Source organism: Leguminivora glycinivorella, chromosome 9 (genome assembly GCF_023078275.1).
Source record: "Leguminivora glycinivorella isolate SPB_JAAS2020 chromosome 9, LegGlyc_1.1, whole genome shotgun sequence".
NCBI classification, from domain to species: Eukaryota; Metazoa; Arthropoda; class Insecta; order Lepidoptera; family Tortricidae; genus Leguminivora; species Leguminivora glycinivorella.
The window spans coordinates 6,163,770-6,433,266 of NC_062979.1; the positions used below are offsets into that span (position 1 = coordinate 6,163,770).

The window sequence follows — 269,497 nt, forward strand, 5'->3', positions numbered from 1 at the left end:
AAAAAATAAACTCCCTGTTGTTTGTACTTGCCTTTCTTATGCTTTTGGAATATTATAAACTATTGTTATGTGGTTTTTGTTAAAGATATGTGCAAATGGAAAATGTTAACGGAATGGTGGCCGCTTACGGATGTACTGATATGTCACTGAAGCACATTGGAGATATCTTCAATTTCTCTGAAGATCATTTAAAACCACAGATAAATATTGATATACGCCTTATGTAACACATTGTCAAAGAAGCTAAGAAAGATTGTGGACGACATCCGGAAAATTGCGGACGAGACTAGCTCAGGACCGGGACAAGTGTCGTACTAGAAGAGGCCTATGCTCAGCAGTGGGCGATAAAGGACTGATATGATGATGATGATGATGATGACAAGGAAAACATTTAAAAAATATTTTTTTTTTTAGTTTATTCAGAAACCAAACAGTCACATAAACACATTACATATTGGCAATTACGTACATTAAAAAAAGAATAAAATCTACAAAAGACTGCCTAATTGTACATTCTACTCGTTTAATGTTTAAATGAAAATATGAATATACATTAGTAACGTAATACAAGAAAAATGAAACTGCATACCTACAATATAACATAACCTAACGTAATTATGTTTTTGTCCCTTTCGTTTAACGATATTTTTTAGAATAGTTTATGATCATCTTATTAATTACGTACATTATATCCCTCGCTGCCTTTGTCCCGTTTATTAAATAGGAATATACATTAATACTATACAAGCTTATTACCAACCCCATGCTTCGATCCGCCCCAATGCGCGCACAAAGGCATAGGTCTATAAATAGACAGGGGGAGGTCGACAACCGGTGCAATGCAGTTTATAATGAAATATCTTCCCACTCGTTCACCTGAGCCTTACTGTGGAAACTCATATTTTGTCGATAGTATTCAAGTGGGAATAAAAAAACCAAAATTACAAAAAACAATGCACTGTTCTCGCATGAAGAAAATGAATTTATGAAATATCTTTACACTCTTTCACCTGAGCCTTACTATGGAAACTCATCGTTTAGTCGAAACTGTTGATAAAGATTCGAGAACTTACCTTACATAGTAACCCTGCCTGCTAAGCCGCGGTCCCGGGTTCGAACCCGGTAAGGGCATTTATTTGCGTGATGAGCACAGGTATTTGTTCCTGAGTGACCTGAGTCATGGATGTTTTTAACACGCTTTTATTAGGTCGTCGTGTATGTAACTAACTATGTAATGGAATCTGCGGAGGCTAATTTAACCATCTTCCAAGGATCGTAGCGTAATGAAAATTGGCAGCTATATGTAGTTCCGATGACAATACAATAATATGGTACTGTTGAGCTGATCTGATGATGGAGTCGGAAGATATGAACTGGAACTACATGATGGAACATCGTATCATAGCCGTTTTTGGGTTTCTTAGAAAAGTCTTGTAATGAACTTTGACTACAATTAGGTTTCAAGGTCTGATGATGAAGCCGAAAGATATGAACTGGAACTACATGATGGAACATCGTATCATAGCTGTTTTTGGGCTTCTTGGGAAAGTCTTGTAATGAACTTTGACTACAATTAGGTTTCAAGGTCTGATGATGGAGCCGGAAGATATGAGCTGGAACTACATGATGGAACATCGTGTCATAGCTGTTTTTGGGCTTCTTAGAAAAGTCTTGTAATGAACTTTGACAACGATTAGGTTTCAAGGTCTGATGATGGAGCCGGAAGATATGAACTGGAACTACATGATGGAACATCGTATCATAGCTGTTTTTGGGCTTCTTAGAAAAGTCTTGTAATGAACTTTGACTACGATTAGGTTTCAAGGTCTGATGATGGAGCCGGAAGATATGAACTGGAACTACATGATGGAACATCGTATCATAGCTGTTTTTGGGCTTCTTAGAAAAGTCTTGTAATGAACTATGACTACGATTAGGTTTCAAGGCCTGATGATGGTGCCGGAAGATAAGAACAGAAAAAGGGGGGGGTCTCGAGGGGGAAGCATGAAAGAAAGATCAACGTAGTATTAAAAAAAAGTTGGGTTAGCGTTTTCTCGTGACCTTTCAGAGCAAACAAAGGGGGGCTCGGGGGGCGAAGCCCCCCGCATAAAAGAAAGATAAACGTTGTATTTAAAATAAGTTGGGTTAAGGTTTTCTTGTGATCCTTAAGAGCAAAGAAAAGGGGGGCTCGGGGGGCGAAGCCCCCCGCATGAAAGAAACGTAGTATTTAGAATAAGTTGGGTTAGCGTTTTCTTGTGACCTTTAAGAGCAAACAAAGGGGGGCTCGGGGGGCGAAGCCCCCGCATGAAAGAAAGATCAACGTAGTATTTAAGATCAGTTGGGTTAGCGTTTTCTTGTGACCTTTAAGAGCAAACAAAGGGGGGTTCGGGGGGCGAAGCCCCCCGCATGAAAGAAAGATCAACGTAGTATTTAAGATCAGTTGGGTTAGCGTTTTCTTGTGACCTTTAAGAGCAAACAAAGGGGGGCTCGGGGGGCGAAGCCCCCGCATAAAAGAAAAATTAACGTAGTATTTAAAATAAGTTGGGTTAGCGTTTTCTTGTGACATTTCAGAGCAAACAATGGGGGGCTCGGGGGGCGAAGCCCCCCGCATAAAAGAAAGATCAACGTTGTATTTAAAATAAGTTGGGTTAAGGTTTCCTTGTGACCTTTAAGAGCAAACAAAGGGGGGCTCGGGGGGCGAAGCCCCCCGCATGAAAGAAAGATCAACGTAGTATTTAAGATAAGTTGGGTTAGCGTTTTCTTGTGACCTTTAAGAGCAAACAAAGGGGGGCTCGGGGGGCGAAGCCCCCGCATAAAAGAAAGATTAACGTAGTATTTAAAATAAGTTGGGATAGCGTTTTCTTGTGCCCTTTCAGAGCAAACAAAGGGGGCTCGGGGGGCGAAGCCCCCCGCATAAAAGAAAGATAAACGTTGTATTTAAAATAAGTTGGGTTAAGGTTTTCTTGTGATCCTTAAGAGCAAACAAAGGGGGGCTCGGGGGGCGAAGCCCCCCGCACAAAAGAAAGATTAACGTAGTATTTAAAATAAGTTGGGTAAGCGTTTTCTTGTGACCTTTCAGAGCAAACAAACGGGGGCTCGGGGGGCGAAGCCCCCCGCATATAAGAAATATCAACGTTGTATTTAAAATAAGTTGGGTTAGCGTTTTCTTGTGACCTTTAAGAGCAAACAAAGGGGGGCTCGGGGGGGCCAGGCCCCCCGCATGAAAGAAAGATCAACGTTGTATTTAAAATAAGTTGGGTTAGCGTTTTCTTGTGACCTTTAAGAGCAAACAAAGGGGGGGCTCGGGGGCGAAGCCCCCGCATGAAAGAAAGATTAACGTAGTATTTAAAATCAGTTGGGTAAGCGTTTTCTTGTGACCTTTCAGAGCAAACAAAGGGGGCTCGGGGCGAAGCCCCCGCATATAAGAAATATCAACGTAGTATTTAAAATAAGTTGGGTTAGCGTTTTCTTGTGACCTTTAAGAGCAAACAAAGGGGGGCTCGGGGGGGCCAAGGCCCCCGCATGAAAGAAAGATCAACGTTGTATTTAAAATAAGTTGGGTAATGGTTTTCCTGTGACCCTTAAGAGCAAATAAAGGGGGTCTATCTTTTACGGATAACTTACTAGGTATAAACATTTTTATGATAATACCGTAATAAGAAGGTAGCCGCTGGTTATTATTAAGTAGCAATTAGCAATAAGTACACGTTAAGCCACAAATGGCATGTAAAATCCGCCTACTTGAAATAAATTTATGTATAAATGTTAAAAGTATTTCATTATTAATGACTAAAAAGTATAAAATAAATTAATAGTTTAAAAAACACTATAAAACACGCTTTTATAAATGCACGTAAAAGCCAAAAATAAATTATGGATCGTTCAAGTTGTCTCTATTTGTGAGCTGAAGTTTAAAAACTATGTGCTTTTAATTATAATATTTGATTGTAAAAGCGTGGGGCGCTGGAACAGGAAAGACTTTCTTGTAAACAAATACTAATCCGAACTTCCTGGCGAATGAAGTTGCATAAGAACATAACGTTTACATATGCCGCCTAAGGGTTACCAAAAAGAACCAAAGATATCTCGTCCACGAACAAGAACTCTGCATCCTGTCACTGTAGACACTTTCCCCTTTTGTACTTTGATTACCGGAAAAAAGCGGCGTTCTAAGTGTCGGTGACTGTCGACTCTCCTCGCTACTAGCGCATATTTTGTCTGAGTTCGACAAACTGGTACCTACTTTGAACACTGACTTTTAATTGATTTGACTGTTTAATGTAGAACCTACTAACTAGTCATGCTGCAACTCCAGTTAGCGCGTCAATCTGTGTAACCTCCTTCCCGTAGCATAGCATAATTTGATTTATCAGCAAGTTATACAAAAAGTCTTTCCTGTTCCAGCGCCCCACGCTTTTACAATCAAATATTATAATTAAAAGCACATAGTTTTTAAACTTCAGCTCACAAATAGAGACAACTTGAACGATCCATAATTTATTTTTGGCTTTTACGTGCATTTATAAAAGCGTGTTTTATAGTGTTTTTTAAACTATTAATTTATTTATGTATATATGTAAGCCTATCGTCGCTTAGCACCTATAGTACAAGCTTTGCTTAGTTTGGGGCTAGATTGATCTGTATAAGTTGCCCCCAATATTTATTTATTTATAAGTGTAACCACGATATTGTAAATATTGAAAAAAATCCCGACATAGTGGACCGATTTTTATCAAACATGGCTAAGAACACTCCCGACTAATTCAGCTTTCAAATTAAATCTAAATCGGTCCAACCTTTCGGGAGCTACGATACCACAGACAACCACACATACAGACAGTCAGACAAATAGACAGACACATCAAACTTATAACATCTCGTAGTTTTTGCGTTGTGGGTTAAAAACAATGCGTTGAAGAAAATGCAAAATTACACATATGAAAGAAAAAGTGCCTTGATCACTCTCGTGCCTGAGGCTGGAATCGAACCAGCGTACTTTGCAATCGCGGCAGATGCCTGTTTATCCGCTCGGCCACCCAGGTCACAGTTGCTGAGGTCGAAATTATTTCTCATGTGAGTAATCTATACAAGGACTCGTAGGGCCTGAGGCCTTGGTCACTTTTTCTTTCGTATGTGTAATTTATTTCGGTTTTAATTTATAATATATAGTGGTGTGACTATTTTAAGATAGCACAAGCTGAAATATTTTCAATAGATTATAATTTAACTTCTGTTAGTTAGAATTGAAACCATTTAATTTAAATTTCAAGACCTTCGGCCCTCTTGTGACAAACGTAACCATCGCCTAAAGATGCGTATTTGCGAGCTGGTACTTTACTAACCCGTGGTAAGGGTACCGGCATCGTCCTACGTAAGGATTCCGCGTACTATCATAGTAAAATGTGTGTAGTTTGGTAGTAATATTCCCGGAATTTGAAGGCCCTTACGTAATGGGTTTTTAAATTGACACGGTTCGTATTGATGTAAACTAAATGATCCCAATAAAGCCTTACTTTTCGGCTTAGTTGACAGGTCAGATGGCAGTCACTTTCGTAAAAACTTGTTTCTACAAGATTTGTCCTGGGGTTGGTTATCAAAGCGGACCGTAGGCTAGCGGGCCGTAGCGAACGTTGGGAAAACACAAGGAAGATGATGATGGAATGGAACATGCTCCTCTCATCTGTATTCCCGGGCGAATACAATCTGGGTGTATTCAAGTCAAGAGTGAATAGGCTATTACTGAACGAGTGAGCTACAACCTCGGCCTTGTCGTCACTTTCCATCGTGCGACTAAGTCACTGGCCAGTTTATAATAAAAAAAAATGATTTAGATGTCGAAAAAAAAACCGGATGATTTACAGAGAATATCTAATTGCAGTTAAAGTTCATCGCTTGAGGTACTCAATCGTGAACATTAGCTGTGTACTGTGCATCGCTTGAGGTACTCAAGCGTGCATGGAGAAATTATGAATGAATTCATTGAAAAATTCGCCATGCACTTTTGCAGCTCAGTAACAAATGCTGAGGTACCTACGCCTCAATAACTAATTCACCCATACAGTTATCATTTTAGCTCATTTCATATGTACATACAAATATACATAATACACATGAAAAGTTGCTCAAGATTCAGTGTCACTCTTAACAATTATTAAGGCGTTGAAATATATTTAAATTGTGATGTTGCAGTGATATATCCTATAGTCCACACTACAATTTAACCTATACATATCCTACAGTCGGCTTCTACACCCACGGGAGATAAGAGGTTGGTTGGTGAAATTCTTAACCTGTCACTACAAGACGAAATACATGTCCAAAACGTGATCTACACGCGATTCTTTTCTCCTAACAAAAAATCTGTATACATAATTTTAAACACATCACTCGCCTACTTCCTTCTGCTCGCTAGTCCCAAAGGAAATCGGGTGTGGATTTACCCCACGGCTTTATAAATACCCCGGCTCGGCCATTGTAAAAACCTGGTCACCCGAGCGAGTGAACAATCTCTGCTCTAGCGTGGACAGTGTGCTCACTGCTTTAAATAGATCTTTGAATACCTGGTTACACATTACCCTGGTTTTTCGTCGGGTTTAAAAAAGAGGGTTTTAGTTTGATCCGAAAGTTTTTTTAGCAATTTTTGGCGTTTGGTTGAACCAATTTGCATTAGAAAAGGTGTGGTTAACGACTTTAAATAGGTCTTTCAAAAGGGCTTTTTGTCTGTTTTTTAAACGATTTAAATAAAAGAGGTTCTCAGGTTGATCCGCAAGATTTTGAGTGATTTTTTGGTGTTTGGTTGAACCGATAGGAACAAAAAAAATTTATTGTAATGACTAATAATAGGTGTAAATCTTTGAATAGGGGTTTTCCTCTGTTTTTTAACAGCAGTAAAAAGAGGGTTATCAGTTTGATGTGAAACTTTTTTAACAATTTTGGCGTTTGGTTGAACCGATTTGCATTAGAAAAGGTGTGGTTAACGACATGGTCTTTCAAAAGGGTTTTTCGTCTGTTTTTTAAACGGGCTTAAAAAAATGCTTCTCAATTTGACCTGTATGTTTTTCAGCATTTTTTTTGGAGCTTAGTCGAACCGGTTAGGAACAAAAATGTATTGTTGTAATAGTTTTCAGCATTTTTTTTTTTGGTGTTTTGTTGAACCGATTTACACTAAAAGAAGTGTGGTTAACGTTCCAAATAGGTCTTTGAATAGGGTTTTTGGTCTGGTTTGATCGGTCTAACCGGGATTAAAAAAGGTTTTCAGTTTGACCCGAAAGTTTTTCAGTAACTTTTTGGTGTTTGGTTGAACCAATTAGGGACAAAAAAGTGTTTTCTTAACCCTTAAATTGGCACTGTGCACTACCGTGTACGTTGCGTAGTGAAAATTCCTGTCATTAATATATTACATTTCTAAAACTTTTTTTACCAAAAACGAATAAATAATTTCATTTTAAATGGTAAAAAAAATATTTGGTGTGGCTCAAATTTAAAATTAACGTTTGTGTCAAAAATGAGTTCGACGCGGCGACGCCTGTCAGTACCTCGGGAAAGTTTTATTAAAGTTTCACAACTTTTTTGTATGCAAGTGGTGATTTTTATGTTTTGATCTTTTTAACACGCTTTTTATTAGGTCGTCGTGTATGTAACTAACTATGTAATGGAATCTGCGGAGGCTAATTTAACCAATTTTCATTACGCTACGATCCTTGGAAGACCAAGGATCGTAGCGTAATGAAAATTGGCAGCTGTATGTAGTTCTGATGACAATACAATAATATGATACTGTTGAATTGATCTGATGATGGAGTCGGAAGATATGAACTGGAACTACATGATGGAACATCCTATCATAGCTGTTTTTGGGTTTCTTAGAAAAGTCTTGTAATGAACTTTGACTACGATTAGGTTTCAAGGTCTGATGATGGAGCCGGAAGATATGAACTGGAACTACATGATGGAACATCGTATCATAGCTGTTTTTGGGTTTCTTAGAAAAGTCTTGTAATAAACTTTGACTACGATTAGGTTTCAAGGTCTGATGATGGAGCCGGAAGATATGAACTGGAACTACATGATGGAACATCGTATCATAGCAGTTTTTGGGTTTCTTAGAAAAGTCTTGTAATGAACTTTGACTACGATTAGGTTTCAAGGTCTGATGATGAAGCTGGAAGATATGACCTGGAACTACATGATGGAACATCGTATCATAGCTGTTTTTGGGTTTCTTAGAAAAGTATTGTAATGAACTTTGACTACGAGTAGGTTTCAAGGTCTGATGATGGAGCCGGAAGATATGAACTGGAACTACATGATGGAACTTCGTATCATAGCTGTTTGAGTTACCTCTAGACTGGTATTAAACGGCATCCAAGCTCTTAACAAGCTTGGAAGGCAAAACAAGGTGCAACTGGTATGGATACCGGGGCACGAAGGCTTCATTGGCAATGAAAACGCTGATGAACTTGCCAAGGCCGGATCTGAAGACAACTTCATAGGTCCGGAACCTTATGTGGGCCTTTCACAAGGAACCATCAGAATGGCTATGAAAGACCAAACAAAGGCTAGTCACCAAAAAGAGTGGGATGCCCTGGTTGGTCTGAAGCATTCAAAGCTCTTTATGCAGAGGGTAGACTCTGGATGGAGCAAAAAGCTAGAGAAGCTAGGCAAAAGACAACTCCAAATTATAACGGGGGTGTTCACAGGCCATTACGGGGTCAAAGGAATTTTGGCCAAGATGGGACACGCCGACAACACTGATTGTCGCATGTGTGGCGAAGAGGAAGAGACCGTCAGACATTTAATGTGTGAATGTCACGCCCTCGCCAGACAAAGAATGAAGAACTTTGGAGCAGGCTACCTGGCACCGAAGGACTTCAGAGAGCTACCCATGAGCCTCATCATCCGATACGTGGAGATGGTCGAGAAGCTCCTGAATAGCTGAAGGATCTTAGGATCGTAGGGGGTAATTGCACAAAAGATCCCGATGGGTCGAAGTGTATCCGTAAGGGCCCCCGCAGATTTAAGATAAGATAAGATCATAGCTGTTTTCTGGTTTCTTAGAAAAGTCTTATAATGAACTTTGACCACGACTAGGTTTCAAGGTCTGATAATGAAGCCCGAAGATTGGCACTGGCATTCCATGATGGCATATCGTATCATAGTTGTGTTTTGCGCTTGTGAGAAAGGCCACGTAATGAACTTTGAACGTTACGTTTTCAACGTTATAACAAACCTATTATTGACCGAAGCGAAGCGAGGCCTAAGTTAGGTTAGGGTTTTCTTGCGACCCTTATGAGCGGAAAAAGGAAAGACCGAATAAGTATCTAAACTAAGTCAGGTAAGGGTCTTTTTTGTGACCCATAAATATCTAGCCCAGACCAGGTCGCGGGCTAGCGTCCACATGCTTACAAAAGAAAAATTGATAACAAAAGCAAAATTGGGGGCGGGGGCGAAGCCCCCCGCAAAAAAGAAAGATCAACGTAGTGTGTAAAATAAGTTGGGCTAGGGTTTTTTGTGACCCTTAAGAGCAAAAGTAAGAGGGGCTCGGGGGCGAAGCCCCCGCATAAAAGAAAGATCAATGTAATATTTAAAATAAGTTGGGTAAGGGCTTTCTTGTGACCCTTACGAGCAAATAAAGGGGGCTCGGGGGCGAAGCCCCCGCAAAAAAAAGGATCAACAAAGTATGTAAAATAAGTTGGGTTAGGGTTTTCTTGTGACCCTGAAGAACAAAACTAAGGGGGGTTCGGGGGGCGAAGCCCCCCGCAAAAAAAAATATCAACGTAGTATTCAAAATTAGTTGGTTTAGGGTTTTCTTGTGACCCTCAAGAGTAAATAAACAAAAGGGGGGCTCGGGGGGCGAAGCCCCCGCATAAAAGAAAGATCAACGTAGTATTTAAAATAACTTGGGTTAGGGTTTTCTTGTGACCCTTAACACTTTCGAAACCGGGCTCTACGCGGCGCTACGACATTTTCGCTACATACGGGGAAACCCATGTAATCGGCTACGCTTCTACGAGCGGTGTGCCCGACAGTCGGGTTCTTGGTAGCGAAAGTGTTAAGTGCAAAAGTAAGGGGGGCTCGGGGGGCGAAGCCCCCGCATAAAAGAAAGATCAACGTAATATTTAAAATAAATTAGGTTAGGGTTTTCTTGTGACCCTTAAGTGCAAAAGTAAGGGGGGGCTCGGGGGCGAAGCCCCCGCATAAAAGAAAGATCAACGTAATATTTAAAATAAGTTGGGTTAGGGTTTTCTTGTGACCCTTAAGAGCAAAGAAAGGGGGCTCGGGGGCGAAGCCCCCGCAAAAAAAAGGATCAACAAAGTATGTAAAATAAGTTGGGTTAGGGTTTTCTTGTGACCCTTAAGAACAAAACTAAGGGGGGTTCGGGGGGCGAAGCCCTCCGCAAAAAAAAATATCAAAGTAGTATTCAAAATAAGTTGGTTTAGGGTTTTCTTGTGACCCTCAAGAGTATATAAACAAAAGGGGGGCTCGGGGGGCGAAGCCCCCTGCATAAAAGAAAGATCAACGTAGTATTTAAAATAAGTTGGGTTAGGGTTTTCTTGTGACCCTTCAGAGCAAAAGTAAGGGGGGCTCGGGGGGCAAAGCCCCCCGCATAAAAGAAGATCAACGTAATATTTAAAATAAATTAGTTTAGGGTTTTCTTGTGGCCCTTAAGTGCAAAAGTAAGGGGGGCTCGGGGGGCGAAGCCCCCCGCATAAAAGAAAGATCAGCGTAATATTTAAAATAAGTTGGGTTAGGGTTTTCTTTTGACCCTTAAGAGCAAAGAAAGGGGGCTCGGGGGGCGAAGCCCCCCGCATATAAGAAAGATCAACGTAATATTTAAAATAAGTTGGGTTAGGGTTTTCTTGTGACCCTTAAGAGCAAAGAAAGGGGGGCTCGGGGGGCGAAGCCCCCCGCATAAAAGAAAGATCAATGTAATATTTAAAATAAGTTGGGTTAGGGCTTTCTTGTGACCCTTAAGAGCAAAAGTAAGGGGGGCAAAAGTAAGGGCTTTATCAACAAAAAATTTCACGCCACGCCACTGCTAAGCACGTCGCGAAGGTCTACAGATCCCAGAGCCACTATCAGTCTTTTATTTGCTTAGCAAACTATCGCATCCACGTTCCATAACTAGGTTCAACCCCACGCAAATATACTAGAGAGCGACTGAGAAAATTCAACCTTTTGTCTCTTTCCTACTCTGTAAGATGAAATCCTTAAGTTCTGTATTGCATTAATCTTCAAATTAGCGCAGCACTATGAAAAAAATTTTAAATGAATGAAGTCTTATTGCGATAAACTTGGTACCTATACATCAGGTGGTATTAATTCTTATTAAGCAATAGCAATACGTGTTAAACCACAAATGGCTTGCGAAATTCGCCTACTTGAAATAATATTTTTGTTTAAATTTTAAATATATTTCATTATTAATGACTAAAAAGTATAAAATAAATTTATAGTTTAAAAAACTCTAGAAAAACACGCTTTTATAAATGCACGTAAAAGCCAAAAATAAATTATGGATCGTTCAAGTTGTCTCTATTGCTGGGATGAAGAGTAAACTATGTGCTTTTAATTATAATATTTGATTGTAAAAGCGTGGGGCGCTGTAACAGGAAAAACTTTTTGTATAACTTGCTGAGAAATCAAGTTAAGCTATATTACGAGAAGCAGTTTACACAGATTGGCGCGCTAACTGGACTTGCAGCACGACTGCAGCGCCCCACGCTTTTACAATCAAATATTATAATTAAAAGCACATAGTTTACTCTTCATCCCAGCAATAGAGACAACTTGAACGATCCATAATTTATTTTTGGCTTTTACGTGCATTTATAAAAGCGTGTTTTTCTAGAGTTTTTTAAACTATAAATTTATTATTTCGTAATGTATGCTGGATACCCTTTCGGTTGTCATCGCAACCAGGGGCAAGGGAAGAATTTTCCTTCTTTGTTTGTAACTAATAGTTGCATACAGTTTTAACGAATCGGAAACTCAACTACCTTAGGTAGTAAAATAGTAATTGTTTTTTGCAAAAGTATACAAAAAAAACTGTTTATGTATTTGTATACGTTGACAACTTCTTTACGTGTCCTGAGCTAATTTATATTTCGAGGCAACAGTAAGGTTCGACGAATAGTGTTAGGTTCTACAACATAGGACATTTTCATTGTATCACCCATTCGGAAAGGGTACTTTTCTTCCCTGTTAGGAGGGAGCAAAGTGACAATTTTCTGTTTAAGGACTTTATGTTGCCAGTATAAAATATTAGCGCACAAAACATGTAAGCACATATAATATACCTAATGTACAACAAATTGTCGATTAAGAACTTATTTTAGGATTTCCTCACAGGTGATGTGAAAATCAGTATGCGTCACATGGTAACAAAATTATTTTGTTCCCTTGTAACACAATCTACTACTACTTATTTCCTGAGAGTGGACAGAAAAATGTTCGCTGCAGATATTGCCAGGGCTAATTTTACTGCACCAAATACAATATGCCTCTTTGTTTTGACGTTGTAGGAGAAACGAAAAAAAGAAATTGCTTTAATGATTAGAAAAAAAATATTTTTTGTATAATTTTCCTTTTATTTTTAAACAAAATAATTTACTACCTTCTTGGCAGCGGTAACCAGCATGTACATACCAGAAAGTAGCTCTATTGCCACGAAATTGGCAACGTGCATGGTGATGTACATAGATTTTCTGAAAAACTATTAATGCTGGATTTTTTTAAATATTTTTTTGTAGACCCTAAGACACTACTAAATAAAGGTATTATACTGTCTCACTCGTTTTTGACATTTTTTACTCTTGCCAATTTAAGGGTTAACGTCTTTAAATAGTTTGACCTGGTGCCGTAGCCGAATGGCATATCTCCGACGCGAAACGAAAACGAAACGCCGCGAAAGGTAGTCTGGCTCTGTCACGCTAATACGCAAGAGCGATAGAGATAGATATCTACGAGCGTTTCGTTTGGTGAGCGTTTCGTGAGCGTTTGTGCCGTTCGGCTACGCACCCTGTATTTTGCGAGACGACAATGTTTTACCGAGATCAATTTTTTTAAAACATCAACATGTTCATCGCCTATATTCACCAATTATCTACCTTTATTGTCGATAAATTCCAAAATGATTATAATTTGCTTTGCTAAAATCATTGGTGTAAATAAAAAACAAAAAGTTTTCCCGTACCGGGAATCGAACCCGAGCCTCCTGGGTGAAAGCCAGGTATCCTAGCCACTAGACCATACGGGATATTGATGACTGAAGCGAAATTAAGCTATTAATACTGAAACACTCTAGTAACAACACAATTTTCATTATTTTGCTATGTATCATGATAATAATCACTAAATAAGACTACTAAAATTATTGTCTCATTTTATAGAACATTTGGAAAACTAATAGATATTATTCTTGCCTTGCCAACTAGAATGATATCATGTCATGAGCGACATCTAGCGGAAATGAGTAGCAACTGGAAGTATTTGACTCTGCGAAAGAAACGAGGGCGTGTAGGTAAAGAGTAAGTAGTGCAAGAGTATTTTGATAGATGGCGCTGTACGTCACAATGTTGTAACACTGGAGTTGGCTAATAAATATAAGCTTGAAATCCGTTTCACTGATAATACATTTGGTCTACAGATGGCGTTGAAACTTTATTATTTTAATAATATAAATTTCAGGCTGCCAAATGAATTTAGGTTTTTGATAGTACCTATATAATTTCATAGATGGCGCTTTTATCAATAAAGCTTAAAATGCACATTGAATTGATATCCTAATGATACTGTAACTATTTTTGTACAATTTGTACACAGCATCATCATTTTAAAAACTTATTTTTCTTCAACGGAGTAGACCCATTCCTTGATTACTTTGTTCTGAAGTTTGTTATCTGACAAAAATATTTGTTTTGGGGATAAAAAAAAACACCATTGAATGCATCAAAGATATTGTTAATGTATAGCTTAATATTTTAATATTGCGTATAATTTGTCAAAGAATAATGCAAACACAGCAACGTTAATATGAATATCTCTTTATTTTTAACAATAAACTCTAGACAGGAGGTATTTTATCACTTATTTTATTTATCTATCTAACTATTTACTATGTAAATAATTTGCCACGTACATTCAGAAAGATAGAATTACATTTTACATTATGGTATGTAGGTAGGTATGTAAAAAAATGGGTAAGTTCATATAGTTTTATTTTCTTACTTAATTATAGGCATTTATTTTTAATTAAAACAAACTTGCAGGTAAATTCAATGACTAGAATGTTTAATACTGTTATCTTTTTAATTAAATTATAATTCTTATATAATAAACTCTCGATGCAGTTGTTATTAACATAAACTAGGTATGATAAGTAGGTAGGTACATATTTTATCTTCAAATACTAATGTTGTGTTGGCAAATACTAAGTGAGACCATAAAAAAATGGAAGAATTATTTAGATCGATTTTCTATGATGTTGATTATAATATTTATAATACTTCCACCATTCTAAGTCATAATCACCTCAGTGATAAAAAATAAATTTATTTTTATAAAATTGGTATCATATTTCATGTTTCCAATATTCTTTATTCCCAGCAATTACTTAAACAATAACATTCTTGAATTCTTTCATGTAATCTTTACAAGAAAGGTATTCTTAGTTAAAATCTACATGTGATTCTAATAACAAATGAAGATCGATTCTAGAAACAAAAATGTATGAAACAATTGCAAAGGTTTATTTATAAAGACCAATAGATGTTTATTTTATGCACGTTGGTTACTCTAACATACAAAGCTTTGTGCATTTATTGCGTCATATTTTCGTATTAATATAAATATTTTATAGGATATCAACGATGCTAAAGACAGTGATATCTACAAAGATGATTTTCAATGTTTTACCAGCCATTTTACAGTGAAAAGTTATTGAAAGGCCAAGGATATATACTGTTTAGATAGGAATTTCGATTTCGGATATAGATTTAAGACCTCATGTGACAACCCTAGAAAAAATAGTTATAAAATGTTTGTTATGGATGCCATAAAAAGTGGTAACATGACATTTGGTACTGTTCTTATGACGCCCAAAACACTAGGAACTTACAATCAATATAAACTTAAATAGACGTGATTGAATCTACACAAAACAATGGGAATCTTACCTAATCATTATAAATTAGATAAAATAAACGGTAAAACAAACCTTTATTAAAAGTAATTTGACTAGATTACACTTTCCTAAATGAATCACGACGAGAACATTTTTATGATTTTATCATAACATGTGCCAATAATAGAAAACGTCAATCGAATAATTGTATGGAAATGATGCAATGACTTCATAGTTCGACATATTTTTACTTTTAGGTAACTATGTTACTGTTAAATTTTGTGAAGCAATAGTGAAGCAACACTGTGCAACAGTACAGATGTACTTGCGAAAAGATTTTCCTTCGTAGTTTTCTGGAAACGTTCGTATAATTTGTCATACTAGTATTGCCAGTTCAGACAGTGTCAGTAACGTCTTGTAGGTACAGTTACCGGCATAAATAAATGATGATTCCTGTACCTTGTCACATTAACATCTTGTTTGAAATGTCATACGAAGTTAAAAGCGACAAGGTGCAGAATATTTATGACTACTGAGACTGACTGAAATAGCATGACAACGTTTCCTTAAAAATACTAAAGGAAAAGCTTTTCGCATTACATATGTAAGTAAAGATACCTAATTACCGAGGTAAAACTGCATCATGGATGTAACATGTCGACTCTTAATTATCCGATTGTCTCAGTAGTACAATACCTACTTATAAATTGTGAAATACATAAACAAAAGCGTTCTAGGGACCTAGTCTTCAATAAAATGACATGACGTCACGATCCTGAGGGAATGACTGAAGAAAAAGAGAAACAAAAGCGCGTCACACAAGGTCTTCAGGCCTCTAGGCCCCTCCGGCCACTTTATGGCCGGAGCTGTGTCGTCTGGCCTCTAGTGCGCGTCGCGCCGCCTCCGGCCCGGCCCGCCCTCGTAGTTGGCCGCGGCCAGGCCGAGAAGGTGTTTGGCCTGCATTGCCCCGGAGTAGCCGCGGCTCAGGCCTAGGTCTATGGCGCGCTTCTCGCTGAAAAATGAATGATTGTGTTAAAGGTGAAGTTTCAGAAGTGTGAATGATTTGACTTATGCATATGTCTGTTTGTATTGGAAGTTAAATAACAACTTGTCATCGTGTGCCGTCAACCGGGGTGGCTTTAGGAAAGTTACTTTCATGGTATTTGGACGACTTTAAGATTAATATTAGGTATTCATTATCTACTAAAACTGACGTTCATGTAAGTAGTTAGATAAATAAATATTCTTGTAAATCTACCAAAGAAAATCGCGAATTTACAGTATGACTTTAGATGTCACAATTTGGATTTCTTTCAACCCCTTTTAGCCAAGAGTGGCACTGAAACTTAGTAGTTTATGTGCTCTGTCTTAATGGGATACAGGCGTGATTATATGTATGTATGTATGTAGTTATGACTTTAGAACTATTTTTTTACATATCGTCACTACTTTTAAAAAACCTTGTATCATCGTCTGTCAATGAAAAGAAAATTGTAGTAAGTATGTATGGAATGCATATAGACTTACTGCGTTTTAACTTTAAGGAACAGCTTGAGATACGAGATTTTTTTAAAGTAGTGACGATATGTACCGTTGTCGTTTCTATATGCAAATGTTTGATTACAGAACTAACTTTTGTGTGGTTCGTCAGATTATTTGATGTCTGTATATATTGAATATATCTATTATATTCTTATTTTGTTCTACTAACATTTTTTTGCTACTGAACATAACTAATTAAGATACTATCTAATGTCTGTCTACAATAGCTAAATACTACTTTGTAATTTTGCAATATTTTTTGAAGACATTAAAAGCAAAAGAGTGACAATAGAGCCAAAGGAAAATTATAATGTCTAAGAACAAGTTCAAAATAAAAACCTCAACAAAACATCTGTAAAAGCGTAGAATTATTTCAAGCCCGTATTTACATATACAACTTTTCCCTAAAACGGTATTTGCAATGTTAAATGTTCCGACATACTTGGCGAAACACGTAACGAAAATAAAAATACCGTAGAGTTTGACAAACTTTTATAAAATGTTGTGTTTCACTCGAAAATTGTTCTCTTTGCAGTAAATTTCAGACATGATATTAATTCTATTTCTATAATTAGACAGCATATTTGGGGGCTGAGCGTTGCTCAGGAAATATAATATTATGTCGATTTTGCGACCCCGAAAAACCCATATACAATAGTACATTGTGCAACAAGGGGAGGAAGTTGCTCCCCGAGTTACACACAATGTTTTTTATCACACTCGCATTGTAAAAAATATGTAAATAGATGTAAAAAAGTTAAATACGGTACAAGAAATTTCATTCTTCCCTTGGGAGAACGATTTTTCTATAACTCACGCTCCGCCTGCGTGCAATAGCACATTTAAAGTACGGGTGTGATGAAAAAACTGTTAGAGCAGTTTTCGAGAGTGACCGTCTCACTGTAAAAAGTATTGAGATAGACTGAAGCAGCACAAATGAAATCTAGCAATTTCTAATCATTCTCTGATAGCTTAACAAAGCGAAAGCGCCGTCAAAATATATCTTCAGTTTTGATTCACGCTGCTCAAAATTCTTATACAAATTCCTTACGATACATACATAACATGTAATCGAAACATAAACCCTTGTACAATATTAGGAGTGGTACTACAAGAATCATTTTTTGTATCTTGTCTCCAAATATTTTCTTACAACAAAAATACTTGAATTATGAATGATGTTTATCTTTATCATACCGAAACAGGACGTTGGTAGTTTTTTCTCTTTTTACTTTTATACAAAATATTATTTAGTCATAATATACGAGTATAAATGGCTGGTGGACTAGCGGTAAGAGTGTGTGATTTTCGATCCGGAGGGTTCGAACCCCGGCTCGTACCAATGAGTTTTTCGAACTTATGTGCGAAATGTCATTTGATATTTGCCAGTCGCTTTTCGGTGAAGGAAAACATCGTGAGGAAACCGAACTAATTCCAATAAGGCCTAGTTACCCTCCGGGTTTGGAAGGTCAGATGGCAGTCGCTTTCGTAAAACTAGTGTCTACGCCAAATCTTGAAATTAGTTGTCACAGCGGACCCCAGGCTCCCATGAGCCATGGCAAATGCCGGGATAACGCAAGGAGAATGATGAATGATGATATACGAGTATAAATATGATGACTTGATGAAATGCGGATAACTTTTGGACTCTAACCGTTCTAACGTCGTGTCTTGCGTGGGCGACGGTCGTGCGACCGCCGCCGTCGCGTCTCATCGCATCGTCTACTTCCATATCGATAAGGTTTGATTTCGTATGCGTCGCATCGCCGTCGCGCGACCATCGCGCGACCGTCGCCCACGCAAGCCACGGCGTAAGTGAGCTTTGGTAAAGGTAGCTACCCAATACTAAGTGTGTTAAAAAATTGCGCTGGTGAATGTCAAAGTAACATTTAAGGCAAAGTTTATACACAAATAGTAAGTTCTTTCATCAATGCAAATTAAAATGAATATAAATTACGTACGCTCAAATTAATATCTTCATCATGCAAATAAATATGCAACTGCCATTAAAATAATCCATTATTCATGCACAAAAATATACGACAATAATGTCCATGACATAACGTACCTAGTAATGTCATCTTTATAACTGTGGAAAAATGAAAACATGTCAAAATGATAATCAAAATACATGCACTAATGCATAATAATTAATTCGCTTTCAAGACGTACCTAGTAATGTCGTCTTTAAAGCTGTGGACAGACGAAAACAGGTCAAAATATGAAAAATATGAGCCAAGATTACTTGAATCAAGTTACAGTCAGTTATTTAATACAATAATTGACAAAAATACTGATCCTTCTCAATTTACTTCTTAGGGTCTGTTGCACCACTTGCACAAAACAGTCTTTTAGCGAATTTAGCGGTCTCAAATTTTGTATGGGAATTCCCGTTTCCATAGACTTAATGAGTGATGTTGATGTGTCTATTAACTCTGTTGATGCAGCTGGCCCTTATTCTATCAATCTACTTAGGTACAGAACGTTTGATTTAAGTAATCTTTCAATATGCTGTAACGTTTAAAATTTAAAGTTGCCAATTCATTTCGAGGTAAAGATGAATATAATAAATTTTGAAAAAACATGACAGAGAATAGTCATGCAAATTTAAAAGTAGACCAAGAAAGTCGACTGCTGAAAATGTTTTGTATACATGTACCGGTCAAAACACGTTTTAGAAAAGATTCGACTGGATTGAAAAGAAAATGTTAAGGAGGTTTTGGAAGAAAACCGATGCTTATTAAATTCCACAAGGAAAGAGAAAGGACAGAGGACAAACAATAGTAAACACATGTGGCACGACAATTTTTTATATACATTCTGAAAAAAATATTTGAAAACACGGAAAGCAAACTTCACTCGAAGATACTTAGAAGTATTTAGGTACATATCTGAGCTATGAGAAAATTTATGTGTTGGCAAAAATAAAGAGACCGATCCGTGAAAGAAATGTTAGAAAATGACATGAACCTAATAATAATTTAATGTATCTGAAATTGCCAGTATTTTTTAACCGACTTCAAAAAAGGAGGAGGTTCTCAATTCGACTGAATGTTTTTTTTTTTTATTTTATTTTTTTTTTGTATGTATGTTCCTCGATATCTTCGAGAATTGTGAACCGATTTTCAAAATTTTTTTTTTGATCGAACGGGTATAACCCCGAGATGGTCCCATTGGCACCAAGTCAGGGTCTGATGATGGGATCCTGGAGAAATCGAGGGAACTCTTCAAATGTTATAGGCACATGTAATGTTTTTAGTGTATTTTTCAAAGGTAAACCAGTATTTACGCCTGATGGTAATAATTTTATGTGGCTGAGCTGATGATGGAAGGTCAACTCCTCAATGGTTAGGAGTTAAAGGATAATTCTTTCACTAGTGTACATATATTCGGACTGATACGTATAATATCAATAGGAACCACTAAAAATCAACAAATAAATTAACTTTTTAACAAAAAATAAAACCGCCTTCAAAAATAAGCGCGTTACAAAACACGGAGAAACTAAAAAGCAAAAAATAATAAACCTTTGAATTCAGATTTCTTATCGTATTGCAATAATCTAAACATCCAAATTATAAACAAATCAATTATTTTTGTAGTCGGTACCAGACCTGTTCGTCGCCTTGCTATTGCCTGTTTGCCCCACCCAACCATACACAGGCTGGTACCGACTCCAAAAATAATTGATTTGTTTATAATTTGGATGTTTAGATTATTGCAATACGATAAGAAATCTGAATTCAAAGGTTTATTATTTTTTGCTTTTTAGTTTCTCCGTGTTTTGTAACGCGCTTATTTTTGAAGGCGGTTTTATTTTTTGTTAAAAAGTTAATTTTTAGGGTTCCGTAGTCAACTAGGAACCCTTATAGTTTCGCCATGTCTGTCTGTCCGTCCGTCCGTCCGTCCGTCCGTCCGTCCGTCCGTCCGTCCGTCCGTCCGTCCGTCCGTCCGTCCGTCCGTCCGTCCGCGGATAATCTCAGTAACCGTTAGCACTAGAAAGCTGAAATTTGGTACCAATATGTATATGAATCACGCCGACAAAGTGCAAAAATAAAAAATGGAAAAAAATGTTTTATTAGGGTACCCCCCTACATGTAAAGTGGGGGCTGAAATTTTTTTTCATTCCAACCCTAACGTGTGATATATTGTTGGATAGGTATTTAAAAATGAATAAGGGTTTGCTAAGATCGTTTTTTGATAATATTTATATTTTCGGAAATAATCGCTCCTAAAGGAAAAAAAGTGCGTCCCCCCCCCTCTAACTTTTGAACCATATGTTTAAAAAATATGAAAAAAATCACAAAAGTAGAACTTTATAAAGACTTTCTAGGAAAATTATTTTGAACTTGATAGGTTTAGTAGTTTTTGAGAAAAATACGGAAAACTACGGAACCCTACACTGAGCGTGGCCCGACACGCTCTTGGCCGGTTTTTTATTAGTTAAAATGGGATTTGAAGGGTCAATTACGTAGATTGTTGTTTTAAAATTATTGACCGGTACTTTAAGTTGAGGATATGTTATGTGAATCACATAAATTAAATGGTCTTCTTCAAGATATTGTGAATGAAAGGAACTTACTTCTCCATCTTGCGTTCCATCTGGATGAGGTTCCCGAGACGGTTCAGCATGTCCATGATCTCCTCAGGGTTGTAGGGGCCGTCGTTGCGGTAGTAGTTGTTTTGACTGGAAATAAAGAAAACGGTCGTTTACTTAGGAGTATGAGTAAAAATGTAATATTTTCCAATCATAAACAGAAGCCAGCATTTTTATGATTAAGAAAAGATATGAGTTGACGAATGCTATTGTCAACCATCTAACTTCACGCATAGACTCCGACTAAGGCCTGCAACTCCGAAGGGAAGGGAAGTAGTTTGGACTGGATGGCAATTCCCCTGGACCGCGATGAACGATGCTCAGTAAATATCATGCAGTACCAGTTTACCTAGTAAATCCTAATATAAAAGTTATTGGAAACTGCCTAAGTATCGTTAGCAGTGAGGGCCTGTCTGCTTTCACACGATGGACCGACTGATTGGAAATCGCTGGATGCAGATAGCACAAGACTTCGGTCGTTGTTCAGATCTCTGGGAGAGGTCTACGTCTATCTGATATCTGCTGATTCATTCAGTGGGCGTCTTTTAGCTGATGATAATGACTAAATAGGTACCAAAGGTACCGAGCGTAAGTCATCAGCTATCAGCTTGGCCAACCCATATATTAAAATGCTTGCAATATTATTAAAGAGGACTAAGTACAACTACCTGGGGTAGGACGCCGCCGGCACCGCCAGAAGGAGCCCCACCAGCGCGCAGCTTGCCAGGACGCAGCTTGCTCGAACCATTCTGGAACCAACAATTAAAATTAAATATGTTTATAGTAAAACAAAAGGTACCCGATAGCCTGCTGATATTAATCATGACGGGCAAAGTTGAAGGCACGAGACCTCAGGCCTTTGCCCTACTGGATGGTGTGTTCAAATTACAGCACCCATAAAACTGCACGAGGCCATGCGCGTGGCAGGAACAGATGCATAGGGACCTAGTCTTCAACAGAATGACATGATATCTCGAAGGAGAATAAGAAAGCAAAAGGTACCTATTCCTACAATATATATATATATATATATATAATTATTGCACACTTTTTTTTAAATAAACACTGAAACCATTGTGAGCGACATGGTTAGAAAATGCAAAGGTGAAAAACATAATTCTTCGTGTTATCCTCTCAGTCTTGTCACAATAAGTACTAAGTCTTAATTAAGTTCCGTACACTATTGACGCTTAAGGGCCGGTTGCATCAAACCGTCTGTCACTGTTAAAGCGTTCGTTAAATTTTATTCTATGGGAAGTTCCATAGACGTCTACTGCGTGACGATGATGTGTCTGTCAAACGTGGTTGATGCAACTGGCCCTAAGTTCTTTAAACCAATTTCCCTTATCAAAAAATGCGAAACTGGATCGACAAATTAGAACAGAATCTGGTCACAGAATTACACGAGAACCGGCTGAGAATTGCGATCTGTCGAGGAAAACATCCAGACAAACTAAAAGCAAATCGAGTTAAACGGTAAACCTTTGTTATTGCTCCGGACAACTATTGCTACAAAATGTATAAACTTGCATGCTTTTATACTTAAGCCCTTTTTCTGTAAATAAAACATTTGCATTTCGATTTATTTTACGGTTAAAAGATAGAAAATGAAAACAGTTTAAAAGCCTTTTTGACTTTTTTTAACCGTAACATGAACAACTTATTTCCAAGTCATCTTATTTATATTTTCAACAAATGATATTTTCTTGAAGACGTCGCTTCAGTGGAAAGGCCCCTGTGGCAATTTTTTTGTACACCAAGTGTAAGTACAATAAGCATAAAATAACTGATTTAATATGTCGCGTGTTTGGTAATACATACGAATGTATTTATTTATGCTAATTTGTGTGCTCTGGCCCCGTAGCCGAATGGCATTTCTCCGACGCCAAACGAAAGCGATACGCCGCTGGCTCTGTCGCGCCAATACGCAAGCGCGATAGAGATAGATATCTACTAGCGCTTCGTTTCGTGAGCGTTTCGTGAGCGATTGTGCCATTCGGCTAGCCACCCTGGTTTCACTGATTCTGATTAAAATATATGGAGATATTCTGTATCTAAATGTAATTTATGGTATTTATATTCAGGGCTAAATAATTTACATATTGCCCAGTTGTTGTAGATATGGCAGACTCCAGGAGATACTATTCTGTTAAAACGAAACGGGTACTGTCAAAATAATAAAAGTAAATATTATTTTTGCGATAGATCATTATGCAAAATTTCTGTTCATCAGCTGTTGTCTGTAAAGAAAATCCAATATTATTTTTGCGATAGTTCATTATGCAAAATTTCTGTTCATCAGCTGTTGTCTGTAAAGAAAATCTAATTTAAAAAGTAAATTGCATTGTCAAGTGTCATAAAATTATTAAAATTACTCGGAGGTACTTTAACTCTACAGTTTATTAATGGTTTTGAACTACGAGCAGCTTTGATACCTTGACGATCGTGTTTATGATTGGCGCCCATCAAATCGCAAGATTTAGTTGCTAATGTTGCTATGGATTGGGATTTGGCATATAGATTAGTTTCATCTTAGATCTTAATCAGCATTCTTGAAATGAATATCAAAACATTCAATTATTATTCAACTCATTGCTGGACAAAGGCCAATCTCAATTTTCTAGTCTGACTATCTGGGAGTCTATAGCCATTCCTACAAAAAGAAATGTAACTCGTCTTAAATTGTTAAATCTGAATAAACTTCTTGAAGAAACAGGAAATCAAGAAGATCAATTGATAAGTTCATCAAAATAGGAACCTTGGAACAATAAGGCCTTTGTTGTGACAGAAATGCGAGGTAGAAGCTCGATTGTTGTTGTTTCTGAAACTTTTGAAGCATTATTTTGCTTTTTGATTAAAACATAATCTTGCAGAGAACTCCAAAATTGGTAGTTAATCCCACGTTTGCTATTAAAATTAGGAAACTCAGCGAAGCATTTCAAAGCTTGATACATTTATATATTTTTATTTATTTATTTATTAAAAACATGTTTACATGACCTTACAGGCTTACAGTATAACCAATGTATCACAAAACTTACATAAACATAAACAAAGAGAGAAAAACGAGAACAATAAAAAGAAAATTAAACAATTCATTTGGGCGATGACGTCACAGCGTGGCTCCGTTGCGTCGTTTGCCCCAGTGTTGGATTCGGCAGGTTGCCATGGAACCGCCGAAAAACCACATCTGCCCCAACGCACGTTTCGCGGAATTTTATTCCGCCGAATGTTCATTTCCCGGATTAACATATTGTTTTTTTTTTTTAATTTGCCAACCTTGCATTTATCTACCATTTTAAAGTTTAGCCGTTTTTAGGGTTTTTAAAAAGCCTTTTTTAAAAACCAAACTTTCATGTTATCTAATGTTTTACTTGACGTAATAATACAACTATTGTATACACCAAATGTTTCATTGAACCCGACAATATCTATGGCGAATTTCGAAAAATATGCAATATTGAGTCTCCTATGAACTCCCAAATTTATTGACAGGGATGCAATTACGTATTTTACTTACGTATATATTTTTTTAAATAGTTACCTGCTTACTTTTTTTACAAGAATATTGTTTAATTTATTGTTATTACATTTCAAAAGTTTTTTCCGGTTTCCTCACGGTCAAACTAATATGCTCCTCCTCGTTTCGCTTGTCGTCGCCCCTAACTGGACTCTGTCATATATGATTATACTGCCAACATAGTCCGTGTACAGAAAACTGCTACTTTTGCTATCCTAACAGGGAAGAAAAGTTAAAATTTATATGTAGAAAGTTGGCATTACTTTTTGTAACCATTTTTAATCCTTATAGCAATCTACATGAATAAAAAATGTCATTAAAATTGTAACAGCGAAGGTACTACAATAAGTAAGTGGGTACATAAATAATGCTAGCAACCATACATGGCCTGCTTTTTTAGCACAACATTTGGGCATTCACTAGTTCACATTGAAAATTGCTAATTTACTTACTAGTGCTTAGTTTAACTTACTTAATATTTATGAAAAAATAAACCTCCAAGTAGGTATAATTATATGTAGATAAACACCAATCAATATTCTGATCTAAACATAAGTTGAAACTTAAAAGAAATTTTGCGGTATCAGTAAATAATTAAATAATATAAATACATTTTGAGATCTTCAGTAGTTATAATACAGTTTCAAACTACTTACGTTTTTGAAAAAAACACACAATTGTGGCGAAATAGAATTTGTGCTAAGCGGCCACGGGCAACGCGCGGGAACGCGAAACCGTTTTAAATATGACGTAAAATAAGTTTATTAAAGTTAATTACGCATTTTATTGCAGATTTTTTTTATTTGCGGATCCGCAGCGCTGGATCCAGCGCTGGCTGCTGGATCCAGCAGACCGAAAAATGCGCTGGATCCAGCTGGATTGCTGGATGCTGGATCCAGCAATTGCAATTCCTAACTGTACAGTCATCCGGCCAAGTCGAAAATGGCAATCGTTGACGTTAGACCGCCGTCGAAACGCAGTCTATGTCATGCCAATACAGAAGAGCGATGGAGCTAGCTACCATAACGATATTAATAACGTAAGCGTGCATTTGGCAACATCCAATATAACTTACGATACTTGTCTTTCCGCACAGACTATAGAAACGTTTTTAATCTCCGACTCAAAAACGACGGGATGTTATAATTTTGACGTGTCTGTCTGTCTGTTTGTCTTTCTGTATGTCTGTCTATCTGTGTTTGTGTGTGTGTCTGTCTGTAGCATCGTAGCTCCCGAACGGAAAGCTGAATTAGTCGGGAGTGTTTTTAGCCATGTTGAAAATCAGTACACTATGTCGCGGTCGAGGTTTTTTTTTCAAAATTTTTATTTTGTGGTGAATCCATCTAGCCGAATTTGCCGGTGCAAATCGGTTACATCAAAGTAGTAATGTAGAAATTGCAGAACATTCCCAAAAAGCGGAAACATTCTTGAGAATGTTCGCAGAACATTCCCGCAACATGCAATTTATTATTTAAACAAGAATATACTTGAAATAATGTTTAAATGGGCATAATATAAAAAAACTATATGTTATTATAGGTATAAATTAATATTGTCTATTACAGTTAGCTATTTTGTTGATAAGTGATAAGTTACCTAAATTCTCACTATAAGTTGCTTAAATTCTCACTATACTTCAGGGAACATTTCGACATTCCGACTTCACAGTTTTAGTCCTGACTTTTTTAAATTAGGTACCGAACTATTATTTCTTGATGCCTGTTTTTGGTCATGCCAATATATGTATAATATACAAAAAAAAAACAAACAAAATAAAAACAAAAAGATCGCTGTCAGGATCGAACCTGAGAACATCGGCATACGAAGCCAGCGCACTACCACGGGACTACGTCTTGACTTGCTGAGTTCGACGAAATTATGGTATAAACTACGAAGTTACTAAGTATTCTGATAAATTCTCGGTCTCGAGAACATTCTCAGAAGTTACCGAAAATTCTCATGAGGAATGTTCTGCAACTTTGGAAATTTCTCGACCGTGCATTGCTACATCAAAGTCATCCTACATCCTACATCAAAGTCATCCTACATCATTTGATGTCATTGATGAAGTTATTACACTTTGTCAAAGCAAGGAAAGATTAAAGGAGGTTTGGATTCGAATTTAGTTATAAATATGTTTCTAACATCCGTGTACCTTCGAATTGGGTTGAGTTTGTAAAATTATGTAAGAATTTCCCGAATATCCATATCCATACTAATGTTATAGTAAACTCTTTATTGTACAATTAATAACAAAAATACAGTAATTACAGTAGAGAACAGTACAAAGGCGAAATTATCCCTTTGAGGGATTTCTTCTAGTTAACCTTTGAGTGAACGAGAGGATTATAAATGGGAAAGTGTGTGTGTCGTACCCTGAACCTCTGTTTGTTTGTCCGCCTTTCACGGCAAAACGGAGCGACGAATAGACGTGATTTTTAACACGCTTTTATTAGGTCGTCGTGTATGTAACTATGTATGTAATGGAATCTAAGGAAGCTAATTTAACCATCTTCCAGGAGTCGTAGCGTAATGAAAATTGGCAGCTATATGTAGTTCTGATGACAATACAATAATATGGTACTGTTGAGCTGATCTGATGATGGAGTCAGAATATATGAACTGGAACTACATGATGGAACATCGTATCATAGCCGTTTTTGGGTTTCTTAGAAAAGTCTTGTAATGAACTTTGACTACAATTAGGTTTCAAGGTCTGATGATGAAGCCGAAAGATATGAACTGGAACTACATGATGGAACTTCGTATCATAGCTGTTTTTGGGTTTCTTAGAAAAGTCTTGTAATGAACTTTGACTACGATTAGGTTTCAAGGTCTGATGATGGAGCCGGAAGATATGAACTGGAACTACATGATAAAACATCGTATCATAGCTGTTTTTGGGCTTCTTAGGAAAGTCTTGTAAAGACCTTTGACTACAATTAGGTTTCAAGGTCTGATGATGGAGCCGGAAGATATGAGCTGGAACTACATGATGTAACATCGTATCATAGCTGTTTTTGGGCTTCTTAGAAAAGTCTTGTAATGAACTTTGACTACGATTAGGTTTCAAGGTCTGATGATGGAGCCGGAAGATATGAACTGGAACTACATGATGGAACATCGTATCATAGCTGTTTTTGGGCTTCTTAGAAAAGTCTTGTAATGAACTTTGACTACGATTAGGTTTCAAGGTCTGATGATGGAGCCGGAAGATATGAACTGGAACTACATGATGGAACATCGTATCATAGCTGTTTTTGGGCTTCTTAGAAAAGTCTTGTAATGAACTATGACTACGATTAGGTTTCAAGGCCTGATGATGGTGCCGGAAGATAAGAACAGAAAAAAAGAGGGGGGGGGGCTCGAGGGGGGAAGCATGAAAGAAAGATCAACGTAGTATTTAAAATAAGTTGGGTTAGCGTTTTCTTGTGACCTTTCAGAGCAAACAAAGGGGGGCTCGGGGGGCGGAGCCTCCCGCATAAAAGAAAGATCAACGTTGTATTTAAAATAAGTTGGGTTAAGGTTTTCTTGTGATCCTTAAGAGTAAAGAAAAGGGGGGCTCGGGGGGCGAAGCCCCCCGCATGAAAGAAAGATCAACGTAGTATTTAGAATAAGTTGGGTTAGCGTTTTCTTGTGACCTTTAAGAGCAAACAAAGGGGGGCTCGGGGGGCGAAGCCCCCCGCATGAAAGAAAGATCAACGTAGTATTTAAGATAAGTTGGGTTAGCGTTTTCTTGTGACCTTTAAGAGCAAACAAAGGGGGGCTCGGGGGGCGAAGCCCCCCGCATAAAAGAAAGATAAACGTTGTATTTAAAATAAGTTGGGTTAGGGTTTTTCTTGTTACCCTTAAGAGTAACGAAAAGGGGGGCTCGGGGGGCGAAGCCCCCCTCATAAAAGAAAGAACAAAGTAGTATTTAAAATAAGTTGGGTTAGCGTTTTCTTGTGACCTTTCAGAGCAAACAAAGGGGGGCTCGGGGGGCGAAGCCCCCGCATAAAAGAAAGATCAACGTTGTATTTAAAATAAGTTGGTTTAGGGTTTTCTTGTGACCCTTAAGAGTAACGAAAAGGGGGGCTCGGGGGGCGAAGCCCCCCGCATGAAAGAAAGATCAACGTTGTATTTAAAATAAGTTGGGTTAAGGTTTTCTTGTGATCCTTAAGAGTAAAGAAAAGGGAGGCTCGGGGGGCGAAGCCCCCCGCATGAAAGAAAGATCAACGTAGTATTTAGAATAAGTTGGGTTAGCGTTTTCTTGTGACCTTTAAGAGCAAACAAAGGGGGGCTCGGGGGGCGAAGCCCCCGCATGAAAGAAAGATCAACGTAGTATTTAAGATAAGTTGGGTTAGCGTTTTCTTGTGACCTTTAAGAGCAAACAAAGGGGGGCTCGGGGGGCGAAGCCCCCCACATAAAAGAAAGATCAACGTTGTATTTAAAATAAGTTGGTTTAGGGTTTTCTTGTGACCCTTAAGAGTAACGAAAAGGGGGGCTCGGGGGGCGAAGCCCCCGCTTAAAAGAAAGATCAACGTAGTATTTAAAATAAGTTGGGTTAGGGTTTTCTTGAGACCCTTAAGAGTAACGAAAAAGGGGGCTCGGGGGGCGAAGCCCCCCTGCATAAAAGAAAGATCAACGTAGTATTTAAAATAAGTTGGGTTAGCGTTTTCTTGTGACCTTTAAGAGCAAACAAAGGGGGCTCGGGGGCGAAGCCCCCGCATGAAAGAAAGATCAACGTAGTATTTAAGATAAGTTGGGTTAGCGTTTTTTGTGACCTTTAAGAGCAAACAAAGGGGGCTCGGGGGCGAAGCCCCCGCATAAAAGAAAGATAAACGTTGTATTTAAAATAAGTTGGGTTAGGGTTTTCTTGTTATCCTTAAGAGTAACGAAAAGGGGGGCTCGGGGGGCGAAGCCCCCGCATAAAAGAAAGATCAACGTTGTATTTAAAATAAGTTGGGTTAAGGTTTTCTTGTGATCCTTAAGAGTAAAGAAAAGGGGGGCTCGGGGGGCGAAGCCCCCCGCATGAAAGAAAGATCAACGTAGTATTTAGAATAAGTTGGGTTAGCGTTTTCTTGTGACCTTTAAGAGCAAACAAAGGGGGGCTCGGGGGGCGAAGCCCCCCGCATGAAAGAAAGATCAACGTAGTATTTAACACTTTCGAAACCGGGCTCTACGCGGCGCTACGACATTTTCGCTACATACGGGTTTCCCCATGTAATCGGCTACGCTTCTACGAGCGGTGTGCCCGACAGTCGGGTTCTTGGTAGCGAAAGTGTTAAGATAAGTTGGGTTAGCGTTTTTTTGTGACCTTTAAGAGCAAACAAAGGGGGGCTCGGGGGGCGAAGCCCCCCGCATAAAAGAAAGATAAACGTTGTATTTAAAATAAGTTGGGTTAGGGTTTTCTTGTTACCCTTAAGAGTAACGAAAAGGGGGGCTCGGGGGCGAAGCCCCCGCATGAAAGAAAGATTAACGTAGTATTTAAAATAAGTTGGGTTAGCGTTTTCTTGTGACCTTTAAGAGCAAACAAAGGGGCTCGGGGCGAAGCCCCCGCATAAAAGAAAGATAAACGTTGTATTTAAAATAAGTTGGGTTAGGGTTTTCTTGTTACCCTTAAGAGTAACGAAATGGGGGGCTCGGGGGCGAAGCCCCCGCATAAAAGAAAGATTAACGTAGTATTTAAAATAAGTTGGGTTAGCGTTTTCTTGTGACCTTTCAGAGCAAACAAAGGGGGGCGCGGGGGGCGAATCCCCCTGCATAAAAGAAAGATCAACGTTGTATTTAAAATAAGTTGGGTTAAGGTTTTCTTGTGGTCCTTAAGAGTAAAGAAAAGGGGGCTCGGGGGCGAAGCCCCCCGCATGAAAGAAAGATCAACGTAGTATTTAGAATAAGTTGGGTTAGCGTTTTCTTGTGACCTTTAAGAGCAAACAAAGGGGGGCTCGGGGGGCGAAGCCCCCGCATCAAAGAAAGATCAACGTAGTATTTAAGATAAGTTGGGTTAGTGTTTTCTTGTGACCCTTAAGAGTAACGAAAAGAAAGATCCCGCATAAAAGAAAGATCAACGTTGTATTTAAAATAAGTTGGGTTAAGGTTTTCTTGTGATCCTTAAGAGTAAAGAAAAGGGGGGCTCGGGGGGCGAAGCCCCCCGCATGAAAGAAAGATCAACGTAGTATTTAGAATAAGTTGGGTTAGCGTTTTCTTGTGACCTTTAAGAGCAAACAAAGGGGGCTCGGGGGGCGAAGCCCCCCGCATGAAAGAAAGATCAACGTAGTATTTAAGATAAGTTGGGTTAGCGTTTTCTTGTGACCTTTAAGAGCAAACAAAGGGGGGCTCGGGGGGCGAAGCCCCCCGCATAAAAGAAAGATCAACGTTGTATTTAAAATAAGTTGGTTTAGGGTTTTCTTGTGACCCTTAAGAGTAACGAAAAGGGGGGCTCGGGGGGCGAAGCCCCCCGCTTAAAAGAAAGATCAACGTAGTATTTAAAATAAGTTGGGTTAGGGTTTTCTTGAGACCCTTAAGAGTAACGAAAAGGGGGGCTCGGGGGGCGAAGCCCCCTGCATAAAAGAAAGATCAACGTAGTATTTAAAATAAGTTGGGTTAGCGTTTTCTTGTGACCTTTAAGAGCAAACAAAGGGGGCTCGAGGGCGAAGCCCCCGCATGAAAGAAAGATCAACGTAGTATTTAAGATAAGTTGGGTTAGCGTTTTTTGTGACCTTTAAGAGCAAACAAAGGGGGGCTCGGGGGGCGAAGCCCCCCGCATAAAAGAAAGATAAACGTTGTATTTAAAATAAGTTGGGTTAGGGTTTTCTTGTTACCCTTAAGAGTAACGAAAAGGGGGCTCGGGGGCGAAGCCCCCGCATAAAAGAAAGATTAACGTAGTATTTAAAATAAGTTGGGTTAGCGTTTTCTTGTGACCTTTCAGAGCAAACAAAGGGGGGCTCGGGGGCGAAGCCCCCGCATAAAAGAAAGATCAACGTTGTATTTAAAATAAGTTGGTTTAGGGTTTTCTTGTGACCCTTAAGAGTAACGAAAAGGGGGCTCGGGGGCGAAGCCCCCGCATAAAAGAAAGATCAACGTTGTATTTAAAATAAGTTGGGTTAAGGTTTTCTTGTGATCCTTAAGAGTAAAGAAAAGGGGGGCTCGGGGGCGAAGCCCCCATGAAAGAAAGATCAACGTAGTATTTAGAATAAGTTGGGTTAGCGTTTTCTTGTGACCTTTAAGAGCAAACAAAGGGGGCTCGGGGGCGAAGCCCCCGCATGAAAGAAAGATCAACGTAGTATTTAACACTTTCGAAACCGGGCTCTACGCGGCGCTACGACATTTTCGCTACATACGGGTTTCCCCATGTAATCGGCTACGCTTCTACGAGCGGTGTGCCCGACAGTCGGGTTCTTGGTAGCGAAAGTGTTAAGATAAGTTGGGTTAGCGTTTTTTGTGACCTTTAAGAGCAAACAAAGGGGGGCTCGGGGGCGAAGCCCCCGCATAAAAGAAAGATAAACGTTGTATTTAAAATAAGTTGGGTTAGGGTTTTCTTGTTACCCTTAAGAGTAACGAAAAGGGGGGCTCGGGGGCGAAGCCCCCGCATGAAAAGAAAGATTAACGTAGTATTTAAAATAAGTTGGGTTAGCGTTTTCTTGTGACCTTTAAGAGCAAACAAAGGGGGGCTCGGGGGCGAAGCCCCCGCATAAAAGAAAGATAAACGTTGTATTTAAAATAAGTTGGGTTAGGGTTTTCTTGTTACCCTTAAGAGTAACGAAAAGGGGGGCTCGGGGGCGAAGCCCCCGCATAAAAGAAAGATTAACGTAGTATTTAAAATAAGTTGGGTTAGCGTTTTCTTGTGACCTTTCAGAGCAAACAAAGGGGGCGCGGGGGCGAATCCCCCGCATAAAAGAAAGATCAACGTTGTATTTAAAATAAGTTGGGTTAAGGTTTTCTTGTGGTCCTTAAGAGTAAAGAAAAGGGGGGCTCGGGGGCGAAGCCCCCGCATAAAGAAAGATCAACGTAGTATTTAGAATAAGTTGGGTTAGCGTTTTCTTGTGACCTTTAAGAGCAAACAAAGGGGGGCTCGGGGGGCGAAGCCCCCCGCATCAAAGAAAGATTAACGTAGTATTTAAAATAAGTTGGGTTAGCGTTTTCTTGTGACCTTTAAGAGCAAACAAAGGGGGTTCGGGGGGCGAAGCCCCCCGCATAAAAGAAAGATTAAAGTAGTATTTAAAATAAGTTGCGTTAGCGTTTTCTTGTGACCTTTAAGAGCAAACAAAGGGGGGCTCGGGGGGCGAAGCCCCTTGTGCATAAAAGAAAAATGAATGATCAACGTTGTATTTAAAATTAGTTGGGTTAGCGTTTTCTTGTGACCTTTAAGAGCATACAAAGGGGGGCTCGGGGGCGAAGCCCCCCGCAAAAATGAATGATCAACGTGGTATTCAAAATAAGTTGGGTTAGGGTTTTCTTGTGACCCTTCAGAGCAAATAAGAGAATGTGGGCTCAATAAAATATGAATTAAAATAAAAACAAAAATTCAATGAATCAATGAATGACTTTATTGCTATAAACTTGGTACCTATACATCAGGTTGTATTAATTAATATTAAGTAGCAATACGTGTTAAGCCACAAATGGCTTTCGAAATTTGCCTACTTGAAATAAATTTAGGTTTAATTTCAAAGATATTTCATTATTAACGACTAAAAAGTATAAAATAAATTTATAGTTTAAAAAACACTAGTAAAACACGCTTTTATAAATGCACGTAAAAGCCAAAAATAAATTATGGATCGTTCAAGTTGTGATATTTCTGGGATGAAGAGTAAACTATGTGCTTTTAATTATAATATTTGATTGTAAAAGCGTGGGGCGCTGTAACAGAAAAAAGTTTTTGTATAACTTGCTGAGAAACCAAGTTAAGCTATGTTACGAGAAGCAGTTTAGACAGATTGGCGCGCTATCGGGACTTGCAGCACGACTGAAGCGCCCCACGCTTTTACAATCAAATATTATAATTAAAAGCACATAGTTTACTCTTCATCCCAGAAATATCACAACTTGAACGATCCATAATTTATTTTTGGCTTTTACGTGCATTTATAAAAGCGTGTTTTACTAGTGTTTTTTAAACTATAAATTTATTTAAGTGGAGATAGTTGAAGAGATGTAGAGTGACATAGCCTACTTTTTGTATCTTTCTAACGCGAGCGAAGCCGCGGGCAAAAGCTAGTTATTTAATAAAGATACCATAATTATGGCGGTTATTGCTTACGCTATTAATGACGCTCAAATACTAATGCGGCACCATTCGGTACCTTTTCTCGAGAAACAACACTTGTATTTAAATGTCACAGTGTTGTCTTGGTCCGTTTCTATTTATGTCACAAACCAATTCTCAGTGCAGTTCAATAATTTGATTGTGGTAGCTCTTAGCTGGTCCCTAATGCCTTCATTGACTGGGTACGTAGCCAAATGCACAAACGCTTACGATATTTTTTTTTTCTAGCTTGCGTTAGTGTCCCACTGCTGGGCAAAGGCCTCCCCTCTCTTCCTCCACTCGACCCTATCACTCGCATTTCCCCACCAGTTGGGATAAATTTTTTCCAGGTCGTCGCACCATCTCCTTTTTGGTCTGCCTGAACCCCTACCTACACCATCTATCGTAGTCCGTGGGTCCCACTCGGTAACTATTTTGGCCCACCTTTCAGGATTCATGCGGCAGATGTGTCCAGCCCAGTCCCACTTAAGCTTAGCGGTCTTGGCACCTACATCTACTACTCGAGTTCTGGAACGCAGTTCCGTGTTTCTGATCGAATCAGGATCGAATCGGAACTGCGCGATAAAATCGTTATCGTAGTTTATCTATATAGCTCTTCCGTATTAAGGCGACAGAGGTAGACAGCGTTTCGATCAGCGTCTAGCGTCAACGGTTGTCATTTTGGCTAGGCCGACGGTAACCGCTAGCCACAGATGCATTGACCGCATTTAAATTAAATTGACAAATTAATCTTAATGGTGTGGGTAGATTGAGATCGAGTTCTTAATCGATTGAAATGATGACAAGATACTCTGATTTCATATTTAATCAAAACGGTGTCTTCCGGTTCGAACGCCATCTTAGCGGTATCGTGTCATGAATAATTACTGCTTCTTTTGCTCATTAATGTTGTTTAAAGTGTAATATCGATAGCTTAATTAATTAATTATGCAGTAAACTAATGTTATGAAATGAAATGAAATGAAATGAAATTTATTTGATAACAGATCGTTACATGTCAGTACTAAATAATATATTATGTTATTATTGTGTATTAAACTCAAATATATTTATTTCATTTGGTATAAACAATATCTATGTTAAACTATATTATAATTATAGTATACAGTTATAATTATTTATATTTATGTATATTTATTTATATTTATCACATATTTATCGTACTATTCAAGCATCCATCGTACTATTAAAATGTATACTTATTTATATTTATCACATATTTATCGTACTATTAAAGTGTCAACGGCAATTCAAAGAATTCGTCGTAATCGTAAAACAATTCAAGCAATAGCCACTTTTTTAATCTGGCTTTAAAAATGGCGGTGGTAGCTGCATCTCTTATATTGTCAGGCAAGCGGTTATACACGGCGGGTCCTAGGTGGTAAATATGTCTTTCTGACTTAGCAAGTCTGTGCGCTTCGGCAACAAGTCTGTTATGGTGTTTATTGCTGCGGAGATTGTACTTGGAATTGGTACCCTTTCGTTTAAATATCTCGATGTTCGTTCGCGTAAACATTGCTACTTGATATATGAATAAGTAAGGTAACGGCAAAATTCTAAGGTCATGAAAAAGTGGTCGAGCTGGAGCGTCCGCAGGCTTGCCGGACATTGCGCGGACCGCTCGCTTTTGCATAACGAACGCACGGTTCCAGTCAGAGGCGCGCGCCCAAAGCTCAACACCGTAGGTAAGGAGGGAGTGCACTGTTGCGAAGTAACACTCACGCACTGCGTCCCTACCCGCGGTGTGCGCCAGGCGCCGTAGAGCGAAACACGCGCGCCCCAGCTTGCCGCACAGTTCATCTATGTGCGGCTCCCACGTCAGCGCGTCGTCAAGCTGAAAACCAAGGAGGCGCGTGCATGACAGGTGCTGTATAGCTGTGCCGCCCGCACACACCCTCAAAGTTTCACTTGTGTGCCCGTTTAATTTAAATGTCATGTAGCACGTTTTGTCCTTGTTGAGTGCCAGACCGTTCGATTGGAACCACTCATGGAGCTGTTCCATCACGTGATTTAGCGCCTCTCCCAGGTCCTGCTCGGCGGAAGTGCTGACGACAGCCGTGACATCATCGGCGTACATAAATAACTCCGCGCCTTGTATTGCCATTGGCAAGTCGTTCAGTAGTATAGTGAATAAGGTATTGGAGAGACAGGATCCCTGGGGCACTTCCATCAGGTTTCGCAGTTCCGAGGACACGACGTGACCCCCGTCCCCGACAACAACTTGGGCTCTGTTTGTCATGAAGGAGAGTATTAGTTGACTCGCCGGACCGCGGATCCCGTAGTGGGCGGGTTTGTCAGCGATAAGCGAGTGGTCCGCAGTGTCGAACGCGCGCGAGAGATCGCAGCATATGACCGCTAACGGTCGTCTTGCCTCGCGGGCGCTCATCACACAGCGCACCACTTTTCGCACTAGATCGGTGGTGGACCGGCCGCTACGGTAGGCGTATTGGTTATCGGACAGTACGTTTCTTGGTGTCCAGAAATTAAGCAACCTTTTATTTATGCCAACTTCAAAACATTTACTAAGGCCTGGTACTAATGATATTGGGCGGTACGACTTGATAGCTGATTTTTTACCTTTTCCTTTGTATAATGGGCATATTTTAACCTTTTTCATGCTATCCGGGTACACCCCCGATCGCATGCAACTGTTGTACAATTGGTCGAGTACGTGACATATTGAAGGGCTGGCTTGTTTTAATAACTTGGAGGATAGGCCGTAAGTGTCTGTGCTATTTTTAGAGGCAATTAAGTTTTTAAAAATGCTTTCAACCTCGTCGTGAGTGAATGGCTTAAGTCTCATGGAAGAGTCACTTGCGCCATACCCGCGCGATAGTGCGGTTATACAACGGCCGCGGTTGGCCGCGGGCGCTCCGCACGCGGCAGCGGCCGATACGAACTCGTGATTGAGGGCGTCCACCGCCTGTTGTTTGGTCGCGAACGGGCGGTTGGCACTGTCCACCAGCAGCTCGGTGTAATCGACGCGCTCCCGAGCCTTCCGAGCTAATTCAGTATTTATGGCTGACCACATAGCCTTGCTTTTATTAGGGTTGTTAGTGATTACAGAGTTGAAATAAGCAGTACGTTTAGCTTTAAGTTCCCGGTTGTAAGAGTTTAGTACTTTCTCGGAGGACTGAATCAATGAGGTGTTATGAGGGAATTTTTTTGATAGGTTACTCAGTTCATTTGATAAAAGTCTGAGTTCGATTATTTCAGAATCTATCCAGGGGCAGACTTTACGTTGTGGTATGATCTTTTTTAATGGTATGTGGATATCCAGTAAGTTTGTTAAAATTATTATTACTTTTTTTGCAAAGGTGTTACAGTCACTAAGATAAGTAGTTACTATCCTATTCCAATCTATAGAATCCAATGCGGAAACAAAAGATGCTCTGTTTTTAGGGTTCCGTACCAAAAAGGTACAACAGGAACCCTTATGGTGCGACTCTGTCCGTCTGTCTGTCCGTCTGTCACATTCCTAAATATCTCGAGAACTACTAATGCTATCAACTTGAAATTTGGAATAGTTGTGAACATTGTAAACCTCTACAAATAGAAAGTATAATTTTTTTAAATATATTAATTTTAATTGTAGAAAATGGCCAAAATGAAAGGGGGGCAAACTGTAAATTTCAAGTTACTAGGTCAAGTGGGGTATCGTTGGAAAGAGCTCAAATTGAACGTAAATAAACTATTTTTTATAATTTTTTTGTTGTGGAAAAAAAAAGAATTTTGAAGGAAAATGTTAAAAAAAATACCGTTCCCCCCCCTTATCTCCGAAGTTTACCAACGAAAAATTATGAAAATTTTAGTAAACATTGGTTTTATGCTATGTATTACAGGAAAAATATAATCGTGTTTGTATTTTGAATACTTTTTTTTTAATTCACAAAAAACTTTTCAGGTTTTTACTTTCAATTTACCCACCCTTGCGGATGTATATCGTACTTCAAATTAATAGGAGATGTTACGTAAACCATATTCTGTCCAATAAAGTAAAAACTGTTTAAATCGGTTAACATTATAAAGAATTATCCCTGAAAAACCAGGTCGCGCAAATTAGTTATCAAATTGACCGGGAAATGGCGCTATACACTATAATACTCATTAGTGCCTATACTTTTGTCTTCTAGTCAAGTCATTAGAGTTATATGAAAATATGAGATTATTTTTACTAGGTAGTTTGAAAGAAAGTTTGTACGGAACCCTCGGTGGGCGAGTCCGACTCGCACTTGGCCGGTTTTTTATTACTGTAAACTCGTTTTGTTATCGGTGCAGGTGTTGCATGGCGGGGGGGGGGGGGCGCGGGACGGTTAACCTTTGAGCTACGTGGTCGCTCAGATTAGTGTCTATACAGGTGGCGGCTACTCGGTCGTCGCGAATGTTACAGTACGCGTGGTCCAGTAAGGTAGCACTTGTACCGTCTCGCCTGGTCACATCTTGGACGTACTGACTGAACCCGTGTGAACTTAGTATGTCTAACAGCTGTCTTTTTATCGAAGTATTGTTTAGTAAATCGATGTTTATATCACCCATTATTATTGCTGATAATTTGTCGTCGTTAATCTTGGTTAGTAACGCGTCGAACAATTTTAAGTATTCAGTATGGCTAGTGAGATTAGAGTGATATATTCCCACAATTCAAATATTTTCGTTTACGAGATATATAGCACATACATCGAATATTTGTTCCCGGGATAAATCACAATAATCGGGTCTATTTATAGCCTTGATATGCGACTTAACGTAAATGCAGCTACCTCCGCGTTCGATATTCGGTCTACAGTAGTACGAAATAAGGTCGAAATTAGTTAATGTTACAGATATAATTTCGTAGTCGCGTAAAAAATGTTCGGTTAGAATTAGCACGTCACAGAGTAGCTCGTCGGCCAGCAATACTTCTAATTGTCTAGTTTTACTATTAAGGCCTCTAATATTGTGGTGACATGTAGTTATGACTTCTTGGGATGCTTTGCGCTGATAAGGCCGCGCTGGTGTTGGATGTGGCGGGGGCGCGGCGGGAGGGGCGAGCGCGCCTCGCGCGCCCGGTGCCGCCTCGAAACCACTCGCTGACTTCTGTCCCGGATGGCCACATTTCGGCGGACATAAGACTGTCAAATAAGCTCTGCGGGGCCGTTATTGCGAAAGACGCATAATGATTGTGTTTAAGCTGTAACTTAATAACAGTACAGTCTGTACTGCCCGTTTTCTTTGTTATGTATGATTTGATCGCCTCAGCGGTGGTGTCTTCTTTAAAAAAACAAGTATGTAGTTTTTTGACTCGCTCAGACGTTTTTAGGTTTATATCTAAGGGTCCGGTGCCTGTTATCGAGACGCGCGTTGGTTTCTGTCGCATGCGGCCTTTAGAATATGATGCGATGTTCCATTTCTCATTGCACAAGTCTTCGGGTGGTTGAGTCGGGTCAGGTGTGTTGTTTTTATAGTGTAATGAATTATTTAAGTCAACCACCTGTATCGGTGGTGTCGGACTGTCGGTGTTATATTTTCATTCACGACATCATCATCAGGAATGCGTACCGGGGTCTTCTCCGCTTTGTCCACTTTAGCGGGTAGCGACGTGCGGCGATCGTTAGCGCTCACGCTCGATCTCGCGGGTAAGTTTCTGTTAGCGATAACTGTCGGCATGGTCGCTGCTATGGGATTTTCTCCGCGCGTCTGGGGAGTCGTCGATCCTTTTGGGCTACAATCGCTTGGTGAACACGGACGGCACTTTTTACACTGTTGCTGAGCACTTTCGATTTTAATTATTTTCTGTTCTAACTTTTTAAGCTCGGTGAGAACACTTCCTATTTTAGTCTCTATGGGTGTCATATATTTCTTAATTACTTTTTCTAATGCGTCAACCGTGGATTTCGCCATCTTTCAATTTTTGCAAATAAATTTATACGCGAGCACTCGTAATCGGTGCTTGTCGTGCGGCGCGCGCGGGCTATTTTGTTATAGTGAGAAGCTGATAAAGAATTAATCTCGAAACGCGTTTAGCCACCTTTTTGTCGTCAACGGCCGATAGTCCACGTGCCCTTGTAAAATCTAGCTATCAATTTACAAGTGCTAACTACCGTACACTCAGTACACTGTCGTACTTACCGTACCAAAATCATTAACAAAATAATTAGCTTATATCACCTTGACACAGGCAAAATAGGACCAATGGACTGAGGCCATTTAATTTTAAAAACTTAACTTAATCAAAAAGGTTAATAAATGTTATAGAATCGCTTTATGAACCACGAACTATAGTAGGTGCAAGTTTTGAGCTTTGTAGCACCAGTTGACGGTCGCGTGAATGTAGGTAAGTTCCACTATGAATGAATGCAAACAATTTAGGTCCCTAATTAAACATATTTTGGAATTCTCCTGAATCATATTTATTTTATAACAAGTGACATAATATTATATGAATAATTAACTTTAGTTATGTATAATTTTATTACTCCGTTTCGGGGAATTTCAAATATTCAAAGTACAAAATTAAAATAAATACCTAAAATATAAATTACGAATTTATTTAAAGTTTAAAAACAACTCTTTAGAGATCCAATTATTAGGCTATCTATCTCATTTCCATTTTCTGATCTACCTTTGTTGGTGTAAAAAAGGATTAAACTTGCCTTTTTCTCCCTTTCAAATAAATAGGTAAAACCCAAACTTTGCATATTACATCGCAGGAATAAATCGTATTTTGTTCACTTGGCACCAAAATTATTTTACATAGGTACCAACCTAAAGGATTCTATTGTTTTTACTACGATTTGTGAGGAAAGATTCAGATCAAAAGACATTGAAATCAGTTTCGTAATGTTCATTTTCAAACAAATAAAACAATTCAGAATGCAGAACGTAGCGGGAACGAATTGGGTGATTGTATTTGACTACGAGTAGAAAATATGTATATTTTCTTATTCAGGTTGTGTCTTGATAAAATTGTACGCAGTAGGTTTCGTAAATATGTATGCAGTAGATTTTGTAAAAATGTATGCAGTAGGTTTTGTAAAATATTATGCAGTAGATTTTATAAAATTGTATGCAGTAGGTTTTGCAAAATTGTATGCAGTAGGTTTTGTAAAACTGTATGCAGTAGGTTTTGTAAAATTGTATGCAGTAGGTTTTCCAAAATTGTATGCAGTAGGTTTTGTAAAATTGTATGCAGTAGGTTTTGTAAAATTGTATGCAGTAGGTTTTGTAAAATTGTATCCAGTAGGTTTTGACTGATATAAGCTTGATGATTTAACCTTTTATAAAAATGTGTGGTGGTAAAAATTGTGAGTTCAATTCTGGTTCGTTCGTCGAAAACTTAATCAGCATCATTACCATTGCTATAACATAAACAAGTGTAGGTATAGTAGACAAGAAAATATTACCTACGTATCTAATCTAAAAGTTGTAGAAGCGCTGGTAGCCTAGCGGTAAGTGCCTGCTACTTTCGTTCCGGAGGTCGCGGGTTCGAACCCCGGCTCGCACCAATGAGTTTTTCGGAAATTATGTGCGAAATGTCATTTGATATTTGCCAGTCGTTCTTCGGTGAAGGAAAAACATCGTGAGGAAACCGGACTTATTCCAATAAGGTCTAGTTACCCTTCGGTTTGGAAGGTCAGATGGCAGTCGCTTTCGTAAAACTAGTGCCTACGCCAAATCTTGGGATTGTCAAAGCGGACCCCAGACTCCCATGAGCCGTGGCAAATGCCGGGATAACGCAAGGAGGATAATGATCTAATGTAAAAGTTATATTGTGTTTAAACTACGAGTAAAGTTTGGAGTGACAAATTAATTTAGGTATTTATGTATTATGCCCAATGCCTCCGAATTAGTCTTATTAAGATGACGAGTCCATACTGTGTTGCTTTTAGGTAGTATCCGGAATTACCCACTGCCCGTAATTATCCATACTACCCTATCAGTTTCTTAAATCCATACTAATCCATACTAATATAATAAATAAATGTGAAAGTGTGTGTGTTTGTTTGTCCGTCTTTCGAGGTAAGTGCGTTTTCACATTATCCGATCCGATATCGAATGTTGGACCGATATCCCATACATTACAGGCGCCATCTTAGATTTTTTTCTTGGATATCATCTCGTGTGAAAACGGTCTAAAACGGAGCGACGAATTGACGTGTTTTTTTTAGTCGAGATATTTGAAGGGATGGAGGCTACTCTTTGTCTCCTTCTAACGCGAGCGAAGCCGCGGGCAAAAGCTAGTAATAAAATAAAAACAACTTAATAAAATATACGTGCTGACACCCACATTTTAACTTTAGATAGGTACTTTGTCCATTTCATAGACTATACACGGGTATTTTATTAAAGGAAGGTAAAATCTGTGTGAACGTGGCACCTTCCTGTCTACTGGAAGTTCCATTTCCGAACAGTTTCGTTCATTTTAGTCACTGCTGACTTGTATGAAATATAAAGTAAAGATGTAAAAACATTGTAAAGGTATAGCCAAGTCTGATGACCTTTTGAAAAAGTATTTCTTGAACTTTTATTTTCGGCTATTTTATTGTATGTCTGTAGATTTTAGATGCCAATAAAGGGTAACCGACGACTTCCAATAGGTTACTAAATAAATATTATAGAAATACTTCATTCATTCTTACGCAGATTGACTGAGTCCCACGCTCAAGAAGGCTTGTGTTGTGTATACATAGAAAACAATGGCTAATGTTTTTCATCTATTTATATATACGAGTACGTATAAAGTATCTCGCAATATCCAGACTATCACGTGACTTATTGATACGTGTAGAAATTGACAATCCGCTAACATTTTCTATAGTCACATATAGTAGTGAAAATTCAGGAAATTTGTAGTTTATGTTTTATTCAGCTGGCAATGTATCGGTCTTTGAAATTTTTTTTATCTTTGTAAAAAAGAAAATTCGACCAGATTGAACACTGACTTTATGAAATACATCAGTGTCTGTCCCATTCCATTCTAACGTGCGTTATCCATAATAACACTAACTATACTAATACTTAATAAGTAATATTATAAATGGGAAAGTGTGTGTGTCTGTTTGTTTGTCCGTCTTTCACCGCAAAACGGAGCGACGAATCGACGTGATATTTTGGGTGGAGATAGTTGAAGGTATGGAAAGTGACATAGGCTACCTTTTATCTCTTTCTAACTCGAGCGAAGCCGCGGGAAAAAGCTAGTCCTTTATATTTACTCTAAAGCATCGAATCGGTCATTATATTTTTTATCCAAATTGACCTAATTTCAGGACTTTGCGCGATTATTTTGCAATAGATGATAAATCGCAAAATACTTGTTATCAACTCGTTCCCGCAATCCGAGTCCCATCAGTCAACGTGCTTTATGTAATCCCACTTGGGATTATAATGGGCGTTCGCGTTTATGATTGAAAGTAGTTAATAAGTAAGTTTTGAGCCAAGCAAAAAAATTCTACTAGGTAACAAGTTGAAGATAGATAAAGATAAAGATAAAAAAAGAAATATTCATGACGATCACATAACATGCACGGACATATACAACCATCCATAGACATATAGCCTTGTGACCGGCGCTGATCTTCCGTTGGGCCCATTTGGTGATGCCACGACAGATAACACATTAAAGAAAAATAAAAGATACAATTTGGGACGATTTAAAAACGACATAATTATGTGCAGAGCATGTGATTTAGCGTGACCAAAGAAGTGGCCAAACCAAATGGAGGAAATTCTAATAACATGATGTTTTAACAACGGAAATGAATATTTTCATTAAACCAAGAAAATAAAAGAGATAGTAGCACAGAATGATAGTACGAGTACAGAAGGCTCACTCCTTTGATGCTCACAAAATGCCGCCATTCTAAATTCTTACCTACGTTAACAAACGGACGCATGCACCCGACATTGAATTCTATTGCGCCGCGCAAATGTCGTCACCACTGAATGGGCCGCGAACTCGCGGGCGCCGGCATGTACTTGTAGCGCGGCGATAGAATCGCGGAGTGAGCCACCCCTGATAATAGGTAAAACTTCGCAAAATTTTCTTCTTTAGCTTTTTACTCTTTATTTTGATGGCGATTAATATCTGAGAATAAATTCTAAATGTCCATATCAAGCAAATGCAGATATCGATGTACTACAAATAGTCCCAAACTCTTCTGTGAATCTTTTTCTCACATAATAAGTCCACTTCTTTATACACAATTACACTTATTATAAACCATATAATAATAGGCTAGTTTCCTAAGATCCTTAAAAAAATATTTTATGTAGTGCACGAAATAAGGCACCTCATAATTAAAAGAAAAATATGGACAGCAGTTATTTTTGAACATAATTTCTATTTAATAAGTCAAAGAAAAATATTGGTCGTGACGTCACTCCTCAGTATTTCATAGTAATTCCATATTAGCAAATCGTTTTGACAGTTCATAAAAAGAAGCTGATTTGACTAGTAGGAAACTAGCCTATTAATATTTTCCTTAGATTGAGCTCTAAAAAGCACTATTATTTCCAGCACACTCGGCTTGCGACGGTGACATGCACACAACAAGGTATTAAAACAGTCCCATATGTATGTAAAATGATCGCTTTTCCTCACTTCAGCACTACCTAGTACAGCTTAACACCACTAAACGGTCAGGACTCAGGAACTATCGGGGAGCGTTAGAAAGTTTTAGTAATTACGAAGCAATGTGTGAGCTGTTCTGGAGTCTTTATATGTAGGAGAGAATTAAGTTACATTACTAGTTTCGCTAATACAATGTTTGCTGGTGTATGTGTTTGTGTAACTATAATGACCACAAGCTGAAAATCACAATTTACTTTTTAATCGTAAGAGAGTTTTTCCTTGTTGATCAGAATCGTAAAGACAAATGAATCAATAAATGAGAAATCAAGGGACTATAGACCGAATTAAGTATCTTTTGGTTTAATTTCAACAAAAATCAGATAGATAAACAGACAGACATACAGAGTACAGACAAACAGACGGTCAGACAGCAAAGAGATTCTATGTTCGTTCTACTCTTCCATTTTGAGGTGCGATGCTAAAAACTATATAAACAGTGGCATGATATAACAATGGAAAGCTCGTATTTCTTAGGTCCTTTGGAAACATGATCGCAAATCAATGTGGGCTTGAAGGTCAGTGCGACTTTTGTCCCAAGATGATAGAAAAAAGAAATCGTGTGTCGGGTATAATGTTACTGATAGGAAAAATTTCCAGCGAGTATTAAGATTTTTTAGAATAACTATAATTTAAGGTACGATTATTATATATTTTGACGACCGGTTTGGCCTAGCGCGTAGTGACCCTGCCTGCTACGCCGCGGTCCCGGGTTCGAATACCGGTAAGGGCATTTATTTGTGTGATGAGCACAGATATTTGTTCCTGAGTCATGGATGTTTTATAAGTATATAAGTATTTGTATATTGTATATGTATATATCGTTGTCTGAGTATCTGCAACACAAGCCTTCTTGAGCTTACCGTGGGACTCAGTCAATCTGTGTAAGAATGTCCTTTAATATTTATTTATTTATTATTATAAAGCCACAATAACAGAAAACAAGCAATACATAAAGTCAAAGGAAAAAGTTGCTTCTTGTTTATTCCCAGGTAAGATTTTATTTTTTGTAGTATAAATAATTGTAAATATTATTCTTGTACAAACAATTTTCGGTTCACCAAAGCGGACATGAATGAGTCGAATGAATGAATGAAATCATCCCGCTGTGACGAGACTTGTCGGTGGACGGCAAACGATTTATTGGTACTTGACATTTTCTTACCAGGCCCCGTAGCCGAATGGCTTTTCTCCGACGCCAAACGAAAACGAAACGTAGTCTGGTTCTGTCGCGCCAATACGCAAGAGCGATAGGGATAGATATCTACTAGCGTTTCGTTTCGTGAGCGTTTCGTGAGCGTTTGTGCCATTCGGCTACGCACCCTGGAAATAACCGGGGTGAGATTCGGAAGTATAAATCAATTAGAATTATGTATAGTATTAACTTTGGGTTTGGTAAATCTTCGGTCGATAACCTGACAACCGAAAATGTTTCATTTAGGCAAATAAATTGATACGACCCATTTTTGCTTATGGTAATTACCTACAACATAATAAAAGTATTAAAAAGCAAAAAGAGACGTCGGATAAAGTAAAAACATATGTTAATATGTTTATGTATGGATAATCACGTCACGCCCTTTTAATAATAACAGGCCTTTGCATCTATAACAGATGATTCAAGCAGCATCCTTACGACACTTACGTTCGTGGCTGTATAGCCCAATTCGAGAGAGGATCCCTCGTCCGCACACACGACAGGTGTATGCTCCCCCAGATGGGCGGGGGTTAGAGGCCTGCTCGTGACGCCTCATGCGTTTATCATTCAAGGAGGAGAACCAGGCGTTGTCGTGCTTGAATTGACCGTCATGGACAACACGGCGCCACGTGGGTCGGTCTTCGGCCAGCCACTGCCACTGGTTGCATGGAATATCAAATGTGACCATGTCACGCTTCACGCAATCTTTAAAGCGCAGCATTGGCCGTCCGACCGGTCTCTTTGCATCTGCAACCTCTCCCAGCAGGATTTGACGTGGTAAACGAGTCTGCTCCATTCGATACACATGCCCGAGCCACCTCAGTCGCCTCTTCTTTAGTATGGCTGTGATACTAGGAAGCTGTGCCTCGGCTAGAACAGACTCGTTTGTCACGCGATCCTTCCATGTGATGCCCAGTATGCTCCGCACACAGCGCATGTGAAAGGAGTTCAGCCGGCGTTCTTGTTTTGCGTACGATGTCCAAGTTTCCGCTCCGTACAGAAGTGTACTTAGGACACATGCTTGGTAAATGAGCATTTTCGTTTTTACCGTGAGATGTTTATTGTCCCAAGCCCTTGTACGGAGCCTCCCGAACGTTGTGGCCGCTTTGCCGATGCGGGAGTCGATCTCCGCGTCAAGCGAAAGATTGCACGACACAAGCGAGCCAAGGTAGCAAAACTTGCTGATCACCTCTAGAGGTGCACCGTTAAGCACGATAGTTGGCTGTTCTGAACATCCTTGCGCTAGTATGACGGTCTTCTTGGCATTAACCGACATGGAAAAGAGGTCGCACGCTTTTTGAAATTTGTCCATGATGGTCTGCAGTTGAGACTCACTGTGAGCGACGAAAGCAGCGTCATCAGCAAAGAGAAGGCTATCTACAAAAAGTCCTTTCTATGTCGTTTGGACTTAAGCCTAGCAAGATTGTACATCTGACCATCGGCTCTTGTATACAGGTGTATCCCCTGTAGATCATCTCCAAAAGCAACCTTCAAGAGTACAGAAAAGAATATTCCGAAGAGAGTAGGTGCCAGTACACAACCTTGACGAACGCCACGGCTTACGTCGAAGGGAGCCGATGTTTCGCAGTTGTGAAGGATTGTGGCTTCCATACCCTCGTGGAATGACTGCACTATCTTCAGGAGCTTTGGAGGGCAACCGATATTGACAAGAACCGAATAAAGCCCCTCTCTACTCACAGTGTCAAATGCCTTGTTGAGATCGACAAATGCTACGATAAGAGGACTGCTTTGCTCCCTACACTTTTCCTGTAACTGTCTGAGTGAAAAAATCATATCGACAGTTGACCGTTGGGCCCGAAAACCGCATTGTGCCTCTGGATATACGCGGTCAGCCAGCTTCTGTAGTTTGGCTAAGGTAGTCCTAGCAAAAGCTTTGCCGACTATGCTGAGGAGGGATATTCCGCGGTAATTGTTACAATCACCGCGGTCGCCTTTGCCTTTGTAAAGAGTGACGACATTAGCATCGCGCATATCCTGAGGCACGCAGCCTTGTTCCCAGCATTTGGTCAGGTGGTTATGAAGGACAGGAAGGATGCACTTCAACTTGACGATTTCGGTGTACACTTCGTCTTTGCCCGGACTTTTGCCATTTTTTAGCTGCTTGACGGCCAGGTAAAGTTCCTCTACGGTAGGTGCGGAGTCCAACTCGTGCCAAGTGTCCAGGGTCGGCATTAATCCTGCAGTTTCTGGTTGAATGTCGACTGGGCACGAGTATAGCCCGGTATAATGTTCCACCCATCTTGCCATCTGACGGCTGCTGTTTGTTATGACAGAGCCGTCAGCCTCTTTAGAAGGGCCGTCTTTTTTGTAGGAGGTCCAAGAGCTCGCTTAATACCCTCATAAACACCACCTATGTTTCCTGCGTCTGCGCTTGCCTGAATTCCTTGGCAGAGTTCTGTCCAATATGCGTTTGCATAAAAACGAGAGCTGCGCTGGAGCGAGGCTTTCGCCTTTTTGAGCTCTTCTCGTGCAGAATCACAGGGATTAAGGCGGAAATTTATGAAAGCTTGCCGTTTCAAGTTAATAAGGGGAAGTAAGTGCTCCTCGTTTTCAAGTATCCAGTCGTGAGACTTTGCCTTTTGATAACCAAAAACCCTCCCCGCGGCGTCTGTGAGAAGAGACTTAATCATTTCCCACTCGGCTTGCGCTGATACGGAACTGTCCCAATTCGCAATTTCGTCACGTACTGCAGCACTGAATAATTCCACTGCTTCCAGGTCCCGGGTCTTAAAATGATTAATCCTCTTTCGGCTAAGAGGCTTAGCAGAATGGATCCTTTTTGGGACTAGTCGGACCTTGGTGGAAACCAAACTGTGGTCTGTGTCGCAATCAGCGCTGTGGTACGTCCGCGTGTGAAGTGTTTCGCGCAGGTCTCTTCTTCTAGTAAGGGCAAGGTCCAACTGATGCCAGTGTTTTGAGCGGGGGTGCATCCAAGAGACTTTTCGCATCCATTTTCCTTTAAAAAATGTATTGGTGACGCATAGTTCATACTTAGAGCAGAACTCCAACAATCGTTGTCCGTTGTCGTTGAGCTTACCGACACCATGCGCACCTAGGCAATCAGGCCAGTCAGTATTATCCTGACCGACCCTAGCATTGAAGTCGCCCAATATATGTAGCCTGTCGGATGGACGCACCCCGCGGAGTACTTCATCAAGCTGGTTGTAGAATTGATCCTTGGCCTCGGATGTGGAATGAAGCGTCGGTGCATAAGCGGAGATCAAGGTAACATAGCCGCTTTTTGTATTAAGACGCAAGACCATGATGCGCTCAGATACACCTACGGAAGCCATTCCCGGCCTCGTATCCTTATCCGGCGTATATACCCTCTTGGCCGGAAATCCTCATTTTCCCGGCCTCTGATGTAATGTACTATTAATTCATCACTTCGCAGCCAGGTCTGGAGAGTTATTGAAAAAAATAAAAATAAATTACCTATGAGGAACAATCTGACATAAAACCAAAGTAAATACATTTTGTCATAAAATACGAAAATGAGATGACACAGATGACGTAGTCCGTCAAAATGTCACGTACGCGTACTAATAAGATCCCGACCGTAGTCATAACTTTATGTGAATCTCCCAGTGTAATAAGACCTTATATTAGAAACATCTATATGTCCACTCAGGGTATGTTTATACTGGATAAATACTTATATGTGACATGTTTGGTAACCTATAGGCCCTTGAATCTTTAGCGGCTATATGGTGCCCTATAAAATATATACTGAAATAAAAATCAATGTTGAAACATAAAGCATTTTCTAGATGGAAATCCTATACACTTAAGCCCTTTCAAGAAGCGGTCAATATGTTCAAAATGTGCGAATTTCAGGAAATAGCCACTAATGTTAATGTTCTACTTAAAACTTATAAGGTTCCAGTTTTATGATGCGTGCGTGACACATGCATAAAATTTATAAAAATATTATACGCATTTATTGATCTCTGGGAATTTCGGGGTATGTTATAATTCTATCCCTTAAGTTTTTTTCCAAAAGAAGTACCTACTATTTATTATTTAATTCACCACTAACTGCTCACGATGTAAATACATTAATTATTAAAACTTAAAATTCAAAATACAACGAAAATGAAGGTCCTTTTATGAGATTCTCAGCGCCTTGATGAAAAGTACCTCCTTAGAACCTGTACATTCCTTTTTGCTGTGTACTTAACACAGCAAAAGGGAGTGTACAAGTTTCTAATAGGGTGGCAACGCGCTTGTGACACTGTTTGAGTTGCAGGCGTCCATAGGTTACGGTGATCGCTTTACATCAGGCGGGCCGTATGCTTGTTTGCCACCGACGTAGTATATATAAAAAAAAAGTAGAATAGAGTACGACCCTAGAACTAAAGGCTTGACTGAAACTTAAGTAAAATACGTCAAGTGGTTTCAATAAGGTATCCGATATGTCATTTTGCGTTAAAAATGAAAAGGATACAAAAGACGTTTGATAAACGAGACAGCCGCCAACACTTTGTTTCCTATCAAATTTGCAAGCGACATTTACCTCTCAACGAAGCGTTAAGATATCGTTCCGCTGTTGTATTTTGTTTGATGGAATTCGAGTATTGTTTGATCGGTTAAAATTGATTGGTTTAAATTTTACTTTCGTCTACATTTTATTTAACTAAAACAATGCTGAAATACAATGATACATACCAGTTTGTCAATAAATTGCATATAAAATCTGGAGTGATTGGATCATTATCCAAATTAATCTACTGTTATGTTGTAAAAGTATCAAATAAATCGCATAATCATTAAAATACAGCTAAAATATTGCTTCCAATGTTAATAATATATATCCGTTGATGTAATGTAGGTAACATAAGCTTTTAAATTGTAAAGGACACGTCAAAATGCTATGAACGTCCTTTACACCCACGATTTTTTTGAACAATTAGAGTTGATAGGGTCGTAAATGACGGTCTTAGATGATTTTTATACAAATTCGGGGCGTAAATGTAACCGGAATGGTACAAATGGCAACTGTTTTTAGCTTAGTTTACAATTGAGAAACTTTAAAAATGTATCAAAACGTAGTTAATATGGCATAGAATAGCCACAATAGTGTTACAGTGTATATTTATCTAAATATTTAGCAAAGACAAAGAACAAGACTATTTTATATCCAGTTTTGCAATAAAGAAACAACATTTGCTTAAAAACTATCTAATATTTTGGAAAGTTATTATTTTAGTACTCGCCGCTGTCTCAATAAGTTACGCATTCAGTATTTAATTCTAGCAGGGAAACGCTTTCGTAGTTTAAGTAAATATAAAAACACTAATGGTATTCACGTAAACTTTAATCAGCAACTGTGAACAGTAGACTATATTAATACGACAGTAATTTTAAGTCTAAAGTAGAAAGAAGTTCTAAGAATAACTAAAGAGTTAAGTACCTATTTATAAACGCAAGTTAGGACGCGTATACAAACTGTGACCAACTAATAAATAATAGTAACTGTAGTCAAGACTACCTACTATGTTGATTCATATTTTTGATAATTTTAAAACAGAAGATTGTTATTTAGTCTAAAACCTGTTAAATAAGAATAATCTTAATTATGAGTTCAATCCTAGAAATATTATAGTCAATGCTTTAAGTACCAGGGTGCGTAGCCGAATGGCACAAACGCTCACGAAACGAATCGCTAGTAGATATCTATCTCTATCGCTCTTGCGTATTGGCGCGACAGAGCCAGACTACCTTTCGCGGCGTTTCGTTTTCGTTTCGCGTCGGAGAAATGCCATTCGGCTACGGGGCCTGGGTACATAGCCAAGTCACCAAACGCTAACGCTCATTCGCTAGCGAAACGCACCTGTTATTGTCGCACTAAATGTTAGTATAGTCTACTGTTAAAGTTTACTGCCGGCGTAGCTGAATGGCAATCGTCGACGCCAGACGCCGACAAAAATGCAGTTTGGTGCAATACGCAAGAGCGATAAAGATATATAGCTACGAAATAGATATTATCGTGAGCGTTTGTGCATTTGGGTCCGTACCCTGATTACCATAGTGTTTTTTTTTATTACCTACATCTCGCCGCAGTATAATAATACTACGAAAGCGTTTCCCTGCTAGAATTAAAGGCTGAATGCGAAACCTACTGACTATTCAGACAGCGGCGAATACTAAAAAAATAACTTTGAATTTGTTGCCAAAGTATTACATAGTTTTTAAGCAAATATTGTTTCTTTATTACAAAACTGGATATAAAATAGTCTTGTTCTTTTTTGTTGCTAAGATAGCTTAGATAAATAATACACTGCATTAAACTAATGTAGCTATTCTATACCATATTAAGTACGTTTTGATACATTTTTCCAGTTTTTAATTGTAAACTTAGCACAACATTTGTAGTACCATTTCGGTTACAATTACGCCCCGACTTTGTATAAAAATCATCTAAGACTGTCATTTACGACCCTATCAAATCATGGGTGTAAAGGACGTTATAGCATTTTGACGTGTCCTTTACAACCATCTATCTTCTAAATCGTTTAGTTTATCACTACAGTTGCTACACTAGGTTAAAGATACTCGTAATCTGCATATTTTTCTTATACACGTCACAAATATAGGTCAAAAAAACAAAAAAAGTGGGTTTATCTTTCTCTTGGAAACCTGCATTATATGTCCTTTACGACAATTGAACCCAAAGATATCGATTACAGTTGCGGATAAAATATTTTTAATGCTGGTCGTAAAGGACGAAGAACAAAAAAACTTGTCCTTTACGCCCAACTTTACCACACTACTATAGAAAGTGATCCTTAAAAAGTAAGGGCTTAAAGGGCAACAATATATATCAAGGTGACTTACGACTATATTTTTATTTGTAGATTTCCTTTACGACACAAATAATAATTTATAATTAATGACTTGATATTTACGCCCCTTCAGAAAAGCTATGTTTGCAAGTCCATAGTAGAAAATCTTGGTCGTAAAGGCAACTTTTTAAGAGATATCGAAATTTTAACTACACAGATCGATAGCGCTTGAAATTCTGAACAAAACTGTATATATAACTCATTTTCGCCAAAATGTCCTTTACGCCAATTGAACCCAGAGGTATCGATATGTACCTAAGTACTTTTATGACCATTAGTTATTAATGTTTGTGTTAACGAAAATTTTAAATTTCTTTTTAAGTGTCTAAAAATTTGGTATTTCATATTTGATGTTACCTAAAACAAATTTCGCAAAAGCGTGGTACAGAAAACACGAATTAAAAAAAAACACTTACGCGAGTCAGCCACTGAATTTCGAAACCAAACGGCACTCAAGTTCCCAGCCAAACTACCGAATGAAAATCAAAGCAGGGTATAAAACAACAGCCTTATCAAGAACCATCGGTCCGTGGTGTCGATACTTCACAACCGGTACTCCACGACTAATTGCAGTGATACCTGTATCGATTGATCGACTCGATTTTTGTTATTATTTCCGCTGACATGTAGAAAACGCCTACATTTTAATAAAGTTTGCATTGATTGGACGCGTCTAATCAATTCCACGGAGTTCCGCAGCTGGCATTTTCTAAAAGGTAGTTTTAGAAAAGATGAAGGTACAGATGATATTTATTTGTTCCGGTTTCCGGTAAAGGGCACGTTGGAATTGTATAAAGTTGTCGATGGTTGTCACTTAACCTCCTCAATCTTTTGTACAAACTACTCAAAAAAAAAAATTAAAATTTTATTGAGGTGAACAAAAGTTTTCAAACACAAAACCAAAACAAATGCTACCTTTTAGGACTTAAGAGGTTCTCCCAATACGACCCAGGAAAATTTGTACATAAAGTTTCTACACGTTGGTCTAGAAAGAGAAAGCTTAAATAAACGTATAAATACCCTAAACACCTATACCTTCTGGACAAACAGAAAGTTTCTTGCAGGTAGTTCCTAAAATTGTATATTGTTCAGCCGTATATTCTCTTTGCACTGGGATTGGGTATGTTTGTTACTAAAATTGAATAACCACTACCACCTCCCCCAAGCTATTCAACTAACGAACTAGAATAACTCTTCAATACAAGTGTATTTTGCTGCGAAAGACTCAACTGTGCGCGGGCAACTGACAATATCAAAATATTTGACATAATAAAGCAGTTTAGTCTACCATTTTTTTAATAAGTAGTTTTAGTATTTTTTTAATAAAGGAAAAAAATGTGTTTAAAGTTATGCAGTATTATCCTCGTAGCGCCACCATACAAAATGTTTGCTAGGGAATTTTGATTACATACAATAGTACTGGAGATTGAATTAAATTTCATTAGTTCGAAACAAAATAAATTATATTTTATTTGATTACATGAAAGTTAAAATTCCATTGAAACCAAATGTACTTCAGAAAGTACATTGGGCGCCAAGAGGCTATAATATGTGTCACCTTTGTTGTCAATAATGTAAAAGAGTGTATAAGAGAAATTACTGACCTGACCAACCACATAATTCCGTTGACGACGATCTCGGAAATTAAGGAATACTTTTATTTCTTTCGATTTCATGATCTCTTAAGGTAATGTGGTCACACGAGTGTCAGTCATAATATTGTCTCAAAACCGATATCTCGTTCAAAAACGTAGGTACTCAGAGCTTCGAGTATATTCCGTAGCTGACTGACTAGTTGCAGTTGCACCAACTAACGAATATAAACGACAACAACTATAATTATTCTGAAAGCACTTTCCAAGTGTATCGCTTGAAAAGTCCTGATATTCTAAAGTATCTATCTAGGTATGCTTAATGGTTCCTTTTTGATATCACCATCATTGGGAAACATTCATCAAAAAACGAGAGACTCGTTTGATAACTTGGTTGGAAACCTGGATATGGTCATCTTTCTCCTTTTAGGTGGCTGTGGCTTTTATGTTATTTGTACAGTTTAGAATAACCAGTGGCTGTATTATGGTCGTGATTTTGTCACTTGTCAGTTGTCACTTTCGCACTCACATAATTGTTAGAACGTGACAGACATGGTGACAAATAATAGACAGCCGTCCATCTTAGCCCTACGGACCATACAATGATCTCAAATGTGTGTAAGGCTCATGTTATACTATAATAACCACGAATTGAAAACCACGACAAACTGTTCTGGAACACATTGTTTGTCGACTTGCAGTGCCAAATTTACCCGGCACTACCACCGCTGTAGCGGTGAAAGTTACCCAGGTGCTGTTGTAGTAGGACTAGTAGGTTGCCGTGAGCTAAAAAACCAGAGGTTACAATTTATCTTGAAGTTGGAAAATAAAATGGAAAAGACAAATTACAAAGTTAGCATGTGAGATTTCTAACGCTTTCATTCGAACCTCGTCTTTTAATAATTTACAGTGATCTGCAATTCGTTCAAGGTCAAGTTATACTAGCCACGAATCCAAAACCATGACAAACTGTTTTGTAACACATTGTTTGTCAACTTGCAGTTCCAAATTTACCCGCTACAGCGAAAGTTACTGTTGTAGTGTATTGCCGTGAGCTAACGAGGAGAAGTTACAATGTATCCTGAAGTTGGACAATGCATTGGAAAAGACAAATTGCACTCCGCAGCCAGTTATAAGGGAAAGTGCAGGATGTTAGGTGACTATATGTCATGCTTCATGCATAGCCTACATTTCCTGTTTTCCGCTGCTGGCGGCACCCTAGGTTAGGTTTTTTATAATATGTTTATATTTTTTTATTGTTTTGTAAGTGGTTTTGTATTTTACATTTATATTCGTATTATAAATAGCCTAGCCTAAGATTTGAAAGAAATAAAGAGGATAATAATAATAATATTCTTTATTGTGCACCATACAGAAAAAAAAAATACACAAGATGGATCACGCTTAGTAACTAGGTAACAACAGGCGGTCTTATATACATAGCTGGGCACCGTTAATCAAATAGTTAACTTCGTTAATCGCTAATCCGTTACTAAAAAAGTTAACTTCGTTAATCGTTAAAGCGATACATTTCGACAAATTTAACGTAAGTTAAAGTTAATCGTTAATCCGTTAACACGTGAAAAAAAATGAACTTTTCTTTAAATATTTAGTTGCATCAGTATCCACTATAACGTAATATATTTCTGTAAAAGGCCGAAGTACAGCTAGCCTATTGAACTCTAGGCTGCACGTGGAAGGCAGTGATCGCCTGAGCTACTGCCATGAGCTGTGTCAGGAGAGATGCTGGCGGTGACGGGACTGTTGTGGCACTTTAGGCGGTAGAGGTTAGGGAAGCGAATGTGGTCGTAAATAGGGCTCGAATTTGCTGCCCTATCACTACAACAGTCGCCATGGTAAAGCTTAGGATTCACCGAATCAAAGTTAGTAAAAGCAAATCCACGTGAAGAATACTTTTTTAGGTAATATTTCGGACTTTTAGCAATCGACATCGGTAAAACCTAGGATTTACCGGCAAATCATAGGATTTTCCGTACTTCGGGCTTTTATAGTAGCGTTCAGAACGTGTTTTTCGCAGCGCAGATGGCGCCTGTGCCCTACTAGATTAACGATTAACGAACTCGGAGAAATTTAACGGAAGTTAACGAGTCCGTTAACATTTTTTCAAATTAACTTAAAAGTTAATCCGTTAATCGAAATGTTAACTTCGTTAATTAACGATTAACGGATTAACGAGTTAATGCCCAGCTATGCTTATATATATATATATATATATATATATATATATATATATAAGTAACATGGGCTTTTAAGCGATTTTTCTGTGTATTTTATCTCAAATGGAATCTTCTTAAATTACCTACCTACTTTAAAGCTCCAAAAAGTCTCTTTTGGAGTTGTTTGTGGTGTAGGTAATTTATTTAATTGCTACCAAAATGTAAATTGTCGCGGTAGTTAGATGCACAGCTTTAAACAGCCGAAAAATTAAACAAGAATATTCTGAACTGGTATTTTGTCAACAAAATGTTGAATGTGTCGACGTCCCTATATACAAACATATGACTTTAATTTAATTTACGTAACTCAATTAAAATTTTGGTGCTTTGAAAGTTAACAAAGACTTAAATCTAATTAAAATTTTGTTAGAAATGACTTCCTTTTAAGAAAGAACAATTTGCTTAACCCGCTTAACTAATTACAACTCAGAATGGAACACAAACGACAAAATTTCAGGCTGTGTAGCCAACATGCCAATCGTTTATGCTATACGTAGCACGTTGGCTACGAATCTACTTTATACCATAGATTAAATATAAGAAGATCTGATCATACCATCTCATACCGAGGGTTCATTGGTGAAACCCGATAAGTTGAGCAAACTGGTTTTTGAAATTCGAAGTATGTGTAATTTCCACAATTTTGTTATTTCAAGGACAAATTATCTCGATTTATCGGGTTTCACCCGTAAACCCTCGATACATTAAAATGCGAGCTCCTAATAACGCGCATACACTACATCACACATAGATGGCGCCACAAAAAAATGCCTTGTTGCCATCGGTTATTTAAGTGTCACTTTCGAGCCATAAATCTATGTCAAAAGTGACACTTAACGCCATCTACAAGTATAATCGAAAGCTATTTTTTTGTGGCGCCATCTATGTGTGGTGTAGTGTATGCGCGTTCTTAGGCGGTTGCATTTTAATGTATGGGATGGTATGATCTTGTTATATTTAATCTATGATTATACGTCATTGATGTATAGATAGTTTTATAACTTTATTCCTTTTTAGCAAATAGCCAGAACACTTTTGGACCCATTTATAACAAAATAATATTATCCGTTATATTTATTAAAGATATGTTCGCGTTAAATAAATTTGAGCATTCAAAGAAAATACTGAAAAAAGTTGCCGCGCAAAATAAACGATAAATGTTTATCCAAATAAAATGTCGATTTGTCAAGACAGGTCGAGATTTTGTACCTTAATCAAAATCGAAATAAATCAATGTTTGTGACGTTGAACAAAAATATCGGTCAGAATACCATTTTAAACAAGTCCTAATTTTGATAGAAAAATCCTGGTTTATTTTATAATAGACGTGTATGAGACGGTTTATTTTTATATAGGTGCTCTCTACATTTTCTTCATTATTATTAAGAAAATTATGAGCGTCGTTCCGCCTGTTGAAATAATTAAAATCTCATCACCAACTACTTAACTTAGATCAGGATCCTTCGCACGTGAAGGCACTTAAAAGAGTAATAAAGAGGGATTAGTAAATATATGAGAAACAACATATATATAATCATTATTTAGCTATATACCTTATTATAAAGGAATACGGTTCTGAATTGCAAGGTTATATAAACTAAAATTCGAAGATACACGCGCTCTGTATCACTTCCTGAACAAGCTTTTTTTGCCAGCTTTTTGGTTTTTTTTTACGTTATAAATAAGTTATTATATATTTTAAATTGTTCACGTCTGCAAAAACGAAAATGTATTGAAGATATATGTAGAAAGTGAGGTTTAAAATATTATGGGTATTGCGGTTTTGTAACTGTTTCATGATAATCATGAAATACGATTGTTGGGTCGATGTGGCATCATGGCATGGAGAGTTGCTATGCGGTAATTTTTTTTACCTTTTAGTACCAATAATTTATTATACGTTTATTGTTAAGTATATCCATACTTAGGTACTTAATATTATAAATGGGAAAGTGTGATCACGTCAATCGCGAATTGACGTGATTTTTTAAGTGGAGATAGTTGAAGGGATAGAGAGGCTAGACATAGGCTACTTTTTAGGGTTCCGTAGTCAACTAGGAACCCTTATAGTTTCGCCATGTCTGTCTGTCCGTCCGTCCGCGGATAATCTCAGTGACCGTTAGCACTAGAAAGCTGTGGTACCAATATGTATATCAATCACGCCGACAAAGTGGTAAAATAAAAAGTGAAAAAAAAAATGTTTTGTTAGGGTACCCCCCCTACATGCAAAGTGGGGACTGATTTTTTTTACATTCCAACCCCAACGTGTGATATATTGTTGGATAGGTATTTAAACATGAATAAGGGTTTACTAAAATCGATTTTGGTAATATTATTATTTTCGGAAATAATCGCTCCTAAAGGAAATAAAAGTGCGTCCCCCCCCCACCCCTAACCTTCTAACTCTCTCTAACCTTCTAACAAAAACAAAAACAAAACGAAAAAAATCACAAAAGTAGAACTTTATAAAGACTTTATAGGAAAATTGTTTTCAACTTGATAGGTTTAGTAGTTTTTGAGAAAAATACGGAAAACTACGGAACCCTACACTGAGCGTGGCCCGACACGCTCTTGGCCGGTTTTTGTCTCTTTCTAACCCTCCACTTACCTAAAACTTATTTTTAAAAAGAATTTATATAAACTTCATATTTTAACTGTCTGTTTCATAAGGTTTAAAAATGCGTTCTTCCTTTCGGCCCTATAAATCTTCAGCACGAATCAATGAATCGGCGAAAAATATTCCTGTGAACTATTCTTCCTCATTCCACCCACATTCTATCAAGGTGTGGGCATAATAAGTACCTGTTTCTTTGTTTACGTCTAAGAAAGGCTGTGTATTGTGAGACAAACAAAGCCTTTGCGAGAGATATCTTCTTCATGGATAATACGAAGTCGTCTACGACGTCATCGAAATCATCGAATCAGGACACAATATTTTGCAGCATATGGTAATAATTGCTATTCACGAGAAGTGGTATAACCTAAACACGAAATTAAAATTTTGAAAAACCCCAGACCGCGACATAGTGGACCGATTTTCATGAAACATGGCTAAAAACACTCCCGACTAACTCAGCTTTCAGACAAATAAACCTAAATCTAAATCGGTTCATCTGTTCGGGAGCTACGATACCACAGACAGACACACACACAGACAGACAGACACGTCAAACTTACATATAACACGTTTTTGCGTCGGGGGTTAAAAATAGATTTGAAATATTAATCTGGGGAATCATTAGGCAACGGTAAAACAATGTTAATTAGGTAAAAAAAAATTAAGTTTATGGTCGATAGAGACGGAGTCATTCTGCAATAATTATATTATATAGCCTTGATTTCCATATCTAGTTTGTTCGATGTATTGCTATTATTATTATTATTTCTTTAGTTAGTATGGATCCCTCTTTGGGTGAAGGCCTCCCCCAGTTTTTTTCAGCTTTCTCTGTCTTCTCCTGTCTTCATCCACTGTTTTCCGGCTATATGGGTAATGTCTTCAGACCAGCGTTTCTTAGGTCTATGGGCGGGTCGTTTGCCATGTGGGCCGTTCCATTTTGTGGTTTGTATGGTCCATCTTTTGTCTGTCATACGGGCGACATGACCAGCCCAGTTCCACTTGAGTTTGAGGGCGTGTGTGAGAGCATCGGTTACCTTACTTTTCTCTCTAATTTTTGAGTGTCTTATTTTGTATATTTTCCTTAGTCCCATCATACTTCTCTCCATGGCTCTCTGCGTGGTTCTTATTTTGTCTTTCACTTTTTTGGTGTATACCCATGTTTGTGAGCCATATACTAGGCATGGCAGGAGACAGGTGTCACTCACCACTTTTTTTAATGTCAGGCTGTAGTCTCCCTTCAGAACTTCTTTTAGTGACCAGTACTTCTTCCAAGTTATAATTGATCGTCTGTTAACCTCTTCTTCGTAATTATCACTAAGCGACCTGTAACCTTTTTACAAAGCTACTCGCGTAATGTTAAATTGGCATAAGGAGCCTTTTAAAGGTAGATGTTATTATTATTTATTTAAATACAATACATACATATACAAACTATAAGAAAAGTTTGCTACACAGACTTAAAAAACATCACAAAGTTGAAATCGAGCCGATAGTCTATTCTAAACTAAAACTATTGCAAAACAAAGGCAACCACAATTAATATCACTATAACAAGAAACAAAATGTAACTGCACTGTAACATAAATCCAACTTATCCAACAATATCTTTCCTGACACAACTGACTTTGCAAAGTGGTGTCGTCTCTCAAAGTGCCATGCGTTCACTTTGTGCCAATGTGGACTAGATATCTCTGTGTACAGCAAGATGCAACTAGATATTGTATCAGATGATTGAAATAGTCAACCACTTTAGTTTACAGCAGTTGTACAGTGAGCTGTAGAAGTGCGTGGAGAAATTTATGGATGAATCATTGATAAATTATCCATGCACGTTTGTAGCTGATAGTACATTGCCGTTGACTGAAAAATGACGTCACGCTAAGAGCAATTATAGTACGGCCATCAAAGTTTAGTATTATAACTTAACCACAAAATTAAAATTTTGAAAAAACCCCCGACCGCGACCTTGTGGACCGATTTTCATGAAACATGGCTAAGAACACTCCCGACTAATACAGCTTTCAAATAAACAAAACTAAATCGAAATCGGTTCATCCATTCAGGAGCTACGATGCCACAGACAGACACACACACAGACTCGGACAGACAGACAGACACGTCAAACTTATAACACCCCGTCGTTTTTTCGTCGGGGTTTAAAAATATTTCGTTATAAATAATCAGTTGTCAAACGCTGACTTAGAGAACGATCAGCTTTTAGTTTTTTTGACGCGATAGGTGGCAAATAACCAGAAGTTTGCATTTCTTAAAGTTTAATACTTCTATGATAACATTATTTGAAACCATAATTATAATACTTCTTCTCAGAATTATAATTTCATGAAGCAATGTTTTTGAACTAAAATCAATGCGGTCTCGTGGGACTAAAATAATTATAGTTCTGAAAGTAAATTTCAACCTGCGTGATTAAATTGTTATTTATTGCTAGAACTTTTGGTTCATTACTAACCACCGAAATGCATGGAGTACTTAAATATAAGTGGGCAAAGTTTGGACAAATTATTTAGTCAGCAGGTTTTTTTTAATAGGCAGCAAACGAGCAAACGAGCCGCCTGATGGGAAGCAGTCATCGCCGCCCATGGACATAAGGTTGCCGACCTTTGAGAACCCTAAATACCTGCTTCTTGAAGAACCCCATGTCATAGCGCAAGGGGAACACCTCAGAAGGTAGCTCGTTCCACAACTTACATTGCATGAATGAATTTTTCGTGCAAAGTTGTTATTTACCTCCATAATTATATTATGATTATGTAAAATACAAAATATGACACACTTTCGTTATGCGATATCCTGCAACGATCGTCACAACAAAATGCACTGAAAAGTTACAAACCAGTGAAACAAAAAAAACTGTAATGACATTTAAAATCTTTTACAAATTAAAACATTTGAAAGTTCACTAAAATTATGCAATATTTCTCGATGTCGGTCCGGTACGAATCATACAAGAGGTACTTCACATTGATACGATACGATTGTTCGAATCGTGCCATTTTGTTCTGATCATGATTAAACATTTTCTTCAAATTTTTGTTACCCTGTAGCCGGCTAGTCAGCGGAGAAATGAAACAAAGGTTCTTCAAGTAAACAATATAATATATAAACTAATATATACAATAAAATGGGTAATATCTGTCAGTACGCGAGTAGGTAGTAAAAGATCGTCACTGGCCTCAACGTTCCTTCTGCTGGTCTTCGTCTAGCCGTATAACGTGGTCTGTCCGCAGGTGCCACTGCGCGAGTTGTACAGAAACCAGGCTGAAGATGTTCCAGCGCTGAGTAGTATAAGCAGCGACGTTCAGCAAAGTTCTTCTTAAATTTTAAAGTAGAAGAAAGGGCTGCAACAATCGTGCGTGCTTAGGTCTGCAGTCGGAACCTAGCCCAGGCCTTATTCGCTTTCGCGAAACAGTGACGTACAATAAGACTTGGATTAGGTTTCAACATTAAACGATTAAATTTAACTATTTACACATATTATACAATTATAAGTACCTGCATAAGAGGCAGCCCAACACAAACACACTGTTTTTACAATAGAAGTATTTCACAAGTTTTAAATGCAATTAAATAATTAGCACTTGAAATGTATAAGAGCCTTCCCCGGCAGAGAAAATTTTGTGCAAAAAAACAAAAGACGCGTGATATGGCCGTACTTTTTCTTCTTAGCGGCCAGTGCGCGCGGCGACTGCAACATGCAGGTTTGCCATGTTACAGTACCCCTCGCGCCTAGGAGAATTTTCCAGAATAGAACATGAGGGAAAATTCCAGAAAGAAAAATATATAACACTGTTTACAATTTCAAATCTTTAATGTGCCATCTCCCTATGGCACGCCCAGTGGAATCAGCTAATTCATACACAAGAGGAGAAAGCTTTTTTAAAACAGTACACTTTACAAATTTGGGAGCAAGTTTAGCAGTAAAATATTTACCAGCGTCACTTAACTGATAATTACGACGCCAAACAATATCGCCTTCATTAAACTCTGCATGTTTACGCCTTAAATTATAATATTTACAATTTTTTACATGAGCCTCCCAAATTGCAGCTTGCACTTTGTCGAGAATGGGCGACAAGTGGCCTAAATTCTCAGCGTATATGTCACGTGGTGCAAATATGAGGTCGTCATAATCGACTTCACTAGAATTAGGGGCACCGTAGAAGGAACCACATGGGACAAGCTCCCTTCCGAACACCAAAAGAAAATACACTATTTATAAGAAAAACATACAGACATACATACAATTAAATAATTAGCACTTGAAATGTATATGAGCCTTCCCCGGCAGAGAAAATTTTGTGCAAAAAAACAAAAGACGCGTGATATGGCCGTACTTTTTCTTCTTAGCGGCCAGTGCGCGCGGCGACTGCAACATGCAGGTTTGCCATGTTACAACCCTGCACAAAATAGTGCTTAGTAAATTCTCGAGATACACGAAAATAAAATGGGTTTATTCCCTGGAAAATCCCTGGGCCCGTGAATCGCAACAATTATCCTGGATAGTAAAAGTGAACGACTGGCGAGCCCGGACGGGACAAGGCCAGAGTAATAAGGGTTAATTTATGCAGATTTTTGGGACAACCTTTACATTGTTTCATTAAAAAAAGTATTTTAAGAATATCGAATTATGTTTAAATTATTATCGATTGTAGAAGATCTAATTTCTTTCATCAAGACAAATTTTCGATAGTTAAAAATACTCCGAAATTTCGAACATTATCCTACTCGTATTACAATTATTACTTCAGTTACTTGATATATCGAGGAATTCAGAGACTTATTACGCCGCCATTCGGACAAAAGATATGTCAAATATTAGCTTTCGATACGATAACAATCCGACATGTATTGACAGTGTCAAAAACGACGTACGTTCGTGACACGGATCCATAAAAACCTACAATACACATAAAATGGAGGGTTAACCCTCTATTTTCGTTGGTGCAAGTGGCCCTAAGCGGTTAGTAGGTAATTAGCCTTAACTTTGAAATAAAACGATAAATTCCTAACCAAACGATCGTGAATTTAAGAAAAACGTTTGTTTGCGCCCGCTAATTACTTTTAACTTTTTGCCTTTTCTCTAAGAGAAAGAATTCATTATAAACTCAGTACACGTACCTTATACAAACTTTATTTTACAGTTGGCCAAATTGAGAACTAACGGAGTATCATACAAGTTTAGTCAGTTTTCTTTAGCAGTGGCGCTGCAGCCGACAGCACAATTAAGTTTGTGCGGTCACAGTCATGGTGGATAGTTGTTTCTTTTATAAATAGGAAATTAAAAGACGAAGGATTGTCTAATCTTCGCTGGGCTCAGGTGTTCTTGATGGTGGTAAATGATAAGCGGACTGTAGTTTAAAGCTGGTTTACTCCGAAATGTGAAAGAATACAAAGAAAGTAGTACAGTGTCGTTGGAGAGCGGAATAACGAACAGTAACAAACCGTAAGTTTTTGAAAGCTCTAAAAGCTGTCAAATTTGAATTAAAAGTTGCCATGATGAAATTAATGAAATATGAATAAACAGATTTTGACTTAAGATTAAATGTATACAATGCACTGAATATTTATTTAAAAATATGCAATTTGAAGATAATTGATTGAAACATTATTAAATTAAAATTTGAATATTAGAAAACCTTGAATAATTATTGAATTTGTACATTTTGCATTTTGAATTAAATTAATTATTGAAATATTATTAAAAAGTGAATTAAATTATTTATGACATTATTAAATGAATTGGCTAATTGTGATACAGAAAATAAGGATCAAAAATGAATACAATTTTTGAACGTTTCTGAACATGCTCCCGCCTTGGAGTCTATGACTTCAATAATGTGTTGACAGGGAGAGGGTAGATGATGTTGAGAACCCGTGCGATGCCGTCGCTGCCATGGATACCTCCCGAAGTGTAGCTGCCACGAACCGGTGAAGTCTTGAGGGCTGCAATCTGTGCATGTGCATGAAAATGGTGGATCGCCCTATGAGGAAATGGGAAGGGAAGGAAATAGGACTGAATTTACGTTGAATAATAATTGCCGTTAGTTTGAATCAGTCGTTAATGTATGTGAATGTGTGTAAATAATGTGAACTGTTGTAAATGAATCGGTGAGTCTCCTAGCCCCTGACGGTCTCTTGATACGTTGCCAATCAAGAGATGCACCGTCTTGCTGTTTAATAGAGGCCCTGCATGAAGGAATGTGAGGCGGTAATATTTGAATATCATGATGTATAATTGATGACACATGAAACTGAGCAACTCCGGACTTGCAAGAATATGATTATGGATGGAGTTGATCGGTGTTCCCGCCACACGATTGGGATCTAAGCGACGTTCTACAGACGACGACGCAGCTGAAGTGCACTGAAAAGAGTACCCCGGAACAGAAGGCGACTCATCAATATGTATGGATTGCTCGTCAGGATCAGCTTTCAAAAACTGCTCCTCACAAGCGTTTTGTTCTGGAGCCGAGCTAGGCCTGTGAACAACTGAATTTGTGGGGATTTCAGGTGCATATGTGCACACCTGTGTGTGAAATGTAGACCGCAGATTACGTGCTTTGCTGTCTACATTATTTTTCAAATCCTGAATGGACACTTTGACTGTAGAATCAAGTTTTGAATATTTTTGTATCAGTACTTGCGCAGCTGACATGCTTGCGAAGTACACATCTTCGAAGAGTGCCTGCTCCTCTCCGATATTCTCTCCATTTGTGAATTCAGACAATATAATATCTATATCTATCTGTAATGCATTAAACTCGTCATATAAAGGCCCTATTCTGTCAAACCGTAACTTTAGTTCAGCAAACTGCAATTCGTTTAACTGTTTCTCGGCTGCTAAATGAGAAATAAACTGCTGAAAGGCCGTTAGTTTGCCTCTAATAACCTCACGCTTGTGATTAAGTTTGTGTAAATCTTGGTCAAAAAACATTGTAACATAATAAATTAATTTAATTGCCTAAGTATATAAATTTAATTAAAATGTCATGAATACAATTTGCTATTATAAATGTTCAGGCGCTCAAACTTAAATGCAAAGCTGATACGAGATGAGATGCACTGATGGTTATGTAATCACTTAATGAGTTTGTTTACACTTTACCGGCAATCTGCAGTTTAGACATAAAATTGACCCAATAACGTGTTCGCGTGAGATTAAAAGTGTTTAAAATTGAAATTAGACTAGTGGATTATTGAATTGACTGTATGATTAATGGATAAAAGTTAGGTATATGAAGTTAAAGGTGAATTTGTGAATTTAAATGTTATGTATTGCTACGGAATGTGTTGAAAGGTTAGGATATGCCTACAAAAATGAATATTATGTGAATAAGTGTGAATATCTACTGTGTACTGACCAAATTATGGCAATGAAGACAATGAATTTACTATTATGTGAATTTGATAGAATAACTGTGAATATGAATATAATTTGAAATTAAAATGTATGAATGGATGGATGCAGTTGCAAAAAAAAACAAAGGAATGTGAATTGAATAGAAGGACAAGGAACGATCTCACTATTTCGTGCTTCCTCCTTCTGCGCTGACTGCTCCTGGATCTGAATATGGATGATTGAATCTGGCTGCCGTTCTCTCCACTGAATTGCTCCTGGATTGGTCCGGTTGGCGCTGGATGGGCTGGATTCCGTAACTGTCTGATGGTTACGGTGAATTCCCACTGTAGTGGGATGCTCCGTGTGTCCGGTGAATGCTGTGTGTGAATTCACTCGTCGCTCCTGACTGATGGGACGCGATGAGTGTCAGCTCCGGAACTGGCACGTAGCTGGATGTGCCCTACGCCAACCTGGATGACCCACGGCTTCGCTGAAGAACGTCCGTTGAATATGTGGAGCTCGACTCGGTGCCACAATCTTGCCCCCTCACAATTTCGAAGGCTCGATGGACCATGTCTTCCAAATTACATGGATGTGGATTCCAAATTGTATAAATGTGAATAAATATGAGAAGAACAAAGAAAATGACACTGTGAATTGTCGTTGTAGAGCGGAACAAGCGAACAGTAACAACCGTAAGTTTTTGAAAGCTCTAAAAGCTGTCAAATTTGAATTAAAAGTTGCCATGATGAAATTAATGAAATATGAATAAACAGATTTTGACTTAAGATTAAATGTATACAATGCACTGAATATTTATTTAAAAATATGCAATTTGAAGATAATTGATTGAAACATTATTAAATTAAAATTTGAATATTAGAAAACCTTGAATAATTATTGAATTTGTACATTTTGCATTTTGAATTAAATTAATTATTGAAATATTATTAAAAAGTGAATTAAATTATTTATGACATTATTAAATGAATTGGCTAATTGTGATACAGAAAATAAGGATCAAAAATGAATACAATTTTTGAACGTTTCTGAACATTTTTGAATGTCGACTACTCGATTTCGTGAATTTCGTTCAATAATATCTCCACTACTAGCGATTTAAATTCTACTAATAGGATCAAAAAAACCGGCCAAGAGCGTGTCGACTGTCGGGCCACGCTCAGTGTAGGGTTCCGTAGTTTTCCGTATTTTTTCTCAAAAACTACTGAACCTATCAAGTTCAAAACAATTTTCCTAGAAAGTCCTTATAAAGATCTACTTTTGTGATTTTTTTCATATTTTTTAAACATATGGTTCAAAAGTTAGAGGGGGGGGACGCACTTTTTTTCCTTTAGGAGCGATTATTTCCGAAAATATTAATATTATCAAAAAACGATCTTAGTAAACCCATATTCATTTTTAAATACCTATTCAACAATATATCACACGTTGGGGTTGGAATGAAAAAAAATATCAGCCCCCACTTTACATGTAGGGGGGGTACCCTAATAAAACATTTTTTTTCATTTTTTATTTTTGCACTTTGTTGGCCTGATTGATATACATATTGGTAACAAATTTCAGCTTTCTAGTGCTAACGGTTACTGAGATTATCCGCGGACGGACGGACGGACGGACGGACGGACGGACAGACAGACATGGCGAAACTATAAGGGTTCCTAGTTGACTACGGAACCCTAAAAACGAGTGGTCTTTACCACTGGATTTAACATTACTAGCCGTCCTTTTTCAAAAATAGCATTACGTCGTTTTCCACACACTTTCGAAAGGCGAATTCATGCGTTTGAGATTCAAAAATTGGTCCCCTGGTGGTGAAAATATATTGAACTCTTGTGTGGCAATATCAGCCAAACCAATAAAAAAAAAACGTTTTGCACTGTCACTAGTCATTATTAATGAACTAAATTTCTAATGAATTATGGAAATAAGTACCCTAAATGTCAACTTGCATTCTTACTCGCGAGAACATCAAACTTAAATTTTGAATTTTAGACGACCGGTCTGGCGCAGTCGGTAGTGACCCTGCCTGCTGCGCCGCGGTCCCGGGTTCGAATCCCGGTAAGGGCATTTATTAGTGTGATGAGCACAGATATTTATTCCTGAGTCATGGATGTTTTCTATGTATATAAGTATTTATATATTATATATATCGTTGTCTGAGTACCCACAGCACAAGCCTTCTTGAGCTTACCGTGGGCCTCAGTCAATCTGTGTAAGAATGTCCTATAATATTTATTATTATTATTATTTATTTATTGAATTCACATAAGCTGTGCTAGACCTAGGGGGCGATTTTTTAATTTCACACGTCACTAAAATACCGGTTGAAAACGGTGACTTGCTTATTATTTTCAGTGACAATTTTCTGAATTCGAACGCGTGAGACTCTAAACTCGGCCCCCTTATCGTGAAATCGTGATTTTAATTTGTTATATAAGTAAACAAACAGTGTCTAAAAACCTGTTGCTTCCACGTTCTTTCTGCGTAGCTGTCCATAATATCCTCCTATTTGCGAAAGGATTTCAACAGTCCCTGAATAAACAAAGTCCTTTTATTTCGCTCTGCATAAAGCTTTTAAACTGTCCTCTTAAAATATTACGAAACGTGTGGAGTCTAGGTGACTGTAGCCAGGGTACGTAAGCCGAATGGTGCAAACGCTCACGAAACGCTCGTAGATATCTATCTCTATCGCTCTTGCGTATTGGTGCGACAGAGCCAGACTACCGTTTCGTTTTCGTTTCGCGTCGCAGAAATGCCATTTGGGTATGGCACCTGACTGCACGCTCATATTAGGCATGCGGCGGGGCGGGGGGTGCAGCGTGCATGTCAAACAATTGAAGCTCATAAAAGTGTCCTAAGCCCAGGCTGCATACGGTGTCCATAACGGCCCAGCCACGATATTGGTAGGCGCGACAGCGGTGAGCGGCAGCCATACGTGCGAATGAAAAGTCCCATCGCTGTGTCTCGCTCCAATGTATGGCCGCCGCTCACCGCTGTCGCGCTTAGACCAATGTCGTGGCTGAGCCGTAAGGCTCGTCCGCCCCGCTGCACGCGCCGCCAAACGCTCCGCTCAGAGCGTCCACTAAGGCCTTACACTAGTTTTAGAAGAAGTAATAAAGTAGAAGTTTCATACGGATGTCTGTCTCTCGCAACTTTCGTAATAGTAATTCCAAGCGACTTTAGCTGAGAATATTTTACAGGCTTTGAGTGCAATAAACTGCGCAACTATTGTGCCAAAAATAAAAATAGTTCTTCCTGTGAGAAAACTTTATAATTAAAAAAAAATCGGTCGGAAAGCGTCACATTTCAGGTCATTGCGCTATACGAAGGTTTCAATGCGAAAATCCCTTTTTATGAATACTTCGAGAGCGTAAGTTACAAACGTCAAGACTCAACTTAATGACGTCACATGTCTTTTCATACACCTAAGAAAACGACGAAATTAATCTTTTTTTTTTACAAGGTTTTACATGTGCACTTCTGAAACTTAAAGCTTTCGCTCCTTACCTCTAATCTCCATCTACTAGCGATGATAAGTGTCACAGTCAAACTCAAGTGACATCCCAACCGAAAGATTTTTTTGGTTATATAGTGGCAGCTCTGAATAGTCTGACTCAACTATGTAACGTCACTTCCCCATTAACATATTTTTAAGATTATTTACTAAAAATAAGAAAAAAAAAATTAAAAAATATATTTTTGTGATCTACAGGCGTATATATCGAAATGGTTTTCGATTTAGGGACATTAAAAATTTGGAAACGTTGTCAATTGTTGGCCTAAACTTATTAATAATGCTTTTTTTTAAGAATATTATACAGTTTTCGTCAATTATTTACGCATACCTATGGAGATTTTTAGCGATCTTACAGTTTATAGCCGTTACTTAGGTTAGTTTACTCATCTTAAGCGACTTTATAAATTCATGTAAGCCTGCTTTAGATAATACTCAGACAACCACTAAGTATTCGACACCCCTAAGGACACATTAGGATTTACAATACCTATCATATTTAGTTCACTAACGAATATTCAAGTCTCATTTAAAGATAAAGATAAAGATAAAGATAAAGAAATATTTATTAGCGCAAAGGTAAGTACATAGTAAGGACGATCAATATTTACAACACAACAGTTAATTGAGCTAATAGGTCCTCACTCAGCTTGTTGTTTATATGCAAATTAATTACTTGCAAAGTCAACCAAATACATTAACTGAAAAACGTGATGGGTTAAGAATTGCGCCACCCTCTTTCTTCCCGTGGATGTCGTAGAAGTCGACTGTGGGATACGGGTTCAATTGTGGCGTAGGCGAGAGACTGGCAACCTCACTGCAATGTCACAATTTTGTTTTCTTTCAACCCCTTAATTGCTAAGAGAGGTAAACTAGAACGTTCCTTTGCTAATCCGCGAATTGATAACGTGCAAGTCAATCAGTGTTAACCTGTTGTACTTACTTGCGTATTTTTACATGCAATTAATTTTCCCACCCTCCCACCGCAAAAAGTACGAAGTTCTAGTTTACGATTAACATGGATTTCCGCAAAGTAACGCCTGATTCCATCGATTATTTGCTAAGAGAGGCACTGAAAAGTGAGTAGTTTCATGTGCTCTGCCTACCCCTTTTATGGAATACAGGCGTAATTGTATGTATTATACCTCCAAGGGACAATTTAAAATGGAAAACAATGAGTTATTAAGAGATATTACGTTTCTTCGAAACTGGCATTCCTTTAAGGCCGTTTCGAATCCCCGAAGTGTTGGATGGAATTTGCATAGCTTTGTTTCATTTACATCGTAAAAGGAGTACCAAAGACCTGTCATTTTTAGACTCCGCTTTAAGAAGATTGACCAATCGAGGCGAGATAAGAAAGAACTCTTATAAAATTGCCTTTGAGTACCATGACTACATCCGTAATCATGGTATGGTACTTAATAATACGCGATAGTACCTAATCAAGTTTTTTTGATTATTCGCAAACTAGAAATTTCTCAGTAAAAATGACCTATACGTCCACCCCTATTTTTTATATCTATAAGATGCTTAATCCATTCCGTAGAGTAGCTGATACATTAGATGTTTGAAGGCATGTTAGGTAGTTCGTCACTCTAAGCAGCTCGCTAGAGAAGTAATATTTAAGTACCTAATACAAATATAAATTAGTACCTCATAAAAATGAGTTTTAGTACCTAATACAAACAATTTTTTTTTAATAAATTCCACAGAAACCAGAAGTGGTTACATATCCCATATTATTAGTGATAAAAGTGACGTGTTTTTCAGAAGAAACGTCATTCAATGTGTCTAGAGCCCGCTAGCCCGCTAAGTCCCCTTGTACGAATCTTAGTATCCAAAATCGAATTTGAACTTTTATAGATCCATAAAGAGTTCCAAATTCAAATATAAAACAAATGCTGTTGGGTCTCAGAAGCACGTTACACGTTGATTAAGTAAGATCGAATACTTGATATTATAATGAAGTCAATGAAGCCGTTAGTGACAAATGATCTGTGTAGTAACCAGAAGGGCCTTGCAAGTCTTCAGTTGCGGGAGGTATAAATTTTGAAATGACTGCCTTTAGGATCTTTGATGACCCGTGGGCTGTTAAACTGTTATAAAATTCTTGTTTATTTGTACACAGTTCCAAAGACAAAGTTGTGAGTCATTTATTAAGTAGGTATGTTTAAGATTTTTTTTTTAATTAAAAGCGATCAGGTTCCTGTTAATGAGCCTAACGTAACGAAGTATCGAATAAAAACAGCATGGTGTATATTGATTTGAAAATTACGAGATAAGCTTAGGTTACGTACGATACAAAAAATATGGTTACATGCTATTGGCATTCTTACACAAAATAATGTTTTAAACAGGTAAGCTCATAAACAAAACCAAATCGATGAACAGTCAATAAATTAGCTCTTTAGCGATAAGACCGCCTGTTGTCGTATCTCTTGCTGAGGTGTGCCAATAAAGAGTATTCTATCTATCTATCTATCTATAAATTGCAACAACAAATCTACCAAAATAACTTAAACGCAAACAAATTGGTTCATTTATATTGTACGTTCCCTCGACAATAAAGTTTATTTTTGTATGCAGACACGAGACGCGAAGACAGGTTAATATTAAAGGCTGCTTAAATTGTCTCTGGTGTGGATTAAGCTAGGAACATACTACGCGGACGTCCGTCGTAAATCGACCGCGGACGGGGATCTGGACAATGAATATACACTTAACCGTGCAAACTATCGGTCGACGGACGTGGACGTGGCCTTGAGCGCATGGACGTCCGATCGAAATCTGGCTCGCTGGATGTTTTGTTCCGTGCACACTGATCGGTCGCGGTCGCGGTCGATTTACGACGGACGTCCGCGTAGTATGTTCCTAGCTTTATGCATGAAGTTCTGAACAAGACGGCAATGACCTTGGGGTAACCTTTGATGCGAGTCTTGTAAAAGAGACAATTTTTTATCTGTCATCACCATCCTCCTTGCGTTATCCCGGCATTTGTCACGGCTCATGGGAGCCTGGGGTCCGCTTTGACAACTAATCCCAAGATTTGGCGTAGGCACTAGTTTTACGAAAGCGACTGCTATCTGACGTTCCAACCCGAAGGGTAACTAGGCTTTATTGGAATTAGTCCGGTTTCCTCACGATGTTTTACTTCACCGAAAAGTAAATGGCAAATATGACATTTCGCACATATGTTCCGAAAAACTCATTGGTACGAGCCGGGGTTCGAACCCGCGACCTCCGGATCGAAAGTCGCACGCTCTAAGCACTAGGCTACCAGCGCTTCTCAAAATTTTATCTGAGTAACATCAAAATAAATGTGTTTTGGGTGTTTATTGTATGAAATAATGATTTCAATTAGCGCAAATGAATATTCTGTGTACCTGATGGTGTACAATGATGACTCCATTAAACACATTTTGTTTGGATAAAATTAAAACTTTAGGGCTTATTCTGTGTTGACAATATTATTAAAAAAATATCATATATATTAGGTATACGTACGTTATATTGAAGAAGAAGAAATATTTCCAATGTAATGTATCCGTAGAAAAAGACACATTTAAATATTGTTAGGGCCGGGTCACATATTCACGCATTTGAATTTGAACTTCGAACGTCTCACGCGGTGTCTTGCGTGGGCGACGGTCGCGCGACCGTCGCCGTCGCGTCTCATCGCATCGTCTACTTCCATATCGATAAGGTTTGATTTCGTATGCGTCGCATCGCGGTCGTGCGACCATCGCGCGACCGTCGCCCACGCAAGCCACGGCGTCAGTCTGCAACAGTTTTGTAGCCGTAATTTTTCGTTATCCATCGTAATGAATGAATGGACCGGTCCTATTTGTCGCAGAGATGACGATCGATTGGGCCGGCTAGTATTTCTGTGGAGACCTAGACTAGGAAGTCGAGGTAACGGGAAACCACTAGCCAGATGGTCGGACGACATCAAAGAGACGGCAGGGCTGACCTGGCACAGAACCGCCGCATACAGAACGGAATGGCAATTCATAAAAGAGGCATATGTTCAGCAGAGGACGCAAATATGCTGAGAAGAAGAAGAAGAAGAATTTTTCGTTGTCGGCTACCATTGTTTGTCATTAGTTGTCGATGCGGACCCTCTCACGAGCCGTGGCGAATACCGGGATACCGCATGGAGGAGCTACCGTTTTTTGTTATACTTATACCGGTTTCCGTTACATCAATGTAGGGTGAACAACTGGCACTGTCCTCAGTTTACTAGGATTTTCTACGTCAAATCTTATGAATTCAAATTGGTTCCAACGACCGCTTTTAACATGTCTGTAATGTCCATAAGTTTACGTGTAGTTTTGACAATCCGAACCACTTCCGTATGTTACTAAATACTTACTCAGTCAATTTAAAACCGTGTAAAAGCTTAATTAATTTAAATTACATTACGACGTTTTAACCCTTCGCGCTCGTGTTCAACGGAAGACCACCATGTTTATTTCCTGTAACAGCTCCTATAAAATTTGATCATCACCGTTCTGCTATTTCGGACACGACCAAAGGAAAGTCCCCGGAACAATGTTTACACGGCCTTATCTCATAATTTCCTCGATTAATTCGATAATGCCGACTAATTAGAAAATGGCAGTTTGGACTTGGTGCCTTGGTCGGCAAAGGTTACGTGTAACACCATGTTTGTTCTTGGTATATGAGTTTTTGATGGAGACTTTGTCTGCGAAGCAGTGGGTAGCGCCTGACGAAAATTAAAAGCAAAGTAACAATAGTTCAATATGGGAAAATTGCTGACATCAATTATCAGGCACTGCTTCAGTAATTTCATTTGTGGAGTGGATGTTTTACCTTCTTAACAGGTGATTTCCGTGATAAAAAAATATTCCATAATCTTTCCCAGGACTCAAACTATTACTGTACAAAATGTTAAAATCGGTTCAGAGGTATAAGTTTGCGAGAAAAAGTTTTACATAGACACACAAAATCATATTTTCGCGTTGAGCTTCAATAATACTGCATTTAGAGTCGAACCTAAATTCCCTTGTGGATTAAATCTTGGATTGTAATCCTCGAGCTTTTGTCTGTCTTGATGGATAAACGCTGACTCTGCACGTTTATCCCCTAATGAGATTTTTACCGGGAAACAGTGCATCCAGTTTTAAAGCACATCACAACGCACTGATACAAATGGGGTAAACTTCTGTTAAAATAAAAAAAACGGTTTATGTTCGTTAATTGATTACAGATTATATTATTTTAATTACCTACCTAAATACTTGAAAAATTGTGTTTCACAAAACAAAATGACATAATTTATAAAAGAAAATATAAAGAGAAATACATACATACATACAATCACGCCTGTATCCCATGAAGGGGTATGCAGAGCACATGAAACTACTCAAGTTTCAGTGCCACTCTTGGCAAATAAGGGGTTGAAAGAAAACGAAACTGTGACATTGCAGTGACAGGTTGCCAGCCTCTCGCCTACGCCACAATTTAACCCATATCCCACAGAATATATAAAGAGAAAATTGTCTGTTAAAGCCATAAAGCCAAAAAAACAATAATAAAAAAAATAAAACATAGGATATCATTTCAACATAAAAAAATCACAGGCTTTGTCAATTATATTGGACACAAAAAGGTTTTGTTGAATAATGTTATAAGACATTATTAAATAAATAAGTATTATAACCTTCATGTATCAATCAAAAGTATTAAGAACAACAAAATAATACAATTTACTTTGCTTGCTTTTAAATTGTAATGTCTTATCCTACGCTTATTTGCAATATTAACCAGCTGAATGTTTTGGTTATTTTCATTATCTTTATGGTAGCCATTAGGGTCGTTTTCAGTGTTGAGTGTACCCAGGTGGCCTTTCATTGGACCAAATGAGTGGGCAGAATTAAAACCCACCTGTTATAGAATCTGTCCATTTTTTGTTTAATAAAAGAGCTAAAAATAATTACAATCAATGAGTAGGTTAACATAAAATGGTCTTGTAGGTCATGTAGACTACGGGGGACAAAAGAGCTGGTAGCTTCCTCGCTCAATGCATAAGTATTGCGATTCAGCGAGGAAATGCTGCCAGCATCTTGGGCACTATGCCTCAGGGGCTTTCTTTAGACTTTTTTTTTTAATTGCCTAGTTTATAATATTTATTGTACCAAATTTTTATTTAAGTGTTATTAATAAAGAATATTCAAAATCACTTATTAAATTTTTGCCAAAAGAGAGTGTACAAGTTTCAAGGCAACGCGCACGTGACACTCCTTGAGTTGCAGTAGGTTACGGTGACAGCTTTCCATCAGGCGGACCGTGTGCTTGTTTGCCACCGACGTAGTAAGTATAAAAAAAAACTCATGGCAGCGATAAGCTAATGTAAAAATGTTTTCACGCTTAAAGTCCCTAAAAGTTTCAAGAAACTGTCCTATGGTGAAAAAGTAAAAGTAATTTAACATGAAAGCATCAACTTGGACAATGATTAATAATGCTTTAGGGTGTGAAGAAAATTTTCTTCTGAAAGATGGTTTGAAAACGGTATCATATAATTTTTTCGTCTTAATGTAACACATCCATTATGAAAATTATGCAACTCGATAAAATGATGCGTTCAATAACCACAAAATATCAATCAGCTTAATAAGGACTAATGAATTTCATTAAATAATAAATATTTTATTTTGGTGACAAAATTTTTGAATTGCGATAATAACGTCAATATTGATTAACAAAACTCAAATTAAAACATATCAAAAATCAAATCGAATTTTATTTCACCTCAATTTTAGGATGAGCTGAATCAAAGATTAAATGTACCTACACAAAATGCCTTTATAATAGTGATATGAAATGTATGTTGTTAAATCAATCTAACCATTTATTTTTCACGCCATCAAAAGCTGACTTTACATAAACTTCGGAAAATCCAGCAATAATGTTATCACAATATATGAGAACCTTTCCCCAAACAAGCGTGCCATATTCAACTCCAACATAAACAAAAGAGTAGTACTGTTACTTAGAAATACATTATCAAAATTCTTCCCAGTTTTTATACCAATAAGGTATGAATTTCATAAGTTCTTTGCAGTCTTACATTTAATTGGTATGCGGGTAGATATATTTTGCACGCTATCTCTTTGAGCCAACCTGTTGGAGACGTGCATTGTCTTGTCTATTTTATGTGTTGTATGAAATGATAAAAGAATAAAGATATTACTTCGATTAAAATCATTCGTGTTTTGTACTGAGCTCCCAGGCTTTGTTCAGGTTTTTGCTTATAAATAAACAAGGAAATTTGTGTTTGCTTAAGACATGGAAGGAAAATGCGAACAGTGTTATCAAAGTATTGTGTACCTGAATTTTATTATTGTCATAACGCAATTTCGAAATATGACGTTCCAAGAACAGGAAAGGAAATAAGTAAAGGAAAAATTTACAGTTGGCTTTAGCAATATAATAAAACTATGGAAACGGATTAAATCGCGTATAATGAATTTAAAATTCATCCCGACGTTTCGAACTCTTTACAGCGTTCGTGGTCAACGGGTGACTGAGGAAAAATTACATTGTGCAAAAGCTACCCACATACAAGAAATATTAACGAACCATGACCACAAATAATATAGATTTTTAAGGCAGGTTCACACACTATTAATAAAGGTAGTTATACAATATTCAAAAAAATTACCAATATTACTATGTTAAAAATAGTTATTTGTTATACAAGGGGGCAAAGTTGTATTTTAACCCCGAGTGTGGAATTGAAAAACGAGCAAGTGAAAGGATTCTATAGTTGAACCACGAGCGAAGCGAGTGGTTCGAGAATAGAATCCTGAACTTGCGAGTTTTTTAACACACGAGAAGTAAAATACATTTGCACCCGAGTGTAACACAAAACTTTTCCCCTCACTATAGCGAGGAAACTACAACGCAAAAAATGCATTTATCACTGCTTCCAGTAGTTCCACGGGTGGTAAATCATCTTTATTACTAAATTTACCTACTTTTATCAATTTTAAAGCATTTAATTTGACTTTAATCAAGGTCAAATTACTTTACCCACTAATGGATAAAATGCGTTTTTACCCGCTGGTATTAAAGGACAAAACACGTTTCCGAGCTAGTGAGGGGAAAAAAATTAACCAATTAATCTACACACAATATTGACAAAAACAAACTGCAAATGTCCAACACCATACAACACAAATGCCTCACAGCCTTCGTCGTGCTTGTTCCATTATCAGATGTACTACTGGATCCCAAGACGGTGGTAAAGTAAAGCCATCTTCTCTATTAAATTTTGGATATTTCTTAAAAATCTATATTATTTGTGGTCATGGTTCGTTAATATTTCTTGTATGTGGGTAGCTTTTGCACATTGTAATTTTTCCTCAGTCACCCGTTGACCACGAACGCTGTAAAGAGTTCGAAACGTCGGGATGAATTTTAAATTAATTATACGCGATTTAATCCAATCAATCAATCAATCAATCAATCAAAATATTCTTTATTCAAATAGGCTTACAATAAGCACTTTTAAATTGTCAACAGTGTACAATATTCATCTTATTCTAAATATCAGAGCAATTTATTGGTGCAATAAACAATATTGTTTTAAAACTACATTGATTTAATAAAATGATATCAATCTAAATTGTATAAAAAAATACTAGTATAAAAACTTCTAGAATAAATTCTAAATGTCAAAAAAATTGTATAAAAATACATTGAATTATCAATAATTATCATCATTAATAAGCTATATAATTAATGGTTTTCAACAATACTTGTATCCCACGGTGTTTCATCATTCATGTAGTCTTGTGTGCTGTAGTAGGCTTTAGAGATCAGTATACGCTTTACATAATGTTTAAATCGATTAAAAGACAGTTCAGTGATGGCATTAGGAAGTTTGTTATAAAATCTTACACAATTACCCATGAATGATTTTTTAATTTTATGGAGCCGAGTGAAGGGCACTGCAAGCTTATGCTTATTTCTAGTGTTTATATTATGTACATCACAGTTTTTCTTAAATTTACAAATGTTTTTATGTACATACATAATATTCTCATAAATATATTGACAATGCACTGTCATTATATTAATGTCCTTAAACTTATCTCTAAGTGAGTCTCTATGGTTCATTTTGTATATTGCTCGAATAGCCCTCTTCTGCAGAACAAATATGGTATTTATCTCTGAAGCACTGCCCCATAGTAAAATACCATATGACATAATGCTGTGAAAGTAACTAAAATAAACTAATCGAGCTGTTTCCACGTCTGTTAACTGACGGATCTTGCTCACTGCAAATGCTGCAGAGCTCAGTCTATTCGAGAGGGTAGCAATATGGGGACCCCACTGAAGTTTAGAATCTAAAGTTATGCCAAGAAAAACTGTACTATCTACCAGTTCCAATTCCTCATCCTTCACAACGACACTTGCTTGTTCATTTTTAGCATTACTCGTTACAAACTTAATACATTTAGTCTTTTTCTCATTTAACAATAAGTTATTAACACTAAACCAATTAACTACTTCGGAAATAGCATTGTTTACATTTTCACAAGTTTGTTGCTGACGTTTGACTTTGAAAATAAGGGAAGTATCATCTGCAAACAATACTATATCATGGTGGGTCTTTACAAGATATGGCAGGTCATTAATGTAGATAAGGAACAGGAAAGGCCCCAATATTGATCCCTGCGGTACACCCATAGAGACTAGTGACCCCGGTGAGCGCTGTCCATTCACGTCGACCCTTTGTATTCTATCGTGTAAGTAAGATTTGACTAAATTCAGTGCCGATCCTCGCACTCCATAGTAGTGCAATTTCCTGATCAGTGTTTCATGACAGACGCAATCGAAAGCCTTAGATAAATCACAGAAGATACCCAAGGCATCCTGTGACTCCTCCCAGGCATCGAAAATCTGTTTGATTAGCTCAACACCAGCGTCGGTTGTTGAGCGACCCCGTGTAAAACCAAATTGTTTATTGTGCATTAGATTATTGATGTTAAAATGTTGCAATAGCTGAAATAACACTAACTTTTCAAAAATTTTGCTGAATGTCGGTAACACTGATATCGGTCTAAAATTAGTGGGGTCGGATGTGCTACCAGATTTAAATAATGGAATGACTTTACTGTGTTTCATAAGATCAGGAAACTCACCACAATCAACACTGTTATTAAAGATAACTACCAAGTCAGGCGCTACAATTTCTATTAAAGATTTAACACCATGGACAGAGACTCCCCAGAGGTCACAAGTTTTTTTAACATTAATTGATTGAAATGCCTTAATTATATCTGAGGTACTAACATGTTCAAATACAAGGTCTCTACTACATTCTGTGACATTATCTTCTAACAATGTAACGGCAGATCCATTTCTATAGTTTTATTTCATGAGTAACTACCGCGGTAACCGAAGACAATATTTAGCAATATAGAAGAATATTATTTTGTAATATGCTTAGATAGTACGGTACGTAAAAAAACGGCATACCATAACTTTTAACTCGCGATAGCTATGCAAACTATAACACATGCAGCAGTGTGATGTGCTGATGTGTGTAGTGCATATTGGATGACGTCGAGTGTGACGCTAAGCTCACATTGTGCACACGTTTACAACAACCGGCCGATTACTTGATGGACATGTTGATAATAGGTATTCAGGGGTAAGTGTTGATTGATAGACATATTAAGCGCATAGTCAAGTGAATTCAGTGCAAGTTTGAGCAGGATGTCACTAATAACTACCTACTTAATACGGGCTTATGCGCTATGAATGAATAGCTCATAATTCGTAAGTATTATGAATATGTCAAAAATTATTCTAGATTCTAGAGAAATGACATGGATTGAGAAACATATTTGTGCTTGTTATAGGTACATAAATGAGTGGATATGAGAGAAGAATCTGCAGGAATCTTCTATATCATTGATTAGCAGAAAAAAAGAAGTCTTAAACTTAAGATTATCATCATCCTCCATACGTTATCCCGGCATTTGCCACGGCTCATGGGAGCCTGGGGTGCGCTTTGACAACTAACCCCAAGATTTGGCGAAGGCACTAGTTTTACGAAAGCGACTGCCATCTGACCTTCCAACCCGAAGGGTAACTAGGCCTTATTGGAATTAGTCCGGTTTCCTCACGATGTTTTCCTTCACCGAAAAGCGACTGGCAAAAAATCTCGCACATACTTAAGTTCCGAAAAACTCATAAGTACGAGCCGGGGATCGAACCTCGACCTCCGGATTGACAGTCGCACGCTCTTACCGCTCTTAAAATTAAGGTTATATTGATGAATAATGTTGTAAGAATTTGGGGGACTATTATAAGTTCATAACTTTACTGCTCGGTGCCTTCAATAAGGCGCAGTAAATATCTATTACGTCACTTCAACTTCTAAATGTTTGATAACAGCTATTACGTAAGGAAGGGACCCTTCCTCTGGGTATTGGTCTACTTGTTATTCAATTAACTACTTAGTTTACAAGTTACAACTATTGGTATCTCAATATCCGTCTATAGTTTGTTGTAAATAGGTACCTATCTATAGTAGGGTAAACCGGGCCACAAATAATTTAAGGTTCTGTTACACGGGCAACTCAATTGCCAGCAATTCAAATACCATTGCCACGTTTGCTCCATAGTTAGTTGGTGCGTATTGAACAAACGCTGCAATATTATAGGGATGTCGACTGTATAAAAAAATGACATTCTGATGTTTAGTGCGCCAGTTAGATCGTCCAAAAATACTGAACACATATTTTTCGCTTTTTCTAATTAATGAAAAAATACAGATATAGAGCATCAAAGTTCCGGAGTGGGGGCTTGTGACGTCACTTCTAAGTAAAAATTGTACCTAGGCGTGACGTCACGCGAAGCTTCAACGCACAGTACCGTCATTTTTCGTTTATGAGAAAAAAGAAAAAATACGTGTCTAAAATTCTTTGATAATCTAACTGACGGACTAATTAGATTTTTTAGTCGTCTCGCCTAATTGCCCGTGTAACAACACCGGTTCAAGGGGTGACAAGTTTGTGTACGTCAGGTTGCATGAGTCCATAGCACATCACAATTGAATCAAAATCATACAGTCGACTTCAAAAAAAATAAAAAAAAATAAAAAATAAATATTGGGGACACCTTACACAGATCAACTTAGCTCCAAACTAAGCAAAGCTTGTACTATGGGTGCTAAGCGACGATATTCATACTTAAATAGATAAATACATACTTATATACATAGAAAACATCCATGACTCAGGAACAAATATCTGTGCTCATCAATCACACAAATAAATGCCCTTACCGGGATTCGAACCCAGGACCGCGGCTCAGCAGGCAGGGTCACTACCGACTGAGCCAGACCGGTTCTATGACATCGAAGGGTGGAAACGATTACCTGGCCATAAATATTACATTATTTTGAATACGTTTTGACAAATATAATTATATTGGAATGCGCAAAACATTAGAATACGTAACACTAAATCATAATAATTCGTTCCTGATGCAAGGCTGTCTATCGCAATTCAGCGTGGGAACGCATCGAGTGTGATGAGCACCGGGGGCCGATTTTTGAGTCTCACTGTCACTAAAATACCGGTTGTAAACGGTGACTTGCCTATTATTTTCAGTGACAATTTTCTGAATTCGAACGCGTGAGACTCAATAATCGACCCGCAGCAGTTGAGACAGATTTGAGGGCCCGGAACAAGTTTTGTGAATAGGGTTTAGTTTCATAGTAATGTTAGTTTTAATAGAGTGCTATTATGTTAATTAGTATTTTAAACTTAGTTTTACATGTACCGATGTCTTTTGAATAAAGTTGTTTTAATAATTCGTAATTGTTACAATGTCAGTTTCTGAGCAACATAACGTTATACATCACTGAAAACTGTGCGGTTTGTGAATGTGTAATCTGATTTTACTATATGTATTGTATATTGTCTGTTTGTTTCCCAAAGGTTTAAATAAATAAATAAATGATAACCTGACCACAAAATTAAAATTTTGAAAAAAATCCGCGACCGCGACATAGTTGACCGATTTTCAATAAACATGGCTAAAAACATTCCCGACTTACTCAGCTTTCAGACAAAAAAAATCCAAATCGGTTCATCCGTTAGGGAGCTACAATGCCACAGACAGACACACGCACAGACAGACAGACACGTCAAACTTATAACACCCCGTCGTTTTTGCGTCGGGGGTTGAAAACAAGGTTTTAATAGAATAGAAAATTTCAATACAATGTAGTAAGCAGACGCCCACAAACATCGTTTAGTTATCAAGTTTACCGACCAAACAATTTACCGCAGAGTTGCTAATTCAAATCAAAACTCACTAGCGGGCAGTTTGTTTACATAATTGAGTCAATACACTAAGTTAAAATTATAATAAGAGTAAAATATAATAATAGTACATTACAATCAGAGGCCGGGAAAATGAGGATTTCCGGCCAAGTGGGTATATACGAGCGAGGCCGGATAGGGATACGAGGCCGGGAATCCGTTTTCACGCCGAGGCATGTATAGTGCTTTTCTCAAACATACAATGAAATAAAAAATGTTGTCGAAATTAAAAAAAAAAAGTTACTTTGCAGGCCTAGGCCTAAAAAATAATATGAAATCCCTTTACAGTCCTCTCGAGTTGTTGCGCCCAAAAAGCGATACTTCCCAGCCCATTTTAAGGAACGTAAAGACAATATTTCATTGCATGTTTGAGAAATAGTTATTTACGGTACAGGTGCGGAAAACAGGAAATTTGAAATAAAATAAAACAAGAGCGAAGGGAGTAGAAATCGAAATAAGATGTCATATATTAAAGAAAAAATGACGAGCACCACCAGTGGTGAAGGCCGGATTCGAACCGGCGTCTTTAGCAATTCGGGCTAACGCCATGAACCCCTAGGCCGCCTCGCCACAGCACACACAAATCAAAATATTTGTTAAAAATAATTTGATTTGTTCCCATAGTTGAGCGAAGGGAGTGTAAATTCACTCGTCTTTTCGCTAGTATGGTACTACGGCCGTTCAAGAATTATTATACTTAGATAAAGTCTACCGCAGCACATATACACCCTGTTTTTATTGAATTCCGTTAACTTTATGGGAAGGTTCTTTAGATCAAATACAATTAATTTCTCTAAGAAACTAGCGTCTTAACTCTTACGGTTATCGAGTTATTAAAAAAATAAAGATAATTACTGAACACGTGTGTGACAGCCTTAACCAATCCCTAATGTTATTTGTTTTGACATGTGCCGTCAATCACTTAATACTAACTTGAATGTTATTCTAAAGGGTCTCTCACACTAATAAATTCATTTATTATGTTTGAAAATGATGATTTTTTTTTGCTACGTTTTGAATTTAACGGAAAAGAAAAAAAAACACGGTGTATATATATAGCTTAATAACTAATGGGAGTCTTATAACTTTATGATCTAACAATTTCCAAATAGAGAAATGTACTCATATACTTACCTACTTACCTAATTATTCTTTTGTAATGCAAATAATGCTTATAGTGTTTTGTTAGTGTTTTCAAAAATGGTTGATATACGAAAATGCCTCCGTAACATTTCATACCTGGGGACCGTAGAGCTGGCAGCTTCCTCGCTCAGCGCATAAGCGTTGCGATTCAGCGAGGTAATGCTGCCAGCATCTACGGAACATTGCCGAAGGGGGAATTTTTTATTTTAGTTTTATATTTAGATTATATTTAGGCTATATTTAGATTTAGGTTAATTTACTTGGTTTATAACTTATTAGTTTATAATTTTTGATGTCTTATAAAAAATAAATTTATTCATTTCAAACTGCATCAATTGAGAACATACCTACATAATTGACAATTGGTGTGACTGTGTATGCTTTAGAATCTTTCATCCAGCGAAATAAAGCTATAAATAAAAAGCAATAAACTTGTTTGTGAGTGTAGGTATCTCCCAAGAATTTATCTCTTGGAGAAAATGCACGCTTGCATTTCAAGATTTAAAATGTCTTTTTGTCTGCTCATTTGATTGTAATGTCTGGATGGTTTGCTGAATAGTGCTGAGAATTACAGGCGAATTCAAACGCACACCGTCATCAGAATGATATCCGAAAAATGTAATTCAGTAATCATTAGTTTCGTCAACATAGATATACGTGCAAGCACGAGAGAATCCTTCGGATGTCCTAACGATATCCAGTGATGAGAACTGGTATGTAAGTCGAATTAAATAAATGGGTTGACAATGTCGAGAAGTAGAATGGTTACTTATACCTACATAATTGTGTAATGTATATAAATTACTTTAAATTACTAGCGGAATTGATTTCTAGGTGTCGCTATAAAAGGTGATGAAGTTTTTTTGTAAAGTAATGGGGTCGAGCCTCATGCAAGCTATTATTATTTAAGCTAGTTACACACATAGATACACGATGTAATATGATGAAAACGGACAATTTTAACTACGTATTAGGAGGTCACATTTCAAGACCAAAATGTCGTAAACTTTTCTAACGATGATGACGTTAAGAGACAACTTTTTTGTCGATATTTCCTGAAACTAACATATGTTTAATTATTTTCCCTTCTTTTGGACTTAGAAATGCGTGGCTAAACTCTTTCGGATTCCTTATACAACACGGTGTAGAATAAAGGTTTACATTTTAAGGAAAGGAAACAATTTAAGACTACTTAGCTACACAAAATACGTAGGTAAGCCTAATTGCTATAAATTACCCACATATGGCGAAAACTCTCAAAATTTTCAAGCATATTTCATACTTATAAACAGGTACTAAATATTTTGCTGCGCAAAGGAAATAGTTGGCGAGGCGAGCATAACTACGGTAAGTTATGCGCCATCAGTCCCTAGTTTCAATGCCTATTCTTAGAGAAAACTGTTTAAGTGGTAAAGTGGGAGTTTTTTATTTCAAGCTTGTGATGAATTCGATAAATACTTTGAAGGAATAGATTTCATAAAGATATTTGGCGGGAAAATGTAAGCGACAGTGTTGAGTGGAGGAAAAGAGAGGCCTTTGCACAGCAGTGGGAAACTAAAGCAGACTAAAAAATCGGCCCGATTGATTGTAAAATATGTATGAAACAGCAATTTTATTGCGATTTCGGGGTTAGTCCCGTTGTAAAAATATAAACATTCACCGTGTAATTTATTACAAATAAATGCTACGAAATAAGTACCTTTCAAGATAATATTCATTCTACATTCATGTGAAACTAAAAAAACCGGCCAAGAGCGTGTCGGGCCACGCTCAGTGTAGGGTTCCGTAGTTTTTCGTATTTTTCTCAAAAACTACTAAACCCATCAAGTTCAAAACAATTTTCCTAGAAAGTCTTTATAAAGTTCTACTTTTGTGATTTTTTTCATATTTTTTAAACATATGGTTCAAAAGTTAGAGGGGGGGGGACGCACTTTTTTTTCCTTTAGGAGCGACTATTTCCGAAAATATTAATATCATCAAAAAACGATCTTAGTAAACCCTTATTCATTTTTCAATACCTATCCAACAATATATCACACGTTGGGGTTGGAATTTAAAAAAATATCAGCCCCTACTTTACATGTAGGGGGGGTACCCTAATAAAACATTTTTTTCCATTTTTTATTTTTGCACTTTGTTGGCGTGATTGATGTACATATTGGTACCAAATTTCAGCTTTCTAGTGCTAACGGTTACTGAGATTATCCGCGGACGGACGGACGGACGGACGGACGGACAGACAGACATGGCGAAACTATAAGGGTTCCTAGTTGACTACGGAACCCTAAAAAGTAAGTTGATTTAGATTTTTAGTTTTTTAATTGTCTAATTTATAATAGGTATGTATTGTAATTTTTTTTACATAAGTGTTGTTAGTATTTATCAATGGAAATCGTCATTAAATATTTATTTATTAGTCTGTGGCCAAGAACAAGCCCATTTATAATTTTTAAAATTCTATCTATCTAGTATGGATACCGCTTTCACCCCTTTACTCGTATTGCGTAACATGAATTTACGACAAAACAAATTAAGGGCATTTTGACAATACAAATGGTTTGTAACTGAACAAAATCGGAATGCTCAAATAATTATTGCCAAAACAATTAATCAGTCCACTAAGTACCAAATCATTAATATAGAACACGCTTCATCGACCGGAATTGTTTCTAACTTTATTGGCATTTGTAAAACTAATTAATTTTATTGGAACGCAAATAGTTAGCTATACCTATTTGTCTTAGATAAATAACATGGGTCTAAATATAGTCGAAGTATTTGACAAGGAAGAAAAACTATCTACTTATGTATAATTTAGTTTTAAACATGCTCAAAACCGATATCCAATCTATCTGTCTCTAAAATATCTGTTTGTAATAGGTATAATTCAGTTCAAAACATGTAAATGATAGTTACATTTTAAATTCAGTTGAAATTAGTTTTTCACACGTGGATCAAACAAAAGTGGAAAAAATTGCAAAACGTTTTAATCTTTTATATATTTAAAATAAAAGAAGAAACTGACTGACTGAAATATCATCGCACTGCCGAAACCGCTGGTCCTAGAGATCCCAAATTGGGCACGTGTGTTCCTTATAAAGTGTAAAGGAGCATTAAGAAAGGATTTTTCAAAATTCACGTCCTAAGGGGGTGAAATGGGGGTCCAAAATTTGTATAGGAAAACAAGATAACATACGCGTGCGAAGTCGCGGGAAAAAGTTAGTAAATTATAATAAACGTTATAATGTTTGTTAGATGAGTAGTTTAGATTATAAGTTCGCACTTTCAGTCGAGTGACATGGGAGTTTTTGTCTCGTCTTAGTGAAAATTATTAGGAAGTTTTGAATCTTATCTTGTTTCATTCAAAATTGTTATTGTTTTGGGAAGTTTTGACATTTCATGCTAGTAGTTTATATTTGCACTCTTCAGCTTCAAAAGAAATAACAATAAAAGGCATAATTTGATCAGTAGATACCTACACATTAACTTGCTGACGTGAGTAGATGCTTGCTCGGTCAGTAAACACCGCAAAATTATATAAATCCCACATAACCAATTGTCAATTTCAATTATCAACCACTCCAATCAATTCCGTCGCGAAAATATCAATTGTAATTTTTACCAACATGAAAATATCAATTTGTCATTTCATCACTTGATTGTTAAATCCGTCCGTCCAATATACGGCACAAAAGAATATCACTGGCAACACAGTTTCAATTTAACGGGTAGCGGTTTTTTCATAGAGCTTGAAAGTGGCATTTTCACGCTGGACTGGTATGAAAGTCTGTTAGTTAAGGGTGTTATAGATTGGATTCTATTGGCTGGGAAGTCAATTATTAGTATCGGTATGCGTATTTGCATTTGATATTAAAGTGTTGGTATTGCGTACATCCATACTTAATATTATAAATGGGAAAGTTAAAAATTATAAGTTGTCCGTCTTTCACGGCAAAATGGAGCGGCCAATTGATATGATTTTTGAAGTGAAGATAGTTGAAGGGATGAAGAGTGACATAGCCTACTTTTTGTCTCTTTCTAATTAACCCTCCATTTCCCTAAACTGGGGGGTGGAAATTTGCATGGAACATTCCGCAATTTTCGAATTTCACGCGAGCAGAGCCGCGGGCAAAAGCTAGTATGAAAATAAAAATAAAATCAAGTAGGTAGGACTAAGTGGGATATATTTGCCAGCACTGCATACGGCAGATATAACTATAAAACTCCCGTGAGACTCATACATATTTAGAAATATTTTAAGCGGGTTACTCACGTATTAAGTCGATATAGCGTTAGTCGATATATCGACTTAATACGTGAGTAACCCGCTTAAAATATTTCTAAATATGTGATGACTTATGTCTTGTGGTCTACAAATATATCTCCTGGGATTTACGAAACCGAACCCGATGTATCCATTAATCTCGTCGGCGATGGTGGTAAAGAACAATTAAAATATACATAACAAAAGGACCATAAACCGTAAAATATAGTAGGACTGGTAATGTAACATATTTGGGTCCTGGACCAAAATATGTGGTGATCAATTTGTACTTACCTGTGTATCTGTGTTCATCACATGTCATCACCAAATATAGTTTTTAACTCCCGACGCAAAAACGACGGGGTGTTATAAGTTTGACGTGTCTGTCTGTCTTTCTATGTGTATGTCTGTCTGTGGCATCGTAGCCCCCGAACGGATGAACCGATTTAGAATTATTTATTTTTTGTCTTAAAGCTGAGTTAGTCGGGAGTGTTATTAGCCATGTTTCATGAGAATCGGTCGACTATGTCGCGGTCGGGGGTTTTTTCAAAATTTTAATTTTGTTATATATTAAAATAACAAAATTAATGCATTTTCAGTATATATATAAAATATACACCTTCATATTAATTAAACAGATAAATGCTTCATCATTACACCTACGTAGGAAATTCGAAACAAAAAAATTATAATCTACTAAGAAAGTCTCTCATGAAACTCTATCTAAGTAAAGTGGTATTAAAAGTTTTAACGATTTCCCATGCCGTCAAAATCTAGAACAGTTACTGGCCTAAAGAGTATTAAAAATACTTAAACTCAGAAACCAAACACCAATTACGGAAAGTAAACTAAACGTGACCATTTTTCCCCAAGTTGAAAGCTTTCAACTAAGTTTATATTAAAAGTTATATTTCCTCCGACGTTGGTAAAAAAGTTTTTCTTTTACTTTATGAAATATTAATATTTATGTAATAATACGTAGCGTTGAGATTCTTCTGAAATTGTTTCTTCAATCCGGAGAAACGAGTTTTTTGTCTAAATATTTTTGTGCCAGTATTGTCAAGGGTTTATTATAGGTTAAGTTTATTAAATATCTTCACAGTGATGAAATGAAATTAAATGAAATATTTATTTTCCAAGGAGGCATATCACAATGCACATATGAACGTCAAGTACAGCTACGCTGGCTCTAACCCTGCGCCTCAGCCTCGAGAAGATTTCAGTCCCCCCTCAGTTGGAGGGGGGTATCCACTATGGGACCGGCAAGAAACTCGGCGGGCCACTTCTTTTCAAAACATTACATCTTATAATTAACATGCATTAAAAAACACGATACAATTTAAGAGGCCTTATTCCTAAAGACGAGCGTTTTTTGCAAAATAGAACCTTTTTCATTCAAAATTATAAAGAAACTTTAAATGATTATTAAAAAAATGATAATGTTCCTAAAAGTACATATCTTAAGCTAGAAAGTCAATTGGTACTACTTTAAAATATGTCTTTTTATACTTCCGAAAAATCAGTTTTTTCGGAAGACGTTTTCAAATTTCGTAGTGGAATAGCTCGTTTAGAATCGTGATTGTGCTGTTAAAAATGTTATTTGGGGTAATAAATGATCACAATCCTATTTGTTATATCCTGTACGAGGTAGCTAATACTTTGACATTTTAAGATTTACTTGAAATGGTGGATAAATAACCTTCCGTATCCTCCCCATTTTTTCGATAAAAAGAGGTTTACATTATGTATTTTTCCTGCGATTCCTGCATTTTTTGTAACTCTTAAATAATATTATCCTAAACTAGAACTTCTTATTGACCTATAAGAAAAAATCATACATATAAGACATACCTTTCTGTCGATAGATATGTTTTTAAAACACCTAAAATTCGAATAAAAGACACTGTGCTAACGCGAGCCCGCTCAGTCTGCGCCGAGCGCTCGAAGACAACGGACCTGCGTTTGATCGTCCGGCGCACCTGGCTTTCGTAAGCAGCGCGATAGTTCCGAGAAGTGCCGTAAACTGCGACTAAACAAATCTTGATCCTTTTTACACCTTATGCAATTTTAGCATTCGACATGCTTTTCATATGATTTTGGATTTTAAGTTATACGTGAAGTTTGTTGAGAGTTTGAATTATTATTATATTTTGGGACCAGGATGAGGTTCTGGTTCTCATGATGATGGAGTCAGGCAGAAGATGTTCAACAGAACTGCTATTCTACTTATCATAACTCCACCATGTTTGGGCTCATTAGATTTGGGCTGATGAGCACCATCGATCTAGATGAGGTCCAAGGTCTCATGATGGAGTCAGGAGGTGGTCAACAGAACTGCTATTCTCCTCATCATAACCCCATCATGTTTGGGCTCATTAGATTTGGGCTGACGAGCACCATCGAACTAGATGAGGTCCAAGGTCTCATGACGGGGTCAGGAGGTGGCCAACAGAACTGCTATTCTCCTCATCATAACCCCATCATGTTCGGGCTCATTAGATTTGTGCTGACGAGCACCATCGAACTAGATGAGGTCCAAGGTCTCATGATGGAGTCAGGAGGTGGTCAACAGACTGCTATTCTCCTCATCATAACCCCATCATGTTTGGGCTCATTAGATTTGGGCTGACGAGCACTATCGAACTAGATGAGGTTCAGGGTCTCATGATGGAGTCAGGAGGTGGTCAACAGAACTGCTGCTATTCTCCTCATCATAACCCCATCATGTTTGGGCTCATTAGATTTGGGCTGACGAGCACCATCGAACTAGATGAGGTCCAAGGTCTCATGACGGGGTCAGGAGGTGGCCAACAGAACTGCTATTCTCCTCATCATAACCCCATCATGTTCGGGCTCATTAGATTTGGGCTGACGAGCACCATCGAACTAGATGAGGTCCAAGGTCTCATGATGGAGTCAGGAGGTGGTCAACAGAACTGCTATTCTCCTCATCATAACCCCATCATGTTTGGGCTCATTAGATTTGGGCTGACGAGCACCATCGAACTAGATGAGGTCCAGGGTCTCATGATGGAGTCAGGAGGTGGCCAACAGAACTGCTATTCTCCTCATCATAACCCCATCATGTTCGGGCTCATTAGATTTGGGCTGACGAGCACCATCGAACTAGACGAGGTCCAAGTTCTCATGATGGAGTCAGGAGGTGGTCAACAGAACTGCTATTCTCCTCATCATAACCCCATCATGTTTGGGCTCATTAGATTTGGGCTGACGAGCACCATCGAACTAGATGAGGTCCAGGGTCTCATGATGGAGTCAGGAGGTGGCCAACAGAACTGCTATTCTCCTCATCATAACCCCATCATGTTCGGGCTCATTAGATTTGGGCTGACGAGCACCATCAAACTAGACGAGGTCCAAGTTCTCATGATGGAGTCAGGAGGTGGTCAACAGAACTGCTATTCTCCTCATCATAACCCCATCATGTTTGGGCTCATTATAAATATGTGGAAGGTCGTTAATAATAATAAATGTTTTATTAGGGTACCCCTACATGTAAAGAGGGGGCAGATATTTTTTTTTATCTACTACTTTTTTTTTATCTGTATTCATATACATTCAATTTTTTTTTTTTTTAATCGGTCCAGTAACAACGGAGATATCGAGGAACAAACATAAAATGAAAAAAAAAATAAACATAGAGACGAATTGAGAACCTCGCCTCAAATCTCTCAGATTTGAGGCGACGGTTAAAAAGTGACACATCATGAGCAGTTCCAATGCACCAAATGTCACTGTTCTGGACGTAAGTGCATGCTGTTCTTATAAAAATATGAAAGTCACTATAACTGTGATAATTTCCGAAAATATTAATATTATCAAAAAACGATCTTAGTAAACCCTTATTCATTTTTAAATACCTATCCAAAAATATATCACACGTTGGGGTTGGAATGAAAAAAAAAATCAGCTCCACTTTACATGTAGGGGGGGGGGGGTACCCTAATAAAACATTTTTTTCTATTTTTTATTTTTGCACTTTGTTGACGTGATTGATATACATATTGTTACTAAATTTCAGCTTTCTAGTGCTTACGGTTACTGAGATTATCCGCGGACGGACGGACGGACGGACGGACGGACGGACGGATGGACAGACAGACATGGCGAAACTATAAGAGTTCCTAGTTGACTACGGAACCCTAAAAAACAGAAATCACTATTAAACTATTCTCTAATTTCAAGTTCCTAACTAAAATTGTCCTAATAAAAAAAAAAACAAATTGATCCCGCTACAAACTTTCACCCCCTTTTTCCCTCTACTAGGGGTGTAAATTTTCATAATCGATTCTTATCTCTTCGAAATTTTGTTAATGCAATCTATATAAATTTCGACTTTCTAGCTTTCGTAGTTTCGGCTCAGCGGTGTTGGTTGTTGAATCAATCAATTAGGAAACCTGAATTTATATATGTACATGTAGACTAATACTATACTTTTACTACATTCATATACCTTATTTACTACTACCATACCATGAATATGAAATTAAATAAAGAGCCCATATAAAATTGAAAATTATGTTATTAGCAATTTAATTCAAAACTATCAAGATTATTCGTGTCTGCGTTGAAACGCGCGTTGAGTTGCCGGTGCTCGCGTACCGAGCGCCAACGCCATCTATCGATGGCCGTTTCGTGAAATTGATGAGCGCTCTAAGGAGTAAGGGGTCTTAAGAATCAAAAGTATTCATCAAAAAAAAAATATTAACAGACTAGGTACCTACTATATGGAAATTAATTTCAATAAATGATACAAAGTACAAAGCTACTATGATTAATAAGAGATGTTAGAGATGTATAGAGTCTCTACGTGTCAAAGTACATCTAAAAAAAGAAAAATTATACATGATGAAGAAAAAAGTTGAGAGGTATTTTGGGCCAAACTCTAACACCGTGTCTTGCGTGGGCGACGGTCGTGCGACCGTCGCGCGACCGTCGCCGTCGCGTCTCATATTTCCTTATCGATAAGGTTTGATTTCGTATGCGTCGCATCGCCGTCGCGCGACCATCGCGCGACCGTCGCCCACGCAAGCCACGGCGTAACATAAAATCACTGTACGAGTCATTGTACGAGTATGTACATAGATGAAACGAAATTAAAATTTGTTTTTAGTAAAAATATTTGTGAATAGAAAGTGTAAAAATATTTAAAATGGTGAGGTATATAATTTAAGCACGTCTTAAAATTAACCGCAGCCCTGGGCCAGTTTAAGTAATGTCTTTTTAACACTAATTATAGCAATTTAGACTCCTAACCCGCTAGATATCACCCATTATAGCCATCAACAGCTCTTCAACGACGTCTTCTAAATTCAAATCTGCATAGACTTTAACATTTGAATGTGGAATTGCGTCCCCTCAGGGGAAATTTTGAGCAAGTTCGGAACCACTAACAAGTGCTACGAAACTTGAATGATCGCAATAATTTTCCTGCATAGACATATTGGATAGATGGAGCTCATGGAGCATATATTATACGACCCAGCAGCGGCTGGTCCGTACAAGCCGATTCCCACCAGCTTTCCTAAAATTGATTACTAGTAAAGCACCTAATGTAAGCCCAATATAGCAGAAATTTTCACCAGCCGCCACTGATACGACCACACACTGCAAGGGTGTTTTCGGTAAAGAATGGTTCATACAACTCAAATAAACATTTTGAGTCTTTGATGTTTTCCGTGCGTAATATAGCAATTTCAGACAAAATTTCCGTTTTGATGCGGTAACATAAAAAAAAGACTAAAGGTGAAAAACTTAAGAAAGTCACCTGTTGTATGTGTGAGTGATGTGTTCGAATAGAGAACACATATTTAAAATAAGTAACACAAACAAAACGATTCGAACACGTCACTCACATGTGTGAGTGATGTTGTATGTACAACAGGTGACTTTCTTAAGTTTTTCACCTATACACTTACCGGCTGAAAATTCCATATATTATGATCTGAAAAATTCTTAATTTATTAGCGTAAACTACCTCAACTAATACTAATTCCGTCAATAAAATGACAACAACAAAAAGTGAAGTCTGTAGTAGGTGGTAGTCTGTATTCCTGTGACATCATTCTAATTGCTTACCGATACCGACCGCTTGATAATCGATTGAAAGATCCAATTTAATATAAGAGTTTTGAATGATTCACGGTTATTTTCATTAGACTTATATTGACCGGGATATAGACCGTGATTACCTTTTAGTTTCGCCATGTCTGTCTATCCGTCCGTCCGTCCGTCCGTCCGTCCGTCCGTCCGTCCGTCCGCGGATAATCTCAGTAACCGTTAGCACTAGAAAGCTGAAATTTAGTACCAATATGTATATCAATCACGCCGACAAAGTGCAAAAATAAAAAATGGAAAAAAATGTTTTATTAGGGTACCCCCCCTACATGTAAAGTGGGGGATGATATTTTTTTTCATTCCAACCCCAACGTGTGATATATTGTTGGATAGGTATTTAAAAATAAATAAGGGTTTACTAAGATCGTTTTTTGATAATATTAATATTTTCGGAAATAATCGCTCCTAAAGGAAAAAAAAGTGCGTCCCCCCCTCTAACTTTTGAACCATATTTTTAAAAAATATGAAAAAAATCACAAAAGTAGAACTTTATAAAGACTCTCTAGGAAAATTGTTTTGAACTTGATAGGTTCCGTAGTTTTTGAGAAAAATACGGAAAACTACGGAACCCTACACTGAGCGTGGCCCGACACGCTCTTGGCCGGTTTTGATTTTTGTCGAGCTCCTGATATTTCGACGCAGTTGCATGCATCGTCAGAATTGAACAAACGTAGTGACACTGTGAGTGTAGTGTGTTTGGACAGACCATCGAGTGTGAATGCGACCAGTGGTAACGCTGAAAGTGAACGCAGCCGACGCGCGCGAAGGAGGGTAGATCGCGCGCTGTCTATGCAATTTTAACATCCACCCGCCTTCGTCAGTTTTCCGTGATCATGATGCATGCAACTGCGTCGAAATATCGGGAGCTCGACAAAAATCAAAAAGGTAATCACGGTCTATATCCCGGTCAATATAAGTCAATTTAATATAATTCACTTACTACAATCAGTTCTTGTAACTTATAGGGGTCAACTAATGCTGGTCCAAAGAACTTCACAACACAGTTTGCCCACCAAATCGACCAAGCGGAAAAACTTTGGATACCCAGCTTACGCCAAATTAAGGTACTTTTTTACTTGTAGCTCCTTGGATTCCTTTGTGAACAGCTTACGTAATTTTGTGGTGAAGTTAAAGGAAAAGTCAGTAATAGTAGGAAGAATTGTATGCATTCACTTTGGTAACTAGCCATTTTATATTTACACATTCGACAATAAGTGCTTTTATTTCTATCATTAATAGGTACTCATACTCATACTCATTTATTTAAAATATTGTTACATATTACACGTCAAAATTTATTTACATCATTATTACATGGTTATATTAGTAGAATTAAAGATTCTATACAGGTAATATCTTTGGGTAGTTTATTAAAAATCTTGGGACCTTGTACCTGCATAGTCTTGGAGGACTACAAACAATACAAATCCACTTTATTGCACAGCCTCAGAAATGTACATAGGAACACACACATTACAATAAATTTTATTACAGAGATAAACAACAGGCAGGCAGGTATATTAGGTATTGTGATATTGTTGCTTATTGCATATTAATAGTTACGGTATTTACTCGTATTAATGGACCAGCCGGCCTACCATGCTTCCAATTTTATCACTTATCCACGTGGATAAGACATCTGTCACTCTCACACTGACATACTTGCTAAAGCGTGACAGACGTCTTATCCACGTGGATAAGTGATAAAATTAGAAGCATGATACGCCGGCAGGCGTAATTGCGTAGCAGTATTTTTTAAATTTAAAAGTGGAAAATGTCTGCCTTGGGTGAGACTTGAACTCACGGCCTCTGGATCTGGAGTTCAAGTCTAACCCAAGGCAGACATTTTCCACTTTTAAATTTATTCTAAGCCTAGTGGCATCGATTGCAGACGTTTCTGCTAATCAGAAGTTAAAAATTAAGTATTTTTTAAGTTTTTCTTATATTTATATCAAAAAGAAATAACTTTAAGAATATTCTATAAAATATTGATACCAATTCGAAATCTTCTCGTCTCATTGGACAAAGGGGCTGATAGAAACAGACATGTCCGAATGTCCCGGCAAATTTAATGTCACTAGTCATAGAGTGACATTGCTTTCTTTGAATACTTTTTTCTCTTAGGAAGAATGTAATTTAGAAGACATTTGTTTTCTTGCTCCGTCACAGGTCTATATGTTACAATAACGGTAATGTAACCTAACCACAAAATTAAAATTTTGAAAAAAACCCCGACCTAGTAGACCGATTTTCATGACACATGGCTTAGAAAATTCCCGACTAATTCAGCTATCATTAAAAAAAAATAAATCTAAATCGGATTATCCGTTCGGAAGCTACGTTGCCAAAAACAGACACACACACAAAAACAGACAATCAGACAGACTGACAAACAGAGAAACAGACACGTGAAGCTTATAACACTCGTTTTTGCGTCGGGGGTTAAAAATCAACGCAAGAATTAGGCCCAACTCAATTCGTTTTCCCTTTGCTGATTGACACAAATGAACGATCGAATAGAATACCTAAACATATGTATGTAGTCACTTTGATTCCCGTTTCACAACAACTCATAGTGTTGTATTCCTGACAGCAACTCATAGTGTTGTATTCAAAAAACGTCTCCTCAGATATTTTGGTGAGACGTAAGAGGTGGCGTGGCGGCGGCGGGGCGCGCCGCGCCGCTTGCCGAGCTCAACGAGGGTGCACTCAGGTGTGGCGCGGACGCCCTTTGCGCGCCCCGAGACACGCGACGCATAAGTGGGAACGCTGGCGACGGAAGGACCTACGGAACTAATTTGTTCCGTCTATTGTCCTTTGAGTCGTCGGCAACCCAAACCCTCCTTGGATAGTAACTTGTATAGGGATATAAAAAATGAGGGGAAAGAGGGGAAACATTGACATCTCGGCATGTTTCTACTTCAATTTTTTCTTATAAACCTATAAGCTATACTAGTATTATACATGCCAAGTTTCATGTTTTCTGCCACACCGGACTTTAGCTCCGGTTAGGGAAACAGACTACAGAACTTTTCGTTCTATTTCGGTTATGTACTAGCTCAACTAGACAAACTGGGTACATAGATAAACCGTTATTATACTATGTTTGCCATCGCCCGCATTGGGCCGTGACTGATAAGTAATACTAATTATCGCGTTTGGTCCACGTGGAAATGTACACTGATTTATGATTTAAATTGGAATTTCACGGAATCGCTGAGCTTAATATTTTGTTAATTTGTTAAAATCATGAACGAAATACAGCTTCGTATTACGCGACAGGAAAAATGAAGGTACGCGAAGTGTATTGAGTGGAATAAAATTCACGAACACATATTGTGTAAATGATTATTTTTTTATCAGTATAAATGGTGTTTTTTTACGCACTAGTGCGAGAAGTGGTTAATTTCTTGTTAGGTCGAAACTTCGGAGGGCCATCTGCCCCTCTAGCACAACCTGCCTTGTCGCGCGCGAGTCCATACTTGAAGTCGCGCTTGATGTATGGACTCGCGCGCGACAAGGCAAGTTGTGCTAAAGGGTCTGGGAATAGCAGGAATAGCATTTCTGCGACGCGATACGAAAACGAATCGCCGCGAAATGTAGTCTGGCTCTGTCGCGCCAATACGCAAGAGCGATAGAGATAGATATTAACGAGCGTTTCGTTTCGTGAGCGTAGCGTTTGTGCCATTCGGCTACGTGCCCTGTACTGAAAAACGTCGTACGATATACGTGCGAAAATGAAAGTCGGAACTCGTGTCAATTTAAAACACTCCCTTCGGTTGTGTTTTAATTTATCGCCACGCGTTTCCAACTTTAATGTACGTAATGTACTATTTTACCCAGACCTTCAACTAGAAAAACATAACCAACTCATAAGACATGTTTTAGGACCTTAAACTACGTCCGGACTAGATTACAAACATCAAGTTTACTCCATCAAGTAAAGTTTTTCTAAAAAGTGTGAAAAAGTCTGCGGGCGTAGGACACTAGTTCGATAAACTTTATCGTAACGGTGGGTCACTATTGCACTTACAAATAGTGCGAAAAGGACGGCCTGGCGTTTTATCGTTTATCACGCGACCATGCTTGCCTGCCTGGAGCCCGTTTCTCGAAAGGTACAAACCTTGTATTACAAGTGCGCGAACTGTCAAAACGTATGGGTTGTCATGGAAACACACTTGTAATACAAGGCTTGTACCTTTCGAGAAACGGGCCACTGTGGATTATCTGGATATACACATACTTTATAAGATGTAAGTTCTGGCACAATAATAAGCACATACTATAACTATAATATGAATACCCTTATACCCCGAATTTACGTCTATTACTACAAAGCACAGAGCGTCTCGAGAATGTTATAGAGCGACTCTCTTACGTCACAGGAATCGCTATTATTGGGCTATTAGCGTCACATTCCGAAATATATATTTCTTTTATTAGATATTTCGGAAATAATGGCGTTTTTGTATGAACAGAGATGTTCTTCTTGACTTATGATTTACAATCTTAGGCTAAATTAGCATACTATTTAAAACATCGCTTGCCAATGATTTGACGACATTACGACACAAGTGCGTCAAAAAGGAAATTCGAAACGAGTGGCAGTAAATTAAAATAAAACACGACCGAATTTCCTTTTCGCACGTGTATAGTTCGACGTTTTTCAGTACAGATGGACCTCCGAAGTTTCGATCTGACATATAATGAACCACATCTCGCACTAATGCGTAAAAAACACCAAAGGTACTGTAATAGTACGATACAAGTGCGTAAAAAAGGAAGTTCGAAACGAGTGGCGATAGATTAAAACACGACCGAAAAGAGTGTTTTAAATCGACACGAGTTCCGAATTTCCTTATCGCACGTGTATCGTACGACGTTTTTCAGTACAGATGAGCCTCCGAAGTTTTGACCTGGCATATAATGAACCACTTCTCGCACTAGTGCGTAAAAAAAACACCATCTGTACTGAAAAAAATATTATGCAAGGGGGCAAAGTTGTTGTTTAACCGCACGTCCATATTGATAACGAAAGATTCCAATATTTCACCGCGAGCATAGCGAGAAATTATTTATGAAATTTTTTTTATTTGTTGTTTTTTTATTTTTTTACAGAATCGGCCAGTCCGGTTCCACTTATAACTTTAATCAGAGAGGTTGTAAAATCGGCGAACTGTTGCGTGACGATAAAGGGTTTATTGGACGGTTAAGAGAAGAGTAAACCTGCAAACGAGGTCTATTGTTAGTGTTCATTTTGTCCAGGTGATTCCAGTGGAAGATCGAGGGTGATGGTTGGTTATGTTCTCGGTCAAACTGTAAAAGTAAACCTGATTCTGGAATAATTTTAATTCATACATATCCTAAACTATCTATCAGTAATTACTTTTTGTCTTGAAAATCTTAATTTTTCTTATATAATTATCATATATGTTTCTTATTTAATTATATATCATATAGAAGAATATCGAATTAAATGTCCATTGGACTGAAAATTTTTTGAAGAATTCATATGTAGGTAATATTTTGCAACGTTAATATTCAAACTACCATTTATTTTGTAGTCCTTATTTATACTCGTAAACCGCATACTCGAAGCGATGTCCTACTATTCTGCCCATAACGAGACATTCTCGATAACGTGTCGAGACAAGGCATTGTCACCCTCGTTCTATAATAGTCCCCCACGTAACGCATGGTCACCCTTTGTTATAAAACTAAGACAAGGGCGTTCCGTTTTATATTTTATATTTATCTTAGACAGAGATCAAGAGACTGATTCAGTTTTACGAAAGCGACTGCCATCTGACCTTCCAACCCAAAGGGTAATTAATTAGACCTTATTGGAATTAGTCCGGTTTCCTCACGATGTTTTCCTTCACCGAAAAGCGACTGGGAAATATCAAATGACATTTCGGACATACATTTTGAAAAACTCATTGGTGCGAGCCGGGGTTCGAACCTGCGACCTCCGGAACGAAAGTCGCACGTACTTACCGCTAGGCTACCAGCGCTGAGTTTTGAAGTTCTATAACATTTTAAATACTAGTGTAAGTTGAACTGCCAAGCAAATATTCTCCGGCAAAAAAGCCGCCTGTGGGTTCCTACAATATTTCCTTTATTTCGAGTTAACTTATAATCTATAATTATAACTAAAGATCAAATGTCAGGTTCAAAATTGCGATAGGCAAAAGTGGTGGACAAATAATTTTAGGGTACGATCAAGATTTCATCTTGTTATAGCTCATGCGATGTCAATTTTCCAACGACAATTTTACTTTTTTTCTTACGAGTCTTTTTTGTCCTTTATTATTTCAGTGGTAAATATTATGCTATTATTTTTTCAAACACTAAGTTGCACGTGACTAAGTAAACTTAATCTTTAGGTTATAAGCTTGGATATCATACGTTTTAGTAATTATCGTCGTTTCTTCTGTACGAGATTAAGTACTTGAAAATCGTAACAAAAGTATAGGATTATCCTACTTAAATCGTCCAACGTTGCTCATACTATTCGAGACCTTCAGAAATCTGATTGGGACTTAAAACTTTGGCTGGCGAAAAGTGACTTATGTTGATCTTATTTCATCAAATAGGTTTTTTGGGACCAAAATAAAATGATTCTGAAAAAAGTAGTACGTTTATGAGTAACCGAAGCCTCCACGATTAAGGACTGAAATCGAACCAGTTTTCTTTATATTTGTGGCAGATGCCTAGACCACTCCTTTCTGCGGCGTTTCGATTTCGTTTCTCGTCACAGAAATGCCATTCGGCTACGGGGCCATTTTTTCTATATTTGTGGCAGATGCCTAGACCACTCTGTCACCGGCCTGGTAGAAATACTTTGACATTTGTGACCACGAACTAAACATAAACATAACATAAACATAATTTTTATTAAAAACAAAACTGTACGGGTACTATCTATATTTTGAAAAGTTATTTAGGATATGTAGACAGAGGCTAAGGAGTGGAACTCCATTCCAGTCGGTCTGATTCCAGCCCACTATAATTTGGACCTATTTCAGTTAAGAGTAAACAGACATTTTTTAATTTTTTTATTAAGCAGAAACGTCTGCTAACGTTAAATACTTGCAAAAATGGTGCGGGTGTTGCCTTTAATATAAATTTTTTTTTACTTTTTGATAAATACTAGCTTTTGCCCGCGGCTTCGCTCGCGTTCAATTCGAAAATTGCGGAATGCTCCATACAAACGTACACCCCCATTTTTAGGGAAGTGGGGGATTGGAAAGAGACAAAATGTAGCCTATGTCACTCTCCATCCTTTCAACTATCTCCACAAAAAATCACGTCAATTCGTTTCTCCGTTTTGCCGTGAAAGACGGACAAACCAACAGACACACTTTCCCATTTATAATATTAGTATGGATGCTTCATCCTAGACTGCATCGGTACTTTCTATCGGTGAGATTGTGGTCAAACGATTTACCTACCTGTTTCCTATAAAAAAGTCGGATACTTTTGGTCCGTTGTTTGATCGGCTACTTTAATTTTGATGCTGGCTACCTACGTAGGTACGGTTAAACAACAACTTTGCCCCATTGTAAAACAAATACTATAACTATTGAGGCCTACTCGTAATACTCTCACCAATTGTTTTTACTTAATAAACGTGTCGTGTCAACTGCCAGTACTTAAACCATTTCTTTTTTTTCTAGCCAGTAACAATGTGCAAATGGACATAGTCAAACTTAAACGTCTTAACTCCTTCTTTAAAGCAACTTATTAAAGACTATCAGACAAAGAAACTAAGGTAGTAATTTGCTTGTAGCGCCTGTTTCGTATGCTGTTATAGTTTTGTTGTTGGGTTAATGAGCGATCCACTTGCGAGGCCGGGTGAACTAGCGAAACGAAACTGGACGTACGTAAACTATAACTTACAGCATAATATATAAAACTAAGCAGTTGATGCATTATACGTTGCGATAGGATAATGAGATTCCCATTAAAGATTCTAACTAGAACGACCGAATTACCAATATTTTCGAGAAAACGCCATGGCCAATTGAAAGTATAAGTCAAATAACTTGGCTTTTATATTATAAGTCTCTTATTTATTTTTATTGACACCCATATCATGAGTTCTCCATAACATGCTTAGGAGCGATAAGCCAATGCTCTATATTAAGAAATCTGTATCTGCTAGTGCATCGTAATTTTTTCCGATATCGGTAACCGATTCTTTAATCTACTCTAAAGTTTTAACCAATGTGTAAAAGCAATGTGTAATAAATAAATAAATTTTATCTACTCATTATGCACCAGCCACATAAATAACTATTTCAGTACAGATGGTGTTTTTTATGCACTAGTGCGAGAAGTGGTTCATTATATGCCAGGTCGAGACTTCGGAGGGTCATCTGTACTGAAAAACGTCGTACGATACACGTGCAAAAAGGAAATTCGTAACTAGTATTTAAAACACTCCTTTCGGTCGTGTTATAATTTATCGCCACTCGTTTCGAACTTCCTTTTTTTCGCACTTGTATCGTAATGTACTATTATACTATAATGTTACATCTGACCTCAGCGACAAATGTCTGTTACGAAGTCCAGACGCCAACGTTGACGTGAAATGAAATGAAACGAAATGAAATATCCATAGTGTAAGCGACCACTGGCGTTTTTAGGACACAACAGCTTAGAAATCTAACTTTAGTCTATAAGTAAAGCAAATTTCTACTTGTGGGATGCTTAAACTGTATAAGTGCTGGGAGTAAAAAACGCAGCTGTATCTTGCAGCGCAAGGCACAAAGTCATCATGTGACGTTATCTGGGTAAAGGGAACTAATTGTCGATGGCGCGTAAGGCGTTATGAGCGATGTTCGTATACAAATACGACGCCGCGGGACGTAAGCGCCATCAACAATAAGGTCCCTTTACCCGGATAACGTCACATATGCGCAACTTGGTCCAAGGGCTCAGCTGATAGTAAACTCAGTGATTGTGTAGGTGAGCAATTCCCGAAAAGTTTGTACATTTGGATCACGTCTCCGATTTTGATAAAAATTGGTAGGCTAATAGAGTCCATGATGCTGAGCAAGATACACTAGGTTTCCCAAAATGTCCTAGGCAGTACCTTCAGTCTAGCAAAACCTTCCTTTTTTGTTACCAGATTTCTATACATTTTCGGTAACAAAAAAGGAAAGTTTCATACAAACGGCCTAGGACATTTTGGGAAACCTAGTGGATCTTGCTCAGCATCATGGACTCTATCAGCCTACCAATTTTTATCAAAATCGGAGAAGTGATCCAAATGTACAAACTATTCGGGACTTCGGGAATTGCTGAGGTATGCAATCTCAGTATATTTTTACTTTGTCTCATAGATGCTTCTGGTTATCAGAGAGCTTTGTAAGTTTTATTGTTAGTGTTTTTTTAAATATGATTTACGATGTTAATAAAAAATTAAATAACTTTTTCAATAAAATAAACGACTGTCGTCTTGTCGAAAGTCCTACATATCGCATTTTCATGGAAAATATATGCTTTTTTCGTAGTTATATGGGAAAAGCGTTCCCACGTGCACACTGCATACTTTACAGCATGGAAAAAGGGGTTTATCGTGATAATAAGTTTTTCCTATCCTTGACTGGGAAAGTGCGGTCACCATGGAATAACCTTGTCGCGTAGTTGTGCCCTAAAGCAGGAGTAGTTGCCCCATAGGGACATCTTACACCGGTTGACCCTATTTATAAAAATATGTTATGTGTGAATTTTAAACTATTAAAGAAGTATTTTTTTTTGTAGGCTAGGACTAAAGTATATTTACTAGATCTACAGACTTTATCATAACAACACACTTACTTTGACTACAGACTTCACTTACTTTGACTTTGAAACAGTTTTACTCTTCGTGCCCGAATTTAATTTGTGTTAATTTGAAAATCTTGTTAGACATTTTTCTCGGCACATGATAAATCTAGTATAAACGGTTCTAGCTATTTTGTTTATTTTAATTCAATTATCGCCCTTTCTAATTAAGAAACACGACAATCTTTTAAACACTGTAGATAATTTAAGCCAGATTTACTAATAATAACTAATAAGTTTGACAGTTTGTAAAATATGATATTTATTCAAAATATTAAAAACACCGACTTATATTAGGTGCCCGCGTGTTGACGGGTAAATACTTTTGAACTACCTCCTTTCTTCTCGGCCCGGGGGTGTTGTAGAAGTCGACTATAGGATACGGGTTAAATTGCGCCTTAATTTTCGTTTACTTGCAAGCCCTTATTTGCCAAGAGTGGCACTGAAACTAGAATAGTTTTATGTGCTCTGCCTACCCCTTTGTAGGAAACTGGCTTGATTTTATGTATGTTATATTAGGTATACCTACATATTTAGTTAGGTCTCCTGTTCTGACGAAAATCTGTTAAAAATTCGAACTGCAAAAGACGACATCCGGACACGTGAAAGCATGTGCCCCGGCCGAAACGGAGACCTTGATATCTCTATACCCAAACCCAGGTAAACTTTCAAACAATGCCAAAAATAGCATACCGAGAAACTCCAAAGAAAACATCGACTCAAATTAGGCAACAATCGATCAAACGGCAAAAACTGCAGCTCGTGAGCAGGTGCGCGCCAATCAATCAGTCACTGATGGATTAGATGGAGTACCTCATACCCTAAACGTCAAACTGCGTAGACAAGATGCCAATTGGTAACGCTTCGTGGTGACGCAACTGGATCTGTCGCACTAATAGTGTCTACAATAAGTTTTTGACGTTTTTTAACACGTTAATCGAAAGATAGATGAAGCGTAACTACTAATAGATAGGTATTGTTGTTGTCAGATACAGAGCCTTGGCAACGAATACCATTTTGTGCCTTTTGGAGTTGATAGGTCCATGGGGTCCCAGTGCTAACAAGCTTTTCGTAGAAATCGCGAAGCGTCTGGTTGAGGTAACTGGTGACCGAAGAGCGGGCGACTTCCTTGCACATCGTATCAGCATTGCGATATTAGATATTAAGCTAGCTTTTTTTAGTCTTAGTTTCTTTTGTAATTATGCAAATAAATGTAACTTACGTGTTATAATATTTTAGTTAGTCTTTCCCTGAGATCATTGGGAGAATGCCATCCGCTAAACGTCTGAGGTATTTTTTTTTTACTTAAGGTGGTGGCAGAAACAGAAAATATTTAAGTCTTCAAAAGTTTTATTTTACCTACTTTGCCTTCTTTTCTTGATAACTCTGACTAGATTTTACCTAACAGGATTGAATCAGAATGATCATTGAATTTAGTGGCGAAGTAAAAACTGTTTAATAAAGATCAGGCTAATCCGAGGGATCGGCTCTCATTTACCTAAGAGGTTAGCTTTTCTATCGTTTTGAGCAAATGTGAATATGAACTCAGGAAGATATAACAATATAGGGAACTACTACAAAGACAAGCGATTTATGAAAATATTTCGATTCTTATCTTGAAGTCTAAGTTGCCTGAAAGGACTCTTGCCGACATTTGCACTGACGGGTGAGACCTCAATAATGTTTATGCTTTACGGCCCAGCCACGACATTGGTCTAAGCGCGACAGCGGTGAGCGGCAGCCATACGTGCGAATGAAAAGTCCCATCGCTGTGTCTCGCTCCAATGTATGGCTGCCGCTCACCGCTGTCGCGCTTAGACCAATGTCGTGGCTGAGTCATTAGTGTTAGGCCTGAGTGCACGCTCATATTAGGCGTGCAGCGGGGCGGGGCGTGCAGCGTGCATATCAAACAATTGAAGTTCATACAAGTGTCCTGAGTCGACGCTGCTTAGATTGCACGCATGTTCTCCCGCTCCGCCGAATGCTCCGCACCAAGCGTCCAATCAGGGGGGCTACCATGAAGTGCTAAAGCCGTTCAGTTTAGGTTGAGAGAAAGGGACGAAGCTCCATAGCTCCGTCCCTCTCTCTCAACCTAAACTGAACGACTTTAATTAGCACTTCACGATAGCCCCCCAGGCCTTACACAGTCCGTTTTCACATTATCCGATCCGATATCGGATGTCGGAAGGATTTCAATGAAAACAATTCAAGATGGCGCCTGTAATGTATGGGATATCAGTCCTACATCCGATATAGGATCGGATAATATAAAAACGCACTTATATTTTAGTATTTAAAAATATTTTATGCGGGTTACTCACGTATTAAGTCGATATAGCGTTCGACATATTTCGGTCCAATTTCGGGACCTTTCTCAAAAGTAGCGACCCCGCCTTTACGTGTCGAGAGCGCGACGCATACTGCGGGCGCTTGCTCGGTGCGCGCGGCTGCTGAGTAACCCGTGAGTAACCCGCTTAAAATATTTTTAAAAATGTATGAGTCTCACGGGAGTTTTATAGTTATATGTTAGTGTTAAAAGTGTAAGGTACAGCGGGTCAAATTTCGACTGGGGAGCAATTGTAACTAATCCATTTTCTCCATTATTACACTATATGTGTTATGTTATGTGTATGTGTCTACATGTATCCACTGAACACGCGTACCATATATAACCGGTGGACACTCTAATTAATAATGCAAAAATTGTAAAATATGGAAAAAATGCACCAGTTACATTTGCCTCCCAGTCGAGATTTGCCCCGCTGTACCTTACTAGTAGATATTATAAGCAACATTGAAAGCTTCCTGAATATTTTTCTTTTCTTTCTTCTACAAATAGTGATTTTTGTAGTGCAAAATCGCTGTTGCGTACTGATCAGTCTATTAACTGAATGTGATAAAAGATTCGACTGCAAATTCAAAAGTAAAATGTAGTTTAAACATTTGGTCAAACCACTTCTACTCGTGTTCGCGTGTTTTCCATTCACTCACTGGCCATAAAACTACATTGTAACAACATTTCCCGCCAAATTCCTTAGGATAACACGGTCTTGTTTACTCTATGCACTAGTCTATTAGAGCTCGCCACGGTTTAGGATATCCAGTGTAACGTGTGGTCTCTGATTGTGTATAATTCATATACATATTGCAGGTCTCATTTGACTGGAAATAGGACTTAAATTGAGCAGACTTTAGCAAAGCGAACACACGCCTCACACGGACCAATCTAAAATATACATAGTTGTAGAGATGTTGTAGTATATGTCATGGGTTATTTTCTATATTGGCTATATGGAATTAAAGCCTTCGCCGTATGTGAGCGTTTTGAGAGCGTAGCGTGAGCGGGGCGCGGCGCTGGCGGGCACGCTCTCATCACGCTTTTAAAACGCTCATGTGACTGTGGCGGATGATTGAGTTGAGGTGCGATGTCGGTGTATGGAGAAGTGGCACTGCTTCTTCTGTTTGCCTCGTGTTATGGAATATCGTACATAAATACATACTGTTTCACGAATGTGTAGCAAATGCACTCTGTGCTATAGTTTTACGAGAAAGCACTTTGTTAGGCTTCGGCGAATTGGCGAAAATATCGAGTTTGAATGCAATTCGATAAATGTATCCAAACATTACTGTATCAATTTAATCCATAAATTATTACAGTTGAACTGATAGAAAATTAGACATCGAGATTCGATTCCTGGGATAATAAACGCAACCAAAATTATAGTTATTTGGAATATGTTGGTGTGGTGAAAAAGTTTTTCTTTTACTTGTTGTTGGTGTATTGTATTTACCCCTAATTCCTTAAAAAACGGCACACAACGGGATTATGAAATAATTAAAACAATACAATCAGTCACATAATAATAAAATAATCCCAATCCATTATATTATACATTCCCAATAAAATTATCGTTAGCGCGATGTAGAATTTGCCCCTCTTGATACAGCGACATCTGTCGTGACATTTATTAAACTGATTCTACGGAATTTCGGAAAAGATTTATACGGTTGGTTAATAATTCAATCCCCAATGTTTCACTATAAGTTTGCAATGAATTTATTTTACATTTTTTAATGTCATCTTCTAGGTATACATCTCACAAGTACCTACAATTATGTTGTAAAAAAGCTTATTTTGAAATACTTATTTCAAACTGCATCGTACAGATTAGTTCACTTAATGCACTTGCACAGCACACTCGAGGCTTGCAACTCGACATGCATCCGCTTTTACCGGCCATTGTGTATAGCTCTTGACAATCTAATCCTAATGCATAATATTAAAAGTACCTATTTGCTGTTTTTTGAATCCTTTGTAGATAAGTACTATGCTGACAAGTTACTTTTCAGTACTTATTTTCTGAAAGAGCGTAATTGTTGTTGTAAGAAGTATGCAAAAAGCGTATTGGAAATGTACGTTTAGTGAACTAGTGTTTTTTTAACATTCCCTTTTAGTATTTATCATCCAAATCCCGTCCTTAATTTGGAAATTGACTTTGTCGGTACCTACGAATAAATATTTGCAGAACCATAAAAATAATATTTTCAAGTTTTTTATGAGTCATTAAGAACTTATCTAGTTAGTTACACAATTTTAGTTTTGGACTAAGTACTTAAATATACTTTAACTCCCTTATTCATAAACGTCCTCTAAAGTTATCAAGGCGATAAAGTTCGTTTGTCCCTTTCCGACGTATTGGTGTGATAGAAATGGACAAACGAATTGTATCGACTTGATAACTTTACAGGACGTTTATGAATAAGGGCCATAAGGGGGTTATAATTAATCGCATCGCTTCATGGTCAGTATTCCAAAAATACGCACTAAGCGTTTCGCTTCAACATTTCTTTTGCGAACCGCCAAGGAGTGGAATGCCCTGCCTAAGTCTGTGTTTCCGCACGAGTACAATCCAGGCCCCGTAGCCGAATGGCATTTCTCCGACGCCAAACGAAAGCGATACGCCGCTGGCTCTGTCGCGCCAATACGCAAGCGCGATAGAGATAGATATCTACTAGCGCTTCGTTTCGTGAGCGTTTCGTGAGCGATTGTGCCATTCGGCTAGCCACCCAGGTCTCTTTAAAGCAAGAGTAAATAGGTATCTCATAGGTAAGCGTGCTCCACCGTAGACCGCATCATCACTTACCATCAGGTGTGATCGTGGTCAAACGTCTACCTATCCATACAAAAAAAAATAATAATTTTACTTGACACTTTAAATTTACTCTTAATGTGTAAAATAGCCGACATTTTCTATAGCCACCAGTTTGGCTTCAAAATGCCGATCATGTCATAAAACACTTCGTTAATCATCTAATGTTATCAGTTATTACAGAACTTTCATACCACAAGCACTTTATACGGTCTTAAACAAGAATACTTCTCGGCAGTTTTCTTTTTAAAACTATCGTATAAGTTTTAATGGCTGATATAACGATAGTAGGTAATAATCATAAATTACTAGAATAGATAATAATATACTCTTAAAGAATATACGGATCTAAGAGAAGTGGGAAAGGAACAAATCGCTTTCTTTAGAGCCGATTAATACAAAAATAAGCTTTTTTTTTGCAAAAAAAAAAATAATTTTTGGCACAATTTTTTATCGCCGACTTTACCTTTCTTTCAACAGTCATCTATTGCTCTCTGAGACGTTTCTAAAAAACCCTTACTCGATGGGGATACGATGTTTCATAACAGAGTTCCTATGACCACCTTTCTGCTCCATCATCAGATCAGCTCCACGATACCATAATATTGCATTGTCACGTGATTTACATATGTGTTCAAAATTTCAGCGCAATCTGAAACCAGAAAGTGGGTCAAATTTAGCCTCTACGTTTTGACCCAAACTAACGTACTAACAAGGCAAGTTGAATAAAAGCTTGTAATGAATTTTGTATGGTTACATACTTGAGCGTTTATTTTTATGTCCATCTGTTTATTTTGATATCTTTAGTGAATTTTAGGTCAGTTATACTCAGAATCACTACCTAGCTCTTTCTCTCTCAATAGGAAAAAGTGTCTAATTCATTTTCTTCTAAAGTGTCATTGATACATTTTTATTACTTTCGTCTTTTGTTAACCCCATAGGTCCTACTAACTACAGGAATAGGCTACAATAGTAAACAAATGGTACCTATTAGGATTGAAAAAAGTAAACATAATTTATCAAAACTATCACATTAACTTTTTTTTTGTTAAAGTTCACTCTCAGCTAAAGTAAAATAAGCAACTGGATTTTGACACAAAAAATGTATTATGAAAAAGTCCAATGTAATTAAAAATAAGCACAGACTTAATTCAATCTAAAAATAGAATTTTTCCATTGAAATCATCAAATATTATATTTAGGCCGGAAACAAATTAATTTTTGGTTTTTTTACATCATTCGAGGCATTACAATTTATTTAATTAAAAGAGAAAATAATTGCTAATATGGAATTTATATGACATTGAATTGAGTGACGTCACGGTCAACTCAGTAACTTTATACATATATTTCTACCTGGCTTATTAAATAGAAATTGGATTTAAAAATAACTGATGTCCATGTTTATCTCATAATTCTGATGCTTTATTTCGTGCATGGTATAAAATATTTTATTTTAACTACAGTCAAGTTCCCTATTATTATAATTAAGGAAGACTATAACTTTCATTATTTTTTCTGTCTTCGAGTATTTAGGCACCTACCTACTGTACTTAATAATATTGTGCGTTCCACGGGAAATCGCTTTCGAGGTTTTTTTATTATTTAAATAGTCTCCTACAACGTAAGTACTTGATTAAGTTTCAGGAGTATTTTTGAACTCTTCGTGACAGATAAACCTCTTAAACCTATAATCTTAAGACAACTTGCATTCAAACACAACCAGAGCTTCTTTCCGTGTATTACTCCAATATTGCATTTATATTAAAACCTAATTTACACAAGCATGACATACACTACATTAAAGGCATCTATCAAAAATGTACACATTGTATACATAACATATACCTACTAGCGGCCCGCCCCGGCTGCGCACGGGGCTATCATAAAAATGGTTATAGTAATTTATCCTTAAAAGATAGACATATGCTATTACTGACTTTTTCGTATGTCTATGAAAGATACACAATTTCGCGATACATTGTTTTGATACAGCTCAAACAGTTTGGGCAGCGTTTTCGATTAAAGCTCTCAGCCAGCAGAATTTTGTCCGACTTGATTAGCAAAAATTGACATATTTCAACCAATTCAAACAAGATCTCAACAAATTATATACCAAAACCTTTCCGCAGAATCATTTTATTTATTGGTGAAAACCGCATGAAAATCCGTTCTGTAGTTTTTGTTTTAGATACAGTTAAAAATAACAAGCCTACCAAAGCTAAATGAAAACAGTTCAAGATACTTGCTTTCTTGTAGAAAAGCTTTAAAATTTTCTTAATTAAGCAATGAAAAATAATTATAAATAATTATACCTTGTACGCCAGATCTGAATGAGCGAGAAAGAACACGAAGTAAATAAAAATATTATTAAACTAGCTTTTGCCCGCGGTTTCGCTCGCGTTACAAAGAGGCAAAAAGTAGCCTAATGTCACTCTCCATCCCTTCAACTATCTCCACTTAAAAAATCACGTCAATTCGTCGCTCCGTTTTGCTGTGAAAGACGGACAAACAAACAGACTCTCACACTTTCCCATTTACCTCTATAATATTAGTATGGATTATTCATTCACGCTAAGCTACATGAACTGAGCACGTGAAACTGTTCAAGTTTCAGTGCCTCACTTCACTCACTCCACGGTCATTTGCGCCACTGAGAATGGAGGGTTAACCCGAGGCTGGTTATGATTGTTTGCCACTGACTTAGTATAAAAAAAAAGGTTTACGGACGGTTGTTTGACGTGAGAATTCGCTTGCGGAACGGGACAATGACGTCAACTTTTCCGTGCATGCAGCCCTGTAGTCTTTAGTTATTAGACGTTGTCACGTCAAAAAAGACTCGCCTACTCCACAATTTAACCCATATCCCACAGAAGACTTCAACGACACCCACGGGAAGACAGGTGGTGAAATTATTAACCCGTATCCACACGGTCAATCAGTTTAGTTTTTCTGAAAGAAAAACCCGGAATAAACTAAGGACGTATAAGGCAGTTAAACAAAGGTTTATAATGCAGTCTTGAGCATAGGATAGTATTAAACACTCAATGTTTCTCACTTCAGGTGTGCTTTGTACCCGTTTGAATTGAATCCAATTTCCTTTATACCTGTGAAACGCACGCCCACGTGAATGAAATGTGATATTTACCTACCAGCCTAGCGGAAGTGACGATCTTTGATGCTAAGTAGAAACTCAGTCTGGCTCTGTCCCGCCACTACAGAAGAGCCATAGGGAGACCTAGCTATGATTTACGAAGCGCAAACGATTGTCACATTGGCTAGGTAGGCTCTTGTGGGAAGTGTTTCTAAACGAAAGCACAGACATAGAATGAAGCTTTTCATTTTGTGTTCTAACAGATACTTTGAGAAAGCCGCTTTGTTACATAGGTACTCGAACCCCTTTATTGTACTTGCAGTTTTGCACAAAACCCGTGAATGTAAGTTTGTAGAATCAGAAGTCCAAAAAGCCTGCTGTGATCTTAACATTCTTAACTATACTCACAGATGTCACATATAGGTACCATAGATCAAGCAAACGTATCAAATGAACTTAGCGTGTCAAAGGAACTAAGTAAAATCCACTGAGTTGTCCGTCTTTAATCGCACCTTGCAGCTTTCGGGCTTCAATTTTTGTAAGTTGAAGTCAACAAAAACATTTAAAATGCCTCGTTACGTAATATTTAATTGCAACAACGCAAACATTATAATATAAACACTCAAGGGCCTGAGACATATTTAAAATCACAGGCAATTAACAACTTTTGTACAAAATCTGACACGCTCGGCCGCCATACAAATAGATGAACTTGTTTCTTCTATTTAAATCTAATTCTGTGAATATACTGGCTGTTTCGTTCAAAAATTTATTTTTTCTTCTCTCTTTATTAGATTTTAAAATGTTACAGTCAATTTGCTAAACTAATTTAGGGCGCTCTGATTAAAGTTAATAATTAATTTAACCAAACAATTTTTCAAGAGTACGTCCTGAATTCTTTTACTTAATAAATCTTGAAAATAAGTAAACATTTATGATATTAACTTAGGCATTTACCAAATCTTTTGATAAGATTAATTTTCCGTTTTTTATTGTTTTTCTATTCCTACGAATTTCCAATTATCAAAGATCGTTTCCAGTCGCAATCAGTTCTCTTTGTGGAAACATTCTTTTGTTTTACCCAGATTTCTTTTGTTAATGTGGTTCAATTTTAATTTTCGGTTACTGTTGAGCCGAAATTTAATATCGTAAGAAAAATTTAGGTATAATGTATATATTTAAAAAATAAATCGACAAAGATTTTGGTGGCCACGTTGTGATGACCGCCTAACGACTACCTAATACCCCATACACAAGACGAAACTGTAGTCTAGTGGTTTTGAAGGGACTACGCGACGCCGGGACTAACAAAATGGTCCCGACGGAAGACCAGCCCTAACTCTCGGGTTAGCATTTATGCTGAGTCGGGACCGTCTCGTGGTAAATTATATGTTTTAATTTCTTTTAATTGTTGTTTCTGTTTTTGTACTTGTGTACCTATCTTAGTAGTTATCATGCATAAATAATTGATCGATTGACTACAGTGGGCTTTTTTACACTGACAATTCTGTGACTATTCTAAATGAAACGAATATCTATCTTACAACAAGAACAAACTTTAGTGAAATAGTGGGTCGCAGTAACATTTTTATCTATAAATAGCCAGTTATAAGTTTGTATCAACCACATGTTGGTTCAGGACCACTAATGTAATTACGTGGTCCCAAATGTTAAGTAACGTAATTTATAAGTATAACAACGTAAATAGCCCCTTCATTAGGCTCGCGGAAACTTCCGGGTTTTTTCGTAAGGAAAAAACTTAGAAATACTACTTGAAAGTTTTTTTACCCAGATATAAAGAGGATAAGTTTTTTTTTTATTAAGTAGTTTAGTTTATTAATTATTTATAAGACAGTTCTAAAGTTTATTGGCTTTATTTTCAACGTGTATCATGCCTACCCCTTATGGAAATACATGCGAGAGTCTGTGCTATATATGTCCTGAAAATTAGTGACTTGCTTTTACACTTTTATCCACCACGGGAAATAGCAAAGCGAAAGAATTTCTACTACGTGACTAACGAGATAAATAAATGTCACCAAATGTCAAAAGATTCGTAATAAAATGAAAATCCCTTGCTACTTCCTACCTGTTGACATGCCACGCTTATATTGGGGAAAGCTTATATAATTCCATAAGGAAAACTACAATATTTTGGTATGATTTCTTTGTATAAATACTTTTAGAAAATAATCCTAACTTTGAGCACTGATATATTGTTATTGATGATAAATTCAATCAAAATTAGTAAGATCTTACAATGACCCCGATCTTAAAATCTTAAAATTAAAATTATATCTTAAAATAATAAATCTTAAAATTATATTTTTGCTAAAATTAAATAATATATACATTATAATTATTACAGCGATGCGAGTACACTTCTGGTACACTTGTATCGAGGGCCTATTTTATTGTATTTTCTACATGTAATAAAAATAAATCAAATGAGATTCACTCATTCCCAATTTACTAATCATAGAAAATAGTTCTCATTTTCGTAGTTTCTGGGCAATTTTTTTTTCAAAGTTGTTCACCCCAGTTTTTTGTAACATGGGTATTTTTTACGTGATTCATACTCAGAATCGCGAGTTCTTTCGATCCTGATAGGAGAAAAAAATGTCCCAAGATTACCATACATTTTTCGAACCTGCCATTCCGTTACCGCCATACAGATTGTATGAAAAAATGGTAACGGAATGGGAAAAATACCTTGAGACTCTTTTTTTTTCCTATTAGGATTGAAAGAGCTGGCGATTCTGAGTGGAAACCACATAAAAATTTCCAAATCAAAAAAAAGTTGGGTGGTCAACTTTGAAAAAAAAAATGGCCCTTTTACCAAATTATAACAAGTCCAACTAACTACATCGCAAAACTTTCATCCAGCGAATAAGCCAAGTCATAACTTCTCCGCGCTAATGACATCACACGCCATGCACGGATGATATTACCTACTAGGGTGTAAATATCGTGTGGACAGATTGTTGTGACGTCACGGCGACTTTATGGGTTATGGGCATGGGAATTGGCATTCTTCTAGGGCGTTTATGATATTATTATAGTAATATCACGACTCAAGAAATCACGTTTTTATTTTGCGATAGAAAGATCTGATATTTGGTAACAGGGAAATATGTACATAAAGTTAAGAGTGGTTACTAGTACACATCACACCAATGTCTTTAGAAGTGCTATGTAAAATAAAATATATTAGTTGTGATAAAAAAAGATAATTGATAAGTTCTCAAAAAGCTTCACTAGTCAAGATTTTATAAAGCCCATTTTAACTGCAATGTGTAATCGACTACCTAGCTACCTACTAAACAAGCTGAACACTTATCCTGGTAAAAAATGTTAGCTAATGATTTAATTAGTTACTTCACAAAGTGTAAAGTGTGGGTTTTGAATGTTTTGATGCACGTATGGTGTGAGCAACGCGAACCATACTTCTCAGCCATTTCAGAATTATGTTTAGTACATGTGTGAACGACAGCCAGCCATAGCCATATAGCCGACAGCTATATATAATACATATGGCTTTAATAGAGATGTTATAAATTGTTTATCAATTACATACAGCGGGGTAACGCTGCTAGCGTGATGGGGACCTTTGGACCCGGCATGGCCCAGAACGGGTTCCTTTAGGTATCCTACCTTTTTTATATATATATATATGTAGTAATAATTGTTGTAAAAATATTATGCACTTAATTAACTTCATGGGTGTCTACAAAACAAATATTTATTTATATATTTATTTATAAAGTTGTATGCCTAGTCAGTCTTAATATTTTATATAAAACGTTAATTATAAAATTGAAACTAAACCGAACCGAGTCTTAGCAAAAGAATACCAACCTACCCGTTAAAGCCACCTAATAGGCGAGACAACTAAAAAAAAAGTGATTACTCCGTCAGTTAGATTATCAAAGAATTTTAAGAACGTGTTTTTTCCTTTTTTTCGTAACCGAAAAATGACGATGGTACAGCGCGTTGAAGTTTCGCGTGACGTCACGCTTAGATACAATTTTCAATTGAAGTGACGTCACAAGCCCACTCTGGAACTTTGATACCCTATATCTTTGTATTTTTTCATTAATTAGAAAAAGCGAAAATAAATATGTGTTCAGTATGTTTGGGCAATCGGTGACGGACTAAACAGAACGCCATTTTTAGGGTTCCGTAGTCAACTAGGAACCCTTATAGTTTCGCCATGTCTGTCTGTCCGTCCGTCCGTCCGTCCGTCCGTCCGTCCGTCCGTCCGTCCGTCCGTCCGTCCGTCCGTCCGTCCGTCCGCGGATAATCTCAGTAACCGTTAGCACTATAAAGCTGAAATTTGGTACCAATATGTATATCAATCACGCCAACAAAGTGCAAAAATAAAAAATGGAAAAAAATGTTTTATTAGGGTACCCCCCTACATGTAAAGTGGGGGCTAATATTTTTTGTTGGATAGTGCCCCAACGTGTGATATATTGTTGGATAGGTATTTAAAAATGAATAAAATTTACTAAGATCGTTTTTTGATAATATTAATAGTTTCGGAAATAATCGCTCCTAAAGGAAAAAAAAAGTGCGTCCCCCCCCTCTAACTTTTGAACCATATATTTAAAAATTATGAAAAAAATCACAAAAGTAGAACTCTATAAAGACTTTCTAGGAAAATTGTTTTGAACTTGATAGGTTTAGTAGTTTTTGAGAAAAATAAGGAAAACTACGGAACCCTACACTGAGCGTGGCCCAACACGCTCTTGGCCGGTTTTATTTTATGTAGTCGTCATCCCCATTCTCAAAGTTTTAGGCTAAAAAGTATTATATTATAGTATACCTACGAGGCATTATTAATTCTTACTTGTTTTCAGATTGAATAAAATTCAATGATCCAACTTTTCATTGACCCGTTTAACGTATGGAAGATCCCAACATTATTCCCAAATTGACACATAACAAGGTCACTTTCCGGTGAACAAATTCGGTAATGGCCTCTCGCGAGCCACTTTGATAGGTAAACAATGAGTCCCATTATTTTACCCTTACCCTCTCAAATATGGTAAGTATCGAATGATATGTTTTCTTAGTACGGGTATCGGTTTGTGATTTATTTTTTCGGTGAGAGAAAGAATAGTACTCTTGTAATTTACGAGAAAAACTACAGTAAAGCTAAGAATGTTTGAATATGGCTCAAATCTGACCCTAAAGTATCTATTTGTGCCGATACTGCTGCAAGAACATGTTGGTAACCACAAATATTTAGGATAATTATGGATACATATTTCTGATATTTAATTATGTTGGCATGACATATTAAAACCAAAACTAAGTATTCAATTTTATAACTACCTTAAATCCAAAATAGGCCTTTGTAGCATTGTACCAAGAATGCTGGTGACATTTTCTTTTATCGCAATGCTGATATCTTGTACGAAGAAGTTGCCAGCTCTTTAGGTCACCATTTATTAAGTCAACCTTTGTTATTTTGGGTTTATTGACTTATAAAAAAAGCGTGTATCTCCTGGGACCCCATGGTCCTTCAAATAATTACTGCGTAAAAGGTTTGGCATAGGTATCGTATTTTAATTTAGCTAATCAAAACTTTTTCCAATCACACCTTTTTTATGAACGGGAAATGATAAATTGGGCACCTTATATTGGAAGTTATATTCATAATTTTTGTACATTTTTTTTTTATTATTTAGTAATTTCAGATGAAGTACCTTTATTGTACATGGAGTTTCAATAATGGAAAACAACATAGTATTATGCCGTATATACTTAAATAGAAATAGAAATATTTTTTATTCATGGCAAAATAATAAAAAAAAAACACACATAAATACAGATCAACAACAGAAAATTGCTTATAGGTACACATAATTGCCACGAAGATGGTCCTGACTCAGCATGGTGTTAGCCTGGAGGGCCAACGCTGATCTTCCGTCAGGGCCATAAATTAAGGCCATAAATAGATTTAGATTTTAGATTTAGATTTATTTATTTCATAATATAAAATTACATTACAATAATGATTTATAAGTAATCACAATGTCAATTTTTACATAAAAAGGAAAAAAGAAAAAACAAGGTATCTCATAATGATCGTCAAACTAAAATTAAAATACAATAATGGATAATGGAATGGAATGGATGGAATATGGCAGGAAACTAAATAAATACCACAAAGAAGACTTATTCGTAGTTCTAGTGATTTAAAAGTACATTCGAAAACAAACTTGTTGGGAACTAAACTGTTGTTGAGACCACACTCCACTTGATTAGGAATTGCGTGTCAACAGCATATAATAGTCGTGTGGATTGTGGATGTTGGAGAAGTAATCAAATCACAATATTAATTAATTAATCCGAGTTCGAATGTATTGGATTCGTTCGTTTGTACTTACTAGTTTCTCCGATTCATGTAATTATTATTATAGGAGTAAAACTTTTGTAAAACATGATTAAATATTGAAAAATAAGCTTTTATTCACATTTATTTCATCATTATTGGAGACGTGTTCCGAATCAGAATCAGTCAAGAATGCTCTCGGCGGCTACATGTTTCGTACTCGTATAAGTTAAATAATTTATTTGGCAATAATTATTTTATTATTTACAATGTTAAGTTTTTTAAATAGTCATCAAGGATTATTTATAAAGGATTTACAATTTTCATACTATTACGAATCGTACCTCCATTTTTAGTGCCATCTATTAAATATTATTATAACTACACTGATGATGCCTAAAAGTTTATTTTTTTTTCAAAATGTGTATTGACGTGATATCAGGATATTATTAAAATAAACAAGTATGTCACTTGTTCTTATAAAAAATTAAAAGACGCAAAAATTATTAGGGGAAAATATGACTTTGGCCACTTCCAGGCTGCGAAACAGCGCCATATAGTTTTAAGCCTAAAATGCCCATACATTTCAGGGGTACGAGTTTTTGTATGAACTTTGACTGTTCCGGTATTATATGGTCCTTGGTATATCAATGAATACTCGCAATTTACAAACAAACTATTACTTTATATCTACTTTAAATAAAACCGGCCAAGAGCGTGTCGGGCCACGCTCAGTGTAGGGTTCCGTAGTTTTTCGTATTTTTCTCAAAAACTACTGAACCTATCAAGTTAAAAACAATTTTCCTAGAAAGTCTTTACAAAGTTCTACTTTGGTGATTTTTTTCATATTTTTTAAACATATTGTTTTTTTTTTTATTGTACCCTAATTATGATAATTTAACTTTAACTCTGACATGTAAAATTGTTAATTTTATGAATAAATGAATATGAATATATGGTTCAAAAGTTAGAGGGGGGGGACGCACTTTTTTTATTTTAGGAGCGATTATTTCCGAAAGTATTAATATTATCAAAAAACGATCTTAGTAAACCCATATTCATTTTTAAATACCTATCCAACAATATATCACACGTTGGGGTTGGAATGAAAAAAAATATCAGCCCCCACTTTACATGTAGGGGGGGTACCCTAATAAAACATTTTTTTCCATTTTTTATTTCTGCACTTTGTTGGCGTGATTGATATACATATTGGTACCAAATTTCAGATTTCTAGTGCTTACGGTTACTGAGATTATCCGCGGACGGACGGACGGACGGAGGACGGACAGACAGACATGGCGAAACTATAAGGGTTCCTAGTTGACTACGGAACCCTAAAAAGAGGGAATCCAAAACCCTCTAGTATCGGGATATATCAGTTCATGGTATAACATGCGTTCAAGATTAGTTAGAAGATGATTTCACATAAATTATAACTTAGTTATAAGTTATCATGTTACATATTCTTGAACAGAAATTGGGCGAACAGATTTACATACAAGAACAAGGCGTTTAGGCAGAATTAGACGGCATAGTTATACTATACTAATTATAAGTTAGTGAACTGTATTTTGATGGACGTAGGGAAATCTACTTATTTTTATACGAGAATCTTTCGTTTAGTGATTGAACTACTATTAAATAGGTATCAGTAACTGCGCGATTCAAATTTATGTTTATTAGATTGGTGGTCTATTTAGATTATGATTCTGATCGTATTATTAGTGTCAAAAGTGACGATTTTACTTTAAAAAAATATGTTTTAATATAGGAAGCTGAACAAAGAACTAACATTTTATTAGACCAGTTATTTCTTTAAAATAAAAGCAACTTTCACGAACAAACAAATAACTACGCATCACATTTTCAACCATATCATATTTACAAACATTTTAATGTCCCTCAAAACACGCACTTCAATAGCGGGACGACTAATGAAATAAACTTGGCGGCTATTTTTCATTTCCCCCGACATTACGCCGCGCCGGGCGTAACGCGGTTAAAATCCGCCCGGTAGAGCGCCGCCAAGTCATCTAATTAGTGGAATGGAGCAATCTGCCCGCTCACTCGGCTGCAAGTGAATGATTAAAATATTGACATGGATATTTTATAAGTTTCGGGATTTTTCTGTTTTGATGCTGTGCAATTGTGCATTTCATATTAAGTTATTAATATACTTTGCGTTTCAACACAGGAGAGCCTCTTAGTTTTTGACGTTTTAACCCTTTGAGTCCCAGCGACATCATATGATGTCAGTGTTAGTAGGACGCTTAGAGACCTTATACACCTCTAAGATTTTTGTTTTCATTATATAGCGTAGTAATATAAAATTTATTTAAAGTATGATAGTACACTGACCCTTAGAGACCTTTACATCTCTAAGTCACGTTGAGCATGTAATTAGTTATGTATAGCTATACTAGGCATTGTTGCCCTCTTTAATGTCACCTACAAGCTTAATGTCGTGTTTCACTGTGTCGATTTTTCTTTTGTCAATTTGCTGTTAGCTTGAACATGTCATGCTCGCTTAAAAGTCTTTGCTTACGGTGGCGTGTTGATCGGGTCGCCACCTTCCCGAATGGAGGTTGAGGGAGGCGATGGCTGAGATACGCGTCATACTCGTGAACGGGTGCTGTTTGTGGAGACTGGTCTGTTCAAGCTTACCTGGGCCACATGTTTTGTTAGATTATTTAACTTTACTTTTGAGCGGATTGCGAGACACTACATTCGGTTCTTGTAAGAATTAAACTTAAGTAAGTAATGTCTTAAGGATGACACTAGAGACCATCACGTTGTCGTTTAATTTAGTTAATTTTAGCTTTTGGACACTTAGAGACTTTATACATCTCTGAGATTTTGATTATATTTTATTTTAAAATAGATTCCTTACTTTAATGACCTTGTTGTCGTTTGATTAAGTTAATGTTAGTTTTTTTGGACACTTAGAGACCTTATACATCTCTGAGATTTTGATTATATTTTTAAACTTAATTTGTAACCTTGATTGGCCCTTATTTGTAAACTTGATTTGTTCTTTAATGATTGACAACTAGAGACTTGTACATCTCTTGAAATGTGTAATTTAGCTGTTCATTTTCTGTATTTTTTTTTTGTATTATTTGACAAAGGTTTTTACTTTTAAATATTTTAATTTTATAAAATTTGACTCTTGGAGACGCTATACATCTCCATGGATTATTTGATTAAGTATAATATTTTTACTTGTAATATTCAGTCTTTTACAACTATTGAAGTATTATAGATTTCTTTTATCTTTGTATCTGTTTGCACTTTCTTTATGTATTGATTATAGTTAGTAATAATATGACATTTAGAGACTTTATACATCTCTAATTCTATATCAGTGTATAGCTACTTTGCTTATGATTAATATTTTTAGTTAATATTTCTATTAATTTCATTTGTTTAACTTTAATGAATACTCTGTAATGTTGACATGTAAAAGTGCCCCCGTGGCCTATTTGCTGAATAAATGATTTTGTATTTTGTATTTTGTATTTTGTTACAGAAGATAATGATGTCAGTGTTACAGATTCTGAGGTTCAAATGCTTGGGACTCGCAGGGTTAAAATACGTTACTCAATAGCGTAAACGAGACGGGAAATTATTTTAATGGTATGGAGAAAGTTAACGGTGCCCTCTTCGCTAGACTCAAAATTATAAGAGACTAAAACAAAAAAAACATATGTGTGGCGTTATCTGGGTAAAGTGACCTTATTGTCGATGGCGCTTACGGCGTTATGAACGATGTTCGTGTACAAATACGACGCCGCGGGACGTAAGCGCCACCGACAATAAGTTCCCTTTACCCAGATAACGGCACATATTTTCCGTGACGTTTTGCCATCGGATAGGGTCATAAATGTCATAGTAGATGCTCTGTACTTTATTTTGTTATGAGGCAATCAATTAAGACTCGATTCGATACCTGAATACAATTCTTACAGATAGATGTCTCTATATGCCATTTTATGGCGTTTTAGCTTTGAGGGAATGGAAAAATTCGCACATATCTGTGAGGCCAATATATCGCAGGTTCAAGTCCTGCGGAAGTGTTAAATTTTAATTAAAATACATAAAAAATGTATACAACTAAAAATGTCAATAGAAAAATCTGCTTATTGACTATTGGCAATAAAAATACCAAAGCTATCTACACTCGATTGACGTCCCAATTTAATCGTATGTAAAAGGTAACAGTTAATATACCCTTTAACCTTGAGGGACCAAGGATTTAAAGACCCGGTCGTTATCACATTTCGCACAAAATTAAGTTTGCGGTTCACCGCTTCCGACAGCGCTGCGTAATTTGGAAAGTAATATTTATACCTTATAAAAGTCACTTCTATATTCCATACTTGAGTGGTATGAATACAGGAAATTATTGAATATTTCAGGCATTTGTGGCATTTACGTTAGGTATACATTTTGGTTACAGATAAAATTGTAATCTTAAAAACAGGCACGTTTATGAAAAATAGAAAATTAAAGCATTATTGGGCGTGTGCGGAAAAAGAAGACTCGTTAAATGTAAGACATGTAGATATACGATAGTTCAAAATATAATAAAATTAATAAACAAATAAAAGAACAAACAAAATAAAATTAGAAAGAAGAACTGTTAAGGTGGCTCGCTTTCCATACAAAAAACATCTACCATTTATTTAGTCACCGCACACAACAACTAAATAAAAATATGCGCATACATCTACTATACATTATCCGCCGTCGCGGTAGTGAATGAAATACATTGTTTGATACAGAAATCATGGACAAATTCATGTGAATTTTTTATTAATTTTACGTAAATGTGCGTGCCAAATTTTGTGTACAGACACAGAGCCGTCATATTTCGCGCATTTTTAGTTGACATTGTCATCAGTGACATTTGGCTCTTGACAAGTAATTATTTAAAGATATTGGTTTAGTTAACTCAAGCAGACTCAGAAATAATGACGCATTTTGTCAACAAAGATACATATCGTGTATTTCGACACTGCTAATGTAAATCGAAATGGCGTCTCGGTCAAACGACCGACTATGATGCAGAAGATTGTGGGTTCGATTCCGAAGTTTTTTTTAATCATTTGAACTTTTATGGATTTATTAAGTATTTTTTATTTTTTTAATGGAATATTTGACTATTACTATATTGCTTTCCTATTTTTTATTTTCATACAAAAATACAATACAATCCTTTATTATGTCTTTGTAAATAAATAAAAAAAATAAAATATTACACGTCTGGTATAATACATTATACATAGGTCATAGTGTGGGCATAGTATTAATAATGTGCTGTACTCCTTGCATTTACTGAGCTGGTTGACCTATGTTGTTGTTGTGTGAATGTTTTTCTTTAACAACTAAATGGTTATATACAAGAATATAATAGCAAGAATATGGGTAGCTTTTGCACATTGTAATTTTTCCTCAGTCACCCGTTGACCACGAACGCTGTAAAGTGTTCGAAACGTCGGGATGAATTTTAAACTCATTATACGCGATTTAATCCGTTTTCATAGTTTTTATTTCATGAGTAACTATCGCGGTAACTGAAGACAATATTAACTAAATGGTTACAAATAATAATTATCATCAAATTGTCATCAACATAATCTGGTCCAGGCAGGCAATTAATATAGTCGCGCGATAAATGATAAAACATCTGGCCGTCCCTATAATCGCACTTACTAATAGTGCGACAGGGACGGCCTGATATTTTATCGTCTATCGCGCGACCATGCTACCCGATCTGTACTAGCTTTTGCCCGCGGCTTCGCTTGCGTTAGAAAGAGACAAAAGTAGCCTATGTCACTCTCCATCCCTTCAACTAAATCCCCTTAAATAATCACGTCAATTCGTCGCTCCAGTTTTGCCGTGAAAGGCGGACAAACAAACAGACACATACCCTTTTCCATTTGTAATATTAGTATGGATTTGACATTATTATTTATATTTAAATAATTATATATGTATAGCCTAATTTCGTCGGTAAAAGCGTGTTATGTAATGGCGTCGTTGGTGATCAGTCGCCTGTCACGCCGTGAAACTGCGTTCGAATCCCAGGATTCTAAAAACTTTTTGTATTTTTTTGGATATAAGTTTCGTATTTTTTATTGACCGAGCAAGAATAGAGAGCCGAAGGTATCAATTTTATCTTAGAGAACATATTGATTTTTTTATTGTCATTTTCATTTTCTATTTATTAAGTTGAGATATAAAACACAACTTTTAATACCCTCGCTAAATATAATATTTTCTCGAAATTACTCCTTACATAAAAAAGTCCACTTGAGTTTTTAAAGCATTACGGTACTCAGTTAACTATTGCATTTTCATTTACTAATTTAAGATTTCAAAAGCGATTTGAATACCCTTTGATCCATCGAAAATAAACAATTAGAAAAAAAATGATTCGAATCGTAGTTTAGAAACTAAAATTTATCTATACTTTTTGGAATTTTTTAAAATATCAGATTAGGATAATTATGTTATAAATTCTGAGTTCGACGAACCCAAAAATTATTACCATGTAAGAGAATAGACTTTTAATCTTTTTTGTGGAAAACGCTCAGTAACTACTGTACGAGTACATATACATTTATGTATAAATAATAAAACAAAAAATAGTGTCTTATAGTGTTGTGTTCCTGCCGGTGAGTAAGGCTGCCAGAGCTCAACGAGGGTGCGGGGTGCTGACGACGGGAAGACTTACGGAACTAATTTGTTCCGTCTATTGTCCTTTGAGTCGTCGGCAACCCAAACCCTCCTTTGAACTTGTACACTCCTTTTTGCTGTGCACACACAGCAAAGGGGAGTGTACAAGTTTCTAATGGGGCGGCAACGCGCATGCGACTCTCTTTGAGTTGCAGGCGTCCATAGGTTACGGTGACCGCTTTCCATCAGGCGGACCGTAGGCTTGTTTGCCACCGACGTAGTATAAAAAAAAAAGAGAAAAAGTCCTGGATTCGAACCCAGTACTTCCATGCAAATCATGCGATGGGACGTATTTACCGCAAGTTAAAATATTAAGAGTGTGGCCAAAACTGGAACAATTCAAGTGTCACTCATTAGAACTCCTAAATTCAGAAATAAGATATGACTTAGGTATATTAAATTGATTATATTATGATTTGCTTCTCAGTTTGATTGAAATATAAATCACTCACTGTATCGTATCCTCTAAATACAAGTAATTTTAATCCTCTAAACAAGTAATTAAACTTAAATTAAGATGGCCTTAGCGGCCGCTATCTAGTTAAGAAAATGGTACTTTTTCTTATTCTTATTTGTAGTCTCTCTCTTTTGCACATCAAGGGATGTTCATATTCGCGCAGGCTCGCGATTGCTATTATTGCCAATTTTTAGTGGAAAAGGGCCAGAGAGATTTCAATTCTCTCCTCGCATCGCTTATTCACGCCGTGGAAAACCACCCTGATAGTTTATTTTTCCCACACTTCAGCTATCTTTGAGCGGTACAGAGATGACAGGTCCGTTGTTCAAAATAAGTTCTGACACTTTAGTGACGTGGCATCTGAGTGACATCGTTTGTGTTTGACACGGCGTCGCAAAGGTTATGATAAAAACGGGCTTTGAAAAGTCTGTGGAGGTAGACAGATTTGACTTTGTCAATAATGGAAGAGAACTTAAAGCAAATATTTGATACGTTAAAATAAATAAGTACCTACTATCAACGACGATATAATACCGAAACAGACAATAAATACATACCCATAGAAAAAACGCCTACCCATGAAATGTATGGGTCTTTTAGGCTTAAAACTAGATGGCGCTGTTTCGCAGCCTGGAAGTGGCCAAAATCATATTTTGCCCAAATATTTTGATATGATTCTTCATTTTAATATAATAATATCAAGTCAATACACATTTTAAAAATTGTAGGCATCATCAGTGAAGTTATGATAGTATTTATTTAATAGGTGGCGCTAATCATCCTTGCTGCTACTCGTATTTATTAATATCAGATCAAGGTATCTAACTTATTAATAAAGGGACAATGCGTATCATCAGTGATTTAATAAACTTCTTAAAGACTGAAAACCGATCGTGTTCTCAAGGAGTTTTCAGCACTTAATAGAACGTTTACCTTCTTGTGTTTGATTCAATTAAAATTTTGTAAACAACGCGTGGCTAATAATAAACATCGATCAGGACAATTCGAACCTATACTCATACCATACTGACATCCATATTAATATTACTAGGAAAGTGTGTGTGTCTGTTTGTTTGTCCGTCCTTCACGGCAAAACGGAGCGACGAATTGTCGTGATTTTTTAGTGTAAATAGTTTAAGGGATGGAGAGTGACATAAGCTACTCTTTGTCTCTTTAATTTGTGACTCCCATTGCTCCCGTTGATGTTATAAAAGTTGAATCTGGGATTTGATTCAATTATGGAGTGTGCGATTGCGATGGACTAGCAACCTATCTCTGCAATATCACAATTTTGTTTGTCTCTGCCTACCCTTTTTAGGACTACATATAATGAGATGCATGGTTTAAAAAACAAAGATCTAAGCTAGATAAATAACTACCTATAGTACATATTAATTAGGTTAGATTAAGATAATATACAGCGTGTGTATTCCATACGGGCGAATATCTTAATGACGATTAGTATCGGACCTAAGGAGCCTAACTACGTGGTTTTCTTTTTAAATAGATGAGATATTTTTTTTCATACATAATAATTCAGGACGCAATGTATTATATCCACATCAATTAGCATACCTACCTAAACGTCATTACGACATGACGTTTATGTATGTCAAATTAATTGGATGGTGTACATTGCTGTTTGGCCAGATTTCAAAAATTAATTACTCTTAATAAATAACACTTTTTAACAAAATGATTATCCTACACGATTCGTTTAATCAGATACTTTAACTGGAAACATTATTCGCCCGTATGGAATCCACACGCTGTATATGTAATGAACTATTCATAAGAGCTTGTAATTAGGCCTGCATGAATAAAGATACAATACAATACAATACAAATCCACTTTATTGCACAACCTCAGAAATGCACATAGGAACACACACAATACAATAAATTTTATTACAGAGGTAAACAACAGGCGGCTTTATCGCTAAAGAGCGATCTCTTCCAGGCAACCTTTGGGTAGTGATATTTATTGGGTAAGATATTTTGAATTTCAATTTCAATTTGAATAAAAAAAACATGTTTAGCTGCAATAAACTGGAAAAGATTTATAACTCATTTTTGTATAAATATCACATTGATCAACACGATCCTTTGATGTAATTTCTTTATTTTTTTTTAAGAATAGGACAAAAATCTGTCAACTATTGGTATAAGCTGCCAGAAACTTGACGTTTATTATAGCAAACAATTCACTCAACTTCAATCGTTCACATCAATCACTTGGAAATATTATTTGGCCAAAGCCTGAAAGGTAACTGAAAGATCGTTCACTGTCACACAAGTTGAGCAACAAAGCCGATGATGTTACTTCACTGGAGTGTATTAACTTCATTTTATATTTAATATTTTTTAAATAAAATATACAGATTTAGACCTCATGTCATTTATAGTATACTAACTTTTGCCCGCGGCTTCGTTCGCTTTAGAAAGAGATAAAAAGTAGCCTAAGTCACTCTCCATCCCTTCAATTATCTCCACTTCAAAATCAGGTAATTTCGTCACTCCGTTTTTCCGTGAAAGACGAACAAACAAACAGACACACACACTTTCCGATTTATAATATTAGTATGGATTCTGCAACAAGGGAGGTAAGGGGAATATTGATAACAAATGTCATATTTTGCGACAGCTGCAGGTTGGAGTGAATTATAGACACGAGTTTTTAATATCCTTACCTCCTGAGTTACACAATGTTATTCATCAGATTAAAAATTTAGTATGTTTTTCAGTTTCACTCGGAAGTAAGAATTGATAGATACATCCAAATTTTTATTAATAAAAAAAATCCATTTTAAAATAAAAGCACGTCGTATGCAATCAATGTTTTCTATTACCCTGGGAATAACATTTAATCAGATGAAAGAATCATAAATTGTATTACGTCAAAAATGCCTTAAAAACAAACATTTGATTTTCCTCCTCTCATTCAGATTTCCCTTGCTAATGTTGAAACAGGAAATCCACAAACATTGCCTCATAAATGGGTCCATAAGGCCTGGGTACAACCAACGTCGCCATCGCTTACGCTTCATAAGCATATCATAGTCTCCCTATTACTCTGTAGTGGTGCGACAGAGCCAGACTGTGGTTCAATCGTCCCGCAGCGGCAACGATTGTCACTCCGGTTAAGCTAGCTGGTATTACTGACGCATTAAGATGTCAATAAGAAGCCGAAACCTCTTAATTGTGAATTAAGAGTTTCCTGAACCAAGAGATTCTGTTACGGGACTTGCGGGTAACATTTCTGAAATAAAATCTCTTCTTCTCTTGGAGAGATTTCAGGGAAAGCCGTTCTCTTAATTCGAACGCCTGGATGTTGTCCAGACAACATAACGATTTGGAAAATTGAATTGTTAAATTGTGTTCGGTAGTGTTAAGTTTCGATCTTGTGTTTTATAAGTATGTGTACCTATACCTACAATTTTAGTTTGAAATACTTGATTAAACTAAATTGAAAACCACAAATCGGACATGCCGAGCTGTTTTCTTTATTTTACATTATTATTCAATAGGTACTTAAGTAATTGTATAAGGAAAATACCTCCCTTTTTCCCACCTGTGAGTGATTTGGTATTTTTTTTTATGATAAATTCGCAAGAAGTTGAAGTAATAAGTACCTCACGTTGGTCACGTCAGAAAAAAAAATTCGCGGTTCCAAACAGCGATATCTGAACTTCCTCATTCGAGCGACGTTTTTTGCTTTTATTTCAAAGTTAACATACACAAACTTTTCTTTGTAAAATATGCTGTCATTGCGAAAAATAGGTCATTATGTAAACGTAACTCGTTTTTCGCCCAAGTGTCGGTACATTTAGAAGACACTCGATAATAATAAAAGGAAATGCTTAGGTCTAACGATGTTTAGGCTCAAAGGCTCCGCAAAAATCTACTAAGAAAATGTCACAACGCTTTATTTAGGTGAAAATTGGCTGTAAACGGTATTTTATGTAAAAAAGTTGTCATAAAATGGTATAAGTGTACAAATAAAAACAGTATTTTTACCTAAATGTCTCCTATTATTTTTGTGTCCTTGACTAGGAAGACAAATCACAATAAAAAATGCTAGTTGGTTTGTTTTTAGTGTTTTAAAAATACTCAAATACACACACAAATGAATTTTGGCACAATTAAAAATTCCATTTCCAAAAGTATCAAAAGATGTGATGTCATTTTTTCAGTTTATACTGCACAATTTAAAATTCTTTTCAGTACCTACAGATGGTGTTTTTTTACGCACTAGTGCGAGAAGTGGTTCATTATATGCCAGGTCGAAACTTCGGAGGCTCATCTGTACTGAAAAACGTCGTACGATACACGTGCGAAAAGGAAATTCGTAACTCATGTCGATTTAAAACACTCCATTCGGTCGTGTTTTAATTTATCGCCAATTCGCCACTCGTTTCGAACTTCCTTTTTCACGCACTTGTATCGTAATGTACTATTTTATAACTGTTTGTATGATATAATTTGATAATTTATGTGATTTGTTAGCGGTCTGTATTTCCTTTGATTCAAACAGTTCATTTCATGTTTAGCGGTAAAAAACCCTTATGACATTCAGATTCCCTTTTACCCCAAAAGCAGCCATGAAAATGCCGCTGACAAAAATGCCAACCAGAAAACCCATTCACACCTCCCTAAAAAGGAATGTGTGTAATTAACATTAAAACTAGGTGTAAACCGCACTTTATGTGCACAGAGGGCACTATAAGGCCATAAACACACTATTTATGTACTTCGTTCACAGCCCCTCTGGAATCCTGGCTACGCTCTTTTGTTTTCTCACGATATCAAATTCGTATAGTAGGGATCACCTTCGGAGTGGAAGGGCTAGTATTTTTCTATTTGCGTTAAGGCGACATCTATTGGCGTCTTGAGTACGGTTAGCTATGCTTAATTGATTTATAGTGCTTAAAAAAGTAAAAAATAGATTTTTATTTAGTACACATTACTTTTACCGAATTTGTTTTTATCGCAGATTTTTCCTTCCTTTCGCAGTGTACAGTGTCACGAAATAGAAATTCGTATTTCAATTGCTCAATATGAACATTCCTTCGAAGTGTGGAAGTCAAAACAGGAAATACATATTGTTTCGGGATACAAGAAAATACTATGAGAAAAAATCAGTTAAAGAAAATTAATTTACTTACTAATAAGAAAACGCCAAATTCTATAAAACCATAAGCGTTTCAAAAGTTTCTTAAGTTTCTTAAATTTTAAATTTTATTTAATTGCCCACAAAAAGGGATGACAATATATCTATTTTAACAAAGATTCTCTAACCGCAATCAAAATATCTGGCCCCGTAGCCGAATGGGACGACGCAAAACGAAAACGAAAGGTAGTCTGGCTCTGTCGCGCCAATACGCAAGAGCGATAGAGATAGATACCTACAAGCTTTTCGTTTCGCGAGCGTTTCGTAAGCGTTTGTGCCATTCGGCTACGCACACTAAAGTAAAAGTGACCTACTCTTGTACGCCATTCGTATTTATTTTAAAATTCCGTTTAATTTATGACCACGTGTGACGTTTAATGCATTACGTTTCGCATTCAATTTGTCGTGACGATTTACAATTGCAGTGAAACATGCAACACATTCTGACCGTCACGAAACTTTAAAGCCATCACTGTTTTATACTTTTCCTTTATTACAAAGTATTTCCACTTAGGTTTTGTCCTCACACGACTGACCTACAGAATGTAGGACGTAAAATCAATACTCGCTTACAAAATATAGTTTCCATATACAAATATGATTACCATTCCCGTCAATATCATTACCATAATCTATTCAACGCCATGCCAAATACTTGTTCTCATTTCCAGTAACTCGGTTTTTCTGACATTAATTGATGACTGGTAATGAACGTCATTCCGTCATAAAGATATCGCAATATCTGTTAAGTCATGTTCTCTTTGAACTGGGTTGTTCACCCCGTTTATAAAAATGTGAGGAAAGATGTTAATTACTTTCAAATTAAATATAGGATTTCCCGTTTCAGGAAACGAGGTATTTTATTTTAAAATGTGCACTAGTTCAGAAAATAAATGTATTACTTTTTTCAATTATGCTCCAACTCATTAATAATATAGCTCTCTTGATTCATTTTTGTAGTATTTAGTAGAAAAAAGTGATCTAAGATGGCTGAGATTGCGATAGGTACTTACATTTTTTAGGGTTCCGTAGTCAACTAGGAACCCTTATAGTTTCGCCATGTCTGTCTGTCCGTCCGTCCGTCCGTCCGTCCGTCCGTCCGTCCGTCCGTCCGTCCGCGGATAATCTCAGTAACCGTAAGCACTAGAAAGCTGAAATTTGGTACCAATATGTATATCAATCACGCCAACAAAGTGCAAAAATAAAAAATGGAAAAAAATGTTTTATTAGGGTACCCCCCCTACATGTAAAGTAGGGGCTGATATTTTTTTTCATTCCAACCCCAACGTGTGATATATTGTTAGATAGGTATTTAAAAATGAATAAGGGTTTACTAAGATCGTTTTTGGATAATATTAATATTTTCGGAAATAATCGCTCCTAAAGGAAAAAAACCGGCCAAGTGCGAGTCGGGCTCGCGCACAAAGGGTTCCGTAGCAGCAAATATAATAAACCAATAACTTAACCAAAATTACAGTTAAATCAACCTATCTCAAAAACTATAAGAGATACTTTGATCAAACCAAAAATCGTTGAAAGAGTTAATTAGCATGCATCACCTCTATTTTTTTTAGAATTTTATACCCCGTAGTTATAAAAATAGAGGGGGGGGGACATACTTTTTACGACTTTGAGAGCTGATATCTCAAAAACCGTTCACTTTAAGAAAAATGTTTTTTAGAAAACTTTATATCATTTTAAAAGACCTTTCCATTGATACCCCACACGGGTATGTACATCGAAAAAAAAATTTTCATCCCTCAGTTACATGTATGGGGGCCCCACCCCCAATTCTTTTTTTTTACTATTTAGTGTCATAATTTTGTAGCGGTTCATACAACACATATTCCCATCAAATTTCATCACTGTAGTACTTATAGTTTCCGAGTAAATCGGCTGTGACAGACGGACAGACGGACAGACGGACAGACGGACAGACGGACATGACGAAACTATAAGGGTTCCGTTTTTGCCATTTTGGCTACGGAACCCTAAAAAAGTGCGTCCCCCCCCCTCTAACTTTTGAACCATATGTTTTAAAAATATGGAAAAAATCACAAAAGTAGAACTTTATAAAGACTTTCTAGGAAAATTGTTTTGAACTTGATAGGTTCAGTAGTTTTTGAGAAAAATACGAAAAACTACGGAACCCTATACTGAGCGTGGCCCGACACGCTCTTGGCCGGTTTTTTTTTCATTTTGTTGCTGTCTTAAAAAAATGTAAACAATTGTAACGGATTGTTTTTCTTTTTCTCTCATTAATGTATCAAATAAGTCGTTTTTTCTAAGTAAAAATATGTTAAATAAATTGGTCGTTATTAAAATTGCCGCACTAGACATAATCGATCGCCTAAATGAAAACAATATATACGAGTAACATCGATAGACAATCAGTAGCAACGCAATATTCTATACAAATAATTCTAGAACTGATGAGAACTAGAATTCATCTCAGCCCGAAATGAGCGTTTATTTAAAAGGAAATTACGACGAGAACAAATATTAGTTGATTCCCCCGAGACGTCTTGATATTACGCCGGACAATACCTGGCGGAAAGGGAGGTGACACGTGAAATTAGTTCAAATGAGAACTATTGTTCATGAACTATGAAAGATGAGCTTTGTTTGAAAGTTGATTACTCGGAACGAAAGTGTAAAATTTTTTATTATATTAAAGCAAATAATAATTAAATGTTCATCATGAATACTTGAATAGGGTAGTTTGGAGACAAATGTAATAGCGAATCGAAAGTAAGAAAATAAATCTTCTAAATTAAAGAACATAAAATTTTGAACTTGTGGTTATAAACTTTAAAGGACATAAATTGATGTATTTTAAAATTAATAAGTTGTATGACTTATTTACAATTTTTTTTATTCTCATAAATAAAAAAAAACGAAATATTGTCAAAAAAAAACCGGTATGGCCCCAAGTTGGGCGCCAGAATATAGGAAATGGAGTTAACTATCAATAACTGTTATTTAAATTGATATGTATCAGTATAATTGTTTTTATTTATTTATTAATAACTCAGTTTTAAATAAACATTTAGAAGCTACACTGTTTCCAATAAATAACAAAGTTAAAAAAAGATAACCACATTTCTCCACATAATTATCAGGCGTAATCAAAACTTTTAGGCCCATTGATATTTTAAATATATTACCAACATGCAAAAAGATTTCCGCAACCGCGCAGTAAATAATATTTAACATATTGATGACAGATTGGGAAACGAAATCCCTATAGGAATCCGAGGTTCCGTTATCGGGAAAACCGGGAAATCAACTGGTCGTATACGTAATATTGAAAATACGGTCCCTGAGGCGGCGACTTGTTAGTACGGAAAAGGTGCCAAATTCACTACTTCTGGTTGCTAAAAAGGTAAGATTGTACGATCGGATAAGAATGCTATGCAAAGGTGTAATAAATCCATACTAATATTATAAATGGGAAAGTGTGTGTGTCTGTTTGTTTGTCCGTCTTTCACGGCAAAACGGAGCGACGAATTGACGAAATTTTTAAGTGGAGATAGTTGAAGGGATGGAGAGTGACACAGGCTATTTTTTGTCTCTTTCTAACGCGAGCGAAGCAGCGGGAAAAAGCTAGTATTACATATTTGTGAAGATATTTATTAACCCTTTATGGGGGGCAGTGGTCTCAAAAAAGACATCTATATAATGATTATATTTTTTGTATTTTTTTCCTGTACAGAATTTTTAGGACAAGGTACAGGATGGCGATGAGGTTTGAATTCACGATTTATTCGAGTTTTGTCTATTAAAGGGTTAAATAACAATATTTTTTATTTTATTTTATTTTATTTGGAAAGCAAACAGAAATAAACGAGCAGGAGACAATGTTTCAAACACACAGTAAAACGTTCGCTTATTTCCTAAACAGCTCTCACTATAAACATTTAAGTATAATGGAACTATTACTACACTTACTAAACTTAGGGTAACTAATTACTAACATTAAATGCTAAACTTTTACAAGAAGAAACAAAGAACTAACTACAACTATGCAAAATACATATAATAAAGTGTTAAATGTAATAAAGTGTGCCTATCTTAGAGAGTAGAGTCGATAATGTAGATTATATTATGCATCTCATATTAATTATCCATTGCCAATTTCAGTACATTTTTCTTAAATTGACTTTTACTGTCATTAAATATGTCGACTGAAACCCAAAGTTTAATTGTACTCATCACAAATTCGGTCGCAAGCCAGCGTGGCTCGAGGACAGCGGGACGGCGAACGAGGCAAGGGATCGCAGTGAGCGCACACCGCGTGTAGGGACTCTAAAATATAGTATTTATGTAGTGATATAAAATCTAGCGAGAACATAAAGAAGAGTCGGAGGTTTTTTTCTAAAATATGGTTGATGCAGAATTATAATGTTTACAGATTACTATCTAATTAACGTTTGTCTAAATTATATATAAATACGATTTTGATCAGATTTTTGAGACGTTCTACGCTGACAGTGTCTCTCTATATCGAATGTTCTACGTTCAACTTTCTTCTGTCCTGTTAGTCCTTTTTGTACATTTTCACACAGAGATATAACGAATTAGAGAAAACATAATCATTACGTGATAACTTTGACAAAAACAAAAAAGAGAGAATAATAAGAAATTCAAACATCTCCAGCATTTGAAATGTATAAGCATTTGAAAACTCTTTAAACCCTTCGTCCTTTTTCTGCAGCTACAATTTAAAAAGAAAGGACGCTGTTAAACGCGCACACATCTACTAGAAACGTGACCTATAAAACTACAATGTTTGCAAATGTATCCCCAAGGTAAAGGGTACTTCCTGGTGTAGGTTGGCGGCAGATTGTAAAATCAGGCCGATTGTAATGTTTCTGTGAATATTTTGATGATAGACACAATAAGCTGATACGGTGGGATAGGTAAACTGCCCAGAAATATGAGCCCTGCCATAGATCGACTTAAATAACGGACAAGAAAAATTTTACATTTCAAAATCTGACTAATACATATAAAAAAGGTTAGTAAATGTTATAAACCCTGACCAGAAATATATGATACGCGCCACGTTGCGGAATTTCATTAGAACTATTTTCTTCATACTAAAGAACTGTCACCCCACACTGAGAGAAATTTGCATTGTGAATTTAACAAGTTCGACTTGTTGCGGTTTATCCGTTTGAATCAGCCAAAAGTATGTTTAAAACAATATGTGTCATGTTGTTTTTATAAAATCGACTTGTTGATTCAAATTTATATTGCCGATTCAAATGACAAGTAGCTTGTTGTTTGAACCAAAGAGCACGTAGGCGCTATTTTAACCAAAAAACTTGTTGAACGAACATGAAAACTGGTTGTATTTTCTCTCAGTGCATACATCAGAATAACAGCGCCCTCCTGACAATAGTCATATATTTCTGTACAGGCTTTAAATACCTTTCAAAAGGTACAATTTAAAGGAAATGGAGGGTATGAGGGACTTCTAACAAGGTTTCAGTTTGATATGATCTAAGATTGGCGACCAGGCAGGCAAGTATGGTCGCGCGATAAATGATGAAACATCTGGCCGTCCCTATCGCACCATTTCTAAGTGTATCAGGGTATAACGTATCAGTTTAGCGATTCAGAGAGTGTAAATGCCGCTATTACTTATAGATTTCATGTGTAAATATGTTTTTTTTTTTAAATAAATGGTTTTTCAAAAAATGGCAAATGGTTGCCAAAGTGGAATAAATGGTTTTCCAGTTTTACAAAAAATTTGCAATGTTTACGATGGAATGAAAATTAAACATCAAAGGTATCAAATTGCTTGCCAACTAATTTTGCCGCTGAATCAAAATTTGGACCGATAAATACGTTTTACTTTTTTACGATACATATAATATACGTATTTAATTATTATGTAGGTAGGTACTCATTTCTTAATAAGCTTTGGTAATATGTTACAGTAATTAGACAATACGGTAGGGGTCAATTGGATGCTGATAAGCAACAATGTGTCAACCCACACGCCAACCATTTTGAGAAAATGGCGTCTAAAGATTTTTTCTCATTTTTTTGTGTTTCTCTTAAAAAAAATTGTTTTTATATAGATTGTTGTGTTTTTCAGCTATAATACGTTCAGTAGTAGTGATTATTGTAGCTTAATTTCAAAACAAACTTCAATTTGACAAAATAATGCCCTTTTCTTTTATTGCGAATTGTTCGACGACGTCAAACTTTTTCAAGACTGTGTTATGATACTTAACCCACTTTTGCTAATTGTTTAAAAATATCTATGAGTCTTAAATAAACATGTTAAAGCACATAAATTGTTGTTGTAAAATACTCTACCTATGCATATTTTTAACTTTATAAGTGTTAAGTAACATATCAGTCATGGTCACTAAGTATGTTATTAGGTATGTAGGAATCAATACATTATTTATTAATCAAACCTTAATGATTTTTCTACTCCCGAACTGTTTGTTATTCGTCATTTACAGGATTGTGCGTATCGAAAAAACTGAAAACGAATTGTTTGGTTCTGTAATCATGGCAACGCATTGCATTAACGATACTGCGTGCGTGCGCGGGAAGGCTTTGGGCAGCTGAGTTGACAGTGCAAACCTTTGCAATACAGGAAACAGTGTGAATTTCGCGAGAATTATAAAAAAACCCTATTAAAAACTAAGTGCATGGTCGTTGTAAAAGTATTGTATGCAATGGTGTTTAACTGACTCCAAAATACTCGTGGAAAGTACGCCACTCATATTTCTTGACCTCCTTTAAACGCCTGTTGAATAAAATACTATAAATTAACTATTATAGTAATGATCATTTCTAGACACATATTTAAATTATCTGTGCTTTTTCAACAAAAAATCGTTACAAAAACCATATAATCATCTTTAAAAAAAATAAACTACTTATCTAAAATATACAACAAAATATTTTTTTACGCTAAGAAATAGACTAAGTCATTAAAATTATGAATAACTCATGACTTGTACAAGAACAAAACATAAAATATCTTTAACAAAATAATAAACTACCATTCAGTAAGTATTCAAAAATCAAACAATATTTTTATGCATACATTAACACGTCTTAATGTAATTAGTAATTATAAAAAAATATTAGCTTATATTAGATTTTTATATAAACACGTACTTGTAAAAAATGTTTGCAAATTATAATAACGAATATGTATATTCATGACTTAAAATGTTCAATTTCGTACTGAATTTACCATTCATGTGCAAAAATATACTAATGGACTTATTCAAACATAAATTAATATGAACAGTTATATTTTACAATATAGTGTCATGGTACTTACACCAAAAACGAACAATTTATGACCCGAATATAATTTAACAATAATGACTTATGTTTTATAACACGGGTCGTAGCATAAAACAACGAATAAAATATCATTTTGCAATAATCATTCAAGTCTCATAGTGGGTAACTATGTCATTTTTTAACTCTGATGATGAAGCTGGAAGATATGACCTGGAACTACATGATGGAACATCGTATCATAGCTGTTTTTGGGTTTCTTAGAAAAGTATTGTAATGAACTTTGACTACGATTAGGTTTCAAGGTCTGATGATGGAGCCGGAAGATATGAACTGGAACTACATGATGGAACTTCGTATCATAGCTGTTTTCTGGTTTCTTAGAAAAGTCTTATAATGAACTTTGACCACGACTAGGTTTCAAGGTCTGATAATGAAGCCCGAAGATTGGCACTGGCATTCCATGATGGCATATCGTATCATAGTTGTGTTTTGCGCTTGTGAGAAAGGCCACGTAATGAACTTTGAACGTTACGTTTTCAACGTTATAACAAACCTATTATTGACCGAAGCGAAGCGAGGCCTAAGTTAGGTTAGGGTTTTCTTGCGACCCTTATGAGCGGAAAAAGGAAAGACCGAATAAGTATCTAAACTAAGTCAGGTAAGGGTCTTTTTTGTGACCCATAAATATCTAGCCCAGCCCAGGTCGCGGGCTAGCGTCCACATGCTTACAAAAGAAAAATTGATAACAAAAGCAAAATTGGGGGCGGGGGCGAAGCCCCCCGCAAAAAAGAAAGATCAACGTAGTGTGTAAAATAAGTTGGGCTAGGGTTTTTTTGTGACCCTTAAGAGCAAAAGTAAGAGGGGCTCGGGGGGCGAAGCCCCCCGCATAAAAGAAAGATCAATGTAATATTTAAAATAAGTTGGGTAAGGGCTTTCTTGTGACCCTTACGAGCAAATAAAGGGGGGCTCGGGGGGCGAAGCCCCCGCAAAAAAAAGGATCAACAAAGTATGTAAAATAAGTTGGGTTAGGGTTTTCTTGTGACCCTGAAGAACAAAACTAAGGGGGGTTCGGGGGCGAAGCCCCCCGCAAAAAAAAAAATATCAACGTAGTATTCAAAATTAGTTGGTTTAGGGTTTTCTTGTGACCCTCAAGAGTAAATAAACAAAAGGGGGAAGCCCCCGCATAAAAAAAAGATCAACGTAGTATTTAAAATAACTTGGGTTAGGGTTTTCTTGTGACCCTTAAGTGCAAAAGTAAGGGGGGCTCGGGGGCGAAGCCCCCCGCATAAAAGAAAGATCAACGTAATATTTAAAATAAATTAGGTTAGGGTTTTCTTGTGACCCTTAAGTGCAAAAGTAAGGGGGCGAAGCCCCCGCATAAAAAAAAAAAAATATCAACGTAGTATTCAAAATAAGTTGGTTTAGGGTTTTCTTGTGACCCTCAAGAGTATATAAACAAAAGGGGGGCTCGGGGGCGAAGCCCCCGCATAAAAGAAAGATCAACGTAGTATTTAAAATAAGTTGGGTTAGGGTTTTCTTGTGACCCTTAAGAGCAAAAGTAAGGGGGGCTCGGGGGCAAAGCCCCCATATAAAAGAAGATCAACGTAATATTTAAAATAAATTAGTTTAGGGTTTTCTTGTGACCCTTAAGTGCAAAAGTAAGGGGGGCTCGGGGGGCGAAGCCCCCCGCATAAAAGAAAGATCAGCGTAATATTTAAAATAAGTTGGGTTAGGTTTTCTTTTGACCCTTAAGAGCAAAAGTAAGGGGGGCTCGGGGGACAAAGCCCCCCGCATAAGAGAAGATCAACGTAATATTTAAAATAAATTAGTTTAGGGTTTTCTTGTGACCCTTAAGTGCAAAAGTAAGGGGGGCTCGGGGGGCGAAGCCCCCCGCATAAAAGAAAGATCAACGTAATATTTAAAATAAGTTGGGTTAGGGTTTTCTTGTGACCCTTAAGAGCAAAGAAAGGGGGGCTCGGGGGGCGAAGCCCCCGCATAAAAGAAAGATCAATGTAATATTTAAAATAAGTTGGGTTAGGGCTTTCTTGTGACCCTTAAGAGCAAAAGTAAGGGGGGCAAAAGTAAGGGCTTTATCAACAAAAAATTTCACGCCACGCCACTGCTAAGCACGTCGCGAAGGTCTACAGATCCCAGAGCCACTATCAGTCTTTTATTTGCTTAGCAAACTATCGCATCCACGTTCCATAACCAGGTTCAACCCCACGCAAATATACTAGAGAGCGACTGAGAAAATTCAACCTTTTGTCTCTTTCCTACTCTGTAAGATGAAATCCTTAAGTTCTGTATTGCATTAATCTTCAAATTAGCGCAGCACTATGAAAAAAATTTTAAATGAATGAAGTCTTATTGCGATAAACTTGGTACCTATACATCAGGTGGTATTAATTCTTATTAAGCAATAGCAATACGTGTTAAACCACAAATGGCTTGCGAAATTCGCCTACTTGAAATAATATTTTTGTTTAAATTTTAAATATATTTCATTATTAACGACTAAAAAGTATAAAATAAATTTATAGTTTAAAAAACTCTAGAAAAACACGCTTTTATAAATGCACGTAAAAGCCAAAAATAAATTATGGATCGTTCAAGTTGTCTCTATTGCTGGGATGAAGAGTAAACTATGTGCTTTTAATTATAATATTTGATTGTAAAAGCGTGGGGCGCTGTAACAGGAAAAACTTTTTGTATAACTTGCTGAGAAATCAAGTTAAGCTATATTACGAGAAGCAGTTTACACAGATTGGCGCGCTAACTGGACTTGCAGCACGACTGCAGCGCCCCACGCTTTTACAATCAAATATTATAATTAAAAGCACATAGTTTACTCTTCATCCCAGCAATAGAGACAACTTGAACGATCCATAATTTATTTTTGGCTTTTACGTGCATTTATAAAAGCGTGTTTTTCTAGAGTTTTTTAAACTATAAATTTATTATTAAAATCTCATTTTTTTAGTTTTTGTGGGTTGACACATTATTGCTTATCACCATCCTTCTCCATACAAACGCTCTCGACTATTTCCTCCCTGGTTTTTGAAGATCAATGATTTTTTCAACACAGATTGTTATTATTTTTATCTGTGTCGGACCATTTTTATTTTTTTGATATTCTGCTTTTTAGGGTTCCGTAGTCAACTAGGAACCCTTATAGTTTCGCCATGTCTGTCTGTCCGTCCGTCCGTCCGTCCGTCCGTCCGTCCGTCCGTCCGTCCGTCCGTCCGTCCGTCCGTCCGTCCGCGGATAATCTCAGTAACCGTTAGCACTAGACAGCTGAAATTTGGTACCAATATGTATATCAATCACGCCAACAAAGTGCAAAAATAAAAAATGGAAAAAAATGTTTCATTAGGGTACCCCCCCTACATGTAAAGTGGGGGCTGAATTTTTTTTTTATTCCAACCCCAACGTGTGATATATTGTTGGATAGGTATTTAAAAATGAATAAGGGTTTACTAAGATCGTTTTTTGATAATATTAATATTTTCGGAAATAATCGCTCCTAAAGGAAAAAAAAGTGCGTCCCCCCCCTCTAACTTTTGAACCATATGTTTAAAAAATATGAAAAAAATTACAAAAGTAGAACTTTATACAGACTTTCTAGTAAAATTGTTTTGAACTTTATAGGTTCAGTAGTTTTTGAGAAAAATACGGAAAACTACGGAACCCTACACTGAGCGTGGCCCGACACGCTCTTGGCCGGTTTTAAAGATTCTAGAGCCAATCAAGAAATTCCAAAAACGGCCTTTTTCATTGTGGCGCAAAAAAAGGTGTGATACTCAAGATTGGTAACAATTAACCAAAAAAGCTAAACGGTCCGACATAGATTATTTCATTGTTATTCAGTTTCTCAAATTTCGTTCCGATTGATTAAGTTTTGAAGGAGGAAAGAGTCGAGAGCGGAACCTCGATTTTAAAGATTTTTTTGAAATATCTTTTGACTGAGTTGTTCTTTGCCTATTATTTCGCCTGAAGTTTGTCACTCTTTAGCACCACCCAGGGGACACGTGCAGGGTCGTGGTAGGTATCTCCTGCGGACGCGAGTAACATTCGTCCTACGACTAAATAAATAAAATCAACTTGAGTTGTTCTTAATGGACATTTTTTTTCGATAAATCTAGTTAATAACACTTGTATATTTAACTAAAATTCCCAAGTTGAAGGGGGGCTCCTTTCCATTTTAGCATTTTCGCTACAGTACCCTCTTAAAATAAAACTTTTTGATAAAGGTCATAACTTACGTACTATACATACATGCATTCAAACACGATGTAAAAATTGTTCTTGAATAAATAAACTAAACCAGGCACTTAGGTATTTAGTTCATATACCAAGAATATCAAAACTTCATTACGTACAGTGAGCTGCGAAGATAAGCGAATTTATCAATGAATTCTGAATTCATAATTTCTTTATGAAATTTCAGAGCTTACTATACTAGTCTTTTTTTTATTTTAAGTAAGCATCTCACCAATCTCACACACCCGTTAATAAGTACTTTAAAAATAAAATCACCGATAATTTGACAATGCATCGCGACAGGAGCCTTCAAAACTCGTTTTCAAGATAATCGTATTTGAGAACAAAATGTAATATATTTCCAACCTGTGAAATTATGAGATTGAAGATATTTTTAGAACGAGAATGGCTTAAATGGCTAAAGAAAGCGAGAAAAGATATTGGGTATGCTTCAGGTGCAATTTAACATGTTAATTTGTAATGTGAAACTCATGTTACGAGTATATTAAGGAAATTTAGATTGATTCCATCGACACTTTGAGGTTCCTCATATTTTTTATATTAAAGGAAACTATGGGACATTTTACGGTTGCAACAAGACTTTAACTCGTACCAGTTGAAATTTGTCCAGGCAGGCAAGTATGGTCGCGCGATAAATGATAAAACATCTGGCACAGTCCCTATCGCACTTACTAATAGTGCGATAGGGACGGCCTGATATTTTATCGTCTATCGCGCGACCATGCTACCCGTGCAGTACTCTTTAATCAATTGGCTGGTAACAATGGAATATTTGTAAACGTTAAACGTTCGTAAAACATTTTCAAATATTTAAATATACGGATATACTAACGTTATTAATAATATACTCATAGGTATTATCGCGTTTGACCACAATCGAATATTTGTGTAAAATGACGTCACTTCACACATAAACGTCACTTTTGATGCCAATTCTGATAATATATCTATGGATTCGATTCTAATCCATAGGTAGGTTATTAAGAGTAAGAACATATTTTTGAAATATCTCAAAGTTGACCGTAACTATCAAAGGTATCAGAAACTGCAATATTGTAAAACAATCCCATTTTAAAGTTACGCACAAAGCGAGATCAAAGCCACTGTATTTTTTCCTGACCCAGACGGATTGTTTGACTCAATCAGTTACTCGATATACCTTTTCCGGAAACGATAAATTGAACTCAGAAAACTGAATTCATAAAACTGAATTTATTTTAAATTCAAAAAGGGTTTGCTTTCAAAATATGTCAAAATGTTAATATATAAAACCTTTTTTTTTCTTATTTCATTATCATTGAATCGAATTGTACAATCAATATGAAATTATATTATTGTGACAGCCAGTCAAATATACAGGAATACGTCTTTATTTTTATGGAGGTGTGTCATGATACACGATTTGGCGCTTTAGTACTCACAATATTTGATGCTGACTGATTTGTACATTATTTGGAGCGAACTTCTGACGACTTGATTCGAATATTATTATACGTTACAAAATTTACTCTCGATATGATATGGATAGGATAATAAGTGTCAGTGTTAAAAATGACATTACTTCAACCGAAAACGTCACTTGATTCGAATATTATTATACGTCACAAAATTTACTCTCGATATGATTTGGATAGGATAATAAGTGTCAGTGTTAAAAATGACATCACTTGAAAATTAAGGGGTTACACACAGAGATTTAAACTTTCACGATTATTACACATAATTATTTTAAAAATCGGGACTTAATCGCCGTCCCTGAAACGTTGGAGGTCAGTTTAATATGTAGTCATACGCGAATAAGCCCCGATTTTAAAATAATTAAGTTATACATATAGGTTAGGATTTTCTTTTAAGCAAAATTTTTGCTTTTGACAGAAAATTCTAATGTAAAAACAGAGATTTATTGATTTATACCCTCTCTTTTTGAAATTAAGTAAATTTCGTCACTGTCCTGAAAATCATAATACGCTTATCATAGTCGTATAAAGCAGGCAGACGTATTATCACGTCCATCTCAAGATTCGGTTACCCCTATAACCGAAGCAGTTTCGGTTGTCTCGTCTCGTGTTATCTGCCAACTGATTGTCTCATAGATTGGGGCCAAAACCTTTGCTGGCTGCCCGCCAGGAAACCTCGAATTACTGGCGAGAGTGATGAAAGTGAATTTGTATGGTAATATGAAGTATGGTTAAGTGTATTTGATGGTATAACCGGGAATCGTGTCTTTAGTTTATCGTTAATAATGGTAAAATAAATTAAATATATTTTGACGAACAATGTTAGGTTACTTATTTCCCAAAAAAGTCTCCATTATCTTAAAAAATACATACATACATACATACATCTGCCTATCTGATGACATTAAAGAATTACACCCATTGGTTTTCAAAAAGACATTGTTTAATCATTTAATTGAAAATTGTTATTTACTCTATTGATGAATATGTAATAAATTGTAAATTATAATCAATTATTTAATACTAATTATTTATTGTAAATTCAAATTAAATGTTTATATATAATTAATTTATTGTCACTGTTGCGAGCTATGCTGTTTTGGAATTTTTTATGTACAGAACTGCCTGAATTAATTATAGTGTGTAAGACTAGTATACATCTTGTATATAGTTAGTTAAGTTTTGTTAGTTCATAAGTAAACAACATTTGTACGCCTGTCGGGGCAAAACAAGAATCGTGCTGTGGATATTTTTTTTGAACACCTATGTATATACGCTTGTTTTATGCAAATAAAAATAATCATTCATTCATTCATACATACAATCACGCCTGTATCCCATAAAGGGGTAGGCAGAGCACATGAACTACTCAAGTTTCAGTGCCACTCTTGGCAAAAAGGGGTTCAAAGAAAACGAAAATTGTGACTTTGCAGTGACAGGTTGCCAGCCTCTCGCCTACGCCACAATTTAACCCGTATCCCATAGTCGACTTCTACGATACCCACGGGAAGAAAGGGGGTGATGAAATTCTTAACCCGTCACCACACGGGCACACTACCATACACTACCTAATAAAAATCCAAGAGTAATAATGCGGTTAAGGTCACGTAAAGATCATACAATATTTTAGATATAGGGTTTTTCCCCCTATATTTACCAGCTTATTTGACCGAATTTTTGTAACACACAACCGAAATTTTAATGATAAACGATTAATAGTTATTTTCTTCCTGGGAAAACAAGACACAAATAAAATAATTATGTTTTATATTAGATTCCACCACCATAAAACGCAGCTATTCTGGAAAAAACACACAGTTTCTTTATTTATGCATATTAGATGATCGTATTGTAAAATATTATAAAATGATATTTATTTTATGGTATAAATGTGGTGACTGGTGACTTGTTGGTTTTAAATAATTGTCTTTCTACATATTTTTATAATATAAAGTAATTACAACTTGCTGCAGTATATTGACATTGATATTTTGTGTGCATCATTGAACTGAACAGACACCTCCAAACTGAACACAATCAAACGCGTAAATAAGCACCCAATTAATCAAGTTTATCGCTCAAAGCGAACTCCCAATTATAATTAATATTAAGCGACGTGCATGCACGTCAGAATCGCACGTGTGACGGACGTCAACTTCATGTGAGCGCACACGCGGGCAATTGTGTGTTTATTTATTCATTAACACTGCAGCCGGTGCAGTGATTGTTGAAAACAGGTATCTAGTTATCTACTAAACAAATATTTAAGTACAGTGCATAAAGAGCGTAGCCGTGTTTGCATAGAAAATCGGCCCTTTCGCCAAATGTTCACTGTAATTTTTTTTAAAGAGCTCTCATGACAAATATTATTTACTGTAAGTTTGAGGTTTCTATCTTTTTTATTTTCTGAGATATGATTTTTTTATTAATTTTCATAATATCCATTTTTTTCAACATTGGCTAATGCGATTCACTTGAACTTTTGGGACAATAATATACATGTAATGACTCACATGTTCTAGCAATAATATTTAATAGTGCCGAAAAAAATCTTGGCTTAAAGTAGGAAACAAAACTTCAGTATTTTTTTTTCTCGCTTTTTAGAAAAGCGACACCTACAGTTCTTTGTCAAGTAATTGCTTATATAAAGGCCTGCAACATATATTTTTTTTCAAAATAATCCAGTAGGTACTTCATACTAGAAAATGGAATAATAAAGGATACTACCCATACCGCAAACGAGCTACACAGTAAATAGGTGAATTTTAGTCGTAATACCTTTATGAATGCAATCTTCCAGTACCAATATTGTTAATAGTAAAGAGGTTTGCGACTAAAATTCACCTATTTACTGTGTAGCTCGTTTGCGGTATGGGTAGTATCCTTTATTATTCCATTTTCTAGTATGAAGTACCTCCTGGATTATTTTGAAAAAAATATATATTGCGGGCCTTTATATAAGCAATTACTTGACAAAGAACTATAGGTGTCGCTTTTCTAAAAAGCGAGAAAAAAATACTGAAGATTTGTTTCTTACTTTAAGCCAAGATTTTTTTCGGCACTATTAAATATTATTGCTAGAACATGTGAGTCATTACATGTATATTATTGTCCCAAAAGTTCAAGTGAATCGCATTAGCCAATGTTGAAAAAAATGGATATTATGTAAATTAATAAAAAAATCATATCTCAGAAAATAAAAAAGATAGAAACCTCTTTGTTTTTTTTTTTATCATGCAGAAACGTCTGCGAGCGATATTACATATTTGTAAATTAAAGGAAAAATTGAAAAATTCACACCTCCGGCAGGACTCGAACCTGCGACCTTTGGCCTTGCCGGGCCCATCACGCTACCAACTGCGCCCTGGCAAGGCCAAAGGTCGCAGGTTCGAGTCCTGCCGGAGGTGTAAATTTTTCCATTTTTCCTTTAATTTAAAAATATACAAAGCATAAATTCAAAGTTCAAGACTCGAACCTGCGACCTTTGGCCGGCGGTGTAAATTTTTCCATTTTTCCTTTAATTTAAAAATATACAATGCATAAATTCAAAGTTAAGTATAAATGGTTGTTAATATTATAAAATGGGTGTAGACGGAACAACAAACCTCTGTGCTGCGCGCGTGCTGGCAGCCTGGCCGGTATGAATGCCGCTGCTACTGCCAGCGCGCGTCTTTTGTTTATATGCACAGATTTTTCGCAGGTCTGCCATGCTTTATTAAACACATATTTTGTAACTATCCTGTGCTTTTCCCATGTATATATATAAAATGTGGTGTGCATAAATTGTACATCTAAAGGTTTCAACGGGCCTTCAGGCCTGTCAGTTTATAGCAAGGCGAACTGACAGACAGTCTCCAAGTACTTCGACGACGATGTCACTTTTTAAATCTAACTATCAGGCCATTGTCGTCCGTTGCACTGATAATCTAAGGATGCTTTTATTTGCATTATTTAATTTATGAATTTTAATTTACATTCGAGGGTTGTAGGATTTCATCCACTATAAATAAATGCGAGCAGAAGTTTATATAAATGTAAATTAGTAAATATAAATATGCAGATTAAAGCCATTAGTTGTTAAACTTGTATCTTTTGATGACAATTGGAATCCTTTAAAACCATTGAAACTAGATAAATGTTTTATGACCACATTAAGAAACGATTTTATATCAACCCGTTGGTCAAAAGGTTAAACAGTCCGTCTATTTAGATGAAGTCACGGACGAAAGCTATTAAGTTACTTTATTGTTTATTTACGTTTGAAAGACAATTCATGTGTTAGGTACAAGGGATTGCCAATCGTTCTGCATCCATGAGTATTTGGGTATGTTTACCTGAAATATAGTAAATATAGTACTTTATATATTTTCAGGTTAATAAAACAAATTACTACGATACGAACAAATTTATAGCATAACGTATTTTTACTTTTAGCCCCAGGTATATGAATATACTAGCTTTTGCCCGCGGCTTTGCTCACGTTAGAAAGAGACAAAAAGTAGCCTATGTCACTCTCCATCCCCTCAACTATCTCCTCCTAAAAAATCACGTCAATTCGTCGCTCCGTTTTGCCGTGAAAGACGGACTAACAAACAGACACACACACTTTCCCATTTATAATATTAGTATGGATTATGTACAACGAGATACTAAGATAGGTACTTCTTAGTATATTCTCCACTGAGAGAATAGGTTTCAAGTAAAATCTTGTTAAAAATCACGTTCCTTGAGCCAGCAAAGTTAGAAGTTTGTATGCGGGAATGAGCAGTAACTTTACCGACGGATTTGTCTTATAAGTTTATAAAATAATAAATATGTAATAACAAATAGACAAGCGTGAGTTGAAAATACATAATAGACGAGATTTTGTAACCATAAATATGTTTGTTTATTTAAAGTTAATAAATATTATGCTTATAAAAAAGAAATAAATATTATAGGACATTCTGACACAGATTGACTGATTTCCACGGTTTGAAGCTTTAAAATACTTCAATTATATATATTATGTTTTTAATACGTTCGGAAGTTTTATTTATAGTAGCAAACAGTAATTTTCCAACTTAATTCACCTACAACTAAATTAATTTGGAATATCAAAATAACATAGGTACGTACAAACAACAAAATATAATTTTAAAATCATTTTCTCAAAGCATTTTAAGTGAATTTGTGCCGTACAAAATCTCTCAAAACAGTGTTGCTATTTGCAAATATTTTCAAGTATTTGGATATAAGTCCAAACGTTTGTGAGACAAAATTGCAGAACTTTACTTTTGTACGTATTTAACACTGCTAGCAGCTTCTACTCAAATATTTAACCGTTCTATTTAACCAGTTAAACAATAGAAAAGCAACGTTTAATTTAATCATTTGCTTAGACTATTTTGTAGAAATATTTCCATTGTTCGGTAAATTTTAGCGGAATAGGACTTAGTAGTAGCATATCTCGGACACTGGCGATCAAATATATGAAAGAGGCCCGTTCCTAGCACACATTCTAAGCTCGTGTAGATGAACGCGTACTTACGTACTATGCTTGTATGAGTGAGATATGACAGGTTGACTATTCGCGTTTTTGACAGGAGGTAATTGTGAGGTAACCGAGAGGGGGTGGGCGGCGCTTTCAGCGGGGAGCGGAAGTGGCCATACTGTATGATAGTACTCTTTATTATACTGTGGTAGTAAATAGTTTGTTTCATTCTCAACAAACTTCAAAAATACGACGTCAAAAATGATGATGATGTTGCCGCTTTCCGTCATACAGATAACAAATAAGAAGGTTTATAATAAGAAAGTGTCAGATCACAAGTTTGTTAATCTTTAGTTTGCCAAAGAATAATTATAATTCAACTATGCGAAAATTTCGCAAAGCCAGCGTATGTAAACGTTTAATAGTGGTCCTCTCGCCACAAGACTTTATGGAATGTAGCGAAAATATCTGCCAAATACCCTTGCATACGTCGGTTTACCTCGTATAACATACCATGGGTACAGTCAACAACACAGCTGTAAATACAAAGTGCCAAAATATGTAAACAAAACTTTATTGCCTGTACATTAAGGTGTGTATACATACTTTTGGCACTTTTTCTGTATTCACAGCTGTGTTGTTAACTGTACTAAGGCACTATAAAAGGAAATAAATACGAATCTTGACACGTCCTTTCAAATTGGCTTTTGCTAGTGATGCATGTTTCCTCATAAGTTAGGGGAGGCGTATCCTTACAGGATCATACTACGAGTTTTTGAAGTATTTGACATAATTTACATTTTGTAAGAGGTAGGGCATAGCGTATGATATTCCGCTTTGTGTGGTAGGGCACAGCACAGCAGATATCATCTCGCTCGAATCTAGAGCAGAGCCCAACTGGGGAAGTACCTCCGCCTTACAGAAGAACACAGCCAAATTAGCACTAGACCCTACTCATAGTGTTGTGTTCCTGCCGGTGAGTAAGGCTGCCAGAGCTCAACGAGGCTGTGACGTGCGGTGACGGAAGGACCTACGGAACTAATTTGTTCCGTCTATTGTCCTTTGAGTCGTGTCGGCAATCCAAACCCTCCTTAGAACTTGTACAAGTTTCTAATGGGTTGGCAACGCGCACGTCGCGCACGTGACACTGACGTCTCCTTGAGTTACAGGCATCCATAGGTGACGGTGACCGCTTTCCATCAGGCGGACAGTATGCTTGTTTGCCATCGACGTAGTATAAAAAAAACATTTTCTATAGCGAAAACGTCATGGGAATGTATGTAATTTCTGGTTCTTTAATCTGTATTTATAGGTATTTAAAATAAATGTAAACAAGATATACCCAGCTTAAAGCTCCGCTTGGTTTTGCAAAGTTGTTTAACCGCACGTGCCAATATTGATATCCGAGCAAGCGAAAGATTCCAATATTCAACACATTTTTTTTTTCACCACACCAACACGAACAAAATACTGACTATAAAACATCAAACGAAATCAAATCCATCAATTTATTCAATAATGTATGATTCAAAATCATAATTTATAGGTAAATTCTACCTGCCCGCTTAAGACATCAAGTTAAAATTTGTATGAAATTACTTTGTACTCCTGTGGATAAAATGCAATTTTGCTATCTGTTTTCGCACAGCAAAGAGAGCCTTGACCAATTGGTGTGGTGAAATAGTTATTTGTTATACAAGGGGGCAAAGTTGTATTTTAACGCCGAGTGTGGAATTGAGAAACGAGCAAGTGAAAGGATTCTATAGTTGAACCACGAGCGAAGCGAGTGGTTCGAGAATAGAATCCTGAACTTGCGAGTTTTTTAACACACGAGAAGTAATAGTTATTTGTTATACAAGGGGGCAAAGTTGTATTTTAACGCCGAGTAAAAAAACGAGCTACATAGTTGAACCACGAGCGCAGCGAGTGTAACACAAAACTTTTTTTAACCACGAGAAGTAAAATACATTTGCACCCGAGTGTAACACAAAACTTTTCCCCTCACTATAGCGAAGAAACTACAACGCAAAAAATGCGTTTATCACTGCTTCCAGTAGTTCCACAGGTGGTAAATCATCTTTATTACTAGATTCACCTACTTTTATCAATTTTAAAGCAGTTAATTTGACTTTATTCAAGGTTAAATTACTTTACCCACTAGTGGATAAAATGCGTTTTTACCCGCTGGTATTAAAGGACAAAACACGTGTTTCCGAGCTAGTGAGGGGAAAAATATATTTTTACTTTGAATAGGTACGTAGCACTAATCATTATTACTTTCTACGCCTTTGGCGCCTTCAATTTAATTCATTGTTTATATTTGATTGCTTGAAAAGTTTTGAATAGGTACCAAATGTTTCATAAATTTACATAAATTTCACGAAATGGTTTAACAACAAAATATTCTATGAATAATTTAGTGTTACATTACCAAGTATTGACGAAAAATAGTGTATCATTTCATAACGTTATTTTGCATTGAAAGGCTTCTATTTGAAAAGCTTTCAAGATTTCTTGACCATATACAAGAAATTCCATATATATGAGAATTATATTAGGATTGTTCCAAATTTAAAATCGCTGATTATGGAAAAATTGATGATAATTAATTTCAGGAACAATCATGCACAATACTCGTATACCCATGCAACTACAAAATGCTATAATGCGTTTGTGCGTGAAAAACATAATATTATATCTATGTTTAATGTACACGAAAATATTTAGGTATAGATTTTCGAATATAAAAAGCTTAATCCTTAATTTATATTAGCATAATGGTACTAAGTTATAGGTGCTCTAATGAAGGCATTTTCTTAGCAGTGAATCATCATCACAGTTTCATAGCAAAGTTAATATTAAATTATATAATTAAACTTACTTTATAAACGCTTATAATTTTCTTGATAATTAGGGAAAATTCTCAAAACTCTTATTAGTATTATGGTTTGGATAAAAAAAACTACCATTTTTACCATTCTTAAAAAAAGGAAAAGAACACCTCTATCGCTTTAAATAGGCGTAACTGATACGATGCCTTTGAACGACTATGTGTTCAACCCGATATATCAAAAGAAAATGTATCAAAACCTGTCTAAGGGAAAACTACAAATATAATTTATATTTATACGCGTACCTACATAAACAAATACTAGAAAATTAGTAACTCACACTATTACACTGTATGCAAGATTAAGTTTTTAAGTCCTTAATAGCTATGTTTTTTCATGTCAAATACTATCACATCACAATAAAGGCCTTTTATATGAATGGACTCGAAACATAAATCAAAATTTCTTGTCCAGCGATGCACTCACGGGTAAAATGTGGAGTAGAATATTTTATTTCAGATTTTCCTGTACCTACTGTCAGGCGATGTACAAAGCCATGGAGTAATATTATCAACACTAAAATGAAAAAGTTTTGATCAAGTAAAATATTTAAAGGTTACGACACATGGTAGCCATCAATATTTTCTTCCAAACACATTTCTTCCTTTGAAGCGTATCTTTGACTTTCACGTCCTAAAGCATTGCAAGTAACATGTTTGAAGAAAATATAGAAGAATTTCTATTTCATGAAATTGTATTACAATTAAATGTATTTATTTAGCTGTAATAAATATTACGAAACGTTTCAAAATAAATAGGCAATTTGTACGAAACATGTTTCATACTGAACCTTCCTCATAGCTTTGTCTTTTGCAGATTGTTAGAATATCAGTTCGCTTGTTAATTTTGACGTACATGTATTTTGCTGCTACGCTTCCTTTATTTAAAATAAGTAGTTGGTAATGGCTATAGACTTACAAAAGACAATTTTTTTGGATATTATAACACAAACCATTTTTTTGGATAAGACGAAATTTAGGTAGGTTTTTTTTTTATACTACGTCGGTGGTAAACAAGCATACGGCCCGCCTGATGTAAAGCGGTCAACGTAACCTATGGACGCCTGCAGCTCAAACAGTGTCACATGCGCGTTGCCACCCCATTAGAAACTTGTACATTCCCTTTTGCTGTGTTAAGTACACAGCAAAAAGGAGTGTACAAGTTCCAAGGAGGATAGTTCAAAGGACAATAGACGGAACAAGTTAGTTCCGTAAGTCCTCCTGTCATCAGCACACCGCACCCTCGTTGAGCTCTGGCAGCCTTACTCACCGGCAGGAATACAACACTATGAGTAGGGTCTTAGTGCTATTTGGCTCCGGTCTTCTGTAAGGCGGAGGTACTACCACAGTTGGGCTCTGCTCTAGATTCGAGCGAGACGATATCCGCTGTGCAGTGCCCTACCACACAAAGCGGAATATCATTCGCTATGCCCTATCTCCTACGTCATCTAGGTAGACAGTAAAATCGGCGACTAATGTTAATACCTATTTTGACAACTGATTATAGAAATAGGAACTCGTCAGTTTCCAAAAACAAGTCTCATTAAGGTGGAAATATAAATGTATGATTGATAGAATATAATTTTCAATGATATTTCGAACTCATTTGAATTGAGTCCCTTTGATGCAACAATAAACATACCTAATTTAAAGCACATATCACATCCTCATATGTCGTCAAAAACATATTTCATTGAGTAATTCGTCACCTCATAGCTTTGATGTTAAGGGGAGAAGAAGAAGAGGTGATTTGCCTTTGGCAACACGCTCACTTAGAAATTTGCGGTCAAAACAGGTTTGAGAAATGTTCACGTGGTATAATATGATGACATAAAATATGTGTGCTGTAGTCATTACAATGATTTAAATGTAATATAATTCTATACTTTCACAGTGTACAATAACAATAGTGTGGAATAGAAGTTAAAAATATTGGTGCCCGACGTGGGCAGGAACCCAAGACTAAAGTATGTGTGCTGTAATGATTAGTGATTTAATTTTGACATTTTTATACAGTGTATAATAAACACCCTTCGATTGTCACATGGAAGAACGGAAATCGTAGAGATTCTATGGTACAAACTACACGTTGGGCGCCCAAGTTCAAGTAGCTATACATTGGCACCCAACGTGGGGCAGGAATACAAGACCAAGATATGTGTACTATTATCATTACAGTAATTTGATACCCAGCGTATAAAAATCCTTCGATAGTTACATGCAATAAAAACCGTCGGGATTCCATAGTACAAACTACACGTTGGGCGCCTAACGTGGGACAAGAACCCAAGATAATTATGTTGCCTGTAATCATTAGTGATTTAAATGTAATATTTGTATACAGCATGTATTTGTATAATCTTTAAATTATCACATACGTGCGGTTTCTATAGTAAAAACAACACGTTGGGCGCCCATGTTAAAGCAACTAAATTTTGGCGCCCAAACGTGGGGCGGAACCCAAGACCGCGTAAAGCCAACTTTTATAAACAATACAATTTATTGATGAAATTATAGACGATGTACATACTAGTCAAACTTTATTCACGAACAAAAATGTATCAAACGTTCTGTGCAATTATACCCGGACTTATTAAAAACTTAGGATGTCCCCACACAAACCTACATCGTGGTTTATGAAAACATTTATACATGTAACAGTATTATGTTCTATCATTATCGACTTATGCTCAATCGCTACCATGACGCTTTTTAACATAAATTATCATTGCCACCTCAGTGTCCTACGGTAAAACGTAAATGAATACTAGATGCATTATGACGTTCTAACTGCGATACTTGACCCTATCCTACCTACATCTTATACATGTATCACTGGTTATCCAACGCGTTCACGCGGCTGGTATTTTTAGAATAAAAAAAATATTTCTTAAGGAAAACTTTTGTTAAAATCAATTGTTATTTGTATTATATTGAGATCAATTCAAATTATATCTTTACAGAACGAGCATAACCATTACGCTGAAAATTAAATTGAGTTTGTAATAATTGGATTTGACTTTGCTTCGGTTCCTCGTACGCGAATAATAATATCATAATTATGTAACATAATTTTCTGAATAGCGACATGATTTTCAGGAATGATTAAAACTGATGTTCTTACTTGTGATGTATCTTTTGCTATTTTGGCTGTAGAAAATGTATTGACACGTGTTCAACAAATAGTGTATATGTACATTATTTTGTGACTATCTACGATCATTTCATCATCAATAAAAGTAAACAATTAAGACTACTACACTTACCGAAAAAGCTGTAAATTGTTTGTTTGAAATAGTTATTTTTGGCAATCAATTAAAGTACGTACATTTTATCAGTGCGTCAAAAGGCAAAATATTAAAAAAAAAAATTAAAATAATTACCGGTGAGGTCCTTTCAATAATGATGCAATGCTACAATAACAAATGTATGGTGCTGAAACAGGAATCCAAATAGGCTACGATCGTAGTTTCGTCCAAATTAATGGTATAATTACCCCGTAACGAGGTTAAGTCACACGAAAAATATGTGGGTAATTTCAGCTGCCTCTGTATACAAAACTCCAAGGTTAACTTTTGACTTGATATTTGAAATGTCCCAATAAGTAAATAAATATTTTGTAAATGTACAATATCAGGTAAATCGAAGACATGTTGTTCAGAATTTTTTGATCCCATGTTTAGAACCACATATTACACGCACTTTTTGGTGTATATTAAATTAAGTTTTAATTTGGCCATCAACCGATGTCACTTTTTCTTTTTTTTTTTAATAAAAAAATCTCTTACTATGAAATAAATACACTTATCACTATTCCCAGTCTGACGTCATTTATCCGGTTTATCCCCATTTATGGAAATAATTGTGCGATTAAGTTTTTTACGGCCGTAGAAGGTTTAAGTTGCGGTGATAAAGTTGCTAAGCACTCGCCTTAATGAGAACAGTTAGAGAACTTTACACCGAGTTACGATCTCTTCTATTGAGGTTTTTTTATTGAAAGAATTTTCATTCAGTTCTTTTTACCAATACCTAAGTATTATTACACTAGCTATATTCTTAATTTTTTTTTATTAAAGACTTTACATAAAATCAGTAACTTTTCGAAAAGGGATTGTTGTTACTTCTATAGTACTAAAATAATAATATAATGGGTAGGTATGTATTTAAAAAACTCACTTACCGTATCAAGTTTTCACTGTCAACCGTAAAACCTACATAATTATCCACCATATTTTATAATTAAAAACTCTTGTTTTATTTAAAAGCGCAATAATATAATTTAATTATTTTTACTAAGCTTTCAAGTAGGTAGGTAATTTATAAATATTAAATATTATCTTTGAAAAATATTTTCTTTCCTTTTTAGGGTTCCGTAGCCAAAATGGCAAAAACGGAACCCTTATAGTTTCGTCATGTCCGTCTGTCCGTCTGTCCGTCTGTCCGTCTGTCCGTCTGTCACAGCCGATTTACTCGGAAACTATAAGTACTACAGTGATGAAATTTGATGGGAATATGTGTTGTATGAACCGCTACAAAATTATGACACTAAATATTGGGTTGGTAAGAAAGTAATGAGCGATCGATTGAATTCCACATAAAATTTTTGAGAGAGTTCTAGAATCTTCTATGGTCGAAAGTATATAAAGGGCGAGTCGCACAGTTTCTCGTCAGTCATTCACTAGCTGTCGCCGAGCTAATATAAGGAATAAAATGGACGAATTAAAAGTGCATGTAAGGCATTGCTTACTATATGAATTTCAGTCTGGCCATTCAGCCGCCGAAGCAGTGCGTAATATATGTCAGCGTGTTGCTCCTGAAGTTGTGTCTGAGGCCACGGCGAAACGATGGTTCCAGCGGTTTCGTAGTGGCGACTTTTCATTATCAGATCAACCTAAGTCTGGTCGACCGGTGAAGATTGATGTAGCCAAATTAAAAACCTTAATTGAAGGAGATCCGAGGCTAACGAGTCGTACTCTTGCTACCGAGTTAGGCTGCTCTCATGTCACCATAGAAACACATTTACACGAGTTGGGAAAAAACTACAAATACAGTGTTTGGATACCGCACGAACTTGATAGAGATCAACTAAACCGCCGTGCCGATATCTGCATACAACTTCTGTCTTTTCGCCGCACATTCAACTGGTTGGACCATCTTATCACTGGAGATGAAAAATGGGTCTTATATATAAATCACACACGCAAACGTCAGTGGCTAGCTCCAAACGAAAAAGGAATAGAGGCACAAAAACAGAGCCTCACCCGAAAAAAGTTATGCTGTCCGTTTGGTGGGATATTCATGGTATTATTAACTTGGAACTCCTACCAAGTGGAATGACTGTTACCGCATCAGTATACTGTAATCAGCTTGAAAATTTAAACCAAAAAATCTGTCAGAATCGTGTACAGCATGCTAAAGTTTTTTTCTTACACGACAATGCTCGCCCACACATTGCAAAAGTGACTCGGCTAAAGCTATTGGAGCTAGGTTGGAAAGTGATACCTCATCCACCGTACTCTCCAGACTTGGCACCTACGGATTACGCATTGTTCAGATCGCTAAGCAATGCCTTGAATGAAAAAAAGTTCGATGATCAAGCCCATCTACGACAGTACATAGCTGAGTTTTTTGAATCTAAACCTAAGAACTTCTTCGCCGATGCTATTCATTCTTTACCAGAACGATGGAGACAAGTAGTAGATAACGAAGGCCATTATATTTTTGATAAATGATTAAAATAATAAATTAAATAAAAATTACAATATTGGTTATGATTCGCTCATTACTTTCTTACCAACCCAATAGTAAAAAAAAGAATTGGGGGTGGGGCCCCCCATACATGTAACTGAGGGATGAAAATTTTTTTTTCGATGTACATACCCGTGTGGGGTATCAATGGAAAGGTCTTTTAAAATGATATAAAGTTTTCTAAAAAACATTTTTCTTAAAGTGAACGGTTTTTGAGATATCAGCTCTCAAAGTCGTAAAAAGTATGTCCCCCCCCCCTCTATTTTTATAACTACGGGGTATAAAATTCTAAAAAAAATAGAGGTGATGCATGCTAATTAACTCTTTCAACGATTTTTGGTTTGATCAAAGTATCTCTTATAGTTTTTGAGATAGGTTGATTTAACTGTAATTTTGGCAGGTGTATAAATTGACATAATAAGTTTATTATATTTGCTGCTACGGAACCCTTTGTGCGCGAGCCCGACTCGCACTTGGCCGGTTTTTTACACATCAATTAACAAAATTCCATGAAGTCATGGCTGGTTTCAATTCAAAAGGAGTTTTCACATCAAATAATTAAAAACTTCGCAACAGAAAACTTTTTCGTGTCAACGAGTTTTAAGCGGTTTACAGACGGAACAAAAGCCGTCCTTTGACTATGAGCATTTGTGTAAAGAGATTACCTTCATAATTTAAACAGCAACCCTTTTCTTAATTAGTTCTTAACCTGCCTTTAAAAAAAATACAGGAAAATACACACCACTGAATGTTTGTAAACTGTTTTACATCGCGAAATTGTGTAGAAACTTTGGTTAGTACTCTTGTATTGTGTCGTAATACACATTTAATACGTCTTCTTTTATAACTCGTGCTAAAGTTTTATCCAATTGTAAGTTTTTTCATATTTATCAAACCGTTTAACATCGAATAAATAAGCGAATAAAACACTTCAGACTAATTTATTACATTCTGCAATAGACACTTATCGCAAAAAAACATTCCATGTTCTACTAGTAATATACCTAAATAGCGTGATAAATTAACTTTTTTACGTATAATATATGCCTTAAAAAATATATGTGACACTTTTAACTTCCCTTTATGTATAGTATATTGTAAAGATTTTATTAAAGGGCAGTGTTACTTTTCTATATTCAAAATGTAACCTTTTAACAATAAAAATGTGACACTCCACTCACTAAAATCTTCGTTCTCTGCAGTTTTTTTTTAACAGTTTTATAACTTTTTAGTAGTTTAACTATTACCATAACTTTCTTAACTGAACTTTTATGCGCCGAAAACAATCCTGAAAAAAATCACTTTACACTTTTTTTCAAAAAAATTTTTCGGGCACTGTAGAAAAAACCACTTACCTGACAGCACTGTAGCTCCGACGTCGACCGGCGTACAGACGGCAACAAGTGTTGTGGTGCCGCCGCCCCAGCCTTATATAGAGCCTGACGCCGCCCACCGCAATGGGCGGCGCACTAACGCGTTCGCGATTCAATTTGAGAAATCAAAATTATGCGATAATCGGGTTTGCCGGTCAACGCAGAAATGCGTTAATGTTCAGTGCCTACGCTCGTGGTGACGGATTTTAAGTAGACTTTTTTTTTTTTTTTTCTTAAGTTTTTTTTTATCACGCTGACCATTAAAACTTGCTAATAATTGAAATACGTAAATAAATAAACATTATAGGAGAAAAAGGAAAGGTGGGTTAAATTGTGGCGTAGGCTAGAAGCTGGCAACCTGTCACTGCAATGTCACAATTTCGATTTCTTTGAACCCCTTTTTGCCAAGAGTGGCACTAAAACTTGAGTAGTTCATGTGCATGTATCTATTATAGGAGAAAAAATCTTGTACTTTTGGTCGCACTGAAGCTTAATATGTAGGCTACTACATACCCGCTAGGCCGCTAGGATAACTGCTAGGTTAAATCTGTTTTCTAATAGTTGCCTACTTATATTCGAGTCTCGAGTTGGGATGAAAGTTTTCAGTATTTTATGTAATAAAATTAGTACATTACGACACAAGTGCGTAAAAAAGGAGGTGGCGATAACTTAAAACACGACCGAAGGTAGTGTTTTAAATCGACACGAGTTACGAATTTTCTTTTTCGCACGTGTATCGTACGACGTTTTTCAGTACAGATGGCCATCTGAAGTTTTCACCTGACATATAATGAAACACTACTTCTCACACTAGTGCGTAAAAAAACACCATCTGTATTGCAATAGTACATTTCGTTATAAGTGTGAGAAGTATGTCATTACTTCACGAGTCGAAGTGAAGAATGACATTCTCGCACGTGTGACGAACGACGTTTTTAATAAAGTTGCGAAAAAACACTACTACAACGAAATAAAATGATAAACAATCCGAACTCCCAATTTTCGCAATGACATTGACGCATTTTTTGACAATTCAAAGGCGTATCTTTGAAGTTTTTAAACTTGCGTGCATATTTTCGATTTTGCTATTCATCTAACACAATTTATTTATTTCATTGGGTGCCATATTGACTCTACTTTAAAAACTGATGGTCCTTTGATTTAATCCCGGCAAGAAGGTGTAATATCCATAATAATATTGAAATAAAACATTTACGATTTGGGACGATTGTCTAATAATATATCTACATTTTAATTTGCCTCGATGTATTGCAAATAACATAGAATAATTATGACAAATCGCGTAACATTATTAAGGTTTTTGAACGTGCTTGCATTAAGTTAAAACATGGTAGACGCCTCTACTTTATCAGAAGACGCGTTTCGTTCCATTCATGTTCTGTTTACACGACTCATTATGACCTGTTTTTCAAAGTATAAACCATTTTATAAATTATGTTTAGTATGACTAAAAGTAAACAATTACATATGAAATATCAATGTTATAAACATTAATCACTTAATAGTATGTTTATAGTTTTATTCCGTCTTAGTAAAATAGACTAATATTAAAACAGCTCGGTATGTAGTCGTAAAATGGAACGCATACTTTTTACGCACTAGTGCGTAAAATACAACTTCTCGCACGCTAAACAGCCAAAAAACGGGCACTTTTTGAGCAACTGTGTTAAAAATGTTATTTTACCCGTTGAACTCTTTAATTTTAATAACAAGAGTACCAAAGAGAACTTTAAAAACCTGACGATTGGTTGCGTTGCTCATAGAAAATCTTAATCACGTTTATATTTTCGAATAAACCGAGACCATATAATATATTATCAGCTTTACAAATAAGACAAACAGTACAGATTCTAATAAAAATGTTAGTTCCAAATAGAAACATTGCAGTAGTTTCGAAGAAAAATCGTTACACCCCGATTTGAGTGTGATTTGTTGTCCATTATCGGACTAGTAATTTTGCCCTAATTTTTCACACCAAACGAAATCTGTCAGGACCTTTTTACCCTACTACGGCGAAGAAAAAGAAAGCTTTTTTGGTCTATGGGCGAATCAACTTTTTGACCAACTCAATGACAAGTACAATTTCACCCTGAGTAATGAATTTTACACTTCCATGGTGTATAAAATATTCAAGGCCACTGTTAAACTCATCATCATCATCATCAGCCTATCGCAATCCACTGCTGGACATAGGCCTCCCCAATTTCACGCCACCGTTTCCGATCTTCGGCTGCTCGCATCCAGCTGCTGCCAGCCATCCTGCGCAAATAAACTCAATCCTGTTAAACTCAATAAACCGAAACTTTATTCATTAGAAGTTCGATTTTTTTGTAAGTCCAGAGACATTTTGAGTAACACCAAAGATACTCAAAACTGTCTGTAAAAAGTTGATTCGCCTATAAGTGCAGTTTAGTCCATTGGCTGGACACATCGCAGACATTCTAAACATCGCAGGCCACTTTAGTCAGTTTGATGTCTGAGCGAGGAACCAAGAACAATATTTTTAAACTGACGACCGATCTGGCTCACTCGGTATAGTAACCCTGCTGCTGCTGAGCCGCGGTCCTCGGTTTAAATCCCGGTAAGGGCATTAGGCTACTTGACCCTTTTTTTTTTAATCTGTCTTATATGACTAAGTACTGTCCAATTAACCGAAATAAAATATTAATATATTTTATTATGACCTTAAAACAGCATAAAATATTTTTAAAGTATACTTTTACGTAATCAGGTGAAAACAATACAGTCATGTTAATCTAGAGATTGTTTGTGCATCAGGTCATTATATTCGAAAACAACATTTTCTGACTTTTAAGTATAAGGCATAAAGTTCATTATTTCAGTGATTGTTTTGACATGAATTAAGTTCAATTCGATGACGTCACTACATCGCTGACAGCGTTTTCGGTGGCCAAAATAAAAATAAATTACACAGTCATCATACACGAAAATACGTATTACAAAGATATATCACTTTTTCACCTTATTGCATTGTAATACCCAAAATATACCGTATAATATTGGTTTTTTATGTCTATGTCAAATACTCAGATATTTGTTCCTGAGTTATGGATGTTTTCTATGTATTTATCTATTTAAGTATGTATAATATACATTGTATATCGTCGCTTAGCACCCATAGTACAAGCTTTGCTTAGTTTGGGGCTCAGTTGATCTGTGTAAGGTGTCCCCAATATTTATTTATTATTTATAAAACTTTCATGAGTAGGTGTTGTTCACTAAAAGGACTTTTAGTTGGTTTACTTCTGAGTAAATCTGGGCGCATGGGCCAGCCAATCCCTGACGCTGGTTAGCGATTGACGTAGTAAATTAACAAATGCCTATGTCGCACTTGCGAAAAAGAAATAGTGGTTGCGTATCATTTGATCGAAGCGTGGGCGATGAAGCGATGAGCAACTTCTCTTTGGGCCCTGGGACAGAATAGCTACTAATTTTGGTAAATAAGATATTAATCTATTCATTTTACGACCCCAATAAATGTATATTTGGAACTGTTTTACGACCCCAATAAATGAATATTTAGAACTGACCTATCAAAAGAACGAAATAGTATACAAATCAAATAGGGTAACAGTGGGCCCTGGCCCCGTAGACGAATGGCATTTCTGCGACGCGAAACGAAATCGAAACGCCGCAGAAAAGTAGTCTGGCTCTGTCTGGCGCGCAAGAGCGATAGAGATAGATAACTACGAAAGAGATATTTATTGTGAGCGTTTCGTGAGCGTTTGTGAATTCGGCTACGCACACAGGTTTCATTTAGTGAGCTGTGTGCAATAGCGTCGTGTAAAACGTAAAATTTTCCCACCTTTTTATTCGTAACTTAAGTTTCTTCATCCGATCCAAATCGTATTTCGAGTTACTTACTTGACGTATATCTTAAATTTTAAATCGCTCTATCTTATACTTTTAAACGAGCAATTCTTGTATATTTATTTATTTATTTATATATACCGACGATCTCGGAAACCGCTCTAACGATTTCGCTGAAATTTGTTATGTGGGGGTTTTCGGGGGTGAAAAATCGATCTAGCCTTAGATCTCGAAAAACGTGAATTTTCGAGTTTTCATGAGTTTTTCTTTCGCGTTAGTAAACATAAAATATGACAAAAATATCACCGGACTGTCCACATCGAGTTCAAAACCCTTGATCATGATCAGCAGTGAGATTCTCCCAATCACCTTTCATTTATTGTTTCTTTTTCTAAACAGTAAAACAGACAATATATTTTCTGAAAATATTTGCCATCGACTTCAACGTAATCCTACTTAATATTCTAAAAGCAAACTAGGTTTACTATTTGAGAAAATTACAACTGTCATTGAAGTTTACATGCGACAAAGTGTCTGCTTATTTCAAAAGGGTAAAAAGACTTTTGTACTACTTATGTGCTTATATTTGTGTCTTTATCGTAAGCTATTTTGATCGTAGATTTACTTATTCGTCTTTTGAACACCTTTATACCTAAATATCTAAAAGAGTTAGTTCGAAGGAAAATTACATTGCTGGAGTAAATATTTTATTATTATTATCATTGTCGTTTACTGTGGTGAAAACCTATATAGTTACCAAAGACATATTATGTAACTCCGTATAGACAGCTACAGTTTAAGAAAAAACGTACCTCAGATCCATATAGGAAAAGGTACGGTGGCCTAGATGGCGTTACACCTTTGGGGCATGCTCGGCTAGATGGCGCTAATATAAATATTTGACATTTTAACACATATCAAGCTAATAATATGGGCCAAATTGTCAAACCTGAGGTTTAAAGGTTTAAGCTTGTGTCGAGAGATGGCAGTCTATGCACTTTGATTACATATTTTACTTTGACAGTAGCTCTATAATACTCGATCCTCTTTGATAGTAATAACGTAGGTGTAAAAATCGTACAGTTAGCTATAGTGATAAAATATCTGTAAAAGGATAGTCACTCATATAAAATGACGGATGCAAAAAATGCAGCGGATAGCAACATTAAATAAATAAATAAATAAATAAATAAATATTATAGGACATTCTTAATCAGACCTACACATGTGTGTACAAATTCTGTCAATGTCACTGACGTCACTGTCAGAAACCGTTCTGACAGTGACAATGACAGCCACAAATTCGTCCACATGTTGTTACCGTTATGTGTGCAAACGTCGACTAATAAAGTGTCGTTAAAAGTCATTCTGACAGTGACATTGACAGCCACAAATTCGTACACATTTTGTTACCGGAACGAGTGCACACGACGACTACATTTTGTTATTGTATCAATACGGTCGCATTGTTTGCACGACGTTACCACGCGTTATGTCAAATAAATAAATAAATAAATATTATAGGACATACTTACACAGATTGACTGAGGCCCACGGTAAGCTCAAGAAGGCTTGTGTTGTGGGTACTCCAGACAACGATATATATAATATATAAATACTTATATACATAGAAAACATCCATGACTCAGGAACAAATATCTGTGCTCATCACACAAATAAATGCCCTTACCGGGATTCGAACCCGGGACCGCGGCGCAGCAGGCAGGGTCACTACTGACTGCGCCAGACCGGTCGTCAAAACATTGCCAGTACAGTTAGCTGCAGGCGTCCGTAAAATAATAATGTTTACTGTAGCCGCTTTTTGTGTGATGATTTTCATGTCTGGCGTTTTGAAGATTATCTCAAAACACCTAATTCTTATATTAGTACGAGTTCTTAACCAGATCTATAGTCCCGTCTGGCAGAAAGCATGAAACTTGGCATGTATATAGGTTATAGGGTTATAAGAAAAAATAGAAGTAGGAACACGCCGAGGTGTCAATGTTTCCCCTTCTTCTTCCCACTTTTGTATCCCTGTTTTCAGTTTTTTTATATTTCCATGAAAATCGTAAAAGCTACAATAATAACGTCTAAGAGAAGTGTATTCTCTATAAAATTCTCTACAATATTGTCTTTGGAAGTATATACCCTCCTAAGCTGGAAACATTTATTTTGTTTTTGAATTTAGAACCTTTTGTAACTAATAAAATATCAAAATCAAGTTTGGAATACGAGTATGTACCTACAACAATTTGTACACGAGGATTTAGAAGGCTGTAATGTGGCGTGTCGCTCATCAGTATACCAATCTACCTACTACCCACTATTTTCCAGCACTACGTCAAACCTCTCAACTCTCTAATTCAAGTTGCATGGATGCATTAACCTGCATAGTTCTAAGTTGGCGCCACTTATCGTCTGCCAACTTGATTACGTGACTTTGAATTTTGAACATGTGTTGAACGTTATAGCTGTCTGACATTTGAGAAGCAAAGTTTCAGTTTAATCCCTTTATAGGACACTGCACCGTCCGTCCCTATCGCACTTACGACGTGTCTGACGGTCGCGTGACCGTCGCGCGACCGTCGCCGTCACGTCTCATACTTCCATATCGATAAGGTTTGATTTCGTATGCGTCGCATCGCCGTCGCGCGACCATCGCGCGACCGTCGCCCACGCAAGCCGCGGCGTTACAAATAGTGTGATAGGGACGGTCTGATGTTTTTTTATCGGTTTTATCGGTGCAGTGTCCCATATTATAAGACTAAGAAAAAAACAATGGCGTCATCACTTGAATTCACAATTTTTTGAGTCTTGCCCGTTAAAGGGCAATTATACGTCAGAATTATTGATATAATGCAGTGCGTCATTAGGTACTGCTTACTATATCATTTATCCAGTATTCTCATATTTTTTTTTCTAAAATTACAATTTCATCAGGTGCAGGTATTATTTTAATTAAAATAAAACAATAAAAAATATTTACAATAAAGACGCTTCTTCATACATTTCAGTTTTAATCTTATAAATCATCATAAACATTAAATTTATATCCTTCCGTGTGCTCATCTTATACTGGGGACGCTATTGCTATGTCTTGTATGGGAACCCTGCATTTTATGATTAAGCACTGAAACTTGGCACAGTTGTTCATTGGGTGGCCCTGAGTAGATAAAGATCGGGAGGCATCGAGAGCCCCCCTTAATTTAGGAGGGAGGAGGGGGGGAAGGCTGGCGCCTCCGCGCTTCCTTTGAAACCATATTTCTCTAAAACTATACAAAATAGGGCATGTGATATATCATTTTCGGATAAATGAAGGACGAGGAATTAATTTTTGGAACAAAAAACATGTATTTTAGAACAAAAATACAAAATAAAATGGGAAAATCTGAAAACGATATTTTTTTTTATACATATTATTGCACATTTTATGAAAACTGTAATGGTTTTTTCTAAATAAAAAATATTATTTAATAGCTACATTTATCTAGTTTTAGAAAATGTATAATTTGTTATAGAAAAATATTATACGACGAGTGATAAAAAATAATTTACATCGCCCGATAGGGTGATTTGAATGCTCATTTCAATAAGTTTTGTCAATGATTTCAGGTATAATCACTATTTTTAACACACGCAAGCCGTAATCATTGTATTTTATGGCTATTTTAGTGATTAATGTACTTAAAATAAAAAAATACAAAAATTAAAAAAATAAAAATATGATAACTTTTTTATAACATTATCCTATTTTGTTCTTTCTATACAATATATATCTAAAAGCAATAAATATGAATGAAAAGCCACATTTATGTAGTTTATAAAAATATATAGTTTGTTATATAAATATATTACGAAACGCGAGATAAAAATAATGAAAGTGACGTGGCCGGGCGATCTTGATGTACGGTACGGGACGGGGCAGCTTGTATGATTCGATGAGGTGAGGTAAAGGTACTCAAAGCTCTCAAAAAGTGTAGTTATTTAGAGTATTTCAACTTAAACAACATACTCCTATATAGTCTGAATTTAACTATTTATATTACATGAAATGATCGATTGATATGATAGGTCAGATATATACATCTGATCTTAATACATCTTGTGAAATAGTATTTATCTATATGATTTGCCTAATTTATGGATAATTCTTACTTGACATATTTATTATTCCAGATCTGCGTCCTGTACTTTGGTTAACGAGTGCCGAAAATAGTTATTAACCAAAAAAGACCGCCAAATTAACATCATTTCACCGACAAAAGCTGCCTTGCACCATTTTTGTAAGGGTTATAGGTATATCAAGGTGTCCATTTATTGGGTCAACTAAACCCAATTCAAAATTTGCCATTATTTGCTACTTGTGGCTGGACGAAAGTCTGTAACAATTGGTATTTGGGAGCCTACTTGCCCGCAACGTTGCCTGTTGCTGCAGAAACATGCCTCGAAATTGTCGGATGCAGGTGTAAAAAACAGTGCCGCGTAAGGTGCAATCGTAAAAAAAGACTTTTTAAATTAAATGTTCGGAGCTGATGTGCTTATGCAGTGGATGTTGTGATATATACATAATTAAATTCAGACTATTCATGTTGTTTTATTTGAATAACACAAAATAGCTACACTTTTTGAGAGCCTTGAGTACTAGCCCCGATACACATGTTTTCGTCTAGTCAGACCATTTTTTGAGCAAAAGCAATGTCTTAGTTCAAAAATCATTAATGTTTAATGCTAATACGAATCTAGTTTATTTTTTATGGCACTATTGCGCAATAACTAACTATCATTGATACTGAAAGGAAGAATATGACGATTTTTATTTTATCTTTTATGGATGGGTAAAACCGATTTAAGGAGGCCCAAAGGAAGTAACTAAATTCTGCTAGTAAACTAAAAAATCTTCAAGCCTATGCATGCAGAACTGCTTCAGGAGAGGAGAACGTGATTAAGACATTTTTTTTGCAAAATAAGTCACATGCAATTTTATTTTACAATCAAAATAAACTATATTATAGGACTTTTACAATTTTCTGTACTGGGTCGTGATATACCTACATGTGTAAACGTTATTAGAATAAGTATATTTCTGTATTACTAGACGAACTCCACTGCATAGCGGGTAGTACCTTTACCTCACCACATCGAATAATGCAAGCTGACCCGTAGATTACAATTTTCATTATTTTTTATCTCGCGTTTCGTAATATATTTATATAACAAACTATATATTTTTCTAAACTGCATAAATGTGGCTTTTTATTGATATTTATTGCTTTTAGATATATATTGTGTAGAAAGAACAAAATAGGATAATGTTAAAAAAAATTATCACATTTTTAATATTTTTAAAATTTTTGTATTTTTTTTTATTTTAAGTACATTAATCACTAAAATAGCCATAAAATACAATGATTACGGCTTGCGTGTGTTAAAAATAGTGATTATACCTGAAATCATTGACAAAACTTATTGAAATGAGCATTCAAATCACCCTATCGGGCGATGTAAATTATTTTTTATCACTCGTCCTATAATATATTTCTATAACAAATTATACATTTTCTAAAACTAGTTAAATGTAGCTATTAAATAATATTTTTTATTTAGAAAAAACCATTACAGTTTTCATAAAATGTGCAATAATATGTATAAAAAAAAATCTCGTTTTCAGATTTTCCCATTTTATTTTATATTTTTATTCTAAAATACATTCTTTTTGTTCCAAAAATAAATTCCTTGTCCTTCATTTATCCGAAAATGATATATCGCATGCCCTATTTTGTATAGTTTTAGAGAAATATGGTTTCAAAGGAAGCGCGGCGGCGCCAGCCTTCCCCCCCTCTTCCCTCCTAAATTAAGGGGGGCTCTCAATGCCTCCCGATCTTTATCTACTCAGGGCCACCCAAAGAACAACCTGTGCCAAGTCTCAGTGCTTAATCATAAAATGCAGGGTGTTGTGCAATAGCGTCCCCAGTATTATGGCCTATTTATATGGTTAGCATTCTGTTGAAGTACTTTTAGCACACCAATAAAATATCTACCGCAATGTACTGAAATTAGTAAACAAGTTCTTGCACCCTGTAAATAGGCCATCCCTAATTCGAAAAATTTGGTAAGAGCAACTTATTTTAAGAAACATAGCCATTACTTAGGTAGTTAGTAGGGGTAGCTAGAAAACCCGTGAAAGTTCATTAAGGATGTCACCACTAACAAAAACAAACCCCGAAAATACTCCTCAACTACTCAGATGCGTAGATGGCAACGCAAACACTGGCTTTCGTCAAGAGATTTGAAAAATCAGGATTGGCAATTCGTTAAATAATGTTTACTGAGTTGCTATGAAAAACGTATTACCCAATGAGACACTGATTGTTTATTAACCCTATTATTAACTTGAAGGCGAATGATAATACAATGGAATCAGGCGTTACTTTGTGGAAATCTATGTTCATCAAAATCTAGAAGATTGCTTTGCTAATTTGCGTGTAAAAATTGTATTCGTTGATTCGCAAAGCAATGTTCTATATTTTTTTGGCGAATGATAATGATAATTTCCACTGAACATTATCGTTTCTGGTGGACTCCAATCGGATCGGGTATCGGATCTACAACACGATTAGCTGATGAGTTTGTATTACGCGCGTCATGATTCGCTTGTGTACAGTGGTATGCATCACTTTTAGCACAGTATAATAAAGAGTACTATCGTACAGTATGGCCACTCCAGCTCCCCGCTGAAAGTGCCGCCCATCCCCTCTCGGTTACCTCACAGTTAACGGCTGTCAAAAACGCGAACAGTCGACCTGTCATATTTCACTCATACAAGCATAGTACGCGTTCACCTACACGAGCTTAGACTGTGTGCTAGGAACGCGCCTCTTTCATATATTTGATCGCCAGTGACCGAGTTGTGCTTTTTGTGTCCTTATGCCAAGTCCTTAAAAAGAAACATCTAAGTCAAAGTCTTTGTTTCTTAAAATCCGACCGTGAACTTAGAAATCTTATTGCCATTGCTGGCCTCGCATGGCCTCACATACTACAAGTGAGGATGGAACTTAAAACATCATCATCATCCTTGCGTTTTCCCGGCATATGCCACGGCTCAGTGGAGCCTGGGGTCCGCTTTGACAACTAACCCCATGATTCGGTGTAGGTAGACATGTAGGCATTTGGTTTTACGAAAGCGACTGCCATCTGACCTTCCAACCCGAAGGGAAACTAGACCTTATTGGGATTAGTCCGGTTTTCTCACGATATTTTCCTTCACCGACAAGCTATCAAATGACATTTCGCACGTAAGTTCCGAAAAACTAATTGAAACGAGCCACGACCTCCGAATTGAAAGTTGCACGCTCTTACCGCTAGGCCACCAGCGCTTTTGGAACTCAAAGCATCATGAGTCACTATTTGGAAAAATGGCAATCAAATCTACTTAAATCTATTTTAACCCTTATACTTCCTTAAATCTTTTGTAACCCTGGAACTTACAATTACAAAATTGTCTAAGGCTCAAAATAAGCGAGCAAGGAATATCATCCGTTAAAGCGATGCACAAAAATGTATGCAAATATAAGTTTAATGTTAGGTACTGAAATTGTAAAAATGTCTAGGTGTATTTTGATAATGCTGATGAATGCCGATGCTGCTACGCGAAAAGTCCTTCCCACGATCGACTTCTTCTTCTTCGTTCGACTTCAACACGAGAACCGTTGATAACGCCCAGTTTTTCCCGACAATAGCGGTGGGAGACGATGGGCAAACAAAGGATGATTGGACTGGAATGGCTGAGACGGCGCCCACGGCCGGGAATCGAACCGGCACTCTGACCTGGTTATGTGGCAATTCCTGGATAGTGGCGCAGTTAGAAATGGAAAGGTAAAGTAAGTTTTATGCATAAAATGCAGCGAAAACGCAATGCTTTTAACACTTTCGAAACCGGGCTCTACGCGGCGCTACGACATTTTCGCTACATACGGGGAAACCCATGTAATCGGCTACGCTTCTACGAGCGGTGTACCCGACAGTCGGGTTCTTGGTAGCGAAAGTGGGCACTCCCATTGTAAATGATAATTAAATGACATTTTCCCTTCACTAGCTCGGAAACACGTGTTTTATCCTGTAATGCCAGCGGGTAAATAGGCATTTTATCCACTAGTAGATAAAGGGTAAATCTAGTGATGAAGATGATTTACCACCTGTGTAACTACTGGAAGCAGTTATAAACGCGTTTTTTTCGTTGTACTTTCCTCCTTATAGTGAGAGAAAAAGTTTTGTGTTACACACGGGTGCAAATGTATTTAAAACTCGCAAGTTCAGGATTCTATTCTGGAACCACTCACTTCGCTCGTGATTCATATAGAATCCTTTCGCTTGCCCGTTTTTCAATTCCACACTCGATGTTAAAATACAACTTTGCACCCTTGTATAACAAGTACCTAACTGTAAATATTTTCTTTAACGGGGTCAACGCATTCGCTTTCGCTTCACTAACAGTATTAAGTATTATTTTAAACGTCATACCACAGAATATATAATAGTACAAGTACAGAAGGCCCACTGCTTTGATGTACACGAAATGCCGCCTTTTTAAATACCTACAAAATTCTTACAAAGAAACGAGCCGCACGTGCGCTGCGTCCGGTGATAGGGTTACCAATGGATCCAAACGAATTAATACTCACATAAAATGTTATACTAATATATTCAAGTCTTGGGTACTTTCTAGGTATATATACTATATTTATATATTTTTGTTCAAGTTCCAACATCACAAGTCTTATTGAACTTTTCCGTGGGACTTAATCAGTAGTAGATCTAAGTAAGAATGTCTTATAGTATTTATTTTATTCAATATGTCTATTAAGTCTAAGTATTATTAGCCATTCCACACGCGGACATCGCTTAAAAAAACCTCGCGACGTAAAGACAAGTAACAATAGAAAGTGCGAACGTGCATTCCGTAAGAACGCGCGCAACCCCTGAGTAGGCCGCAAACTCGCGGCCGCCAGGATGTACTTGTAGCGCGGCGATAGAATCGCGGAGTGAGCCGCCCCTGGTCATACTTCTATGAAATTGTAAAGTATAGGTACATAACCCTTGAGTAGCCGGGGCTATCAAATGACGCCGTTGCCAATTTAACTAAGCTTTATATGACTAAGTGAATTGTAATTTTACCTTAACACGAAAAGTGTAATGTAATTTTATTTTTTTAGTATGTAACTGTTGGTAGCGCTATTTTCTCCATACAGGAAATATTTTCGTGATTTTCATGAAATTTAGTATAATATTAAAAATGAATGGTAGCCACACTGGTCCCTTTTCAGTGCAACATTAAACATTTATCACTTTGTAATAGTGCGGCGCCACGTTTATTGGGCCATCAAGTTGCATACCAATAAATGGTATGGGACATTACAATACTGTTCTATTGCTCAGTTTTAAAATGGATTAAGAGGCCATGAAACTCATAGTTTTTACAACTTTTTACAAAGTTTAAATGAGTAGGAAATGCAAATTATACTGTTATTTTATGCAGTGCACGAAATAAAGCACCACATAATTCGAAGAAAAATATGGACAGTAGTGATGTTTAAACATAATTTCTTTTTAATAAGTCAAAGAGAAAGATATAAAGTAAATGAATTGACCGTGACGTCACTCCTTAGTATTTCATAATAATTCCATATTAGCAAATCGTTTTGATGTCTTAAAAAGCAGCTAATTTGACTAGTAGGAAAATTCTTAGCCCATGATCGGTTACACAGGAAATTACACGTAATCACCGGTTAGATAATACAAAGGGCTAGTTTTCTACTAGTCAAATCAGATTCTTTTAAAAAACTGTCAAAACGATTTGCTAATATGGAATTACTATGAAATACTGAGGAGTGACGTCACGGTCTATTCATTTACTTTATATCTTTCTCTCTGACTTATTAAAAAAAAAATGTTTAAACATAACTACTGTCCATATTTTTCTTCAAATTATGTGGTGCTTTATTTCGTGCACTGCATAAAATATTTTATTTTAAGTAATATGAAACTAGCCTATTATGATTATAACATATGTTCGTATCCATTTTGTTTTTAAATATGACCTAATTCTTCTAATTCCATTACTGAAAAATTTAAAGTACTTAGGTACTTTCGTTTAATTATGCATGACCTGTCAATTATTCAAAAAATATTTGTTTACAAACAATATGACGCAACCAACGTACACGTGTTTTTGACACGGTCGCATAAATTGTGACTGTCAGTTCGTATCAGGATCTGCCTGTTCTCTTCACAAGAAAATTGTTCGCGGCTGTTACCAGTGTCTAGTTCAACTTGATCTTTCTAAACTGTATTTTTTGCCGCGCAACAAAGCATATTTTTTAACCCCCGACGCAAAAACGACGGCGTGTTATAAGTTTCTGTCTGTTTGTCTGTCTGTCTGTGTGTGTGTGTGTGTCTGTCTGTGCCCCGAACGGATAAACCGATTTCGACTCAGTTTTTTTTGTTTGAAATCTGAGATAGTCGGGAGTGTTGGCCATGTCTTGTAAAAATCGGTACAAGTTGTCGCGGTCGGAGGATTTTTCAAAATTTTAATTTTGTAGTTAGGTTATTATGGAAAGCTTTACCACATTACGCTAATTACAACGTCCCGTATATACGTTGCAGCTTTTCGGTCAACAGGGGTACGTAGCCAAAATACGTACGTAGTACGTAACCATTATGAGATCACCAATGCATAATATGGAGAAGTATATCATGTGGCGAATAAATGGTAAACGCGCTTGCGGTGAGGCTTGTAAGAGATGGTCTGACTGTGTGAAGAAGTCGACTGGCGGGATCTTATACCGTGCAGTCCACATGGCTTATGACCGCGTTCAATGGAGACACACTACTTATGGTCACAATCCTCAGCATTGAGGAAACGAGGAAGAAAACGTAGCCAAATGCATAAACGCTCACCATAATATCGTTTTCGTAGCTATCTACTCTGTCGCTCTTAGGTATTGGCGCGACAGAGCTAGACTGCATTTCTGTCGGCGTCTGGCGTCGCAAAATGCCATTCGGCTAGCAGGCCAGGGCACTTACGATGCTAAATTCACAAACGCTCACGATAATATCGTTTTCGTAGCTATCTATCTTTATCGTTCTTCCGTATTGGTGCGACCGAGCCAGATTCCGCTTTGGTCGGCGTCTAACGTCAACAAATTATAGCTAGACAGTTTGAGTCGATCAGACTCGTCGCGATTTCTGTAAAAGAAACTTTGAGCGCTGGGATTCCATAGACCTAGAGTTTAAACGCTAAATGGTACACAATTGGCAATCCCTACTACTACTACTAAAGATATCTCGTAGACTACGGAGTAGTTGAGTTAAAAACTCTTAGTTGTCAGGCACAAGTATCGACAAGTATCGCCATTATGTGTAACATTTATGTAGGTGCAGATGTAGTCATCATCCTCCTTGCGTTATCCCGGCATTTGCCACGGCTCATGGGAGCCTGGGGTCCGCTTTGACAACTAATCCCAAGATTTGGCGTAGGCACTAGTTTTTACGAAAACGACTGACATTTGACCTTCCAACCCGAAGGGTAAACTAGACCTTATTGCAATTAGTCCAGTTTCCTCACGATGTTTTCCTTCACCGAAAAGCGACAGGCAAATATCAAATGACATTTCGCACATAAACTCCGAAAAACTCATTGGTGCGAGCCGGGGTTCGAACCCGCGACCTCCGGAACGTAAGTCGCACGTATTTACCGCTAGGCTACCAGCGCTCTTGCAGGTGCAGATGTAGTGGAAGGTTTTCCTTCGTATTTTTCGGAAACGTTCGTATTTGTAATGCTGCATAGTTCAGACAGTGTCAGTACGTCTTTTACTGAGTCTGACTGAAATAGCATGACATGTTCGTACCTATGTTTAATAACCTGACCGATTTTCATGAAACATGGCTAAGAACACTCCCAAATACTCAGCTTTCAGACAAAAAAAACTAAATCTAAATCGGTTCATCCGTTCGGGAGCTACGATGCCACAAACAGACACACACACACAGACAGACAGACAAACAGACAGGCAGGCAGACAGACAGATGGACAGACAGACAGACACACGTCAAACTTATAACACCCCGTCGTTTTTGCGTCGGGGTTTAATGATGGAAAGTCTTTTCGCACTATATCCATATCTAGTGATTATCATAATTTGCGAATAACAGTCTACACAGCTCCCCTATTAACTCATTTACACGATATGAACCAGACATACAAAATGTTCCGAACATAATGTAGTTTCGTAACAAGCAGACATATTCGAACAATGCTAATAAGATCGTATTTCAACATCGGTACAAAAAATAAGATAAGGTAAGGTTTTGATGACTATAACCTCCAAGATTTAGCGTAGGCAGTTATGAAGGTTTCCTCACTATGTTCACCGGAAAACGGCTGGCAAATACATACATACATACAATCACGCCTGTATCCCATAAAGGGGTAGGCAGAACACATGAAACTACTAAAGCTTCAGTGCCATCACTCTTGGCAAATAAGGGGTTGAAAGAAAACGAAACTGTGACATTGCAGTGACAGGTTGCCAGCCTCTCGCCTACGCCACAATTTAGCCCATATCTCATAGTCGGCTGGCAAATATCAAACGATATTTCGTACATCCGAAAAACTCGTTGGTCGAGCCGGGGTTTGAACCCGTGACCTCCGGATTAAAAGTCGTACGCACTTTCCGCTAGGTCACCCAGCGCTTCTCTATAATTCAGAAACGTTATAATTAGTCAGTTATAGTAGTTTCCCGTGTGGTGACGGGTTAAGAAATTCACCACCCCCTTTCTTCCCGTGGGTGTCGTAGAAGTCGACTGTAGGATATGGGTTAAATTGTGGCGTAGGCGAGAGGCTGGCAACCTGTCACTGCAATGATGCCACAATTTCGTTTTCTTTCAACCCATTTTTGCCAAGAGTGGCACCGAAACTTGAATAGTTCATGTGCTCATGTTATAATTAAATATCGTAGGAAGCAAAGACTGGATAGGTTATTAGCGAGGTAATAAACGTGAGATTGCTGGGACGGTATCGTGTCACTAGATGATAAAACTATAACGTAAGAACCAGCGACATTATCTATGCACAGATTGGTTTACATAAAAAAATCCGAAGTTACATAGGTAAATCTAATTTTATTGGTAGGTTTATTTTTTGAGTTTAGGTCTAAATCTTTTGATGTTGAGAATACTTAATAGTCGACACATTGAGTTTAAAGTACTTACTTACACTGTAGCCCGTGTGGTGACGGGTTAAGAATTTCACCACCCCCTTTCTTCCCGTGGGTGTCGTAGAAGGCGACTGTAGGATATGGGTTAAAGTGTGGCGTAGGCGAGAGGCTGGCAACCTGTCACTGCAATGTCACACTTTCCTTTTCTATCGACCCCTTATTTGCCAAGAGTGGCACTGAAACTTGAGTAGTTTCATGTGCTCTGCCTACCCCTTCATGGGATACAGGCGTGATTGTATGTATGTTTGTATGTATGTGCTTACACTGTATTATTGAAGGGGGCGTCCATTAATCGCGTCATACTGCATAGGGGGGAGGGGGTCATGAAAAAATCACCAAATATCACCATGGGGGGTGGGGGGGTTAGGAACATATCACGTGTATTTTTTTTGTTACACTAACGTAAAGAAAAAAACATATTTCTGAGCTATTTTTATATCAACTTTTACAGTCAGAACTTGCGTTGTGCAGTGCAAAGAGAACAGAATATAATAGAATATAATTTATTCGTGAACACAGTCAAGATTAATTACACATTACAACACAAACAGAAAGGAATGAAGTGCCACGAAATGGCCCCATCTCAGCGTGTTGCTGGTGGCTTCCAGCGCTGATCTTCCGATGAGACCATCAAGTGAAAAAAAACCCAAACTAAACATTTTTTTCCACTTTTTATTTTACCACTTTGTTGGCGTGATTGATATACATATTGGTACCAAATTTCAGCTTTCTAGTGCTAACGGTCACTGAGATTACCCGCGGACGGACGGACGGACGGACAGACAGACAGACATGGCGAAACTATAAGGGTTCCTAGTTGACTACAGAACCCTAAAAAGACGAAACAAAAATGAATGTACATACATGTAATATTCAAACGCACTCGACACTTTCAAAAGATTTGGTAACTCCTTGCAGCCCCAGTGAGTGAAATTCGTAATTTGAGTTTTTTTTCTTTTAAGTCCAATTTAGGCTTGACTATATATATATTTCTTATAGGTTTTCTTGTAATCTATACATTAAAGGCCATCTCGGGTATTTTTTTTTTTAATTTTATGCTAATTAGTTTCGGAGATAAGGGAATGGTCATTTTTGCCTGTTTTCTTAAATTACTTGAAAATTACTTGACTGAAAATTATTAAAAACATATATTATATTTTTGAAATACGTATAAGGGCCATTTTTTTCAAAGTTGTCCACCCCACTTTTTTTGTAACATGGGTATTTTTTACGCGATTCATATTCAGAATCGCGAGGTCTTTTGATCGTGATGGGAAAAAAAATATCCCAAGATTTCCATATTTTTTTTGGACCTTCCATTCCGTTACCGCCATACAAAATGTATGAAAAAATGGTAACGGAATAGAGAAAAAACCTTGGGACACTTTTTTACTGCTATTAGGATTGAAAGAGCTCGCGATTCTGAGTGGAAAGCACATAAAAAATTCCAAAACAAAAAAGTGGGGCCCAATTAACGCCCTTTTATTTGATATGTAACACGCTAAAAAACTATTTCAAAAAACTTTGATTCCTAATTTTCACTTTTACCCCCCAAAAGTGGCCCCTATAGTTGTTTTTTTTATTTTATTTAAATTACATGCCCGTCTTTGGGTCACAAGTTCACATATGTGTGCCAGGAAACAAGTTAATCGGTTCAGTTGTTTCGGTTCAGTGGTTTCCTTTTTGAGGTACAGAACCTTAAAAATGAGGGGGCAAAGGTTTAATTCTCATAGAAAATTTGAATTTCGCGCCAAGATTTGGTTGATTCGTTGGTTGGAAAAAAGTCTACTTAAGTTGCCAAAAAATTACACGTCATATTGGCCAGGGGGGAGGGGGTCCTGAAAATATCACCAAAGATCACCATGGGGGAGGGGGGGTCTAAAATAAGCCAAAAACGTATGACGCGATTAATGGACGCCCCCTAAAGACTTTTTAGCGAGCATGACATGTTCAAGCTGTCCGGGCTGTATTAAATATTCCAATAATAAGTGAATACGGTATACCTAGATGTAAGACACAACATTCCGTGCTTGTATGTTACATAGTTTAAATTGACTTAATTGAAAACAAGATCTTGGGAGATGTAAAAGGTCCCCACAGTCAATTATAATTAATGGGATATAATAAAAAATAAAAATTTGGAGGTGTAAAGGTTCTCCAAGTGTCAAAAGAACTAGAAATAGAAAAAAAAATGCGTATGAAATACAAATTTCACGTCAAGAGACTGTTAAGCTAGCAATCTCCAACTAATTCTACAGAATACATAACTAGTATGTACTCAACAAGTCAATATATATATATACCAAATTATAATTATACAATAATAAGGATCAATAATTTAAACAGCCAGTAGCAACAGCGCCTTAAGCATGACACAATGTCTCCCCGGGACACTGCTAGCAAAACTATGACAGATTTTGAGCCTGGATAGTCGGCCATGGTGTAGTATCTCCCAGGTAATCATCAATTTTGTAGTACCCCTTTTTGAGAAGTGCACTTTTTATGTACTTCTTGAATGAAGTAAAGGGCAGATCCCATGCCTCTAAGGGTACCTTATTATAAAATGTTACACAGTTTCCCAGGAACGATTTCTTCACTTTCTGTAGACGAAACTTGGAAACCGCTAGCTTATGTTTGTTCCGTGTATTATAACTATGAATATCTGACAGTTTCTTAAAGGACTCTATATTCTTATGAGTATACATTATCACATCTAGTATGTATTGTGAAGCTACTGTAAGGATGTCTATCTCCTTAAAGCGTTCCTTCAGTGAGTCACGTGACGCCATGTTGTAGATAGATCGTATTGCCCGTTTCTGGAGAACGAAGATGGTTTGAATATCTGCTGCTTTTCCCCAGGCCAATATGCCGTAAGACATAACACTATGAAAGTAACTGAAATAAACTAGGCGAGCTGTCTCCACATCAGTTAATTGCCTAATTCTCCTTACGGCATACGCGGCAGAGCTCAACCTTTTTGCTAGGGCAGATATATGAGGACCCCATTGCAGATTGCAATCTAAAGTAAGACCAAGAAAGAGCGTATTCTCGACAAGGTCCAGGTTTTCGCCATTCAGCGTGATGGTAGTATCTGTCTTCCTTACATTGGGTAAAGAGAATTTAACACATTTCGTCTTCTTGGCATTAAGGAGCAAGTTATTTGCTGTAAACCATTCTAGTACCTCCTTCAAAGTTTCATTCACATGGCTATAGTCACTCAGTTGCCTATCAACTTTGAAAATTAGTGAAGTATCATCAGCAAATAAGACTATCTCACATTTGTTCTTTACAAGACATGGCAAATCATTTATATACACAAGGAAAAGAAAAGGTCCCAGAATAGAACCCTGTGGTACTCCAAGCTTTACAGTTGTACCGTTAGATTCAGTACCATTTACAACCACTTTCTGGGTTCTTTCGTTTAAGTAAGATTCAACAAGCTGTAAAGCTTTAGAGGATAGACCGTAGTGCTTCAGCTTGTGTAGTAGTGTGTCGTGCTCCACACAATCGAAAGCTTTGGAGAGATCGCAGAAAATACCGATAGCATCTAACGAGAGTTCCCAGGCATCGTATATGTGCTTGATTAGCACAGAGGCAGCATCTGTCGTCGAACGACCTCGTGTAAAACCAAATTGCTGATGCTGAAGTAATCCATTCGTGTTAAAATGTCGAAGCAACTGGTTCAATATAATTTTCTCAAACACTTTGCTGAGAACGGGAAGTATGGAAATTGGTCTAAAATTTCCAAGGTCATCCTTGCTGCCTGATTTAAACAGAGGAATAACCTTACTATACTTCATCAGATTGGGAAACACACATTCCCTAACACAAGCGTTAAACACATCGGCTAGATAAGGTGCCACGACGTCAATAATTGAATACACGACTTTCACAGATATCCCCCAAATGTCCTCACTGTTTTTAACTTTTAAGGACTTGAAAGTTTTAATAATCTCTTCGGGGTCAGTAAATTGGAAATATAATTCCATGCTGCATTTCTTAACATTGTAATTGTCCAAGTAGAGACCTGCCTTAACTACAGAGGAGTTTAAATTCCGTGTAGTATCAGTGGCTATGTTGGTGAAAAAGTGTTGAAAGGCGCCAGCAACATCGTCGTCTGCAGACAATACTTGGTCTTGAACTTTTAGTGTGTAATGGCCATCACGGGGTTTCGTCTTCCCGGTTTCAGCGTTTATCATATTCCAGGTAGCTTTTATTTTATTGTCTGCCGACCTGACCTTCTTGCTTAAGAATGCAGACTTAGCCGCGGCGCAAACTTTCTTAAACACTTTTGAATACCTCCTTACATATTCAGTAAAATTTTCATCATGGTTAAAATTCCTCATTTCATACAGGTCATACAATCTCTTCCTGCTTCTGTGGATACCGACGGTGGCCCAGTCACTAAACTTTGACTTCAATTGGCCTGAAAATCGGTCCACTATGTCGCGGTCAGGGGTTTTTCAAAATTTTTATTTTGTAATTATGTAGAAATTGTCTTTTGTACTACATTTTTTACCATGTCCGTAGGTCAAAACAGAAATTGTCGAAATTTGGTGCAAAGAGAAAACAATTGACAGAGTATGAAAACTTCATTTACATTTGTTTCTTCCGATTTATTGTTTACGTATAATATTACTCTAATGCACGAATAACGATCTATAAAGTATAAACGCATGTAACACGTGTAAAATCTACGACTGTAGCCAAAGTGATTGCGCACTATAAATTTTATTGCAAAGCATTAAACTATTAAGTGTGTACATAGTTGCAATCTATCCCCCCATAATGTCAGTTCGATTGTTCTTATCAAGTTCGTATTGATAGTCTAGTTGTTCAAAGTTACTTTGACAATGAGAATAAAAGTAGGTACACCTAACAATGAAAAATTTGAAAACCTTTTAAATTTAATTACAATTTAATATGATCCTCATCATCATTTAAAGGTAAAATCTTCCTTTTAGCTTAGGAAATCAAGTTAAAATTTGTATGAAATTACGTTGGTGTGGTAAAAAGTTATACTTTAACTCAAAACTCTCACATTATAAACTCAATTATTAAGATACTTATAAAAGGGAACTATGTAACTTTGTGATGAATTGTATTACGCATACGACATATTTTGACATGTTATAATTGCTTAAGTAGAAGAATTAATTAATCCTTCAATTTCTATACCAGAAGCTGCCCAAGAAACACAGCTACAGCATGCTGTACTAACTGTAAAGAAAACGAAATGAAATATGATCATCCAGCCTACAGCCACACTTGCCCAGAATGGAAAAAATGGGACCGTATAGCCCGAACGGCAATACGATACTGCTAAGGGCCCCTCACAAGGCACAAATCAAAGAAAATCCGCTCTTACAGTATTACAATGTAATCTAGGACGCGGTTTTGCAGCAACACAAGAATTGAAACATAATATCGCTGAAAAAGAACATGACGTTATAATAATATCAGAACCATATGTAGGCAAAAATAATAAATTAAGTTGCATTCACGGTTACGACCTATATCAACATTCAGACACCACTAACAGAACAAAAGCATGCATTGCAATTAGGAAAAAACTGGGAACATACCTTGGACTCAAGCAAGACATAACCACAAATTTCTCTACAGTACAGTTATCACTAAAAAATAGTAAAATCTTGCTTTCCTCTATCTATATAGAACCAGATGAAGATCCTTCGCGTACTTTACCTCACCTAGAACAGTTTCTACAAAAGTACAAAAGAGAACAACACGTCATATGTGGCGATTTCAATGGTTGGCATACAACTTGGGGTTCTACACGAAACAATGAACGAGGTAAAGAAGTGTACGATATTGCTGTTGCAAATGACTTAGTGACCTGCAATCAAGGAAACGAACCAACGTTTGAAAAATTTGTACAAGGACAAACCAGAAACTCTATAATTGATATTACCCTGACGACATTAAATACATCCAGACACATCGTAGACTGGAAAGTTAACCACAACATTATACCATCTTCTGATCATCATGCCGTAGAATTCAAAATCAATCTAAACCAGGACAGATTAAAAAAGAAAATGTCAAGTACAACTTTCATATACAATACTGACCGTACAAATTGGGAAATCTTTGACACACAACTAAAAGAAGACTTCGAACACATGTCATTAGACATCGTCAACATTGACTCATTGTCTACAGATCAAATTGACACGTACATAAACAACATAACGCAAACAATAAACAAGACTTGTGATGTAATTTTCCGACGTAAAATACCCCAGCAAAAAATCCCTTGGTGGACGGAAGAGCTCACTGAAATAAAAAAGAAAGTAATCCACCTTCACCATCGACTCCAAGATCTGAAACGCGGCAAGAAAGACCTCACCAATATAATTTCTGAAATAAATGAGGCAAGAGATGAATACAGCAGAAAAATCCGGATTACATGGAGAGATCACTTTAGAAATTTCTGCAATAAGCAAGATAGAGAAAACGTGTGGTCCGTCACAAACAGATTGTTAAAAAGTACCCCTCAGCCGCAGCCACCAGCAACTTTGAAAATAGACGAAAATAATTACACAAAATCTACGAACGACACAGCTGAAAAACTTATGTCTAAATTCTTCCCCGAAGACAATCCTATAGACGACTCTCCTTACCACCAGCAGATAAGAAACGAGAATGCCAGCACACAAAATACACTAAATAACATTAATACCCAGAATAATGAGCCTGCTTTCACGAATGAAGAAATCAAAGAAGCCGTATATGATATGAACCCTAAGAAGGCCCCAGGTGTTGACCATCTCACTTCAGATATATGTAGACATTTTATCGACATGTACCCGGCACTCATCACCAAACTATATAACAGGTGTTTTATACTAGGATATTTCCCAAAGCCATGGAAATCCGCGTACATTAAAACTATACCGAAACCAAATAAAACAGGTTACGGTGAACTAGCTTCATATAGACCTATAGGATTAATTAATATTTGGAGAGATGGCAGCACTGCGCCTTTGTTTACATCGGCTCTGTGTTTTATTCGAATTATAAATTCGCTCAAATCTTAGAAAGTGACTATAAAGCAGGAAAAAGTTCGCTAATGTATTGACTCACCCGGAGAATGTGGAGTTTTTGTGTGGAAGCTGAATATATTGCTGTTACGTGAGAAAATACAGTGAGGTGTACAACCCGGTTGGAAGTGAATAAACATTTGTAACGATAGCACTCAGGAGTCACAACTTGTTATACCCGGCTGTTTAAGCAATGTTTTGGGTGTGCTTACAATGTCAATATGTACGTTTTTCGTCGCCGCAATGCGTGTTTAGATAAACGCAATCTGCACTTAGTAGGAGCACAGACTGTTGGATGGGTAGGATTATCTCGGCATACCCCCAACGTCAGCATAAGTCAGCAATAATGTAGCTGGACATACTCGTTATATTCGCAGCAGTTCTCCAGAGAACGGATGGCGCAGGGGAGACAGCGGTGGCGTACAGTACCGTGCGGTGGAACTTAACTGGCGCGGGTTCCAATCCTGACTTAGTAAACTGACTTTAGTGTGTTTCTTTTTTTTTATTTTATTTTTCTTTTTGTGCTAAATATTACTTTTTTTTTTTTTTTTCAATATTGTTTTTTTTAATCTGATATATTTATGTTACAGTGTTGACAACTGATTTGTACATATTTCTTTTAATTTATATGTTTACTTGAATTTGTTTATTTTTATATAGTACAGTTCTGTGTTAGTGCACACTTACCTTATCATACTTACACTATATTGTGGGCAGCAAATAATATTATTAATTGTTATGAATGTTTGGACTATTGTAATTTTGTAATGTGTAGGTGACTGAGCCTGTTTTAGGGTTACTTTCTAACATGTAATTATTGTTTATATAAGTATTAAAATTGTGTTATTTTTCTCTTTGTGTTGATTTGTATTTAATTGTTATTATTATTTTTAATTGCAATGGTTAGCTTGTAATGGTGTAATTATATTCTTGCAATTACTTTTGGTTCTACCTGTAATCAATAATGGCAAGCTCCCCCGCCCAAGCTGACAGCCAACTCAGAAGCCCGACCCTGTCCAATTTGGTGCAGTGTCCATATTGTCCCCAACCGAAGTTCTTGAAAGGGCAGCGGGGTCTGCAGATACACTTAACTAAAGCGCACAGGTCCCCGAACAGTCAATCTATTCTTCTGTCGCCGGTCGCTAATAACTCTCCGCACGTGCACTTATCACCTACTCCTGCTGCCTCCCTGCAGGTGCCTGTATCGCACCCATCATCATCTCCGGCATCCTCCCGGCATGATGGAGATTCTCTTTCCAATATCCTAGGAAATCATAGGAGAGTTTTACCGGTCGTCAAGCGAATACCTAGGGGCGCGAGGCTTACTGTCGCAACCAGCCTATCAAAAGCCCTTGACGACTGTGTGAATGCAAATTCAGCTTCCAGCTGGGAAGGTCTCCTATTATTCGCTTTCAATACGTTGCATGTAACTAGGAAGGATCCTCGTCGTTCCCTTACTTCTAAGATTAAACAGAACTGTACGCGTTTAGGCAATGCTGATATTTCGCATGAACTTAATGTGGGAAATCGAAATAGCTCGCGAGACTTGTTCAAGGTTATAGAGGCAAAGGTCAACGATGGGGATCTGAAAGGCGCGGCACAAATTATTTTCTCCAGCGACACGTCGGCTCCGGATACACCTGAGACACTCGCATCTCTGGAGGCTAAGCATCCACCGGCTCCTGCAGCGCCTAACTACCCCGATCCACCGAACTCTGCCTTTCCTTGTTTGCAGGCTAGTGAGGATGCAGTAATGGCAGCCATAATGTCTTTCAAGAATGGTTCGGCTGGGGGCTTGGATGGCTTAAGGCCCCAGCACCTTAAGGATCTCATACTCGGCGCTCCGGGTGGCAGGAACGAGGAATTACTCGCTGGTATTACCCGGCTTGTCAACCTTATGCTTGCCGGTAAGGTTTGCGCAGAGGTAGTCTCGACCCTGTACGGTGCTAGTCTTTGCGCTTTGAGCAAGAAGGATGGCGGAATTCGCCCCATTGCCATTGGATCAACATTCCGGAGGCTTGCTTCGAAGGTCGCTTGCAGGAGTGTCGCCAACGACCTGGAGTCCATGTTCCAGCCGACTCAATTGGGTTTCGGCTCCAAGGGAGGCTGTGAGGCGGCAGTCCATGCCTGTCGGACTTTTTTACAATATTCTGAGGACCAGATCCTGTTGAAAGTGGATATCAAGAATGCTTTTAACTCTGTGGACCGTGGTGCCATGTTGACAGAGGTGCAGAAAAATATCCCGAAGTTATACCCGTACCTCTGGCAATGCTATAGGTACCCCTCTGATCTGATGTATGGTCCTCACAATATTCCCTCCGCAGTGGGCTGTCAGCAGGGAGATCCGATGGGGCCGGCTATCTTCAGCCTCGCGATTCATCCAATAATTTCGGCGCTTAATTCAAAATTTAATTGTTGGTATTTGGATGACGGTACCTTGGGTGGGGAGGCGGGATCTGTTTTGGAAGACCTACGGTCCTTAATCGTAAAGTTTGCTGAGATTGGCCTGGAGTTGAATACAAGAAAATGTGAGCTCTACATAAGTCCCGACCACCCAAACAAGTCGGAAATAGTCAGGGAGTTTGAGGTTGGTTGTCCGGGAATAAAGTTGATGTCAAAAAGCTCATTTCAGCTTCTTGGAGCCCCAGTGTTTGACGAGGCAATCCCCGACTTTGTTGATGGCCAAATGCTTCGTTTCTCTGAGCATTCAGACCGCCTACTCAAAATTAACGCCCACATGGCCTTTTTTATCATTCGTTTCTGCCTTTTTGTCCCAAAGCTGACTTATGCAATGAGGTGCAGTCCTTTTTTTAGACATTTAAATTTGTGCCAGGCGATCGACAGCACTATACATGTTGTGGTACAAAAGATTTTCAATATTAAGCTCGACGATAGACAGTTCCGGCAGGCGACTTTACCGATCCGTTACGGCGGTCTGGGTTTAAGGAGCGTTTCTTGTGTTGCGTTGCCTGCTTTTCTGTCATCCGTCAATGGTACGCTATCCCTCGTTGGAAAGATACTCTCTCCGTCAATACCTGACTTTGAGGTGGCGTACCTGTCGGATGCGGTAAATGCTTGGCGTGTGGCGTGCCCTAACGTGGAGTTGCCTTCCGAGTTACACGTTCAGAGGGCGTGGGATGAACCTCTCTGTCTCCAGGTCCAAGTGTCTCTGCTTAACTCTGCCACCTCTAGGGAGGAGAAAGCCCGTCTCCTGGCTACTTCCGAAAAGGAGTCAGGGTATTGGCTTCAGGCGTATCCCTCCAGCAACTGCGCTACACTTTTGGATAACAACTCCCTACGTTTGGCGGTCGGCCTCCGCTTAGGAGCTGAGTTGGTTGTTCCTCACCGCTGTCCTTGCGGAGTTGAGGTTGACAGTCGGGGGTATCACGGTCTTTCGTGCCGGAAGAGTGCCGGTCGGTTTTCGCGCCACGCCAGCCTTAATGATGTTATTCGCCGGGCTCTGGTCAGCGTTGGCGTGCCGTCCGTTTTGGAGCCACCCGGTCTCGTGCGTGATGACGGGAAGAGACCCGACGGAATGACCCTTATTCCCTGGCGAATGGGACGGCCGCTCATTTGGGATGCAACCTGCGTGGATACCTTGGCGCCGTCCCATTTGGCCTCTACTTCTTTAAGGCCGGGCGGGGCAGCGGCAACGGCTGAAGCACTGAAGCGCCGCAAATATGCTGGTCTTTTAAGTAACCACGTATTTGCGGCGTTTGCAGTGGAAACTTTAGGGCCTTGGTGTCAGGATGCGCGAAATTTCTTCAAGGAATTAAAGAAAAGGCTCCTTGACACCACCAGGGATCCTAGGGCTGGTTCATTCCTGGGACAGAGGATTGGCATTGCCATCCAGCGGGGAAATGTGGCCAGCATTATGGGCACTCTTCCGCAGGGATCGGATTTGGGGGATTTTATTTTGTAGTTTAGTTTATAAGGAAAATTTTAGATATTAGGACTGATTTGTGTGTGTTTGTGTTTAATTTAAGTTGTATTTGTTTTATAATTATTAATTTGTTTTATAATCTGTGTTCAATAAAATAATTTGATTTGTTTTGATAAAATGATATAGGTATTTTTATATACATATAACGGGCCCAGGATATCGCGAGGATGATGATTAATAATATTTTTTAAATTGCAAAAATTAGGATTTAAGAGAACGCAAAAGAACAATATGTTAAGAGTAGTTAATTTTTAATGATTAATTGAAAATTAACAATATTTCAAAAAAGACAGGTATTATTTATACAGAAATAAATAATAGATTTTTAAAGGATTAATATTTTAGGTAAAGTTCTGGAAAAACTCATTGCAAGGAGATTGATGTACTACATGCTTACAAAACGCGCCTGCAACTCCAAGCAATTTGGTTTTAAGGAACAACAAACAACAACAGATGCACTAATTACCGCCATTGATACCATGAAAGAACTAAAAGTTAACAAAAAGTTAGTCGTTGTAATATCCCTAGATATACAAGGGGCTTTTGACCATGCATGGTGGCCAGCGTTGGTTAACCGTCTTAGTAAGATAAATTGTCCAAATAATATTCTAAATCTCATACGCAGCTACTTTACAGAACGAACAGTTACCCTAAACTACTCTGACGCCACCGTGACAAAAACGCAAACCAGAGGATGCGTCCAAGGATCTGTTCTTGGACCCATATTCTGGAATACCATAACTGACACTTTGCTAGAACAAATATCAGAAACCAATACCCACATACAAGCGTATGCGGATGACATACTAATAATCTGTCACGCTAAAAATTTGACTGAGCTTGAATCAAACACCAATAACATTCTAAAAATGGTATATACATGGGGGGAAAATAATAAGTTAAAATTCGGACCAGCGAAAACACAAATGATTTCACCAACATCGAAGGCCAGAAAGGCCAAAATAATTTTCAACAATATCCAAATTCCATTTAATAAACACTTCAAACTGCTCGGAGTAATTATAGACCAACGTTTAACATTCACTAAACATGTAGAATATGTAATTAATAAGGCACAAAACATTTACAAAAAACTATGCATGTATGTAAGACCTAAATGGGGGGTTCATTCTGAAAATGTTAAGACAATTTATCGACAAGTCATTGAACCTATAATAACATACGCGGCAGAGGTATGGCACCATGCCATTAAATATAAAAAAGTTAGCAAAGCGTTACTAAGTTTACAACGTAGCTTTGCTATCAAAATTATTCACGGATTTCGAACTCTCCCAACAGTAGAATCGATAGCACTGGCAGGACTCACGCCTCTTCCACTTAAAGTGCAAGAAATTGCTTCCATCGAAACAGTTAAAAGAACTTCACTGACAGAATACCTACCAGACGACATAACATATGACAAGAGAGCACCTGTGACTGACTTATTACACCCCACAGACAGAATTACTATTAATATAACCGACATACACACTGAACTCGACTTAGAACCTTTTGATACATCAGACATGCACAGAATTTATACCGATGGAAGCAAGCACGACGGAGGAGTAGGAGCGGCATTTGTTATACACCATCCCGATGGAGGCGAAACAACAAAACAAATTAAATTACATAAAAACTGTACAGTTTTCCAAGCTGAATGTGTGGCCATAGAAAAAGCATGTCAGGAATGCAACATACTAGGTTTGAAGAAAGTTACAATTTTCTCGGACTCCAAATCTGTTCTACATGAAATTTCGAAACGTAGCAGCACAAACAACACTGTAAATAAAATTCATAAATTGATCTTCCTCATCCAACAAGCAGGAGAAATTCATTTTTGTTGGATTAAAGCACACGTCGGCCTTCGTGGCAATGAGGCAGCAGACGCGGCCGCCAAACACGCAGCCTCATTAGACAGAAGACCCGACTTCTGCAGATTTCCCATAATTGCTTAAGTAATTTAAATCAAATTCTGCGTCAATCTTTATTAGGTAAAAGGCACCTGGCTGTCGCTTTTGAAGCTTAGCGGCGCGATTCAAATTTTAGGATAATAATTATTATGATCAATTTCCTTATATGAACTGAATATAGGAATTGAGAATAGCTAGCGTAAATTTAAAATGTGTTGTGCGAAGAAGTCGTCAGATCTTCGATCGCCAGATACGTTCACAAGACGCTTCGCGATTCGTGTGAAAAACTTGTGTGCATTAGGTCTGTGGACTTATAGTATAAACGCCAATGTTAATATTTAAATTTGGATGCGTAGACAAGTTTTTTTTTTATTAGCCTATATGGTGTCCCACTGCTGGGCAAAGGCTTCCCCTTCCTTTCTCCAGTCCTCACGGTCCTATTTTATTAATTTTTTTTTTCAGTATCAATACTAATTAATTATGAACTTACCGACGCGAGCGAAACTTGCGAGGTGGCGGTCGAGGTGGTGTAGCGGTTTCACGTCAGCCGCGTTAGCTGGAGACCCGTGTTCGATTCCCGGCTTCGCCACCAGTGGGCTTGATCGCTTTTTCTTTACTGCATGGTATCTATTTCGGTCTATCTTAATTTACTTAAAATTCGAATCACGCCGCACTGATGTGCCTCTTACCAGAAGTATTCCCAATTAGTAATTTTATTAGTAAGATTACTATTTCCCCTACAATTTTTAATAGCAGTTAACGTCTAATTTTATTTTATTTTAATTGATAAATTCGGCTAGGCATGTGCACTCTGAGTGTTATTTTTACCTTGGCTTCATCAAGCCATTCCGTCCTCTTTCATCATCAGGAACTTGGGAATGAGTCATGATCCGGGCCGATTTTTGAGTCTCACGCGTTCGAATTCAGATTGTCACTGAAAATAATAAGCAAGTCACCGTTTTCAACCGGCATTTTAGTGACAAAATCCCGTATGCGAGATTCAAAAATCGCCCTCGGTATGACTCATTCATCAGAGATAAAGAATTTCCTAATGAGTAAATAATACGTATCTCATAAAAGAAAGTCGTAAATAATAACAATAAAACAAAGATAATAAGACCTAGGTAGAAAATAATTGCTGGCAAGCCAACGACATGTTTTCGGTCATCGTAATTCATGTATACCTAAATTTTTTTAACAATTTATTTTCGTGTTTTTTCCTAAAGGTACCAATTTGAATCCTAGGCCACTTTAGAACCCTGTCTCATTTAAACCGTATTCTATTTGCCATAAGAAGTCACATTATTGACGTTTACTGTGCAGAGGTCCTACTGTGGCCTATGATTCAAATTGATTGACTGTACAGTTCAAATCATACATGAAGAACTATAAAGATACTACGGCTCAATAATCTATCGGTCTATAATTAATTAAAATTTGGCTATATAGCTAAGTTTACATACAGGGTGTAACATTAATGCTGGTGATCCATTTAAGAGCATAACCGGTATCGAATAGCGGTTACGAATACCACTTCCTTTTTTTTAACACGCTTTTATTAGGTCGTCGTGTATGTAACTAACTATGTAATGGAATCTGCGGAGGCTAATTTAACCATCTTCCAAGGATCGTAGCGTAATGAAAATTGGCAGCTATATGTAGTTCCGATGACAATACAATAATATGGTACTGTTGAGCTGATCTGATGATGGAGTCGGAAGATATGAACTGGAACTACATGATGGAACATCGTATCATAGCCGTTTTTGGGTTTCTTAGAAAAGTCTTGTAATGAACTTTGACTACAATTAGGTTTCAAGGTCTGATGATGAAGCCGAAAGATATGAACTGGAACTACATGATGGAACATCGTATCATAGCCGTTTTTGGGCTTCTTAGAAAAGTCTTGTAATGAACTATGACTACGATTAGGTTTCAAGGCCTGATGATGGTGCCGGAAGATAAGAACAGAAAAAGGGGGGGGGCTCGAGGGGGAAGCATGAAAGAAAGATCAACGTAGTATTTAAAAAAGTTGGGTTAGCGTTTTCTTGTGACCTTTCAGAGCAAACAAAGGGGGGCTCGGGGGGCGAAGCCCCCTTCAAGAAAGAAAGATAAACGTTGTATTTAAAATAAGTTGGGTTAAGGTTTTCTTGTGATCCTTAAGAGCAAAGAAAAGGGGGGCTCGGGGGCGAAGCCCCCGCATGAAAGAAAGATCAACGTAGTATTTAGAATAAGTAGGGATAGCGTTTTCTTGTGACCTTTCAGAGCAAACAAAGGGGGCTCGGGGGCGAAGCCCCCGCATGAAAGAAAGATCAACGTAGTATTTAAGATAAGTTGGGTTAGCGTTTTCTTGTGACCTTTAAGAGCAAACAAAGGGGGCTCGGGGGCGAAGCCCCCGCATAAAAGAAAGATTAACGTAGTATTTAAAATAAGTTGGGTTAGCGTTTTCTTGTGACATTTCAGAGCAAACAAAGGGGGCTCGGGGGCGAAGCCCCTCATGAAAGAAAGATCAACGTAGTATTTAGAATAAGTTGGGTTAGCGTTTTCTTGTGACCTTTAAGAGCAAACAAAGGGGGCTCGGGGGCGAAGCCCCCGCATGAAAGAAAGATCAACGTAGTATTTAAGATCAGTTGGGTTAGCGTTTTCTTGTGATCTTTAAGAGCAAACAAAGGGGGGCTCGGGGGGCGAAGCCCCCCGCATAAAAGAAAGATTAACGTAGTATTTAAAATAAGTTGGGTTAGCGTTTTCTTGTGACATTTCAGAGCAAACAAAGGGGGCTCGGGGGCGAAGCCCCCGCATGAAAGAAAGATCAACGTAGTATTTAAGATCAGTTGAGTTAGCGTTTTCTTGTGAGCTTTAAGAGCAAACAAAGGGGGCTCGGGGCGAAGCCCCCGCATGAAAGAAAGATCAACGTAGTATTTAAGATCAGTTGGGTTAGCGTTTTCTTGTGACCTTTAAGAGCAAACAAAGGGGGCTCGGGGGCGAAGCCCCCGCATAAAAGAAAGATTAACGTAGTATTTAAAATAAGTTGGGTTAGCGTTTTCTTGTGACCTTTAAGAGCAAGCAAAGGGGGGCTCGGGGGGCGAAGCCCCCCGCATAAAAGAAAGATTAACGTAGTATTTAAAATAAGTTGGGTTAGCGTTTTCTTGTGACATTTCAGAGCAAACAAAGGGGGCTCGGGGGCGAAGCCCCCGCATGAAAGAAAGATCAACGTAGTATTTAGATTAAATTGGTTTAGCGTTTTCTTGTGACCTTTAAGAGCAAACAAAGGGGGCTCGGGGGCGAAGCCCCCTGCATGAAAGAAAGATCAACGTAGTATTTAGAATAAATTGGTTTAGCGTTTTCTTGTGACCTTTAAGAGCAAACAAAGGGGGCTCGGGGGCGAAGCCCCCGCATAAAAGAAAGATTAACGTAGTATTTAAAATAAGTTGGGATAGCGTTTTCTTGTGACCTTTCAGAGCAAACAAAGGGGGCTCGGGGCGAAGCCCCCGCATAAAATAAAGATCAACGTTGTATTTAAAATAAGTTGGGTTAGCGTTTTCTTGTGACCTTTAAGAGCAAACAAAGGGGGCTCGGGGGCGAAGCCCCCGCATAAAAGAAAGATTAACGTAGTATTTAAAATAAGTTGGGTTAGCGTTTTCTTGTGACATTTCAGAGCAAACAAAGGGGGGCTCGGGGGGCGAAGCCCCCCGCATGAAAGAAAGATCAACGTAGTATTTAGAATAAATTGGTTTAGCGTTTTCTTGTGACCTTTAAGAGCAAACAAAGGGGAGCTCGGGGGGCGAAGCCCCCCGCATGAAAGAAAGATCAACGTAGTATTTAGAATAAATTGGTTTAGCGTTTTCTTGTGACCTTTAAGAGCAAACAAAGGGGGACTCGGGGGGCGAAGCCCCCCGCATAAAAGAAAGATTAACGTAGTATTTAAAATAAGTTGGGATAGCGTTTTCTTGTGGCCTTTCAGAGCAAACAAAGGGGGGCTCGGGGGGCGAAGCCCCCGCATAAAAAAAGATCAACCTTGTATTTAAAATAAGCATACCCCGTAATCGAACCGGCAAATCTGTAGCAGATGTACGTCAGGGTTGTCACTACCTATGTATGTACTTGTACTACGAATACAAAAAAACACACATGTTATTGAACATATCTTTATTAACTAAACATCTTATTTACCTCCACAGAATTTTGAAATAAACTATGCTTCTGTATAATTACGTCCTTATCCATGAATGTAATGTATGAAAGGCACCATCGTGAATTATATTTAAGTTGTGATCCATCTGAACCTTCTTCTCTATTGTATATAGTCACTCCATGTTTCCACTTCATACACTGAGAGAAAATACAACCAGTTTTCATGTTCGTTCAACTAGTTTTTTGGTTAAAATAGCGCCTACGTGCTCTTTGGTTCAAATAACAAGCTACTTGTCATTTGAATCGGCAATATATTTGAATCATCAAGTCGAAAATGCGTGCTATTATGAATAAAATAACATACACATTTAAACGCATTTAACATTGATGACATTGACATATTAATAATCTATTTTCTTTGATAGAAAATCAAACAAGGTTTTATCTAAAGAGGGTCAGTAAGGTTATTTTTACTTATCATATCATTATTAGTACTTATCAATCATACGTGCAGTGCAGTATGCAGTAGAGTAAAGAAATTATTCATCGTGATCGCCAACCCTGACATCAAACTGTCAAATGCTATGGTTTTGCTACATCCGTTACGAGGTATGAAAATAAGTTGGGTTAAGGTTTTCTTGTGATGCATAGGTCGCAGACGTGCCGCTCACGAGCGGAACCTGCCACTCTAAAGACAGCCAGCGGGCGAGGGATGCATGAGAGCGCCCCCGCCCAATACGCTGGCTCTCGAGTTGGAGAGTGCGACCCTTGTGTCCAGGAAGCGCTCCCACAGTGAGGACCGGTCGGCTCATGGCCCGACCTGCGAGGGATTCTGATCCAGGATGGCCGCTGCGGGGCCGCGGATGCACTTTACAGCTTCCCGGGACCCCGCACACGAAGCGGTGAGAGGACACCGTGGGGTTTAGTGGGTAGGGGGGACTCTTTACAGCCTCGAGCCCCACATAACCGACCGGGTCACCCACCACCTCAGACCCGGCGGTATGCGTGAACGCATTCCCCACGAAAAAAAAAACAAAAAAAAAAGTTTTTTTTGTGATCCTTAAGAGTAAAGAAAAGGGGGTCTATCTTTTACGGATAACTTACTAAGTATAAACATTTTTATGATAATACCGTAATAAGAAGGTAGCCGCTGGTTATTATTAAGTAGCAATTAGCAATGAGTACACGTTAAGCCACAAATGGCATGTAAAATCCGCCTACTTGAAATAAATTTATGTATAAATGTTAAAAGTATTTCATTATTAATGACTAAAAAGTATAAAATAAATTAATAGTTTAAAAAACACTATAAAACACGCTTTTATAAATGCACGAAAAAGCCAAAAATAAATTATGGATCGTTCAAGTTGTCTCTATTTGTGAGCTGAAGTTTAAAAACTATGTGCTTTTAATTATAATATTTGATTGTAAAAGCGTGGGGCGCTGGAACAGGAAAGACTTTCTTGTAAACAAATACTAATCCGAACTTCCTGGCGAATGAAGTTGCATAAGAACATAACGTTTACATATGCCGCCTAAGGGTTACCAAAGAGAACCAAAGATATCTCGTCCACGAACAAGAACTCTGCATCCTGTCACTGTAGACACTTTCCCCTTTTGTACTTTGATTACCGGAAAAAAGCGGCGTTCTAAGTGTCGGTGACTGTCGCCTCTCCTCGCTACTAGCGCATATTTTGTCTGAGTTCGACAAACTGGTACCTACTTTGAACACTGACTTTTAATTGATTTGACTGTTTAATGTAGAACCTACTAGTCATGCTGCAACTCCAGTTAGCGCGTCAATCTGTGTAACCTCCTTCCCGTAGCATAGCATAATTTGATTTATCAGCAAGTTATACAAAAAGTCTTTCCTGTTCCAGCGCCCCACGCTTTTACAATCAAATATTATAATTAAAAGCACATAGTTTTTAAACTTCAGCTCACAAATAGAGACAACTTGAACGATCCATAATTTATTTTTGGCTTTTTCGTGCATTTATAAAAGCGTGTTTTATAGTGTTTTTTAAACTATTAATTTATTTAAATAAACACCATGAAAATTAAAGGTACTATAGAAGGTAATGTATAAGCCGTAGGATTTATCTTCGGCAATTATGTTACATAGTGTATGTATGTATATTGTATGCGTGGTGACCCTGCGTGGTGACGGGTTAAGAATTTCACCACCCCCTTTCTTCCCGTGGGTGTCGTAGAAGGCGATCCCAAGTATGGGATGTGGGTTAAATTGTGGCGTAGGCGAAGGGCTGGCAACCTATCACTACAATGTCACAGTTTCGTTTTCCTTTCGACCCCTTTATTTGCCAAGAGTGGCACTGAAGCTTTGGTAGTTTCATGTGCTCTGCCTACTCCTTTATGGGATACAGGCGTGATTGTATGTATGTATGTATATTGTATGACTGTTTGTTCTTGACTAGATAAAAAAAAATCTGAATAGTCGGCCTAGCCGAAGTGACAAACGTTGACGCTATTTGGCGATCAAAACGTAGTCTGGCTATAGTGGCTATGTGTCGTTATTATATTTGACGACCGGTCTGGCTCAGTCGCTAGTGACCCTGGCTGCTAAGCCGCGGTCCTGGGTTTGAATCCCGGTAAGGTCATTTATTTGTGTGATGAGCACTGTTCACGTGTAGTGAACATACCTACTGACATCAGCAGCATCAATCTGTGACAAGAAACAGCATCGGCTCACGTGCGTGCAAAAACTACGTTTGCACTTAAAATGTGAAGAAACTGCAGCGTGGTATTAGGCAAACACAGTCATAATTTTGTATAAATAGTCTGTTAAAAGTGTAAACAAATCTCTTTGATCCTGGACATCGTGGCTGTATCATTTGAGTATAAAGTTTTCCTCTCACTGTTGGTAGCAGTGAGAAAATCCTTTCCATTACCCATTTCCTTCCCTATCCGTCTGTACCTTAGGTCTCATGGTGCAGATATCCTGTACTTATTAAATATATGTATTATTAATTTATAGTTAGGGCTAGGGCTGTAGGGATGTGTAGGGTTGTTTAGGGTGCTAGGGCACTTGGTAAAATCACTTCCTGATTTTACAGCTCAGATATTTGTTCCTGAGTCATGGATCTTTTCTATGTATATAAATGCTAGCTTTAGTCCGCGGCTTTTCTCGCGTTAGAAAGAGACAAAAAGTAGCCTATGTCACTTTCCATCTCTTCAAGTATCTCCATTAAAAAAATCACGTCAATTCGTCGTTCCGTTTTGCCGTTAGCGTAAGTGATTGTGACGTTATCGACAGACGAAGATACAGTCAACCAATTGGAACCCTAGGCCGCTCTACAACCATGTCAAAATAACAAGCAGTAAGAGATTTCTTACAATCTGACTTATGACGTCACTATGACATAGTTCTACAGTGGCCTAGGATTCCAATTGGTTACTGTACGTAGCCAAATGCACAAACGCTTACGATAATATCGTTAGCGTGTCATAGCTACCTCTATCGCTCTTACGTATTGGTGCGAAAGAGCCAGATTACGTTTAGATCGACGTGTAACTTGAATAATAATTATCCATTTCGGCTAACCCGGTTGGCTTCTAATGACAATAACCTAACGACAAAAATAAAATTTTGAAAAAACCCCCGACTGCGACATATTAGATCGATTTTCATGAAACATGGCTAAGAACACTCCCGACTAACTCAGCTTTCAGACAAAAAACGAAATCTAAATCGGTTCATCCGTTCGGGAGCTACGATGCCACAGACAGACACACACAGAGAAAGACAGACAAACAGACAGACAGACAGACGGACAGACAGACACACACACAGACAGACACGTCAAACTTATAACACCCCGTCGTTTTTGCGTTGGGGGTTAAAAATCATAACAGTACATTTTCAGATATTTTTGAGTAGGTAACTACCTCGATAGCTCTAATATATAGCTTTGACGACCGGTCTGGCGCAGTCGGTAGTGACCCTGCCTGCTGCGCCGCGGTCCCGGGTTCGAATCCCGGTAAGGGCATTTATTTGTGTGATGAGCACAGATATTTGTTCCTGAGTCATGGATGTTTTCTATTTATATATTATATATATATATATATCGTTGTCTGAGTACCCACAACACAAGCCTTCTTGAGCTTACCGTGGGCCTCAGTCAATCTGTGTAAGAATGTCCTATAATATTTATTTATTTTTATTTATTTATAACCATGGCGACATGGCGTATTCTTTCCTCAAACCTCCAGTGTGTCAGGTTCTAGGTCACAGTCCAATTAAGAGTTTAGCCATTTAGTCAATAAGGTGCTTGCGGGCGTTTGCTCAGCGTTTACGTCGACGAGCTACAAGTGTTGGCTATTTATGGCCGACTGAGTGGTTCAAGCGATAGAAAATAAGCGAGTTATCAAGAGTTTTACATTTGGACATTGCAGAAACATTGTGTCAGCCGGAACAGTGGCTCCCTTGAATAGCACTCGTATTGTAGCATGGTGGAATAATAATCATTAATGAATTTGCATGTTTTTTTATTCATGGTGCTAATTTAAATATCAATATATGTAAGGATTAAAAGTAGGCTCTAGAGATAAATTAAGACTTCAATTTGCATCATAAATAAAAAAACATACAATGAAGTGGTCACTTACATTACAGTTACGTGGAATTGCCCATTAATTGTCCGTCGTCGTTTTTATACTTCTGAATCTTTTGACTATCAGAAACGTCACAAGCGATGCCAATGCCACTAGGCTCAGAATTTATTAAAAAATGGAAAATATTTTCCTTGTGTGAGACTTGAACTCACGCCCACTGTATCGATACTCTAGCGCTCTGCACTGAGCCACCAAGACTTCAACCAAGCCAGTGTTTTCCACCACTTACATAGGTCAGTGGGATCCGTAGCGACATCTACCGTAAGAGTAATAAACTTCTGAAACGGAAACCGGAGTTCCAAGTAATTTTGGGAATTCACCAGTTACAGTTTAATACTTTTCGAAGATTTATTGTCCCACAGAAATTTGAGTTTCGTCTTTTTTAAGTGACCAGTTTTTCTTTTGTAAGACAAATTAACAACCTTAACAACCTGTAAAAATTACCAATTCCGCATATTATACGGAATATTATTTTGTGAGTTTTTTATTTATTAGCTAAAAAATCACAAAATACTAAATCAGAAGATAATAAACCAGTAAATCGCTCAGCATTGTAAGACAAATTAAAAACCTGTAGAAATAACTGATTTCGCATGTTTCTTATAGGGAATATTATTTACAATGTACTAAATCAAAATATAATAAACCAGTAAATCGCTCAGCGTTGTAAGACAAATTAACAACCTGGAAAAATTACTGATTTTGCATGTTATACGGAATATTATTTTGTGATTTTTTATTTATTAACTAAAAAATCACAAAATACTAAATCAGAAGATAATAAACCAGTAAATCGCTCAGAACTTACGCTACATCGTCACGAGTTTATGTGCCGTAAACCAGATAGTAGAGAAATCGAAGCAAATGAGTCGCACAAATCATGTGAATACCTACTTACTTGCTTATTCTCATTGAAACGATGAGTCACTTGTTTACGCGAATGTTATGAATGTTTAAGGATCGTGGCTGACATTTATTTTGTGGTACGTACAATCCATACTTACTATGCTTACTAATATTATAAATGGGAAAGTGTGTGTCTGTTTGTCCGTCTTTCACGCCAAAACGGAGCGACGAATTGACGTGATTTTTTTAAGTGGAGATAGTTGAAGGGATGGAGAGTGACATAGGGTACTTTTTGTATCTTTAGGTTCATCAATAGGTTTAATACCAATTGTTTGTTTATTTTTGTGTTAAAAATGTAGAATATTAACCCTTTAGGTTCATCAATAGGTTTAATAATGAAAATGAAATGAAAATGAAATATATATTTTTCAAGTAATAGGCATATTACAATGCGCATATGAACGCCAAATAAAGCTACGCCGGCTCTAACCCTACGCGTTAGCCTCGAGATGATAGTTTGACATGTCTGTTTGTCTATCTGTCTGTCTATATGTATTTGTGTGTGTCTGTCTGTGGCATCGTAGCTTCCGAACGGATGAACCGATTCAGTTTTTTTGTTTGTTTTAAAGCTGAATTAGTCAGTCGAGTGTTTTTATACATAATTAACATTGCTACATGTTTGAGATGATAGTTTGACATGTCTGTCTATCTATCGGTCTGTCTATATGTGTGTGTGTCTGTCTGTGGCATCGTAGCTCCCAAACGGATGAACTGATTTAGATTTCGTTTTTTTTTGTTTGTTTTAAAGCTGAATTAGTCAGTCGAGTATTCTTACACGTACTTAACATGGCTACATGTTTGATGAAATCGGTCCTAAATTAAAGATTTACATATATCTTTAATTTAGAACAAATATAGAAATACCATTCATAGAAAAGACGCGCGATACGTGACATTCACGTAACATGTTGAAATCTTCATGTTTAAATAGAAATAGGATCCCAGAATCCCAGACTCGATATTTACATAATAAAAGAGGTTCGTATGGCATCAATGTTGATTCCAAGTCATTCAGGTAAAGATAGCATATAAACTGCAGAAATTATAATAGTCGTAAGATAGGTATACCTACTGAATTGTGACAATCTAAATCGAAAATTTAAATTTTGTAAAAAACCTGACATAGGTGACCGATTTTCATCAAACATGGCTAAGAACACTCCCGATTCAGTAATATAAATCGGTTCGTTTGTTCAAAAGCTACGCTGCCACAGACAGACACAGACATACACGTCAGACCCCGTCTTTTTCGCGTGGGGGGTTAAAAAGACATTATTGCTTTTTGCTTTGCACAAGAACGCCAGAGCGTGATGATGATCGCTATTCGCTAACGTGCAAGACTGGTGCTGCTTTCATTTTGTAGGCTTATCCATATTAAATTGTCATCATCATCCTCCTTGCGTTATCCCAGCACTTGTCATGGGAGCCTGGGGTCCGCTTTGACAACTAATCCCAAGATTTGGCGTAGGCACTAGTTTTACGAAAGCGACTGACATCTGACCTTCCAACCCGAAGGGTGACTAGGCATTATTGGAATTAGTCCGGTTTCCTTACGATGTTTTCCTTCACTGAAAAGCGACTGGCAAATATTAAATGACATTTCACACATAAGTTCAGAAAAACGTTAAGTAATTTCTTAAGTAACTTTAGACTTCTTTTTACCTAACACAATTAAGTCACCAAATAATATAAAAGTATTTTTCCTTTAATTACTTTTCTCTAATCTCGTCACTATATCGTCTAGTGCTCAGCCTAAATTAAGACGATACGGTAGGGTTCAATTCTCCATACAAACGCTCTCGACTATTTCCTCCCTGGTTTTTGAAGATAGAGCAATGATTTTTCAACACAAATTTTAATTATTTTTGTCTGTGTTGGACCGTTTTGATTTTTTTTGATATTCTGCTTTTTAAAGACGGCCTTTTTCATTGTGGCGCAAAAAAAGGTGTGATACTCAAGATTGGTAACAAATAACCAAAAAAGCTAAACGGTCCGAAATAGATTATTTCATTGTTATTCAGATTCTCAAATTTCATTCCGATTGATTAAGTTTTGAAGGAGGAAAGAGTCGAGAGCGGAACCTCGATTTTAAAGATTTTTTTGAAATATCTTTTGACTGAGTTGTTCTTAATGGACAATTTTTTTTCGATAAATCTAGTCAATAACACTTGTATATTTAACTAAAATTCCCAAGTTGAAAGGGGGGCTCCTTTCCATTTTAGCATTTACGCTACCGTATCCTCTTAAAAGTAGACCCTAGATTCTATTAAATATACAAAAAAACCAGGGACCGGACAACCCCTCCAAATATGTGTTTTTAAACCTCGTTGGATAAAAGTAGAACACGGCTAGAAATTATTTTTAATGAACTGGGAGACAAGGAAGTGATGGATCGCCTGATGGTAAATGATCATCGCCGCCCATAGATCAGTATGTACGTTCGTACGTATGAATGTATGTAGGTATGTATGAATGTATGTAGGTATGTATGTATGAATATAATTATGGAAATATGTATGTATGCATGTATATATACAGTGTTGGCCGAAAATCAATACAATTAACCATTAACATTACACATTGAAAACGTTAATTGCCAACATAAAAACAAGCCGTTTTCGTCATCCAACTCGCCTTGATGAGTTAATTGGTTGAGCAGTTCCTAAGATAGAGCTGATGCTGAACCCTGGCTTTTCCCAGGGGAACGCGGGTTTGGTTTAACATAGGCAAGCGCTGTTTTCGTCATCGGACTTGTTTTGATGAGTACTTGAGTGAGCAGTAACCAAGGTAGAGCTGATGCTGAACCCTGGCTATTCCTAGGGGAACGCGGGTTTGGAGTAACATAGGCAAGCGCTGTTTTCGTCATCGGACTTGTCTTGATGAGTACTTTTGTGAGCAGTAACCAAGGTAGAGCTGATGCTGAACCCTGGCTACTCCTAAGGGAACTCGGGTTTCGTTGAACATAGGCAAACGCTGTTTTCTTCATCGGACTTGTATTGATGAGTACTTGAGTGAGCAGTAACCAAGGTAGAGCTGATGCTGAACCCTGGCTACTCCTAAGGGAACTCGGGTTTCGTGCAACATAGGCAAACGCTGTTTTCTTCATCGGACTTGTATTGATGAGTACTTGAGTGAGCAGTAACCAAGGTAGAGCTGATGCTGAACCCTGGCTTTTCCCAGGGGAACGCGGGTTTGGAGTAACATAGGCAAGCGCTGTTTTCTTCACCGGACTTGTCTTGGTGAGTACTTGAGTGAGCAGTAACCAAGGTAGAGCTGATGCTGAACCCTGGCTTTTCCCAGGGGAACGCGGGTTTGGAGTAACATAGGCAAGCGCTGTTTTCTTCACCGGACTTGTCTTGGTGAGTACTTGTGTGAGCAGTAACCAAGGTAGAGCTGATGCTGAACCCTGGCTATTCCTAGGGGAACGCGGGTTTGGAGTAACATAGGCAAGCGCTGTTTTCGTCATCGGACTTGTCTTGATGAGTACTTGAGTGAGCAGTAACCAAGGCAGAGCTGATGCTGAACCCTGGCTATTCCTAAGGGAACTCGGGTTTCGTGCAACATAGGCAAACGCTGTTTTCGTCATCGGACTTGTCTTGATGAGTACTTGAGTGAGCAGTAACCAAGGTAGAGCTGATGCTGAACCCTGGCTTTTCCCAGGGGAACGCGGGTTTGGTGTAACATAGGCAAGCGCTGTTTTCGTCATCGGACTTGTTTTGATGAGTACTTGAGTGAGCAGTAACCAGGGTAGAGCTGATGCTGAACCCTGGCTATTCCTAGGGGAACTCGGGTTTCGTGCAACATAGGCAAACGCTGTTTTCATCATCGGATTTGTCTTGATGAGTACTTGAGTGAGCAGTAACCAAGGTAGAGCTGATGCTGAACCCTGGCTTTTCCCAGGGGAACGCGGGTTTGGTGTAACATAGGCAAGCGCTGTTTTCGTCATCGGACTTGTTTTGATGAGTACTTGAGTGAGCAGTAACCAAGGTAGAGCTGATGCTGAACCCTGGCTATTCCTAAGGGAACTCGGGTTTCGTGCAACATAGGCAAACGCTGTTTTCGTCATCGGACTTGTCTTGATGAGTACTTGAGTGAGCAGTAACCAAGGTAGAGCTGATGCTGAACCCTGGCTTATCCCAGGGGAACGCGGGTTTGGTGTAACATAGGCAAGCGCTGTTTTCGTCATCGGACTTGTTTTGATGAGTACTTGAGTGAGCAGTAACCAGGGTAGAGCTGATGCTGAACCCTGGCTATTCCTAGGGGAACTCGGGTTTCGTGCAACATAGGCAAACGCTGTTTTCGTCATCGGATTTGTCTTGATGAGTACTTGAGTGAGCAGTAACCAAGGTAGAGCTGATGCTGAACCCTGGCTTTTCCCAGGGGAACGCGGGTTTGGTGTAACATAGGCAAGCGCTGTTTTCGTCATCGGACTTGTTTTGATGAGTACTTGAGTGAGCAGTAACCAGGGTAGAGCTGATGCTGAACCCTGGCTATTCCTAGGGGAACTCGGGTTTCGTGCAACATAGGTAAACGCTGTTTTTGTCAGCGGACTTGTCTTGATGAGTACTGGTAAAGCTGATATTGAACTCTGGCTGTACCTAGGGGAACTTAGGTTTGGTGCAACATAGACAAACCCGGTTTCCGTTATAGGCCCTGCCTTTATGAGGACTTGGGTGCGCAGTACCCAAGCCACTGCTGAAGCTGAGACCTGGTGGTACCTAGGGGAACTCAGGTTCGGTGCAATATAAATAAACGCTGTTTTTTGTTCATAGTATGTTTCGTGTGAAATATCTTAGACTCGTCTTTATGACTGGTACTTGGTTGAGTTGAGTAGTACCATAGAATCTGTCAAACTATTTCTGTTGATTGTTGTGAATTCTATGAAGATCGTTTGAAACCACAGACCAACCCCTATAGACATCCATTACAAGACTATTTGCACTGATATAAGCGCGGGCGCTCGCCGTGCCCGATCAGTAGCGACCAAGTAACAGACCCGAAAGCAGTGCGTGTTTTTCGCAGTAAAAAAATTTAAAAAGGGTATTTTGATGTCTTAAAGATGTCGACTTGTAGTGTGTAATGGTGTGGAAAGGTAACAAGAAGCTCAAATTTAAAAACAGACGTCATTACATTCCACATAAAAGTCATATTTATAATTTATTCAGAGCCGGCATAGGTCAACTTACATTGGCCACTTACGCGTCAGTAGAGGGACAGTCCCTTTCATCTGGCGCGACTGCCCGCCGTCCTTGAAACGGCCAATCACAGCGCGCTTAACACATTCCCCGCCCGCTTTCGCACCCCTGGCACTGGTGACTCGTATAGCGAACAAAATATACAAGAATGCTACTCTATAGGAGGTTCTCTGTGTTTGAAACAGAAATACTTTTCTGGTGGCAATCAAGCATACAGCCCGTCTGATAGTAAATAGTTACCGCAGTCTATGGACGCTTGGAACTCCAGTATTCTCTTTATTCCCTGTGTTACTATTAGTGAAATCGACTGTACTTAATTTTGATATTCAAATGGATATACATACGTATTTTTTTAGACATAAATAAAGTGTTTTATGTATGGCAAATTAATAAATTTGTTCTAACTACTTGATGTTAATATTCACTTCTGGTAGGATTTTTGTTCAGTTAATATTATGTTTTATGCCTAACTTGACATTGCATGAAATATTTCTGTATTATAATGCACCGAAACCAGAGTTGCCCTAAATACCGCCAGGGCTCAGCTACAACGCTGTCTTGGCTATTGCGCACCCAAGTCCTCGTCAAGACAAGTCCGATGACGCAAACAGAGTTTGCCTATGTTACACCAAACCCGAGTTCCCCTAGGTACAGCCAGGTTTCAGCATCAGCTCTATCTCGGGTACAGCTCACCCAAATACTCATTAAGACAAGTCCAATGACGAAAACAGCGTTTGCCTGTGTTACACTAAACCCGAGTTCCCCTAGATGCAGCCAGGGTTCAGCATCAGCTGGACTTCGGGTACTGCTCACTCAAGTACTCATCAAGACAAGTCCGATGACGAAAACAGCGTTTGCCTGTGTTACACTAAACCCGAGTTCCCCTAGGTGCAGCCAGAGTTCAGCATCAGCTGGACTTCGGGTACTGCTCACTCGAGTACTCATCAAGACAAGTCCGATGACGAAAACAGCGTTTGCCTGTGTTTCACTAAACCCGAGTTCCCCTAGGTGCAGCCAAGGTTCAGCATCAGCTGGAATTCGAGTACTACTCACTCGAGTACTCATCAAGACAAGTACGATGACGAAAACAGCGTTTGCCTGTGTTACACTAAACTCGAGTTCCCCTAGGTGCATCCAGGGTTCAGCATCAGCTGGACTTCGGGTACTGCTCACTAGAGTACTCATCAAGACAAGTCCGATGACGAAAACAGCGTTTGCCTGTGTTACACTAAACCCGAGTTCCCCTAGGTGCAGCCAGAGTTCAGCAACAGCTGGACTTTGGGTACTGCTTGCTCGAGTACTCATCAAGACAAGTCCGATGACGAAAACAGCGGTTGCCTGGGTTACACTAAACCCGAGTTCCCCTAGGTGCAGCCAGGGTTCAGCATCAGCTGGATTTCGGGTACTGCTCACTCGAGTACTCATCAAGACAAGTCCGATGACGAAAACAGCGTTTGCCTGTGTTACACTAAACCCGAGTTCCCCTAGGTGCAGCCAGGGTTCAGCATCAGCTGGACTTTGGGTATTGCTCACTCGAGTAGTCATCAAGACAAGTCCGATGACGAAAACAGCGTTTGCCTGTGTTACACTAAACCCGAGTTCCCCTAGGTGCAGCCAAGGTTCAGCATCAGCTGGAATTCGGGTACTGCTCACTCGAGTACTCATCAAGACAAGTCCGATGACGAAAACAGCGTTTGCCTGTGTTACACTAAACTCGAGTTCCCCTAGGTGCATCCAGGGTTCAGCATCAGCTGGACTTCGGGTACTGCTCACTAGAGTACTCATCAAGACAAGTCCGATGTCGAAACCAGCGTTTGCCTGTGTTACACTAAACCCGAGTTCCCCTAGGTGCAGCCAGGGTTCAGCATCAGCTAGACTTCGGGTACTCATCAAGACAAGTCCGATGACGAAAACAGCGTTTGCCTGTGTTTCACTAAACCCGAGTTCCCCTAGGTGCAGCCAAGGTTCAGCATCAGCTGGAATTCGGGTACTGCTCACTCGAGTACTCATCAAGACAAGTCCGATGACGAAAACAGCGTTTGCCTGTGTTACACTAAACTCGAGTTCCCCTAGGTGCATCCAGGGTTCAGCATCAGCTGGACTTCGGGTACTGCTCACTAGAGTACTCATCAAGACAAGTCCGATGACGAAAACAGCGTTTGCCTGTGTTTCACTAAACCCGAGTTCCCCTAGGTGCAGCCAAGGTTCAGCATCAGCTGGAATTCGGGTACTGCTCACTCGAGTACTCATCAAGACAAGTCCGATGACGAAAACAGCGTTTGCCTGTGTTACACTAAACTCGAGTTCCCCTAGGTGCATCCAGGGTTCAGCATCAGCTGGACTTCGGGTACTGCTCACTAGAGTACTCATCAAGACAAGTCCGATGTCGAAACCAGCGTTTGCCTGTGTTACACTAAACCCGAGTTCCCCTAGGTACAGCCAGGGTTCAGCATCAGCTGGACTTCGGGTACTGCTCACTCGAGTACTCATCAAGACAAGTCCGATGACGAAAACAGCGTTTGCCTGTATTACACTAAACCCGAGTTCCCCTAGGTGCAGCCAGGGTTCAGCATCAGCTAGACTTCGGGTACTCATCAAGACAAGTCCGATAAAAAAAACCGGCCAAGAGCGTGTCGGGCCATGCTCAGTGTAGGGTTCCGAAGTTTTCCATATGTTTCTCAAAAACTACTGAACCTATCAAGTTCAAAACAATTTTCCTAGAAAGTCTTTACAAAGTTCTACTTTTGTGATTTTTTTCATATTTTTTAAACTTGTGGTTCAAAAGTTAGAGGGGGGGGGGGCGTACTTTTTTTCCTTTAGGAGCGATTATTTCCGAAAATATTAATATTATCAAAAAGCAATCTTAGTAAACCCTTTATTCATTCTTAAATACCTATCCAACAATATATCACACGTTGGGGTTGGAATGAAAAATATTATCAGCCCCCATTTTACATGTAGGGGGGTACCCTAATAATTTTTTTTCCCATTTTTTATTTTTACACTGTTGGCGTGATTGATATACATATTGGGACCAAATTTCAGCTTTCTAGTGCTAACGGTTACTGTGATTATCCGCGGACGGACGGACGGACGGACAGACAGACATGGCGAAACTATAAGGGTTCCTAGTTTTTAAACCTGTCATTAACAGCCAAGCATTACATTTGTCTTGTAAATGTAAAACAAGTACAAGGAAAATGTGTTTTAACTCCAAAGGAATAATGGAGAGCAATTTTATGTAAATGTTTTCTTTGGTGGAGACAAATTAAACCACGCGGGCCAAAAGGCTTTAGTAAGTTCGCCAGAAACGGTGTTATGTACTTGTTTTGAGGAATGAAGAGTTGACGTCACGGTATTGGAATGGAGAAAATATAATTTAATTTTTTGCCAATTTCAGTACTGGAAATTAGTTATTGAACTGATCGCTAGATGGCACTTTTTAAAATGTAAAGTAGCTAACGGTATGTTTTCCTAATAATTTTCAAGAAAAATACCGCCGCTTTTGGGGTTCTGCAGGGCAATCATGGTCGCGCGATAAATAATAAAACATCGGGACGTCCCTATCGCACTTACAAATAGTGCGATAGGGACGGCCCGATGTTTTATCATTTATCGCGCGACCATAATTGCCTGCCTTGGGTTATGTAGAAATGTGTAGGAATTTTTTAAAGCTGATTTTAATGTAAATCTTTGATTATTTGATGGAAACACAAATGAATATGCTTATACCATTGAGGTTTGAAGAGTTTCCTCAATTCCTCATGAATCCGATATCCGATTATAAGAAATCGAGCTTGACAAAATTTGACTTGAAATCTCAATAATATGCTTAACAAACATAACAAAGAGAACAAATCTCATAACAAATAAATGGCACTGTTCTGAACGTAAATGCATGCTGTTCTTATAAAAATACCAAAGTCACGTTAAGTGTGCCCTTGAGATTTCAAGAGTTCCGTTCTGACCATCATCAGCAGTTCCACTGCACTAAATGTTACTGTTCGGTATGTAAATGTATGCTGTTCTTATAAAAACACAAAAATCATCATATGTATGATTTTCAGATTTGAGAAGTTCCCTCAATTTTTCCAGGATCCCATCATCAGAACTGAGTTCACCTGAGTTGAAAAATGGAACCAATCTGTATGCATATACATTCAATCAAAAACAAATTTTCAACATCGGTCAAGTAACGACGGAGATATGGACGTGGAACAAACATTAAAAAAAAACATATACAGACGAATTGAGAACCACCTTCCTTGACATTTGGGGCGGCGGTTAAAAATGAGGTGGAAGCATTTTCAAGGTTAAGTCAATCACCAAAAAAAACAAAGTAATGATTATCAAAAGTGTAATTGATATTGTGAATACGTAGTAATAAAGTAACAAGTAAGAGCGGTTTCGCACTGCGTCCGATTCAAATCCCTGAAAATAGAATTAGTATAACGCCACGGATAATGTATACGTAATTTTCTGTTTAAGTAGTAGTATTATTTTGGATCCTCGTGCGTTACTTATAAACTAGGTATGTGAAATGTGCAATAAAGAGTATTGTATCGTAGCATATGGTGTGCTGGTTAGTTATCCGTGAAATGAAGGACACTTTCCGTGACGTTTTTTACCCCCGACGCAAAAACGACGTGTTATAAATTTGACGTGTCTGTCTGTCTGTCTGTTTGTATGTATGTCTGTTTGTCTGTGTGTGTGTCTGTCTGTGGCATCGTAGCTCCCGGACGGATGAACCGATTTAGATTTTTTTTTGTCTATAAGCTGAGTTAGTCGGGAGTGTTCTTAACCAGGTTTATGAAAATCGGTCTGCTATGTCGTGGTCGGGGGTTTTTCCAAAAAATTTTTTATACGTAACATTATAATATTTTACTCAGATTTCCCCAAAAACAATTAGAAATATGTGACAATCTCACGAAATTCACCTGAGCTATTATTATACGAACTTTCCTTGTCCTAAGAAACTGCGACTCATTATTCGAATTTGGCGAAGAAATATCTGGATTCCCTCGAGAGGCAACTTTGGAGGAAAAAAGGACGAAAGTTAACGGGACAACTTAGTTTTATTAAATCTAGAAAGTGCTTTTACATTCCTAAAAGTAGTAATTAATTACTGTGTAATTTATTTTAGGTCCCACCAGGAATAGGTTATACGCGTAGTTTATAAATAATTAAATAAATATTACAGTGGCCTAAATACAAGTATTCGTCGATGTGTGTACTCGAGGTTTACTTACTTGTCTGAGGCAGAAGCCGCCTGGAAAATGGCCACCCCTGGAAAAGATCTACCAACAAATAAATCGATTCAAAGAATCTGGGATCAACCTATCTGCACACAAGTCCATTCCCACCTATTAAACTCTTGATCCACCAGCCAAGAAAAGGCACGCATTTTGGCTGTGGCCGAAAGAGAGTCAGGTTCTTGGTTACATGCTCTGCCATCAGCCAACTTAGGAACACTCATGGACAATAATACCCTTAGGCTGGCTGTCGGTCTGCGCCTGGGATCCAATATTGTTTCACCCCATCGTTGCCTCTGCGGAGCTTCTGTGGACAGCCTTGGACACTACGGTTTATCATGCACTAAAAGCGCTGGTCGACTGTCACGCCAGGCCTCCTTAAATGATATCCTCCGTCGGGCCTTCGTCAGCGCAAACGTTCCAGCTGTTCTCAAACCACCCGGCCTTGCGCGTGACGACGGCAAAAGGCCTGACGAAATGACTCTTGTGCCCTGGAGTGTCGGACGGCCCCTTATCGCAACGTGTGTGGACAGTGGACACCCTGGCGCCGTCTCACCTCAGCTCAACGTCAATGAGAGCGGGCAGGGCAGCCGCTGCTGCTGAAGCGGCAAAATGTCGCAAACATATAGCCCTCACGGACCATCATATATTTGCGGCACTTGCAGTCGAAACTCTCAAATTAATTAGGGACTTATCAAAAAAAACTGTGATGTCACCGGGGACCGTAGGGCTGGCTCGTTCCTCGCCCGACGAATAGGCATTGCGATCCAAAGGGGGTACTTTAAATTTATTTTCGTATAAGTAATATTTATGTTTTTAGGTAACTATTAGTCTTAGTTTAGTACTTCGTTATAGTTTTAGGTTAATTTTTATTACTAAGTTTCCATTGTATGTACTTATTTATTTATTTATCTTATGGCATTTATACGTCTTACTGGATTTCAATTACATAATGGTTTCCTTAAGTATTAAATCTTAAACTAGAGATTGATGAATGTGCTCTTCAGATACTCAATTGCCGTTTCGCTGAGGTTACTGTACTTAAAGTTAAACAATAAATACCTATCACTGATCACATATCCTTTGAGTATGATAATATTTTATCAATTTAGAAATCCGTTCCTTGCCAAATTGACTTCATTGTCTATCTTTACGTATTGTATAGAGGTACATCATTAGCATGTGTATATCAAGTATCATTTTTTGTACATTTATGATTCTTTGTTATTTCCTTACATTACACGAAGTTCAACATTCCCGTTAATATAAATGTCACAACAAGTCTTTTCCAAGAATACTCACCTTTGACTGGAGATAGACTTGTTTATAAAATAGTCTAGTCGTTATAGGTTGATAAGTGTCTCCAGTTCAGTTCCTCACCAACTGCTGCGCAAATCGTGCAAAAATGTATAAAATATTCGTGTTGTTTTTGATGTGCTCGGTTAGTGTGTTTTTGATGCTAAACTTATCGTTTGAATCGCGCGCTTTCTTGTTAACAGTTCTGTGTATTAAAATAGTGATAGTTCTACTTATAATAATTAAGTTTTTAAAGTAAACGTAACTAGAAGAACAGACTTAATTTCATCGTACTACTAATTTTTGTTTGTTGTTTGAACATGAAACCTACGTGCATATGAATTTAATATGAGTTTTGAAGTTGTAATTATTTTTAACGTCAAATTTATTGTAGGTCAGAGTTCCAGTATTCATATTTACTTTGGTTGGACAGCTTTTACAATAAATCTATATATTATATCTGTATTGTTATAAACGTTATTATATTATACATAATATGTTTAGACATCATTATTGATCCATACATTTACAATTTTAGGTCATAAATGCTGACCTATTACTTCAACAAAGGCGAAAAGGGGCTACATTGGTAATTTAACTTATATGATTATACTTTATTATAGTTTATAATAATATATTTTCCGTTACATGCTTAGGAATTTAACTAAGTAAGTAATCGGAGGTAGTAGATATGTCTTGGACCTGTTATCTCAGGTTTTCTGGCTTTCAGATTCGATAATTTTGCTACGAATATTTAGAAATAATGACCTACACATTCATACTAAACTACTCATATTTAACATCCGCCTCAGCATAGTGGTAAACATTTTCTGTTTATACAGCAGAGCGCCTGATACTTTGATATGGGCAAAGAACAAGATGTCAACATTAAAGTGAAAAGTCTTCGTATTAAAGGAAAATGATCATAGATACTTGTTAAAATAAGTGTAATATCTGTTAGACTAGTTTTAATTCCAAATTAATGTTTTAGAAACCTTTGTCAGCCTGCTGTGACATTCCGGAATTAGGAGACTCCAAGCATTTAGCAGAATGCTCAAATCCCAAATTGCCTGGACCAGTAAGTACATCTCTAAGTACATATAAGATGTCTTTTATCATCGCCTCTCTCGCTAAGAAACAAAGTTCATCCTCACTTTCGTGACCCTTGGCAAACCAAGAACAAACGGGCCTCTATCTCGTATTTTCCCAGAATGTGCAAGTTGTGGAATGAACTATGTGTTTCCCTTACGCTATGCCATTGGGATCTGTAAGAAATAGGTATTTAGGACTCTCAAAGGTCATCAACGCATAAGTGGCTCCCCCGATGTTCCTTATCTATGTCCTTGGGCGGCGATGACCTCTTCCCATCTGGTGGTTCGTCTGCTGGTATGCTGTTCTTTTGTATGACATAGATCATAAAAAATAGTAAGTTAACCCATTGAACGTTACGCCTAACGTATGTGATGCGTCATCGAGAATCTTATCGCAATGCATGAAAATTGATATTGGGCTATAAATAGCCCGTTGACGTCTTGAGCGGACAAAGGGTTAATGATTTAATAAACATAATATTTTTTTGAACACTATCTATAAACACTATGCAGTGAATCACGTCTTCTTATCTGATAATGTTTATTATTTTTCAGTTATTATCTCTATATTGTTTAATTATAAAGCCCAGATCATGGACATGGTTCATTATGTTTGTCAATAAATTGACAATTAGTAACAATAAATCTATAACAACATATTTCCAAAAGTAAAATGTTATTAAATTTATTCGAGTTATCATTTCATGAGATACAGGACTTGTATTGCATGAAAACTAATAATAATCTATTGATTTATTTATTTATTCGTATGGCATACATGTTAGAAAATAGAAACATAGAACGTGAAATTTTTCTTAAATATCTAGACTAAGAGCAGTCAGCCATTTCGTGGCTTCGTCGCACAGGGTATGAAAGATATGAAAGATATATTGTTAAATTCCACTGAGACGCAATCCTATAACAAAAACAAATAGTTACATGTATTCTAATCATAATTATGTGTCATTTTCGGTAAAAGATACCGTAGGGCAATCGGCGCTTAGGTACGTCACATATCAACGTACCTATTATTATTGGGACATCATTATTTAATAATAACATGCGCACCAATAGCCTGGTAACTTTACCGTTGATTGTCACGGCTTAAATGCAGCCTAACCCTCTTATTCATAAACGTACCTACTCTAAAGTTATCAAGCCGATAAAGTTCGTTTGTCCCTTTCCGAGGTATTGGTGTGATAGAAAAGGACAAACGATCTTAATCGGCTTGATAACTTTAGATTACATTTATGAATAAGGGGGTAAGCCTACAAGCCGAGACCAAGGAGACCAAAGTTTTTTTTTTCAGTGCAACGATGTCCAATGCGTCTTCGAAAAATCCGGTTTCCTCGTTGACAAAAACACTCTTAATAAAGAGGCGTACCGCGCCCATCTGAAGAAATGGTCAGAGGCCAACAGTGGGTGGTCGCAAGCTGTCGACAGGGCTATAGCCGACTGTGTGGATAAAGACTTGAGGCAATACCTTGACTACTCTTGTAAGGCATATGATGTCTTCACTTGCACGGGCATCGCTATGTTGAAGGTATTACATCTAAAATTGCGTTTTTTTTTATACTACGTCGGTGGCAAGCAAGCATACGGTCCGTCTGATGGAAAGCGGTCACCGTAACCTATGGACACCTGCAACTGAAAGAGTGTCACATGCGCGTTGTTACCCTATTAGAAACTTGTGCATTCCAAAAGGAGTGTACAAGTTCTAAGCAGGGTTCTGGTTGCCGACGACTCAAAGGACAATAGATGGAACACATTAGTTCCATAACTCCTCCCGTCATCAGCATACCGCATGGTAACGGAGCCAGTTCTGAGCATGCGTTCGTTCGTGCACCGATAAAGGTATGGAAGTCAAGTCTTTTCATCTGTGCACGATTGAACGAATGCTCGCTCATGTGCCGTAGCTGAATGGCATTTCTCCGTCGCTAAACGTTATGAAACGAAAACGAAACACCGCGAAAGGTAGTCTGGCTCTGTCGCGCCAATACGCAAGAGCGATAGAGATTGATATCTATGAGCGTTTCGTTTCGTGAGCGTTTGTGCTATTCGGCTACGCAACCAGAACACTAAATGAAAATGTAGCTACTCTTTTTACACGTAGCACTTTATAGAGTACTTTACCGCTATAAACCACAAGATGGCACCAGGTGTCGTAGCCGAATGGCATTTCTGCGACGCGAAACAAAAACGAAACGCTGCGAAAGGTAGTTTGGGTCTGTCGCGCCAATACGCAAGAGCGATATCTACGAGCGTTTCGTTTTGTGAGCGTTTCGTGAGCGTTTATGTCATTCGGCTACGTACCGCTATATGAGCAATAGTTAAGCCACTCATAGATAGATGTCTCTGCCTGCATTTTAGATGGCATTATGTTTGTTTCCCGTTACCCGTTACTCAAACTCCCGGGCCATTGCCAGTAGTAGGTCAGCATTGTTTTTGCTATGGTAGGTATATTAATATTATATTTCTTTTATTCATTTTAATTATTTAATTTTTTTTTGTTTCAGAAATGTCCCGAGTCAGCTTGGAAATGCTAAGCTAAGACACTACTTATGCGGGTATTTATTAGAACAAAAATTGTATTTAAATTAATGGTTGTCTTCCAAATTATTATAAATGAATTGATAAGTAGTAAATAAATTTTGGATGTTTCGTGTTATTTATAAATGCTGGTTTTATTATTTTAATTACACATACATACATACATACATACATACAATCACGCCTGTATCCCATAAAGGGGTAGGCAGAGCACTTGAAACTACTAAAGCTTCAGGGCCACTCTTGGCAAATAAGGGGTTAAAAGAAAACGAAACTGTGGCATTACAGTGACAGGTTGCCAGCCTCTCGCCTACACCACACAATTATTAATTCTTATTTCTATACCTATAATACAAGCAATATAATTTAGTTACAAATAGTTTAAAATTTAACCAATTTTTGTAATATAATTACATATGTTATAGGACCTTTTTATAGTAAACTAGCTTTTGCCTGCGGCTTCGTTCGCGTTAGAAAGAGACAAAAAGCAGCCTATGTCACACTCCATCCCTACAATTATCTCGACTTAATCACGTCAATTCGTCGCTCCGTTTTGCCGTGAAAGACGGACAAACAAACAGACACACACACTTTCCCAATTATAATATTAGTGTGGATGTCAAAGTGACCTAAAATAAAGAACGGTGTGAATAAGACATGGTTCTAGGGTAACTTACCGTATCATTACATAGAAGTAGCATAATTTGTAACATTGTTTTTTTTAATACCACGTCGGTGGCAAACAGGTGTACCGCCCGCCTGATGGAAAACGGTCACCGTAACCTATGGACGCCTGCAATTCAAGGGGTGTCACATGCGCGTTGCCGACCCATTAGAAACTTGTACACTCCTTTTTTGAAGAACCCCATACTGTAGTTCATCGGGAATACTCGTACCTCCATATGGGAGCTCATTCCACATTGTTGCCACTTAATTCAACAAATTTGACTATTGGCCAACAAAATTGTAAGTGCACTGGTGTAATAATGCCCTCCTCATTGCTGACATTGGGTTACACAATTAAACCTTTACCCTACCTTGCATTGTCCTTACCTCAGTTAATTATGCAGCAATACTAAATTACTGGTCGTAGAATAAGGAAGGTATACTTATAATCTACTCGTATTTGAGGTAATTAATTAATACAACGTTGTACTATGAGGAGGTACAGATGCTGCCTAAGCCTAGATAGAGACCATAACCTTTTCACTAGTATTTAGCGATCGCATAAACTTATAATAAAATTTATTCAGTTAATGGAAAAAAGAGACGTCTAAATAATGAACAAAAACAAATGACTACACTTTATAAAACAAAGTCCGATGCAAGTCTGTCATTGTTCACTTATCAATATTTTGAAATAAGTATGACATAGGTACTTAATCGTCACAGGTTATCTATCTCTACATCAGCAGTTCTCGAAAAGTTTGTACAAAAATTAAGGGAAAAGTTAAATTTGTTTTTATTAATTCCTATTTTGTTACCAAGATTTTGTTGATGAATTGAGATTTTATTAAGTTTTATTTCGTCATTAAGGTTCTCTAATATCTATATTTTCTTAATTATAACAATTATCCTGTATATATCTTACGAAAGTCGAATTATATTACTAAATGTTGGTAACAAAATAGGATCAATTAAAATTTGCTGACGTGTAAGCATTTTTAACCCCCGACGCAAAAACGACGGGGTGTTATAAGTTTGACGTGTCTGTCTGTCTGTCTGTCTGTCTGTCTGTCTGTCTGTCTGTTTGTTTGTCTGTCTGTGTGTGTGTCTGTCTGTGGCATCGTAGCTCCCGAACGGATAAACCGATTTCGATTTAGTTTTTTTTCATTTGAAAGCTGTGTTAGTCGGGAGTGTTCTTAGCCATGTTTCATGAAAATCGGTCAACTAGGTCGCGGTCGAGGGGTTTTTTCAAAATTTTAATTTTGTGGTTAGGTTATTAAGATGTTTAAAACAATAATCGCTGTGACTGTAAATAAATAAATAAATATTATAGGACATTCTTCATTCGCGGTCCCGGGTTCGAATCCCGGTAAGGGCATATATTTGTGTGATGAGCACAGATATTTGTTCCTGAGTCATGGATGTTTTCTATGTATTATAAGTATTTATATATTAATATATATCGTTGCCTGAGTACCCACAAGAGCTTACCGTGGGCCTCAGTCAATCTGTGTAAGAATGTCCTATACAATATTTATTTATTTATTTATTCAGAATCAGAATCAGAATATTTTTATTCGTTAAACATAGGTAGTACAAAAATTTGGTCTTATAAATAAATATTCTTACACAGATTGACTGAGTCCCACAGTAAGCTCAAAAAGGCTTATGTTGTGGGTAGTCAGACAACGACTTATACATATAATATACAAATATACTTATAAGTATGTTGTTTATAAATAAATAAATACTTATGTACATAGAAAAAATCCATGACTCAGGAACAAATATCCTGTGCTCATCACACAAATAAATGCCCTTACCGGGATTCGAACCCCATCGACTAGACTAGACAGGTCGTCATCCACTGTCAAAAACGCTATCAAAGTTTCATCTAAAGTTTTCAATGACTGCAAAACTAACCCACACTGACCTCTACCCCAAACGCCACATTAACTAATTACCCATTGCCATTATCTGCGGCCGTCGACCCCCTTGGCCAGCCATCGTGTAATTGTCAACGAGGCCCCGACACTGATTCTTAGACCGTGGAACGCATCCGGACGGTGTGTGGCTGTGGAAAAGGTTTGTTCATTACCAATTCGACCGACTCAGTGTCATAAAAAATTGTGTAATGAATGTGTAAATTGTGTATGTATATAAGTATTCGTATATTATGTATATCGTTGTCTGAGTACCCACAATACAAGCCTTCTTGAGTTTACCGTGGGGCTCAGTCAATTTATGTAAGAATGTCCTATAATATTTATTTATTTCAAGTAAATGGTTCCAAAGGTTTGACCCATATTGAAATTCAAATTGTGAAAACTGTTTAAGAAGAATTGTGCGTAATATAATATACCTACATTTTAGGCGTTGCTACAATTATAAGTATATATCTAAGTTAAAATTCAAAACCCCTTATGATACTTTAGCTACTACATTACTTTTTTATACTTGTAGCATGAGAAAGTTGCACCCTCTAATAATTTTTGACATATTTAAGACAATTTGACAATTTTCTTTAATTATTTATAACTCCCGACGCAAAAACGACCGGGTGTTATAAGTTTGACGTGTCTGTCTATTACTGTCTGTGGCATCGTAGCTCCCGAACGGATGAACCAATTTAAATTTAGTTTTTTTTTGAAAGCTGAATTAGTCGGGAGTATTCTTAGCTAATATGTTTTATGCATTTCGGTCCACTATGTCGTGTGTTTTTTTTTTCAAAATTTTAATTTTGTGGTTAGGTTATTTAATATGCCGCGTTTGTAAGCGCGAAGTACTATTTTACTTGTATGCTTCATTTAAGCATGAAGCAAGCATTGCATAAACGAATAGTAGCGGCGCATAAGTAAATGCAATATTGAAGTCAAATTCAAGTAATCTGTATCATACATACATACATACATACATACAATCACGCCTGTTTCCCAGAGGGGTAGGCAGAGATCACGGATTTCCATTTACTACGATCCTGACAAACCACTTTCGCTTCACACACTTTCATAACATTTCTCATACGCGCTGTATCATACTGAAGGAAAATTTTGTAGTTCCAGTACCTACCTAAGTATTTACTTCAGTGTGTTACTATGATGAGTGAGTTGCCTAGGGAGAAACAATTATGTCATGGAGCTCAAACAATGGCAAGACCCTAGTAAAGCTGAATTCGACAATCTTATAGACCTTAACCAGTTCTAAGCCTTCAGATACAGACATGAGGTAAAAAATGTATTAAATATACTGTATTAAATTCTTAGGAGTAGAACTTGATCCCTATCTAAGATGGAATGAGCACATAGATTCTGTATGCAAACGTCTGGCTAGCGCATGCTACTCCTTAAAAAGTCTCTCTAAAATAGCTGACGTAACTATACTTAAAACTATATACTTTTCCTACTTCGAGAGTATTATCAGATATTGTATAGAAGTATGGGGTAACGGTGCGAACATAGACTCTATTCTACTCATGCAAAAAAAGGCATTACGAATTATCACTGGGTCTAAACGAATACCAGTAACTCATCGCAATATGTTTATATACCATAAAATCTTTACAGTTACGGCATTGTATTTATATCGAGTATGTGTGTATATTTATATAAATCAAAATGATCACAAAAAAGCAGAAGAAATTCATAATTTCAATCTAAGAAATAAATCAAAATTGATCCAACCTAAATCTAACTTTATACATTTTAATAATAGCCTGAACATTATTGCAATTAAAGTTTTTAATAAATTAAGCACTGACATAAAACAATGCAGTGATTTAAGATCCTTTGACATAAAATTAAAAGATTATTTTATTAATAGACCATTTTACACTATTGATGAATACTTTGCTAATGCACTGGATTGATTTGATTGTAATGGACTTATTAACATTTTATTGTATTGGCTATTTTTATTTATTTTTATATAATTTTAATTCTAGTACCTGACATTGATTTTGTATAATGATTTTATTTTTTATGCCAGTGTAATTATATTTATAAATTTGAAATTCATGATGTAAATAATGTAATAATTGTAAATACCCTATACCTGTATTTGCATGTACATGTACTTTATGCAAATAAACAATCTGAAAAAAATGCTAAGTAAATAACGTTACGGTATGTTACGGCTCGATTCAAGACGAATGCATGTCTGATGACAAATTAATTGTTTTAGAATAAGTTTAGTCAAGGTTCATCATTTACAACGTCTAGTCATGTTGGTGACGGTTCAACTGAGTTATGCCAGATTTAAGGTATACTAACTGGAGATTGAAATTATATAAATTTGGGACTTCACAGCCTTGCGGTCTTCATAGCTTACCCCGACCTGTGTTTCCCGTGTCCTCCAATAACATCACATAGATGATAGACGGGAGAGGAGGGGGGTTGTTTAGTGGGTTTACTTGGCCCAAGGAGTCCCACGTAACAAAGGGTTCATCTCCGTTCCCGAGTGGTATGTGTAAGAAGGCACATTTTTTCCCACCTGAAGAAATAGTTGCGTAAGTCACCGAAATAGTACATTACGATACAAGTGCGTAAAAAAGGAAGTTCGAAACGAGTGGCGATAAATTAAAACACGACCGAAGGGAGTGTTTTAAATCGACACGAGTTACGAATTTCCTTCTCGCACGTGTATATCGTACGACGTTTTTCAGTACAGATGACCCTCCGAAGTTTCGACCTGTCAAATAATGAACCACTTCTCGCACTAGTGCGTAAAAAAAACGCCATCTGTACTGAAAATGTAATTTTTGGTTCTAAGTGATTTTTGATTGGTTTTAAACATGAAATAGAATATCATCATAAATTCGTTAATAATTTACTTTTATATCTTATATATGTCAAAAATGTGAACTTACAGATCCGGGACAATGGTTGGTTCTGATTTTATTTATATGGAAGAATACGAATGAAAAAACAAATGAATCACCGGGGAGTTGTTTTAGAACATCTAGTAAAACACCTTTATTCTCCGTCAAAGGAATGTTAGCAATCACACGAAACCAAACAGAGCGAGTTCAAACTCATAAGGCTCGGTTCCCATTCCCACAAATATATTTACAAACAAAGAAGAATACTTAGGTTAATTAGGATATTTTAATGGTGGCATATCACGTCACAGCAAATAGTTTATTTTTAAACTTGAGTTATTAGTACTTACTACTTAGCAATATAATATAATTGATATACCTACTTTAAGAATTTTTATTTAACCTCATTTTATACATTTTCTGTATAATTAGCTAAAGCGAAATAGGTAATAAAAGTATTTACAATAAAAAGGATATACATATAAGGTTAGCCCTGTAACAAAAGCAAAAAAATTAATTGTAGCCCTCCTTAAACTGATCAACATTAACTAATCCCAAGATTTGGCGTAGACACGAGTTTTACGAAAGCTATTGCCATCGGATCTAACCTCCAACTAGGCCTATTGGAATTAGTCCGGTTTTCTCACGACCGATCCTGGCAAATATCAAATGACATAAGTTCCGAAAAACGCATTGGTACGACCCAGGGTTCGCACCCGCGACCTCTGGATTGAAAGTGAAACGCTCTTACCGCTAGGGCACCAGCGCTTCTAAGAAATATTTGGGCCATATTTTTCAAAGTGGTCCACCCCACTTTTTTTGTAACATGTGTATTTTTTACGCGATTCATACTCAGAATCGCGAGGTGTTTCTATCCTGATAGGAGAAAAAAAATTTGTGGTCATGGTTCGTTATTATTTCTTGTATGTGGGTAGCTTTTGCACATTGTAATTTTTCCTCAGTCACCCGTTGACCACGAACGCTGTAAAGAGTTCGAAACGTCGGGATGTATTTTTAATTCATTATACGCGATTTAATCCGTTTCCATAGTTTTATTTCAGAAAAAAAATGTCCTAAGATTTCCATACATTTTTCAAACCTTCCATTCCGTTACCGCCATACAAAATATTTATTTTTAAAATCGGGACTTGATCGCATATGACGTTGGAGGTCAGTTTAATATAATACGCGATTAAGTCCCGATTTTAAAAATATATTATCAATATGGCAAGTTTACAATCATACATGCAAATTACAACTTAAATTTAGCATGAATTCCGTAAATAGTCGATAGCGTCGCTCGTGAGGTTTATGTTCGGTTAAAAATAATTATGTGTACAAATCGTGAAAGTTTAAATCAGTGCCATACAAAATGTATGAAAAAATGGTAACGGAATGGGAAAAAATCTTTGGACACTTTTTTTTTAATGCTGCCATCTAGTGTCGACTGGCATAACCACTACACTAAGAGCCCTTATTCCTTAGAGCGTTCATCAATTTCGTGAAATAGCCATTGATAGATGGCTCCTAAGTATTAGGATTGAAAGAGCTCGCGATTCTGAGTGAAAACCATATAAAAATTCCAAATCCAAGAAAAAAGTGGGGTGGACAACTTTGAAAATATGACCCATTTATCAACAGCAAATATTTACTATAAACACTTAATTCAGCCGATAATAAAAAGTATAATAACAATAATCATGACTAGCATAAAAACAATACTTTACATTCTTCAGTGATTAAGAACGAAGCAAAAGCCTACTCAAACGCATTTTCCGCGACTAAATGAAATAGATCATTAGTTTCAACCTCGTTAAAGTGACTTCGTGCGACATATTTTCCCTCTGTCCCACAGTCCGTAGAAAAAGAGGCATTTTCTTTGCGAATATTGAAGTCAGTTATATCTTTTGTATTCTGAATGGTAGGGCTCGTTAGGGTTAAGTGTCAGTCTAGCGCTGGCCTAGCATTGTAATAACCTAATAGCATATCGCTTCGGAAAAAGCACACATCTGGGACCTTGACAGCTGGACGCCATATCAAGTTTTTTCCAAATCAAACATAATTGGACTTTCAATCAATTTTCAGAGGGTTAAATCCACATCGTCCACGATGCCACATCGTCGTCAGCATACCTACAATTTCAAAGTCATCAGCAGGGCCCATAACTTTCATGCCGATGACATCAATTTGAAGTCACGTTGCATATAGGATGATTCAAATAGTTTTATTGTAATAATTAATCATTATTCATTAATCAATTTAATCGTTTACAAATGACTTCAGAAGTAAGCATAATACGTGGAATAATTAATTTAATACCTACTTGATACGTGAAACGAAAAGGAAACAATTTGTTTTGTTTTAATAATTTATTGAAATATGATAACAAAACTATTTAATAAAATGTTTGTTTAAAAAATAAACAAATAATTTTATTTACTTTTCACGTATCAAGTGAGTGTTAATTATTTCACGTATGAATAGATTACTTTTGAAGTCATGATTAAAATGATTGATGAATAATGATTAATTATTAAATAAAACTCTTGAATAATCCTATATGCAACGTGACGTCAAATTTATGTCATCGGCATGAAAGTTACGGGCCCTGGTCATCAGGTAAATGTAGGTAAATAAGACACATTTGTACTTTTCTAAATGCTTTCTTGTTGTTGTACCTAACGAAATAGTTTAGTGTGTCTGTTATTTTACCTTCACTAAAACTGTAACAAGAATATGAATGAGTTAGTAGTGTGGACCACATAGGAAATGTGACAATGGAGGAATACTGACAAATTAGATAGAATGTATTGTCCGAAATAAATTATTGTTATTTTTATTTTATTTTATTTTATTTTAGACAAGTTGAAAAGGTGAAAATATAATAATATACCTACGAATGTGGATGAGTTGATTCTAAACCAGTAATTGAAGTGTTGCCTAATTATGCGTCAGACGTAGTTTCACAAGTTTCCGTAAAGATTTTTTCCATAATGATGATCATTCTTCAGTCTTTGTTCAATTGCAGACTTGAGTCTTATTACTTAGTGAAATAGTAATCTCGTTTACGTTGATTAATCTACAAGGAAAAATATACTGTGCTCTTTTAATTTGTTTTTATGTTTACTTAAAGATAGGTACACTCAGCGTAAAAAGTAACTAACGTTCAAAGTAAACATATTCTTTTGATTACCTAGTTTAAAAATATATGTACATAAATAATTTATCTATACATTTTAGTCAATATATTTTAAAAGGACAAAGATACACATATACTATTTAAGAACTCAAAGTATGTACAGGAAAATATACATAAGTACCTACCTATTTGTAGCAGGTACAAACTTTTCAAATACATTTTCCAAAAAAGTTGGAAATAATAAGATTTTTAAATGGATATATACCTAAAGCAATAATATTGTTTTGTTATTTGTGATATATACTTAAATAGATTTGTTAAAAATGGGGGCAAAATTGTTTTTAACGCCGAGTGGGAATTGAAAAACGAGCAAGTGAAAGGATTCTATTTGTGCCACGAGCGAAGCGAGTGGTTCAATAGAATCTCTTACCAATTGAGCTACGGAAGTAAAATACGCCGTGTACTTCGGACTTTGGTACTATAGCATTGCACAACGCAAAAAATGCGTTTATCACTGCTTCAGTAGTTCCACAGGTGGTAAATCATCTTTATTTTAGATTCACCTACTTTATCAATTTTAAAGCAGTTAGCAGACGTTTTCAAGCTTAATAAAAAAACCCACTAATTAATATTGTTTTGGTTATTTGTGACATATATACTACCCGTTAAAATACCTATGCCATGAGAAAACCCCATTTATCTACATATATATGTGGCACTGAAGCTTTAGTAGTTTCATGTGTTCTGCCTACCCCTTTATGGGATACAGGCGTGATTGTATGTATGTATATATGTATGTATAAACTAAAACTAATCACAACTTGTACACACAGCAAAAAGGAGTGTACAAGTTTCTAATGGGTTGGCAACGCGCACGTGACACTCCTTGAGCTGCAGGCGTCCATAGGTGACGGTGACCGCTTTCCACCAGGCGCCTGCCCGTATGCTTGTTTGTCACCGACGTAGTATAAAAAATAATCATGTAATGTTAGCTTAAAGCTGAAAGATAGGCCGAAATATCTACAGGATGAAATCAAATTGGTAATACAATATTATTTTCTGGATCTATTCATAATCTATTCAGCGCTGGAAGTCCCCAGCAACACGCTGAGATGAGGCCATTTCGTGGCACTTCATTCCTTTCTGTCTTGTTGTTATGATGTGTATTTTGTCTTGCCTGTGTCCACGAATAAATGTTTATTCTATTCTATTCTATTACGATAATTTTTTACTATGGGACTTAAAATATATCGAATTCGGCAGAAAAAAATGTGTAAATTCTGTATCGAGTTCATTAATATGTACGCAAATTTGCAAGGGATGAGTATGAAGAAATGAGTAGGTACATATTAAAATGAATCATAGCAAAAGTAGGTTTCATAATTTGTATGGAGATGTAGATTTTGAAGTGATGTTTTTGAAGATGGTCCCATAACAAAAGTTGGCTGTATACCTAGTCATGAGTAGATCCAGAAAATATTATTTTGTATTACCAAATTGATTTCACCTTTCTATTATAATATAGTATGTAGATCCTCAGACAAGGTAAGGCGACCAAAAATTAGCTGTCTTTGCCACTAAAGCAGGTGAACAAAAAGCTTACATCTAAAATACGCCCTTGAAGCATTATGTTATGACCTAGGCCACCTTGGTACTAATATTTATTTACTGCGTAACTTTGTCTCATTGTCAATCATGTCCCTTAATCAAGGCGTCTCGGTTCAGATGTGACTTGAATCATTAATATAAATATAATAAGTATTCTTATTTTCTATTAACAATGTAGGTAGATGTTAATGATTGTCATCATCACTATCACCATCACTACATAGTATAAAACAAATTCGCTTTCTCTGTCCCTATGTCCCTATGTATGCTTAAATCTTTAAAACTACGCAACGGATTTTGATGCGATTTTTTTTAATAGATAGAGTGATTGTAGAGGAAGGTTTACATGTAGGTATAGTACCCGTGCGAAGCCGGGGCGGGTCGCTAGTCATTATATAAGGTACAGCGGGGCAAATCTCGATTAGGGGGTAACTGATCCATTTTGTCCATTATTACACTTGACTATGATGTTGAGTTCTACATGTATCCACTGAATACGCCTACCATATAGGTACATATAACCGGTGGACACTCTTTAATAATGCAAACATTGTAGAACGTGGAAAACATGGACCAGTTACCTTGTCCCCTCAGTCGAGATTTGCCCCGCTGTGAAAATACTCTTCTTTACCGTTGCTTTGACTAAATCAAACATGCATTATATAAAGATTTGTTTTAGATAAATACATAATATTATAACCAATTTATTACTGATCATTTTGTAAGTAAAGATATCAGTGAGCGTTATGTTTGATTTGAATAACTACAATGGAAAAAGACTACTAATATGTGCAGCGGTACCCACTTATTTAGTTTCATATTAGGTATGTATTTCTAAATCCTGAGGAGTTCGATAATATCTCATTTTGTTACTTCACCGACGAAAGTATTGACAAAATCGAAGTCATCCATCAAAAATTGAATCCCTTCCAAGACCATTCAGTCCATAAAATCGTTTACAATAGATGACAGTTATGATTATGTTAAAAATACTATCCCCCTTGTAGTGCCAGGTTAAGAATTTTGCCGCCCTCTTTCTGCCCGTGGGTGTCCTAGAGGTCGATTGTGGGATATGGGTTCAATAAAATGTGGGCGATGGGCTAGCAACCTGCAATATCAACATTTCGTTTTTTTTTTTCAACCCCTTATAGAGTGGCAGCTTGAACAGTGTTTTATGTGCTCTGCCTTCCCCTTTTAGAAATATAGGCGTCAGTTTATGTATGTATCTATGTAAAATACAAAAAGTGAGAGAGCACCTTTAGAACGAAACCGAGCTAATTCTTAAACAACTCGCTATTGCGTTTTGTCAGTATCGTTCTAAAGGTGGGACGTGGTAATAATTGATTCCCATCCCGGAACCTCTTATACCATAACAAATATCAGATTAAGATCCAGACTAGCAATAAAACACGCCAATTATCCATCTTCCTCTATGGCGACACCTCACAATGGCTGACCTTACGGAGGTACTATAAAGCCTTGCGCCCGCGCACCGGCGTCATTCGCCACCATGTTCAGAGGCTGTGTGTTGTTCGCTGTTTTACATGTAAGTTGCAGTTTACTTAGAAAAAATAAGACAACTAAAGTGATTCACGAGTTTCAGCGTGTTATCTTAGAAACAGGTTACAGTTGTGGAAGTTGGGGAGTCTCTAAAAATTTGTGACACTTTTAGGAAATATGAAAAAGCTTTCATTTTTTATATTTATAAATATTATTAAAAAAATGACATAATTGCAACTTCTTGACGGCACATTAGTATGTGGTTTTAGAATACTAAATAACTTTTATACATATTTGTGGTCAGAAATGTCAATATTTAGCTGTCTTCCAAATCTCAAGGGAGGATGTTATCAATTCGTCTGTATGATTTTTTTTATTTTGATTCTATGCATAGACAGACACACATCTCTTTTTATTAGGCGGTTATAGAATGGTAGTTACATCTAAAACGTTATTTTATCCGTTATTTTTGATGCTGCCTGTACATGGTCATGGCCATGACCTATCATCATCCTTCTTGCGTGCTCATGGGAGCCTGGGGTCCGCTTTTGACAACCTATACAGTTGGGTTTTATTTAGACGGGCGATCATGTGCTACTGCATCCTACTAGTAGAGCGGCGAGAGGGTCTCGGAAAAAGTTGATGTGACTGGAGAGTATACTGCTGACAAGTGGTATCGTTCTGATCGGTAGACTTTACTGAGTACGAAATAATGACTTGTCGCATTCTCAGACTGTGGGGGGGTTAACTATGACGTCACAAAGATCGCGGTCCCGGGTTTCATTTTTTTGCCAATTTGTCTAGAACCCCTTATCCAATTTTGAAAAATGAGGTGTCGATTGAAAGCGTATAACATGCTGATTAAGATTTCTTATATGTGAAAAGTATAGTTTTGTTAGTTATTTTTTAATTAACAATAATGCAAAAAATACTTTTTTTTTACTCTCTTTTTTGATTTTTGTGACTCAAAAAGGCAATGAAAACGGCCACTTAGCTAAAAAATATGTTATATAAATCATTTAACTACATTATTAAGCTATCTGTTGCTTTTTAAATTTCTACGATCGGATAATAAATAAGCAAACTACAACCACATACCGTGACATATGGGTTTTTCTCTGGCCTAAAAGCTACACAGAGGGTCAGGGGAGAAAAAAACTAGGGTTTAAGTTTAGTTTTAAGTTATTTTTTCCTTTATTTGTTGATTTTATTGTGTTTAATTTTTTTGTAATTTTATCAAGGATACACGTTGGTTTCTTTTGCTAAAAGTTCCCTGTTTTATGAGAAATGTTATGAATGTTATGGCATTTTCCGATAGAGACTAAAATTAACTTTCAAATAAGGCCAAATAGTCATACTTTTACTTATATAATATTAAGGGTATGGCTATGTATCAGTAGGCCACATAGTCATACTTTTACTTATATAATATTAAGGGTATGACTATGTATCAGTATGACTATGTGGCCTTATTTGAAAGTTAATTTTAGTCTATCGGAAAATGCCATGAAATTCATAACATTTCTCATAAAAAAGGAATTTTCAGCAAAAGAAACCAACGTGTATCCTTGATAAAATTACAAAAAAATTAAACACAATAAAATCAACAAATAAAAGAAAAAATAACTTAAAACTAAACTTAAACCCTAGTTTTTTTCTCCCCTGACCCTCTGTATAGCTTTTAGGCCAGAGAACAACCCATATGTCACCTTTGCCTCCCCTTTTAAACTCGTCTAGGGTATCAAACCTAGGAAACCAGTCAAATTGCATACCCACTTTTTTCCTTTGTAACCACCGCAGACTGGCGATTATTGATTTTAAGAAAATGATTGACATTGTTTCTTAAAGTACTTTAATTGTACTTTCAAATGATACCAATATTGATAGGTTACGATGAATAAGATTAGAGGTATATCTGCTTGAAACGAATTTTGCGTGAGGTGTAATTTGATAGACGCCGAATGTATGGGAACGCGAGTCAAGCGGTACTCCCCGCCTACAGGTATGTGGTTGTAGTTTGCTTATTTATTATCCGATCGTAGAAATTTAAAAAGCAACAGATAGCTTAATAATGTAGTTAAATGATTTATATAACATATTTTTTAGCTAAGTGGCCGTTTTCATTGCCTTTTTGAGTCACAAAAATCAAAAAAGAGAGTAAAAAAAAAAATATTTTTTGCATTATTGTTAATTAAAAAATAACTAACAAAACTATACTTTTCACATATAAGAAATCTTAATCAGCATATTATACGCTTTCAATCGACACCTCATTTTTCAAAATTGGATAAGGGGTTCTAGACAAATTGGCAAAAAATTGAAACCCGGGACCGCGATCTTTGTGACGTCATAGTTAACCCCCCCACAGTCTGAGAATGCGACAAGTCATTATTTCGTACTCAGTAAAGTCTACCGATCACAACGATACCACTTGTCAGCAGTATACTCTCCAGTCACATCAACTTCAAAACTAGACGACTTTTTTCAATTCCGCCGCCTTACTATACAGAGAACAAAACATTCTATAATATTTCCAAAGACCGATCCTTTCAGTTGTGAATCCTGATTCACACATAGGTAAGCATAGTGTACATAAAACAAGTAGGTTTCAAAATCCTTCATTACCATGTGTAATTACTTCCTTAGATTTATTTTGGGACTGTTCACCGTGTTGTCAACTTTTGCTATTGTTGTGAATGTTGTGTAGTCTCATGACCCTGAAGGCAAAATTGGCAATGTTTCACTATTCTTCTTCTTCAGTTTTTCCCTCAATGCTGAGGATAAAGACATCATGTCATTCTGTTGAAAACTAAGTCCTTAATAGGCATCCTCGCCTCGTGTAGTTTTAATTGCATGGGTGTAGTAATTTGAACACACCAATCTAATCGGGGTTTCACTATTATAAGGTATCGGTTGTTCTGACACGTCGCGAGCAACGTCCAGCGACTCATGATATCATAGACGTTTGGTCAGCGGGTGTTTGGTCGTTTATGTCCCCGAAAAAAATCAATTAAGTATAGCATAGGATAGACGTCGCGTTGACGAGTCACTGTACTAGGCTTGTGTCGTTCACGAACTATGAACTGTTAGGAATAAAATCCCATCAATGACCGAAATGAACTGAATCTTTCCGTGGTCTGAGAATCGGTCTTTGCTCATTTAGTTTAGTATAGGATCGGCGAACGCGAGCGGTTTGGATCGAGAACGAATGTGTGACTGCGCCGACCGAGAGCGAGAGCTACTTAGCAGAGCAACAAAAAATTCATATTAAACTTCGGTTACTTACAATCTTTCGGCCCGGAATGTTACTATCTGTGGACTATTCGTATAATTTTGACACTATTCGGTCCCATTCGTTCTGATCTTTCCGACCGCAGTGATCGCTGGTCTGGCTGAACTAAATGAGCAAAAGACCTAAAAGAGCGAACTAGTTCATAGGAGCGATTGAACGAGATCGGAGCGCTCCGATCAACGAACGAAACGGCACAAGCCTACACTGTACTGCACCCGCTGCGGGTTAGGGTACGTAGACAAATGCACAAACGCTTTCGTAATATCGTTATCATAGTTATCTCTATCTCACTTCCGCATTGGTGCCATAGAGGCAGAGTGCATTTTCATCGGAGTCTAGCGCTAACGATTGCCACTTCGGCTAGGCTGGAAGACTTTGCAATTTCTACACTGTCAATTTTGCGTTTAAACGCTTTGGATGCGATATGTGACTTTAAGGTTGACTGGTAGATAAAGAGTTATAGCGTTATGTTCGCCTTTTGGACAACGTGTTTTCTTACAGTTTATAATGACTATCTAGATTTTAATAACTTTTTCAGTAGGTATGTGTAAGGATATGATGTACAAATTATGTCTAAATTTCCATGTGGACATCATAAAATAAAAGTGTAATGCTCACAAAAGAGACGCTCTTTTACCTAGACGTAATGCCCAGAGACAGAAAATTTTGTCAAAAACTCGGAAATACAAGCCGAAATTGTACATAATTATATAACAACGTAGTTGTGATAATTAATTAGTAAATGTGCTCAAAAGGAGTATTTCCAGAATAGTGCACAATTGCACACCGCTTTCGGTCGGGTGATTAGCGGTCCTGTACAAACGTCTTTGTGGACTAAATCCTAGAGAATTCATCAAATTATGTAATTGACTGTAATGTACGATTGTACAATTAAGTAAGTTATCACATTGTACCTTGGACAGCTAGAAGAACTAACATCTCTATTTTGGAAGAACTGAATATCAATCACCACATGGCTCCCCAAAATATGCCACGAGCGAACCCTCAGATTTTTCCGACACTTTATGAGATCACCGATACATAATAAGGAATGTATCATCTTAGGGCGAGTAGCTAGCCATACACGTATGGATTTGTCCGCCGCGCAAGTTTCGGATCTGAACCGCGATCAGCCATACACGTACGGATTGATCCGCCGGGCAAGGCTGGGATCTGATCCGCGGCTTGCCCAGCGGACAAATCCGAGGCGGACATATCCTTGCTATTAACAACTAAGGTGCGATCCGGCGGGCACATCCGCGCTACACACACACGCGCGGGCAGCCGACGGATCTGCCCGGCCCGTACCCGATCCATCGGTTTTGAGCACGGGCAGCTGACGGGTATCTATTTCTCGCCACACACGGACGGATCCGACGAGCAGATCCGTACGTGTATGGCTAGCTAATGAATGGCAAACGTGCTTGGGGCGGGGCTTGACGGTTTCACTGTATGAATAAGTCGACTGGCGGCAGCCTATACCGTGCAGTCCACTTGGCTTATGACCACATTTAGTGGAAACACGCTACTTGTGGTCGCGATCCTCAGCATTGAGGAACGAGGAAAAAGAAGAAGTTATGGTAATTGGCAATTGGAATTGAACTATCTGATTATCATAGTAACTATCGTACGACGTTTTTCAGTACATGGCCCTTAAACTTTTGACCTAACAAGAAATGTTCTACTTTGCGAACTATTATTTAGTGTTGGAAAAAACACCATGTGTACCGAAAAATATATTATATGTTCCCATATCATATACAGCGTGACAAAAATCGCGTGTCTAATAATAAAACTAAAGTAACAAAACAATGACGTACTATGCAAGTGTGGGAAACTCATATTTAACTAAAACCTGAAACTTCCTGAGCGATAGAGACTTTATTTCAACTGCTGAAAGTATGTTATTGCATAAAATTCACAGCCTAATATTGGCGTGTTGCATAAAGTACGATGGTTTTTATTTAATTGAGGTCAATTCGACGAAAACGGGAAAAAAGACATAAAGTTTACTAAGTTAAGACGATACAGGAGGGGTCAATTCTCCATACAAACGCTCGCTTTTTTGATATTCTTATTATTAAAGACGCTAGAACACATCCAAAATTTCCAAAAACGGCTTTATTTATTATGGCGCAAAAAAGAGGCGTGGTCATATATATAGTCCTCCTCAGCTCAGTCAGCTCTCGACCTCGATTTTAAAGATTTTTTTCGCAATATCTTTTAACTGAGTTATTCTATTTATAGGGACAATTTTTTTTCGATAAACCTAGTTAAAGTAGTTAATAACACTAGTATATTTAACTGAAATTCCCAAATTGAAAGGGGGGCTCCTTTCCATTTTATCATTTTCGCTCCTGTAGCCTCTTAATAAATATTTTAATTTCTTTTCAGGTTTTTTCCGCACAAGGACAGCTACCACCAAACTTGCCTCCAAACATCCCTCAAAAATGTTTAGGACCACCTCCAATAGTTGTAAGTAGTACAGTTTTTAGTTTAGGCAATAACATGTTCACAGATAGATCACCATTTTCGAAACAGCGCGGCTTTTGTAAATCCATACTAATATTATAAATGGGAAAGTGTGCGCGTCTGTTTGTTTGTCTGTCTTTCACGGCAAAACGGAGCGACGAATTGACGTGACTTTTTAAGTGAAGTTAGTTGAAGGGATGGGGAGTGTCATAAGCTACTTTTTGTCTCTTTCTAACGCAAGCGAAGCCGCGGGCAAAAGGTAGTTACATATAAAATGTTTTCCCGTATATAGGCAAATACACTGTCACATTTAATTTCATAGAAATGTGTTTCCAAGTAGTGATATGTATTATTTCAATTTATTCATTGCATTAAAGCGACTCATTGTATGTAAGAAGCTCCAAATTGCGTTTAGCCGTAATGTCCTCACTAGTTTATTTCCATAGAATGTATCATGGGTTTACCTTGGTGATGTTTAAACCTATTACAACCTGTCAACAATCATCTCATCTCAAGGCGGCTGCCTACATTTAAAATCTTTGAAAATTTTAGTGTGACAATGGGGAACCTTATTATTTAGCTACACCGGCACAACTTTTGATAGAGAATCAATATTAAAACTTGGCTTAATCATTAAAATAATTTGAATGTTTCAGGAAAAACCTCACGAATGCTGTCCAATCCCACCCTTCTTCACAGATGAGGATTTCGCCGAGTGCGGCTTCCAAAAATTGGACGACAGTGATCCTGAATCAAAACCACGAGGACCACCTGATGTAACTATTTATTCACTATTTTTGTCTTTATTTGAATAATTGAAAGATGTATATTTATTTTGGTTTGATATTTTTAATGGGAAAACCGGGGAAAAATGATCCCCGGGGTATAATGACGCCTTTTAAGTTTGAACTGTATTTACTTTATTTCTCTTAATGATAACCAAGATAAGATGACTATCATGTGGGTCAATTAAAATCAATCGAAATGAAATAAATCTACATCACGGTAACACGAAATTTGACTTATGTGTGATAGTCACGTGATTATTTCTAACCATCTGACCTAATCGAAAATATTTACTATTATCCAATTTTCTGGAGTATGTACAATTATACATACTTTATTTTTTAGCTATTTATTAAAAAAATCGTTAAATTACCTACAAGGCATTTCAGTTGAGTAATCACAAAAACTATCATATTATGGTCCCCGCGATACAGGCTTGCCTAGTGCGGGTACTAAAGTTAATCATGTAGACATGTACATTTGTACAACCTAGTGGTAGTAAATATTTTTCATTTTCATTTTCATTTTTCATTTTCATTAATTAATTTATTAATTCTACATTCTCCTAATATTTATTTCAGTGTTCAAAACAACTATGCATGTTGAAAAAGTACGAGCTCCTCAACGAAGGCGAAGATATCGATGAGGAAGCCATCACGAAGTTCCTGGACAACTGGGCTGAGAAGAACGAAGAGTTCCAGGCCGCAGCAGACCTAGCCAAGGAACGATGTGTCGGGAAGAACCTGTTCGGACCCCCGCAGATATGCGAGGCCAATAAGATCGTGTTCTGCGTCAGCTCGACTATTTTCGATGTAAGTTATGCAATATTCTTGGTGCATTCGCATTACTGACATGCTCAAACGTGCTCAAACCGTTACACGGTCGTGTGTTTTTTTTTAAATAAATACTTTTAATTTTTCCAAAGTCCAAATAGGTTATTATACTTGATTATATTAATAATTTTTGCGTTCTTTTCACAGAAATGTCCAACCTGGCAAGACACTGAAGGATGTACAGCACTGAGGACTCACATGGATGACTGTAGACCTCCTTTCCCAAATTAAATATATTTTTTAAGTAAATCTTACTGCTTGGCCTTATTGTATTTATTTTAGAGTAGGCTTTCAAGTTTGAACATGTAAATATACCATCTGAAATAAGATTTGTTTATTGTAAATTACCCACAGTTCCAGTAAAATTGTTGACTCTCAGTGGTAAACGATAATAATTATGCAACTGACTCTGTCGTATCAATACAAAAGAGCAATAGTGGGTGATAATGATAATGATAACTTATAACACGCTAATGAACGTCAATGATTGTACATACTTGGCTACAAGCCCTTTTTTTCAGGAGGGGAAAAATGCATTACGCATACCACTCGGGTACGGGGATGCACCCGAGGTTACGGTTACGTGGGACTCCTTGAAACCCAGTCTACTTAACCCACTAAACAACCCCCCGTCTTACATCTCGATGTTGTTTTGGAGGACATGGGAAATACAGGTGCACACTACCATGCACCCCAGCAAACGGCTATTAAGCTCCTTCAGACAAATCAACCGCCAGTAAAGGGGCATCCAAGTATGCCTCCTTTCTAACAGGTGACAGTCGTCCCCGTGGCTTCCACCCAAAGGACCTCGTTAAGGCGGCAAGCGACGGTCATGAGCGACCCGCCTCCGCTGGCTACAAGCCCTGAGTGGACTCCACGGAACATCATAGACAGGATTCAGCGGGGTGGGTGCAGGCCAGACATGGCGGGACGATCAGCTAAGCAAGCATGGTCGCGCGATAAATGATAAAATATCTGGCCGTCCCTATCGCACTGTAAGTAAGTGCGATAAGGACAGCCAGATGTTTTATCATTTATCGAGCAACCATACTTGCCTGCCAGGGTGTCTACCCAATGGTGGGAAGTAACCGATGCTGATGCTGCTGCGAATGCTAATGGCATGGCATGGCATTTTTCTATTTTTCTTTTCGTTTCGCGTCGCAGAAATGCCATTGGGCTACGGCACCTGTATTGGAATACTGATACCTACTTCTGTTAACAGATTTAACGCCCAACATTGAAAGTCGTCAGCGGCAGCCATTGCGATATTCTGTTACCAGATTTAATACTTTTCCATTCATCCCAGCATTATGCCACGACTCATTAAGTAGGGGACTGTTTTGCCAACTCTAACCCCAGGATTTGACGTAGGTAGTAGTTTTTACGAAAGTGACTGTCATCTGACCTTCTAACCCAGAAGGAAAAGTAGGCCCAACAACCCAGAGTATTTTGGGATTATTTAGTCCGATTTGCTCACGATGTTTTCCTTTACTAAAGAGCGACCGGCAAATTTCAAAAGATATTGACGAAAAACTCATTATAAAAAGCCGAGGTTTTTTTTAATTAGCCTCTTTTAGTGTCCCACTGCTGGGCAAAAGCCTCCCTTGGTTTTTTCCACTCGACCCTGTTATCAGCGTTTTCCCACCAGTTTGGGTATTGAGAATGCGTATAGGTCGTCCAGCCATCTCCTTTAAAAGGTCTGCTGAAACCGCGGCCTGCATCGGCTATGGTATTCCGTGGGCCCCAATACTCCCAATCTGTCACCATTTTGGCCCACCTTTCGGTTGCATGCGGCAGACATGTCCAGCCCAGCCCCCCTTTAACTTAGCGGTCTTGACGCCCGCACCTACAACTCCCGTTCTGGTTCGAGGTTTTAATTATGTTAAAAATATCGACACACGACATAGGAAGGAAACGAAAGAGGACACCGGCAGTGTTACATGATCCAGCGATACAATGCTTATATCATCAGATCCTAGTAGTTTTACGCTTCCGCATTTTTCTAAACAATGTCTTAAGGGGGCACTTGCCTTACTCGTAGCCCATTCAGAGAATGAGTCATGAGGTATTCACTTCTGAAGAGTTGTAGACCGAACTCAATATAAAATCCTTCTAGATATCCTGGTTAATATTTGGTTCATTTTAAAATAAATCATGCCATTTTAAAGCGCTAACAAACTTTTGACTTTAAAGAAAGAAAGTTTTTACTACTTACGTATTAAGATCACCAATGCTCTGGCGCTGATTTACCTTAAAATTAATCTGCCTGTTTTCTTTCTGCCTATGTCCACCAGCCCGTTTGGTGGACAGCGTTAAGAAGGCCTGCCAGGGAATTAATACAGGCACATATTTTTATAACTGCAGAAAACCGTACCGGAGATCTTTAGTCCACATAATAACGACCTTATTGTGGTCGAGAGCCTCAGTGACTTCTGACCAGTGACACTCTCATGAGGAACTGAGAAAAAAGAAAAAGATGTCACAAAAAAGAAAAGGGTAAAAAAGTAATTTGAAATGCACGCTGAATAGATTGTGGCGAATCCCCCTTAAGTACAATACAATACGAATGGTTTATATGACTTTGTCCATTGTTCCGCACTATATTCTTATTTTAGTCATTGCGAGACTAAAAGTATAGCAACCAATACTTTTTACGGTCTTCGTAAATAGAAAAAGAAAAAAATATTTACAATGGAAAATACAATTCATTTTACAGTGTTGGTAGTGCTTATAAAAGTAAGTATTTTTTTTAATGAATACATATCTATGGAAGTGGATTCAAGACACATTAGTAGGATCAACCACGCCGCACTTAGTAAGGCAGAAGGAATGGTTTCGTACTTTGTTTTGAGGTTTTTTTTTTTTTTATTCTATATTAAAAATCTTACATTTATTCATACACCAGAGTGCCATGAAACCCTATCAGGTTTGTGTTGACACTCGATTCGTGGATACATTTTACATTTAATTTATTGTGATACATAGGATAAATTAAAATGTTTAATGTTAGTTTAACTACAAAATAAAGCATTTCTTTTATTAAAGAAATTCATAATTATCCCATAGACTCTCACTTCCGTCAAATTAAATATGGCTACTTTGAAGAACTCGTATGTCACTCACTATTTTCGTCATAATCTAATAAGAGCTGTCATAACAGTTAAAGGAGGTTTTAAGTACATATATTTTATAATTATTTTAGGTTTTATATTTTTGTTAAGTGCTGTGGAGTGTCCACGATTTTAGAAATTTAGATTTATGTGTAATAAAAAAAAATAGGATGAACTATGGATAAAAGTTGCGTTGCTTCACTTAAATATGATCCATTTAGAGTGTAGGTTTAGTCCCGCCCATGTCTCATGAATCATCATTTCAAATATCAAATTTTTTTTTTTTTTTTTTTTTTTTTTTTTTTTTTTCAAATATCAAATTTTTTATTGCATATTTCATTTAATTCATGTCACTGACAATCAATGTCGTGTTAATACAATGTGTTAATAGTTATTTGTTATACAAGAGTGCAAAGTTGTATTTTAACGCCGAGTGTGGAATTGAAAAACGAGCAAGCGAAAGGATTCTATAGTTGAACCACGAGCGAAGCGAGTGGTTCGAGAATAGAATCCTGAGCTTGCGAGTTTTTCAACACACGAGAAGTAAAATACATTTGCACTCGTGTGTAACACAAAACTTTTCCCCTCACTATAGCGAGGAAACTACAACGCAAGAAACGCCTTAATCACTGCTTCCAGTAGTTACACAGGTGGTAAAACATCTTCATTACTAGATTTACTCACTTTTATCAATTTTAAAGCAGAAAATTTGCCTCTATTCAAGGTCAAATTACTTTACCCACTAGTGGATAAAATGCGTTTTTACCCGCTGGTATTAAAGGACAAAACACGTGTTTCCGAGCTAGTGAGGGGAAAATTATATTATAAGCTTTCATATAATTTTAATGCATCATCATCCTCCTTGCGTTATCCCGGCATTTGCCACGGCTCATGGAAGCCTGTGGTCCGCTTTGACAACTAATCCCAGGATTTGGCTTAGGCACTAGTTTTTACGAAAGTGACTGCCATCTGACCTTCCAACCCGAAGGGTAAACTAGACCTTATTGGAATTAGTCCGGTTTCATCACGATATTTTCCTTCACCGAAAAGCGACTGGCAAATATCAAATGACATTTCAGACATAAATTCCGAAAAACTCATTGGTGCGAGCCGGGGTTCGAACCCGCGACCTCCGGAACAAAAGTCGCACGTACTTACCGCTAGGCTACCAGCTAACGGCTAATTTTAATACATTTCAGGCAATATATGCTCAAGAGATTGAAGACGCTGCTTTGCGACAAATGTTATCGAAGACGACGTTGGCTCAATGCATGACCCCACCAAAACTGGCAGTGAGTACGACTAACACGAGTTTTTGTAACGTTACTTTTTCTTCAAGGGAAACATTGATTGTATGGCGAGAGTAAACACGTGAACAGCGCCCCCAATAAACAGTTACTAACATGACTTGGTTCTCCGGTTTCCGTTTATGTATTATAGTCTTACGGTAGATGTCGCTACAGGTCCTATTTACCAATTTACTTAAATGATGGAAAATGCTGGCTTGGTTGAAGCAAGGACATTATATAAGTCCATCTAGACAGATAGTCTAAGAAAAAAACGTACGTACCATAAAGAAAAAGGTACGGTGGCCTAGATGACGTTACTACCTTTGGGGACGCTCAGCTAGATGGCGCTAATATTAATATTTGACATTTTAACACAAATATATCAAGCTAAGAATATGGGCCAAATTGTCAAAACTGAGGTTCAAAAGTTTTAAGCCTGTGTCAAGAGATGGCAGTCTATGCACCTGTGGTTACACATTTTACTTCGACAGTAACTCTCTATAATACTCGATCCTCTTTGGTCGAAGTGGGCATTTCTCAGAAGGCGCGTTTTTACGTGTCCGAGGCAAAAAACGTCAGAACGGACTGTTCTAAAAATCTGAATTAAATCAGGCATAATCTTTAGCCTCTGTTCTATTTGGTACACCTTAACATTATTACTTGTATGATATGAGTAATAAAATATTAAATGCGAAAAATGACCTTCGGTGGACGTGTCCCGCACTCAGAATTTGCAAAACAAAAAATCATAACTCAAAATGGAGTTGTTGATCGCAGTTGTTATAGATATTCACGTATAAGGTGTTAGTTTACCTATCATATTTTCTGTATAAAAATAATATTATGTTAACTAAACTCATCGAGTAAAGACAAATTTACGATGTGTCCCGGGCTAGTGACTGATTTCGGTATAATTTTTTAAACATGACAGTACTCTTACAAATTAGTAGATCAGGGACGTAGTAGCACAAATATAGTTAGTTTTAGCTATGTTTTAACCATTCAGTGTCGAGGAGATGAAGTACCGTTTTATAAAGGGGACTTTTTGAAAGTTTCTCAGTCGTTCGCTGGGTTTGGTCCCATGTTATTTAAGATTCGGTGGATCAATTTACTCCCACAGTTTAGGTCCATTTGTCGTTATGTAAGGTACTAATAAATCCTTGAAAGTATGTTATTACGTCATTATGACATCTCCTCTGTATCATGCATGCTATTGCAGTTATCTCCAAAAACGCTATAAAATTTGATATCATTGGAGTTGATTTCCGTGGTTTCGGTGGATTTTTTTACCACCGATATCAAAAAAAGTGACCACCGACTTCGATTGCCACGTTGTAAACTGATTAAATGTCCATTATTTTCTAACATTTCATACTTAAATAGTAGGATATACTTTGTAAAAAACATAGAACTATGTTTCTAAGCAAATTAAGCCACTCTATGGGTACATAATTCTCTACTCGACAATGACTAGCATATTACCATGTTAAATTTAGTAAAATTGCGCGATTCTGCGCCTTTTTACATGACCTGTCATCGAATTAAAATGAAAAATATCAATAAATTGAATAATAAATTATATATATAGTTGAAATGTGGAATAACGTGTAAAAAAATGAATTCGGTGGGGCAAATTGATTACAGTGCCCATACATAATTTCGGTGATTTTAAAATGTCAGATTTCTTACAAACTATAAGGTTCTAATGGAGGCCTTCACCACCAATATTTTTTATATTTAGGCTAGATTTTAGTATGTTGACTGACATATCAATAAAGTAGTAAATAAAAATCAGCACCGAAATCAGGCACCGAACGTCATCCCTAGAACCGCCCAAGTATTGGTGGCTCAGTTGGCAGAGTGCTGTATTATTGATCCAGAGGCTATGAGCTCAAAACTCACCCCGGGCAGTAATTTTCTACTTATAATTTTATTCTAAGTACTTAAATATGTGTTTTGTAATTTGCAGGGAGCACCACAACGTTGCTGCAATGTTCCACAGCTGTTTGAAAACGAGACCACTGTAGGCTGTGAACCAATCAACTTACTAGAGGGGAAGCCCGCCTTGCGTGGATCACCTGATGTAAATATACATATACTTATCACAACAACACATGATTCCAATAAGGAGGTACACTCAAAGGTTATGACTGATGGCGCCACCCTATTAGTCCTTGGAACTTGCATCGCAAAGAGAGACATTAATGACATTCTTACGGGAGAGCGAGGAGATAATACGTTTTTTTCTGTCTCTCAAATATAAATGACAGTGACATGCCTAGACACTTGCACAGGCGCCGCCTGGCGGGATAAATTGTCAGTGTGCCTCCTTGGACAGTTCTGCCTTTATCATGTCCCAAGGTTGGGCATAAGCTTCCTCGCTTGCTTCTTCAACTCAACCCTGTAAGTATAACTGGGCTGGACATGTCTGCATGCACCCTAAACGGTGATCCAAAATGGTCGCCGAGTGAGACCCACGGAACACCGTGGAGGGTGCAGAGATGGCGGGATGACTTGAATTTATTCTACCCGGGATGGCAGGGCTACACAAAACGCCGCGAAGCGCTGGTGGCCTAGCGGTAAGAGCGTACGACTTTCGACAGTTTCGACTCGGGGTCGCGAGTTCGAACCCCGGCTCGTACCAATGAGTTTTCGGAACTTATGTGCGAAATGTCATTTGATATTAAATTCGCTTTTCGGTGAAGGAAAGCATCGGGAGGAAATCGGACTAATTCCAATAAGCCCTAGCTAGAGTTACCTTTCGGGTTGAAAGGTCAGATGGCAGTTGCTTTCGTAAAACTAGTGCCTACGCCTAATCTTAAGGCTAGTTGTCAAAGCGGACCTCAGGCTCCCATGAGCCGTGGCAAATGCTGGTATAACGCGAGGAAGATGATGATGGCTGGGTTATAACAAATTACTTTTTCATAAATTTCGGAATCTAATCTTATTGTTATTGCAGTGTGCAGACAGAAATTGCGTACTCCGGAACAACGATTTGCTGAACGACAATGATCAGATCGACAAGGAATCTTTAAACAGTATCTTGATGAGTGGGTGTCGAAGAGGAAAGAGTTCTTGTCTGCCATTGAAGAGATCAAAGAAGAGTAAGTATTTCCTTCAGCAGTTGGGTCAGGGAAAGTTTATGAAATGGTGTATGTGTAGGGCTTTTTCCTAACGTCAAATCGTGTCATTTTTTGAACACCTGATTCATATATTTCGACTGTCATGATGTTGCTCATTTCTACGGAACAGCCAATTTTTTTTTTTTTCGCAATTTCAGCATTGGTTCCATAATGAAAGTTGTTCACTATGACCTCAAAAGTTACTATGCAAAGTTTGAAGGGTCCTTTTTATTTCAACCTGCATATACTTAGCTCAACAAGAACCCTTGAAAAACCTTCTTGGACGATTAGAATCCAGAGTTTTTCTATTATTCTATAAAAAAAACACCAACATAAACTGAAGCAAGAAAAAAAAACTGAAAAAATGCACAAAAAGTAATATTATAATATGAGAATTTTATCGTTTCTGTAAAAAAGCAATGCGTAAGCGATTGTGACGTTTGGGCGTAGCATACTAGTTAGATAAACTTTATCACATCGGTGCGTTTCTATCGCACTTACAAATAGTGCGAAAAGGACGGCCTGACGTTATATCGTTAACACGCGACCGTGCTTGCAAATGAATAAATGACACAACCGCTTTTATGCTTTTATTTCTTGATGATGACGAATTAACAATTTTTTATTTTGCAGTTGTCTTGGTAAGAAGCCTTTGCTTGGATCCTCGACTTGGTGTGAAGCGGACAAACTAGTCTTCTGCGTGGGTTTCAATATGATAAGCGTAAGATTTTTATTCCAGGTTTTTAGGGTTCCGTACCGCAAAGAGGAAAAACGGAACGCTTATAGGATCACGCGTGTGTCCGTCTGTCCGTCTGTCACAGCCAATTTTCTCCGAAACTACCGAATCGATTAAATTGAAATTTGGCACACATATGTAGACCTGTGACTTGGGGGGTAAAACTGAAAATTAAAAATCAAAGTTTCTAGAACTATATTGTGTTACATATAAAACGAAAGGGTTTTTATAAGTATTTCAAAAATATTTTTTTTAGTAATTTTTAGTCAAGTAATTTTCAAGTATTTTCAAGCAAAAAATGATCATCCCCCCCGCACCCCCCTTATCTCCGAAACTACTAAGCGTGAAATTTTCAAAAAAATACACAAGATAGTTTTCAATCTATAGATTACAGGAAAACCTATTAGTAATCTACAGTAAAGCGTAAGTCGGACTGAAAGAAAAAAAACTCAAATTACGAATTCCACTCACTGCCGCTGCAAGGAGTTACCAAGGGGGGGGGGGGATTTTTTTACATTTTCCTTCATAAAACGATTTTTTTCCACAAAAAAATTATAAAAAATAGTTTTGATATGTACAGTCTGAGCTCTTTCTAACGATACCCCTTTTGACTTAGTAACTGGATATTTACAGTTTGCCCCCCCCCTTTTAATTTTGGTTATTTTCAATAATTAATATTAATAAATTAAAAAAAAAATGCTTGCAATTTATTTTGTAGAGTTGACGATGTTCATAAATATTCCAAATTTCAAAGCGATCGCATAAGTAGACCTCGCCAACAAACTGCAGCAAGACAGTTTGGCGAGAAACATAACTGTGAATCATATAATGTACGTATTTGTTAAATAAACTAAAAAAAAAAGATATTTAGTAATGTGACAGACAGACAGACAGACGGACAGAGTGGCACCATAAGGGTTCCTTTTGTACCTTTTTGGTACGGGACCCTAAAAACGGCGACCACTGCAAGTTGAAATGATGGACTTGATATCCGTTACATATCATATTAAATTTTTATATTATAGATCTAACCCTAGTTTTTGTCATATAGGAGGTATTAATACAAATATTTTATTTTCAGAGATGTCCGAACTGGCTGCAAAATGAAGGCTGTGCTGAGATACGATCATATTTGGACAACTGCGTGCTATATTAAGTTATTAAATGTTATTTAATAGTTCTGTAGTATTTTTATTTTACTTGTGTAAGATATGTTGTTATTTTGAAGGTCAGTTTTGTATTGACGCTGGCCTAAAAACCAATAATGACATAAGCCGTATGTCATTTGAAAGGTACAACTTTTTATATGCTGGGAAAACTTAAACTGTTGTGTAAAACAAGTTATTGCAAAATAAACACATTCTATCAATAAGTAACTATTTTTTTAGGTTTATTATAGTTCTGTACAACGGGTTTTAAACGTTTTACCAAATACATAATTATGTAACTCTGTATAGACGGATAAAGTCTAAGAAAAAAACGTACCTCTAAGTCCTAGAGAAAAAGGTAGGTACGGGGGCCAAGATGGTGTTACACTATTGGGGTACGCTCGGCTAGATGGCGCTAATATTAATATTTGACATTTTAACACATATCTATCAAGCTAACAATATGGGCCAAATTGTCAAAACTGAGGTTCAAAAGTTTTAAGCATGTGTCGAGAGATGGCAGTCTATGCACTGTTATTACACATTTTACTTTGACAGTAACTCTCTATAATACCTACTCGATCCTCTCTGGTTTTAGGTACTATACGTACATATAAATACTCAACTAAAAAAAGTTCATAAATTATGACTATTATGAACTGTGTTAAGTGCCCAGCTGGAGGAACAAATATTTCGGGTCTTCTGGCACCAAAATACCGAACTATAAATAATATATACCAATACCATTTGCACAACTTCCAATAGTGCGCGCCGTGTCAAACAAGCCTATATTGTGCCATCGTACGTAGAATTTCAGGTAACTACGTTTGTTTGATTGATTGATTGATCAACTCATTAAACTAAGTCTTTGCAGCGATAACTTTTTTCACACAAAGATTTGGGATTACCTGCCATACTCGTAGTAGGTTTTAGGGGTTTAAATAAGCTATCCAGTGTCATACAGGATGGTCCAAATCTTGACGTCAAGATTTTTTTTTTAGATTTCTTACATCAGGGGCTATCAGTATATGTATACCCCATGTATATTAGACGATTATTTGTAGTTTTCGAGTTACATATTTTTGTTTTTTTTCCTTTAAAAAAACTGTTGAGTTTTTTTGCTAGTTTCTTTTTGCATAATCATCACTACAAACGAAGCATTTACTGAAAAAAGAAACAGCGTCCTCACTTTGATGAAAGTCAGAAAAAATACCAATGGCAAAGTTTACGTTACAGTATTTATCACTTTTTTTGCTTTTAAGAAGGTCAAGCGCGGGTTGTAAAATTACCGAAAATCATTCGGTTAGGGTGGTATTTTCTTATTTAATTACAAAATGTAAGTTTGATACGTTTTGAAAGTAGAACTTTGAAGTTGGTATTTTTTTATCCAACTTGTGTCAAAGTGAGGACGTTGATTTTTAGGGTTCCGTAGTCAACTAGGAACCCTTATAGTTTCGCCATGTCTGTCTGTCCGTCCGTCCGTCCGTCCGTCCGTCCGTCCGTCCGCGGATAATCTCAGTAACCGTAAGCACTAGAAAGCTGAAATTTGGTACCAATATGTATATCAATCACGCCAACAAAGTGCAAAAATAAAAAATGGAAAAAAATGTTTTATTAGGGTACCCCCCTAATGGGGGCTGATATTTTTTTTCATTCCAACCCCAACGTGTGATATATTGTTGGATAGGTATTTAAAAATGAATAAGGGTTTACTAAGATCGTTTTTTGATAATATTAATATTTTCGGAAATAATCGCTCCTAAAGGAAAAAAAAGTGCGTCCCCCCTCTAACTTTTGAACCATATGTTTAAAAAATACGAAAAAAATCACAAAAGTAGAACTTTATAAAGACTTTCTAGGAAAATTATTTTGAACTTGATTTGAGTAGTTTTTGAGAAAAATACGGAAAACTACGGAACCCTACACTGAGCGTGGCCCGACACGCTCTTGGCCGGTTTTTATTTTCCAATAAATGCGCAATTTGTAGTGATGATTTGAGAAAAAGAAATTATTAAAAAAACTCAACACTTTTTTTAATAAATTAATTTTTTTATCAAGAATTTCTTAGGGAAGAAAATTAAAAAAATCTTAACTCGAAAAGTAAAAAAATCGGCCAATATACATGGGGTATATTATTCTGATAGCCCACGATGTGGCGAGTCTAAAAAAAATTTTTTGACGCCAAGGTTTGGACCATCCAGTATCGATTGTCCTTATTGGTTGGCCAACTGAACAGGCCAATCTGACGACCCTCCTTTATTGTAGATTTCCTTAATACTACAAAATTTAGACCTAAATTGGAACTCGATTCTTGATTAATATTTGTCAATTATTCATGCATTCGGTTCATTAAGTAAGCAAAGCAATTTCATTTGATACCCCGTTCAAGACAATATATTATTTATTTCTTTGTTCATCAAAACGAACCGTGTTCTGAATAACAAATTGTAATAATTTCATTTTCTATTACAAGTTTAAGCAATAAAAATAGTTAAGTCATTTTAGCAACAAAGTCATTGTATGAAACTTTCCTTTCTTGTTACCGAAAATGTATAGAAATCTGGTAACAAAAAAGAACATATTCATACAAACTTTCTGAAACATATTGGGAAATCGACCAGCCTACCCATTTTTATCAATCAAACGTGATCCAAGGTTGCTGGAGAAGATTATACACGGTGTTTCCGGTATCACTCAAAACCTCAGACACCCCAACTGATTTTTATTTTTTTAAACTCATCTAGAGTATTCATCTTTTAATCTGATCGTTACTTTTTTTTTAATTGAATTTTTAATTTTCTGTACAGCTCTACTTGACTTTTAGCTCTACACTCAATAAAATAATTGCTAACTACCATCATAAACCATAAGACTATTTATTTGTGTACGTTACTGCAACGACATGAGGTTTATCAATAGACAGCTAAGATGTCACTGTAAAACACTTTAAAGCTTTGTCACAGTAAACTTCAAATTGGACAGGTAATCGCAGTAAGCAAATAAATTTAATATTCAAAATGACAAGGTTGTAATTAGGTACGAGTTCAATTTGTTATGACTTATGATAAACATTAAGATTAAACTGACAAACAACGTCAAACTAGTAGCGGAAAAAATAATCGTCCAAGTAACCGGCCAGTATTAATACCCCTAAATACTGAAAAAAGGTTACAACCTCTAGCAATGCGATATACACAATGTTGTATTACGAGTACAATAGAATGGGCACGTAAAAAATAACTAATAATACTAATTTAAATAAAAATATTACCCCCATCAAGATATAGCTCAATCGATTCTACTCTCGATTCTGAACAAACTGTTTTCAGGTTTTTAGTGTTAAGTGAAACACGGTGTATTTGGATGTCTACTGCCACTGTTGCTGACTGCACACTTTAGGTCTAATAACGGCAAAGTTCACTTTTACATATTTTGCATGAATGTTTTTTTTATTTACTAGATGTATACGATGGTGCTACGGTAGTGCTGCCCTCATTCTGTGGACTTTTTAATATGAAATCTTAAAATTAGGTAGTATTATTAATAAACGACATTCCATAAGATTACTTAAGGAAGATAGTTATTACATAATTATGTATACTGGGGAATATCTACATAAATAAAATACATTTATTAAATGACTATCGTTTTATTTATTACGTTACAAATAATTTAGAACTAATTAATAAGTACCTAATATTTTAACTGAAACAAAAATGGCATAAGTAGTTGAGAACACTTTGGGATACTCTGGCCGGATCTACGGCCAGCGTGCGTAGCCGAATGCACAAACGCTCACGAAACGAAACACTCGTAGATATGTATCTTTATCGCTCTTGCGTATTGGCGCGACAGAGCCAGACTAACTTTCGCGGCGTTTCGTTTTCGTTTTGCGTCGCAGAAATGCCATTCGGCTACAAAACTGTCCACTCAACGACGGACAGCGGAGTGATGGTTAACGTTATTAGATAATCTAGTCCATAATTACCTACCCGATGTACAGTCAACCAATTGGAACCCTAGGCCACTGTACAACCATGTCAGAATGACAAGCAGTAAGAGATTTCTTACAATCTGATTTATAACGTCAGTATGACATAGTTCTACAGTGGCCTAGGGTTCCAATCGGTTGACTGTACGTGACTATCACACTATTAATTCTAATTTTTCATTTTGAATAGTTTGCCAGACATCAACAAAAAAGTATTATTTCTCCAATAACATGAGATAGATGTATGCAATGACAAGTCTGCACTGCTTTCGTGAGTTGTCAGTGTCAGTCAGACGTCAAAGCGATAATTGTAATCGCACAGATTACGGCACACAGTCCAAGGGAGATAGACTAAGGGCCAGTTGCATCAACCACATTTGACAGACACATCATCGTCACGCAACAAACGTCTTTTGATACAATAAATTTAAGAACTTTCCATACAATAAAATTTAACGAACGCTTTGACGGTGACAGACGGTTTGATGCAACTGGCCCCAAGATCTGGCTATACGGTAAAAGGTATGCAATTTATAGAGACAAAGAAATCCGTCTTGTTAATACGCCTTATTATCATTATCAATAAATCCGGGCGCCTGGTGTGTGTGTGTGGAAGCTAGCTAGGAAAATAGGTTTGCAATTTGAATTGCAATTCAACAAACTAACTAAAGTGATTTCTTGGCTATATAAATTGCAAACGTATTTTCGTATCTAGCTCATACACCAAAGCTAAATTTATTAATAATGATAGTATTTAACACTAACTATGTAGACAGATTCCATGGTTCTATAAATTGCATAACTTTTTCCGTGGCTGTTCTCCGTCTATACGTTTTTTAACGTATAGATATGCAATGGCAAACTGAATTAAGACGCAAGAGGAGTAGTCGATTCTCCATAACGCTCTAGACTATTTCTGATACTGATTTTTTGATATTTTTATTTTGAAAGATGCTAGGGCCCGTCAAAATTTCCTAAACGAAAAAAAATCTGAAACTTTGGTCCGATTGATTAAGTTTTGGAGGAGGAAATAGTCGAGAGCGGCACCTCGATAGACAATTGTTTTCTATAAACCTAGTTAATAACAAGAATATTTTTAACTAAAATTTCCAATTTGAAAGGGGGCTTTTCCATTTTAGTATTTTTGCTCCTGTTGCCTCTTAACAAACCACGTATTTTTGTTTTCGAAAATGTTTTGTTTGAATTCTGTTCTGAATTTAAAGATATTGACCACATTGTCTTTGTAACATTATGAGTTCAACTTCATTTGTCAATACACTGAGATATCGTCACTAATTTAAAAAATCTCGTATCTCACGCTGTTCCTCAAAGTTAAAACGCAGTAAGTCTATATGCATTCCATACATTTTCGTTTCATTGACGACGAAGATACAAGTTTTTTTTAAAGTAGTGACGATATGTAATAAAAGAGGTTTGTAAGATATTAAGAGGAAACGTAGTGAGACACATCATTGTTGCATCATTGTTGCGGTCCTGGGTTCGGACCCGGTAAGGGCATTTATTTGTGTGATGAGCACAGATATTTGTTCCTGAGTCATGGATGTTTTCTATGTATATAAGTATGTATTTATCTATTTAAGTATGTATATAGCAAGCAAGCTTTGCTTAGTTTGGGGCTATTAAGTTGATCTGTGTAAGGTGTCCCAATATTTATTTATTATTTATTTATTTATATTTAACGAGTCGATAATAATGTAAGGTTTGATTGCTACTAGAAATGTCACAAACCAAGGGTAATTAATGCAAATGAACATTTACTTCGTTTTCTAAGACTAACATGGATACATCTCTTTGTAGCTGACTGTACCTGTATATGTACTCGTGGGAGTAAAGCTACTCTCTTCCTAATTTGTTATGATTTATTTCGGAAAGTTACTGATAAAATATAGGTAGGTAACTATGCAAAGTTTATTAACTAAAACTTTGAATACTAGAATTCCCTAGATGGTTACAACATGTAACCGACTATAGTTAAAAAATAAAAAGGCCCTTGTGACACGATCTACTATTTTATAATTAAGTACAACATTCTTGATTATAAAATAATATTAAAATAAAGTTAATAATGTACGTTCAATCGTAATATGGCATGCAGGTTTCCAAATATGCTCGTAATGCAGTACAGCTCTCAGTTTCCAGCCAGTTTGGGCATTTCTGAAAAATAAGCAAATATTTTTTAAAGTAAATAATGTTTATTAATATAAGATGTTTTCTATCCTATTAATTTTGAACTATATATTATGTTTGACAGGATTGGCTACGTTTTCACATCCTCATGCCCAATTATGGATGAGGTTATGAAATAGGTAGGTAATAATAAGATGAAACTAACCTAACCACAAAATTAAAATTTTGAAAAAAAAACCCCGACATAGTGGACCGATTTTCATGAAACATGGCTAAGAACACTCCCTACTAACTCAGCTCTCAAACAAAAAAAAAACTAAATCTAAATCGGTTCATCCGTTCGGGAGCTACCATGCCACAGACAGACACACACACCGACAGACAGACAGATATTATGAATAAAAAAAGAAGAGTCCTCAAATCTTATGAAATGAAATGAAATGAAATGAAATATGAAATGAAATATGAAATGAAATATCTTTATTTGCTTGAATATGGTAACAAGGTAGGTCTTATGGCTAAGTTTTCCATGCATATTCAACCTGCATGCAGGCGTGCAAATTTTTAACATTTTAATATTAAATAATTTATCTCATGCACATTGAATAAACAAATTACAAATTAATTAGGTGTCCTGCAAGTTCTAAATTTCTAAATAAACTAAAATGATTTTAAATGTCAAAGGTTTGCAATAAATAATAAATAATAAATTAAAAGTAGTAAATCTGACACAACAATTACAATTAAGCTTCACGAGTCAAATATTCCTTAACGCTATAAAAACAATTGTCTAGTAACCATTTCGATAATCTAGTTTTAAATAAATTATTATCTTCTAATTTTAAGTGATCGGGCAGGCTGTTATAAATGACTATACACATGTTGTAGCAGTTTTTTTGTAAATGGCTGATTGGCAGGAAGGTTGATGTAAAAGGTTTTGGTATTGTGCCCTTGTATGTCTTGTGCTAAAATCGCTACGATTAACAAAATGGCTGGGGTTATTCCGAACGTGGAGACATGCATCTCTGATATAGAGGCACGGTAGTGGAAGAATATTGAATTTCTTAAATAAAGGTCTACAACTTTCTAAAAACCACGCGTTATCTAATGCCCTAATACATCGCTTCTGAATAATGAATGCTCGTTCAGAGTCCACAGAATTCCCCCATAACAATAATCCGTAGTTTAAAACTGAGGAGACGTAACCATGATATGCTATCAGGGCCGCATCGGTGGACACCGTTTGCCTAAGTTTTTTGAGCGCGAAGATAAATCTGTCCAGCTTTTTGCAAATCTGATCTACATGGGCTTTCCAATTTAAATGAGTGTCGATATTAAAACCCAGAAACTTAACCGTATCGACCATCTCAATTATTAAATTATCATATTTAATTTGTAAAGGTGATGGGGTTGAGTTGTAGGAACAGAAATTCATAGCTTGGGTTTTTGTTATATTGATTTTTAAATTATTTATTTCAAACCATTGAATCGCGTCTTTTAATGTATTATTGGCTATTGACTCAAGACTTGTGTAATTTCCGCTGTCGCTTTTTATAATAAGAGTAGTGTCGTCAGCGAAAATACATTTTAGAACTTACATTAAAGAAGTTCGAGTTCATGCAGAAGAGTAGTTTGTCCGCTTCACACCATTCCGGCGGTCCAAGCATAGGCCTCTTACCAAGACAACTGTAAAATAAAATAGACAATTCACCAGTTAAAAATATATTGAATGTTATTATATATTCTATGTGACCCAAAAAACAAACAAAGGATTAGGTATGAAAAAGTCAATATCTAAAAAGGGTATCCAAAGATAACATTATTGACTCTTAGACACAAACCATCCAGCTTTTTCTTTCAAGTGTGAAAATTAGCAGAAATCTATGAGAGAATAATTACTGAATGTCAATGATGCAGTGACCCGTTTCACCAAAGTGACACTGACAATAAATAGTGAGATCATTTTTGAGCATTTCTTTTTTTTTCCGCCACTTTTATGAAATGCAATATTTAAAAAAAAAATGGTATTTCTACTCAGAATCACTAGCTTCTTCAATCCTAGTAGTTAAAAAAATTGTCCCATACGTTTTTTTCTTATTTTGTTGCCATTTTCCATACATGTTGCGTGGGGTAACAAAAGATGTATGGAAATTCTGGGACACTTTTTGTCTCCCAGTGAGATTGAAAGTACTCGTGATTCTGAGTACAATTGACCTAAAATTCCCTAAAAAAATCATAATAAAAAAATGGCAAAATAAAAAAGAAATGCTCTTTTGTCAGTTGACGAGTTGGTAACCTTTTCGAGCGATGATAATTTAAATAAAAAATATTGTACTTTTGACTGCTAACTACAGGCACAGTATAATAAAGAGTACTATCGTACAGTATGGCCACTCCCGCTCCCCGCTGAAAGTGCCGCCCACCCCCTCTCGGTTACCTCACAGTTACCACCTGTCAAAAACGCGAACAGTCGAACTGTCATATTTCACTCTACAAGCATAGTACGCGTTCACCTACACGAGCTTTGACTGTGTGCTAGGAACGCGCCTCTTTCATATATTTGATCGCCAGTGCCCGAGGTGTGCTACAGGCTTACCATGAAGTGCTAAAGCCATTCACTTTTGGGTTGAGAGAAAGGGACGAAGCTACAGCAGTTCCATAGCTCCGTCCCTCTCTCTCAACCTAAACTGAACGGCTTTAGCACTTCATGGTAGCCCCCCTGGTAAGTATTAAAGGGTGCTTACATATTTTTGACAGCATCCACAGCAGGCAAGAACTCCCTCCTGTGAGCCACCCACCCGTCCAGATACTGCTTTACTGAGTCCTTGTCAATCTCCTCGTTGTCGAACAACAAATCGTTGTTCCGGAGTACGCATGTTCTTTCTGCACACTGTTGTGAAAATAGGATATTATCGTGGCTATGTTAATAAATATCTACCTAGAGAAGAGAAGAGAGTAAGGGAAGAGTTTCAAGTGTTTCAACTCCATACATCAGTAAATGCGAGTTATTTGTATAGGCTTAGTTAAGTGACATTTAGCGACAATCACGCGTCAAATAGCGTGAATTATCAGTACCACTACTCGATCCTAGGTGTCAATAATGTCTCGTCTGCCAAAAATTTAATATTAGAACAAAACTGAAAGACGCCAAGTGCTTTGTACGCGAATTGGGCCGTCGACTCAGGTAAAAAGGAGTAAGCCCCCGCTCCGAGTCGTTCCTGGTGCAAAAGCTGTCCATAGTAATTCAACGCGGAAATACTTCGAGCGCGTTGGGCACTTTTGCACCGGGAACGACAGGGAATAGTTTATTTGGATAGTTTTATTTATGTTTTTATTCTTATTAGTTATTAGGTATTGTTCTATAATATGTTTACAACTTATATTACAAGCAGAAGGAATTGAAAACAGAATACCGATTAATACTATTGTATTATTAGCTAAAAATTGATGAGCATTAGACTCTTCGTTCGTCGCGACATCTAATTGACAAGTAGCAGTACTGATAATTTACGGTAGTTGACGCGTGATTGACGCGTGATTGACGCGTGATTGATGCGTGGTTGACGCGTGATTGTCGCTAGATGTCACAATAACAGATGCCTATTATACACATTTAACTCGCATTTACTGATGTATGGAGTTACAACTTTTGTCTTTATTATAAGTCCACTTTTTTTTAATTACTACTACTACTACTAAGAATCACTAGATTTTTTAAAATCCTAATAGGTAAAAAGTGTTTTATATATTTTTTTCCTATTTTACTATTTTCCATATAGTTTTTATGGGGTAACAAAAGAGGAGAGTAACAGACATGTATGGAAATTATGAGCTTAACGTGTGACTCATTCAATTTTAGAATGTCTTGTTATATTTATTTAAGTACCTATAAGTAAAGGTGGTTTATAGGTCAGATGGCAGTCGCTTTCGTAAAACTAGTGCCTACTCCAAACCTTGAGATTAGTTGTCAAAACGGACCCCAGGCTCCCATGAGTAAGAGAGAAGAAGATGATGAAGGATATATACTTACATCAGGAGATCCACGCATGGCGGGCAACGCTACTACTTTATCTGTCATCATGCACCCTGCGGTGGTTTCAATCTCGAAAAGCTGTGGGATTGAGCAGCATTTGTGTGCCTGTTCCTGAAAATTAAATAAAAATGTAAAATGTGAAGAAAAAATTGCATGGAAGAAAAAATAGAATCGTGACTGCCAAAGTACTATTTTTTAAATCGTCATTAGCATTCCCCTGCCATGCGACCGCCTAAGAACGCGCATACACTACACCACACATAGATGATGCCACAAAAAAAATGCCTTGTTGCCATCGATTATTTGTAGATTGGCATTGAGTGTCACTTTCGAGCCATAAATCTATGTCAAAAGTGACACAACGCCATCTACGATGGAGTGAGCACGCCCAGCAGATGCCTGTTCAGGTTCACCCTTGATTTGAAGGTTGCCGGGTTACGGATTATTAGTCTACTGAACCCACGATGGTCTGACGACATCAAAAAGACGGCAACGCTCCACGGATGGTCGCCGGACGACATCAAAACAGCATTCCCACTCCGTCAAAAAAAAAAAAGGGCCGACCTGGCACAGAACCGCCGCATATAGCGGAATGGAAATCCATGAAAGAGGCATTTATGTTAAAAATAGCAGTGGACGCAAATATGCTGAGAAGAAGAAGTCTACTGAACTAATGACCAATTCTTACCACTGGTTTTTGTTTGCATAACGGGAACATTTGTTTTGTTAGAAGACCTTGTATGTCTACTGGATCTTGAGCTGATATTGCCTGAAACATTTCAAAATCAGGTATGATAGCCGACACAAAACCTTAAAAAAATTTAGGTGCATTAGGGTAATTCTGAAAATCGTCTAATTACGAAATTCACATAAAATCACCATTATTTCCATCATATCAAGATTCCCCTTTCGTAATTATCCCAACATTTTTGTCATTCGGAATTACCCTAATGCACCTTATAAGATTTAATATAAATTATAAAATATGTATTTAAATGTCTCCAAATAATATTTTACAAACTAAATACATTAGGACTATATGTACTTACTTTCAAAAATTCTATTATAAATATTAATTGAATTTTATTTTCCATTATTATAATTAATTAGAACCAATAATTTTGGGTGTTACAATAGTATTAGTCACCCAAAGACTAGAATAAGAATATATATTGCAGAACAATGGACAGTCATATAAACCATTCGTATTGTTATTGTATTTAAGGGGGCTTCAACACTATCTTTTCGCCGTGCCTTGGACATGATTGGGTTTTACCAGACTTTTTTTACGACAGGGTCGAAACAAGAAGTTGAATCGCATTTTAATCATTGAGGAACAAATATAATTTATGATTTTTTTGAAAAAAAAAACAGTAAAGTTTCTTTTTAAGCTAAGATAAGTTCGTTCAAATATTAAACAATGTCACAAAATGCGTGATATATTAAATCCATTTAATCTTTTAATAAAAATTTGCATTATCTCAAAACAAGACCAATCTCGGAAAAGATTATATGATATTTTAGTCTCTAACTGCAAACAAGAATCAAGAAAACGTCAAGTTGTTTGATAATATTATATGGTTTTTTGTGGATTCAGGCAACAAGCGGCCCCTTAAGTAATTGTTTGGAAAACATGGAAGCGTAAAACTACAAGGATCTAATTACATATATATGTAAGCATTGCATCGTGGGTCAAGTAACACTGCAAGTATCTTATTTCGTTTCCTTCCTATATTTTGTGTCTATGGATGATTTTTGTTAAAGAAAGGTTCAGTAGTCAATTTTTTTTTTTTTTTTTTTTTTTTTTATATAAGCTGGCCAGTGATTGACCTTAGTCGCACCTGATGGAAAGTGACGACAAGGCCGAGGTTGTAGCTCACTGGTTCAGTAATAGCGATTATGTAGCGAAGTCAGAGCGAAGTGAATAGGTTAGTTGAAATTATCCCGAGGTCAGGATACTCAGGATTGCCCCCAATACTATAGATAAATACAAAGATTGCTCTTTAAATCCAAATAACAAATAATATGTGACAAAACATTAAAATCTAAAACTAGGCGCTCAGGTTTGTTCCATTTTTAACCCCCGACGCAAAACGACGGCCTGTTATAAGTTTGACGTGACTGTCTGTGTGTGTGTGTCTGTCTGTCTGTTTGTCTGTCTGTCTGTGTGTGTGTCTGTTTGTGGCATCGTAGCTGCCGAACAGATGAACCTATTTAGATTTAGTTTTTTTTTTGTTTGAAAGCTGAGTTAGTCGGGAGTGTTCGTTCTTAGCCACGTTTCATAAAAATCGGACCACTATGTCGCGGTCGGGGGTTTTATCAAAATTTTAATTTTTTGGTTATATTCTAAGTACCTTATACAGCGGTTTCGCATGTCGTTCGATCCGAATCCGATCCGAATCCGATCCGATTCGGTTCGGACGTAGTATGAAACCGCTCTTAGAATCCAAAGGTTCATTCAACATACTACTCGTATTAGTAACGGAACTTTTCCTGATTAGGTAATTTGATTCTAGTTTTCCTTTCATGTATATTTTCTAAACAATGTCATCGTTTGTTTGATTTGCTCTAGCATTGTTCCACTATTATTGAATTTTTAGTTTAGTTCGTAAAGAGTACTGACCAGTATAGTGTACCTAGTTAATATTATTTTTCGATTTTGATAACAATTTTTTAATCAATGGAAAGTGTGAATCGGCTATTTTTGTTAATAGTTGTCACAAATCAGGTATTATTTAATACACGAATAAAATACATGCAGAATTTGTAGTTTTATATAAAAAAAACTACAAATTAAAAACTATGAAAACATTTTCACATAATACCGAAGCACACCTCGGACACTGGCGATCAAATATATGAAAGAGGCGCGTTCCTAGCACACATTCTAAGCTCGTGTAGGTGAACGCGTACTACGCTTGTATGAGTGAAATATGACAGGTCGACTGGTCGCGTTTTTGACAGGCGGTAACTGTGCGGGAGTGGCCATACTGTACAATAGTACTCTTTATTATACTGTGACCGAAGTGATGATTGTGAAACGACCAGGAAGAAATTTTAAGTCAAATGTAGAGATTATGAGAGCTTGTAGAGTTAGATGCTTGGCTTTACGTGAGATCTGGGGGGTTACCATGACGTACTAAAGACGTACAGTTTAGGTTGAGAGAAAGGGATACAGCTATAGCAGTTACATAGCTCCGTCCCTCTCTCTCAACCTAAACTGAACGGCTTTAGCACGTCATGGTAACCCCCTGATAACTTTTTGTCAGGCAGGCAGGTATAAAAAAATGTTTTTGGTGGGATTCCACTTCTATTTGCAAGGTGATGAAATTGGGGTTTTTAGAAGATAATTATTATCAATAGTTTTTCTAATGTTAATGAGATATGTAATTGAATGTTTGATAAGTTTGCTATTGAAATCAAACAAAAAAATGTAGCTGTGTTTGATATGTTATACAAAACATTATCAATATCAATAACTAACATAAGACTTATATTGACCGGGATTGGTCTTATGAAACTAACCGTGATTTAAAACTCTTAATGACTTACATAGGTATGCACATTGGTATGAATAGTTCTGTTGCAGACCGCGTCCGAAAGCTTTAAAACTCTTGGAATGACTCGTACTCATAGAGCTTCGATGTCGTCCTCACATCAACCGTGATTATGATTTTGGAATAGAATCAAATCAAATGGTTTATATTTACAAAAATCAACGACTCTAATTTTAACGCGGTTATAAAAATACTCCTAGCTAATATTCTAACGAAACGCTCGGTACGGACGATACGTCGCGATGCTGTCGTTTTCTGCTGCTGCCGCTACCCGTCGTGGAGGGTGGCAGGCTGCTAGCTGCTGGCTGTAGGCTGCTGGCTGCTGGCTGTAGGCTGCTAGCTGCTGGCTGTAGGCTGCTGGCTGCTAGCTGTAGGCTGCTTGTAGTAGGCTGCTGGCTGCTGGTTTTCTTTGGAGGCTGCTGGTTCTTCTTGTTCCGGTCGAATTCGAATGTCCCATACCGAGCGATCGTTCCTTTTATACCCCTTTTCAGAATGCGCCTACGCTTCACGGAAAGAAACATTTCAATTTATTCGCCCAATCACGACTCGGCTGAGCGCGAGGCTCCGTGCGATAGAGAGGTAAATAATTGCGCCCGATAGGCGACGGATGGCGCGTCGTGATTGGTCGAACGCGTTACGGCGCTCGATTACGTGAATTTAACGCTATCATTTTTCGTTCAAATCCTAATTACTTATAAACTAATTAGGCTATCGCTTCGAAATTACGTAACAATGCACCTGACACTAGGGTCATTCACCTCGAGTGGAATGCACCTGCGTTTGTTTACGTTTTTACACAATAGAAGAGGTGATTAGCCGTCCGGGCCATACAATAGACTGGTTTCTCAGCTTGCCTTGAGCTCCATTGTTATCGATAACGGCATATTACTATGGAAATGTAGGTTATCGTGTTACGTAAGTTCCCAGCTACGTTTTAAAACTATTTACATCTTCATATGTCTTATAGTTATCGAGTTATTGGCTTGGATTCGAGTAATCCTAAGGCAATTTTCGGGTGAAAGGAAAATGATTTCGGAACTTTAAGGAAATATTTTTAGCCAATCAGAGGAGAGTTCGGTTTTCTCGCTCTAAGCCTCTCACGTTAGTGCTTATTGGCTATTAATCGTAGTCCAATGGACAGTCTGAGTTTAGATTGAACTTTGGACTCGGTTTCCGCGACTTGGGAAGGAAGGAATATGGGAATTGCCTGCTATCGAATACATCACATATGAGTCTTATTATCATACTTAATAATCGGAATTGACAAAATTAATTTAACTAACGCAGTTCTACCCGTTTCCTACCTACGAAATAATCTTTATTACGAATACAGTCTTAATCGAATTCTTATGCTATTTTACATATATTTCGACGCGTCGCTAACATTTTGTCCCCGCAGTCGAAGACTCCTGGTGCATGGGTTGCGACGCGATGACCGCCAGCCTGCAGCTGGGCCTGCGTAGCGTCCCGTGTCTCGTTCTGATGTCAGCGGAGCGGACCCGTCCATCGGGTCCCGGGTAGGTAGTCTCGACGACGCCTCGGGGCCACACGCTGCGTGGACCATTGGGTTCAGCGACGATGACCACATCGCCTGGTTGAAGTTGCCGCCCTCCGTCGTGGGACGACTTCCTCGGTGCCAGTAGAGGAAAGTACTCTTTGGTCCAGCGCCGCCAAAAGTGGTCGGCAAGCGCTTGGGCCATCTTCCATTGCTTCTTCTCGTTCTCGTCGTAAACGCCAATCATCGGTAGGTTAGCGTTATGAAGAAGTAGAAAGTGTGCTGGAGTCAAACTTTCTTCGGAGTCTGGATCGACGTTGACATGTGTAAGTGGTCGTCGGTTGACGATATTCTCTATCTCGGCGAGTAGAGTTTCGAAAACTTCGGGTTTCGGTGCTCGTTCGTTGAAAGTGTAGGACATCGCTATCTTAACTGTCCTTATCATTCGCTCCCACGCGCCCCCGGCCGAAGGATTGCCAGGTGGGATGAATTTCCACTCCATTCGGTTCTGAGTGGCGTAAGTTTGCAGTACAGGCAGCCATTGCCGGTACGCCTCACGTAGTTCCGTCGCCGCCGCCCTGAAGCACGTCGCGTTATCGCTGTACATCGTCCTGGGCCATCCTCTTCTCGCGGCGAATCTTCGTAGTGATAGTAGCGCGCTGTCGGTTGAAAGACTGTGCACGCTTTCAAGGTGAATAGCGCGCGTCACTAGGCACGTGTATAGACACACCCAGCGTTTTTCTCTGCGCCGTCCGATCGTGACGAACATCGGTCCCATGTAGTCTTGTGCGGTGTGAGTGAAGGGACGTTGATACGCCTGTAGTCGCTCGGGCGGGAGATCGCCTAAGGGCTGCGCTCTCGGTGTTGCTCGTCGTAGTGTGCATAGCGCGCAGTTTCGAGCTACAGACTTCACGGTCGGCCGCAGATGTAGTATCCAATATTCTTGTCGCAGTTCGTTGATTACTGCTTCGTTGTGAATGTGCGCTGATCGTCGGTGAGCTCGCAGGATGAGTAGACGGGTGAACGGCTCGCGGCCATCCAGTATTATCGGTTGTAGCGCGGTGTACAATACTGGAGCGCTGCCCAGCCTCGTCTTCATGCGTAACACGCCGTCATCGCCTAGCTCGGGTGCCAGGTCGTATAATCGCGATTTGCGATCGATGAGCCTATTCTGGCTTAAGGCTCGAAGCTCTTCGGGAAAGCTTCGTCGTTGACTGTATTGCAACCACATGTGTTCTGCCTTTCTCAAATGTCTGACTTGTAGCTGCAAGGCTTTATTCTTCGTTCTCATTTTCTCGATGAATAGCAAGACGTTCGCTGTCGCGTTCAACAGTCTGTCGTAACTGCTAAACCGTCTCACGTCTGGCAGTACGCTCGAAGGGTCTGGCTTCGCTGAGATGATCGCCAGTGATGTCTCGGTTGACGGCCTCGCCTTCCTCTCAGGCAGGTCGTCTGTTCGATTCGATGTGTGACTAGGCCATGATGTCTCGGGTCCATAGAGAAAGCGCGGTCCTTCGTACCACTCGTCCTCGATGCGCACGCTCTGCGCTGGTTGACATCTCGTCGCTCGATCTGCGGGGTTCTGAGCGGTTGGTACATACCTCCACGCGTCTCTATCTGTTTTCTCGGCGATCTCCGCAAGTCGGTGTGACACGTACGGACGATAGTTTCGCGCGTCATCGCGAACCCATCCGAGAACAACCATGGAATCTGTCCAATACGTCACCTTTGTCACAGGATAACGCTGCTCGCGTAAAATTGTCTCCGCCAGCCGCACGCCGACGACTGCTGCGGTTAATTCGAGCCTGGGAACTGTCATTACCTTTAGCGGGCAAACTCGGCTTTTCGCTATAGCTAAGCTCACTTGCGTTTCCTCCTCGTCGTTCGATACTCGCCAATAGGCCGCCGCGCTGTAGGCCTCGGTCGATGCATCACTGAAAATATGCAATTCTCTTCTAACTGCACCGGTGGGCGTGGCGTATCGTCGGGGTATTCGCAGCGCGGACACGTCGCTCAGTGCCCTCAGCCACCGGAAAAAGTCCTCCGCTTCCTCCGCCGGCAGCCGCTCGTCCCAGTCCGTGCCCTTTGTCCACACACGTTGGAATATGATCTTAGCGCTTATCATATACTGCGCTATGAGGCCTAATGGGTCGTAAACTGACATTACGGCACTCAAAAGTTCCCTTTTAGTGGGCGATCGCTCGTACCTTTTCACGTCGTCTGGCACTCGTAGCATTTTCGTGTTGTACCCCAGCGTATCCGTCTCTGGGTCCCACGTCATTCCGAGGACGGTCTGTTGCTTTTCTCCGAGATGAGAAGGTCCCGTCGCTCGCTCCTCCGGATCGATGTTTCGCATTAACAACTCGCTGTTGCTAGCGTAGCTGCGCAGCCGAAAGCTAGCCTCCGCGTGTGCTAGTCTCACCTGTGTCGCTGTTGATATGAGTTCCCGTTCTGTCTCATATGATGCCACATAATCGTCCATGTAGTGATTATTATGGATATCGTAGACCGCGTCCGGATAGCGATCCTTGTTGTCCGTCGCATTCCTATTCCGCACCGAGTGTGCGAGAAAAGGAGAAGAGATGTTACCGAAACATACCCGGTTTAGCTGGTACGTCCACGGTGTCACGTCACGCCGCGATCCCCTCCAGATGAAGAGCTGACTATGCCGATCCTCTCTTCGCAGCTGTATTTGAAGGAACATTTCCTGTATGTCCGCGGTGACGGCGAATTCCCACTCACGGAATCGAAGTAGTATCCCCAGCAGGCTCTGTAGTAAATCCGGTCCCGCGAGGATGAAATCGTTCAATGCACATCCCTGACTTTTCGCGGCGCAATCGAATACAGCGCGATACTTTCCTTTATTTAAATTGTAGACGCTGAAATGGGGCAGAAACCACATCCGATCTGACTGCGGTGGTTCCATGATGCGCTCTGCGTACCCCTTTTCCAGAAGCTTGTGTATCTGTGCTTGATACTCGTTGGCGAAGTCAGGATCTCTCGACATGCGGGCTTCTAGATTGCGTAATCTCGCCTTCGCCATGTTGAAACTCGGTGGCAGCTTTATGTCGTCGGCAGCCCATAGTTGGCCGACTTCGTATCTCTTTCCTACCTTTTTTACTGTTCGTTCGAATGTATCGATCGCTCGCTGGTCGTCGGGTCGAATGTTGTCCTTTGCCGTTATGCCAAGCGCCTCGACTGCCCAGTGTTTCTTGACCTGCTCCACGAGATCACTGTCGTCACTGTGGCAGTGCATCACGACCTGCTCGTTATTTGGTACATACCTCGGCATTCGCCCGAAGAAAACCCATCCTAACGAGGTTTTAACTGCGCACGGCTCGTCATCGCCGCCCTGCCTCACCTCCGTCGGGTTTATAAGATGACTGAAGTCTCCGCCTATTAACATCTGCGGCACGCCCATGCCCGTGTAGCACTCGTCGCCCAAGTCCGCCAGATGTTCGTATTCCAATAGACGCTTCTTATTTAATGACTGCGAGCGTATCCCTAGTCCGTCTACCGTTTTTAGGGATATATCGTATGTCAAGCCGCCACGAGCGGGGCTTACTTTAGCCTTGACCGTCTGTGTCACTGAGCTAAGTTTCAACCGCTGAATACCTCTTATGCATAGCGGCTCGTCTTGACCGACCGCGCCGATCTCGTCCGCGACGTCCTGGTCGATCATTGACAAGGTGGATCCATCGTCAAGGAAAGCGAAGATATGCGCCGTTCCCTTTGGACCTGATACGGTTACGGGTAGTACCTTTAGCAGCACGCTGTAGTCCGGTGTTGACGACACGTACACGCGGGCGTCGTTCTCGTCGTCCGCAGCTCGCGGCTCCGTCGTGTCCGCTGGCTCGGCCGATGACGTCACTGCTGACGATGTAGGTACTGACCTGATTTCTTGTGTTAGCACCATAGCCGTATCCTCACGCACTTCCTGCGGCGAGTCCGCATGAAGCAGTCGATGGTGTACGTGAGGACAGCCTGCAACGCCGCACGCTTTGGCCTTGCATTGTGTTTTCATATGCTTCGCGTCGATACAGCGATAGCATATACGATTTAATTTCGCCCACTCCCATCTAGCGCCCACGGATTGGGCGGCTAACTTGCGGCAGTCCGGCGTCGGGTGACCGCCACCGCAGAACAGGCACGTCGTCGAACGGGATGTTGTGGCTTGACGTGTCGCGTACGTCACTTTCTGCACCTCGTGTTGACGTCCTGTGGGAGCTCTCGGCGGGTTGTGCGTTGCGGATATTTTCACGCGAGCGCCGGCTGCGCGCGCGTGCGGCACTGATAACGGCGCCTGCGCTCGCCTCGGGGCGGCGCGGGCGTGACAGAAGGACATCTCCTGTTCGCTCTCTTCCATGAGGAAATCCGCCAACTGCAGAATCTCCGGGTCCTTGCTGTCTCGATGTTTCTTCGCGTAGTCGCACCATCTGCTTCGAAGATGCGGCGACAACCTGTCCGTAACCTCTCTGATGAGCATGGGGTTATCGGCATAGTGCCTTCGATCGATATCCATAACTGTAGATACCACGTTCATTATTTTTATCGCGAAAGTGTTGAGGTCGTTCGCGGTAGGCCCCAACTGCGGCAACTTTCGCAGGTCGTCAATCGCCTTGTCTAACAATACCTCGCTGCGTCCAAACTGCTTTTTCAGTATTCTCACGATCATATCGGGTCTGGTGGCTGTCGATAACACGTGAGACACACACGTCTTTGCGTCCCCGCGTAAAGCCATCCTGAGCCGCGCCACGTTCTCGTAGTCAGTAAACTTATACCGCTTCGATGTCTCTGCGTAGGTATTGTAGAAACTTCTCCACTCGCTGACGTCTCCGTAGAAATGCGGCAGCTCGAATATATCCTTCGGGGCTGGACGGGCCGCCATCTGCATCCTCTCGAACAGGTGCAGCATGGACTCTGCTACAGTACCTTCGGTGGCGCGCGTGTGCGCCGTGTGCGGAGTACGCGCGTCCAGCTGTGGCGACGTCGATCGCTCGCGACGCGCCGGCGGCGTCGTCGATCGCCTGCGTCGCTCCGGTGGCGATATCGATCGCCTACGCGACTCCGACGGTGGCGATATCGATCGCCGATATACCTGGCGGTCCGGTGAGAGGCCTCGAATATGCCGCTCCGCCTGCGCAGGTCGTCTCGGAGTCTCGTACTTGGGTAGAGGTTCGTCGGTTAACCTCTTACAAATGGGTTTTGACGTCGCGTCTCGCGAGTTCTCTAGCCATTCGTCTAATCGATCTTGATTCGAATTCCGCACGCTACCAGCAGATTCGTGCTCGTCTGCGCTATCCGCATTAGCGCGGATCTGCAGTTTTCTGGCGTCTAGCCGTTTACGTACCATGTCCGCTTCTAGCTGCAACTCCCTCCGGGATATCTCCGCTAGCCGTTCGCTGGCCTCGAGCTCCGCCTGAGACAGCTGCGCTTCTATCACAGTGCGACTGCTCGCATGTGATCTGACGGACTGAGCTTTAATAATTGGTTTATTTACCTCCTTGGTAGTTTCCTGCAGCGACTTTCGTTTCTCGGTAGTTCTGTCTATGACGGCAGCCTTGGGATGTCTAGCTGGGATCGGCGTGGGTCTGGAACGACGCCGTAACCGCTTGGCTAAATCCCTTCGCCATAGCAATGTCGTGTCGTAGGACGGTGACCTCGGTGTCTCTACGGTTAATCCATACCTGAGCGTGCCGTTAGCTGTCGCCGCGCCCATCGGTTGCGCGCCGGCGACGCTAAGCCCTTCCGTTACGCCAGCGGGTCCGGAGGGAGGTGAGGGAGGGCGCGCCGCGTCGGCGCCCATCGCCCTCTCAGCGCTTGCGCGTGCGGCCTCTCGTTCGCGGGCCGCCGACGCGCCTTCGTCGAGTAGATGCTGCCTCTCCTCTTCGCTCGTCACTGACGCAGCTCGGTTGGACCTGGACCTCGTCCTTACCATCCTGTCGTCGCTCATGACAGGTACGTCGCTGTAGACCCGTAGTCCGCACGAAGATCCGGCTCGAAGGACCAGAAACTGTTGCAGACCGCGTCCGCAAAGCTTCCTATCGACGGCTCGAAGTGGAGAGAATGTGCTGGAGCTCGTGCGACTCACTCTTTCGTCCCGGGCCTGTACCTTGAGCTTCGATGTCGTCCTCAGCAATCAACCGTACCGATTATGATTTTGGAATACACTAACTAAAAAACGAATCAAATCAAATGGTTTATATTTACAAAAATCAACGACTCTAATTTTAACGCGGTTATAAAAATACTCCTAGCTAATATTCTAACGAAACGCTCGGTACGGACGATACGTCGCGATGCTGTCGTTTTCTGCTGCTGCCGCTACCCGTCGTGGAGGGTGGCAGGCTGCTAGCTGCTGGCTGTAGGCTGCTGGCTGCTGGCTGTAGGCTGCTAGCTGCTGGCTGTAGGCTGCTGGCTGCTAGCTGTAGGCTGCTTGTAGTAGGCTGCTGGCTGCTGGTTTTCTTTGGAGGCTGCTGGTTCTTCTTGTTCCGGTCGAATTCGAATGTCCCATACCGAGCGATCGTTCCTTTTATACCCCTTTTCAGAATGCGCCTACGCTTCACGGAAAGAAACATTTCAATTTATTCGCCCAATCACGACTCGGCTGAGCGCGAGGCTCCGTGCGATAGAGAGGTAAATAATTGCGCCCGATAGGCGACGGATGGCGCGTCGTGATTGGTCGAACGCGTTACGGCGCTCGATTACGTGAATTTAACGCTATCATTTTTCGTTCAAATCCTAATTACTTATAAACTAATTAGGCTATCGCTTCGAAATTACGTAACAATGCACCTGACACTAGGGTCATTCACCTCGAGTGGAATGCACCTGCGTTTGTTTACGTTTTTACACAATAGAAGAGGTGATTAGCCGTCCGGGCCATACAATAGACTGGTTTCTCAGCTTGCCTTGAGCTCCATTGTTATCGATAACGGCATATTACTATGGAAATGTAGGTTATCGTGTTACGTAAGTTCCCAGCTACGTTTTAAAACTATTTACATCTTCATATGTCTTATAGTTATCGAGTTATTGGCTTGGATTCGAGTAATCCTAAGGCAATTTTCGGGTGAAAGGAAAATGATTTCGGAACTTTAAGGAAATATTTTTAGCCAATCAGAGGAGAGTTCGGTTTTCTCGCTCTAAGCCTCTCACGTTAGTGCTTATTGGCTATTAATCGTAGTCCAATGGACAGTCTGAGTTTAGATTGAACTTTGGACTCGGTTTCCGCGACTTGGGAAGGAAGGAATATGGGAATTGCCTGCTATCGAATACATCACATATGAGTCTTATTATCATACTTAATAATCGGAATTGACAAAATTAATTTAACTAACGCAGTTCTACCCGTTTCCTACCTACGAAATAATCTTTATTACGAATACAGTCTTAATCGAATTCTTATGCTATTTTACATATATTTCGACGCGTCGCTAACAAGTTCGTTCAAATTCATTAAATTAATTAAATTACCTGTCAATTTCAGGTATATTGCCAATTAGAACCATTGGATGGACCAGAATGGACAGATCATTGTAATATACGACCATACATGGTAACTATTCAAGTATTTACTGATGGCGCTGTTCCCATTTTGTACGCTAATCAAAGTAATCAATTTTAAAAGATTTGAGCCAAATCATTCCAAATGGCTACCCCTTACCTAGCCTTCATGTTTACAATATCCATAAGATTACTTGAGATAAGCAGCGCCTACCCTCTCCTTTTCTTATAATTAGCATTAGCAGGGCATTTTCCAGGGAACGCTTTCTTTTTGAATATAATGTTTTTTTTAAGTGATTTATTAAAAAGGTTTTAAATATTATTGCAGTATCAGCAATGTTGCATATTGCCACCGTTCTTCAACCGAGATGTAGCAAAGTCATGTGGCGCCTATTTTACGGTTAATTTTGAAAATCATAGCAATATAACAGGTCTACAAAGACTTTCCGCAACTGGTGTAAGTACCTATATATTTTATGATAAAATAGAAATATGACAACTAGAAATTACCAAAGCGAGGCTTATTAGTACCGCAAATCGCAATATTAATTTTACAGTTTAACTAGTAACAATAATATATTTCTCAACACAGAACAATTAAATAGTGTTCCACCGGTTAGCGACTTAACGTACCTACTTACTTTTTGGCCTATTTTCTAGACATTTCAAATAATTAGGTAATTTATTTACACTTGTAACGCCATCTATGTGTACTGTCGAAAATCACGCTGTGTTCAAAGACAGTAAAACTCGCCCGGTGCGTGAAGTAACGTTCACTTGCGTTCACAGAGACATCATGCATTCAGTGATTTACTAATAAAGTTGTGTGTTCAACGTTGTAGAAATATACTTAATCTTTATAACAATATTTATAATATATCAAATACATGACTTAAGTAATGCCGCTTTGTAGACATCACGTACTGATTCTCTAAAATACAGAACTTAGTTCCTAATCATATTTGAAGATGGCGTTACGATAGCCGTATTTTAGTTTTTAGTCCTCCATCCCCATCCTTTCAGGAAGGTGTATACATAAAGGAAAACGACTAAATATTGATAATGTATTGCTGACTCTTTTTATCCTTTTTTAGGGTTCCGTAGTCAACTAGGAACCCTTATAGTTTCGCCATGTCTGTCTGTCCGTCCGTCCGTCCGTCCGCGGATAATCTCAGTAACCGTCAGCACTTTTTGGTACCAATATGTATATCAATCACGCCAACAAAGTGCAAAAATAAAAAATGGAAAAAAATGTTTTATTAGGGTACCCTCCCTACATGTAAAGTGGGGGCTGATTTTTTTTTTTCATTCCAACCCCAACGTGTGATATATTGTTGGATAGGTATTTAAAAATGAATAAGGGTTTACTAAGATCGTTTTTTGATAATATTAATATTTTCTAAAATAATCGCTCCTAAAGGAAAAAAAAGTGCGTCCCCCCCCTCTAACTTTTGAACCATATGTTTAAAAAATATGAAAAAAATCACAAAAGTAGAACTTTATAAAGACTTTCTAGGAAAATTGTTTTGAACTTGATAGGTTCAGTAGTTTTTGAGAAAAATACGGAAAACTACGGAACCCTACACTGAGCGTGGCCCGACACGCTCTTGGCCGGTTTTTTTAAATCCATTCGAAAATACTACGCTTAGTTTTCAAATGAATTTTCCTCGAACGTTCTCATCTCATTTGCCTCCTACATAAAAAAAAATATAGGTACATTTTTACATTACAGTGTAGTTACTGGAACTGTATGCTCACAAAATACGATCTCAAGTCTGACGAAGATGACCAAAAACTAGACATAGATAAATATTTTGAACATTTAAACAGCTGGGTCGAGCTCAATCCAGATTTCACCGATGTGATGTTGAAGGCTAAGATTGATTGCAAGCAGAATTTTAGAATGAGCTTACCGATACCAGTGTGCGAGTTTAAGGATTTTAATGCTTGTCTCAGGAACTATATTAATGTGGTAAGTGTATAGTCATATTTTTTATACCACGTCGATGGCAAACAGGTATACGGTCCGCCTGATGGAAAGCGGTCACCGTAACATATGGACGCCTGCAACTCAAGGGGTGTCACATGCGCGTTTCCGACCCATTAGAAACTTGTAGGTTCACTCCTTTTTTGAAGAACCCCATACTGTAGTTCATCGGGAATACCTCGGCAGGGAGCTCATTCCACAGCCGAAGCGTCCGCGGGAGGAAATTCTCCTGAAAACGCACGGTACGCGACCATTTAGATTGCAAGGTGTATGGATGAGCGCCCTGTCGATGGCGAGCGGTGCGATGATGAAAAGTGGACGTTGGCATCATGTCAAACAGTTCCTCAGAATACAACCCATTAGTCATAAATAACTTTATCTATGTACAATGTACATCCATATATGATAATCATAATTAAGTTCTCTTAAATAATATGCATAGGAGCGAAAAGCGAATGGCTTATTTTAAGAAATACGAGTATGCATCTGCTAGTGCATCGTTGTAGTGTAGTATGTAGTCGTGACGTAGCTTGTTTATCATTGTAAAGGCCTGTCCTAAATTAGCCATAATTAATGTCTATGTTAAAACAATACGTAAAGGTCAGCCTAAATGTCACGCACGTAGGCATCAACTATATAAGCCTAAGCATCTTCTAATAAAGGAGTCATTCGTGATTCATTCATTACTAAACTGGAAGCAAGAGTATTATTTTACCACTCCTACCGCCGACCATTATATCGTAATTAATTTACGATATTGGCAACCGATACTCTATTTACGAATTCATCTATCAGTTTGATATTTGTTTCGTTTCTATTCATCTATTTGTTTCGTTTCAAATATCGAATGTTTTAAAAGTGAACTAATTGATAATACTTCTAACGTGAAATCACACTATTAGTACCTACA

The 269,497-nt window shown here is 37.6% G+C and overlaps 5 protein-coding genes and 1 non-coding gene across 8 annotated transcripts; 4 read left to right on the forward strand and 2 right to left on the reverse strand.

Annotated features, from left to right (window-relative positions):
* Nucleotides 1-13,186: 13,186 nt before the first annotated feature.
* Trnae-uuc lies at nucleotides 13,187-13,258 on the reverse strand. Its single transcript has one exon. It is a non-coding gene; the product is annotated as a tRNA-Glu (tRNA).
* A 705-nt stretch (nucleotides 13,259-13,963) lies between these two features.
* Nucleotides 13,964-160,274, reverse strand: LOC125229452 (diuretic hormone class 2). 3 transcript variants are annotated; one of them, XM_048134294.1, is made up of 6 exons: nucleotides 53,117-53,162; nucleotides 21,929-22,012; nucleotides 21,249-21,353; nucleotides 18,839-18,859; nucleotides 18,735-18,755; nucleotides 13,964-16,136 (listed from the first exon to the last, which is right to left on the reverse strand). In XM_048134294.1, exons 2-6 carry the CDS (start codon nucleotides 22,009-22,011, stop codon nucleotides 16,007-16,009), a joined length of 360 nt encoding a protein of 119 aa, XP_047990251.1. In that variant the 5' UTR covers nucleotide 22,012; nucleotides 53,117-53,162; the 3' UTR covers nucleotides 13,964-16,006. The 3 variants fall into 3 exon arrangements, with proteins under 3 accessions (XP_047990251.1, XP_047990252.1, XP_047990253.1); XM_048134295.1 differs by lacking the exons at nucleotides 18,839-18,859; nucleotides 53,117-53,162 and adding an exon at nucleotides 160,240-160,274; XM_048134296.1 differs by lacking the exons at nucleotides 18,735-18,755; nucleotides 53,117-53,162 and adding an exon at nucleotides 160,240-160,274.
* Nucleotides 160,275-183,523: 23,249 nt separating this feature from the next.
* Nucleotides 183,524-184,912, forward strand: LOC125229824. Its single transcript, XM_048134764.1, has 2 exons — nucleotides 183,524-184,239; nucleotides 184,822-184,912. The coding sequence occupies exons 1-2, from the start codon at nucleotides 183,524-183,526 to the stop codon at nucleotides 184,910-184,912; spliced, it is 807 nt and encodes a 268-aa protein (XP_047990721.1).
* Nucleotides 184,913-211,700: 26,788 nt separating this feature from the next.
* LOC125229734 lies at nucleotides 211,701-215,479 on the forward strand. The gene is made up of 5 exons (XM_048134661.1): nucleotides 211,701-211,857; nucleotides 212,251-212,301; nucleotides 212,704-212,790; nucleotides 214,113-214,346; nucleotides 215,320-215,479. The coding sequence occupies exons 1-5, from the start codon at nucleotides 211,822-211,824 to the stop codon at nucleotides 215,347-215,349; spliced, it is 438 nt and encodes a 145-aa protein (XP_047990618.1). The 5' UTR covers nucleotides 211,701-211,821; the 3' UTR covers nucleotides 215,350-215,479.
* Nucleotides 215,480-227,073: 11,594 nt separating this feature from the next.
* On the forward strand, nucleotides 227,074-234,728 carry LOC125229763. Its single transcript, XM_048134701.1, has 5 exons — nucleotides 227,074-227,128; nucleotides 232,769-232,849; nucleotides 233,503-233,622; nucleotides 234,214-234,444; nucleotides 234,613-234,728. The coding sequence occupies exons 1-5, from the start codon at nucleotides 227,093-227,095 to the stop codon at nucleotides 234,694-234,696; spliced, it is 552 nt and encodes a 183-aa protein (XP_047990658.1). The 5' UTR covers nucleotides 227,074-227,092; the 3' UTR covers nucleotides 234,697-234,728.
* A 2,364-nt stretch (nucleotides 234,729-237,092) lies between these two features.
* On the forward strand, nucleotides 237,093-243,937 carry LOC125229283. The gene is made up of 6 exons (XM_048134078.1): nucleotides 237,093-237,201; nucleotides 238,775-238,867; nucleotides 240,834-240,947; nucleotides 241,824-241,968; nucleotides 242,620-242,707; nucleotides 243,804-243,937. Exons 1-5 carry the CDS (start codon nucleotides 237,157-237,159, stop codon nucleotides 242,676-242,678), a joined length of 456 nt encoding a protein of 151 aa, XP_047990035.1. The 5' UTR covers nucleotides 237,093-237,156; the 3' UTR covers nucleotides 242,679-242,707; nucleotides 243,804-243,937.
* Nucleotides 243,938-269,497: the final 25,560 nt, after the last annotated feature.

Coding starts and splice junctions, on each gene's coding strand:
- LOC125229452 (XM_048134294.1), bottom strand. CDS start 22,011: ATGGTTCGAGCAAGCTGCGTCCTGGCAAGCTGCGCGCTGGTGGGGCTC. Junction 21,354..21,928: donor GCGGCGTCCTACCCCAGGTA/GTTGTACTTAGT, acceptor CTTTATTTCCAG/TCAAAACAACTACTACCGCA. Junction 16,137..18,734: donor TATAAAGATGACATTACTAG/GTACGTTATGTC, acceptor TTCATTTTTCAG/CGAGAAGCGCGCCATAGACC.
- LOC125229824 (XM_048134764.1), top strand. CDS start 183,524: ATGTCATTAGACATCGTCAACATTGACTCATTGTCTACAGATCAAATT. Junction 184,240..184,821: donor ATCACCAAACTATATAACAG/GTGTTTTATACT, acceptor TTATATTCGCAG/CAGTTCTCCAGAGAACGGAT.
- LOC125229734 (XM_048134661.1), top strand. CDS start 211,822: ATGTATAAAATATTCGTGTTGTTTTTGATGTGCTCG. Junction 211,858..212,250: donor TGTTGTTTTTGATGTGCTCG/GTTAGTGTGTTT, acceptor TTACAATTTTAG/GTCATAAATGCTGACCTATT. Junction 212,302..212,703: donor GGCGAAAAGGGGCTACATTG/GTAATTTAACTT, acceptor TTAATGTTTTAG/AAACCTTTGTCAGCCTGCTG.
- LOC125229763 (XM_048134701.1), top strand. CDS start 227,093: ATGTTCAGAGGCTGTGTGTTGTTCGCTGTTTTACAT. Junction 227,129..232,768: donor TGTTGTTCGCTGTTTTACAT/GTAAGTTGCAGT, acceptor ATTTCTTTTCAG/GTTTTTTCCGCACAAGGACA. Junction 234,445..234,612: donor TCAGCTCGACTATTTTCGAT/GTAAGTTATGCA, acceptor TTCTTTTCACAG/AAATGTCCAACCTGGCAAGA.
- LOC125229283 (XM_048134078.1), top strand. CDS start 237,157: ATGGAAAATACAATTCATTTTACAGTGTTGGTAGTGCTTATAAAA. Junction 237,202..238,774: donor TGTTGGTAGTGCTTATAAAA/GTAAGTATTTTT, acceptor AATACATTTCAG/GCAATATATGCTCAAGAGAT. Junction 238,868..240,833: donor TGACCCCACCAAAACTGGCA/GTGAGTACGACT, acceptor TGTAATTTGCAG/GGAGCACCACAACGTTGCTG.